Below are 237,153 nucleotides of genomic sequence, written 5' to 3'. Positions count from 1 at the left end.
CAAATAACTAAAATAGTTATTCAAATGTCTAAAATTTCAAAACACCCCTTCAATCTCTAAAATGATGAAAACATTGCATCTCCACCCCTCTACACCGCTATAGTGCCGCTGTCAGCGTTAAAGTGATGATTTCGATCAATTTTCTCACCAAAATCAATCAGATTCATCACTTAATCATTTCTCAAACGTTTTCCCAGCCTTGATAATCCCCAATTTGGCTGATTTTTACAACCCATTTTCATTCTTCACCGCGTGCGACAACCATTTCTGACACGTATTCATTGTCGTTGACCTTTCCCGACACCACTATCTTCGTCCCCTCAGCCCCCTCCCTAAAACCCCTCACTTACCTAACCCTTGTAGCTCGCTTGTCATTGTCCACCTCACACCCTCACAAGAAAGATTAGGTAATTTGGATATATTTTCAATTGAAAAAGATTTAGTTTCTAAACTTGAATATAAAATTTAATTAGTGATTTTGCATCTTAAAAAACAAGAAAAATAAATTTGAAATAATTTTTTAATATAGGCTTATATTATTAAAAGAGTTCTAAAGTAACTCTTGTCTAAGATCACAAATATTCTTGAGACGATCCTGATCAAGGCTACGTTTCTTTTCTTATAACTAATTTCATCCATGCTAAAATCATAATGGTGAATGTTAACTTATGCGTTCACTTGGAATGTAGAAAATGTTAAGAAATGGAAGGAGATGCAAACAAATTTTTAGTCTAATCCTTTGATAATTTCAATCCAACTAATATGCTGATCAACTTCCAGTCGTTGTGCATTTCTACTTCCAATTCAACATGAAATAATTTATCAGAGTTGAAGTGTCTAATCTATAGTTAATGCCCGTTGAGACTGTGGGCTTTGAGGGAAAAATGGGTTATGGTTTAACCCATTCTAATGAGCACAGGAAGAGGAAGCATTATGTTTGAGAATATAAATCCATAGGTTAACTCCAAGTGTTAAGTTATTGAAGTTATATAATAAGTTCAATAAGACATGAAGATTCACATAGTGATTATTGAAATTTGAAAGAAACGAAAAACAAGATCTTGATATCATTATTAGAGGATTATCACGGCTTGTTGTAACAGACAATGACTTGTTCAATATCAGATCTCGTTCAACCTTGTTGTTCCTTAGGTTTAGAAATTAGTTTCCAACCGCACTATATTGTAGGATCTCAACCAAGAGTTCTTATCTCAGTTTTGTATTTAACTGTTGTTAATGTAAATGGAAAATATACTTCTCAGCATTCATTTGATAATCGTCTCCCTCCGCCTGGTCCCTCTAAAGAGTAAAGCATCTTTGGTGGCTTTCTTTTTTAATCTCTCTGCAACATGAAAAGGAGAAGCTTAAGCAGTTAAAGTAGAATCGATTCTCCTTCTGCTACCTGCTTTTTTTTTAATTTTATCCATTTATTTATAAGAATTATGTCGAAACTAACTTATCCCACAAGACTCCTGTCGAAACCCATGCTTGCATTTCATTTGACTGACAGTTGAAATATTTAACGTTGCTTCTGTATAATCAATTTTGCTAATTAACAAATATTTATTACTACTACGTTAATTGATCAGCTGCATGGAAAGCTCAAGCTAACCCTTCATCTGTACTGATCCATTTTTGACATTCTACACAAATGGATTTATTCCTTATTCTTGTAGTAGACGGAATGAATATATTCATGAACTTTCTCCCAAACTCTACATTTATGCCTGCCTTCATTAATTATATCATATACCTTATGCTTCGTGCCTTTTCATGTCAACCACAAACCAAAAACTATTTTCTTTCTCTTCACTTTAGTTTCTTCTTTTTCTTTTCCTTTTCATCAAATTTCAACCATTTTTGCTCGCTAAAAACTACGAAAAAGCTAGGGTTATCCACCACAGCCACGCACCACCAGATCATTTTCATCTTTCTCAACCCCCACACCAAGCTTACCACCGCTTTTTTCATCAAAAGAATTCAATTTAGAGGAATATATTTTTCGTAAAAGATCAAATTGTAAATGAAACTTTGTTTTAAAAGCAACACTTCCCTCCTGTAAAGTTGAGAAAATTAATTGCGAGGATATATATATGCATCGAATATTATCATCTCCAACGTCCATCCACCCATCAGGCCATCGCTATTCAGTATCATACATATATATCTTATATATATGAAGAGTATAGAAGGTTAAAGAAAGGAAAAGAGCATAAATATATATAATAATAATAAAATTAGGGAAATATAAATAAGAGATGAAATGTTGAGTCGATGGAAAGTGTGTATTAGTAGGGCAAATCAATTAATATGATTAATGAGATGATATTTATAATTTACACAGAAGATGATGATGTGATGATGAGTATAATTATGGAGAAGAACATTCTCTGTCGACCTTGAAAACCTCAATTTCAATTTAGAATAGGAAAAAGATAAAGCAAAAGAAACAAAAGCAAATTTAGGGTCATTACATAAAAGCAAAAGCCATGGGTGTCTCGTGTGGTTGCTTATGTGGATGCATGCGCGCCCATTCTTTAATTTCGCCACCTCCACCTCCATCTCCTTTTCTACTAGATCATCAGCGCCTAACCATGATTTCACATTATATTGCATTCTAAAATCTAACATACAAATATATATGTTATATTTCTCTTGTAATTCTCATTTATGTGTGTATATATATATATAGTTCAAAGTTCCACATTCACTAATTACCTTGAAAATTAATATATCTCTCAGTCTAAGCTAGCGTATATATGTATGTATATTAAGCTCATATATATGTGCTTTCCACGCTATAGAATATATAATTGGGTGTGGATTTATTTTACTTTGAAAGTGGAGAGTATATAACAGCAACTATACGAACAGACAAAAGACGAAAAGCAAAAGAGGACTAGTCATCTTCATCTACTTTACCTTTATCTTTTTTCAGTCTTTAATTTGCTACACCAAACCACACTACTTCACTTTGTCATCTTATTATATATCTTCTTAATTTCTCCATTTCTCCCTTATATAACTCAATACATAGACAAAGACAAATTCACAATTCACTTCCATCATCATCAAATGGAGATATTATCTCAATTGTGGTCATTCTTGGGTCTTCTCACTGTCCTCCAAAACATTTTACCTTCACAACTTCTTTCTCTTCTCAACTCCTTCTATGAATCTCTCCAAGATCTCTTTACTCCCTACTCCTACTTTGAGATCCCCGAGTTCAATGGCTACTGTGGTGTCGACGTCAATGATCTCTACCGCCACGTCAACCTCTACCTCAACTCCCTCAACTCAGCTTCTCAGTGTCGCCGCCTCACTCTTTCTCGCTCTAAATCCTCCAAAAACATTTCTTTCACCGTTGCGCCCAATCACACTGTTCATGACTCTTTCAATGGCCATACTCTCTCCTGGACTCACCATGTCGACACTGTCCAAGACTCCTTAGAAGAAAAACGTAGCTTCACTCTCAAACTACCAAAGCGACATCGCCAAACCCTTTTATCTCCCTATCTTCATCACGTTACTTCACGTGCTGAAGACTTTGAGCGTGTCTCTCGTGAGAGAAGACTCTTTACTAACAATGGCCATGCCTCCTACGAGTCAGGGTGGGTTTCTGTTCCATTTCGTCACCCTTCTACTTTCCAAACCTTAGCACTTGAACCTGAACTCAAGAAGCAGATAATGGACGATTTAACCGCGTTTTCTAATGGAAAAGAGTTTTACCACAGAGTTGGACGCCCTTGGAAACGTGGTTATTTGCTTTATGGGGTGCCAGGATCCGGAAAATCAAGTTTAATTGCTGCCATGGCTAACTACCTTTGCTATGACGTATATGATCTTGAGCTCACCAAAGTTACAGACAATTCAGAGCTGAGAGCATTGCTTATACAAACTACAAACCGTTCAATCATTGTAATCGAAGATATAGACTGCTCGGTTGATCTAACAGCGGACAGAATGTCGAAGAAAAGATCACATTCACACCCGTCAAAAAAGCACACGGAGTCGCGATATGACGATGGAGAAAAGAATGGAAGGGTTACACTTTCAGGGTTGTTAAATTTCACTGATGGTCTATGGTCATGCTGTGGAGAAGAGAAGATAATAGTATTCACCACAAATCATAGAGAGAATGTGGATCCGGCGCTAGTTAGATGGGGGAGAATGGACATGCATGTAAGCCTTGGGACATGCGGGGTGCATGCGTTCAAGGTGCTAGCCAAGAACTATCTTGGAGTGGATTGTCATGGATTGTTTGATGTGGTGGAGAGTTTCATAAGGTCGGGTGGAGCCCTGACACCAGCTCAGATTGGGGAGATTTTATTGAGAAACAGAGGTGATGTTGACATGGCAATGAAGGAGGTAGTAACAGCAATGCAAACTAAGATTTTAGGAGGAGGTGGGACTCAGCGAGAGGTCATAGATTGTGATGATATGATGGTAGTAAGATCTCCAGAGAGTGTGTTGGTAGTAGGATCGCCGGAGAATTGGGATTCGTCGCCAGGAAAGAATGGAGGGAAGAAGAGGTCAAACTCAAAAGTTAATTTCTTAGTAAGGTTAAGATCTTTGACCAAATCCGATTCTGGCAGGAGGGGTGTATGACATATAATTACGTTTATTTGGTAGTGAGAAATTTTGGGTGTTTAATTAGTTGGTAAACCTTTTTGTGTGTGGGGCGTAAGTTTTCAGATTTATAATGTAACATTAGCAAGAAATTAATTACTAATCTTTTAGTTTTGATTCTATGGTATGTTTGAAATTTGAGAGGAAGGGTTAAAGAGAAAGAAAGTTGTCAAATTCCATCATAATCACAAAGAAAAGAAATTGAATATATGCCTGCCACTTTACCACAAAGTCTGTTTTAAGATAAAATTAAAGCAAATAATGGAAGCCGACCAATATCGCTAAGATTCAGAAAAAGAAACAAGGTATATATAGAGACTAGAGAGAGAGCTTTAATCATTAATTTATATCACTCTGTAACAATTAATTTAATTTACTCAACAAAGCTATATTTTGGCCTTAAGCTACATGCATTTACGACATCCTTGTCTTTGTGATTGCGTTCATGAGTTCAAGCTATGAAGTGGAATAACCTGATGAATTAAGCTCATCTCAAATCCGGATATCAGCAGGTTCTTTGAACAAATACCATTGAAGCTGGTTGGCACGTATCATTGCACCATTGTTTTTCTTCTACTTTTTGTCGAGAAATTGAGTTTTTATACTATACCAATTTCTTAATTTCTCTTATCATTCTGAAATATAGGTCTACCCAATTTTATATGGGGATAACTGCACTTGATTTTTCATTTATTGGACAGTAAGTCTCCTTATTTACCCTTTTTGTTTTTATTATATTTGCTTAATCTAATAAATTGAATAAATGCAAATCCATCTTCTTTATTCTTCAAAACATAAAAAAACAACACGTGAGGAGTGAGGACATGATGACACGAAGACCGGGTAAAAGCAAAGCCAAAGCCTCAAATGTACGCTTTCTCTTATCTTGCTGCCACTTGCGTAATAATAATATCATATTTATCTTCCTTAAAGCTACACAAAAAACAAACTAATCCAGTATCAGAGAGAGCGAGAGAAAGATTGGAAGAATGGGTGTGGTGATAATTGACGGATCAACAGTGAGGGCTTTTGTGAGTGACGATGAGCAATTCAAGAAGAGTGTTGATGAGGCATTTGCAAGTTTAGATCTCAACAACGATGGGGTTTTATCACGCTCTGAACTACGCAAGGCTTTTGAATCTATGCGCCTCATCGAGACCCACTTCGGCGTCGATGTGGCCACTCCTCCTGAACAACTGACACAACTTTATGATTCCATTTTTGACAAGTTTGATTTGGATAGCAGTGGAAGTGTTGATGTTGCAGAGTTCAGGTCTGAGATGAAAAAGATTTTGCTTGCTATTGCTGATGGCTTAGGATCTTGCCCTATTCAGATGGCTCTTGAGGATGGTGACCAGAATTTTCTCAAGAAAGCTGCTGATCTTGAGGCTTCCAAGATTGCTAATGCTGAAGCTTCTTCTTAATTGTATCGTGTTTATGTCCTCTTGCTATGCCAAGCTTTAATTTCAAATAAGAGAAAAGTTCCCTTTTTTTGAAATTTTATGTTTGATTGCCAAACAACTTCACAAAAATGCTCATCCTATTTATAACAAGAAGCGCATACCACACCCGCAATAAAACACAAAAAGCCATGACATTAGAACTGTCGTCATACACCAAATTTAAGCAACATGTCTGGGATCTAAAATTATTGAACAATTCACCTATTTCAAACTACCTAATCATCATCCTCATCACTGCTGGAACTGGAGCTATCATCTTCAATTTTACTTTTCAAATTGCCTAACTTCCCTACGCAAAATTATAAAAACAAACGATTATGCACTGAATACTAAAAATCAGAATTTTACAACCAAAAAAGTCCAACTTACTTGTTCTGTCAGAAGCCTCCACCCAATCTTGAAGGCAAACCAAGGCTCTTATTGTCTTTGGTTTTAGTGAGCTTTGATACGGAATTATTACTCGACCACCCATACTAAATGCACTCCCAGAATCAATTGTGGAGACCGGAATGGTCAAAATGTCTCGTGCCATTCTTGATAGCTCTGGGTATCTCATTGAGCATGAACTCCAGTACTCTTAAGACATCTACTTCACTATTTAGATCATAGCTTTGTTGTTCTAAATAAAGATCTAGCTGAGATTTCTCCTCCTGTGTCTGAAATCTTGTACTTTGAAAAGTTTTATAATCTTCAAACTCATCTTTAACATCGGAGATATTAGTGGCAACAACAGATATCCCGGTAGCACAAGAAGAGCAGACAGAATTTTGCATGTATTCATCAAACAAACTGTAAAGAGTGCCAACAATTTTCCCAACATATCGTTGTGCATCAATGCCATAAAGTTTGGTATAACAGTACTCAATAAACTTAACCTTGTATCGTGGATCCAAGATTGCAGCACATGACAAGATCAAGTTATACTCTGACCAGTATTTGCTAAATTCTAACTGCATCTCCTTGACCATACCAGTCATAAAATTTTCTGGGCCTCTTATTGCATCCAGCAAGAAATTATGAATCTTCCAGACACCCTTGAAATATACATTAGAGGTCGGAAATCTTGTTTCAGTAAACATATTTGTTACCTCATAAAAGACATTCAAGAATTTGCACAAGAGATTCACTTTTTCCCACTCATCTTCTGATAGGTTCTACATGAAGCTTTTATCCCATTCCCCTATATATATAAATGCATTCTTATAATGAGCAGCAACTTCTAGCATGTGATATACAGTATTCCACTGGGTAGGACAATCAAGGCACAACTTTTTCCTGATATCCAAATTCAAATTTTTAGCAATTATATAAAAATTCTTCTTCCTATAGGGGATTGCTTCACATACTTAACAGCAAGACGAAGTTTTCCAATGATGACACTAATGAGATCAAAACCAGTTTGCACAATTACATTCATAACGTGAGCACAACAACCCACATGAGAAAATGCACCATTACAAGGAAGGTTCTTCTTTGCATCAAGACGAGACCTCAGCATGAGAGCAACCTGATCAGTGGTTGACAAATTGTCCCATGCAATGCAAAAAACTTTATGTTCAATATCCCATTGAACCATACACAAAGCTATCTCATCTCCTGTGGATAAACTATCATATGAAGGCGGTATAAGTTTGAACCACAGAATCCTCTTCTATAATCTCCACTCATGGTCGATAAAGTGAGCAGTGACACAACTATAACAATCATCTGAAATAGATTTCCATGTAGCAGATGTCAAACAAATTCGACCTGGACATGTTGTCAACGGCTCCCGGACTTTCTCTCTCTCTTTCATATAAATTGATATGATCTCCTTTTTAATGGTCTGCCTACTCATCATCTCAAACTTGGGACATGCAACAGCCATTACACGTTTGAAACCCATATCCGCAACCAATCTGAATTTTGCTTATCAATAACAATCATCATTGCAATTGCTTTACGCATCTCACCTAAATCATATTCATGATTCCCCGAGGATGTAGATGCATCAATCAATGTGCCATGTGAAGTTGTATATTTTACATTACTATTATCACGTTTAGGGCATGAACTCATGTGACGCAATAAATGAGAAGTACCATTATTAGATTTAGCAGAAAAAACTTTCCGACAATATGTACACATAGCCTTTGAATCTTCATCATGCTCTGCTGGGATCTTCAGAAAGACATCCCACAACTTTGAAATTGTTTTGCGATGCTTAGAGGAACTCTCATATTCTTTGTTCTCCATAATTACAGGTACTTCACTTAGCAGTGACGTATTATTTAAGATATCTGAAAATTAAATGATTTACAAAAGAACATCACCAGCACACAATTTAGGAAACTAAGAAATTACATTTTATATCCAAAGTAAACTTTAGTTCCCAAGAACATATGCTAATGTGTATCACTTTTGATTAACTTTATACAAACAAAAATGAAACAGAGCAGAAAATTTACAGATATGAAGAACACATTAGTGTGTATCATAGACAGGAAGTTTGACATGAAAAATTGGTGAAGCATTGGTACATGTTTTGTAAGTTTAACATGATCTAATGCATTTAAACATGCTTTGCCAAATTAACAATGCAAATGAAGACATAACAGTAGAGGTAGTTGCCATCCATTTGCTATGTATAACAAAAGCAAAAACGTTTGAAATTATTGTAGATATTCAAATGCATAAGCAATATAGAAAACAAAAGATAAATCTTAGAATCAGTGTTCCTAATACCAATAGTGGCCACAAAACACTGCTGACAATACTATTAGGAAAGCTGGCCTTTTAAGACCTTAACTATGAAAAAGCTACAAGATTTACTCAACCAAAAATACAGGAAGGCAATAACAATAAAGCAATATTTCATTGAAAACAATATACGACAGTAAGAACTCAGAAAGTAATAATCTAGGATAGTAATAAACCTATAGGTATCATCTTATCTCAATAAAATTGTTAATAAATTCTTCCCCATAAGCAACAGGAAAGGAAATTTCAGGAAGGATTAACAATAAAAAGTAAAAACTCACCTGGATCAACCTTCTGCTGAAAATGATCTATTTGTTATCGGTGTTAAGAGAGAGTGGGAGAGCCTTACTGTGAGTCCGAGCAGTAGAGGAAGGTGAATAAAAAAAAAAATCAAATGGTAAAAATGAAGCGTCGCCTGAGAGATTCGAACTCTCGCGGGGAAACCCCATGTACTTAGCAGGCACACACTCGGCCAAAGCGACAGTTCGATGTTAGCTTTCGATACTTTATAAATAAAATATAATTGTTTAATGTTTTTTTGACACAACTGACAAATGACAATGGACACCACCAAACGAAGCAAAACAAAAAATCAAAAGATATAACAAACCCAACCCCCAACCCCACATGGCCATCCTCCATTCTTCAACAAGAGACTTGGCCATTCACTTACCATCTACCGAAATGTCATCTACCGCCTCCGCCTCCGCCTCCGCCACCGACAGACTCACTTGTTGGTGTCACCAATGTGATATGAGCGTCACCCTCCTTTTCTCCTCCACCTCCTCTTCTTCTCCTACTATCTCATTCCCCTGCCCCCACTGCCACTCCCTCTCTCTCGAACACATGGATTCCCCTCCAAATCTTATCTCTAATTCCCATTTCGACTTCCTTTTCGCCGATTACGATTTCGATTGTGATGATAGTAGCACTAGTGATACTGCATCCAATTCAGTGACCGATGCTTGGCACTCATCAATTACAAGTGTGGTAATATCAGATTGTTTGTCACAAGAGTTGTGTGTTATTTGTAAAGATGAGTTTTTTGTTGATTCAGAAGCCAAACAACTCCCTTGCAAACACCTTTACCATTCTCATTGCATCCTCCCTTGGCTTTCCCACCATTCCTCCTGCCCTCTTTGCAGATTCCAATTAATTCCAGGTCAGCTTCATTTTACTACATACTTGTTATATTTATTTATTTTTAAATGCTAAATTCAGCTTGTTAGAATCTGATTGCAGGCGATACATAAATCAAGTTTGAATCTGCATCGTATCATCATTCTGCTACTACAAATAAATTAAACAAGCTGTGATTGTGTTGTGAGTTGTTCTCTTCTCCACGATTAACAAGCTGGGATTTTGTAAGCTCAAATAAGAAAGTTTGTTCAACTCTAAAATGTTGCTATTTCATTGTATCTGTTTCCTCCAGTATTTCAGATTTACAACTGCTAACTCATGCCCATCTAATTTTCAGAAACCAAGTCCCTGTTCCATCTCGAAACCAACAGTTTTTTTGGCCCGAAATGGTGTTTGTCATTTGCATATAATAAAAGCAGGATGATAGATACGTGCTTGCTTTGTGATAAAAACCCATGTTTAAAATTAAATTAAATCAAGTAGCACAAACAGACACAGACAGGTGATGTGGCGCCACATCCTCCAATTAGATAAGAATATGAAACACCAAATTGTTTTGTTCAAGTAATCTTTAAAGGAAACTTTTTCTGCACGAATTAAACAAAAACAATTGTTCTTCAGATATAGAGCCAGAGCAGTAAGCATTCAATTTTAACCAACTTTCAGCAAACAACTCAAGTCAAAGTTGACCCAGTCCTCCATATGGAAACTTCTGTGAAGTCATTATCTAATTTATATACACGTAAACATAACGTGAATATCGTGGGAATTTCTGTCTGTGTTCCAAGTTTGAATCTGGATAGGCTTCATTTCCCAATCTCTATATAAGGATATACTTTCATGTGGTTTGTTAACACAAAATCGCATAATTTCTAATTGTCAGCAGAGACAACTCAGAGACTCATTCAATTTCAAGGTGAAGATGATGATAGTTGAAGGTGGGTTTGCGGAGATGTTGATTAAGGTGTTGATGTTCGCAATTGTTCAAGCTTTGGTTTATCTCATCCTTTCTAAATCATCAAACATCTTCTCCAAATCCAATTACAAGAGATCTCATAGTTTCAAACCAGCTCGCTCCGTTAGTATTCGAAGGATGCTTGCTGCTCTCCAAGACTTGCCTCCAGGTGGAGAGCCATCGCCTTCTTCAAAATCACCAAATCAAGATCATCCAACTGCGTCTTAATAATTAATTAGGAGGCAGCTGGGCATACACAAATATTAGGAGATTGGTGTGCTTGTTAATATGTATGTAAATTTTTAAGCGATATTTTTTGGTTGCTTGTAGGCAACGTGAAATTAGAGCATTCTTAATTGTAAGGTTTTATTTATTTATTTATACAGAGATTATAATATATTTGTTGAGTAATCAACAGCACATATGATTTGATTTGGATGCTAACTTCACAACAACGTGGGCACTTTAATTAATGGCCTTTTCAAGACTCCAACATATGATTTCACTTCTCACCTTCACCATTTCTCAAGTCCCATCACCACCCAATTGCCGGTTGCCCTACTTTTATTTATAGATGATATATATAACTGGACATTAATTAGCATGTATGAAGTATATATGAACATGAGATGGATCCATCGTTTCCAATCTGCTTTTACTACTTCCTTAAACCGAAAAGCCAACTTATGAATACATCTATGACTTCCCAATTCCTCTTATGGTTTAATTTTTTTCATAATGTTTTATTTGATTAGACGATCTTCTGATTCCAATATCTGACTCTTAACATTTTTTGAATATAAATAAAGAAGAAAGTAATAATATTTGTTGAGCATAAGGATAATTTGTGCAAGTTGAAACTTTTTAATTTGGTTAATAAGTTGTATAAATGCGAAACATGTACAATTTGGAGAAGAAGAATTTCCATGGATCTCGCAATGAATATGCCATACCACCATAACTTAAATTAATTAAACTTAAACTTGTAAAGTCAAACTGCAGCTCTTGCTGCTTATTTTTGGGCAAATGAAGTCAATTATCTTATAAGTACACTTGTAATTCATTATTGTACAATTTTATTGCAATGAGATAGATATACTTTTAATAACATTGGGTTAAATTTAAATCAATTCAGATAATCTCTATCATAGTATATAATAACCACAATATNGAAACATGTACAATTTGGAGAAGAAGAATTTCCATGGATCTCGCAATGAATATGTCAAACTTAAACTTGTAAAGTCAAACTGCAGCTCTTGCTGCTTATTTTTGGGCAAATGAAGTCAATTATCTTATAAGTACACTTGTAATTCATTATTGTACAATTTTATTGCAATGAGATAGATATACTTTTAATAACACTGGGTTATCATGATTCATGACAAGTTAAATTTAAATCAATTCAGATAATCTCTATCATAGTATATAATAACCACAATATGCAATAAATAAATTGCATCAAGGCATACAGCTAGGTTGCTTCATTTGACTCTTGTGAGAGAGTATGATTATCCAATTAATCTAACTTCCAAAGGACAGTTTCCTTTCATTATAATTTTTAATTCTACATCTCATCTATTTAACCCTCAATTATATATGCTTTTCTTCCTCATCTCAAGTCTCACCCCTTCTATTCCTTTCCACTTTATTAATGCCATGGAAGACCAAAACATGATGATACTCTCAACTCTGCATCCTTCATCCTCTTCTGATCAGCTCCCCATGCACAAAACTTCCCACAAATTCAAACCCAAGATTCGCATAATTCACATATTTGCACCACAAATCATAAAGACCGACGTAGCAAATTTCCGAGAGCTTGTGCAAAGACTCACTGGGAAACCTACAGGTGCAGAAAGAAAAGGAACAATATTGAAGAAGAAAACACAAAAACTTCCACTTAGCAGATCAAATTTCATTCATCATGCAAACAAAAGTACGTGGCCTGCAGCTAGTTTATTGCTTACTGAGTCTGGGGATCCTAATATTAAGGAAGAAGAAAATGAGAGCAGTTCAACTAATTTCTTCGATGGCTTTACAGATATCGATGGTTTTATTCAAGAGTTAATTAAGTGATCCATAGCTGAGAAATTAACTAAGATGGTCTTTGTCTTATCAAAGGCGGCTGGATGGCTTTCTTCTTCCTTGGATTTTCTTCTTTCATTGGCTAGGTATGTTATTGATGGTTTGGTTTGGTTTGTTTATTATAAATTTTGTATAAATGGTTGACTTTAATTAATTTTATGTCTCTTTGATGTAAAATACTGATGACGAGTCTATATGTATATGCTGACCGCTGAAACTTAAAGATAAATATATGTATTTTTCATTCTGCGAATTCAATGCTTCTACATTTGAGCTGAATCAATCTCAACCCATACTTATCTTCACACAAAGTTTTGATAAGAATGTTAGCATGAAGCAATTTTTCTCCCTCAGTCAAAAGTATAATGTTTCATACTTTGCTGGTTTAAACTACCAAAAACCACCCAGATTAATCGCCATGCTCTCGATCGTGTTATTATTGAAGTTTTGGTGTTCATATGGTTTTGTGACTATAAGCTTCCAGTGACTTATTAGGGTAGTCAAATTCATCTCAACTTGCATTATTATATTCAGAATTAACCAAAAACAACGTTCAACCCTCCCATACTTATGACTTATATTGTGTTTATCAGGAAGAAAGATAATTGCTTGATTTGTATGCTACAAAAAACGATATATATTTGTTTGGAGGTTTGTACAAAGAGTCTGTAAATAGACAAACATATGTTATCTTCAATGGAGCTTTGTTTTCTCTTGAAACAGAAGAAAAAAAAACTTAATCAATCAATTGTGCTGAGGTCAACTCTTTAACAAAGTCATCCACAACTCAACTCCCGAGGTCCACACCCGATGGTAAGCTTCATCAAAACACGCAGTCTTAATCCTCCACTGCACTGGGCTTATGTCATGTTGATTACACCACACATTAAATATAACGTCCATACCAACTCAGCTGCACTTAAAATAAAACACACCATGAACTATCAATTATCAAAACTTCATAGTTCCTCACTCGAAAATATTTATAAACTCTTTTCGACTGTAAATCCACGAACATTAGTTACATTCTCACTTGTAATACAACATCCACACATATGAAAGAAAGACATTAAAGATTCCTCTCTGGTCAACCATCTTGTCCCCTTCACAAGCTACTTGCATCTACATATAGCACCCAGGGCTTGTAACAGAATGAGAAGCTCATATTTAACATCCTTTATGCAGAGGATATTTAAATGAGAAAACAAACAGCTCAATCCCTGTTCCGTATCAAAAATTGAACTCCGTGCAACCTGAAAGGATAAATCAATTTTTAAACACCGTCCACACAAATTTCATTCCATGAAAGATTTAACTGTCACATATTTAATTTCAGACGTTATTAAAGGAAATAAATTACAAGATCTGCGATCACAAGATCACATTTGTATATGCTTTTGAATACATGCTGAAAACAGATTGAAAGACAGGTGTCATATAAAGACTCAAAAAGCAAGCCAAATATGCAGTTTTAGTACCAAAGTTCTTCAACAAGTGTCTGGTCATCAGTTGATGAAAACTACAAACTTTAATGAACAATCCCTTTGGATGGAGTGCGGACGCTGTGACTTGAGCAATGAACTTCTAACTCTTAAACTCAAGTCACATGAAAGTCCCTAAGAAAGAGTAAAAAAATATGCAACAAGAACTCTTACTTTAACCTTTTTCCTCTTCAACTTACACATAACTATGTAACACAAACTGAAAGAGACCTATCTCTAGAACCACAGTACATCAGAAAAACTCTTTTCTGTTATCGTCCCATCAGAGATCAATTGTCATGACCAAAAGCAACACCTATCCTTCCATTGATGTAAAAATACAGCTTTTATCTTTACATGGCATGGCTCAATGTTAATCTGAGAATCAGCATGTTCCTGTTGAGGAATTTATACCCCTGTACTTAATTTTGTCAAAGTCAAAACCACTAACAAGTCTCACTGAAAACACAGTAAATTGATGGAGAATCTGGAAATAAGTGTTTGTCTTATTTTCCATCCAACCATCGTCTATCATAATGATGCTCAATAAAAGTGGATGTTTCGCAGAATCCCCTCCAACTAATGATATTGGGAGGCATCAGCAGCATCAAAACCAGATAATTCTCTGTCGTGTCCAAGTAGCACAACAAAATCTGCTACAACCGCAGCCATGTAGTGATCTAGTGAGTTGATAAATTCATATGTAAACTATATCAAAAGCATGTCATACCTTGCTCCAATGAATATGTTTCCAAATTTTATAAGGGAGTGTTTCAGTGGAAACTAAAGAAGACAACTCATTCAGGCATGTGCATCAATCAACAACCCAAACAGCATTAGATCTGTTTATGACTAGTTCTTAGGTGGAGAAGGAGGAGACCCAAGAGTAAACCGGGCATGGTATTCCATTGAGGATTCTAGGAAGTGAAATTTGTGGAGAAGATCCCCTTAAACGATTCTATTAAGGCCACTGTATCATAATGTTATCATGTGGAAACCATCCTTGCATAAGCTTCTCTGTAATATATACATGCATCAGAAATCTAGAGAATTCTATTAAGGAATTTACCTTGTGTATTGACAATGAAGACACACCTTATCAAACCTCCCAAAATGTTTTTATTACGACAGAAATGAGAACAAACAGCTATAAGGGGTTCTTGGGAAGGGCATACCGAGCCTTAGCCACCGATATGTATCATAGGTCTATTGGCTGTCTTTGCAATATCAAACATCCCAGAATGTGAAGCTTTCTTCCTTTTGACCTGAAGCAGATCAGAAGTTAAAAGTTTAAAGACAATTGCACATATTGAAGCAGGAAATCTTGAAACCTGGAGCAAATTCTATCAGATTCAGACAATCAAGTAATGCTTTTATGCTTCATTATCAGGTCATATCACCCATTATGTTATAAATCAACACAACACTTTTGAACAAATTAAATCCAAACCTACAATATATGAATCAACAATACATAGTATGACTGATGAAATGAAGCTTTGACAGTTGTAACATATAGTGGGATGTGAGTGCAACACAAAGCCATGGAAAAACTTAAAAATTCATACCGCTGCCCCAATTATTTCCCTGAGCTCATCATCAGTCGCATTCTGTCGGAGGGGATCCCTTAAGCTAACCTATAAAGAAAAACCACTGGTAAGACAACAAAATCATGATAGACAACCGTGTAAGTCACAGGACAAAGCTAAACAATTTTTTAAGAGATCATATATAATTCACCTCTGAAGGACCAAAGAGGCATACTTTGAAGTTCCCATCAGCCAAAAGTCGCAATCTATTGCAACCAGCACAAAAATGCTCAGTCATGGATGTGATGAAAGAGACAGTACCACAATGCCCATCAATCTTGAAATTCTTGGCTGTTTCCGTTGGGTGATCTTGTATTCTCTTAAGTCCAGGAAACTTTTTTACCTGTTATTTTAAGATAATTTACTCAAGGAATGCACAAGGGAACATTCAGAAATCTACAAGCAGGATCACCTGTCAGAGTTCTACCTTACCACTGTATCCAACATCTCCGAGTATGATACAAGCTTCTTGACATTCCAAACATTTCCATCAAAAGGCATGAACTCAATGAAACGAACGTTAATTGGTTTATCGCGTGTCAGCTCTACGAAATCACACATCTCATCATCATTAAACCCACGCATCACTACACAATTCACCTACAGAGAAGGCAGAACATACAGAAAGGAAAGCTTTTAATTTTGTCCAACAGAAAGCCTTGGATAAGAACCAATTTTAGACAAGCACAAACTTAAAAAGAAATACATACTTTGACGGGATTGTAGCCCACGTCTATAGCAGTATTAATGGACTCAAGAACCCTTTGATGGCCTTTGCGCCTGGTCAAAAATTCGAATTTTGCAGGGACTAATGTGTCTAAGCTAATATTTAAATGAGTAAGGCCACACTCTTTTAGCTTAGGAAGTTTTCTAGCAAGGGTGAGTCCATTAGTAGTCATGGAAAGTGTCTTAAGACCTTTCAAGTTAGACAGATGATAGCATACTTGTTCAATATCTTTCCTAACAGTAGGCTCCCCACCAGTTAAACGAATTTTATTGACACCAGAAGTTACAAAAAGATTAGCCAAGCGAAGAATTTCACTGAGTGACAGTAATTGAGGGCTAGAAGTGAGGTCCACGCCCTCGGATGGCATACAATACTGACAACGTAAATTGCAACGCTCTGTCAAGGATACTCTCAAGTAAGTGTGCATCCTTCCAAATGAATCAATTAACATATCAGAAACAGGATTTTCTTTCTCTTTCTCTTTATCATTCTGAGGATGTTCCGAAAGGCTAACACAGGAAGTTGCATACATCATTTTGCTCATGTGATCATGTGTACCTCGATAGGATCCAACTTCAGAATCGACCTGAAGATATGAAGATGATTGGATTGTTTGTATTTGAAACTTAAATTTATGAAAGGATAATAACAGAATAACATACCAAGAAGCAATTGAAAGTTGTGAACCCCAGACGGAAGTTAGTGATATTAGGCAGATAGCGCCTCATGGTGGCCGCTGAAACCATAAGAAGGAAAAACATAAATAAAAACCGAATTGTCAAAGAGGAGGAAGCAAAAGACGATAGAAATTTCTGACCTTTCATGTGGTTCAATGGATGCTGGACCGCTGGTTAAATAAAACTCAAAAGGGGCAGGGGACCGGGGGGAGATACAGATGTATATATAAATTATTATAAATATAGTGTGGATAAGACGTGTCAAACAGTCTCACATGTTAAATGAATAATTACATCAGCCCTTAACTGAGGGCCGTCAGACTGGGTTCGTTTGGCTTTTGGTGTTTGGTGTTAGTTAGTGTTGGGTGCTCCTTCTCTTCCCACCTACATCGGAGGACTGGGAGAGAGAGCTGCAACAATTAACAGTACCATACGTTTCCTTCACCAATTTACATTCATAACCTTCACACTAGGTCTTATATGACTTATATTGTGTTTATCAGGAAGAAAGATAATTGCTTGATTTGTATGCTACAAAAAACGATATATATTTGTTTAGAGGTTTGTACAAAGAGTGTGTAAATAGACAAACATATGTTATCTTCAATGGAGCTTTGTTTTCTCTTGAAACAGAAGAAAATATGGTTGATCTCTTTTTTTTTTTTTTTTTCAATCTATAACTCAAAAAACTTAATTAATCAATTGTGCTGAGGTCAACTCTTTAACAAAGTCATCCACAACTCAACTCCCGAGGTCCACACCCGATGGTAAGCTTCATCAAAACACGCAGTCTTAATCCTCCACTGCACTGGGCTTATGTCATGTTGATTACACCACACATTAAATATAACGTCCATACCAACTCAGCTGCACTTAAAATAAAACACACCATGAACTATCAATTATCAAAACTTCATAGTTCCTCACTCGAAAATATTTATAAACTCTTTTCGACTGTAAATCCACGAACATTAGTTACATTCTCACTTGTAATACAACATCCACACATATGAAAGAAAGACATTAAAGATTCCTCTCTGGTCAACCATCTTGTCCCCTTCACAAGCTACTTGCATCTACATATAGCACCCAGGGCTTGTAACAGAATGAGAAGCTCATATTTAACATCCTTTATGCAGAGGATATTTAAATGAGAAAACAAACAGCTCAATCCCTGTTCCGTATCAAAAATTGAACTCCGTGCAACCTGAAAGGATAAATCAATTTTTAAACACCGTCCACACAAATTTCATTCCATGAAAGATTTAACTGTCACATATTTAATTTCAGACGTTATTAAAGGAAATAAATTACAAGATCTGCGATCACAAGATCACATTTGTATATGCTTTTGAATACATGCTGAAAACAGATTGAAAGACAGGTGTCATATAAAGACTCAAAAAGCAAGCCAAATATGCAGTTTTAGTACCAAAGTTCTTCAACAAGTGTCTGGTCATCAGTTGATGAAAACTACAAACTTTAATGAACAATCCCTTTGGATGGAGTGCGGACGCTGTGACTTGAGCAATGAACTTCTAACTCTTAAACTCAAGTCACATGAAAGTCCCTAAGAAAGAGTAAAAAAATATGCAACAAGAACTCTTACTTTAACCTTTTTCCTCTTCAACTTACACATAACTATGTAACACAAACTGAAAGAGACCTATCTCTAGAACCACAGTACATCAGAAAAACTCTTTTCTGTTATCGTCCCATCAGAGATCAATTGTCATGACCAAAAGCAACACCTATCCTTCCATTGATGTAAAAATACAGCTTTTATCTTTACATGGCATGGCTCAATGTTAATCTGAGAATCAGCATGTTCCTGTTGAGGAATTTATACCCCTGTACTTAATTTTGTCAAAGTCAAAACCACTAACAAGTCTCACTGAAAACACAGTAAATTGATGGAGAATCTGGAAATAAGTGTTTGTCTTATTTTCCATCCAACCATCGTCTATCATAATGATGCTCAATAAAAGTGGATGTTTCGCAGAATCCCCTCCAACTAATGATATTGGGAGGCATCAGCAGCATCAAAACCAGATAATTCTCTGTCGTGTCCAAGTAGCACAACAAAATCTGCTACAACCGCAGCCATGTAGTGATCTAGTGAGTTGATAAATTCATATGTAAACTATATCAAAAGCATGTCATACCTTGCTCCAATGAATATGTTTCCAAATTTTATAAGGGAGTGTTTCAGTGGAAACTAAAGAAGACAACTCATTCAGGCATGTGCATCAATCAACAACCCAAACAGCATTAGATCTGTTTATGACTAGTTCTTAGGTGGAGAAGGAGGAGACCCAAGAGTAAACCGGGCATGGTATTCCATTGAGGATTCTAGGAAGTGAAATTTGTGGAGAAGATCCCCTTAAACGATTCTATTAAGGCCACTGTATCATAATGTTATCATGTGGAAACCATCCTTGCATAAGCTTCTCTGTAATATATACATGCATCAGAAATCTAGAGAATTCTATTAAGGAATTTACCTTGTGTATTGACAATGAAGACACACCTTATCAAACCTCCCAAAATGTTTTTATTACGACAGAAATGAGAACAAACAGCTATAAGGGGTTCTTGGGAAGGGCATACCGAGCCTTAGCCACCGATATGTATCATAGGTCTATTGGCTGTCTTTGCAATATCAAACATCCCAGAATGTGAAGCTTTCTTCCTTTTGACCTGAAGCAGATCAGAAGTTAAAAGTTTAAAGACAATTGCACATATTGAAGCAGGAAATCTTGAAACCTGGAGCAAATTCTATCAGATTCAGACAATCAAGTAATGCTTTTATGCTTCATTATCAGGTCATATCACCCATTATGTTATAAATCAACACAACACTTTTGAACAAATTAAATCCAAACCTACAATATATGAATCAACAATACATAGTATGACTGATGAAATGAAGCTTTGACAGTTGTAACATATAGTGGGATGTGAGTGCAACACAAAGCCATGGAAAAACTTAAAAATTCATACCGCTGCCCCAATTATTTCCCTGAGCTCATCATCAGTCGCATTCTGTCGGAGGGGATCCCTTAAGCTAACCTATAAAGAAAAACCACTGGTAAGACAACAAAATCATGATAGACAACCGTGTAAGTCACAGGACAAAGCTAAACAATTTTTTAAGAGATCATATATAATTCACCTCTGAAGGACCAAAGAGGCATACTTTGAAGTTCCCATCAGCCAAAAGTCGCAATCTATTGCAACCAGCACAAAAATGCTCAGTCATGGATGTGATGAAAGAGACAGTACCACAATGCCCATCAATCTTGAAATTCTTGGCTGTTTCCGTTGGGTGATCTTGTATTCTCTTAAGTCCAGGAAACTTTTTTACCTGTTATTTTAAGATAATTTACTCAAGGAATGCACAAGGGAACATTCAGAAATCTACAAGCAGGATCACCTGTCAGAGTTCTACCTTACCACTGTATCCAACATCTCCGAGTATGATACAAGCTTCTTGACATTCCAAACATTTCCATCAAAAGGCATGAACTCAATGAAACGAACGTTAATTGGTTTATCGCGTGTCAGCTCTACGAAATCACACATCTCATCATCATTAAACCCACGCATCACTACACAATTCACCTACAGAGAAGGCAGAACATACAGAAAGGAAAGCTTTTAATTTTGTCCAACAGAAAGCCTTGGATAAGAACCAATTTTAGACAAGCACAAACTTAAAAAGAAATACATACTTTGACGGGATTGTAGCCCACGTCTATAGCAGTATTAATGGACTCAAGAACCCTTTGATGGCCTTTGCGCCTGGTCAAAAATTCGAATTTTGCAGGGACTAATGTGTCTAAGCTAATATTTAAATGAGTAAGGCCACACTCTTTTAGCTTAGGAAGTTTTCTAGCAAGGGTGAGTCCATTAGTAGTCATGGAAAGTGTCTTAAGACCTTTCAAGTTAGACAGATGATAGCATACTTGTTCAATATCTTTCCTAACAGTAGGCTCCCCACCAGTTAAACGAATTTTATTGACACCAGAAGTTACAAAAAGATTAGCCAAGCGAAGAATTTCACTGAGTGACAGTAATTGAGGGCTAGAAGTGAGGTCCACGCCCTCGGATGGCATACAATACTGACAACGTAAATTGCAACGCTCTGTCAAGGATACTCTCAAGTAAGTGTGCATCCTTCCAAATGAATCAATTAACATATCAGAAACAGGATTCTCTTTCTCTTTCTCTTTATCGTTCTGAGGATGTTCCGAAAGGCTAACACATGAAGTTGCATACATCATTTTGCTCATGTGATCATGTGTACCTCGATAGGATCCAACTTCAGAATCGACCTGAAGATATGAAGATGACTGGATTGTTTGTATTTAAAACTTAAATTTATGAAAGGATAATAACAGAATAACATACCAAGAAGCAATTGAAAGTTGTGAACCCCAGACGGAAGTTAGTGATATTAGTCAGATAGCGCCTCATGGTGGCCGCTGAAACCATAAGAAGGAAAAACATAAAGAAAGACCGAATTGTAAAAGAGGAGGAAGCAAAAGACGATAGAAATTTCTGACCTTTCATGTGGTTCAATGGATGCTGGATAAAGAAAACTCAAAGGGGCAGGGGACCGGAGGGAGATACAGATGTATATATAAATATGGTATCGATAAGACATGTGTCAAACAGTCTCACGTGTTAAATGAATAATTACATCAGCCCTTAACTGAGGGCCGTCAGACTGGGTTCGTTTGGCTTTTGCTGTTTGGTGTTAGTTAGTGTTGGGTGCTCCTTCTCTTCCCACCTACATCGGAGGACTGGGAGAGATAGCTGCAACAATTAACAGTACCATACGTTTCCTTCACCAATTTACATTCATAACCTTCACACTAGGTCTTCTATTTCTACCTTTGACTTTTCAGAAATCAAAACATAAAAAGTCAAAGTGTGCCTAATATGACCTATTCTCCATTCTCCATTCTCCATTGTACCATATTAGTCATATTTATTTAAATTTTTTTATAAATAAATAGTTATATGAGGGTCGCTTAAAAGGATTGAAGCGGTGGTTAGTGAAGGGTCAGGTGTGTAAATTCATGAAGCATTCATTGACTCGTAAATGGAATAAATTTACATTATAATTTTAGCTTTGAATTAGCGGAGGTGGTGTGTTTTGGTTTGGTACGGGAATCTCTCATTCTTTTTCTCTTCCTATATTTTCATTTTAATTGAAAGCCATTTCTTTTAGTTTTCCAGACGAGGCAGCCATGGTGTTCTTTAGGACTGTAACCGCGCTTTCTCGCCTACGTTCTCGCGTCGTAAGTTTTTTCTTTTCAACTGTCCACTTTTATATTTCAAATTAACTTCTTCTTTTGCTTTATTTTGTTGATTCATTGAATCTTCGTCACAGGGCCAACAATCAAATCTCGCCAATTCTGTCAGATGGCTTCAAATGCAAACCTCTTCCGATCTTGTACTTTCTTTCCCTCTTTTCCTGCTTCTCTGCTTTGTTTTCTTTCTTGTTATTGATATCGACTCAATTGATGTTTGGGCATTGTTTCAGTTTTTACTTACAGAAACTCTTGTTTATGCAAAATTATTCATTTATCTATTTATCCTTGTAGGATCTCCATTCTCATCTTAAAGAAATGATTCCTGAACAACAGGTTTGTTTTCGTTATATTTGATAGGTTTNCCCTCTTTTCCTGCTTCTCTGCTTTGTTTTCTTTCTTGTTATTGATATCGACTCAATTGATGTTTGGGCATTGTTTCAGTTTTTACTTACAGAAACTCTTGTTTATGCAAAATTATTCATTTATCTATTTATCCTTGTAGGATCTCCATTCTCATCTTAAAGAAATGATTCCTGAACAACAGGTTTGTTTTCGTTATATTTGATAGGTTTTTTCTTTTTCTTTTTGAAGTTTTATAGCTTCTTTTTCATTGCTTGTGGGTTCAAATAATCACGTTTCAGTAAGTTCTTTGGGCTTAGATTGCTTGCTAGATTAATATTGATCGGGTGCATTGAATAGACTACATTTTTTACTGAAGAGCTCGTTCACTCCCTTACCGTTTTTATTCTCCCCACATTATGAATCAGTTGTGGAGAAGGTTTACTTATGCATTTCATGCTTTTGTATCTCAGTTCTTACCTATCAGACATTTTAATATAATTGTGAAATCTGGTACTGCTACCGCAATTTAAAAAAGTTAGTATTAGCTTTACTTAAATATCTGAAATTTAAGAAGTTCATTGCAATATCTTATCGGTTTTTATTTGGTATCAGGAACGCCTGAAGAAAGTGAAGTCAGAGCTTGGAAAAAGCCAGTTGGGAAATATTACAGTTGATATGGTAAAATTTTGTTTTAATTCCAGCAGGGCAGTAGTGAACTGTTGTAGTTTTCTTGACCTAATGTTCAGAGGTTACAATATCATTTAAGTTATATGATTGGTTAGGTAATTGGTGGGATGAGAGGAATGACTGGCCTGCTGTGGGAAACCTCATTACTTGACCCTGATGAGGTAAAAATTTCATCTAGCCAATCTTCAAATTTTCATGCATTTAGTAATCTGTTACTAATTTTTAGGCTACCATGTAACTTTGATGAGTTACAGATCTAAAAGATGAACATTTATTACAGGGAATTCGTTTTAGGGGTCTGTCAATTCCTGAATGCCAGAAATTATTACCAACAGCAAAGCCTGATGGAGAGCCTTTGCCTGAGGGTCTTCTGTGGCTTCTTTTAACTGGAAAGGTGAGTAGTCTTCATCTGTGACGCACAAGCTGTTAGAAAGTGCATTCTTTTCAGCGTTGGCTTGGACCAGGCTGACAATACTCTCTTTTACTCGCCTCTGTGTCTTAGGTGCCAACCAAAGAGCAGGTCGATGCCTTATCGAAGGAACTGCGTGATCGTGCCACCATCCCTGGTCTGTAGCTTGCAGTACAATTAAATTGCTTCCAACTTGTTTAGTAGAGCCTGCTTGCTTTTGTAATTTAATATGTTGATTACATTTATTGTTTCAATGTGACATTGCTTCCCCAATCATCTTTGTTTTATTATTATTATTATTATTTATAGGAAACGATATAAATATATTTCCTTCTAAAAGTGTGTACAAATAGTAGTATGAACTAGTGGTCCATCCTTGGTGATTTACTAGTTAGTGAAACAAAGTATCTGTTAGGATCCAACATTGAGAGGAAAAGGTGTGGGCATGTGGTTTCTAAGGGCTTGCGCACCCTCCCTTCACAAGCAGGTTTTCCAAGAAGAGTTCTATCTAAGTCCACAAAAGGATCACTACCTACCCAAATTCCTATCAAAGGCCCATTACCCAGCCCAATTCTTATCAATTTGGGAGTGGGTTCCTATCAAATGGTATCAGAGCCAAACCCTGTCTGAGCCCATGTTTCGAAGCCCATGTTTTGGAAGGGGCAACTTGGGAAAGGGCGACCTAGGAGAGTAGGCCATCCAGAGTGAAGTTGTCCAGAGTGGGCCAACGTGGACGTTGGGTCTCGAAGCGTGTTGGAATATTAGGATCCTACATTGAGAGGGAAAAGTTGTGGGCATGTGGTTTATAAGGGCTTGGGCACCCTCCCTCGGCAAGGCGGTTTTTTAAAGAGAGTTATACCCAAGCTCACAAAAAGATCACTATCCACCCCAATTCCTATCAAAGGCCCATTACCCAGCCCAATTCTTATCAATTTGGGAGTGGGTTCCTATTAGTATCTCTATAGTATATATGATATACGTTAACCAGTCCCCTAAATTATATTAGCATGGCTTCCTAATTTTCCAAAATGAAGAAGAATAGCAGTCCTTGAATTCTTTAGTAACATAAAAATCATAAAGATGTTGACGCACAAATTCTGTCCCATTAAAAACTAACTTCATCTAGGGAGGCTTTCAAAGATTCTTTTGTTTCTTTCTGTCCAAATCATCCAAAATACTGCCAGAACAGAACATCTCCATAATAATTTTGCTTTTCTCCTCCACCAAAAGCACAAAAGTCTATAGGAATAGGGAAACACAAGATTCTGGAATAACTTACATTGACTTGTCTGTCTCTAAAAGATGAGATAACAAATTTAAAACTGCAGGACAGTGAAGGAATAAATGGTTAATACTCTCTCCATCTTTTTTGGGCATAACACTCTGATGAGGGCATGAGGAAAGCTTACTGCACCTCTTAAAACAGTTTTGTGAATATTATAGGTCTTGAATGACTACAAAAGCTTATTATGATAGCTTGAATTTGAGTTTTGTTGGTCATTATCCCTTTCAGCTTCACATTTTATTTTGGAGTTATGGATTAACTAATTTTTTTTCTCCTAGTGATTATCCTGAAATGATCCTCACTCTTTATCTGGGTTTATGATCAGAATTGCTAATTTTTCAATTTCTGCTGCAGATTATGTGTACAAGGCCATTGATGCTCTACCTGAAACAGCACATCCAATGACTCAGTTTGCGAGTGGTGTTATGGCCCTTCAGGTTTATTTTCTTAATTTCTCATCTATATTTATTGCTTCTTTTTTTCTCTCTGTTTTATAATTTTTTATTCTTATAACCTCAAGATGCGTAAAACTCAAGCAACAACTATTAAAGTCACATACTGACACTTTAGCAAGTTACTCCTACTAATCTTTTGCATCGCCTTCTTGAGTTGATGCCAAGTCGATGGTAATTTGACACTTTGCTTCTTGGTTTGTCTTTCAGGTCCAGAGTGAATTTCAGAAGGCATATGAGAAGGGAATTCATAAATCAAAGTAATATATTCATTAGGGAATTTTTTGGTGTTATATCTCAACCTTCAACCACTCATACTATATGATATTGACTTTAGGTACTGGGAACCAACATATGAGGACTCTCTCAATTTGATTGCTCGTGTGCCAGCTGTCGCTGCATATGTTTTTCGAAGGTAAGTGCACAATATCATACCTCATTCATGCACCCTGACCATTCATACAGGCTCTAGGATAATGCCGAATCTTGGGTTAACCCAATTGTTTTTGTCAATATTCTTTATATGCCAATGAGAAATTTGTTTTTTGCAAGATTTACTGGAAATTTATTTTATAAAGACAAGCTTAGCCAACATATTTTATATCAATATGATGACCGTGTAGACATGGTTTCTTGAGATTTTAAATTCTCCTTCTGTTTTGCTGTTTCTAGCCATTTGACAATGATAGTGGTCCTTGGTGGCAATCTATGAGATTATTAACTCATTTTTACAGACCCTATTGACATGCCATTCTCTCTTCCTCTCCCTTCTCTCTTACTTTATTTTTCTTTTCCGGTTTGTGTATTTAACACTGTTTGCTAATTGTCTACTGTCGTGTCTATTTTGGCTGTTGTATTTTCTATCTAATAGTATTAACTGATCCTTTGCTGTCCTCTATGATTTTGTTTGTGCATTGTGTTTCTGAAGGATATACAAGGATGGACAAGTGATTCCCAAAGATGACTCTCTGGATTATGGTGCAAACTTTTCACACATGTTGGGATTTGATGATCCCAAGATGCAGGAGCTTATGAGGCTTTATGTCACCATCCATAGGTCTGCATAACTTTTTTTCTCTTAAGAATATGATAATGGTACATGGATTTCGGAGTTACTTCTTGTTTTCTGCAAAATGTATGTGGTACTTACAAAAGAACAATCTCATGAATTTAATATATAAATATTGAACAATGTATTGCAGTGACCATGAAGGTGGGAACGTTAGTGCTCACACTGGCCACTTGGTAAGTTAGTCTAGTTTTGATCAAGCAATTTGTCTCATTATTTATATATTTTCCTATCTCTAATCTACAGTGTTTTTATTTCTTATGAAGTAACCTAATAGAAAAGTTAATTTATTAGTCTTAAAAAGTTTTTTCTTTCTTCAGTGATATCTCATTCAGTTGAATGCTGATGTTATGTTTTTATGCAATTGTTGTGCTAAATTCAGGTTGCTAGTGCTCTTTCAGATCCTTATCTTTCATTTGCAGCTGCATTAAATGGTTTAGCTGGACCACTCCATGGTTTGGCTAATCAGGTATTGTAATTCTGTCATAACTCTCTCCATTATGTGCCATCATTTTCTTGTTAAGTAGGATTTCTTGCCCCACTATTTTAGTAATTATATTGTACTAACAAATTAATTTTGGAGTATTCCCGTCTTTGATTCTTTTTGTGCTTTCAAGTCCGTGAAATTGAGCTGAAATTCTGAAGGCATGTTGAAATTAGTTATTTTCTTTTTAATGAAATATATGATGCCACATTTGTTTCTTTTTTCGTTTTTTCTCTATATGCAACATTTTCAGTTCAATTATGCTGTTACCGGCAAGACATCTGAATTCTTGTTCATAGAAATCTTACTTGGTTTCCACTTGAAATGAATTCAATTGCTTTTTTGTTTAATTCTGCTATATTGTGGTCACAGGAAGTTTTGCTCTGGATCAAATCTGTTGTGGAAGAGTGTGGTGAGAACATAACCAAGGAACAACTGAATGATTATGTCTGGAAAACATTAAATAGTGGCAAGGTATTGTCATTCATTTGTGTAGTATAAAGATATGGTTCCGTTTTGACTATATATTTAAAGTTTTTCTGTTTCTCAAGTGATTATTTGAGACCTTGTGATTACCTAGTGAAATTTATTGATGGTTATGCTTACTCCTTTGCTCTTGTTTTATTATTGTTGTTTGCTTCCATAATGCCAACTTGGCATCTGGACTCGTTAATTTTGAGATATTATGGGGTTTTGGTGGTTGATTCTTTTCAGAACTTTTTGGCCTGCGCAATTTTGCTAGGTATCAACTTTATGATGTGTTTTTGATACTGACTCTTTACCTTGGGTTCTGGGTTTTAGTTTAGCCCTTTTCTTTTTCCTAAAAAAAAATAATTATTATTATTATTTTACATTTACCACCGCTGGTTGATTTCTGTTAAGACTCCCTGCACTATTAACCAGCAAACACACAAACAATCCACAATAACAGAAAGGAATTTACTCAATCGAGTCTCAACCAGAGTATATTTCTAGAGAATAGAAAAGAGAAACAAACAATGTGTAAACCAAACAGATAGATCCCAGCAATTTGAGGAGCTGGGGACCTCCCTCAACGAGGACCTCCCTCAATGACAATAGACTAAACTTCAATAATACCCCAAAACTGAACCCCTCTATTTATACTAACTTCTTAACTACCTATTCTCTACTAACAACTTTGATTCCCTACTCACGTGACTGTAACAGATTTCTCCAAACAACCAGGCACCTCACACTCCTTACATTTACTGCCCCAAATGTCCCTTATGCCCTTTGTATTGATAAACATGTTTAATGGGAGGTCTATCAATTTCATAGTGTTCACTTGAAGCTAGTTTTACATACTGCTGATTGTGTAGGATTTCATCCCATGATCTCTCAAAATATGTAGGTTGTTCCTGGATTTGGTCATGGAGTCTTGCGTAAAACGGATCCAAGATACATCTGTCAGAGAGAGTTTGCCTTGAAGCATTTGCCCGATGATCCGCTATTCCAGCTGGTTGTTACTTATCCCTTTTTGCATATTATAGAGAATAGTGTTTTATTTTATTATACAAAAGCACTATTACTTTTGTTACTAAGTCCCATATGAACTAACTAGCTTGCACTTTAACAGGTTTCTAAGCTCTTTGAGGTGGTGCCTCCGATACTTACAGAACTGGGCAAGGTAAGTTGCTTATCATTTTTCTTTGAGCAGAGACTATTTCTTCTTCATTCTTCTTCCTCGCCACCCCCCTCCTGCCCAGGGTATTTCAAAGATTTATTTGTACAGTGCTGAGGGTTTGTGACCATACATTATGATCTCTGTTCTCAAAATGTAACTGTAGTAATAATCTTGAATATCATGAAAAATCTGTGATGAGAATTCAATAAAAGGAGTTCTGATTTCTCACTAATAAGACAATAATGGGCCCAGTTAATGAATAATAAATCACAAAAATGTGAAAGAATCCATGGATTACTTGTATACCCCTTGTAATTTCAAACAAATGGAAGATGTTATTTATGAAACTACTATGAGATATTTGATAATATACTACTTTCTTACATAGTTTTACTCCCAGTGAGCTTATTGATGGGTAACTAATGGTTACCATGTTTCTATAACATATTATCTAATGTCCAAATTTTTAAATTCTGTTTTGAGTTTCTTTTAGTCAAGTAAAATGGGTTATGATGCTCTTGGATCTGGAACTTGTTCATGCTTGTAGGTTAAAAACCCCTGGCCCAATGTTGATGCCCACAGTGGGGTGCTGCTGAACCATTTTGGTTTGACTGAAGCAAGGTACTGTTCTCCATATTCTGTTAGCAATTATTATTAATGGCATTGTTTAGCAATCGTATCACTTAATTGGGAGATGATAATATTGCTTCAAATTCATGGTTGGCAGATATTATACTGTTCTTTTTGGTGTATCAAGGAGCCTTGGAATTTGCTCTCAGGTTTGTTCTGCACTCTCTCTCTTTTACTGTTGGTCATTAACTGTTATACTTAGTTGGTCACTTTATTTATTTATTTTTTGGTACAGCTGATATGGGACCGAGCTCTTGGGTTGCCACTTGAGAGGCCAAAGAGTGTTACACTAGATTGGATTGAAAAACATTGCAAGAAAGCAGCTTAAAATGAGGGGAAATGGTTTACAATTTAGTGCTAGTAATAATTGCTGAAAAAGCTTTGGGTTTTGTAATGGATGGAGGGGCAGTGTACATTACCATCTTTATTGATTGAGTCAAATTTTTTTGTATAACAAGAATGTTATTCTGCTCTGGATTTTAAATTTTGTTGATGGATCGTATTGAATGAGAAAAATGAATAAAGCAGTGTTAAATGTTTGGGAAGTTTAAGCATCATTGATTGGGTGAGCACATTTTATGTGAATATAGTTTGTTCAATGTGGACATTGATCATATGTGCATGTCCAGTTGGTGGAGTGATTGGTTTTTGGATGGGTTGTGTTTCCTGTTTTCAATATTTAAATGTTTGTTGAAGCAAGAAGCCCTGAATTAGTGAAATATATTATGACGTCATGTAAGAAGGTGTTGCTTATATACCATGTTGTTGGCTGTGAGCATGCGTATGTGATTATTAAAAAGTTGCTGTGTGGCCCTTAGGTCAAATGGGGCTACAAACAAAAAAAAAAAAAAAAAAAAGCAAAGTTTGAGGTGATTGGATAATAGTGGTTGGTGTGAGTGAGTCATACTGCCCATTAATTTTGATCAGTAAAGAACAGAAATTTATCCGAAAATGGCGTCCCTCTCGCTTTGTTGTGTGACAATACCATCTCGTCATCCCTCCTCTCTCTCCCTCAATCTTAGTCCCAAACTCTATCCCTTTACTTTCAATTTCAGGTACACAACCCAACCCCTTTTCTGAACTTTGTTTATGCAATTATATTATTTGGAAATTTGTGACTCGTATGTATATCCATTATAATTAGAACTGGGTAACTTTTTTCACCCAAAGAAAAATAATTAGGGATTTGGACATATAATTAAGAATCAATTGTTTGATTCAAATGGAAAGTTTAATGGAAGTTGAATCCCACAATCATTTCCTCGTAACAGTGTTGTCAAGTTTAGTTTTGTGACTGTTACTGTCCCGCTGATATATATGGGATGGGATGGGTAAGGTGGATTCATGTTCCAACTTCCAATTCACAATTTTATCCTCCGTCTGGTTTTGTTCACCACTGACATTACGTAAAATTATTCTTGTAATAAATCGAGGGTTTAATGATGCATTACTAGGCTGATACCCTACTGATGTTTATTTTCTGTCAATTAGGTTCAAGAATACTGTGGGATTGCAAATCAGGCAAAGGTCATTTTCCGCATTTGCATCAAATTCAAATCCTTCTGGGGGAGATTCTCTTCAACAGAAACCAGATGAGACTAAGACGACTGATGCTGGCCAAGGCCCTCCATTCCTCACTATTTTGGCTGGGTTGCTAGTGTTTTTATTTATTTGTTGGATAGTTGGATCCCTTGTATTGTGGCTTGTTGGTTTAATATTTTAAGTTGCCTCCAAACTGAGAAAATGTATGTACTATCCTATGTTGAAGTTTGATGTAATCAAAATTGTTTATCAGTCTTTGCTTCTTTTTACTTTTGACAACATGGCATCATAAAAGAGGTGAAAGTGAAACACATAAGTAAATTCGCTCATTTAAACTTGTGGCTAGAGGATAAACATTGATTCTTATAAACTACATGAGCAAGTATAATATCTAGTCATTAGTTGTTGCCCATCCTGTATCTTACATGCAAATGATTCAGTGAGAAATGGAAGCATTTGTACTGGAAACTTACAGCACCCGGCCTGTGAAATGATTTGTATAATCAATCATAGTAAGTAGCCCAAGGAAGGCTGAAAATGAGAGTGAACTGATTATTTTCATTCCTATCCCATAATCCACCATTGATGTTTCGAAAGGGAGATGATAGGAAATCTGAAATTAACTTAACTTTTGACAGTTCTTTGTCCACAGAATGCGACACACAGCTCCTTTGCTTTCTAAGGAATTCAATAATCATACAATTCTCTGCAATATTTACCACAACAGATGTTCTAGCATAAGGCAAATCAAATTGGATTAATGTCCCACGAAAGATATCCGAAATTCAATTTGGTGACAACATTGTTGTTGTATTTAAAAAATGCATTAGAAAAGGAACCGGAAATTCATCTCCACAACATAAATGAGAAATCAAACATTTATTCATTAGAAATAAGGCAAATGCAAAGAGAAATGAGAGTTAAATTTCCCAAAAAATAGACAAGAAGAGAAGTATGGTTTCAGAATTGGATAGGGAGTTAACTGGAGCTTTTTCCTATTGCTCGAGTATTATCATCTCCAACTGATCCGGTAAAATTCCGTCGCTCATCAACTGTGGCAGTAATAACTGGCATCCATACATCAGCTGTACCACTGAGGAGCGACTGGACCTGTGGGTCTGCTGCTGTAGCTGAGGATATCATCTCATCAACATCATCCAACTTTGCTGATAATTTATCCAACTCCCTTGCTATTTCCAACTAAGAGAGTAGCAAAACCCACGTAAGATACATAATTTGTCCCAAAAAAAGAAGAGGTAAAAGAGAAAATCTTAACTTCGAAAAAGGTTTCAAGAGGACCGCCCTATACCTCATCAAGCTGTGTCGAGTTCGAAGGAACTTTTGTAACCTCCAACCCAAGCGCTTCAATTTTGGAACGCAATTCAACTTCCTCCTGATTAGTCAATGCTTCCACCTAGAAGATAAATTTTGATGAGAAAACTTCATAGAAAGGAACTTTCAGAAATCACTAAGCCTATCCAATAATTGAATCATATTAACATATCAAATGCCGGAATTAAGAAGAAACACCTCAAATATGGGCAGAATTACAGTTTCAGCAGCAAAATCATAAACAATTGCAATACAATGATCCATAGCCCTCCTTCATGTCCATTACTTTAACAAAAAAGATGGATTCATAATTTGGTATACCGTAATGTATCATCATAAGTTTACTAATAACAATTCCTTGGGAAATCCCCCTTGAATATCCAACCTCACTCCCCTTATTTCCTCAAAATCTTAGCTTTCATGTAAAGTGTGCCTCAAAATTCTATTTTTCAATCACATTCTGTTATGATTCTTCCGCAAAACTTCTAGCAAAATTCCCTAAAGCTAAAACAACTTTTTATCATATTTCAAGAAATCAAACAACTGACACGTCATTAATCAACAGCTCTACACGCGGGTTCGACACAAAATTCTCCGGCATCAGAAAAGTAAAAACACAAACACTACCCCGAGATTATGAAATTCGATTGGCAGAGAAGATATATAAATTCAGTATTACGAATGAAACTAAAATACCCAGATCACAAAACTCAACAATTTATAAACCAAGTAATAAAATTGATGAAAAAAAAAAGATACCTGTTGGAGGAGATTGGAAAGAAGCTGAAAGAGCTGTGCATCTGCTTTCCCCTGTTCTTCCGCCATTGATTATTTGATTTTTCATATTTCGTGTTTTTATTATTAATAATATTAAATGATAGTTATTGTCAGAGACACCTGTATTGCACGCCCTTTCTATCTATGACGTGGTCATTTTTATATTGGAAATTCTTCCCACATCCCAACTCATATGCACTACTAAATAAAAAGGGTGTTTTTTATTTTATACTTAATCTCATTGATTTATTCTGAACAAGTTGATTTGCGTTTGATCATCTTTAACTTTCACAAGCTAATTTGATATCCTAAATCCTTTCCATGATGAACATCTTGTTCATTGAATTAATGTGATGCATGTTGATGTTGTGTCATGTTCTTGTTAGTTGCATGTCGTTTTAGTATAAAGTCACTTAGCCAAGCGCTCAATGCAGGGCAATTACTTGCACAAGTTAGGTCTTTTGTAGGACCCCCATTTAGCTAAGCTTAACTTCAAATCAATCTTGCTTTCTGTCCAGGTTCTTACCTCTACTATTACATGCTTATCTTATCTAGTTGATTCAACATTTTCTCAACCCTGAATCATTCTTATTTCTTAATCTACTGGTAAGATTAACATCACTCTACACCTACAGCCTTTTTAATTTGTGTCTGTATCAGGAATGAGTAACAATAAAATAGATTCATTTAATTTTGGCCCTCCTAGTCCTGCCTGTCCTAGAAGATTAAAAATTTGGTTTAATGAAATGAGAATGGGTTTTAGACCAGAAGGAACTTAAAATGGTAAAGATACATACAGCTAATAAATACACAACTGTATCCTTGCTGGTTAAGGAATCTTTATTAGGATGTTAATAAAGTAAAGCAGACAGCAGTTAGCATTTGCTTCTTCATTCTTACTCTCCCTTATATAAGAACAAGACAAAACAAATAATAAATTAAGATTTAAGATAATTATGAGTACTCTAGTAGTATTAGTAAAAAAATCAACCATTGTCCGAGTCAGAATCCTATTCGCTGAAGCAAACAGAATTCCAAAACCCACAGCTGTATTATGAAAGTGTTAAGTACCACTTATTTTTTCCAAAGCAAAATTTACATATATAATAAAACGTCAAGAAAACTTTATAGTTTTCGTCTTTATCCTTCCTAGTGAAGCAGTGAGTAGACTAAAGTCTACCACTCAACCCGTATGGTAAAGCGTACAGTTTCATTCATGTTTGCTACCGACTCCCTTGTTTCATTAAATCAACTTTCATCTTTTAGAAAAAAAACCCCTTTTCCTAAAGCAAACACCAAACATATTTATTTCAGTGAACTAAACGCAGACTTTTTAAGAAAAATATAACATCAAAGTTGTGACTTGGCGTGTTCTAAGTGGACAGAATAAAAGCATTTTGAGAAGTTAAGAGAACTCGGAACCATTTCAACTAGAAACTGGGTGTATGTGTGTGTCTCATGTCGCTGTGGCTTTCTCTCTTACTCTATTTATAGGTACCACACTATAAGTCACGACCAACTTCCTTCTTGTATAAGCATGCACGTTTACATATTCTCTCTCTCATGCAATCATCCCAATTCATCTTTTATGATCATCAACACATAGAATTTTCTTCAACCTGTTCTATCAACTGGTAATCTGTCCACTTCTTTCTCTTTTCTTTTCTCGTATTTCAATCTTCTTTATTAACTGCTGATGTTAATTTTATGTTATGTTTTGCCTTGGTTGGTGGAACACTTAGCATACATATTTGAGTAACCAGAAGGCAATTACTGGAACAAAAGTTAGCTTATTGTTGATATTCGTTAACATTAAACTTTGCTGGGAGTTATGATTTTATCGATGATTCTGTTTTCTATAAGTTTTTTTTCTATTGTAAAGTAAGGGTGATGAGATTTCTGTTTGTCTTTCTCTAGCTTGTACCATAATTGTTCACCTATTCTGTTAATTCTTGGAATTGAAAGGAGTTTAAAAGGTATTTCCTCTGTGTCAATGTTTTAAGGGATTTCCTCTCAGTCAGTATGTTGGGCTGCTAAGAAACTAGATGAAAGACAAAACAAGATATTGAACTTTATATCTTAATCTTGTTATGTTTTTGGAAAAGTAACAGAAAAGATTTTACTTTTAACTTAATACCTGAATTATGCTTGGTGTATTGATTTTTCTATGAAAAAGAAATTCCTTGGGGTCAAGAAAAATATAATAATAATATAATTCGATCATTTATTACATCTGTCCAGTTAAATTAAGCAAATTTTTTCTTGCTTACCTTTTGGTGGTTGGGATGTCATGGGGATTTTTTTTTAATTTAAAATTCAGTTTTGATGTTTCATGGGTTTAACAGGTAAATGAAACAAGTTAGTTCAAGTTGATTTTTGGTGAAGGAAAAAGATGGCATACAGAAGGGGCTCTGATCAACAACTGCAGAGGCGGATTATGCGGACTCAGACCACTGGTAACCTGGGAGAGGCAATGATGGATAGTGAAGTGGTACCCTCTTCACTTGTTGAGATTGCTCCAATACTCAGAGTTGCCAATGAAGTAGAGGCTAGCAATCCAAGAGTTGCTTATCTCTGTAAGTTGCATTATATTAGTGCTTAACTATAGATTTATGCATGTATATGTTATTGTTTATGTTCATAACATTATGCATCCTCTCTTATCAGTTTGATTGCCACAGCTTGGTAGTAAATAAAGGATTCAGTGTACCTTTGGATTCAATCTTGTGATTATTGACAAATATGTAGAGTACTTAATTTATTATATTTTGATTTAATTTGATGTTTTATGAATGTCTGTCTAAACTATGGTGCATATTATTTTGGCTGTTGGAATTAGGTCGGTTCTATGCCTTTGAGAAAGCCCACAGATTAGATCCTACATCAAGTGGACGAGGTGTTCGGCAATTTAAAACAGCACTTCTTCAACGTCTGGAAAGGGTAAGCTCTGGTTTACTTGCTCATGAGATGGTAAATTTGTTGCATCATATACAATCTATCCATTTAAGACTTACTGTCAAGGGAGATTTTATTCTATACTTGCTTTGGATAAAGCAATTTGAGATGGTGGATGGCAATAAATCTTGGCTTCAACTGCAAGAATAGGGGGTGGAAACATGTCAGAGATTCTGGCAGCTTATAAGATATCGTAGACACAGCTTGGAAGGTCAGGCTTCCAATAATTTGTGAAATTTGAGGAGCTGTGTTGGACATTATCTTTTTTGGATAGTTCCTGGACAGTGACTTTTCTTAGGCTCATGGTACATGAATAGCATATATCAGAATGGAAACACCGCAATCAGCACAATAGCAGATAATTAATTTATAGGCTTTGCTATTCTTTACAGTCCTTACATACCGCAAGTCTGTGGACTGAACATCCAAACATTTACAGTTAACATTTGCTGAGCACAGATATTGTTCTTGATCACCAAGAACAGAACAGAATGTTACTGTAGTAGCCCATGACCAAATTAGTCTCAAATTATCATTTTTCATACGATAAAATCCACAAGTAGAAAGAGTTGAAACCCAAAATTCCTTGGAAAAGTTTAGCAACATTAAGCTCTATTGCTCATAATAACTTAATAAGAAGCCACCCTGATAATGTAGAATTTGATATAAAGATGTTGAGATTAGTGCAGAGTTAGGTTCTTACTCCGAAACTAAAATCATTTTGCCAAACTCAGCTTACCTTTGCACCCTTGAGATGCATTTCTTTTCTTATTGTAGGGGAGAATGTTTCAATTTTGCTGAGCTAGCTCAAATTTTTTATGAATGCAAACTCAAAAGTTTTATTGCATGTCATACAGTGATCTGTTTGATGACTGGCTTTAAGAGATTGGGTGTTCAGTGCTTTCTGTTTTCCATCTCAAATGCTTCATGTTGTCTTGAAACTTTTTCATGAATGTTTCTCAAGTATTACTTTCAGGAATTTTGTGTGATCATAATCTCCGTTCCTGTTTCCTTTCAGGAAAATGAGACAACAGTGGCAGGAAGGACAAGGAGTGATGCTCGTGAAATGCAGCACTTTTATCAGCATTACTACAAAAAGTACATCCAAGCTTTGCAGAATGCTGCTGATAAAGCTGATCGGTTAGTTCTCTGAAAGAAAAAATATCTAATTTGTTTGATAGCTTGGATGCTTGGCCCTCTTTTATCATATTCTGTTTGACAAAATCCTGTTGATGGTTCAGTGCCCAATTAACAAAAGCATATCAAACTGCGGCTGTTCTATTTGAGGTTTTGAAGGCTGTCAATCAGACAGAAGCTGTGGAAGTAGCAGATGAGGTGAAAATTGCAGTCCTTTTGTTATCTATTTAAAATAAAATTTTTGACTGACTTTATATCTACTGTTGGCCATGCTAACCACACCCCCCCCCCCCCCCCCCCCCCCACACCACCAAAAAAAAAAAAAAAAAAAAGGTTCTAAGAAGCTTCATGGGCTATGGTGGTTAATGCCATTCTTTTTCTTTTTCTTTTCTTTATTTGGAGTTCCAGATTTTGGAAGCTCACACTAAAGTTGCAGAAAAGACACAGATGTAGACCTTATATATTCTTCCTCTTGATCCTGATAGTAAAAATCAGGCTATCATGGAATATCCTGAGGTTGGTTTTGACTTAATGGTATGTTATAGTTGTTCCTAAATGATTGTGTATTATCTTGAATTAACTTGATTTCTCTTTTGATACACGATTCAAGCAACAGTTTCTGCACTGCGCAACATCAGGGGTTTGCCATGGCCAAAGGACCACCCAAAGAAAGAAGATAAAGACATTCTAGACTGGCTTCAGGCTATGTTTGGTTTTCAGGTGACTGCTAACTTGTTTTGGTGTTAATCCTTCATGATTTATATCAACTGACGTCTTGCTATCAATTTGCAGGAGGATATGTGGCCAATCAAGGGAGCACTTGATTTTGTTGCTTGTAAATGTGCACCTACGGCAAATTCCAAATGCTGAGCAGCAACCCAAGGTTCAAATATTCTCTTTTTAGACAATATTATCTAATTTATTTGGAACTGGTCTCATTATCCTGATAGTATTGTGGTACAAATTTCTTTTAGAAGTTGGATGATCGTACTGTAACTGAAGTGATGAAGAGACTTTTCAAGAACTACAAAAAATGGTGCAAGTATCTGGGGCGCAAAAGCAGCCTTTGGTAAGGCATTCCTTTTACAATTCAAGAAATATAACTTTTCACTTCTATGTTACCTGGTAATGCTGAGTGAATTAGTTCTCTTTTGATAGGAACTAGTGAATGTAAAGGACCACTCTTTGTTGCATGTTGGTAATCAGAAACAGCTAACATATTTTGTGCTTTTCTTTTCTTTATTTCTTCCAAGTCTTCATTCTTATGATTGTCATAACTTGTGGCTGTCCTTTTAACAGGTTGCCAACTATTCAACAAGAAGTGCAGCAGCGTAAATTACTTTACATGGGTCTGTATCTTCTTATATGGGGAGAAGCTGCAAACTTGAGATTCATGCCAGAATGCCTTTGCTATATATATCATCATGTATGCACCATGGAGTAGCTTTTACTTTTGTTTTTGCATATATCCGATGGCCCTCATTTTCAATTTCCCGAGAAGTGCTTATCAAACTCATGATGATTAGAGCAGGCTTCTCCATAAGGCTTCTTCTTCCGCATGATTTATCATATAATCCCTCACATGCTTGCAAACTAAAGCACATGGCATGCTTATACCTGGTTTTTGAGTTTAATTTATTCTACAGTTAGATTCTTTCATCTAGGTTTATGGAATTTGCAAATGTGAAATTGATTTTTTTTCTTTAATCAAAAGCCTTTTAGAATTTTAGAAACCAAATTTGCTATACTTGTTCTATCATGCATATTGAATTATTGATGTTGGATTGATTTATGATTTGATAAAAAATTTCAAATTGTCCCTGTAGATTAACAAACCACAGCGTACTTAGGATTAAATCTTTGTTAAGTGTTGTAATTCAGATGTACTCAAATCTTTTATAGATGGCATTTGAACTGTATGGAATGCTAGCTGGGAGCGTCAGTCCAACAACAGGTGAGCATGTAAAGCCAGTCTATGGGGGTGAAAAAGAGGCTTTCTTATGGAAAGTAGTAAAGCCTATTTATGATACAATAGCAAAGGTGATTCTTTTCTTATTTCCTCGGTCATAAAATTTTCATTATCCTTTTGATATTTAATTGCTCTAAATCTCTGCTATTTCATTGATGCTCTGCTTTACAGGAAGCTCAAAAGAGCAAAGGAGGAAAGTCTAAGCATTCTCAGTGGAGAAATTATGATGATTTAAATGAATACTTCTGGTATTAGGATTTACGATTTGATTTGCTTATCTTTTATTTTGCTGTATTGAAACCGGAGATTTTAGATCATCCTGTTGATGTGAAATTGCAGGTCAGTTGATTGTTTTCGGTTAGGTTGGCCTATGCGTGCTGATGCTGATTTCTTCTGGCTGCCTCCTGAAGAGCCTGGACATGAAAACCATGATGTAGGTTTTAGTATAAGTTTTTTGTTGGTTTGCTATTGTTGTTAATGTTTCTCCCTTTAGGTAAATCAAGTTTCCTTCTACACTCTAAGCACTCTTGTAACATACCATGGAACGCTAAAACTATTATTTTTGTGAGTCTAATTTCTGTTTGAAATGTTGATTCTCTTTGTAACCACTCTTTGTTTTTCCCCTTAAGGAAAAGAAGCCTGTTACTAGTGACAAATGGATGGGCAAAGTTAATTTTGTCGAAATACGCTCCTTTTGGCATATCTTCAGAAGTTTTGATAGAATGTGGAGCTTTTATATTTTGTGCTTACAGGTAGTGCATTTTTTGTCTGAGCTATCACATTCTATGTTTCTTATTTTAAAAGTATCAGTAATTTTGTGAACTATGCTGATATATGCTGTCTGATTAAGGCGATGATTATCATTGCTTGGAACGGATCAGGGGATTTAAGTTCCATATTTCGCGGTGACATTTTCTTGAGGGTTCTGAGTATCTTCATAACTGCTGCAATATTGAAGCTTGCCCAAGGTAGATAAAACCAGTTGATCTTACAAGCTCTAGCAGTAGTGCATATTTATCAATTTTATAGTTTTCTGCCGTGCTCTAATAGTCATTTTCCCTCTTCTTTATTTTTCTGCTTGTTGGTATAGCCATTTTCTTATTTATTTCTGCCATTTACTGTTCATTTTAAAATTTGCATTCAACAACATTGTTGAATTTCATATCTTTTAGCAAATTAATTTTATGAAATTTCTGGATTTCTAGTATGAAAGTTTGACATAACACTGCTATTTAATTTTTGCAGCTGTTCTTGATGTCATCCTAAGTTGGAAAGCAAGAAGGAGCATGTCATTTTATGTGAAGCTAAGATATATTTTGAAGGCTCTTTCGGCTGCAGCATGGGTTATCATTTTACCAGTAACTTATGCATACAGTTGGAAAAATCCTCCTGGATTTGCGCAGACGATTAAGAGTTGGTTTGGAAATAGTCCAAGTTCGCCTTCTTTGTTCATTATGGCTTTCCTTATTTACTTATCTCCAAATATGCTTTCCACATTGTTGTTTCTGTTCCCATTCATTCGTCGAGTTCTTGAAAGATCAAACTATAAGATTGTGATGCTCATGATGTGGTGGTCTCAGGTATGCAGAAGCATTTATCTGAACTTCTTATTGATGATACTTGTGTTTCATAATTTCTATAATTAATTAAGTTCTAAATGTAGTAGATATTGTAAAGTCAGCAAATGATCTTAAAGCAAAAGTATCACAGTAGCAAAACCAATTTGATCAGATGGTTTAGCAATTGATTTCTCATTGCATTATTAGTTTTATCATAATTTATGTTTGTGTTTGTGAACCTATTAAATATTAAGGTTGTGTTATGTTCGCATGCCTGAAAAATGGTAAACATATTGGAGCTTCAACACTATTTTTGTGCCTTTTTTATTAGTTTAAATTTTCAGGTTGAGTGTTTACTTAATAGTCCTTATATTTTAGCTATCCATTTTATACATCTATGGTCAGAAATCACAATATTCATCACTTCTCCAATACCATGCAGCCTCGACTTTATTGTGGAAGGGGAATGCATGAGAGTGCTGTTTCACTTATCCAGTAAGAGTTGACAGTTAAAGTACATGTGAGCGATCCTTAAATTTGATTTCCACTACTCTTTACTATTGTTAACTTGAATTTCCAGGTATACTACCTTTTGGGTTCTGTTAATAGCATCAAAATTAGCCTTCAGCTATTTTGTAGAGGTATTTTTCTTACACATTCATAGAGCTTATTTTCCTTGTCACTGCTGTTACTTAGTAATTACTCATCTATAATGCTTGCAAATTTTTACCTCCTGATGTGTGAATTTCAAAATGACCTTTATAATTTAATGAACAAAACTATATAAGTGAAAGTCCTAAAAGCTTGGAGTACAGGAATCGTGTATTAGTCCAGTGCACCATCTGAAAGATGGAAAAAGAGAAAACAGCTAACCTGTTCATTCTCCATACCAGATAAAGCCTCTTGTGGGTCCAACCAAAGCAATAATGCAAGTTCACGTTAGAACCTTTCAATGGCATGAGTTCTTTCCTCAAGGTAATGGCATTTTTAGAGTGACATGTACTTCTTGTATTGTATTGTGAAAATACTTTGTGATGTCAACATTTGCTCTTTGCAGCGAAGAATAACATTGGTGTTGTCATTGCACTTTGGTCTCCAATTATTGTTGTAAGTTCTTGTTTATAGTAACGCTAATTTTGTCCATTCGTCATCCTCTACTTCTCTTTCTTGTTTTCTTTTTACTTATTTCTTTGCTAATGCTGGTGATTCTTACAGGTCTATTTTATGGATACTCAGATTTGGTATGCTATATTCTCCACTATATTTGGAGGTATTTATGGTGCTTTTCGTCGTCTTGGAGAGGTTTGTGAAGCTTTCATTTTCTACATAGATCCTATCTTTGTTAGTTTTCAGCTCTTTTAGCTTGTGAAAGCAAGCTATTTGTTCTTTGATAAGTTTAATAGTCAATCTATATGGTCGTTTCTTTGACATACTTACGGTCATATATTTTAATAGGAGTTGATCTGCAATTATGAATGATCTTAGTGAATTCATTTTTTGATAGAGTCAACAAAGGTCATTCATCTGAAACATTAACATAGAGCACCATCTCTTTCTTGATTTGTTGGTACAAAATCATATTGTTAAGGTTCCCACCTAGCTATTCATATATGACTTCTTGCATGGCCTCACGGAAGTCTGGGAGCCGTCAAATCAGACACTCATACACTTAAGTTAAACATCATTTTAAGCCCAAAAGCTTGAGTCAATTCATCATGAGCCACCTCTTTATGTGCAAGTCACTCACTCGTCTTTTTCTCTTATAATTATCACCTGCTTTACCACAAAACCTACATGCCTGGCTTTTCACCAATCACCAGGGGATGTGAGGAATGCTATAGAGCATGGAAGGGACAAAGGAAATGCTGCAAACAAATGGAAATCCAAATTCCTTGGGATTCTGTAATCCCTTATACTAAGACTTTTGCCACACATTAGTTGGACGCCACCCTGAGTCCAAAATCTTAAACCAATTGATCATGATCAATTCCTTCTGTACAAGTCTGTCGTTGTCCTATTCTTTCTTGATGTAGGGTTTGCTACTCACACTAACTCGTGTCCGACATTCCTCCTTGTGGTATCACAGAAAGCATTATCTTACACCTCCCTGCAAAAAAGGAAAAATACTTGGTCTGCAACACATTCGTAGATGACACATCATACCAAGTGCAAGGCTTACAAAAGAAAGGCCACATGTGGATGTTGGAAAATATAAGATATAATAACTGTTCATAACGTTTTTGGACTTTCCAACTAATAGTCTAAGATTTTAGGTTGAATTTCTCCGTATATATAAGAAAGGACATGCATTTTGTAATTAACATGTATCTTTGTCATTTGTTGTGTGTACATCCTGCTTTGTTGGCTCCTTAATATGAATATTCTGCTCTACCATTTTTAAATCAAAGAGATCTTACCTTGAGCATCAATAATGTAGAATTTTTCTTAATAAAGGATTTAAAAAACAAAAAGAGATAGAGAAAGAGGACAGGACTTTTGGGTTTTAGACCTTGGAACATTGAACCTGATAATGCTGTTTTTTTTTTTTTTTTTTTTTGGGTTTTAGATTCGAACGCTGGGAATGTTAAGGTCTCGATTCCAATCATTACCACATGCTTTTAACGCATGCCTTATTCCAGTAGAGAAGAATGAAAAGGCCAAGAAAAAGGGATTCAAGGCCACTTTTTCTCGCAAATTTCCTGAGGTTTGATCAGTATTCTGCACCATTAGCCACTACAGCTGACAATATATTATTGACCCACATTTTTGGCATCACTTTCAATATTTACAACTAAAATGATTTGGTTGGAGTTTATCTATATTTCTTGTTCATTCAGATCATATCTAACAAAGAGAAGGAAGAAGCAAAGTTTGCTCAAATGTGGAACAAGATTATCAGTAGCTTCAGAGATGAGGACCTAATAAGTGATAGGTTGCAAAGATATACTGCTTTTGAATTCTCTTGGCTTAAGGCTGGGGTTGAACAGTATTCGTTTTAACTCCTAAATTTATGTCTTTCAGAACACTAATATTTGTCAGTTTTCTAGGGAAATGGACTTGTTGCTTGTGCCATATTGGGCTGACAGTGATTTGAGGCTTTTCCAATGGCCTCCATTTTTACTTGCTAGCAAGGTATAATTACTCCTTAGTAAATTTCCTTCTAGACTCTTCAACCCTCTATTTCAATCACCCCATCCATGCTGTGTAGATCCCAATAGCATTGGATATGGCAAAAGATAGCTATGGAAACGACCGTGAGCTGAAAAAGAGATTGAATTCAGACAATTATATGCAATCTGCAATTCAAGAATGCTATGCTTCTTTCCGAAATATCATTAACTTTTTGGTTTTAGGAGAACGTGAAAAAGTGTAAGAACACTACTATGTGAAATATTTAAACAAAAAATGGTGATATTAGCATTTGTTCGTGCAGATTTCTTTCTTCCTTGATGAATTGTCATGTGCAGGGTTATCAAGGAAATTTTCAGTAAAGTTGATGGACATATTAAAGAAGGGAATTTGATAACTGATTTGCAAATGAGTGCTCTTCCTTACCTTTATGAACAATCTGTTAAGCTTATTGAATTTCTGGTAAAACTTTACAACAGAAGCTTTTCCATTTCTGTCGATTAAAGGTAATAGAGAATTTGAACTTGAAATATCCTAATCAATACAGTTAGAAAATAAAAAGGATGACAAGAATCAAGTTGTTATAGTCTTGCTCAACATGCTTGAGGTTGTAACCAGAGACATAATGATGGAAGATGAGGTTCCGAGGTAAATCATTTGGAGCGAACTATGTCTTCACTTAAGCAGTACTTTGATGTCATCTCTATGTGTTAATTATTTGCTTTACAGTCTGCTAGAATCTAGCCATGGTGGATCACACGAAAAAAGAGAGGGAATGACACCACTTAACCAACAACAACAGTTATTTGGTCAACTTAATTTTCCAGTTACCTCAGAAACAGAAGCCTGGAAAGAAAAAGTAAGTTTCTCTATGTCAAATCTCAAATTTCAACAAGTTGAGCTAGCTTAAGAGTTTATGAACATATAATTTAATTGTTAGACAGTCCTGTCTCTGCCTTTTGACTTTCTTTTGTCATCTCTCTATTACTGAAGAAATTGCTTAGTGCTTCTATTTATTACAATTACGTTTTATGTACATTCTATGCGATCCACTAAATTCTTTCCTATACTGAAGATTCAAGTCTTCCTTAATGTTGTCAAGCCTTTGATGGAATATGAAAATATTGAGTGTTAATATGGGGTGTTTTTTCATATGTAAAACTGTTATTACCAACAGATCAGAAGGCTTCATCTACTGCTTACTGTGAAGGAGTCTGCTATGGATGTTCCATCTAATTTGGAAGCTAGAAGGCGCATTTCCTTTTTCTCTAATTCATTGTTCATGGACATGCCTGATGCACCCAAAGTTCGAAATATGCTTTCCTTCTCGTAAGCTCTATTGATTTTGTGTTTTGTTTGGTGAACTTTCCATTCATGCATGAATGCTGCATAAATTGCAGCAACACTTAAAAGAAGCTTTGGTCTTCTGGGATTGAAGTTAAAATTATTCTTTATTTTAGCTAATTATTCAAATTCTGGTTTCAATTTTGTCTGTTTCCCATTATTTAGATTACTTACTGTGTTACACTCTGTAACCATGAATTTGAACCTGAAGCGCTAAAACTATGATAGTTGATATCTTTGTTACCTTAGATCATACTTGCATGTCTTAGATGAGAAATTATTAATTCTGATCTTTCTTTTGTTTTATCTTTTTTACGTTTTATGTAGTGTCCTAACTCCTTACTACACAGAGGATGTACTGTTCTCCATAAAAAGCCTGGAAAAGCCTAATGAAGATGGAGTTTCAATCCTTTTTTACTTGCAAAAGATTTTTCCAGGTTCTCTTTTCTTTGTATTGGCTGTCCTCTTGGACCATAATTATTAGCTGATATGCTAATTTTGGAATCTACAACTTAATTGTAGATGAATGGATGAACTTTCTGGAAAGGGTTAAATGCAGTAGTGAAGAAGAACTTAAGGCAAATGAAGAGCTGGAAGAAAAACTTCGTCTATGGGCATCATACAGAGGCCAAACATTGACCAAAACTGGTATGTCTCTTCCCTCTCTCTATCTATAGAAGGACTGATGTAAAATTTATAGAACACTTTGCCTTTATATGATGCCATTTTCTCTGCTCTCCTTCCTTTTTCTCAATGTATAAGTACGAGGCATGATGTATTACCGAAAAGCTTTGGAACTTCAAGCTTTCCTTGATATGGCGAAGGACGAAGGTATCAAAAAAACTTAATGTTAGACTATTAATTACCACGTTTCCTGGATAGTATGACATATATTGTTGTTCTAACTGTTGGCTATTGGTCGTGGAAAAACAAATCCTGTTGATTACTGGAATTCAGTTTTAATGAAAGGCTACAAGGCTGCTGAATTGAAAAGCGAGGAACAATCAAAGAGTGAAGGATCACTATGGGCGCAATGTCAAGCAGTAGCTGATATGAAGTTCACATATGTGGTGTCATGCCAGCAGTATGGCATTGACAAAAGATCTGGTAATGAACGGGCCAAAGATATTCTGAAGCTTATGACTACGTAAGTCTTCCAAAATAATTCTTTTGGTCTGTGACTGTTTCTATGAGAAGTTGCTGGTTGCATTCCATACTTCCCTTTGCAGGTACCCATCTCTTCGTGTTGCTTATATTGACGAGGTTGAAGAAACTAGTAAAGATAAATACAAGAAGACGGTTGAGAAGGTCTATTATTCGGCTCTTGTGAAAGCTGCAGCACCAACAAAGTCTATAGATTCTTCTGAGCCAGTTCAAACTTTAGACCAAGTACAAATCTTAAAAGCATTATGGATAATGAATTGGGTTAATCAAGAAACTAAGAATGACCTTTCCAACTGTTTGTTTGTTTGGATGTTATTGTGCAGATTATTTATCGGATAAAGCTTCCAGGACCTGCAATGATGGGTGAGGGGAAACCAGAAAATCAAAACCATGCCATTATTTTTACACGTGGAGAAGGCCTGCAAACAATAGATATGAACCAGGTATTCTATAAACTTTAACTGCTTAGAATTTATGTGAGTCTCTTATCAAAACTCATAATTTTAAATATCAATAATAGGATAACTATATGGAAGAAGCTTTCAAAATGAGAAACTTGCTTCAAGAATTTCTTAAAAAGCACGATGGTGTGAGATATCCAACAATACTTGGACTTCGGGAGCATATATTTACTGGCAGGTACTTCAGTTGTTAATCAGAATCTGGATTGTGGTTTCACTTTTACAAGTTCTTCGGAGTGGATATATCCTACTCATCAATAATTATTTGCCAATTTACACAGTGTTTCATCTCTGGCATGGTTTATGTCAAATCAAGAGACTAGTTTTGTTACTATTGGTCAGAGATTGTTGGCTCACCCTTTGAAGTAAGTGTCTACTTTTTTTTTTTTTTTTTTCCTTTTAATTTGGGGTAATCATAAGCAATTACATTAACCATTTAATAGAAAGATATCTTGCTGTAAACATGTGGTAGAATCTCTAAACTGCATTTCTGTCTCAGTATTTACAAACTATGAGGCATTGGCAGTATCAATATGGTTTTCTATTTTTATCAGGAAAGCATAATGCTAGCATCAAATTTACATCATTTTCAGTCACAATCTTGTGTCTTGTTATTTACACCAATGAGTAATATGCTAAGTCAGTTATTTTTTGGTGTTGATTCAGAGTTCGATTCCATTATGGTCATCCAGATATATTTGATAGATTGTTTCACCTGACCAGAGGAGGAGTTAGCAAAGCTTCCAAAGTTATCAATTTAAGCGAGGACATATTTGCAGGTATTTTGATATTTTTAGATTTCGCAATGATAAAATGTGGTTCTGGCTTCAACATATCTGCGGTTTGCAGGATTCAATTCAACACTACGTGAAGGGAATGTCACGCATCATGAATATATACAAGTTGGTAAAGGGAGAGATGTTGGTCTTAACCAGATATCTATGTTTGAGGCAAAGATAGCTAATGGGAATGGTGAACAGACATTGAGCCGTGACATATACAGGCTTGGCCATCGATTTGATTTCTTTCGAATGTTGTCTTGTTATTATACTACAGTTGGCTTCTATTTCAGCACTTTGGTATATTCTGATTGTTCCCTGTTTACTGTGTATATTATATAGTCTTTATATTTTTCTGACACTCTTTATGTTTCTTATTTGACAGTTGACTGTGATCACAGTCTATGTGTTTCTGTATGGGCGCCTCTATCTTTCACTAAGTGGACTGGAAAAAGAATTGAGTAACGAGCCAGCAATTAAAGACAATAAGCCTCTTCAAGTGGCTCTTGCTTCTCAGTCTGTTGTGCAAATTGGATTTTTAATGGCCTTACCTATGATGATGGAAATTGGCTTGGAAAGGGGCTTTCGTAAGGCATTAACTGATTTCATATTGATGCAATTACAATTGGCTTCTGTTTTTTTCACATTTTCTCTTGGGACAAAAACCCACTATTATGGGAGGACATTGCTTCATGGAGGTGCACAATACAGAGGTACTGGCCGTGGTTTTGTTGTGTTCCATGCCAAGTTTGCTGATAATTATCGGCTTTATTCCCGTAGCCACTTTGTCAAGGGAATAGAACTGATGATTCTACTTCTTGTATACCATTTACTCGGAGTTTCATATAGAGGTGTAGTCGCACATGTGTTGATCACTATATCAATCTGGTTCATGGTGGGTACATGGTTGTTTGCTCCTTTCCTCTTCAACCCATCTGGCTTTGAGTGGCAAAAGATCATTGATGATTGGACAGATTGGAATAAGTGGATAAGCAATCGTGGAGGGATCGGGGTACCTCCAGAAAAGAGTTGGGAATCCTGGTGGGAAAAGGAACAAGAGCATCTACTTCACTCTGGGATACGTGGTATCTTAGTTGAGATATTGTTAGCATTGCGTTTCTTCATCTATCAATATGGACTTGTTTATCATTTGAGCTTCACCAGGAAAAATCAAAGCTTTCTGGTATTATCTTTAATACAATTTTTCTTTCCAGACTCTTAGAAAAGCATTTGAAACATGATTGTTAAATTTTTCATGGTGCTTACAGGTTTATGGCATCTCATGGCTTATCATCATTGCAATATTGTTAGTTATGAAGGTGAGAAACTAACCTTGACTCCTATCAATTATTATTATTGTTAAGTGTCATTTTATTAAGATTTGATTATTAACTGATAAGAGCATCTATAGATTTTCGAATGGTTCCTAGTAGCGGCGGTTTTAGTCTTTGTTTGAGAAGTAGATGTAGCATGTCATGAGCTTTAAAAATTAATTTTACAGGCTATGACGGTTGGAAGACGGCGATTTAGTGCAAATTTCCAGCTTTTTTTCAGAATGATTAAGGCGCTTGTATTCCTGTCATTTGTTACTGTTTTCATTATTTTGGTGGCACTCCCTCATATGACCTTCAAAGATATCATAGTATGTATACTTGCATTTATGCCAACTGGATGGGGATTACTACTGGTGAGTGAATCTTTCTTTTCATTTGTTTTAGAAATTAATCTACTGGTGTGTTATTAGTACAATTATAAGAGGTGATTTGTTTTCTGATATATATAGATTGCACAAGCTTGTAAGCCACTGATTAGAAGGGCTGGAATATGGGGATCAGTTCGGACACTTGCACGTGCTTATGAAATAGTAATAGGGTTACTTCTATTCACCCCGGTTGCATTCTTGGCTTGGTTCCCGTTTGTTTCAGAATTCCAAACACGAATGCTATTCAACCAAGCATTCAGCAGAGGTTTACAGATTTCCCGTATTCTTGGTGGCCAGAGGAAGGACAAGTCCTCCAGAAACAAAGAGTAGTAACTCATTGCCGTAGCAGTATGATTCCTGTAAAATATATATATATATATATGTATATCTGTCAGTCTAGTCTATCTTTGTATGTATATATATATATATATAGCTGATATTTTCAAGTTGCTTTGTGTACACTTGGTCTTATCTCTTGATTCTTGTACAAGAAGCAATCACAGTTGGATCCATAAGCTTCTTCTTCATCAGCTACTGATGTTATACAACATGATAATCACAAAATGGTCTAGTACAGTAATATAGACACCAAAACTTAAACCACATGTATAGATACTGATATGAATTAATAAAATGACAAAATAGCTCTTTATTAAGTAGTAAACTTAGATAACCCAAACAAATTACAAGACAACAGAAATACAAAGCAAACACCATCCATAACAATAGTTTATAAAAACCAGACTTAATTGATTAACTTGGCCATATTCCTCCTCATTTCACTGATTATTTTTGTTTCAGTTTGGAATTTGGTTTCGTTCTGAACCTGAAGCATTCGTAATTGGTTTTCAACTTGTGATAAGGAATACTTGATAATTGATTCCTGCGTGCAGTTGGGTTTTTCTCTTGATTCTTCTTCTCTCTCTTTTGTATCATCTACTGCAGTTACACATCGTACTTCTACACCATAATCACAATCTCCATCACAACAGTTATAGACCCAACGATTCTTGGGAATAATTTGATCGCAGATATCACAAATTAAATCATCAAATATAGAGGAATTGAAGAGCTCAAGCGGGTGCTCATGATCTTCAAGCTTCATAGTTTGAGGCAGCTTGGAACAAGCAATATGAAGATCGTATTTGCAATCGGAACAGTGATAGTTAAAACGAGTCCCAGTTTCATCACAAGCATTGCATCTGAATCCGCCACTGGCATAAGCTGGAGTTGGGAATAGGGCAAGAGGATGATCAGGGTGCATTTCGTGTTGAAGCTTCCATGGCAATTTCAAGCATGACTTGTATAAAGGCCCACAATTGGACTTAGTACATCTGTTGGCTGATGACGATGAATAAGTTGATTCTTCTTTTGAAGAATTTGCACAACATATATCCATACCATAATCACAATCCGGGCAGTAGTACACCCAACGGCTCTTCCGAACAGTGCGATTACAGATAACACAAATAAATGTTTCGATGTCTCTATCGCAAGAAGAGGAGCTGAAGAGAGTGAGTGGGTGGTCATGATGTTCAACATTCAGAGTTTGAGGCAACTTAGAACAAGCAACATGAAGATCATACTTACAAGTGGAGCAGTGATAGTTAAAAGCAGTGCCATAATCATCACAAGCGCTGCAAATGAATCTCCCCCCGGTATAAGCTGGAGAAGAAAGGAGGATGAGAGGGTGAGCAGGGTGGAATTTGTGTTGAAGGTCACGTGGGAGTTTAAAGCATGACTTATGAAGGAAGTAATCACAGTTGGAGTTAGTGCATTTGTAAGCTGGTGGAGATGAAATATCAAGCTCACAACCAGAACAAATAATTTCATCTTGGTCATTGGGTTCAAATGGACGCAGGGGATGTTGATGGCTGAAATGTTTCACAGTTTGTCTGAATGAGGGCTTTTGGCAGATGAATGTTGTTGCCATATCTCTTTGTTTACTTGTAAAATCATCCATGCAGCTATATATATATATATATACATATTCTAGTATAATGGAGCTTTAAAGCTTCAAACAGTAAATTAGAGCTGAGTTTTGGTGAAGCAATTTATAAACAGTAATTAACTACCTTTCTTATGCTATGCTCCATTATCTCACATTCTGAGTTGTACCACTTTCAAGTTTAATGAGTAATCTACTTTTTCTCTTTTACTTTGTTTCCTATCCAAATTCTTTCTCTCTTTTATATAACCAAATCCTCATTCTTTTTTTCTTTTCTTTATTCTATCCAGCTTCTTACTTTCTTTATCAAATATTTTCTTTATCCTCGAATTTAATCATTAATCTTATAAACGTTAAGCTCCTATATGATTTCATGGCATCCTCCTAATCTTTCAGGATCAAAAACACAAACTCAAAATCATTTGCAACTCTGGTGGCTACATCATGCAGCAAAATTAAGATTTATTTAAGGACTTCCATTAGTTGACTCAAAATTCGATTGACTCGGTCATTCTGGAACCGAGACTCCAACCCAACCCAACAGATTACTTTAATTCCGACTGAAGCCTACAGATTAACTACTATAGAAACTATTGGTTCTAGCCAGCTATGAAATTAAATCACACAATAACAAATCCACCGACCCACAGCTAACAATAATGTTTGCATTGACATTTTAATCTATAATCATTCGTTGACTTTATGATCAACTTGCCAAAGCAAAGTCAATTCATCAATGGAGGTTTGGGGTAGCATAACTTGGATAATTAGCCAGAGGATCATATTGAATTAGACGCACATACAGCAAGTGCGAAACTTCTAAGGAGATGGGTAAGCTAACTAGCCAGCCTCAGCCTGCAGCATCAATTCACCATTTCAGCCATCCACATCCCCTACAACTCTCCAATTACCTGCCCCAACAAACCCCATCGCATCCACCCTCATGTTCAGGTTGCAAATTCAAGCTCTCTCCTGCCTTCATCTACACTTGCACAATCTGCAACTACTTCCTTCACATCCCATGTTCAAACTTTCCTCAACATATCACTCACCCTTTTCACCAAACTCACACCCTCACTCTTCTACCAAACCCCATTCACCCGCAATACTTCTTTAACTGTGATGCATGTAGCAAGCAAGGCACTGGATTTTCATACCATTGCCCAATATGTAACATTCATCTCCACACCCATTGTTCTACTATGCCATTGCAATTAACCCACCACTCTCATCTTCACCATCTCAACCTCACATTCTCTCCTCCATATCCTAACAAAGCCTTCTCTTGTGATATATGCAATAACATGGGTTCTAAAGAGTGGCTTTACAGATGCAACTTGTGTGAGTTTGATGCTCACTTGGCCTGCGCCACAATAAAACCAACACCTCCTCCGATTCAACAGTATTCTCAGGTGCAGCATAATTGCCAAGCAACAACACTAACTCCTCAAACTTACGGTCAGGTTCCTGGATTTCAATACGCACAAGCACCTACTTTGCAAACCGGTGCACCAACCAATTACTATACAAGTAATGCTTATGCTGCCCCAGGTGGTGTGAGAACCCAGCAAAAAACTGTGTCAGACAGGCTGGTTATGCAGTTTCTGTTAAATGCCACCATTCCGGGGCTTGGCTTGTTGATGCAGGGACAGTCGAGGAGTGGCGGTGGTGGTGGTCTGATTGAGTTTGGAGGTGATCAAAGTGGTGGTTTTGGTGATGAAGGCTTGATTTGAGGTGATTTGAGTGGAATGGATTTTGGCGGATTTTAAGATGTCTTAATCTTGGTTTACTTAACTAATAATTAGTGGAAATTTATGTATCAGATTATGTAATTTGTTTTGCTGTATTTGATTCATGAATGTCAACTTATGTTGCTTGAAATAAATAAGAAATTTTACCGTAATTTATCTTCATTAGTCTGCTGATTAATTTTCCTAATTATTTATTTAATTCATTAGTAGCGGAAGTCCTAGGAACGTCTCTATACGACGTCGTTTGATCAAGGAATAAACAATCCAATGATAGTAATAGTGGTAATTAGAGTAAACGACGTATTCTTATTCAAGATTTGACGAGATCGTAATTGGTACCCTAATTATATTTATTTCAAATTTTCACTCTTAAGATAACACTGTTAGCAATTTTTAGGATATAATGGGTGCAATTACCATAATGTCTTTAACCCTAAATTAATAAATTACATTTTAACCCCTAAATTAATTAACTTACTATTTTATTTTTAAATTATCTCAATAACGTCCTCGGTCATTGCACACCCTCTAGATTTTTGCCTAATCTGGGCTGTTTTCGACAGCATCGAACCCCTTGGTCACCTCCATCACCTTCCTTGTAGTTTTTCATCCAAAACCCCTTTGGTTTTTGACTCATTGGCCCCACTAATCGCCAACGCCGTTAGACTTAGGGTTTCGTTATTCTTCGTTGGATTCCAGTCGATTCCGGTGGTGAAAATCCAATTAGACACCACCACTGCAACTAGCATCTCCAACTCTATAAAACCTATGTCCCCAGCAATTGTTTAGCCGCGGTTCGCGGGGCGAGAGTTCGTGTTCATCGGTCGTTTTTTGGTGAAGTGGTGGACGACAAATGATGAGTTGTCGTGACTGGGAAGGTTAGGGGTTTTGTAGGGGAGGATGCGAGGAGTCAAATGGTAGCGGTGGTTGGGGTTGTTATCGTTCAAAACGGCTGGAAACCGACAAAAACTAGTTGATGGTCGCATGTCGCGGCTATCGTGGCCAGCGATCGACGAGTGATGAGGGGTTGTGAAGGGCAAGGTTTTGTAGAGGAGAGGATGGGGATTCAAATGGTGATTTTGGGTGGAAGAATCGTTAGAAAAATGGCGAAAAACGTCAGGGACATTGTCTACTAACGTGTATCGGAAGACTGTCAAAGGCAAAAATCTGCTAATGTGCGTCGTTTATGCAAAATGACTAATTTATCCTTTTACCATTACATCAAACACTTTTTCATCACTTTAAGAGTGAAAATCTAGAATAAATATAACTAGGGATACTAAGTTAGGATTTCGTCAAACTTTGGGCAGGACATAATATGTCCTTTACTCGTGGTGATTAGTTGATCAAGTAAAATATTGAACAAAACTTAAGACGAGGCTTAATGCTTATCGCTTCATTTACCGCTTAACAGTTGGCGCCTAGCAAAACACAACCCAACCCAACCTCTGTAGATCCAAAAATTGCCACTTACGCACAGGTTCTCCTTCTTCTTGGCTACATCATGCAGCAAAATTAAGATTTATTTAGGGACTTCCATTAGTTGACTCAAAATTCGATTGACTCATTCATTCTGGAACCGAGACTCCAACCCAACCCAACAGATTACTTTAATTCCGACTGAAGCCTACTGATTAACTACTATAGTAACTATTGGTTCTAGCCAGCTATGAAATCAAATCACACAATAACAAATCCACCGACCCACAGCTAACAATAATGCTTTCATTGACATTTTAATCTATAATCATTCGTTGACTTTATGATCAGCTTGCCAAAGCAAAGTCAATTCATCAATGGAGGTTTGGGGTAGCATAACTTGGATAATTAGCCAGAGGATCATATTGAATTAGACGCACACACAGCAAGTGCGAAACTCCAAAGGAGATGGGTAAGCTAACTAGCCAGCCTCAGCCTGCAGCATCAATTCACCATTTCAGCCATCCACATCCCCTACAACTCTCCAATTACCTGCCCCAACAAACCCCATCGCATCCACCCTCATGTTCAGGTTGCAAATTCAAGCTCTCTCCTGCCTTCATCTACACTTGCACAATCTGCAACTACTTCCTTCACATCCCATGTTCAAACTTTCCTCAACATATCACTCACCCTTTTCACCAAACTCACACCCTCACTCTTCTACCAAACCCCATTCACCCGCAATACTTCTTTAACTGTGATGCATGTAGCAAGCAAGGCACTGGATTTTCATACCATTGCCCAATATGTAACATTCATCTCCACACCCATTGTTCTACTATGCCATTGCAATTAACCCACCACTCTCATCTTCACCATCTCAACCTCACATTCTCTCCTCCATATCCTAACAAAGCCTTCTCTTGTGATATATGCAATAACATGGGTTCTAAAGAGTGGCTTTACAGATGCAACTTGTGTGAGTTTGATGCTCACTTGGCCTGCGCCACAATAAAACCAACACCTCCTCCGATTCAACAGTATTCTCAGGTGCAGCATAATTGCCAAGCAACAACACTAACTCCTCAAACTTACGGTCAGGTTCCTGGATTTCAATACGCACAATCACCTACTTTGCAAACCGGTGCACCAACCAATTACTATACAAGTAATGCTTATGCTGCCCCAGGTGGTGTGAGAACCCAGCAAAAAACTGTGTCAGACAGGCTGGTTATGCAGTTTCTGTTAAATGCCACCATTCCGGGGCTTGGCTTGTTGATGCAGGGACAGTCGAGGAGTGGCGGTGGTGGTGGTCTGATTGAGTTTGGAGGTGATCAAAGTGGTGGTTTTGGTGATGGAGGCTTGATTTCAGATGATTTGAGTGGAATGGATTTTGGCGGATTTTAAGATGTCTTAATCTTGGTTTACTTACTTAACTAATAATTAGTGGAAATTTATGTATCAGATTATGTAATTTGTTTTTGCTGTATTTGATTCATGAATGTCAACTTATGTTGTTTGAAATAAATAAGAAATTTTACTGTAATTTATCTTCATTAATCTGCTGATTAATTTTCCTAATTATTTATTTAATTCATTAGTAGCGGAAGAGTCTTAGGAACGTCTCTATACGACGTTGTTTGATCAAGGACTAAACAATCAAATATAATAGTAATAGTGGTAATTAGAGTGAACGACATATTCTTACCCAAGGTTTCACGAAATCCTAGTTGGTACACTAGTTATATTTATTTCAGATTTCTATCCTTAAAATAACATTGTTAGCACTTTTTAGGGTATAATAGGTGTAATTACCATAATGCCTTTAATCCTAAATTATATTTTAACCCCTAAATTAGTAGAATTATACTTACCATTTTATTTTTAAATTATCTCAATAACGCCCTTGGTCATTGCACACCTTCTAGATTTTTGCCCGATCTAGGCTGTTTTTGACGGCATTGAACCCCTTGGTCACCTCCATCACCTTCCCCGTAGTTTTTTGTCCAAAACCCCTCTGGTTCCCCACTCATTGGCCCCTCTAATCGCCGACGCCGTTAGGCTTAGGGTTTCACTATTCTTCGTTGGATTCCAGTCGATTCCGGTGGTGAAAATCCGATTGGACACCACCACTACAACCAGCATTTCCAACTCTATAAAACCTATGTCCCCAGCAATTGTTTAGCTGTCGTTCGCGGGGCGAGAGTTCGTGTTTATCAGTCGTTTTTTGGTGAAATGGTGGACGACAAATGATGAGTTGCCATGACTGGGAAGGTTAGGGATTTTGTAGGGGAGGATGTGAGGAGTCAAATGGTGGTGGTGGTTGGGGTTGTTGCCGTTCAAAACGGCTGGAAACCGACAAAAACTAGTCGAAGGTCGCATGTCGCGGCTACCGTGGCCGGCGATCGACGAGTGATGAGGGGTTATGAAGGGTAAGGTTTTGTAAAGGAGAGGATATGGGTTCAAATGGTGATGACAAGTGCGATTTTGAGTGGAAGAATCGTCGGAAAAATGGCGAAAAATATCAGGGACGTTGTCTGCTAACGTGTGTTGGAGGATTGTTAGTAGGGGTGTGCAAAAAAATCTGATATCCAGTCCATATCCGATCCGAAAAAACTGGATATCCGAAAATTCAAATTGGATTCAAATATCAATTTTTGGAATATCCGGATTTCGAATCGGATATCGGATCGGCTCCACAAAGAAACCGGATATCCGAATTCGATCCAATTTTGTCCATAACTACAAGTTTTAAGAAGTTATTCTGGGGTCTTAGGTGAAAAGTGGTAAAGTATGTGGACTATTTAGAAATACGATGACAACTTTGGTGGTCAAAATGTAATAAAATGATGATGGGGTACGGGGTAATAACAATAATGCAAAATTTTAGGGGATAAATTAATGTTTTTCGTACAAATTCGGATAAAACCGGATATTCGGTTTATTTGATCCGAATATTCGGATCGGATCAAAATCGGATCAGATGAAATCTGGATAAAATTCGGATCAGGTTTCATCCTAATCCGAATTTTCGAATCAGGTCAGAAAAATATAAAACCGAATAGGATATCCAGTTTTGTACACCCCTAATTGTTAAAGGCGACGATCTGTTAAAGTATGTTGTTTATGAAAAAGGACCAATTTATCTCTTTACCGTTACATCAAACATTTTTCAGTCACCTTAAGAGTTTCGTCAAACCTTGGTGGGAATATGTCGTTTACTCGTGGTAATTAGTTGATCAAGTAAGTATTAAACAAAACTTAAAGACGAGGCTTAATGCTTATCGCTTCATTAACCGCTTAACAGTTGGCGCCTAGCAAAACACAACCCAACCCAACCTCTGTAGATCCAAAAATTGCCACTTACGCACAGGTTCTCCTTCTTCTTCTTCTTCTTATTTTTTTTTTTTAATTTTATTGCTATTATTATTTCTCTGTTGGGCTTTTATCGCTAATCCTTTTACGTGTATTTCTTTTCCTTTTTTTTTCCGTTTTTAATCTTATAGAAGCCAAGAGAGCAACAATTATATTCCTTTTTAAGCAAGAACGACGTTGATTGTGTTTAATTGATGAGAAAGTGTGAGGGAAAGTAAAATTAGGTTTTTTTTTTTTTTTTTCAATATTCGAGATAGTGAAAGTTCCTCTTAAGCTATACCGTTTTTATTTCTCACTTAAGTGTAGGTATATTTGTTTTTGGAATTATAATCGACTAATGGTCTTTGTTCATTTGATATGAATATGAAAAAAATTAAGCAAAAAAAAAAAAATTGAACTCTTAAATTTTTTGGTCTTAGTATATTTTCTACTACCAAGATTGAGATTCTTTTTCTTGTAACCATCCAATTGAGTTTAGTTATTTTATGTTTCATTTCAATCAGGAAAGAAGACATGTACTCAAATTTTATATGTTTGCCTTATGTATAAGCGGCTTTTGTAGGCAAGCTTACTGAATTGAAGACAGTTTATATGTTTATTCGTCAGAGGAGGCAGTATGAATGCAATTTGGGATATATGAATAAGTTTTTATTCTGATTTTAATTTGGAATCCTAGCCGAAGAGAGAAAGTGCCTGATCCTGGTTGGTGTGTGTAATTTCAATGGGGAATAATGTGAGGGAAGTAATGGAACTTGATTTAAATTCAGAACCTGTGGAGCCTCCTAATGGTTCAATGTCGGGGTTAGGATCTTTACTGAATGAACTGGAAACAGCCCATGGTCGCATCGAAGAACGCATTAGACAACTTGAAGCGGTCACCTCCAGGGCTAGGCAACGCCAGAGGTGGAGGATCGGTCAAAGTAATCCTCAAATGGTGAACATATATCGGGAAAATAATGTGTCTAATGTTCATGGGGAGGTTGGTATTGATTCTGCAGAAAGGATAGTTGAGAATGGAATAATGGACAAAAGAGATGCCAGCCATTTGATAGCAAAGGCATTGGCTGTGGATACAGATACTAAGCAGGTGGAAAGTGACCGTGGGGCATTATTTGACTGTAATATTTGCTTGCATAGCGCAAGAGATCCTATATTGACCTGTTGTGGTCACTTGTTTTGTTGGCTATGCTTCTATCAAGTACCATATATTTATTCATATTTGAAGGAATGTCCTGTATGTAATGGAGATGTGAAAGATTCAAGTATTATTCCAATATATGGTAATGGGGACAATGATAATGCCCGTAAGACAAAGTTTAGGGAGTGTTTGCAGATCCCTCCCAGGCCCCAAGCACCCAGGATTGAGAGTAAGAGGCAACAGCTTATTAATCGGGGAGCATTTTCTTCTCCTATCGGGGTAAGAATTCAACAAGTTAGCAACGTAATTGATGCACTGGGGGAGCAAACTAGGTCTGCAGACGTTGATGGTGTGCACATGACCAGTGAAAGAACCAATTTGTTGGGCCCTCAATATTCTACTCCACCGGTATTGTCCAGCACGGAGACAGAGGCAAACGAGTATCATCGTTCAGTTCAAGTTTCGAGATTGTTATCTCAAGGAGCTGCTTCATTTTCTTCCCTCTCATCTGCATTAAATCTTGCAATGGATTCTGCAGAAAGACTAGTTGAGGACCTTGAAGCATATATTAACGGTAATCACGTTGGAAGAAGCCAGCAAGAATCTTCGCATGTTGATAGAGATTCATTTTCTAGCATTGCCGCTGTTGTTCAGCTTGAAAGCCAATCTATGGATACTGCTGCTGAAATTGAATCTGCAGTACCCCCTTCTGGTTCACCCTTAAGAGCTGATGCCCCTGGTAATGTGGTCCAGTTGGAAAGTGAGACAACAGATGCTGCCTTAGAAGTCAGTTCAACAATGGTCCCTTCTTCATCTTCTGGGAGGACTGTAAGTCAAAGAGTATTAGATGTGAACAATGGAGTTTCCCGTGAGCGTAGAAGGAGAAGGTTGAGATGATGAAATAGAGATTCCTTGTCCAGATGCTGCATTTGAGCTGTTTGGTTTAAATATTAGATGTTGCCTTTTTTATTTTATTTTTCAGAATCGATGTTCTTGAATCCATTTATAAAGTTGGAAAACCACTAAGTGTAGGATGTTTGTAGGAAGTTTTGTAGTTGTGGTAAGACAGGATATATGTGGGGTGATGTTAACATCAATTGTGCAACATGTTTAATTCACTGTGAATAGAGGAAAAAATAATGGGTAGATTTGGTTTGATTGTAGAGAATATATAAGCAAAAGATAAAGGAAGTGTTTGTAGAATAGATGATTATAGTTGAAGTGGAGATAGTTATGGAGCAGTAAGGGGATAGGGGTGGTGGTAATGTTGAGTATTGATGGGAAGGCAGCCTACAAGGGAAGGAAAGAGGGAACAAGCTTATAAATAATGAATAAAATAAATGTGTAGCAAGTTGTTCGAGTGATTGGGTCCCAATTGGAATGATGATGATGGTGATAATGATGTGATTAATAGCATAATAATAATAATAATAATAATGAAAGTGATGGTGATGGTGATAAAAGGGAGACAAAGGCTATGATTGAACACACGGGAGATGCTTATGTTTGAAGGCTTTCGTTTTCAGAATTATATAATTTTGATGGCCATAAACTTTAACTTTAACTTTGTAGAAATATACGTAAAGGGATAAGGGTGTGAAAAAGGAGGGTTGCAATTATGAGGATTGAGTAGGGTAATAGTACATTACCTAATTTCAATTTCTTATTCAATCACTCCCATAATTATTGCATTTTACTACTGTGTCATGTGGACCCCCCCCTCTATTTTCTAAAAAATAAAAATAAAAATAAAAATAAATGGGTACTAATGATTGCTTCTGTTGGGACTTGTCCCCTTCCCAAGCTTCACCTCTCTTGTTCTATTTCTCTCATTCGTCCACCTCACCATTTTTTTTTTTATTTTGACTTTTCTCCCCACCCGACCTCCTCACGTGACTATCTGTGGGGGCTTCGCTTTCATAGTCATTTAATGAACGCAACGCAACGCATGCCCTGGCCCTGAGCCTGACAATAACATCGTTTTACTTTTAGAAAATGACTAGAATACCCTGAGGGGTAATATTGTAAAAAGAAGGCACTTATATTTAGCAAGATTCGCAGAAAGATCTTCTGGTTCTGGGTATTTAGCATTTCGTCCTGTAATCTAATGGCAATAGAATAGGTTAGGTTATTGGGTCTTTAATTAAACAAAGAGCCTCCTCCCGACACACATCTTAATTCTAATTAATTACATCTATGAAGCATCCAAAACTAAAAGTAAAATCTTGGGTAAAGGAAAAGGTCGGGTGGGGTGGATTTGACATATGCCTGAGCCTGCCCATGGTCGGTCAAATCTCATCTTTTTTCTCAATTCCAATTCCAATTCCAATTCAACGGAAGCTGTTCAAACTTTTTCAATAAGAGAATTGGTTAATTATATATGCTGTTGGCTGGTGGGTCAGCAATCCTATATAAATTAACCATCATTAACACTAATTACTGTTGAATTAATACAACTCCATTATAATTGTTGCGTGACATTGTTATAAATAATTTATATACACAGAGAAGAAGAAGTCAACTTAACGTGCCAAAAGGATATAATATTTTATATATATGAAAAAACCTTACACAAGCTAACAACAGCTTCGATGCTTGCTCCCCAATCATCACCAATATATTCGCATTATTATTGTGTTCATTATTTTTATACCATACCATTAATCATTATGTTTGTCACTATATCAATCAATTACAATTGAGTTAGGTATTCCTATTTATTACTACTTCACAATATGTATGTTTTGTTTTTGTATTTGAATTATAAAAATCATTCAATTTATATGTAAGTTTAATTCATAAATGAATATCCAAATATAATTAAAAGTAGCGACACATGCATGCAAACTACTCTATATGGAGTATTATATTAAAATGTTTTAATTAATTAGTCTCAGTCTCAGTCTCAGTCTCAGATACCATTACCATGGAAAGCAGAGGAGAGGAGAACATGGTCACGCGCGTTGCACGAGAGGGTTTCACGTGGGGTTTGTCAACCTGAGATTGTCGGTCAAACTTAAAAATATATATTAGAATCTCTATAAAGACTCTTTTCTACTACTGCATTCAATCCACAAACACCACTTCTCTTTCTTTTTTCTCTTTCCTTCTCCTTCTCCTTCTCCCTCTCCCTCTCCTTCACATGGAGCTTGGTTTGAGCTTAGGCGATGCTTCTAACTCTCTTGCCTTCATCGACAACTCCACCACCCACCTTGCTAACAAACGTTTAGGGTTTTGCATGGGCTTGTCCATCGGTTCTTCTACTGCAAAACATCATATTCATGGCCAGGATGATGATCCTGATGATGATGATGAAGATAAACATAAACATAAACATGCTAATACAACTACACCCACCTCAACTCTCTTGGATTCTCAAAATAACATAGATCCTCCTGTTCAGCTTGATCTTCTTCCCAATACACCTGTCCCTCGTAATACGCCTTCTCTTCTTGCCTTTCGTTGGTCATCTGATAACGGTAAAACTACCAACCTAACACTCTATATCCAATCTTCTTGTGTTTTATTTTTAATCACTTTTGGGAATTTTTCTTTTCTCTTTTTTCTTTTAGGAAGCTCTGAGGCGGGTTCTTCAGGGCAAATGGCAAGAGGATTTGATGTGAACAAATTCCCTTTAGTTGAAGAAGCAGAAGACGGTGGTGCTTTATCTTCTTCACCTAACAACAGCGCGGCATCTTCGTTCCAGATGGATTTTTGTATGTACAGTGGAGGGCATAAGAAAGATTTTGGTAATGGTAATGGTAATGAAACGGAGGGTGAGAGAGGTTCTTCAAGATTTAGTGATGAAGACGAGAATGGTTGCACTAGAAAGAAACTCAGGCTTTCTAAAGAGCAATCTGCTTTTCTCGAAGAAAGCTTTAAAGAACACAATACTCTTAATCCTGTAAGTAAAGTTTCAACTTTTCATAATCTTTTATGAGGTTTTGATGATATATATATATTTAATTTGTTGGATGATGATGCAGAAACAAAAGCTTGCCCTTGCAAAGCAACTTAATCTTCGTCCACGCCAAGTAGAAGTTTGGTTTCAGAATAGAAGAGCAAGGTATTCATTAATAATTTTGATTTAGCAATAGAAATGGTTTGGGTTGATTTTAATAAAATGATTGATTTGTGCAGGACTAAATTGAAGCAAACTGAGGTGGATTGTGAGTATTTGAAGAGATGCTGTGAAACATTAACTGAAGAAAACAGAAGACTTCATAAGGAGCTTCAAGAATTAAGAGCTTTGAAGACTTCTAATCCCTTTTACATGCAATTACCAGCCACCACACTCACCATGTGTCCATCTTGTGAGCGAGTGGCCACCACCAACACTAGCACCGCCACCGCCACCGCCACCGCCACCACTTCCACTTCCACAGCCACTGACCCCACGTCTAAAGCTTCTGGATTTCCTGTGAGTAGACCCAGGTTCTATCCGTTTTCTCAGAGTCAAAATCAAAAAACACCATCAAGAGATCATCAGATGGTAAAACATAGTTGAAAGTTATTGTTAAAGAGTTGATAATTTGGTATTATTTATTGTACATACACAAGTATTGTGGTGGTGGTGATGGAATTTTGTGTCCATGTTTTTGAGATTTCTTTCTGGATTTTGTGGGTGATAGAATCAGAAAGAAGTCAAATAGTTAGAATATTTAATTGTCAGAGTTTATGAAAAGAAAAAAACCATACTTGAAATGGAGAAGTAGAAATATGAGTTGTTGTGTTAGAATGAAAATGAATTCATCAATTGCACGTTTGTTTTGTTGATTCATAATATTTGAATGAATTAGATGGTATGGAATAATTAGTATAGTAGAGTTATGAGAGCGTGGCTGAAGGGGCTTTAAGAAAAGGAAGGACTTTGTGTCTGCAACTTTTAATGATTTCATTCAAACCACATTGATTAGAATAGAAAAATGGAAAGAGGGCGTGGGGTTGAAGGAGATGGAGAGACTAAGCATGTCGTGGTTGATGAAGATGTCTCTTGAAGTGGGGTATGGGTATCCAATCCAAAGTACATTTTTCATTATTTATTATTTATTATTTAGTCTAATTAATGAAATGGATGGAAAAATATAATTGAACCGACCATGGACCCATATGGAAAATCCTTATTGGGAATTAATTAGAATAATAAAGGAGATGAGGTAATCACAATCACATAAATGGAAAGCTCAACTACCATTATTAAAGGTCACACAATGATTTGTGGGTGTCAAGCTCATTCAATTCTAAATTCTAATATAAAGAAAGACTAGTTCTTGTATGGGTATGGGTATGGGTATGGGTATGGATATGGGCATCAAAGAGATATGTATTAATATATATATTCAAAGATTGTGATAGAGAGAGCAAAGGTGGATTGAGTTTATCTCATTTATATGGTGGAGATTTCTTCCTCCTAGGACATTCATTAAGTAAGTGGGGCTAAAGCTATGGCTTTTTCAAAGATATTGAAAGCCATCACCATGTGGGAATGAGGTCAGGAAACTACACATTTCATGACTTAGTCAGGTGGCCTATTGTTCCACAAGGACCACCTACTCCTTTTCCATTCTCTTCCAATCAAATATCATATAATTTTAACCATAGTTTCAACTTCAAGTTTTTACAGAGAATTCATTCATGCGCGTCTATACGAAAAACAGGAAGAGCAATCATAATGATATCTACTAAAAATATATTGGGTTGGGTAGGGTAAGGCTTTGAAAATTGAAATTTAAGATAAAAAAAAAGAATACCATGTTGTTGACACCTTATTCTTATCCGTTGAATTCAATTCAGCCTTCATTGTATTTATGATTAGTAGGAATAATTATTATAACATAAATCATGTTAAACTCCACCTATGGTCAGGCCGAATTAAGGGGTTGTACAGGTATCAACCTATTGGGTGTGTGAACAAAATTATGTTAAACTTAGATTTAGGAAAAGAAAAAAAAATATTTGTTTGTTGAACTTAGATTTAGATGGGTATTGGTATTGGTATTGGCATTGGTATTGGTTGGTGTGACATCACCGCTTTTCACCAACCTTGATTCTCAATTATATTTCCTAGTCCAAATGGGTCCAACATCATTTACCTAAATCTTTCAACTTCGTTGAATTCATCTTTTCTTTTGACTCCTTCAACATATGTAATCCCACCAAACCTGATTATAATCTTATTCTTATGCATCAACACAATGGGAAAACACTTATCAAACACACACACCACATTCATTGACTTGAAAATCTGGGTTGAAATTCAACCTTCTTGTTTTAAGCAGTCATGTTGGTTTGTCAATTTAAAATCTAAATTCGATTGGAATTTGTGATCTTTTAGAAAATTCTCATAAAGACTTTCTTCTTTTACTAGAAAGTTAGCTCAACAAACAATGAAGGGTAGCATAGTAGAGTTTCCTGCAACATCCTTTTCATACAAGGAACATCAAGTTTGACTGAGGTAAAAAGGGAAATTCTCAGCCAATAGCTCACGCAGTGAAAAACATTAAAGTTACAGAATCTCATTCCATACTTGTCTATTACAATACAAAAGCTAAATCAATATTTTGCCACTCTGTTTCAAGCCTGCACATTGATAATTGATGTAACATTACAGACACCTAAGAATTGTATATCTATTTCTATTTGTAAAAACAGTTTTTGCCAAAATGATAGCATCCTACAAAGTCTGCTACACCATCACTTTTTTTTGCTACCTCAAAAGAACTACCCCTTATGTACTCAGAAAGATAAGACTAAGCATAATTGCCTCCAGTGTTGGATCAGATTTTCAGTTCCCAGCTGCACCATCATTTCGGCTCTGTTCTACTAGTGGGGGAAGGAGAAGACTCAGCCTTGTTTTGTACCTCTCTATTCGTTTTGCCCGTTCTTCCCTTAACCTACAGTCAAAACAGATATTTATCTGAGTCAAGATTGACCGTCCACATAAGCAATAATGGCAGGAAATCTGCTTCCAAGTGTAAAAGCAGGGGATAAAGGTCCAAAGCTGTGTCGTCCAAGGAACCAAAAGATGGTTAGGATAAAAACTCACCTTGCTCGAACCTTCTTAGCATGTTTAACGTGTCTTTTCAATAGTTCTTTTTCCGATAAATGAGCAACCTGAAAGTGGAACAACGGATTTCAATTCACTTTGAAGAGGAGAAATTGTGTTATTCAACTTAAAAACATAAATGAGATGCAAACTCAGTTTTCAATTCCTATGCCCTTGAAGCCTCAATATATGATGCTTCTTAAATTTTAATCCAGCTTGCTGTTTCATATCCTCATACTGTACACTTCCACGTCTCTTGAAATTTATAGAATGTAGTAGTGAGCAGCAATAACAGTAGTAGTTGTGGTCCATATCCAAAAGAGTAGTCATGGTACTAGCAATTATGTAATATCACTAGTGATACAGTTAGTATTATCAATATTCATGTCCACACCAATGCTTACACAAAAAACTAACCTCTTCCTTATCATCGCCCTTCTCTTCTTCTTCTTCTTCTTCTTCTTCACCTTCCCTTTTCTTTGCCACATTTGAGTCCACGGGCATAGGCAGAGGTCGTGGGAGAGACTTTACACCATCTCCATATTGCGGCTATCAATAAAATTAAAACACAGCATTAAAAAAGGCAAACAAAAAACAGAACAATGGAGAAAAATCTTGCAGTAATCTACTGTATTAAATTTTTAAATCCAATTTTGCAACCAAATTAAGAGAAAGTAAACAGTATACACTTCAATATTCCTTTTTCTCTGCAAAACATATAGTAGGACAGTATCACTGCAAGCACGCTCTTGAAACCAGCAATAGATAAATAAGAGATTCTAGCTGATACTTTATTACACTAGTTAGCTGATACAGCCACGGAAGGCCACTCTCTAAAGACTAGTTTTGAAAATCAAACATCAATTAAGAGTTTAACTAGAGGTTCTAAGTTGACCATCAACTCAAACAACTATCCACCATTCTCCATATATCATTATCAATAGAATCATAAAATCTGGAAAAAGTAATTTTAAAAACTCTGAAAATAACATTTCACTCACAACTGGAAACCTGAAACCTTAGGAGCAGCATCATCCAAATCTAAATTAGGGCACATCATTGACGAAAACAGATTTCCATATTGAACAATATGAATTCTTGGCATAAATGTGCTAAAGATAACAACATAAATGCATTTTGAAATATAAAGCAGCCAAATATGATGCAAACCTGAATTTCCTCGGGAAATCCATTTTTCAACCATGATCGACAAAGTGCATAAAGAGAAGCGCCTTCTGATATTCTGACCTAAAAGTACAAACCAAAAGTAACATCAGGAATAGAATCATAAACAATGGAAAATATTAAACTAATTCTCAAAGTTCAATCCAGGAAACCAAAAGGCTTTCTTATAAGATCAATGGTATATATTATTGCGACAGCAAAATAATATCTTCCATAAATTTTAACATCTGTTTCAAATATTCTTTGGATACAGAGAAAATGTTGATAGGGACAGTTGGCATTAGATGGACAATTAATCAAATAAATACAGACAAGAAAATAAAGGCAAAAAGAAGCAAAAATATTTGAAAGAGTAAAATGAATCATGACGTGGAATGCATGCATACCACTTTACATATACAAGAAACATTCAGCTTCTGACAAGGGTTGATGATCCAAATATCTATCATTATAAAAAGATAGCTTAACCTACATAATAGTTACATATACCTCATTACATTCTTGGAATTTATACATTCATCAAATATACTATCCATTTCCATTCATCCTAAAACAAACTATCATGCTATACTGTATGCTCTAGCATTTTCACAAAGAAAGACATTCATATCATAAATTCATAATGTAGTGGCTACTCATCAGTGAACTTGTGATGTGAGATACTAGGGTGCAACCCCTGCATAATTTTTAACAAGAATCTTAAGACAAGAAGCAGGTTCAGCGTAGCCACATAATTGTTTATTCCCAGTACTCTTTGCCAAAGCATACTTATTGCTAAATGGGATTTTAGAGTGACTTTTAACTATCAAACTAAGTACTTTTAATTTCCCAGTTGTCATTAATATTTGCTGGCTTGGGAATGAACCTACAATCTCAGGAAACTTTATCCCAAACCATCCATAACTGGTGCTACCTCAAGGCCAGAAAGCCACTCATGTTTGAAAATCTGTTCTTGTTTTCTCACTCTTCTATTTCAAGAACAATGATTTACTTTAACTAGTCACAGCAAAAGCCAAACATTACCATACGCATTAGGAAAACTCAGGAAGTTTACTAAAGATAGAGAACTACATCCTCCATCCCAAAATGTTGAAGAAGGCCAAAGTATTCAACACAAAAGACTAGCTTATTAGGCGAAGCGGAGTGACCCTATCCTCCTTATAAAGTGCAAGACTCTCCCCTTAAACATGCAAATAAAACTTCTTGGGACTCAACAACTGTTAGTCTATAACACCATTTAAAAGCCATATGAATCTATTGAACCTGACTCTTATCAAGAAGGAAGATTTGGGACAGAAGTTATTTTGACTAAATATAGCTTGGTATGTAAAAATATACAAATGATTGACATTATATCAACAGCATGAATATGACCCTTTTAAGTTTCCATTTAAGAAAATCCATAATTCATGCTACATCATAACATAATTGAAAAGGATTCAGCGAGGAAAATAAGACATATTATTGTTTCTAGAATAGAAGTTTCAATTTTTACATGTGCAAAGTGAAAATAAATATCACCATATAGTTAAAAAGAAAAGAAAGAGTGAAGTTACTTTTCGATCTCTTATAATGGCACTGGTCTCATCTTTTCTATCCCTGCACAGAGCAAATTGACGGAACTACTAATGTTACTGCATAATCGATGTTACATAACATATAAAAAGAAGAAGAAGAAGAAGAAGAAGAAAACAAAAAGATGATATATACTATACATGATTACCTTGAGTTTTTATATCCATTAGAATCAACCATTGGAGATGAAGATGGAACAACCTTATAATCAAGTAAAAATCAAAACTTTAACTAATAGAAGCACCAAAAATTTAACAGAGATTAAGCATTTAAAACATAAACTGGCGTTCCCATCCACAAAGAGAGATGCAGTATCAAATATCTAAAGAAAAAAAATTAAAAAAGAAAAAAAAGAACAAATTGTGAAGAGCAAGCAAAAGGTAAAAAGAAGGAGTGAGGAAATGACCTTAGGGTGGGGAGAAGAAACGGGAATGCCCCTAATAGGAGGGATGTGGTGTTGATGAGTGAAAGGAGGCCTAACAAGGTGATGGTGGTGTGGGAGGTGATTAGGGCGAGGAGGGTAGGGAGCGTGATTGGCGACAGTAACAGTGTGATCAGAAGTATTTGAATTAGGACGAAGCGGTTTTTGTATAAACCCTCGCCCAGATGAAGCTACTGGGTATAAAATTCCCTGATTTGGATTTGGTGTTGTTGAAGGTCTTATATTTGGGTAAATGTGTTGTTGCTGTTGCTGTTGTTGTTGTTGTTGTTGTGTTGGTGGTGGTGGTGGTGGAGGAGTTGATGTTGTTGTGGTGGTGGTGGAAAAAGGGTTACTGGTGGACATGATGGTGGTTGTGGTGGCGGGGAATTTTGGGGTTCTTTTTTTGAGTTATTTTGAAATTGAACAGTGGGTACACAGAGAGGGCACAGCAGTAGAAATTAAATCAAAGGGCCGAAAGCTTTATGCTCTTTTTCTCCCCAATCACATTTTTACAACTGGATTATTATATTAATCTATAAATAATACTGTATTTTTTTCTCTTTAATATATATATATATATATATATATATTACATAACTCTATTTATTTAGAGAAGTAAGAACTGAGAGACTGGGACTACTTTTGTTTCTGTTTCTCAATAGCATAAAACTTGAATAAAATCATGATCTTCGTTGGTGGGCTTTTTTTTTCTACTGATTCATCTTCATCTTCATCTCAGGTACCCTCTTCTGTAACTTGTAATATTATGTTTGATCATCTCAATCTTAGAATCTCAAACTTTATTCTTTATCTTTGATTAACAGGGGATCGAGACCCTTGTTACTTTAATGGAAAACCCCATTCTGGTGTCTGCCGCACGCTCTTTCAATTCTATTGAGGAGACTAAAGTCTCATTTTCGGAGACCTCGACACCTAACAAATACGTTTATGTTTTCCAGAGAGAATATGCTACTGTTGACCCTTCACTTGTTCATGTATGTTTTCCCTTTATCTTATGCTCAATTTATTTGCTTTTTATCATTAGACCCATTTAGATTTAGAGCTGTAATGTCTTATGAATTATTGTCTGTGTGCGCGTGAAAAGTATGTTGGCACAGATGAAGCAACAACCTGTGTGGGGCTTGTCATTAGGAACCGGATAACTAGAATGTAAGAATCTGTTTTGATACACTAAGTCAATTACATTCTTTCGTGTCTATATTTCTAATTTTGCTATGTTAATTGCAGGACCTCTGTTGCTCATTTCGATTTTCCCAAAATTGTGGATACTGGACTCACCCAGATGTTATCACTAGTTGTTGACGGAAACCCTAATGCTGATTTGGATGTATTCCTTTCAGAATCTCAATGTTTGTTAATGTTGATGTTCGGTTTATTGGTGTTTGCATATGTTTAAACATCTGATTTTTTCATGTTATGCAGGTGCATCTAATTGGTGGTTTTGATGATGTTTCACCCAGTGTCTGACCCAAGATCCCCTACTTTGTTGTTAATTTTTTAGAGGCAGAATGATTAAAGTTTGCTGTATTGACGTTTGTATGCAGCATGCCAATGGTATCTCTACATCAGAATTGGATGGCTATTCCACTCCTTTGTGTGCCAAACTGATTGAAACTTTGCAGAGGAGAAATGAAAAGTTTCATATCCAAACTCTTTTTGTTCTTGGGCATAACACCAAAAGGGATTCTCAAGGACATGCATACCCTATTTTCCACGGGTTTTTGGTTAGTATGAGATTCAAATTCTTTTCTTTTATGTTGCTCTTGTTGACTTGATTTAAGATAGTTAAGGTTTATACCAAGAAAAATCAAGCTGATAGATTTTCACTCACTGATGTTATCAACATTATGAATATCGGCTCTAGTATCTTTCTCACTTTTGCAGGTAGAAACTTCAACGGGATCTCTTGTCCCAGCTAGTTTTGATAGAACTTCAAGATGTCCTGATGAAATTGTCAGGAGAATTAGGGTAACTTCATCGTATGAGGACACCAGTTGGAATGGCAGGCTGCTGGAGACATATGACACTAAAACTGATAGATTTGTAATAGCCCCATGCTGCTGGTAAAAGCTTCTCACCCTCAAAATAGTAATTGTAATTGCAAATAATGGTCGGTTCTCACATGCTCCACAAGCATACGAATTATATTTATTTTTATTGCACTTGTGACGGTTGATAGCAGTTCACTCGTTACCTGACTGCTAATTTAAGACTCTTTGTTGTCTTCTTATTATTGATGTAGGACCCCACGTCAATTACGTCCTATTATGACATTGCAAAATCTTTCTGATGCTGAAGTCCTTGTTTCATGTTCAACTTCACCTTATGCTGAGGGTCCTGATTTTGTGGAAACTCTAAGAAGGTATATGCACAGTTTAGAAGTAACCCTTGATTCAGCATATTGGATATCTTTTGCGACAGGCGATGGGGCTATAGGATATCCAGTGACTAGTGTGATAATCTATAAGCAGGGTGATGTAAGAAATTAATGTTGATAATCTGAGATAAAAAAGTCTAGTCTTTGGAACCTTGGTGGTGTGAATACTTGCAGGGCATGTTTGAAAGACCAACTTATGATTGNTTGTTGTCTTCTTATTATTGATGTAGGACCCCACGTCAATTACGTCCTATTATGACATTGCAAAATCTTTCTGATGCTGAAGTCCTTGTTTCATGTTCAACTTCACCTTATGCTGAGGGTCCTGATTTTGTGGAAACTCTAAGAAGGTATGCATAGTTTAGAAGTAATCCTTGATTCAGCATATTGGATATCTTTTGCGACAGGCGATGGGGCTATAGGATATCCAGTGACTAGTGTGATAATCTATAAGCAGGGTGATGTAAGAAATTAATGTTGATAATCTGAGATAAAAAAGTCTAATCTTTGGAACCTTGGTGGTGTGAATACTTGCAGGGCATGTTTGAAAGACCAACTTATGATTGATAGTTTGTTTGCAGGCAGTGGAAGTATTTAGTGAAACACCCAGATTGGAGAGAATCGTTTCCTAAGAAGCAGCCGCGCATTTTTGAGAGGACTGCAGATGGAGGTTGGAGAAGGTGTTGACTATCATTTCTCTTGTTTGTATTTCACCATACTTTTACTTTTGAGTAATAAAAAAAGTGTTGGGTTCTGATATACCCATGTTTATGTAGAACTTATGGATGTCTTTTACTTTTAGGAAAAGAGAAACGTGTAGATGCCTAAGCCTAACCTAAGACCTAACCTTTACCAAAGATTATAACAAGTGGAATCGGAGGGACAATCCAAACGAGTTGATGTTGAATAATTTAGGAGGACAAAAAGGTAAATAACTCTCACAAATCATAGCTATATTATTACTATATAATTCAAAACCCTAATCCTATTGTATTTTTCAAAATAAGGAGATGGAGGGATGACATAACTAAACAAGTATTTATTTACTTATATACGAACCCAAACCCAAACCCATAAACAAAATTATATTTCGTCTGTGAACTGATGATGAAGAAGACTGATGAAGAAAACAAAAACGATGCAAAAACATGGGGGACTTGGGAGGAGCTTTTGCTAGCATCTGCTGTCAAACGCCATGGCTTAAAGAACTGGGAATCTGTTGCCATGGAACTTCAAACTAAGACCTCTCTTCCTCACCTTCTAACCACCGCTCAATGCTGCAAGCAAAAATATCACGACCTTAAACGTCGATTCAAAGACGAACAACACGAACACGAACACGAACCCGAACCACCTGCTAAACTCGTTAGTATTCCTTGGCTTGAAGAGCTTCGCAAGGTTCGTGTCGACGAGTTGAAACAAGAAGTTCAACGTTACGATCTTAACATACTGTAAATCAAACTAATCTTCTCTCCTTTGCTTTTCTATTTTTTTATTTTTATTTAGATCTGATAAACTCTTCTTTAACAGTTCCTTGCAGCTTAAAGTTAAGAGATTGGAAGAAGAGCGAGAGCCGGCTTTAGATATTAAAACTACTCAACAGAAGCCAGATCTCGACGACCAGAATATCGATAAAAACGATGAACCGGATAAATCGGAAGAACCGGAGAAAGCGTGCAAACGCTTAGTTTCCGGTGAAGAGTCCGACAGAGAAAACCGGTCGGTGAATGAATCAAATTCGACGGGATTGAGCGAGAAAATCGGAGACGGTGAGATTATAAAGAATGAAGCGAAAGCGATTGGATCCGGAGGGGTAGGAGGGTCGAAGGCAGTGGAATCGGACGAGTTGGGCGACTCGGTGACTCAGTTGAGTAGTGATGTGCAGAGCTCAGCGAGTTTTGGGAAAAAAAGAAAAGGGAGTTGCGGTGATAGCATCAAGGGAATGGATGTGAAATCAGAACCGCCGATTAGGTTGTTGGAGTTGATTAGGACCCACAAACATGTATCCTTATTTGAGCGTCGGCTCAAAAGCCAGGTATTTATTTTATTAAATTTTTTGTATAGTTATCCAGCAATTGGTCAAGTTTTCATCTCATATTACGTCCAATTATTTGGGACCACCTTTTTTTTTTTTTTTTGTTGCCATAACATTATTCACCCATCTAATTCAATTTTTCCTTCAAATTATTCATGTGATGTGACTATGTAATTCAATAATATAGTTATATACATATAAAATATTTCATGGATAGTCTAATGGTAAAGGTGGACCAAAAGGACTGCAAATGGTTCGTGTCTGAATATGTGTGATGATTGAGGGCGAAAGCCCAACCATTTGGAATGACGAAGTCCATTGAATTTGGGTTTGCAGGAGTCCAATCAGTACAAAGAGATTGTGAGACAGCACGTGGATCTTGAAACAATACAAACCAGAGTTGAACAAGGCTCTTATTCTTCATGCATTCTTACCTTCTATAGAGATGTCTTGCTTCTTTTCAACAATGCCATTCTTTACTTCCCCAAATCTTCCCTTGAATCTGCCACTGCTTTTCAGCTTCGTAATCTTTTCTCTAATGAGATTAAGAAAGAAAATTACAAGTCTGATTCTTCACAAGACCCACTACTACCACCTGCTCCTGCTCCTGCTCCGTTACCACCACAGTTGAAACCCCACCTTGAAAGATCTGATTCATTGCTTGCTAAACATAAACAATCTACTCCCATTATTGTCTGTCGTAAACGCAGTTCTGTTTCTACTAAACCTTCCACTTCTTCTACATTTGCTCGACAACAACAACAACAAACTGAAGACAAGAAGCCGCCTGCTGATATAAAGCAGCCCTCTGTAGAACGAAGCAGCAGCTTGTTGAAGGTCAAAACAGAAGAGAAAGCTGTAACGACTGGTGCAAGAAGCTCCAGAAGAAGCAACAGAAATCCAACAACCAATACTACCACTTCTTCGCCTAGTAACAAAAAACAAAACGCCACCTCAGGTTCAAAAGCTGGTTCAGGTTCAGGTTCTGTTGATAAACAAGAAACTCCGAAAGCAGATAAGAAGAAGAGTGAGGGATCAAGCACATCGGATAAAAAGAAAAGTGTGGTGGATTTCTTGAAAAGAATCAAGAAAAACTCTCCAGTGCAGACAGTGAAGAAAAGTAAAGGAAGTGAAGAGCAGAAAAAGAATAATAATAATAATAATAATAGTAGTAGTAGTAGTAATAGTAGTAGTAGTAGTAGTGGAAAGAAAGATAAAGGGAAAGGAAGGGCGTTGTGGAGAAGTGGTGAGAAAAGACAATCAGCAAAGGAGGAAAATAGTCCTTCAAAGAGAAGTGTTGGGAGACCACCAAAGAAGACGGCAGAGACAAGTGGGAAGCGTGGAAGAGAAGGTGGTGGAAAGGAGACAGTGGTAGGGAAGCGCCAAAGTAAGAGGGCTAGGAGGTGAAAGTGATGACTGATATGTGGATTTGGTTGTGCATATTTATTGTATTGTTAGCAGTAGCAGTAGTCATAACGCTATTGATTTATTTCTAACAATGTACTATTTCACGTATCTATCTAATTAATTCTTTTACCCTTATTATTGTCATTTAACAAGCTCAGGCTGACCTGAGATTACAGTTCAATACATAAAACTCAGTTTTCTTGGCCTGCCAAGGCTTTAATACAAATGTTGGCAGAACAGAATGATATTATCACTTCAACTGCTTCTTTTCCTCTTTCACCACAACCTGCACAGAGAGACATTTTTACTTTTTATGTGTAAAAAGACAACCTAATGTTGAGTGGAAGTTGGTGGATAAAATCTGACATACCCATAGCCATGGAGCAGCTATAATCCAAGTCATGAACAGAGGCAAACACAACTGCAAAAAGGCACGTGCTATGTGAAGTGTAGGGTTTGTTATCCTCTGTATTGGTACCATCATCAGATGCCACAATCTTAAAATAAATGAATCAAAGCATGAGATTGAAGAAAGAAACATGTTGGTTAGATACTTACAGAGATAGGACCTGATCCAAATTCTATGTAAGGTCGGTAAGTGGATAGCATTTTTGATGCCATTCTACTTGCAGCGTGCACAATACTCACTCGAAACCTTCTTTTCTTCTCATAACTTAAAGAAAAAAAATGTCTGAGATTAGTTTAAGTTTTCAGCTATGGCCCTAAAAATAGAATATACCTTGTAAGGGCTGAGACAATTTCTTCTGAACCTGTTTTCACAATTTTATCAAGCTCAAGTACCAGTTGGTAACAATCCTGCACGTATCATTCTACAAAAGTATGAGAAACAGATAAAAGAGTTGTTGAATTTTGTAACCAACAATCATACCTCGATAGCCATACAACCACCTTGCCCAAGATTTGGCTGCATTGGATGAGCAGCATCACCAAGCAAAGTCACACGTCCAACACCCCATCTACTCATCATGTCTCTATCATATATGTCTCTCCCTAAAATCTTATCCTCCATTGTCTTCGTAATTAAAGTAACTACTTCATCACACCAGTGTCCAAACAATTCAAGCAGCCTCTTATGTTTACCTGCATCATTTACTCTAACGAAAGATTAAGGAAAAACTTAATTAGCAAACACACACACGTAACTTTTTCGAAATCAACTTGCCTCCAGGAGGATCTGTCTTCATAGGTGGTTGCTTATAAAAGGCATACCATTGCATCTTCCCGTTTCCAACATCTGAAGCAACAAAGTACTGGTTCAATCCTATGAACACTCGATACCTAAAAACCAGACAGCAATTTAAGCACATTGAACATTACAGTAAAACTGTACATCTCTAATTTTGATTAAAGTACAGCCAAACATACCCAACAGAATTGATGTACTGTGGCACAATATTTGTTATCCCACTGTAGCATGTATAGCCTGAATATCTTGCTTCTTGCTTCCCGAAGAGTTTCATACGCACCTTTGCATTGTAAAAACAAGAATTTGGAAGTCAAGCAGTAGGCTGTTGACATATAGAGAAGAATAGCAATAAGGGAAAGAGCCTACTTCTGACCATATTCCATCTGCACCAACCAAAATATCGCCATCATACTGCCGTCCATCCTCAAGGATTACAGTGACCTAATATTATATGTTGAATGTTAAATTCGATTCATNGGCACAATATTTGTTATCCCACTGTAGCATGTATAGCCTGAATATCTTGCTTCTTGCTTCCCGAAGAGTTTCATACGCACCTTTGCATTGTAAAAACAAGAATTTGGAAGTCAAGCAGTAGCCTGTACGAAGCGGACACTCTGTTGACATATAGAGAAGAATAGCAATAAGGGAAAGAGCCTACTTCTGACCATATTCCATCTGCACCAACCAAAATATCGCCATCATACTGCCGTCCATCCTCAAGGATTACAGTGACCTGATATTATATGTTGAATGTTAAATTCAATTCATAAAGAGGTGCTTCTATAATTTATGAAACTCCAAACCTTGTCAGAGTCTTCTACAAAGTTCACAACTTTAGATTTGTTACTCAATATATCATAACCAACACTATTGACTAATATGTCTTGCAGTTCCATCCTGCATATTGTTCGAGTGATTGGAAGGCTCCTCTTCAAAGCTGGAGTCAGAAGATCAAACTTGGTGAACCTGAAATGAAAAGAAGAAAAAATGTAATAAAAGATTGTCCTTCCTTACGCAAATTATGTTTTCTGCATTCATTAACAAGCTTCAAACAATATTAATGGGAAAGATGATACTCCATCATAAATTGTATTGAGAAGAAAATATGATGTATTAAAATTTCTCTTTGATGCTTTGAATTACATTCCAAGATTCCAAATTCAGCAGTTTGTTTACCAATTGTAAAAACACCTTGATCAAGCCTCACAAAGGTTGCCCTGAAACCATCTACATGGATATCAGCTTTCAGCTGCTTAATTACACTATGCAAACCAAGCTGAATTTATCATGTGTAAGCCTCAAAATGTTGCCATGAAATTTGAGGTGACTGTAGAACAAGTTAGGGGTTTGAAGCGAAGTGATTCAAGGTTCGATCTAGACCATGGACATTTCAGTACTCTTCTAAGGCTCCTACACACAGGACAATAAGTCACAGGATAAGCAGCATCTTTGATCAGCCTATCCAGCTTTGATTCCTAATTCTATATATGATTGAAGCTTGAAACTTACAATCTTTTCTACAGAAAAATGAATGGTTTGGTAAAATATAAAGATAGCAGTTGAAGAGAGGCATACCATTGACCAGAGATGCCATCAGCAACGCCATTGATCCTATCACCAGTAACACAACCAGCTTCCATAATTCGGTTGGCAACATTTTGATCAATAGCTTGCAACACTGCCAAGGCACTACTCGAAAGTTGAATAGGGCCACGGTGGCTACCCTCTCCTCTCACTGCACTCAAATCTCTCTCAAACACCTTTACATCGTACCCTCTATTTTTAGCTGCCAATGCCAATACTAAACCCCCAATACCTCCACCAGCAATCAATATCCTCAGCTTCTTTTCTTCATTTGAACTTACACTGTTACTTGCTTTGAATTTTACAACATATCTTCTCATATTGAACTTGGATGCATTAAGGCACTGAAGAGATGCCATTGATCAGAACAGACAAGTGCTTAGTTGGGTTGTTTGTATTTATAGAAGAAGTGAAAATAGCGGTTACAAGAGCTTCTGTACTTTCGTCTCTTGTAGTACATCGGGAGGGTTACATAACCCTTTTTTCTAACCAAAAACGTGTATCATCGTCAGTAGAAGCATGAAATAAGACATCAAAGAGCAAAGAAAAGGCCAAGAACATATGTTAACATATTGGTATTTTAGTTCAAACACTCGAAAACAACCGCCACGTCAGTATGCTTCATGTTAATCTAGAAATCCATGAAGCACCTTTACTCAAGCAGAGGAGATGAAGGAAAAGCCAAAACAGTGCAATATTGCAGGAGTCAAAGTTCATAGATAACAAAAAGAAATGGGTACTTACTTTGTTTAAAGCACAAGTCAACTCTTAAGTGCGAATTAGAAAAATCCTGGATCATTGATTGGATATAGAGAGTTTCTGATTTTTAAACAATTAAAAGATGGAGGCAGGCCAATGACCATGATGATCATTTTGAACAAGAAAAGTAGGGCCCATGAGCATTAGTTTGAACATTTACTCTTAGTGGGCAATAGGAATACGATATCCATTCCAATGTATGAATTAACGAAGTCTCGCTTGGTTTGGTGTAAGCTCCATTTATTTTTGCTCTCGGTCAAAAGAAAAGACACTCATTTACTAGCAGTGATCAATGGGGGCTACCTGGTGCTAAAGTGGCTCCATTGATCTTCACTTTCCGACCATAGAAAAGTGTACAATTTGCTAACATATTGTTCTAAATTCTTAGCATCAATACTGTTGTCAGCTACAAGAACCAGACATTGATGGGGACAGGATGAAAAGTGACTCATCAATTGAAGTAATGGGATATGACTAGAATCAGTGAACCATCCCACGTTTAACATTCTTTTAGTTTTAAGGGGCCATCTATGTTATCAACTATGTCCATCCTCGGAATAGGCCAATTTGTTTCTTACAATACAGAGTTAATAATTTCACTCTAACCCCTCTCTATCAGCTTTTCAAAAAAGAAATTTCACTTTCTACAAACTCTGATTGACAAAGACAAAAGATAGAACTTTCCTTATTTTTCATTAACTCCAAAAATCAATCCTCATTTGAGTGAGAAAGGGAATGCTACAAGAACAGATAATTATAAAACCAGCAATAAAACAAAATTTTATACATGAATTGATCACAACAGATTAATCACTAATAATGTTACACAAACACCAGCCTTTCTAAACTGACTATCAAAGAAAATTAGCACTCAGCTACCATAAATAATTCCCATCTTACAGTTATACCTACCAGTAGCCACAAGCCCACACATATACCATGTGGAGGCTAATAGAATTAGAAAATAACATTATACAATAAATTGACCTAGAAATCAGACGCAGTCTCTGTTCCACTTCTCAACCATTAATCTCTATCCATCTTATTGCCCTGTAAGTATCCTCCTCCTCCACCCATCTCATCTTCCCAAGTATAAAGCTAGTAAGCTATGCTGCTTCCTAACAAAAACATTTTCTCTATCATTCTCCCATTGAATGTCCGCGTGAGAACTGACGACCACCCTCATCTGTTTTAAGGCAAAAGTACCAACATCAGACCATCAAGAAATGGGATAAGTTTATTTAATTTTAAAAAAAAAAAAAAAAATCATTTTTTCCAGATCTCAACCAACTTATAAGCATCTCTACAAAAGGAGAATATTAGTTTCCCCATCATATATAATATCAACATTTACAGTTTTGGGAATGATGAAAATGATGGGAAATTTCAGGAAATAAAAGCATTGTGTTTTCACATATTACGAAACCTTGGGCAATCATGGTACCCTTTAACAATTCTTAAGACATCAAAATAGAATAATTGAGTATATAAAAATTTACAATAAATGAAATAGTTCATTAAGTCCACAAATACAGTGGATGTCAAGTGGATAAGCATCACTCCTTTGCTTTCCTTTTTATTTATTTTGGTTCATTCTCTTTATTGTTTCATCTGAAGACCAACTCTTAGGACTCAGGGACATGCTGCCTAACCTACATCTAACAAAACAATTCTACTTTCTTTCCAAGTGCAAACCAATGATAATTACTAACTACTAAAGTCCCAAGTCAATAAATAATATATCAGCTCCACTCTAGGGAATGCGCAATTGTGATAAAATATTATAGCAAAATATATGAACCATACAAAATCCGACAAAGACTTATGCCCTAATAAAATTGACATTTCCAAAATTAGCTGGCCACGGGAAGCTCTAAAAAAATGCAAGAAGGGAAATGAAGTACCACTTTCACCATCAGAAATGTCAGCAAGCCTTGCAATTGCATCAATAAGTGCTTGTTCTTGCTCCTGAAATTTAAAAAATTATAAAGTTATTGATGCATTTGATCTAAAAAGAATGTCACAGGCATTTAAGGGGAAAAAAGGAGACATAGTTTCTTTCTCTTCTAACCTTCAACACTCTCTTTGCCTTTTCAACCTCAACTGGATCAGGATGATTTGTACCAAAGACTCTCTCCACCTGTCCAAAACTTAGCAGAAAAAATAAATATACATACCCGAAAACCAAGAGATTGACAACTGATATAGATCATCCAATTTTCACTTACCTCCTTAATTAAACTAGCAGTGTGACGTATTTGTATGTCATCTGGTGCCTTCTTTCCAATGCCATTCTGTGATGGCATAAAATCTTTTCTAGATTGACCTTTTGGGACACCTCTACCTCTTCCAGCACCTGAAACACTATCACGACCTACAGTTCTATTCATCCCATGACCTGGTCCAGCATAACCTCCTCGATGAGAAATTCCAGGATCCTCACCTTCCCATTGGATATCCTCAGGGGAGATCTGCAATTAGAAGACCAGACCAATACAATTAAAATAGAATGCTCCTAGAACTAGTATTCTATATAATGTTGAAAACTCTAAATAATATTCATCCTTGAATCAAACTATTGAACCCTGACGCATGTTTAGTGATGTTTTCTATTTCATATCCTCAAAACTATATTTTTAAGAATAAGTCTGCAATTTCTGAAGAAACCTTGCTGTATCCTGGCAATAAAACTTTCCAATTGATAGGGATAGAGCTGTATACTTTATATATATCTGGGACATATTTAGCTTCATAGTTTAAGTGGCTAGATTTCACTGGTTACAACTTCAGAAAGAAAGTGGCAAGATGCTTGTTTTAACTTGATCATCCAAAATAGACAACTCATATAAGCATTTATGTTCCAGTACTAGCACAAATAAAGACCTAAACTAGATTTATTATGCATGTGAAGTGTATAATCAATTGGAAGTTAAATCTTAAGAAAAATCTTTTAAACAGAATTGTTAAGCTGGTGCCTCCTCAGAAACTTTAATATCCGAAAATCTATTCCATGTAAGTGCTTCTAACTAACAATTAAAAATAAAATGACCGTATTTAAAAAAAAAATAAAATAAAAAATAACTAAAGACTAGCAGCCTCTTAAAAAAATTGTTTAAAAGGTCAAATTCATAATATAGAAGCACAATAAACAAGAGAACTATGCAACAAAAAGGCACTTTAGCAGAGTAACAAAGCCACCACGTGTACCTCTGAAAGATTAACCCATTCCCAGGTCTCATTTGCAGTACCAATGTCATAGACTAGTGCATGTCGTCCCTAACAAGATTAAGGAAAAAAGTCAGCCACAGATCCACAATAGACTTGTTTCACTTGTGACTAAGTGTAATGCATACCTCAACTGGGTTGTAGTCAGTTATAACAGCTTCATAGAAGTTATTGTCATCAGGCCACCGGGTCCTGACTCTCTTACCAATCAATGGATCAAATGTTGCTCCTTCAGTGGGCTCACCTACAAGAGCAGCCCCTGTAGATGCCCTATTAGCAACTTGCCCCCTCCCAGCAGGACCAGATGATGGGTATTGCATGGACTTCATTGACGATACACCAGGTAATCCCTATTAAAATTAGATACAAAACATAAACAAACCACATGATATGTTTTATGTTTTACTCCAAGGTTGATAAATTTTAACTCACGGGTTTATGTTTCTTGCCCTTGGATCCTGATACTGGTCCTCGTTTAACAGCTGATGAAGATGGTTGGTGGGATGCAGTAACTGTTTGTGGGTGAAATGATTGTGATGGCCCACCAAAAGATTGAGAAGGTACTGACTGGTTTATTTTTTGTCTCTTATGAGATGCAGAGACAGTTGGACTAGGTGTTGGATCATGAACAGCTTGAGCAATATTGTGCATGCCAGGTTGAAGCCCACCTGCCTGTCTCCACTCCCTGAAGCATTCCCCAACATAGACCCATTCATACACAAAAAGACACTAACCTTGGCAAAATCTGAAAACAACTTAAATAAACAAACTTTGATTCTGAACTCTTATCAGACCTTATTCTTCGTATTGTGTCATCTGCATTGACCCTGCCAAGAAGCTCTCGGTGCTCCTCATTCGATAATCTCAACTCTTTTCTCAGTTCTGTTATCAAACTTTCCTTCTCCTGAAGAAAACACATTTCATGTAGCAGTCATTTAAACCTGATCAAACAAATTTAAGGATATTAGAATCATGAAAACAAAAAGACTTTTAAGTACCCAAGTAATGGCATCAGCTTGAGCTTTAAAGGCTCTCAGAACTGAACTATATGCTTCTTGCTCAAGTTGATGAATTTGAGTCTCCATATCAGTGTCACCATACATTCTAGGATATGGGACAGAACCCACAGGAGGTCTTCCATTCCCTGCAACACGTCCTCCTCTAGGGATTCTATTCTGATGTGATGGTGGAAGGTCATCATCAGTTCCTGCAATAGATTCAGAGTGAACACATTTTAATCACACATACACAAGAGAAGAGAAGAAAAGAAAAGGAAAGAAAAAGTAATTTGCCAAGATATCAATTTTTTTTTTTAAATATATTATTACATTCATTAGAATGTTAAAGAATAAAGTAATCTTGCTTGATGACATGATGGTTCTAGAAAACTATTAATTCCCAAATATACTAAAATACATAATTAATTCAAAATTTTCCAGACAAAGAGAATGTTCAGCCAGTGACATTATAAGTAGCCGATTTCCATAGTTAAAGTTATCTCTCAAGAAACAATCAATATACATTTGTTTATGCCATTGGCTCCAAAATAAAAATAAAAATAAGAAGTGTCCCCAGACGAAGTTAGCAATATTAAGAGTTACATCAATTAAGCCATGTCTCTCCAGCCTCCATTTATTTCTTCAATAATACAACAATGTTGCACAAGGCAAATCAAATCAAACAACTAGAGCTAAATTTCCCATAGTGATTACTCATTCTAATCACAAACTAATTACAGCAGAAAACCCCTAAAAGAACAACCTCGAACCAAATTCCCATAACAAACATCACATGTTATATTACAGCTTAAAACCAAAGTTTGAATTGCAACTTCAATGACATGTTTATTTCTTTGATCTCTCCGCACACTAAAAACTGCATCAAATTCATAATAAATAGAAAAACTTGAAACTTTCAACACGAAAGAAACCCTAAATATCCCAAATCTATTACAGCTAAAAACCCTAAATTTACCAATTCTGAATACTACCCACTGTCAATCACAACCTGAAATCACAAACACACTAGAAGAACCGAAAATTCCTTCTAAAAGAATTATAAGCTGGTAAATATTCCAATATGAAAAAAAAAGAAACAAAAAACCGAGCGAAAACATAAGAAAACCAAAACCCTAATAAAAAATTAATTCAGTGAAAAACTCAAACCCCATAACAAAGATAAAAAGAAGAATAAAAAAGACAAAGATTTGATGTTTGAGAGTGAACTAACCACTGCTGTCGTAAGGCTCGTAGTCCATAGCCAGTTTTGTAGGAAAACGACGACTTTTTTATTGCAGAAAACGAAGGAAATCCGAAAAATTAAAGAAATTGATGAGAAGAAGAAGAAGAGGGTGATTGGTGAGACGTTAAGATTTGAATCGAATAGAGTTAAAATCAGAAAGCGGGTGGAAAACTGTGAGTTTCGAGTATCCAAATTTTGTTGTTAGTCGGAAGGAGGCCTGCTAAGCTTCGAGCTAAGAGTGTTAATTAAAAATTATTAAAAAAAAAAAGAAAAAAAACACGGACTTGAAAGTGATTCATAAAGTGGGTGGTGTGTTTTGTTATTTTGTGTTGGTTTTGAGGTCCGTTTATTCTGTGTGATCCATTATAATATTTATTTGGATTAACTTAGTTCCCCTAACGTTTTCGAAATTGACAATTAGGTCCACAAACTCTGAACCTAACTGTCAATTTGGCAAACGTCAGGGGTATTTATGATAAAAATCTCATAACTTTTTTATAAATATGATGGGTGAGAAATGTGAAATAGAAAACCTGGAATGGTTTCTTCCAGTTTCAGGAGGGTGAAGCAGTGCCACTTAGGTACATAAGAGATGATATGGATGGCATCGACATCAGTGATAACGTTCCATCTGGAATACAGAGCAAACTCATCAACCCTGATTCCCGAGAGACTGAGCTATAAAACTTACACTCTCTGCATGCAAAGACGGGGGTGTTTTCCAGGTATTCCTTCCTATTTTGTTCAGGATGTTTTCCAGTTCAAGCTTGTTTGTGCAATATCACTCAAAACTACTTCTGTATAGGTAGCTGCGTTTTCTTAATTTGCAGATTAAACCCAAGTTAAAAAACTTCTTTGTTTCCACCTTCATCACTTGCGTCTATGTATGTATTATTGTTTATTACTCTCAGTTCACATAATTTTAGTTAAAGTGCTAATGAAAGTAATTTTGATTAAGATTCCTTTGCAGTAACAGAATCCCAATTGACCATATTTAATTAACTTTAGAAGTGCAACAGCAGCAAAGTACAAAAAAGTTGAAAGGTGGATCTCCAACCACCGTATCTTAACCGCAACCTAATCTGATTGATATATACATTCATCAAAAAGTACCCGGATGACCACAAAATCAGAATTTCACTATATATAATGGCTAAGATCATGATATAACAATTTTAAATTAGAGCAGTGCAACATTATTAATGTTTAACAGATGATTTGTTAATACCATTATTATCTTTTCGGCTAATGAATTGAGAGATTATGATCTAAAGATTGATTAAAATATTAAATGTTTAATGCTTTGGTTATTACTTAGTACTTCCATATGATTGTGCAGTTGATAAACCAAGAAGTTTCTGATGAACTGCTGAGAAACATGAAGGAGCAAGCTCAAGAATTCTTTGCTCTTCCTTTACAAGAAAAGAAACGATGGGCACAGAAACCAGGAAGCCTTGAAGGTTATGGCCAAGCTTTTGTTACTTCACCACAACAAAAGCTAGAGTGGAATGATATGCTCTTCCTCAAAACTCTTCCCCCTTCAATCAGAAACCAGAATTTATGGCCTCAAAAACCCCAGAAATTCAGGTCTTTACACTATCTTTACTACATTACAGTAACTGTTCTTTTGTTGAGCTCACAGATAACAAACTAGTTTTGTATATTATAGAGAAACATTAGAGACTTATTCTGAAGATATGAGGAAAGTGGCGATTTCTTTAGCAACGTTCATAGCTATGGCACTTGAAATTGAGACTCATGAAGAAATCTCCAGGGCTAACCAAGAAGGAACATATGAAGTGAGGATGAATCTGTACCCTCCTTGTCCTGAATCTGAGCTAGTGATTGGCATTTTGCCACATGCTGATATCAGTGGAATAACTCTCTTGCTTGAGTGCGGTGACATGCCAAGATTACAGGCTCTGAAAGATGGACAATGGGTCACTGTTTTACCTAAACATGGTGCTATTGTGGTAAACCTAGGCCACATCACAGAGGTATGTAACATTTAACCTGAGAAGTCACACAGATCATACAGGTTTGTTGAGCGTTTGATTGATAATCTGTTTGGTGAAATGTGCAATTATGAGCAACGGCATTTACAAAGCACCAGATCATAGAGCGGTTGTGAACAGATTAAAGGAGAGACAGTCAATTGTTATATTCTGTTATCCTAACACATCTTTCAATATTGGACCTGCCAAAGAGCTTACCATCTCAGGAGATCCACCCCTATACAAAACCCTCGCTTTTGCAGAGTATATGCACAACTTTTTCAATCGGAGGCTCGATGTTTCTTTCATTGATGTGCTCAAAATATAATTTTGATAGAGATCTATCCTCTGAGTTGGTTTCAATTGGAATTTTAGGAAAAATAAAATAAGGAGAGCATCCAAATGAGTTAAATAAACGTTCTGTTGATTGCAAATTTGTCCAGAACCTGCTTCCAAATGCATATGCCATGATTGGGCGAGCCAGAGGGCTGACCAAGTTAATTGATAAATTCTAAATTAATTATGAAATTGAAACCTGGTTGTTAACTCAATGATTCTCTGAAACCATAACGCTTTAGAAGAAGACCAGTCGTGATTTAAGAAAAAAAATGCGTTGTGTGATATTTGCTTTGATTGAAAGTAGCAGTAAAAAGGGCATATTCAATGCTGATGATCAGGTATTTGCTAATAGAGTACTTAAATTATTGGAACAAGGGACTTCTCAGGAATGTTTCCCAAGTCAATTCTCAAGTGCTAACTGGAGATAAAAATTTCATCTCTTTGATTTAATCGCTATTTTCTTAAAACATACTCAAAATACAAACCTGCAATACTGATCTGCTTTTAAAAGTGAAAATATACACTAAAGAAACAAAACATATGTAACTGTATGCTTGGACCTAATTATTTCATTACTCTTTGTCTCTTAGAAAAATTAAATTTGTTGAAGAACCTTATTGTCTGAATCCCCCTTCCCATAAATCCGGCGACAGAATGATGTACACTGGCAATATTTATGATATACTATTTTGGAAGTGCTGTGGGTATCATTGAAATCTGCCATATCAAAGGCACATATCTTTAAGTTAATTTGGAGGATTATCCTTCAATATCAAAGCTGCGATGAATACCAATAAGAGACTTGTTTGCATTTAGTTGCTAGTTTAGCATCTCTTTGAGCTGCCTTCCTTGTTCTTCAATCTGCAATTGTAGATTTCTTTGGACCTAAACCAGAGAAGTGAAACATAGAGGTTATATATAGTATATAAATGGTATATATCAATTCTTTAAATAATTTTGGCGAACAATGGAAAAAAAGTACCTCCAATTGTTCATTTAGGAGCTTCTGGACATCTAGTTGTAGTTTCAATGTTTCTGCAAGTTGTATGCCTCTGTTGATTGAGGATCATGGATCAGCAAAAGGATAGACTTGTTAGATGTTTGCAAGCATTTGAATGACTAACAAAAAACTGTGCATAAAATCTTTCTGTTAATATATATCTTCCTTCTTGAAGTCAAGATATGATTTGATCAAACATCTTGGTTTGAATAGAGAACAAGATAAGGGAGAATGTAAGATTATTGAAAGCGTTCATCTTCGGAAAAAGGTCAAAATGTGCCATTGCATGCATATCAGTTGTCTTCTCATTCTTTGATTTTCCTGCACTCATATAAAAGCATAAAATGCAATTGTTATATAAGTAAAATATTAGATACAAATGATGTAGTTATCAGGTGGAACCACCAAATTAAAGGTGAAAGCAAATTACAAGATAAGATTAGTGGTCAAGAAGCACAAGAAAAGAGAAGGAGATAGTCTCAGAAATTTGATATATTACTAACTCATAAATCATTTAAAGAGATTGAGTCTATTGAGTTAAGTTATTAATTATTGTTTGTGCCTGCATTATTCTTATACTATGCAAAACACAAAGATTTTTACCGTGATTTACTTATTCCAATAGAATAAGCTACATTCACATTGAGCTCCAAGTAATTTGGGGCTCGTTGCACTGTAAGGATCAAGAATGTACAAGATTACAAACTAACTCACTTGATATCTGAATTTCTCACTCACAATAGTCCCTCAAATCAACCCGTAATCGTAAATCCTAGAGAGAAACTAAACCTAGCCTCTCTACCCCGAAAAAACCCTATTCTTCTACCCACAATTACAAAGATTGTGACTCGATTACAAGTTTTGAGAAAACCCAAATGAAGAACCCTAGCAGAGCAATGTTATTGCGAAAGAGGAATGAAGTACACTGTTCAAATCTGTCAATCTTCTCTTATTTTATAGTTTGACTTGCTGGACTACAAAGGATCGTTAGATCAGACTGAAATCAAAGGCAATACTTGAATGGTCTTCAAAATGGCAGTGTATAGGTAGATTTGTTTTAAAGCTTCACTCAACAATCTCCACCTTGAAGCTTTAAAACACCATAAGTTCCAACAAAAACTCACTAGTGCAGCTTACCCACAAGTAACTCTTCACAGCTCTGTTGCTGATGGTCACTTGACATGCAGCAGGTTCAAGCAGTGCTTGAACTTAGTTGGGGTGACCACTTTTGTTCCCATATCTGCAGGATTGTCTTCTGTTGCCACCTTTTTCAGATTGATCACACATTTATCCACAAGATCTCTCACAAAATGATATCTCACATCTACATGCTCGGTCCTTTCGTGGTAGACTAGATTTTTGCTCAAATGTATGACACTTTGTTTGTCTGAATAGATAGTGACTGCCCTATCAAGTAGCTCAACCTTTGTTAACAACCCTTGAAGCCATAAAGCCTCTTTGAAGATGTCAGCCACAGTCACATACTCAACCTCAGTTGAGGATAGAGCAACAATTGGTTGAAGCTGAGACTTCCAACTCACACAATTTCCTCCCAAAGTAAAGAAGTATGTTGTGGTTGACTTCTTTGTATTTTTGTCACCTGCAAAATCAGAATCTACAAAGCCTACAAGATCAAGTGAGTCATATCTTTTACAATATTCCAAACCAACATTCAAGGAGCTATTAATGTACCTAAGCAGCCTTTTAAGGGCAAGCCAATGTTCAAAACCAGGGTTTGACATGAATATACTTAGGAGGGAGATTGCAAAAGAGAGCTCAGGTCTTGTGCTAATCATGACATACATGATTGAAAAGATTGCATTAGCTTTGTGACCTGACTTTTAGGGGTGTTAAGTCTAACAGATTTTGTGTTAAGTAAGAATGTATGGCTTTGTGATAATCTCTTGTAAATATCTTTGTAGATTAGGTTAGCATTTAATGCTTAGCAAAGTTAGCATGTCTGTGATTTATATGATGATGTAATCAACTTAAATATAAGCTTTTTTTTATGATTAATGAAAAGCAGACAAGACAAGACAATTGAAACGAAAAACACTTAGCAAACATTCTCTGAAAAACTTATCTATGAGAATATCCTTGCGTTTTTGCCTTTGTATTCTCTAGTAGCCAATCAAAGGCCTATAGAGTCTTCAATCCAAACATGAACAAGATTCTGATCTAAAGAGATGTCAGAGTTGATGAGATGTTAGTTTGGAATTGAAAAGAAAAAAGGGTCGAAGAAGAAACAAGGCCTCAGCAGAGAGAGGTCGCTAACGACTTTAATTAAGCTAAAGAAGATTTAGATATTGATGAAGAGCTATCAGTTAGAAGGACCAGGCCTCTAGCTAAAGTATATGAGAGGTGCAATATAGTCATATTGGAGCCTACGAGCTATACTGAAGTTGAGAAGTCAAAAGAATGGAGAGTTACGATGAAGGAGGAGCTGAATATGATTGAGAAAAATGAAAACCTAGAAGTTGGCTGATCGACCATTAGATCGAAAGGTCATCTAAGTTAAATGGATCTTCAAGACAAAATTGAATCCTGATGGATCAATCAACAAATACAAAGCTTGATTAGTAGCCAAGGGCTACACTCAACAATATGGAGTAGACTTTTCGGATGCGTTGACTCCAGTTATGAGACATGTCACAATCAGATCTTCATCGCGTTAGCAACTCAATTCAAATGAAAGATATACCAGTTAGATGTCAAGTTAGCCTTCTTAAATGACTACTTGGACAAAGAAATTTATGTGGAGCGACCAGAAGGCTCTACAGATAAAGGGGGCGAAGACAAAGTCTATCTTCTGAAGAAGGCTTTGTATGGTTTGAAGCATGCTTCTCGACCTTGGTATAGCTGAATTAATGAATATTTATGCAAGCTTGGTTATACAAGAAGCCTTAACGAACACAATCTCTATGTGAAGAAGTCAGATAGCAATCGATCTCATTATAGTCTCCTTATATGTCGATGACTTACTAGTAACTAGAAACAATATTAATCGAGTGGACCAATTCAAGAGAGCAATGCATAAGGAGTTCGAGATGACAAATTTGGGAGAAATAACCTATTTCCTTGGGATAGAGATACACCAATCTCCAAATGGCATATTTCTCTGCCAAAGAAAATATGCAAATGAGATCTTGAAGAAGTTTAGCATGAAGAGTTTTAATCCAGTGAGCACTCTACTGGTACAAAATGAAAAGTTATGTAAAGAAGATGGAGGTCGCAAGGTCAATGAAAGAAAATATAGAGCTTGATAGGTTGCTTACATCACTTGAGAGTAGCCAAAAGGGTGCTCAAATATATCAAAGGAAGTGTAGACCTCGGGATATGTTAAAGAGCATTTGAATACTTCAACTTGGTAAGTGATACTAATAGCAACTGGGGTAGGATCAGTTGAAGATATGAAAAGAACATTAGGGTATGTGTTTTTCTTAAACAAATGAGTGTTTAGTTAGTTGTCTAAGACGCAAAAGACAATGGCTCAATTAACTGCGAAGGCAGAATACATCACTACAACAATAACAGTGAATCAGGCGATCTGGCTAAGGAAGATCCTTAAGGATATGAAGCTAGAATGATGTGAGCCAACAACGATCTTCTATGACAACCAATATGTTATTGCAATGGCCAAGAACCTGATGTTTCATGGCCAATCAAAACATATAAAGATCAAGTATCATGTTGTTCGAGAAGCCGAGTAAAACAAAGAAGTGAAGATCGTTCATTGTCAATTTGAAGAACAAGTAGTAGATATTTTTACTAAGACTTTATGCAAAGCCAAGTTTGAAGAGTTCAGATTTAGACTTGGTGTTTCCAGCAAAAATATCAAGGAGGAGTGTTTAAGCAAGTGATATCTTGCTGGAAACATGAGAATGCAATCTGAAGGCTTGCCCTAATCTGAAGCTTGCGATTAAATGTGCAAGATAAGATGGATGGGAGTTGTAGGATGACGTGATCGGTAACGATCTAAAGAGCATGTAACCTAAAGGGCATGCGATTTGGAAGTAGCGACCAGAAGATAATGCAACCTGGAAGTAATGGAAGCAAGAATCTATGCGACCAAAAGTGCATGCGATTAGAAGCATTATGCAACATAAAAAAGGTTGACAATTCAGAGTCGATCTAGAAGGTGTAAGAGTTCGTCAACTATCAGGAGTGGTTTAGTTGACTTTTAGGAATGTTAAGTTTGACATATTTTTGTATTAAGTAAGAATGTATGACTCTGTGATAATATCTTGTAAATATCTCTACAAATTTAGGTTAGCATTTAATGCTTAGTAGAGTTAGCATGTTTGTGATGTATATGATGATGTAATCAGCTTATATATAAGCTTTGTTTATGATTAATGAAAAGCATACAAGATAAGACAAGACAATTAAAACAAAAAAAACACTTGGCAGACATTCTCTGGAAAACTTGTCTCCGAGAATATCCTTGCGTTCTTTCCTTTGTATTTTCCAGCTTGTAAACCAACACAAGAATGAATGAATAACTACAGACTTTATGTCTCTGTACATTTTTTGGTGTTCTCAAGCATGAATGTACAATTGCACACTTCACGTCTCTATAAACTCTTTGAAATTCTTGTCTTAGTCCGTATTAATTAAATTTGGGAAATTTTCTTTATCATAGAGAACCATTAGAGACTTAGGAAGATTTGTTTATTACAGGGAACCATTAGAGACTTATTCCACTTGAAGTTGAGACTGAATCTCCAGGGCTTACACCAAGAAGGAACATATGAAGTGAGGATACTTGCTTGAGTGGGATCACTCTCTTGCTTACAACCTTAGATCCTGGGTCAAACCAAGTAGAGCAGGATTTGTCCAATTTGGGATTAGGCTAACACGGGCTTATTTTTAGGCTTCATGGAAGCATTCTTCACCCAAAATACGTCTACTTGGTTTGGTGGAGTCAAACCTTATAAACTGAATCCTAAACTTATTCACTAGACGATGTGGAAATGTGGAATGTGACATACAGGCTTTGAAAGATGGACAATGAATCACTGTTTTATCTAATGATGGTCCTATTGTGGTAAACTTTGGCCACATCACAGACTCATGTAACATTTTAGTCAGAAGAAGTCACACATACGGAGCTTTGTTTAGCGTTTAGTTGTTAATGTGTTTGGTGAAATGTGCAGATTATGAGCAACGGGATTTACAAAGCAAAAGATCATGGAGCGGTTGTGAATAGATAGAAGGAGAGAGTTAATTGTTACATTCTGTTATCCTAACTCATCTTTCAATATTGGAGCTGCCAAAGAGTTTACCATCTCGAGTAATCCACCTCTATACAAGAGAGTATATGTACAACTTTTTCAATCGGATGAGGCTTGACGTTACGTTCGTTGATATGCTGAAAATATAATTTCTCACGATAGAGAATTGGAATATTAAGAAAAATAGAATCAGGAGAGGATTCAAATCAGTTGAATAAATGTAATGTGCATATGGATTGCAAATTTGTCCATAAACTGCTTCCAAATGCATATCCCATGATTGTGCTAGCCAGAGAGCTGACCAAATTATTTGAAAAATTCTAAAATATGAAACCTGGTTGTTTTTTCAATCATTCTCCAAACCCATAACGCTTTAGGTAAAAATCAGTTGTGATTTAAGAGAAAAAAAAAAAATGCATTGTTATGATTTTTTGCTTTGCTGGAACAAGGGACTTCTTAGGAGTGTTTCCCAAGTTCAATTCTCAAGTGCCAACTAGAGATAATACACTAAAGAAACAAAACATATGAACTGCTAGGAGCATAATTGTTTTATTCGTTCTTTGTCTCTTTGATGAATGAAATTTGTTGATAGACTTTATTGTCTGAAACAAGTATGTTAGGGAAGGCTTCTCACCTCCCACGAATGCAGCAATAGAATGATCTACATTGGCAAGATTTTTAACATACTGTTTTAGAAGTGTGTGGATATCCTTGAAATCTTCCATATCAAAGACACATATCTTTCTAGTTCATTTGGAGGATTATCTTCTGATGTCTGCGTTGTGAGTGTCAAAAAGAGAACTGTTTGTATTTAGTTGCTGATCTAGCATCTCTTTGAGCTGCCTTCCTTGTTCTTCAATCTGCAATTGTAGATTTCCTTGGACCTAAACCAGGGAAGTGAAACAGAAATGTTGTATATATATTGTATGTAAATGAAATGTACATATATCAACTCTTTGAATAATTTTGGCTAAAAAAGAGCACCTCCAATTGTTCATTTAGGCGCTTCTGGACATCTAGTTGCAGTCTCAACGTTTCTACAAGTTGTATGGCTCTGTTGATTGAGGATCATGGATCAATAAGATGTGAATAGCTAAAAAGAAAGTATGTATACGATCTCTCTTTCTCTCTTTCTTCCTTCTTCAAATCAAGGTATGTTTTAATCTAACATCTTGGCTTGAAGAACGAACAAGACCATTCAAGGATGAAGATAAGTTAGAATGTAAGATTATTGAAAGCTTACGTCTTAGGGTCAAAGCGTGCCATTGCATTGATATCGTTTGTCCTCTCATTCTTTGATTTTCCTGCAAATGAAAAGCAAAATGTACACATATGTATAACACATAAAATCCAATTGTTAAGTAAAATATAAGATGCAAGTGATGAAGTATTTCTCAGGTGGAAGCACCGAATTAAAGGGAAAAAGAAAAAGGAAAAGAAAATTACAAGAATAGTTAGTAGTCAAGAAGAATTAGAATAGAAAAGGAGGTACAACACAGAAAAATCAGTCAAAAAGACAATTGAGTCATTTATATATGTACCAGTCTGTACTATGAAATATCCCTTATCCACCTCCTCTAGTAGTTCAAAGTGGTACTCCTGACTCAAATGAAAGAATGATATCCAAAGTTAAAGTTGGAGGGAGGTACCTTGAATCCCAATAAAAAGACTTGGGTAGAAGATAAATCCGAGTCTCGGTCTAACATTTTGTAAAATATTTCTCGATTTTGTATCCATATCCCCAAAACAATTAACTTTTTTCTTTTCTTATGTAACATCTCCATATGCCATTGTACATAATGTCATAGGGAAAAAGCATTTTTCAACACTTAAGTTCACTAATTAAATTCTTAATTAATTTATGTGAAAGGATAAGAAAGCTTAAGAATCTATTGTTGAATAGGCCTTAGCTGGGTGCTCTCTAGAACTAATCAGAAAGGGGACAATGCTTTGTATTCTTTATGAATAATTTTATGGCTAGTGTATTGTGTAAGGTTATAATTATTATCTTTGCCTGCAATATTATCCTTATGCTACGCAAAACAACAAGCAAGAACTTCAAAATCCATAAACCTTTAGCATTGCTATGTCTTCAAGGGTTTTTTCGCATTATGAGAAGAAGCAAACAAGGGATAGTAATTATTTTAAGATCCACGTCAGGGATAAGAAAAGAATATACCTTCAGTTGATTCCGGAATGTGCCTTGCAGTTCGATATTTCTGGGGGCAAAAAAAAAAAAAAAAAAAAAACGAAAGAAAGGTTTCCAATGAAAATTCCAGAAGATGAGGATCTGTCTCCGTACAACATCAATATTTTAGCAGTAATGAACATCTAACCTGCAAGTGACTCTTTACATGAAAGATAGTCAATCCATCAGTGTCTATCAACTTAAGGATCCCTTTAGGAGTAGCCTCTGCAAATGCAGAGAGTAAACAAAGAAAAGGTTATTGATTAAAAAATATCTCGTTCGTTCACAATATTCTGCAGCACTTACTTTCAGCACCTCCAAGCCATTCTACACACCGAACAAATCGACTGTGAAGATCTTGAGTCCATCTTATTCGTGCTTTATTTGTGATTCTTGCTCCTGCTGGAACAAGATTACTATGAGTACTGGAGCTTGTGCCATATGAAGAGCGTGGTTTCAGAAGCTGGCTGTTGAATGATTGATAGCCAATCTGAAAGCAAGAGTATGAATTTGTCTACATATTAGGCACAATGTTATTATCACCTGTATAAAACAAAAATGATTAAAAGAAAATTTATTTGAACTCACTTCCTGATTTTGCGGGTTGCTTATACTAACATATGTTCGCCTTTGTTTCAGGGAGACTTCTTCCGTTGACTTGTGCATGTATGGGATAACACCACTTCCTGCTAAGTTTCCATAAGAGTTTTGATGGATCTTTTCACAGAAATGGGAATTCTGATTGTTTTGGAGGTGAAATTTAACCAGTGATTGAAGATCAAAATTGTCAAACTCTTTTGAATCTTGGTTAAAAGATCTAGACAATGGAACAGTTGAAAATTGATCTCTTGACACTTGAGAACATGTAGGTAAGCCATCAATGTCTGAATGCCCTTGTGAATATCCATTGCACTTCTCATCTGTTGCATACAATAATGAAACAGGTGATGAAAATTTGCTAGAAAGGATGCCTGATGTGTTAGAAGTCCCTGGATTCAGCTTGGTTGAACTTCCCACCACCTCTGATAACTGAGACTGGAACACAAGTCCCGTGTTCCGAGGCTGCAGATAAGATCCATAATTCTGCCCGTGAGCCTTTCTCTTTTGAGTGTTCATTTGTACTAAACAAAAAACCTTCCACCACCACAAGAAGAAACTATTCTTTTATCCTGCAACAAGATGTTATACTTTCAGTGCCGATGATTAATTAAACACCAGGATAGCACTAACTTTTGTCTTGGTTCTTGCTTGGGGATGAGGTTGTAACAAGAAAGAAAATCAGGAAAGAGAAGAGGAACAATAAGCAACGGCATGAACACATAAACTTACAGGAAATATCTAATGTGTGGAAAGCTTCAACATAATGTCGACATCAATCCATGATCCTATTTGATCATTCCAAGTCAGATAGGAAGGACCAATTATCTTGTTTGCTTTTGATACATCCAAAGTTTCAAACACTAAAAAATAATTATTTCCGAAGTAAATATGCAACTTTGACAAGTCTCATATTATTTACTTGGATAAATCTTCAAGACTTAAACTTGTTACTTATAGAATGAATCTCAATGAATTAACAGTTGAAGACTGGCCATTATAGGGTACTGAAAATGTTCTCAAGCTGCACACTCCACGTCTCTTTTACATTTTTGGGAAGTTTTGGTTTATATACATAGTCCCACTCTTCTGCGAACTCGTTTGCATTTTTCTTAAATAGCGATCTTGATTAATCAAGGTTGATTAAAAAAAAAAAAAAAACTCAGCCAAACTTGCGTTGAGGATCAATACCCGTTTGGCGTATCTTGAACTAATTCCACGACCTGGGACTGTAAAATTTATTTTTCATAACAAACATGGAAATATCAACACCTAAGAATTCTTATATATGCAATAGTACAAGTTCTATGGAGCTAAGCATTGTATTATTGAATACAACAATTGCGTACGCGGCTAAAAGAACGTGACAATGCATGACAGATATCAGAACAAGGAGCACTTGATACTGCCAAAATGCCTTAGCAAATTGTTTAACTTCACGGAGGATAATAAACAAAACATTCAATACTTTTAAAATAATTCTTACATGACAAAGACAAGTACTCTCTGTATCAAGATATACATTAATAAACAAAAGGGGTTCTTTTGGTTCCATTTAGATGGACACATCTAAATTGACCCTTCGGTGTTCGAAGAGACCAAAGCATTCTTTCTTGAAAGGCCAATTTTGGCCTTGACCTCATTGGATCCTTGCCTCTGGCTAGGGCTGTCAGTCGAGCCGAGCCGCTCTCGAGTTGGCTCGGCTCGACTCGTTAAATACTCAAACTCAGCTTGATTATAATCGAGTCGAGCCGGCTCGAAGTACGTTATCGAGCCGAGTTCGAGTCTACCCCGACTCGGCTCGCGAGCCAATAATGGCTCGTTTAGGGTTTTTCTGTGCATAATACAAGGTTTTGGTTTTTCTTGTAATTTGACATGTAAAAGACTAAAAGGTTTAAAAAATTACAAATTAACCCTTAACCAAATAATCCCAATTAACCCAAAATCAAATTGCGTAAATTCATTCTCTCCCAAATCAAGAACCCTAAAACAAGAAACCCCAAAAACAATTTCCTGATTATCACACCAAGCCACCCACAAACACAGGAACCATTGGAGATTCAACTTCCAAAAGTTTGAGTTCTATGCCGTTTTGATGATAATTTTGATGTATTTTGATGGACATTTGTGTTTTTTTTTTTTTTTTCTTAGATTGTATAATTTGTTGTGTAATACGTTATTTATGTTGATTTGGATGTGATTATGTTGATTTAGATGCAAATTTATTAAAAATTTGATCTGATTTGTGTAAAACAAGATCTACAGGTTATATTAAAAAAGGCCCAAACGAGCCGTAATCGAGTCAATTCGAGCTCGCGTTAAATGAGCCGAGTCACAAGCTGGCTCGTTTATAAACGAGTTGAGTCACGAGCCGGCTCGTTTATAAACGAGCCGAGTCATGAGCCAAATTTTCTCAACTTGGTTGACTTGTGACTCAACTCGAACTCGTCTAATGCTTAATCGAGCCAGGCTCGTTTAGGGTGATACTCGGCTCGTTTACACCCCTACCTCTGACTGATCAAATGACCTTGTTGGCCAGTCATGACAAGCAAATAGTTAGTAATGGTTTAATTTAATAAGCAATTTAGATGAGTGATTCATGCCTACTAAGTTGCTTCTTTTGTCCACTAATTCAGTGAGACTAATTATGTGGCCACTCGTTTGTTGAAAAATTTAACTCTTAAGAATTAAGTTTCATCATTCCATGTATATATATATATATATATATATATTACAATCTTTTGGATACTGATAAAATTGTAATAAAAGGATCACTTTTCATTGAAACATAAGAAACAAGAATTGATGTTTCTCACATTATGTGAGACTGAGAATTCCTGAAACTATCACTAAGCAAATGTCAACCACACATATAAAATGGTGGACATGAAATGAGGAGTGACAGTATCTTTGCACTGGCCAGCTAGAATGAGCACCAATTTCCCCACTTCGCTCCATTGACTGACATTTTTTAAGCATGTGTTCTTTGTTTATATATATACACTAAAAAGTGGTGGTGCATTTAGAGGACTTTCTGGATTCCCAAGAGGTTCAACTGCACTGCCAGAATCCCCCCGCCCCCCTCCTCTTCCCCCTTTTATTTTTTATCCATTTCCTTTTCCTCCAACGTTTAATATAACTGTTAGATTCCTTTCTTTTTTATTCAATTTCTTATGCACAAATTTCCAGGCACCACACTTTCTCTGCTTATTTTGTTGTATAATTTTAGTATATATATTACATTAAACATACGGTTTCACACTGGATTTATCTAATAATTAACTTAAATTATGTTTCTTGTGGGGTGCCATTAATATTTGTTCGTTTTCATTAGTGTCAGCCGGGCAAGCATATTTGGCTCTGAAAATTAAGCGGCAATCTGATTTGTAACAACAGGTGAATGCTGGTAGTATAAAGAAACTAAAGGCAGAGCGGATATAATACAAGCTCAAGCTATGCCCAATCCTATTCCAGGCTTAATACAATTGTGATCTTATAATGAATATGTTCTATAACATTAGAGAAACAGCCCCTTAACATTGTGGCTCGTAAGAGATATTTCTTAAAAAAAAAAATTACGTAGTAAAAGATAAATGAAGAAATACCAACAGAGTGCATATTCATTGCATTGAAATCTGTATATTAGTTGAATTTGAACCGTAATTCCAAGGGCATGGTGGCACAGAAACTTCAATGACTCCCTCAAGCATTTGTGTAACTTTTTTCATTGTAGGTCTTAGTGAAGCATCCTCTTGAATGCACCAAAGTGATACCATCACAAACCTCTCTAATCTCTTCAAATCATTCTTTGCTTCTTCATCATTTTCTGCCAATTTATCGAGCTTTCTTCTTTTGTAGCAATTATAAACCCAATCCATGAGTGCTTCCTCTTCATTTCTCATAGCAAATTCAACACTTGATTTGCAACAAATGATCTCCAGTAACATCACACCAAAACTATACACATCAACTTTAACAGTTATTGAGGCTCTCCTAAACCATTCTGGAGCAAAGTACCCCACTGTTCCTCTTATGCCTGTGTAAGCTGCTCGAGTTTGCTCTGCCAACAAAAGTTTCGCTAATCCGAAATCAGAAATCCTAGGCGTAAAGTACTCATCCAAGAGTATGTTCTGAGGCTTTATATCACAGTGGATGATCTGAGTGCTACACTCTTCATGCAAATACATTAAGCCTCTTGCAATGCCAAAAGCAATTTGTACTCTTTGGTTCCAATTAGGCCTGGATATTCCAAACAGAAAGCTTGCCAGAGACCCATTACCCATATACTCGTATACCAAAAGCCTGTGCTCTCCTTCATCACAGAACCCAAGCAAACAGACTAAATTTTTGTGGTGAGTCTGACCAATCACACTCACCTCCGTTTTGAATTCTTTTTCCCCTTCGTGTTCCATCTTATCTAATTTCTTGACTGCAATAAATCTCTTAGGTTGTGATGCTAAGACCCCTTTATAAACCGTTCCAAAAGCACCTCTACCCAATGTTTGCTTGAAGCCTCCTGTTGCTTCTTCCAGCTCCTTGTATGTATAGCTTCTGACATTTGTTGATGACAAACTTGAAACTGATTGCAAAAGCAGCTTTTTATGATATGAATAGTAAACAGACAAAATAAAAGCTAATAGAAGAAGGATATTGAGAAACACAGAGCTTCCAAGTAAGGCTGAAACAACAATGATATTAGCTGAATTTTGGTCTTTTTTACCCAAGCGGTTGGACACATCAGTTTTCGGTACCTTGATGAGAGCTGTTCTATTCACACTTGGGTGTCTTCTTCCATTTGACAGAGGATATTTCTTCTTCCAACAAGTGTTCCCATTAAAAATAGCAGCAGCACAAAAGCAATCTTTACGACATAGATCTTTACACATCTGCATGTCTACTTCATCTCCAATCTGAACATCATAATCTGATAATGGCCAATCAGTGAAGCTGTATTCTTTAAAATCTACATTTTCGGTATCTACTTCCCAGCCGTCAGCCACGCAGCTGGGCAGCGAAAAACTTGGTCTACACCCTTGGCCTGTGGCATTTGGGTCAATATAGGAATATCCCTCCGGGCATAAACATTCCATCTTCTCGTTTGTGCGCGCACAATAACTGTTGTAACCACAAGCCCCACTGCCAATCTCACCTGTAATGACAAGGCAAATATCCTGGGGAATGCTCTCTACCTCTTTCCAAGTAAAGTCGCATGCTTTACTTTCATCCTTGGGATGTTTGTATTGCCTGAACACTCCATCATAATCAATCCTAGCCAAGCGGAAGAATTCTTCCTTCGGACCTGGGGCTACTTTTGTTAGGTTGAAGATCTTTTTGGTCCCTTCTTCGATGTAAATATATCCAGACTCGTTAAAGATCAATTTAGATGTGTGGCCAAATGTGATGCTGGCCCAATAAGCCTCTTGAACGTTTTCAGATGGCATAGATACAGTATATAGCACAAGATTGCCATCAGCCTGGAGAGGGAGCTGGAACCGCCCATAAGAATAATTCTGTGGCGAGAGACGAGATTTGAGAAAAGTAGGCATATCAAGAATCTGTCCAGGCAAGATTGTATCTGTAGGATGTTTGAAGCTCTCCCATATGGTATTAGAATTTTCATCTCGAAGCACAAAGTTTCCGTCATCCAGAATAGCAGCCTCGTGGCCCTTAGATGCACTACTGCCTTGAAAATTTTTCCATAACTCCTTACCTTGATGGTCATAGAGCACAAGTTCACCATCATTAGTCAGCTTGAGTTGAGACCCTCTTGTTACTGTTATTGACGTCTCATTATCAGCTGCGGACCAGACTATAGTTCGATTTGGTAAAGTATCAAACCAAACGGCAAGCAAGAAAAGGTCTTGATTGTCAGTGTCGTGAAACCCGAAGGCAAAATTCCCTGAAGGGGATTTCAAGGGAGAAGAGTCTACGGAAAGGGTGGAACCCGAGGAAATGATATTTCCAGTTGAACCAACTACGGGAAAAAGAGGTAAATGAAGAACAAGCAGCAGGAATAGGGTGAGATGATGAACAACAGAAGTATTTCCCATCACTGTATACACAGGAATTAAGTACCATGTTACATAGCCTGGCCCTGCAGGAATATATAGAAGTTAAAGAAGAGACTTTCTTTGTTCATGTCAATTCTCATCCCTTTCCTGGAAACTAAGTTTGTAATTTGTCAGAAGATTCACCATTTATACATCCAAAAAATATGAAGTTATTTAGGGTAACACGTATAGCTAGAAGTTGACTGACAAGAGTCATCAATAAAATTCATAGGCTAACTAAGAAAATAAGGTCTCCTTAAGACGTGTTTCATTTCTAAATATAAGACCACTTCAAAGGTGCAAACTACTATTAACACATTAGTATGGCATATGGGTATTTTACAAAAGCTATTTCATCATTTGGACCATGCAAATATAGACTTGTTCAACTTTGAATGCTGGATACGGTATTCCTACCTGTCAATGAATAATATTCTTCTTGCAAAGAGGCTCCAAATTTCTTCCAGACCGATTGAAATTTATATCATCTTGCAGCTGTAGCCTGTAAATATCATGACACAATTTTTTAATATTCTATCAAACATATTTTTATATATTAAAATACAACTCAAAAATTTTAAACATATTTTAAGTTTTCAAAATTGTTTTTGAATCGATACGCAACTGATTTGTTTTTAGAACCATATCATTAACTACAGCAGGTAAACTGCATGTTTTAGATTTTAGCCAGGCAGTGTTCACAGCTCACAACAATGTAAGAAAAACACAAGCAGGTAGAGGACCTGAGACTCCCAAGCCGATCATCACTACAATTAACCATAAAATCAAACAAATACAAATGATTTAAAAAAATATATACTTTCTTACTCAACATACAACAATTGTGACATTCAAATAGTATATATTTGTAATTTGCTGCTTAGTTCAGAGAAACATGTGCAAATGTTCAATTGCATTAGATGATCTACAAATCGCAACCACTCAAAACAAAAGAAGACAACCAAACGTTGTATTTCTGGCTTTTCCTTATCTTTCCCAGACAGGAGCACATAAAATGAAACTATAGTATTTGCTTTAGTTAGAAACCAGCCCATCCAGCAGGTTGAACAGATGACTGCTTGTCTGTAATCTTTGACTGCCCAATGCCCTGAGAACTGTTTCCTTCACCATTTGGTTTTGCTCTCTGGCTGCTGGCTGTAGAGATGGCTGTAAAACTCTCCGTTCCAAAACCCCATGTATCAAAACCAGAAGTTGCTTGAGCAGCCTGCTTGTTAAGATGACCATTTCTGGTCCTAACCGAATGGGCAATTCGCTGTGGCTTGGGCTCCTCAGGAAAAGCTTGCCAAGAGTTTGCCTCTGAAGTTGGGGTACCCCAGTCAGTTTTACCTTTCTGGAGTTCCCAAACTGTTCCTTCAATCTTTTCCCTCTGCAGTGATACAAGTAAAATACATCAAACACATGAACATTATGAAAGAACCCAATTAAATGTCCAAAATTAGATATAAGATTATTATAAACTTAATATTATCAAAAACAATACCGGAGGTGTTGCAGATGATTGATTCCCAGATGAAATTTGATTTCTTGAAGCATCTTTATTTGGTGATGGAGATCTAGCAGCAAGAGCTTGCTTGAGCTCCTGTATCTCCTGTCTCTGGGATCGGCAAATGGCAGATAACTTTTCAAATTTGGATGTCATTTCAACCTTCTCTAAGTTGGCTTGCTTCAACTGCACTTTCAGCCTCTCTATTTCATCTTCTAATGCTTCTTCTTTTCCTGATCTGTTATTACCAGTTCCAGCGTTAAGTTTATTGGTATCAAATTCCGCAACAAAAGAGCTAAAAGCATCATCTTGGAAGGTAGCCATGCCCTCAGGTTTTGATGCCTTCAGCTTCTCTACACCAGTATCTGTGTCTTTATGGAAAAAGTTCATCTTGACATCTATGGAAGGGCCATCCTCAGGCTTGTGTGGTTTATCATGAACATTTCTTCTTATTACATTAGTCCTTATATTTTCATCTTTTACAGGGCTAGTATTCTTGGGTAAAGGATAGTTATCTGGTCGATTCCCATCGTGTATTGTAGAGCTATAGTTAGTCGGTTCTTCGTCAAATTTAGGTCTGCTCATGTCTTCCACAAAAATTGAGGTCTTAGCATGTTGAGTAGACCAGAAAGCACCAAGCGAACCCCCAGTTCCACCCACCCCAGAGGTAACGGATGGCTGTGATACATTTCTAGTTGCTTCTCCAGATGAAGGAGGAGGTGGTGGACTTCTTTGAGGCATCAGAGGTGACCTATTTGGTGGCTTTGATACTCCTGCTACATATTATAAACAAATGGCATAGTCTTTAACCAAATGAAAGATCCAAAGAACAGATATTTGAACACCCACATACAATTGTCATTTCTGTCCTCTTTTTAGTTTAAGATAGTACCCGCCATGTAGATTTTCTTTGTTTTAAAAGAAAATAAATGAATAAAAGTGAAAAAGGTTGGCAAGTAGAGCATTCATTAAAATTTTAAGTTCTACCTCTATATTAATTGAGGTACAAATCTGATCTTGAAATCAAATTAGAAAATTCATTACAGAAAAAGAAGTATGTCAACGTGCTCGCAACTGAAGCTTAGATGCAGGGTAGAAATTCATGCTCACCTTCATGACCAGCAGATTGCATTTCAGGTGGTCTATCAGGCAATGATTTCTGTAACCCAGCAGGTAGCTGCTCATTAACACGAAACCACACCTGTCAACATGGGAAGAAAATCCCAGCATCAGTGAGCAAAATGTTAGAATCCCTGCACATAATAATGGCATGGGTATAGCAATCTAAAACTAACCTAAGTTCATGGAGATGAATGGCCAATCAAGCAAAGCGCTTGCCTGCGTGATGTCTGGTCTGTCATCTGGTGAAGCTTGAAGCATGTCTCTAATCAAGTCTGTAATGAAGGAGCTGTATTTCGGCAACTCTGGAATACGATAGTTCCCGTTCAAAATTTGTAATTTTGATTCCCCGTCAAATGCATTTTTGAAGTAGCATATGCGAAAGAGGAGACATCCAAGAGCCTACAAACATTGACAGAGTAACTTCAGTTCCTGCTTATAGTTTGAAAGATTTATAGATTCTAAGTTACAACTGATTTGGAGTTCATACAGAATAATGAGGACCAACTGACTTACCCATATGTCCACCTTCTCATTTATAAGTTCTCTCCGTAACAGATCCCACATCTAAGGCAATAAAAGGAGTAAGATAGGAATCAAATATTTTTACCACCAAAGATCACAAATTCAAGTTAGCAAATTTTTTATCAATAAACCTCAGGAGCTCTATAGGCAGGTGTTGTGTGCTTCCGGATATTATCTTCTTCGACACCCATTTCTTCAAGCTTCTCAAAACGTTTATGATTGGTAGATATGCTTCCGAAATCACACAACTTCCATGATCCATCAGAACCCAAAAGGAGATTCTCAGCCTTCAAGTCTCTGGAAAAAAGCAGTCAAGAAGAATATACCAGCAGAGTTTAGTCTATGAATGAGAAAAGTATATCACTTCCTGTTAGTCTAACAGCAAGTAAAATAAATAAGCATAAAGAGGTAGATTTGATATATATCTAAACAACAGAGGCATCTAACTAAAGATAATCAGGTGTCATATTGTGACTGATAAAACAATGTGAATAAAGCCCATGGTACCCAACACAGAGTAGACACAAATTTTTTAATGATTTTTTGTAGAACAACTATATGGGGTGCATAAAACAATTCCATGTTGTATGATTATAAACTCGACAAAATGGGGCCAAGTTTATTGTCATAATACCTGTGAGCAATGGGTGGAGATTGACAATGCATGGCAAAGACTGCATTGCACACATCCCTGAAAATTGCTAAAGCCTGCTTCTCCTCAAAAAACCCTGCACCTCTGCCTTCCAACACATTAACCAGAGACTTGTCACAAAATTCCATCACAAGGAGAGCCTCCTTTGTCCTCCCCATATCTATAATAGTATGGGCATGAAGTGTGACTATATTGGGATGTCCTCTGAGAGATTTCATCACTGATATCTCTTTCATCACCAGTTCCAATGACTCCTCATCATTGCACATCATGTGCTTCAAAGCATACTGCTTTGATGCATTCACAGCATCACGAGCTGAATAAACACAAGAGAACCCTCCTTCAGCAATGACATTCCGTACATGAATTTTGAGATTGCCAACATCGATAGTGCGACCCTCAAGCCCAGTTGGCTCCTTTTGCATAAAGGGTTTGAATCTCCACATTATAGACACAATTATGACAACAAATCACTGCGTAACAAATAAACAAAAATATGAGTTGAATAATATCGATTACATTTCTTTCCTTAATCATACAATACAAACTCTAATTAATTTGATAATGATCTTTAACATCAATTACACAATCCATCTTCCTTGGCTACAAGTCCACATCAGCTCCAAATTTAATTTCACAATCAACTGAACTGAAATCTAAACGTGCCCTTCTTAATCTCAAGCCACTTTAAGCTGGGGCCTATGATATTATTAGATCTAACAATAAATCTCAAGAAAAGCGAAGAAATGTTGATACAAGGAATAAAAAATGGATCTGAAGAATCCCAGATCAAATCAAGCAAAGATGAAACCAAAGAAAATACAAATCAACTCAAGCACTCACGATCTGCAAACTTCAATTAAATCTTCAAAAACCAAAAAAAAAAACATAACAGAAACCACGACAAACTTGAAAAAGAAAACAAAAGTAAAAGGAATAAAAATAGTACCTGTCAGTAGAATCGATTCAGAAAGCCAGGAATAAGGTGAAGCTGGCTGAGGTTGCTTAAGATCTGAGGCTCTGTTTTACGTATTGTCGTTGTTCTTTGTTTTAGGATGCGAAGAAACAAAAAGTGATAAAAAGGGCATATATAGGAATAATAAGTTCGCGTTTAATTTTCATATCTACCCTATTGTTTCCTTAAACTTTAAAATACCCTATAGTTTCAGAAATATAACTCACTAGTCCCATAAGATTCGCAAATCTCCCTCTAGGGGTGGCAATTTTTAATGGGAAATCAGGCATGACAATGGGGCGGGGCAGGGCGGGGATCTCATTCACCGTCCCCATCCCCACCCTCAACATCAATCCCCACCGCACCCCATCCCTGTTGCGAGGATGCTAAGAATTCTCCATCCCTGCCTCATAGGGAATGTTGGAGACCCGTCCCCGCCCCATTAATTTTACATTAACATCAATTTGAGTATTACCAAACACAATAGTTAATTCTCTTTTAATGTTTAGATTCATCCACATGACAAATATTTTAATTAATCGTTTAAACTTAAGCTAAGACATTGCACTTGTCCAAAATACAGACTCGTTATGTATTCGTCCACATGACGAACGGCAATATGAAGTCGGCTAAGAGTGAATGGCAATGGTGACAAGTTTAAGACTTTAGGGTTAGGGTTTGTTCTTATTCAATTGTTTAGGTCGAGGGAAATTGGGAAAATATAAGTTTATATAGGTACGATAATTGTATAATTAAGTGAAATATATAGGGGTATTAGTGAAAAAAAATATATATATATATATATAATTTTATGTATTATATGTGAGGTGGGACGGGGCGGGGCAGGGGAAGGGCACCCCTACCCTCGCCCCATCCCTGGGGATTAAAACTCCTCCCATCCCCGAAAAAACCAGGGAATCCTCACCCCAAACGGGGCGAGTTAGGACAGGGCCCTGAAATCTCAAGACTCATTGCCATGCCTATGGAAATGCTAAAGATATAAAGAGTTTTTGTACAAAGTGATGTGGCAGTTGTCACAACACTAGTTTCACATCAATCTTTTATTTCTTTTCACAAACTAGTGGTGTGACAGCTACCATATCTCTTTGTAAAAAATTTTGTACATCTAACATTTCTCATTTTTAATACAACATACCAAACTGATTAGCGTCTAACACCGTTTAAGTAGGAAAATTTTAGTTTAATGTTGAAAAACTCAATTCATCTATTAATCATAAAAAGTGTTTGAGTTAAAAGTTCATAACCGTCAAATCCTCAATGACATGATTAATTAAACAAATGATATAACTTGTTTATACTTTATAATACAAATATCTATTTATGAAAAAATTAATAACATTATTAACAAACATATGAGTTAAATGAATTAAACATTGTTGCAACATAATATGGCTCATAAATTAAACGGGTTATGTGATTCTTATTCTTGTCATATTCGTGTTTTTATTGCAAATAATTAAATGGGTGAAATTAAGGTCGATTGAAATTTCATATTTCTTAACTCAACACAACACAAATCCAATCGCTTTTACATTAGGGAAGGTTTATGATAAAAAATAAAATATCAAAAAAGTGAAGTTAGGCGGGGAATTCGGTGGGTAATGGGAGTACGCGAAGGTGACTTCCCCGCTCACATTCACACACCCACTAGATCCATGGGGACTACGTGTAAATTTCGCATTGGCGCAAACCCCACACCCACCTTTCTAGTTTATTTCTTTTTCCGTGTTATATTCAATTATAATTTATTCTTCACTATTATTATCCTATCATAATTTACCATCTTTATCTTAAAAACCTAAAATTATATTTATTTTAATATTCTCAAAATTCAATTTTACTATATTTAATTATCAAAATATTAATAATTATTTTTCTCATAAAGATAACTCAATTTTATTTTTTAAAAATATTATTCTAAAAAGCATAAGTATAATAAACCAAACGGAACCTTAATTTTTATGATTTTAATTAATTAATCACAAAATATCAATATTTAATTCAGTTAAAAGAGGAATAATTATAAGGTGACATCGCATGATCACATGTCCTTACTTTGAAGAATTCATTTAATTTCTCTATATTAATTAATCAAGAAGTGACGCTGGCAATGTACTAAATCTTCGTTTTTTAATTTATAATCAATATATATATGGATTTAATGTGATAAACCGATGTGGGATCTAGCTAGCTCAATTGGAAAGAAGTTCAATCACATATATACACAAACATAACTCTGATATTATGATAAACAGGTTTGAGTATAACTCAATCAAAAAATTAGCTTGGAGGAGAGAGTTCAACCACATATATACACTATAATAACCTACCAATTTAACGATGTATGACAAATTCAATTTCTAATGTAACTTATGCCTTAAAATTACTAAGAAATTCCTATTATAATAAATAATTTAGCTATAACATTACTTGAATTGGGGTTTTGGAACATGCATATGTCTAGATCTTGACAAAACAACAATTGAGTAGAACATATATCTATAAATATATCAAATCCATCCATTTTGTGGTCACCATTTTCTATTATAATTACAACATATCAACCGTCTAATTTTCAATTTTGTAGTAAAAAATATATGTTTATTTTAGATCATTTTAATCTCTTATGATTTTTATAGTCACTAAAGTAATCTTACGTGTATAAATTAAGTATTCATACTGTTATTATCTATTTTTATTGTCACATTATTCACCTATATTTATTGAATTATTTTTTATACAAACTATTTATTCATTTATATTTATCGAGTTAATTTTTTATAGCTATTATATGTTAATTAGTTTTTTGTATTTATTACATGTTCATTTTTTAACACGTTAATTTATATGAAAAAAATTAATATTTTTATATATAAAGTTTTACTTTTTAATATTTTAATTATAATGAAACAATTAAAATTGGTGCCCTGGACGCTGCGTTTTGGTACCCATAAAATGACTTAACAGTTAACACACCTCTTAAGCCCTAGTGTTTGTTCATGCTGTAACTCTGTTTGTTCTCCATAAACCCTCGAAGAGAAAATGGAGGAACAAGAAGAGCCAGCCTCATCCAACCAAAATCCTAAGCCCAAAGAAGCATCCATATGCGAAGAATGTAAAGATAAGCCGTCAAAGTACAAGTGCCCGGGTTGTTCAATTCGCACTTGTAGCCTTGTTTGCGTGAAAGCTCACAAGCAACGTACTGCTTGTTCCGGCAAGAGGAACGTCACCCAGTTCGTTCCTCTCTCTCAGTTCAACGATAACATTCTCCACTCTGGTACCTTTTTTTTTTTTTTTTTTTTTTTAAACTGTCTTTACTATATATTCTATCTGTTGTTGTTTAATTGAGGATGGTATTTTCATGTGGGGGAGGAAGTTTTATGTTTTGAATTGTAATTTGGATACCCTTTTCGTTGTTTGTAAGCAGCTCTCTGTTACTCGAAGATTTACTTGAAATTGTTGAATGTTGTGATTTGGCATAGGAAAAGAAAAGTGTTTTTAAGTAACTATTTAGCCATTTGATTGTGATTATCTCAGGTGTTTCATACAATTTTTCACTGTTCTGAAAGTTTTTACTTCGCGTAGATTTAAGTTTGCTGTATTTCAATATTTGGAGATTATCAATTCTAAGTGTGAATACTCTGATTTTTGCTTATTGAAGATGTTTGCAAATTTTCAAGCAATTGGTTTTTTTTCATAGATTTAATTCTGTAATGATTGGGTACCCGGGGTAGATAATTTTCTTGAGTAAATATGTAGTTTTTATTTGTTACCCTTTCGTTTTTGGAGGAAAGTTTTAGTTGCCCATAACATGCTTGATGAAGTTTGCTTATTTTTTCCTCACATTTTAATGTCATTTATTTCTATGCTCTGCGAAATCTTTTTATTTAGATTATAATTTGCTTGAGGAAATGAAGAGGATCGCTGAATCTGCTCAGAGACTGAGAGGTAAATTATGTGGGTATTCTTATTTTAAGCTACCATTCTATCTTCGGAGTCTTAGGAGTGCTGCTGCGAGCCGGAGGACAAAACTTTTGTTTCTCCCTAGTGGAATGACAAAGAGGGAAAAGAATCAAACGCGATATGACCAAAGGTTAGTATATTATTTTTCTCTCTGGTTTAGTAGGTTTTACTTTTAGAGCTGTCTTTTGGCTTGGATATGCAATGTGTATTATGTCCTTCCTGATACCTTTATGGATCTTGTTGATGAAGTTGAATTAAAATAGTTGTCTGGATTCATCTTTGATTTAAATGTTTGTCTCATGTATGAATGCTAAAAAGAATGAAGATTCTTAGAAGTTGTTGATTGGAAGTAGGGGTTCATTTATCATGCTTTCCTGTTTTGAGCTAATCTTTCCTTTTCATATTGTTTGATTCAGGAAGAAATCCATCTCATGGACTGTTGAGTGGCGTTTCCAATCAACAGATGTTGTTTTAGTCAACCATGGGTAAGCTCTGCTAACACTTTCTATCTTGAAGGAAGCTTTTGTATAATATAACTCTCTGTTTAGCTATATGTTGCTCTTTGGTATTGAATGTGACGTGTTTAAAGAACTCATGCATTAAAGTGTTTTTGCAGAGTGCACGAGGACACAAATCTCTGCTCATTAATTGAGAACCATCTAAAACCTGGTCCATGGAATCATCAGCTAAGACAATTCTCTGAGGAGCAGCTGGACTGCCTCAAGTTTTTTGTTCGCAAATTTCCAAAGGTGCTTTTATTTTTTGCCCCCTTTTAACACTGTAATAGGTTATTTAATTCTCTCTTGCAGGTTCTAGAGTATTTGGTCCGTGTCCTAGTAAGTTAGAGGTTTAGTTTGGGTTTGGATGCCCCCTTTTGGTTCAATTAGCATTAGCCTACTCATGATTGGGACAAAGTCAAGGTGCTGTGCCACCGCAACCAAGCAGGCACCAGATGCAAGCTGATTTATCTTGTGTAACCTTCTGATATATTTTTCACAGACTGTGCCTGCCATGTTGTAATTGTTTGATTGTCTTTTGTACATATGGTGCTTCATCCCTGCATCTCTTTGGGGTAGCCCATGTGATCCATTATTGCATTGGCCACCATACTGTGTGCATTGCTTTTGGAATATATATATGTCATAATGTTTGTTAAAATCAGAGAAAAAAGGTTTTTGGCTCATAGCTCCTGGAAAACTAAGGTGTGATATTGTAACTTATGCCTGTCTTTTATAGTTGTGAACTCTAAATTTGGACAAATGGACTGCAGTTTGGTTTAAGGCAGGCACGGCTAGGATTAGAGTCACAGTGCTTATGGGTGGTAATGGTGCTTAATGTGTTAGAATGTGCTGGCCTTATATCCAATTTAAACTACTAAAACTGCAACGTTATCCTATTAGTTTTATTTCTGTTACATTTTGAATTTTTTGCCGGATGTTTTCTTTATGGGCCTGATTTAACTTTCATTTTTCTGTTTTCAGGGGGCTAAGTCACCTTTCCGTGAATTGGACATAAAGGCTCCATTAAGACAACAATTATCCAATATAGTTATTCTGGAATACCCTGTAATTTATGTTTTTCTCCCGTCACACAGCTATGATTTTGAGGTTGTTAAAGATTCACAGCCTGTCACTCATAGGCCTGTGCTCAGGAATCCTGTAGGCAATGACCATCAAAGCCCGAGAGGTATTCTGTTCAGGGAAGAGGAAATAGAAGATGTTATCTCTACAAATCCTCAAGTTTGTGATCTTATGAAGCATGTAAATCCAGGTTCAGTGCCTGTAATCCCAAGTCAAACCGGTATGACTCTGAATGAATCAAACAACTTGGATAGTCCTTTATTGACCAGAGTGGCAGTAGACAACATATTATATTCGAACACAAAGATGGAAGAACCAGGAGTGCCTGAAGATATGGAGTTTGATTTTGATCAAGGCTTAATAGATACATACTCGGATATTATCGCCGAAATTAATCCTGATGACTTTCTTGATTTGGACAGTATATTTGCCAAGGAAGCATGTGGGCAAGAAACAGGGGATCTTTCAAATTCGAAGAGAGGTTACATAGGGGAGGAAGAATTGGAGGAAGGAGAGATTGCAGAATAGTAGATAATCGTTGTTTTACTTTAAAAGAACTTGAAAAACAGAAAATGGGGTGTGAAAGAAGGATCTCCAAAATGTTTTTTCTTACTGTTCCTGATCATCGAGCTTTGATGTACCCCGAAGGTTATGAAGTAAATTCTATATACTATCGGCATGAAATGCAGAAAAAAAAAAAAAAAATAATAAAAACTATGCTTCCCTTCAATATTGAGCACAAGAAGGCTATCATATGTGAACACATATTTATCAACTGTAATCTGATGGTACAGTTTAACTGAGACCATTGGCTCAAGGTCATGGTTCTGCAAGTAATTCCTCCATTTTCATGGTTGGAAGTGAATTTCTGCGTTGTTGCTGCAGCTGGGGTCATGGATACTTAGTGGTTTGCAATGGGCTTGCTTCTTGTAGCTATCAAATATAATTTTTTCACTGTTTGTAGAGCATTATCTATGATTCAAGTAATGAAAATCTACTGTAAATCAATTTTCAGTTTACGTTTCAAAATTTGATTTAGGCATCATCTTTCATTCTCGTTCCTTACAAAGAGAGAAACCCGCAACCGCAAATGTCTTGTTTAGCAGTTAGCACATTATTAATATTTTGAGTTTCGATACATATAATAAATATAATCATCAAAATGACAAAACATCGAAGCCAACACCAGTTGAATGCTAAGTGGATGCTTTCTTTGGTTTTTTTTCTTTTTTTTTCTGAAATTTTACTTGTATTTGAGGGTGCATGCAATGTTGGGTTGCTACTCTTAGCAGTATTTATGTAGGTTAATTACCAAGCAGAAGGAAGTTTATGCGACAACCATTTTGATGCCCCAAAAGCAATCAATATTTGAGCAGTCATCTCATATTTTGTGGGGTATTATTGAACCATTTTTCCACTTGAATAAAGGCCAAACGTGATGAAGATCACAAGTTGATGAGTTTCAGAAGGAGCTCCACAAAACTGATTCTTCTTTGCCATTTTCAGTGAATATGGAGGTAGATTCAAACTCTATTAGACGGTAAATGTAAATTAAATGATCTTGTTTATATGGAATGGTGGTGGAGGAACATCAAATTAAGGAGAGTTGTTCATCATGGCCAGCTACCTCAAGTTAATTAAGGAAATGTTTTACAAACCAGAACTCAATAATGATATATATTATTTATACTATAATTGCAGCCTTTAGCACTGTTAATCTAATCACAAACTGTACATAGTTGTTAGGAATCACAGTTTGATACAAAATGCATTCATTGTTTGACAGCCGAAAATCATAATTCATTAGTGTAAGACTTACATAGATATACGCAGTCAAATTAGTACTCAATTATTGCATTTGCACGGCAAAGATTGGCCGTTTACATGAATCTTGTCTTTATAATTCATTGTAGAATTCAAGAATTTAATTTATTTTCGTCAACCTGCAGTCCACCTGATAAAGTGACAATGTTTAGGCTTGTAACCAGTCGATTCCAAGATTCCTATTACCTCCAAAATTGTTTAACTTCTTGAAATAAAACGAATGAGCCGGGGCCTCCATGTCAATTGTCAATAAGTGTTTTTGGTTTACCATAGTTTTCTAGGTTGGTTGAACGGAAGTAATAAATTTGTACCTTTATTAGAGATTAAAGACTGTCAACCACACCAACTATCTGTAAATTTATTAATTAATTTGTACTTTTGTTAGAATACTCCGAAAGAGCACATCTTTCTAAATTTATGGTGGGTGGCTTTCATGGTAATTTGAAAAGGAAAACGTTTATGTGAGTAGACCAATTTCATGGCTCTACTACTACTATATATATAAAGCATATATGGTAAGAACAAGAATGAATAATATAGGTTAGAGATCAGATTAAAGAATGAGGAGTGTTCATGGCTCTTTTCCCCTACTTTTTCTCCTTGTTACTTCAGTAGCTTGTGCAGAATATTTTGACTCCACTTATCTTAATCGAAAAAGTTTTCCAGATGGTTTCGTATTTGGAACTTCATCATCAGCTTACCAGGTTTCTTCTTCCTCATATTTCTATTCTAGTTAAAATTTCTGCATTAATAACCTGCGTTCATTCTTTATTTTATCTGTTCACTTTGCATGCATATTGCTTGACCACTATAGTTTTCTTCTTTCTTGGGTTTCACCTTAATCTTCTATCTCGAGAGAAACTTTGTTATGTGACAGATGCACTAAGAACCAGTCAATAATGTGTATTAAATCATTGTTTATGAGAAACATATCATAGGCTCATTTTATTGACAACGGTGCCTATGTTGCACAGTAAATTTTTCCCTAGCTTAGAAAAAAGTATGTTTCCAATTTTGGGGTGAGCTGGCTTTGTATATGGGCTATTACTAATGTATGATATTTACAGTATGAAGGTGCAGCAAATAAAGGTGGTAGAGGACCTAGTATATGGGACACCTTCGTTCAAAATTACCCAGGTACCTTCCTCTCTTTCAACATTAATTTTTCCCTACAGGTAGTAGTAGTTCACTTTCAATTTGGGTTATTCTCCATTACTTGTTATTGGGCACCAAGGTTGCTAGGTAGCCATGGCTGCCCTGATGTTAGGCCATTCAAGCTTCTTTTAGTTATATGGTTTCATCTTTATTTATCAAACATTTATTAAAATAATATTTTGTATTTTGTATCTATTAATCTGTATACAAAAGTTTTTTCCTTCGTATTAATTACTGTTTAAATACTTGCTGCAGATAAGATCAAGGATCACAGTAGTGGAGTGGTTGCTGTTGATTTTTATAATCGCTATAAGGTCAATTTGGAAACCCATTACAAATGAAAATTCTTTACTTAAAAAAGAACTATTTTTGACATGTTTCTTATTTCATTTGAACTCAATTAATGCTGTCCATTCACGTATATATATTTCATAAGTGCAAATATAGGAGTCAGGTAATGTTGGACCATGATCAAATGATTTAGATAGAGATAAAGTTACTTTCAAGCTGCATATATGGTGATAGACAATTGTTCTTTGTTTTCCCTTTAATTCTTGACAGGAGGATGTGGCTATAATGAAAGAGATGGGATTTGATGCTTATAGATTTTCCATCTCATGGTCCAGACTCTTACCTCGTAAGATATATCTTCATTCTTGTTATTCCATCCGATTCAGATATATAGAAGATTGAAGACTAATGATCTAATCAAATAATTAATTTAAGATTAACTTATATGTTTAAGGCGGAAAGCTAAGTGGAGGATTGAACCCAGAAGGCATCACTTATTACAACAGTCTCATCAATGAGCTCCTCTCAAATGGTCAATCTATTAAATCCTTTCTCAAAATTAATATATTATTGTTGCTAAATTCTGAAATTCTTGATAAACAAATACTAATTTTACATTTATAAAAAGCAGGATTGCAGCCTTTTGTCACTCTCTTCCACTGGGATGTTCCACAAGCCCTTGAAGATGAGTATGGTGGCTTTATGAATCCTCAAATTGTGTAAGTAATCATTAGTTAAGCAAATACCAGTAATTCCGATTTCAACTATAACACAGTCTTTAATGTTTGCGATCATTAAATGAACAGGAATGATTTTCAAGATTATGCAGAGCTATGCTACAGATTATTTGGTGATAGGGTGAAGCACTGGATTACTTTAAATGAGCCCTTGACCTTTGCGACCATTGGATATTCAAGTGGTGCACATGCACCAGGCAGATGTTCAAAATGGTTTTCTCCGAATTGCAGCGGGGGCGATTCGGCCACTGAACCATATATTGTCGGCCACAACTCGCTTCTTGCTCATGCAGCTGCTGTCAAAGTCTATAGAACCAAATACCAGGTTATTGCATTATTCCTGTGATACTAGGCATAAGTTCTATATATTGTCGAAAAGTGAATTCACAGATAAGCTGTGTTGTTTAGATGTCTCAAAAGGGTCAGATTGGAATTGCTCTAAATTCTATTTGGGCAATACCCTTAAGCGAGTCAAATGCAGATCGCAATGCAGCATCTCGGGTCCTTTCTTTCCTGTATGATTGGTGAGTATATTGTGTCACTTGGCATACGGATAAATTGCATAATGTTTGTGAATCTGCTTATCAATAATTTTTTTTTTTTTTTTTAAACTTTTTGCTTTTGTAGGTTCTTGGAGCCACTAAATTCTGGTTTCTACCCATCTGAAATGGTTACCTATGTCCAGGAAAGAATGCTGCGATTTACTAAAGAACAATCTCTGATGGTTAAAGGATCTTTTGATTTCTTGGGGCTAAATTATTATTCTGCAAATTATGCAGCTGATACTCCTTGCTTAAGAGAAAATCCGAGCTACTTAACAGATTTATGTGTTCAGCTTTCATGTAAGTAGAGTAGTATATATATATAGCTAGTTGCAAGCATTTGTTTTATCTATACTTTTCAAAAGTTTGTAAATTTACATTTCACACTCTACATTAAATTGTATTTTTTCTTTATCAGTTGAGCGAAAGGGAATTCCTATTGGTCCAAAGGTTAGTGTATTTTCTGATTCTCCACTCACATGAGTAGACATAGGGTAATTATATGCAAATTGCAATTAAAGTTAGAGTACAAATTTGCAGGCTGCCTCGGATTGGCTTTATGTTTATCCAGAAGGAATTCAAGAAGTTCTGCTCTATACAAAGAAAAAGTTGAACAAAACAGTCATCTATATAACTGAGAACGGTAACTCATTTCCATAATAATTATAGCTTCTTAATTATACGAGTTTTCTTGCTTTATTATCCCTTCATTCATACATAATATACAGGCGTCGACGAGCTTAATGATGGTAAATTATCCCTGGAGGATAACATGAGAATAGACTACTACTCTCGTCATCTTTCAAATGTTCAAAGTGCCATTAAGTGAGTATTTTTCTTAAAAATTAAAACAAGCTTTGCTTCTAACTTGCATAAACTCATATTAAATGGAAAGCTCATTAGTTTCATTGCTGATTGGAATTGATATACAGGAAAGGGGTGAACGTGAGGGGTTATTTTGCATGGTCGTTATTGGACAACTTCGAATGGGGCGATGGTTACACAGTTCGTTTTGGGATTGTGTATGTTGACTACAAGCACAATTTGAAGAGGTACCCAAAAAAATCAGCCATGTGGTTCAAGAAGTTACTCCGTCGACAAATCTAGACACTCTAATTATAAAATAAGAATGAAACTTCATGGTTTGATCATATTCAGTGTGACTGTATTCAATTCAGAACAGTAACTGATGAAGTTCTTGTACGCCAAAAACACAGTAATGGGAAATTAGTTTCTTAGTGTTACATTATGGTTTCTTGTATATATATATATATATACGTGTAATTGTTATACAGAGGACAGTTTAAGGGGTACTCTTTGCTCTTGTATGCCACAAACACAGTAATGGCAATTGAGAGATCCTTCCTTGTCCTGCAACTGCTTGCATTGTTTGTGGCAATTGCAAGTGGAGTAAAATCGTTAAATCCAAGCAGTTTTCCACCGGAATTTCTGTGGGATGCTGGTTCAGCTGCTTATCAGGTTTCTCGGTCATTTAAGAAATTAATGCATATTGCTCATTGTATAACATATTAATCTTTTTCAGTGGTATTTAAACCTAACTCATCTTTTATTCGTGTATCAATTTCATCTCATACATGTGTTTTCTTCATATTACATATATCTATACACAAATGTGGCCGAAGTCCTTATATAGGTCAAACACTAAAGCTTACAATAATAATGATAGAGAAAGTGGATATATTTATATATAATAGTGCAGGGAAATAATCGAGATAGTGCTTGAATCATCGATAATGGGGCGGTAAACAGAAAATTTATTAGGATAGTGGGGAGCTGGAAGAATAATGTAAGTCACATGGATAAGTGGATCATCCACCATAGACTCAAAATTTGGGACATATAGTGGAGCAGCAGCGCAGTAGTTGAAATCATAATCAAACATGGTTCTACAAGTCTCTCTTCTACAATGCCTCCTGCTTCTTATCACCTTATTAACTCAAACCAATTACATGATAGCCACTAAAAAGGCCCTTAATACCTTCAATCGTTCAGCTAATTAACATTCACTCTCCATTAATTCTATGCAATGCATGTCTTGATATATATTTTTCTTTGCGCGTGTGTGTGTGTTTATTGTAGAAAGAATAGCGGATCGCAGCAATGGAGATGTTGCAGTTGATTTTTACCACTGTTACAAGGTTTAGAGAAGTTTGTTCCGTTTTATTTCTGAGATTTTTGTTTGAATAATACTGAGACTGGTTGATTATAAAATGCAGGAAGATGTGAAGATTATGAAGGAAATGAACACAGATGCTTTCAGATTCTCCATTTCTTGGTCTAGATTACTACCCCGTGAGATCATTGCTCTTCATTATTCGCATAATGTGTTTTAGAAACTTCATAAATGTGAATGATCTCAATATATACCACAATATATCTTTGTTCTTTTCTTATAATCAGGTGGGAAGTTGAGCGGGGGAGTGAACAAGGAAGGCGTGAAGTTTTACAACAATCTCATCAACGAACTACTATCAAATGGTGATCATAATTTACGCCTTTTTACTAATATATATATATATAACCTACAATTATGTTGGAAGAATAGCTTTTAGCTCAAAGACTAAGAGAATTTGAGAAGTAATTGACCAAATTACTTCTCAAATTTGGTTTGTACAAAATGGCTAGAAATCGCCCTCTTTTACAGTGCTCAAAGAGCCGTCTACACTCCAACTCCCACCTACCACCTACGCTAATAAATATCATCTACTACCTTCCACGATTAATAACTATTTAACAATTCTTTAATAAATGAAATATTTTTACAAAGATTACCGGGCATATTGGTTGGGTTAAATACATGAGTCAAATATGGGCTTTACATTAGACTCATGGAAAAATATTAAGTTAACAATCTAAGTGATAAATCCAAATAATCTTAAGCCCAAATCAAGTTTAATAGTCAACAAGTTAATCATATGATAACTACATGCATGTTATCTAAGCTAGATAAATTACTTTTGTTATAATTACACTAATAAGAATTAATTAATTAAATCATACTTGATTAAGTTCAGGAAAAAAATATTTGTGACTTATGATTATTTGCAGGTCTGCAACCCTCTGTGACAATCTTTCAATGGGATGTCCCGCAGGCCCTGGAAGATGAGTATGGTGGCTTTTTAAGCCCTCGCATTGTGTAAGTTGAAAATCGTTGCAATATAAAATTAAAAGTTCTAGCTATAGAGTTATCATACGCAGACCCTTTTGATCATATACATTACGGGGACGATTTTCGAGACTTTTCAGAAGTTTGCTTCAAAGAATTTGGTGATCGGGTGAAACATTGGATCACTATAAATGAGCCATGGACATTCAGTGCTACTAGTTATGACTTGGGAAAGAATGCACCAGGCCGATGTTCAAAATGGGTAAATGGAGCTTGCAAGGCCGGAAACTCCGCCTCTGAGCCTTATATTGTTGGCCACCATTTGCTACTTTCTCATTCCGCATCAGTCAAACTATACAAGCAAAACTACCAGGTGAGATAAATACCAGCTTCTTCTGGTAAATGGTAATAACAAATATACATATATAAACCATTTATTAAAACTTATTATAATGATCTCAATTAGGCCACTCAAAAGGGAAAGATTGGGATAACATTGGTGACTTTTTGGACGGTACCTTACTCCAAAATGAAACCTGATGTTGAGGCAGCCGAAAGAGTCATTGATTTCATGCTTGGATGGTTGGTAAATTTGTCAAATTAAACTTTACATTAATTTACAAAATGGTTATAAATGGATTGAATAGTTAATTTATGTATGATGGAGATTAATTCTCTAATTTAGTTTTAACATGCAGGAGTATGGACCCATTGGTCTACGGTAATTATCCATTCATTATGCGGGAGTCTTTTAGGACAAAGACTCCCAAACTTCACCACCAAGCAATCAATGATGATCAAAGGATCTTTCGATTTTATTGGTTTAAATTACTACACTGCAATGTATGCAGCTAATCTTCCTGTTGCGATCCGGTCAAGATTAGATTTTTGACGGATTCAATTGCTAACTCGACCTGTAAGTATCAAGAAACGAAGATTGTTGACTCACATACATTTTGATAACATTAACATTCATTTTTGTTTTGTTTTTCTTTTTCAGTCCAACGCAATGGCATCCTTATCCGTCCAAAGGTTCTATTTACTTATGACTTGAAATATATTAAAATATCAGTGTTGAATTAATAATATTCGTATTTTTTTTACAGGTCCACGTCTATCCAAGGGGGTTGCGGGATCTTCTTGTTTACGTCAAGGAAAAATATAACAATCCGACTATTTATATCACTGAAAATGGTGGGAAATTCTTCTAATACTTCCTTGACTTAATTACCGATGCCATAAATAATATTTTCGTAACTCTGTTTGACGATTAATGAACTCCGTTTTGCTTCTCCCCTTGTATCTTTTCCAGGGGTTGATGAGATTAATAATGCCACGTTACCGCTTGACCAAGCCCTGAAGGATCCCATGAGGATAGATTTCTTCTACCGCCATCTTCTGTTCCTCCAAAGAGCCATTAAGAGAGTTTAATTTTTTATTCAAGGAATAGTATATTCTAGATTTATTATATAATCCTAGAATATATTATTATATATTATAGAATCATATAATATATTATGCGATTCTATAATATATATTTCATTATTAAAATATATATTATATGATCATATAATATATTATATGATACTATAATATATATTTCATTATTATGTGTATATTTATTTTCCATCGCAAATCGCGAGCCACCCTATCGCTTCGTCACTGATCTGCTGCGTCATCGACCTGCAGTGCAACCATCGTTTCCTCTCTCTCTGATTGCGACACTCTCCTGCCGCCGAAGATCACGAGCCACTACTGCCGCTTCGTCCTCGATTTGCTTTGTCGACTACCTGCCGTGCAATCCATCATCTACTCGTCTCTTCTTTGCCCAATCGAGCATTGATTTGTCCTCACCAAGCATCAATCTGCTTCATTGTCAGCCAGTCACTTTTTTCGTCTGACTTTTTCCCTTAACCCCCCAGATTCTTAAGAAGGTATCTCCCACCCCAAACTTTGAAAAGTGACATCTACTGCCACTCAAACTTTGAAAAGTGACACCTGCACCCCTGAGATCTCCCATGGCTTCTTCGTCTTTGCCTACTATTGTCGTGACCGCCCTGACCACCCCAATCTCTGACTCCGATGTTCTTCTTCCTGCTCAGACTGCGTCGTCGGTCATCCAATCGACGATCTCGTTGTCATGCTCATCTATGGGTAGATTCCTTTTCCCACCATCGAGCTTCTCCTCATTTATAATGCTAGTCCATCTTCTACTAGCTATCTCTTTCGTCGTCGGTTACCACTTCCCATCACTGCTTGTCTCATCTCAAGTGATGTTTGCTTCAGCAATTGGATCTTATCCCTCACTGCTGATGCAATCACTACCATCTTTGCCCACCTTTGTCAACATCGGCAACTACTTCTCTTCCCTCATGGGACGCGACACATATCACACCTGGAAGTCTTAGTTCCTTGACGTCCTTGCCATTTACGACCTTCATTCTTTGATCACAGGCGATGCCCATCCTCTAGCACCTTTTCTTTCGGATGGCACTACCAACCCCAGTTACTCTCATTGGTTGAGAGCTGATTGCTTGGTCTTGACTTGGGTCAAGTCCACTATTTCACCTTCCATTATCCAGTCCTTGTTACTACCATGCACCACCACTACCGAAACATGGTCTCTTCTAGATTGATGACTAAATCCGCTCTCCAACATTCATCTTCGATCCATTCGTGACAAGTTGAGTACTCTCTGCAAGACTACTGATCAAACAGTGATTGATTACCTTATTAAAGCCAAGTCCATATCTAATTCTCTTGCTGTAGCTAGCTTTCTGATCCCATGTTCCAACTTGATTGAGTATGTTATGGATGACTTAGGTCCTAAGTATCAAGGATTCATCACCTCTATGCATCTCCAACCCTCTACCACTTTTGATGACTTGTATGATCTCCTGGTTCAGGAAGAACAACTTCAAAAAAAGCACTCGGGTTTATCCACTCGAGTTGTGAGCAATGGCTATTGCTCACAACTCATCACAATCATCCAGGTCCTTTGGCTCTTCTTCTAATAAATGCAACTCACGATCTCACAATCATGGTACTCAATTCTCTCCTTAGGGTGCTCAGTCATCCACTCGACAACCACCTCATCCCTCATTTCAACCTCCCTTGCTACTTACTCCAACAAGTGTTCTCCCTTAGGGTGCTTGTTAGATATGCGACAAAAACATGGGCACTCTGTTCACGTTTGTCACTAACACGGAAATTTTGCCTACTCTGCATATGTTGTTGCCACACCCTTTGTTGCTATGTCCGTGTGTGATCCCTATGACTCCAATTGGGTTATTAATTCTAGGGCCACACACCACCTAATACTGTTGCTCTATCTTCTCCTCAACCTTAACCTCATAATGGTACGTCTTCCGTTGTTGTTGGGAATGGTCAATCTCTATCCATTACTCATAAGGGCTCCGTGTGTTTGTCAAAGTTATCTGATTCTCGCATTACTTTATCTGATGTTTTGTGTGTTCCGCCACTACGTAAGAAATTGTTGTCTATTCATAAATTTACGTCAGACACTTATTCGATTTGTCTTCTTGACTCATCTGGTTTCATGGTGAAGGCAAAATAGATGGGTCAGATTATTCTCTCTGGTCGTAGTAGTAATGGAATCTATCAGTTAACATCTCCAGTTATCACCGCTCTTTCCTCTATTCGTGTGTTGTCTAAGGTTTGGCATCATCGTCTTGGACACCCTTCCTTCGCTGTGCTCAAGACTGTGCTTGTCTCTGTGTCCAATCTTGTCAGTAGTATGTAGGATCTCTCTACAGTGTGTCCTATGTGTCCTCTTGGTAAAGGTTGTCATCTTCCCTTTGCCAAAAGAACATACACCACTCGGGCTCTACTTGAGCTTCTTCATCTTGATGTATGGGGTCCTATTCTTATCCCGTCTTTGTCTTTTTTTAAATATTACCTATCAATTGTAGACGATTTCAGTCAGTTTACTTGGTTATTTCCTATGTTTAATAAATCTGACGTTACTATAATTTTTCAAAAATTCCAATTATTGGTAAAAAAATTACTTTTGTGTCCTATTAGAATTGTGCATTCTGATAGGGGTGGTGAGTTTGATAATAAGTCATTTTATTATCTTCTTGAGTCTCATGGTATTGCCTATCAATTGTCCTGCCCTTACACCCCTGCCCAAAATGGTGTGGTTAAGAGGAAACACAGAGACATAGTGGAAAAACGATGTTGTCTTTTATTACAAGCTAACTTGCCACCATCCTTTTGGGTGGAGGCCTTTTCTACTATTGTTTTCTTGATTAATAAGTTACACACACCATTGCTCAAGAATCGATGTCCCTTTAAAGCTCTTTTCAGCGTCCTCCTGACTATGGCTTCTTGCAGACTTTTGGCTGTGCCTATTATCTATTACTTACTTTGACAGCTGCACACAAACTAGCCCCACGTTCTACTCTTTGCATTTTCCTTGGTATGACTTGTCGCATCATGGGTATTGTTGCCTACGGGTGTGCAAAAAAAAAACTATTAACCGAATCGAACTAATCCCAAATTTTTGGGTACGCAAAAATTCAGGTCAGTTTCGTATATTTATTATGCGATACCTGAATTTTCGGTTCGGGTACTGAAATTTATTTTAAGAGAACCAGGTACCTGGTACTTGATTTTATTAAAAAATAAAAAAATAAAAAAAACCTAGTTTTTTAGCTAATTTTTCTTTTTACTTTCAAAGAGCAAGAGGCAAAACAAAAGCCCCAAATATATTTGCCCTAAAATTTTAGCCCCCGTAAGTCCCGCACATCTCTCTCAAATTCTCCACTGCAAATCTCCAGTTGCACTTGATTTCTTCTTTAGACTTCAAATCTTCCTCTCACTTAGTCACCTTTGCCATCACGTCAGAGTCTTCTTTGCTTGGCTTCTTCATTTTGGAGACGTTCCTCTCACTTTTTTGGGATCACATCAGGCATCTTCTTCACTTCTTGGCTTCTTCATTCTTTAGTCTCTAATTCAAGGTTTGGTTTTATCTTTTATTGATCACTATTTTTAATTTCTTATGTTGTTTTAAGTTCTAATTTATGATGTAAATTGTAAAGATCTGAGTCAGTTTTTGTTTTATATATATATATATATATATATAACAAATGTACTAATAATTATCCAATTCTCTGCTATTACTTATGTAACAAACTGAAGCAGAAGATGAACCTAATCGTATTGACATTTGACAACAGTTTGACAGTGTAAACTTTAAAGTGTAAACTATTGCTAGCTCAAAGATACACATTATACAGGTTGAGTGTTTGACAGCAGTTGTTGATCTTTGGTTTTTGGGTAATTAAATAATGTTGATTGCTCTTTAATATTATCGTAATCTGCCATTATAGGGGTGTTTTGTTCTGTTATGTTCCAAGTAAAGAGTAGAGTTTGTTAAGAGTATGTTTTATTTATGGATAAATGAGTAAAAAAGCACAAATTATGGATATTTTTTACACTTTTGTATGTATTGTAGATGTCCTCCATTGGTGAAAATACTAGTACTACTTGTGGGGTTGGGCCGATTGGTAGCGACACTAATATGTCGATCCTGATGACAGAAGGTCAGAGTCCTAATCCTACAACTGTGACTTCTATGCCTCCACGACCAACTACAGCTCCCAAACGGGTGAGTTCTACTACTAGAAAAAATGCTTTGGAAATGTGGGACCATTTTACTAAAAACCTTTGTGAGGATAAAGATAAATCAGATAGCTACATATAATTATTGTGGGTCTATTCTTGCTTGTCCAATCAAAAGTGGTCCTACTTCTCTGCGTAACCACTTAGCTAGTTGTAAAAAATACCCTTTCAATGTGGTGGATAAGAAACAAAGAACCTTAGTCTTTCAACAGCACTTGGTTGAGCCCTCAAGTGGTGTTGCAGCTACTTCTGCCTCCACTTCATTTTTGACTTGGAAATTTGATCAAGATTTGATTAGGGATGTTGTAGCTAAAATGTAAATTACTGATAAGTTGCCCTTTAGGATAGTGGAGCATGAGGGGTTTCTTCGAATGATGAGTATTGCATAACCTAGGTTTCAAGTACCTAGTCGTACTATCTAACTAGGGTTTGTTTGAAAATTTATTATGATGGGAAACAAAAGTTGAAGAATTATTTTAGTAACTATTCTCATAGTGTTTGTCTCACCACTGACACATGAACTTCTAGCCAAAACCTCAATTACATGTGTCTTACGGCTCACTTTATTGATGATGATTGTAAACTGAACAAAAGCATTTTAAACTTTTGTCCAATTACCTGTCATAAAGGTTTAACTATTGGCAAGTCAATTGAGAAATGTTTAATTAATTGGGGTATTTCGAAGGTGTTCACCGTGACTATTGATAATGCAAATTCTAACGATGTTGGAATAACTTGTCTTAAGCATCGGTTAGAACATTGGAATGGAAGTGTCTTGAATAGTAACTTTCTTCACATGAGATGTTATGTGCATGTATTAAGTCTAACTGTTCAAGAGAGGTTAAAAGAGCTAGATGACTTAATATTTAGAATTTGTTTTACAGTGAGGTCTTCTCCAGCAGGATTACAAAGGTTTAAGGAGTGTGTGGAGTAAGAAAAATTGGAAACTAAAAGTCTTCTAGTTCTTAATGTAGAAACAAGATGAAACTCCACTTATTTGATGTTTGAAGTGGCTTTAAAATTTCAGAGAGCATTTGAGTTATTGGAAATCCAAGACCCTAAGTACAAAGATGAGCTCACTATTGAGGAAAGGTCAAGGGGTTTGCCTACATCTACTAATTGGGATTATGTTCGATACTTGTTGCCTTTTCTGAAGGTTTTTTATGATACAACTCTACGTGTGTCTGACTCTCTTTATGTTACCTCTAATGGAAACATGGAAGTGATATATGGCATTGGGTTGAAGATTAATACATAGTGTAATAGTAATGATCCTGACTTACGTTTAATGGTAGCTAAGATGAAGGTAAAACATGATAAATATTGGGCAAATCTTGATAATATCAACTTAATGATATTCATTACAGTGGTATTGGATCCAAGGCATAAGTTAGAATATGCACATTGGGCTATTGATAATGCATATGATGTTGTTGATGCTAAAAGGTTGAAAAAAAAAGTTAATGACACTTTGTTCTCTTTATTTGAGGAATACAGTTTGCGTAAGGCTAGTCCTAGTGCGCAGTCAAGTGAGCAATCTCAAGTTGCAACAGGGATTGATGTTACTAATGCAAATGTTGATCCTGAAGTCTTTATGAAGGTTATGTTTAATCAGCAAAGGGCTGGACGACGTGCTTTGGAGCCCAAATTTGAGTTGGATGAATATTTACGGGAAAGCCTTGAAGATGAGAACAACAAGAACTTTGATATCTTGAGTTGGTGGAAGATAAATTCAGCTAGATATCAAATTCTCTCTTTGATGGCACGAGATGTTTTGGCTATGCCTATTTCCACTATTGCATCTGAGTCATCTTTTAGTATAGGGGGTTGTATATTAGATCTATTCTTACTCCTAAGACAGTGGAGGCTCTTATTTGTGCACAAGAATGGATTCGGGCTACGCGTGCACCATTTCTCTTTAAGGAGAGCTTGGAGGAATTATTGGAAATTGAGTCAAGTAAAACTTTTGCTTTAGTTTCATATATTTAATATTTAATTATAACTTATATCTTACTTATTGACTTCATTTTGTACCATTACTTATATTATGTTATTTCCAATCTTTATGTAGAATTTTCGTCTACGACATTGGAGAGTACTCGTAGTCATGGTCATCTACATGATTGATGATTCATACCATCTCTATGAATTTTGTATTGGTGCAGCCCCTAGAAGGTAGAATATGCAATCTCATTGCCTTTTTCCTTTTTCAAATGATGAATTAACCCTTTACTTTAATTGAATTGCCTATATTGATGAGTAAAGTTTGTTGGGTTGTGCTTATAATGATGAGTAAACTTTGAATTGCAGTGTTGATTTTGATGGTAGTGCTGCTAGTTTATGGTGGTAGTGATGCTGGAAGTTGGCTCTTTGCTGGTGTAATTCTGGGGCATTTTGCCATTTTCTACAAGTGTTTGTTACTGTAGTATTATGTTTGGTGGATTAAATGTAAAATACATTTTTCATTTCTTAATTATATTTTGCTGGTGTAATCCTACCATTAGAGATGGGTAATTATATTTTTTAATATCATATATAAAATTTTTAATCAAATCCTTAATTGTCAAAGAATCTATATCTATAATTCTAATTTCCTGACTTTTTTTAATTTTTTTGGTCTCATTTATCTGCTCCATGAGAAAGAATTTATATATAATTTAATATAAGCAAGGTTAAAGGGGCCATGATCATTTTATCTAACGCTCTTAATTTTCAAATATTTTATATCTGTATTTCCAATCTCTTATGCTCTTTGATCTATCTCCAGTCTCATTTATCTTCTTCAAGGGAAAGAATAATATTTATTCAGTACATTTTTTTTTCCTAAAAGTATAGGATTGGAATTCAAAAAACTGAAGATGTGTACACCCCAAGGATATATATATCTCCTCTAGATAAAAATTATTTACTGTACAATATCCTTCTCTTGGTAAAATTACCATAAAACTTCTAAAAAATTGTAGTATGATCACGTTTAAGTGAATAAAACATTAAGTAAAACTGGAAATGATAGAAAATAAAATTATGAATTGTATTTGTTTGTAAAACATTTGATGATTGGTGTATATAAAATCTTAAGCATTTAAGTTATTAAATTAAAAGTTGATGTAGTACATGGAAGGAATTGTATCTGCAAATTGAAATGTAAAAAATTAAAATTCATGCAAAGTTATGCAAATTCAGGTACCCGAAAAACCGGGTACTTTAAAAAGAGGTTTGGAATGGTTTTTCGATCAAAACCGGTTCGGGTACCCGTTTTTGCATAGCCATATCGTTGCCTCCATATACCTTCTGGTCGTGTCTACATTTCTCGTCATTTGGTGTTTCATGAGATGACATTTCCTGGTTATGCTACTATTGCCACTTCATCAGTGCCTTCGTTGGACTTTCGAACCTTATCTGTTCCATCCAAGGCTATTCAGCTTGTTGATATTTTTAGTTATGGTCTTGATTCTCCCTCTACTTTGGCCGCTGAGACACCGTCACCCTTAGTAACTTCAGATCCCTCCAACGGTTCCTCACAGTCCACTCCTTGCTTGAGCACTGTTCCTCCAACTAGTACAGTGTCATCTTCCCTAGGCTTACAGTCTCAATTAAACTCCACTTGTCTGCCTCAGTCACTATCAATTGATTCACTATCAATTGATTCACTATCCCCATCCTTCAGGGATTCAACGACCTCTCCTCTGACTCATATGGTCTTTGTGTCTGACAATTTTGTGACCCCACCACTGCCTCTCCATCAAAGATACCACAACATCAATTCTATCATGGCTTCTTCCCCTCATGTGCTTCCACGCGCTCTTACTGCTGAGACTTTTAGTCCCGTGCTTCATGAACCTTCATTGTTCAAGCAGCCAAAATCTATCTTGGCATCAGGCAATGTGTGAAGAGTATGATGCGCTTATGAGGAATAATACTTGGTACTGGTTCCACCGACTCCTCAGTAGAATCTTATTGGTTGTCGTTGGGTGTACAAGGTTAAGCATAGATCTGATGGTTTTGTTGAACGAGACAAGGCTCGTATGGTTGCCAAGGGTTTTCATTAGTAGCCTGGTGTGGACGTCTGGGATACTTTTAGACATGTTATCAAGCCTATCACTATTCGCACTATTCAGCCTCGTGTAGATTAATTATATAATCCTAGAATATATTATAAGATTCTATAATATATATTTCATTATTATAATATATATTATATGATACTATAATAAATATTTCATTATTATGTGTATATTTATTTTACTAAGTTATGTGCTTAGGTTTTCCTATATATTGGGACATTTTATTGTAACATTTTATCAATTCAATATAAACCTTTTCACTAATTTTCTCACAAGCAGTTCTTAATAAAAACTAATTACGTTTGATAATGGCAGGAAGGGTGTAAATGTGAAAGGTTACTTTGTGTGGTCATTGTTAGATAACTTTGAATGGTCTTCTGGTTATACTGTGAGGTTCCGAATCAATTTCGTAGACTATGAAGATGGGTACAAAAGATATCCAAAGTAGTCAGCTATTTGGTTCAAGCAATTCTTGCAGAATTAGATAAGCTATAGCTATTACTTCATTTCAAATACGATATGTTCATCATATATTTGTGTTGAAAGTTCTCAAGCTTGAATATGATGTGGCTGGAAAATAAACCATGATCAGAAAGTTGAAATCATAATATATCAAATATGTCCATTCAAACCTATGTATCTCCTGATAGGGTTTGGGATATGATCTGTTTATATGAGGAACAAAGACCTCCAAGAACAAGAGATAGAGAGATTAATTGACAAAATTCTTCATTGATAACCACAATCTATATTTAGGTTATTATATAGCCTTATACTTAACTCCAAATAACTTGCAAAAGGACTCTAATTGCTTAATTCAAATCTAATAAGATATTCTATTATAATTATAAAAGGATAATAAGATAATCCTAAGTCCATCCTAATAAGATAATAGCACAATTATAAAAGACTTAACATAGTTATAAAAGATACTAATAAAATATTTAACATAATTATCCTAGTTATACAATAATCCTAACATCTCCTCAAAAGTGAAGATTCTTGACCGAATATGAAAAAGAAATTAACAAAAATAAAGAATTTGGGAGAAAAACAGTTGAGCTAACTGAATGAATATATTGAATTTTTATTCACTTAATTAGAAACAGAGAACCCTTGCTTTTTTATATCAGGAAGATGATTATAAAAAAGCACCGTATTGAGCAAATATTCAACACATACAAAACACAACGTATTGGTTCTTACATTGAAACCCAACCTACTTCTATTCTTCACACTTTAACCTAAACTATTATACTCAGTTTTTGCCTAATATTTCTTTGCCTAATATTTCCCCTTACACAGAACATCTCTTGATCTTGGTCTTAACTCTTTCTAATATTTCCCCGTAAACAAAACTATCCTTAATGCCTTAATTTTGGCTGATTACAAGAACTCCTTTTGCTGAGTATCCATATCTCCTTCTTATTTACATTTCTTCACATATAGCAACTAACACACAACTATGCCATTCCTATAGGCTTCCAATGAAATGAACACCATAGCAATACTTTCCACAGTAGCACACAACAATTGCATTTGCTACGAACTTATCTAGAGTACATCACCAGTTGTTTTTATCAGCTACTTTTATACTCACAAAACAGCAGAGAAGCATACCATAACATTCCATAGCAGCTTCATTGTTAAGTTCCATTCCTACTTCTTATATTCACAACTCTTACAACACAGCAGATGAATAAGGCACACCATCTCCATTTTTGACAATCTTCGTTTTCTATAGCTACTTTTATACTCACAAAATAGCAGAGAAGCATACCATATTAGCTTCATTTTACAAGTATCAGCAATATATAATGCATCAATTCATTTTCTTGACTCCTAAACATTAACACTATCATATCTGAACACCACTTCACAGTAGCTCATCTTAGAAGCATCAGCAACATATAATGTAACAACTCATTCTCATGACTACAAGAATTAACACAGCACCTGCATTCTCATGTAACTGCTTAAGAAAAAAAAAATCTAATCAAATAAAGAGTCTGTAATAGTAAGTTTCTCCTTCAAGTAATTAAATTGATTCCCAGGTAAAGCTTTGGTTAGGATATTTGCCACTTAGTACTCAGAAGCCACATATTGCACACTTAGGCTTTTATTTGCAACTAAGTCTTTCACATAATGCACATCAATTTCAATGTGTCTTGTTCGTGAAACACAGGGTTTGAAGATAATACTCTAGCACTCATGTTGTCACAGTATAGGACAACCATTCAAAATAAGACCAATTTCTTCAAATAGATTTCTGATCCATACAAGTTATGTAGAAGCTTGGCTTAAAAATCTGTATTCTGCCTCAGTAGATGACAGAGAAACTACCTTTTGTATCTTTGAACTCCACTAAATTAGATTTCCTCCAATAAACACAACATAACCACTTGTAGATCTCTAATCATTAACATCACTAGCCTAGTCTGCATCCGCATAAGCTTCTAACATAAAATGTTCATTTTTAGTGAATAATAGCCATGATTCAGTGTTCTCTTTACATATCTAAGAACCCTTTTGCATGTTGTCCAATGATTGACAGTGAGCTGCTGAAAGAATTGACTTAATTTGTTCGTAGCAAAAGCAAAATCAGGTCTGGACAATGTCAGGTGTTGTAGCCCTCAAAAAATGCTTTTATATAATGAAGGTTGATCAAACTGATCACTATCTTCTTTCCTCAGCCTAGTGCCAGTAGCCATAGGGGTAACACAGGGTTCAGATTCATTCATACCAGCTCTTATCAAGAGATCTTGAGCATAGTTACCTTGTGTGAGCAGTAACCCTTTGTCATTTCTCTTAACTTCAAACCCAAGAAAGTAGCTTACAAGGCCTAGGATTTTTAAAGCAAATTTGGTATTCAAATCTGCCACTATCTAATCAACTAATTGCGAGTTATTTCCAGTTACTAAAATGTCATGTACATACACTAGTAGATAGACTACACAAGACTCCTTTTTATAGAAAAAAACAAGCTGACATCAGAGATTGAATTCTGGAAACCCCAACTTAATAGAGCATGTTTCAGCTTCTCAAACCAAGCTCTTAGAGCTTGTTTGAGCCCATATAAGGCTTTGTGCAACTGACAAACCTGCCTTATTTGAGAAAAATCAGAGAAACCTTCTGGTTGCATCATAAAGACTTGTTTAGTCAATTCTCCATTGAGAAATGCATTATTCACATCTAGTTGCTGCACTTCCCACTAATTATACATAGATAAGGATAAGATAACTCTGATAGTTGCTACATTAACTACTGGAGAAAAGTTCTCAAAGTAGTCAAGACCAGGGGTTTGCTGAAACCCCTTGGCTACTAATTGAGCTTTATACTTAGAAAGAGAGCCATGTGAGTGTAGTTTGGTTTTAAAAACCGCCAACTATATTCATGCCATCTACATAAGGGGAACTAATTTCTAGGTTTGATTGTTCAATAGGGCTTGATATTCAGCCTCCATGGCTGCTTTCCATTCTGGAGTTTGCAAAGCTTCCGTAGCTGACAATAGCTCAGGTAGAATTGTATGTGTAGATAGAAGGGCTTGAGGTATATTAGTTGAAATATATGCCTTAGATCGAGTAACCATTGGATGGACATTTGTAGTTTTGCTATTAGCTAAGATAGAGTACTAGAAGAAGTCATGGGAAGAACAACCTCAAGTTGAATTTCAGGATTTGTTTGTGTTGAAGTGGACACTGTAGATATATTTTCAGGAGGAGATAAGATAAGACTAGGACTGCCAGAAGTAGTATTAGTAGTATCAACTTGTGGTGAAGACACTCTGTAGTCCTGAATGGATTTTGTAGAAGAACTCTCTTGACTGATGGTTGTATGAGTACAGGTTTAGAAACTAACTCTGAAGACTTGGATGATAGTGAAAGTGATTTCAAGATCCAAGACTTAGTGACCTCACAAAATTCAGGTGAAGATGGAGAAGATAGGTCAGGTTGGAAAACATATTTGAATGGAAAGTCAGTTTCATTAAAATGAACTTGCTTAACAACATAACTTCTGCCATTAGAGTTCATGCATCTGTAGCCTTTATGGACAAGACTATAACCCAAGAAAACACATTTTTCTCTGTGAAATGACATTTTATGCCTTTGATAAGGCCTAAGAAATGGATAGCAGAAATAACCAAACACTTTAAGGTTAGTGTAAGCTGGTGCTTGTTGAAATAAAGTTTCAAAAGGAGATACAAAGTTAATAGCTGCTAAGGGAAGCCTGTTGAGTAGATACACAATTGTACTAAAGGCTAACCACCAGAATTTCAAGGGCATGGTTGCATGGGCTAGAAGAGACAACCCAAACTTAGTAATTGTTCTGTGTTTACGTTCTACTCTACCATTTTGTTGGTGAAGATATGGACAAAGGTGCCTAAACGGGATGCCATGTTTCTCCAAATAACCAGTAAAGGGTCGAAATTCCCCTCCCTAATCTATTTGTAAGCATTTCAGTTTGGCATCTAATTATTTCTCCACAAAACAATGGAACTAAGTAAAAATATTAAGAACTTCAGACTTTAGTTTTAGTGGATAGATCCATATGTATCTACTAAAATCATCCAATATAGCATAATATCTATACCTTTAAATAGACGGAATAGGAGCGCCCCACAAGTCAAAGTAAATTATCTCTAAGGGTTTTTTAGCCCCAGAAGTAGAGGTATGAAATGTGCACTGCTGTAGTTTGCCAAACTGATAGGCCTCACATAAGAAATCTTTATTTCCAATACTTGATTTTCTTACATTCAACTTTGCAAGTACATTATTTAGAATCTTACTACTACAGTGGCCTAATCTAGCATGCCATAGTAAAACATTACTAGATGGCTCATTAAGTAAGAATTTATTAGATGAATTACAAGCAGGATCAGAATCTAAATCATTATCCGAAAGTACTCTTTATTAGGTTTGAATGAGCCGACTTCATGTGTATTGAAGGCTGAAGTAGAACTAGGATCACAGGGTGCAGACCATCATTTACTGTCCTTTAAAGGAGAATAGCCTTGCTTTGTTTATCCTTTATCAAACAGTGATCAGCATGAAACTCAACTATCACATGGTTATCTTTAGTGACTTGAGACATGCTCAGTAGGTTCTTAGCAATATGTGGAACACACAAAATGTTATGGACTTGCAAAATTCTATTAGAATCAGCAGAAGGTAACAATAAAATACCTGTATAGGTAATGGGAATGGATTGACCATTACCAACTGGTAGTTGGGACCCTCCCTGATAACTGGACTTCATCAACATGCTATTTGCATCGGCAGTCATATGGTTTGAGGGGCCAGAGTCCACGTACCAAGACTGATATGTGAATGTTTGTGGTGTAGCAATAGCTAGAGCAGTGGCATTAGAGAATATAGGTGCAGAAGAAGCAGACATCAAGATTGAATTATTAGTTGAAGTTATGTTGGCATTATGGCCTGTTGAGTATGCTCAGGTGGATATAGTTGAAATTATGGAGTGTTGTAATTTGGTTGAGGATTTCTAGACACCCTAACAGCCGAGAGATCATGAAATCCATCATAAGAATTTGAAGGGTGCTTGGGTGGTAGAGAATTTGCTGTAAAGAGAGCTTGAGCTTGGGCATTAAAGTCATGTGAAATCCCTGAATATGGTTGATTATTACTAACTAGAGGTGGGAGAGTAGCTGTCTGAGCTGAAGAAAAACCGTTGTTGCTATGGTTTGTGTTCACAAACCCCTGATATTCATAGTCAAAACGGTGATAGCATTGTAAAGCTGAATGACCATTCTTCCCACATACTTGACAAACTAATTGAGGCCTAAAGTATCCTTTGCCTAGACCTAGGCCTCTAATCCCATTATTGTTAAACTGAACAGCACCAAGAGAAGAATACTGAGTAGTGACAGGATGAAGAAAAGTGACAGTATACATGGCTACATTAGGGGGTTGTTGAGGATAAACTCCATGATGTTGGTAATTTAACATGCCTTGTGAGATCATAGGTGAAAGATTAGGATTCTGCCACGTAATTGGTTGAATAATAGATGGAGAACCAAGATTCTGAAATGCAATTCCTCTAGACCCAGTATTTTGGAATTATGGTGCAGTAGGGATTTGGAACTGCGGTACACCTGTAGCATCATTCGAACCTTGTTTTGTAGCCAGTAGTGCATATGTCATCCCATGAAATTTGATAATGCACTTTTCTACTTCTCAATTAATGCTCATCTCATGTTTGTGAAGTAGTATCTAAACTTTTTGGAGAGTGGCAGTGCTACTATTGGCCACCAAATTAGCTACCATATCATCAAACTCTGGACCTAAGCCATCCAGAATGTACAACAATAGCTCCTCATTTGAACTCCACTAGCCACTAGTTCATCCCCTAACTCTTTCATCATCAAAATATACTCATTAACACTCATAGACTCCTTCTTAGTGTTTTGCAATAGATTTCTCAAATGAAGTGTTCTTGCCTTTGAGAAAGACTGAAAATGCAACTCCAAAGTATTCTAAATTTCATACGCACTAGTGTATTTAACAACATGTCTAAACATAGACTCGGAAATGGAAGAATTTAACCAAGCTTACTAGAAATTGGTTTGTCTTTTTCCAATCAAAATACTTAGGGTTAGGTTTCTTGATTATTCGTTCAAAATCTTGTATTTGCTCAGTTAAAAACATGGAAGGACATACATGCACACCTATGACGAAGCCATCAAGCTCATAGGAGGTTAACGCAGGAAAGACTTGAGACCACCAGTGACTGTAGTTTCTCTCTCCTAGCTTGACTGAAAGAGTTGGAAGAGAGGAATGAGCAACTGAATTCATTGCGTTTGCACTGTTAGATTGCTCGTTCACTACCTTGGAGCTAGAATTCAAGGATCCAGAACTCAAATTAGCCATGGATGTCTGTTTATAGCTTTGATACCATGAAGATTCTTGACCGGATTTGAAAAAGAAACTAACAAAAATAAAGAATTTGGGAGAAAAACAGTTGGGCTAACTGAATGAATATATTGAAGTTTTATTCACTGAATTAGGAACAGAGAACCCTTGCGTTTTTATATCAAGGAGATGATTATAAAAATGCACCGTATTGAGAAAATATTCAACACATACAAAACACACCGTATTGGTTCTTTACACTTTAACCCAAACTACTATACTCAGCTTTTGCCTAACATTTCTTTCCCTAATAAAAAGGGATTTTCTATCAAGTTTTAGACAATGTGATAATTGTATGAAAATTAGGAATACAATTAATCATGATCCTAAGGAAATATGAGTAAATACAAAAATACGGTAGGTAGCAGAAAGGAATTCAACAATAAGAAAATCCTCACTGACATGAATAATGATAGCTATGTTTCGCACTGATGCCAAAATTTTAGATCAAGATTAAAAAGAAGAAAAGATTTTAAGTTATACATACATCTCTTTCAACAAACTTATACCAGTCTTGTGGAAATATATATATTGTTTTGCATGTTGATCATATTTTGGTTAAAATTCGGCTACAATACAAGGGCATAATGCCAAGTTTAGCACATAAATTTCAACAATCTAAACAAATCATAACATTGGTGCTCCAATCTCCTTTATTTTTGAAAAATTACTCTATAGTATTGGTTTCTAATCTATTCGTTGAGGTATATTAATACATATGATACACATGGTAACTTTTATTATTACTATTATTTTATCTTATATATATGGAAACCGCTTGGCTATACTTATCTTCGGGCTGCGGCTTTTACCAATTTGTCTTGCACGTTCAATCATTTATTTTAAATCTTATGGATATGGTCAGAACCAATGAATCGGATAGTTATTGATTGATTTAGAAGTTAAAATATATAGGGTAAACAAATATGTTTTAAATGACACCCACATTGATTTTAAATCTTATGGATATGGTCAGAGCAAGAATAAATAAACTTATCGTAATTTGAATAAAAACGCCACAAATGTTCCTAAATTCATTATAAATAGGGAAGCCGGGGTAGTGCTTATTCAAAGTTGAAATCATAATCAAATATGGCTATGCAAACCTCTCTTCTACAATTCCTCCTGCTCCTTATCACCTTGCTAGCTCAAACCTATAGCTTCATAGCAGCTGAACATATCTATACTCCCTTCAACCGGAGTTCTTTTCCAAAAGGTTTCATCTTCGGAACAGCATCCGCTTCTTACCAGGTTCAATATATATTTTACTAAAATTAACAATAATACTATACTTACAAAGAAATCTTACAAAGATTTCTATATAAAGTGAGGTGGCAAAAAATGAATGGAAGAGTGAAACAAAAAGTCAAACTCACTTACAAAGAAATCTTACAAAGATTTCTATATAAAATGAATGGAAGTGTAAAACAAAAAGTCAAACTCATTAAATTCATTCTTCTATTCATTTTTTGTCATATCACTTTGTATGTAGATCTTTGTAAGTATAGTATTACTCATTAATTAATACTAGAAATAATATATAAGTAGTAGTTCTATACTACGTTTATCAATTTCTAAGAATTTTTTTTTGATGTGATGATTAAATTAATTTATATATATATTTTATACGATTTTCAGTATGAAGGTGCTGCAAATGAAGATGGGAGGGGCCCTAGTATATGGGATACCTTCACTCATAATTCGCCAGGTTTCTCTCTATAGATCATGACTAATCTCATATTTGATTCTCCTTTGATCCTTTAGCTAACATTGATAATCTAATACGATTAGTCGGTTCTCCATAAATTATATGTACATACATTTGATGTATATGATACATATATATTTACTTTTTGTGGTATATATTGTAGAAAGAATAACGGATCGGAGCAATGGAGATGTTGCAAATGATTTCTACCACCATTACAAGGTTTGGATAAATTTTTTAATTGATCCTGCATATTGGAACATATTGATTCAGTGACAAGGTAAATAATTTTACGAAATGAGACTAATTGATGACGATTTTAATAATTACTACTCTAGGAAGATGTGAAGATAATGAAGGAAATGAATACAGATGCTTTCAGATTCTCCATTTCGTGGTCTAGAATACTACCCGGTAAGATAATTGTTTTTTCAATATTAATTATTCGTATGAAAGTAAATTAAAAAAAAAAAAGTAAGAGTAAACACATTGCAATATTTATGCTCCAAGCAGAAAAAAGACACAAGTAATTATTTGTTTATTAATACCAACATTAATTAGCATTATCAAATCCATAAGAATATTTATTTATAAATTACTATTTCAGTCGTGCCCACCAGATATGACAATGGTGTCAATTTTTTTGTAACTATATTGAATTTCTGTAGCTACAGAACTACTATGGGAAAGATGCCTTTGTCCATATTATAAAAAATATGCCCTTGTCCATATATGATGCTGGGCATCTCCCGTGTCGATAAGTGCATGTTAATTTAGTTTATTTCTCATCTTTGTTAAATTATTAATTGTTGAGAAAATGACTTAAATTATTATCTAACTTTATAGTTAAACTTTCAATTCCATCGATTGAGTTGGCAGTCATGTATGTATTATAGTCAAATAGAAAACATTTCTTTTTTAAATTTAATAATCTTATGAACTTTGAATAATTCTTTTCTTCTGTTGTAATTATAGTTATTTTTCTTATTTTCTCACTAACTAGGTGGAAAGTTAAGCGGGGGAGTGAACAAACAAGGCATTAATTTTTACAACAATCTCATCAACGAGCTCCTATCAAACGGTGATAAATTTACCCTACCTAAGGACTTACCTATGATCAAACAAATTAGATAAACTACTTCAAAATTTTGATAGATTATCACATGTAAAATTAATTAATTGAAATTTTGGATTTATTACAGACTTTCACATACATGCACAATCAATTGGATCAAGAAACCATATTCTGATCAGAAAAAAAAAAAAAAAAATGTTGAATTTGTGGCTACAATAATTTGCAGGTCTGCAGCCCTTTGTGACTCTCTTTCATTGGGATCTTCCTCAAGCCTTGGAAGATGAGTATGGTGGCTTTTTAAGCCCTCGCATTGTGTAAGTGAACAACTTAATTTCACATATTGATGAGTTAAACTTAATTTAGTTCCAGGCTTCTGGCTAGCTATCATAGACAAACCCTTTGTGACCATATTTATATTACAGGGACGATTTTCGAGACTTCGCAGAAGTTTGCTTCAAAGAATTTGGTGATCGTGTGAAGCATTGGATCACTCTAAATGAACCATGGACATACAGTGGTAATGGTTATGCCTTGGGCTCACTTGCACCTGGCCGGTGTTCCAAATGGGTAAATGCAGCATGTCAGGCCGGAAACTCCGCCACTGAACCTTATATTGTTGGTCACCATTCGCTACTTTCTCATGCCGCAGCTGTCAAACTATACAAGCAAAAATACCAAGTTATTACTAGCTTCTCAATTCTCGTTGTTTCTTTTCTATATATATTATATGTCAATTACATGTCTATCTCTCTCGGTTTCACTAAAACTATGATTATTGCATGTTCTTAATAAGGCGATTCAAAAGGGCAAGATTGGGATAACACTGGTGTCTCATTGGATGGTACCTTACTCCAAAAAGAAAGCTGATGTTGAGGCAGCATATAGAGCCCTTGATTTCATGTTTGGATGGTGAGAAAATCTTTATTGAAGGATAGAAATATAAGTTATATATAAATTACGCAGATTCTTTAATTAAATTTTAACATATAGGTACATGGACCCAATTATCTATGGTGATTATCCATTCAGCATGAGAAGTATTGTGGGACAAAGGCTCCCAAAGTTCACCAAGGAGCAATCAGAAATGGTTAAAGGATCTTTCGATTTTATTGGTATAAATTACTACACTGCACAATATGCAGCTAACGTTCCTGTTGCCAATACCGTCAACATTAGCTATTCATCAGATTCTCTTGCTAATTTGACCAGTAAGTACACCTAAAATAAATAAAATATTGATTATTTTTACTACTTATCAACACATTTTTCCATGACATTCATCTTCTTTTTTTCTTTCTCTCTTCCAGCCAGTCGCAATGGCATCCTTATCGGTCCACAGGTACATATATATATATGCATTTAAAAGAATAAAAATTGAAAAGACACTGTTATAGAAGAAAAATGAATTACGTTAATGTATTTTAATCACAAACAAAATAATCTTGGGTTGCGTATTGATATTCCTGATTCAATGTTTGAAATATTCGTATGTTTGGCAGGCGGCTTCAAGTTGGCTACATGTCTATCCAAGGGGGTTCAGAGATCTTCTACTATACGTGAAGGAAAAATACAACAATCCTCTTGTTTACATAACTGAAAATGGTGAAAAATCATGCCAGCACTTCATTGACCCCAACAAATAATATAATGTAAAAGTATTTGATCAGTAAACAACTTTTGATCTTTTTCCAGGGCTTGATGAATTCAATAATGCAACCTTGCCGCTAGAGCAAGCCCTGAAGGATCCCATGAGGATAGATTACTACCACCGCCATCTTTTGTTTCTTCAAAGGGCTATTAAGTGAGTTTAATTTCTCTTTAGTCATGTCAAAAAAATATGTAATTTTTCTTTTGATAATCAATTAATAACTCTCAATTAATATCTTATGGCAGGGAGGGTGTAAATGTGAAAGGATACTTTGCATGGTCACTCTTAGACAACTTTGAATGGGCCTCTGGTTATACAGTGAGGTTCGGCATCAACTTTGTCGACTACAAAAATGGCAACAAAAGATATCCGAAGCAGTCGGCCATTTGGTTCAGGAATTTCCTACAGAAATAGATATAGCTACCTAATCTGAATATCATATGTTATAATAAAATAATTATGTTATAATTTTAGTTAAAGCACTTATCTAGTCTTTTCGTTGTATTTCTATTTTCATATTTCTTGTTGATAAATCTCATGTATGGGCGTTGCCTTTATCTTTCTTATTAGTAAAGTTTCCCTACAATTCAACAATTATCATCCTTGATAACGTTAAAGCCTTTCACAAATTACAGATAAGATAGTAAATTCTAATTAAAACATAATATAATACAAAGTTATTGCAAATTGAGAGATATGTTCTTTCAAAAATGGTGTACTTTGAGACTTGCTAAATTAATATTACAAAACCCGGCCTTTCGATTGTATATTGAAGAGTTTAATCGTATTTTACAATAAAATGATTAATTGCAATGAACTTATTAGTGAAGTCATAAGTTCAGCTCCAACTCAGCATTCCAAGTTATAGGTGTGATCTGCGTTGGCCTGCTGAATCAGCAATTGGCAGTTATATTAATTAATTTTATACTTAGCTTAGCCCAATTAATCAAGTTTCAGATTTATGTACGGTATATTGAAAACGTAGATTTAATTAAGATCATCACATTCTTTACGGTGAAGTAAATCAGATTAAGGTTCTGATATGATATCTAGATAACTTATACATATAAACATTTCTATTGACATTCTAAACTTTGCCTTGTTGCAAAAGTATCGCCTTAGACTTGAGTTAAGTTCTTGAAACACATGCATGATTGAACGACTATGTTTCTTTAAGATTTGTTTTTATTTTTAGATATAACTCATTCAAGTTTGAGATCATTATAATTTTAACTTAAGGTGGACAAGCATATATATATATATATGATTTGTCATTGGAAGTTAGATGTCATTCCTCTAATGATATATTAAACATAACACAAACACACACACATAAATTTGCAACTCATACATCCATTTTATTTGTGCTAAAGGCAGTATGATTACTTACAGCTATTTTCTTTTCCTTTCATGGAAAGTATATTTGAAGTTCTTAAGTGCTAATGTGTATAAAAAAAATATACCCTTGTATAAATATATAATATATAAATATAATCTGGTGCTGTGGTGCGGTCGTGACTTATCTTTTTCAAAGTTTCGGGTCCCATTCAGACCGGACTTTATTTTGACATCCTACCTGCTACCACTAATCACATATTTAATTACCCTAATTAGTAAGATCATTAATTCAATGAGGCGGTGGTGAGTTTTGATACGTAATCATATCATAACCTTCCATAAATATACATGGAGTATAACATCTACCCTGATACTACATATAATTAGGTAGAATATCAACTATGGGTATTAAGCACTCTCTTCCTCCCTGCCTCCTACTTCTTATCGCCTTATTAGCTCAAACTCAGTGCATAGTAGAAAGTGATCATTCCCGGCATATTCCCTTCAGTCGTAGAAGCTTTCCAAAAGGTTTCGTTTTCGGGACAGCCTCCGCGGCATACCAGGTACAAATTTATATACTCAAATTAAATAAGAATGTCTTACACTGTAAAACAACGTAACATTTATAAGAATATGAATACGATGGATGTGCAGTATGAAGGTGCTGTAAAAGAAGGAGGAAGGAGCCCTAGTATATGGGATAATTTCACTCACACGTACCCAGGTTTAATTTCTACTGTACCTCACCCATGCATATATCTCTATTTGCATAAATTAATTGTTGTAATATCTGATCTTTTTGTTGCATTGCAGAAAGAATTTCCGATGGCAGCAATGGAGATGTTGCAGTAGATTTTTACCACCGCTATAAGGTTTGGAGAAGATTATCTCTTCTTTATTAATGTTTGCTATATCTATGTAGCTGGATTCTTTTCTCCTCTATATTAAATATTATTAACAAATTAAAATGTGACGACTATAATCACAGGAAGATGTAAAGATAATGAAGGATATGAATACGGATGCACTCAGATTCTCTATTTCATGGTCTAGAGTTCTTCCTGGTACGTAATATCGTTATTTCTCTTCATTACCTCGAAACAGTTTTAGTTAAATATGAATATTACAAAAAATGTACAATTTGTTTATTATAAATATAACCATCCATAGTATTCTAGTTAACTTACAAAAAATGCCATCAATAGGCTTGCCTTCATTACACTTGGGGAGGTTCTAATTTGTATTATAATTGCTCTTTGGACACAAATCAGGTGGGAAGCTGAAAAGGGGAGTGAACAAGGAAGGCATTCGTTTTTACAATAATCTCATCAACGAGCTACTAGCAAATGGTGATAATTCTAGCCCATTCATCTTTATCGTCTTTTATAAAATATATGCTAATATCTGTTATACTACCATTTGCGCGCAGGTCTACAACCCTTTGTGACCATCTTTCATTGGGATGTTCCCCAGGCCCTAGAAGACGATTATGGTGGCCTTTTAAGCTCTCGTATTGTGTAAGTGAAAATTGAATTTAACACAACACGTGCACACACACAACCCAACCTTTCTCATGACCACATAAGAGATTATTTTAATTATTTTGAAAATTACAGGGATGATTTTCGAGACTTCGCCGAACTTTGCTTCAAAGAATTTGGTGATCGTGTGAAGCATTGGATCACTCTGAATGAGCCCAATATGTTCACTACCGAAGGTTATGACTTGGGCAATTGGGCACCAGGCCGCTGCTCCAAATGGGTAAATTCAGCATGCGAGGCTGGAAACTCTGCCACCGAGCCTTATATTGTTGGCCACAATTTGATACTTTCTCATGCCGCAGCAGTAGAATTATACAAGCAACAGTACCAGGTAAGCGACATAGCTAGTAGTTAGCTTCTTCGGTTAACGTTGTTTATAACGAATTGAAGCACTAAAACTATAATAATGAAATTAATGATTTTTCATAATATAATCTACAGGCGAAGCAAAGGGGCCAGATTGGAGTAATTCTGACCACTACTTGGTTGATACCTTACGATAATTCGAAACCTAATATTGAGGCAGCCAAAAGAGGCATTGATTTCAATCTTGGATGGTGAGTAAATTAATTATCAAAACTGTTCATGAATTAATTTATGATATCTTAATAATTAATAAGCCATATATATTGATATTCTGTTATTCACTTATGATTATATATAGGTTTATGGAACCAGTCGTTTACGGTGATTATCCATTCACCATGCGAAAGGAGGTGGGAAAAAGACTCCCAAAGTTCAGTCAGAAGCAATCAATGAGGCTCAAAAGATCTTTTGATTTTATTGGATTGAATTACTACACTACAAATTATGCTGTTAATATTGTTCCTATTGCTAACTCCGTCAATATTAGCTACTCAACTGATTCCCATGTTTACACGACCGGTAAGTTCCTAGAGTAGCTAACTTTACTTAATTCTTCACTTTTGACTCAAATCAATTCGTTTGATTTATTTTCTTTTGCAGCCGAGCGAGGAGGGATCCCAATTGGCCCGCAGGTATATGTATACATTATCTATGAATACTGTCCATGTGATCAAAGAATTAGAATCAATATTCCTAATTAACTTAATTGCTTTGTTTGACAGGCTAAATGGATCTACGTATATCCGAAGGGATTACTAGATCTTCTCACCTACTCAAAGAAAAAGTACGACATTCCAGTCTTTTACATCACTGAAAATGGTGGGAAGTTTTCCAATTACTTCATGATTTGAGTGACCAATTTTCATTGGTAAAATTACGTAAATGTATTTGATCACGAATTCCAATTTATTTTAATCTTTTTCCAGGGGTCTGTGACACTACTAATGCTACCTTACCTCAAGTCCTGAAGGATCCTATGAGGATAAATTACCACTACCGCCATCTTTTGTTTCTCCAAAGAGCCATTAAGTGAGTTTAATTACTTTCTCATTTATTAAAGAAAAGAAGAACTAATTTTCTCATCGATCATTCTAATCTTTGCAGGGAGGGTGTGAATGTAAAAGGGTACTTTGTGTGGTCACTCTTAGACAACTTTGAATGGGCGAGTGGTTATACAATGAAGTTTGGGATGAATTACATAGACTATAGTAATGGCTTGAAAAGACATCCAAGGGATTCCGCTAAGTGGTTCAAGAATTTCCTCAAGAAGTAATAGACGAGGAAACTCATGCTTCGTATTATATGCTACAACCAGTTCTATGTGTCTAAGAAGTGAAGTTCATAAATAAGCAGGATTTGTTATCTTTAATTAATTCTTATGTATAGATGTAATCTACAATGAACATGAATAAAATTCAACTTCTGTTGATATTCAAGCTATGTTATAATTAAATAAGTACACATCTCCTCAATTCATTAGATACTTTCACCTACTTAATTTCTATATAAATCAAAAGACATGCATGACATAAAATTTATAATATTATCTTATTTAGTTATTTATACCCAAATCTGAAACTTTAAATTATTGAGTTAACATCAAATTAAAACTACAAATTGCGAGCAGCCAGATGGCATTAATTGTCAACATGCATATCAACTTAAAATGATGAGCTGTAGTTGAATTTTGAAGTTTTTAGTAATTGAATGGGAAGGTTATCAAATTACAAATGAATAAGTAACGTATACAATAAATCTGAAAACGTGATTAATTGACCTAAGTTGAGAATAAAGTTAAGTAATCAACTACCTTTTGCAAACTCAGCAAGCTCATCCAGATTACACCTGCAACTTCTTAGTAACTTAAAATGCTGAACTGTTGTGAATCTTATGACTCCATTGATTACTTAAGCTGCACTGCACTTCATCTAATTATTTGTTGTAATTAAACTCTTCAATCTATAATACCATGTCAGTCTGGATATTTATCCAGTCTTAAAGAAAAGTTTAAGGTCGGTTTCTAATCCCAATTTTAATGTTTGAAGATGCGGTTGATTTTAATTATTTAGTTTCTAGTTGTGTACTTGGAAATTGGCAACTCTAATTGAGGGTCTATACTAAGAATATGCCTTTTTTTTTTTTTCAATTAAAAAAAAAAATTGTGATGCTTTGAACGTAACATTCTTCTATTAAGAAATCATGCAATTGATCTTCATTTCTATTGAAAAATATCGTCAAAACACACAAAATAATTGAAACAAAAAAGTAAAGAAGAACATCGATTTACCTTAGTTCATTTCCAATAAAGGAATTACGTCCAGCATTACAAATAGAAAAGTTTTTTTTTTTTGTTTTTTTGTTTTAGAAATTTACGACAATATAATAGTAATGACAACAGTTCACTCTTTCTCTCCTCTCCTTTTATAGAGTTTCTCACATTAGGTTTTTTTTTTTTTTACTATTATAGTACACATATAATAGAAAACCTAGTAACATTTGGGCTACACACTTCCGAGCCTAAATATTTACAAAAAAACTTCAAACCCAATTACTAATTGGGCTTACCATGAAATGAATGCGTTAGTGTTAACCCGTACAAAGTATGAACCAGGTCCAATAATGACTAAGGATAATAACAATAAGAAAATAAATAAATGAAGCAGTGCAGATAAAAAACATGTGAGATTAGTAACTGTATTGTAAAACAAATATATAATGTACATGCTGAAGTTTCTTGGTCAAAATAAAATTTAATTTATTGGAGCTAACCAAATATAAACAACCTGTAATTATAAATAAACATGTGCGTGACATAGAATTGATAATAGTAGATCTTTTTTTAGACAAAAAATCTGATACTTGATTTTTGAGCTAAACTCAAATTAAAACTACATAGAGCGGGCTCAGCCAGATCAGGTTAATTTTCAACGGGCAGATCAACTTAAAATTCTGAGCTGGATCTGAACATTAATAATCAATCATCTAATTATATAATATAAACTCTTCGTTATATATATGTGAGACTAAGTCTTGTGATAAAGTTTAGTTTTTATTGTTAACTTACCCTGTGTAAAAGTATTGTATTGAAAGGTTATATTAAATTATGCTTCTTGAAACACACGGTAATTATTAATTAACATTCAAATTTTTGTTTTGGGGCGTAAACCTCTATACATGTGCATTAGAGGATTTCAAAGTATTAAATAAACAAAGATATTCCAATGCAAATAAAGAAGATACTTTGAATTACAGCCCGGGTGAGCGTCCCCCTCCTTTCACTACTGTGAAGGGGCTAACAAAGAACACTTTAATTTATTATTAGAACCCATTAATTTATAAATTTGATATAACAACATGGAAAAGGTTAACTTTTGTTCATTCTGCCCTCATAGTATTGGATCTATAACAGTGTGAATAAATTAAAAAATTTATTAATCTAGACAAGATGATTTTATGAATTCCATGAGTTGCACATATATTACTATTTGTTTAATTGTTTATATTATTAGAACGTATTAATTTGCTTAACCAAACGATAAACCCCACATGTTTTTTTAATGCACTAATATATTAAGTTATTATTATTATTATTATTTATCATTATTAGTCCTAAACACAAGGGTCTAATATGATTTCTTAATTAATTAATGTTACGTTCAAAGATAATTTAAAAACGTGTGAGATAAATAACGATATGATTAAAATATTTTATCATAATCTGAAAATTCTTGCTCAAAATAGGATTATAATATTATTGGCAGTAAGAATTATGGTGCATAAATATATTAAAAAAAAAAAAAAACTGGCTTTAAATACACGATATATCTTGTCTAGAATCAAATACTAAGCCGCATTGATGTATATATCTTGAAAACCTAGAATTAAATAATATTCTTGAATGAAACAAGTGATCATCAGAATTTTGCTTATCTTGTTGACTGTTGAGAGAAGAGAGATCGATCGCGATGATGTTATTTCAAATTTTGATGTATAATTTTTTTGCAAATCTCGAGGCATATATATCCATTCGAGGAACTTAATTTATAAAATAAACAACCAAAAATCAGTACAAATAAAGAAGATGGCTCTCCCTTAGCGTCATGCTATAAAAGTTTGAGAAAATCAGAAATAGGAAAGTTGCACCGACGGATTTGATTCACAATAGATAACATCATGATAATAGTATAAAATATTGATATACGACAAGAAAAAAAAAAAATCTCATGTGGAGAAGAGATAAATATATCCTAATACACGCCAAAACCTAATTACAACTTTCACATTCCTTATCACAGACTAATAATATTGCTAATAATCCAAACTGATTAAGTATTCTTTATCAGTGTATGCATCTATCTCCATCACTAGATCTAGTTGCCACATGGTGAAAAAGAAAATGCAGTATAAAGTCCAATATAAGGACTGTAGAAAATAGTCCCACATGTATTATATAAAATAGAAAATAGATTCTTGCTCATAAAAGACTTTATTGCCTATAAACTAACTTATTGATGCATACATGAATATAATTAAACTAAAGAAAGTGGTAATTATTTATAAACAAAGCATGTGCATGGGAACAGAAGATATCTTGTTGGCTAAAATCAAGAAATTTATATCTGACATTTGGTATTAGAAAACCTGACACTTAAAAGAGGAAACTTAACGTGTACTACTGCTTATTTCTCCACTTTAATTAAGCTGCACAATAATTTATCATCTGTTTTTGACTTTGGACTCTTCAATAATACCAAGGATCAGACTAAAAATTCTGATATCTAGATAGCTTTAATCTCTAATGAAGGCATGGTCTTGAAAATGTATACTTAAGTTCTTGAAACTCATTAACTAGTTTGAAAAGAGATTTACGGATGGTTAGGTAAGTATAATAACTGTTATACTTTGAATCCAGAAACAAACAACTCACAAATACAATCAGATTACACACAAGAACACCAAGATTACCGTGGTTCACTTGTTCAAGTTTTAAGCAAGCTACGTCCACGTTGAGCTTCGGAAATGAGATAACTCGCTATACTATTATCAAACGTATCAAAGAATACAAATATTTACAAGAACTCACGAATCTTTCTCTTCAACGTTAAACTACCAGTAACTTGACCCTAGAGAGACTCAACCTGGAATCTCTAGAATAAGAGCAATTACACCCTTTCCGAATGACTAATCCCTAATCACCCAAGATCCACTCAAGTTACAACTGAAATTTTCAGTAAATAATTGCAATCCTAGCAGAGAACAATTGATGCAGTTCAGTCTAAATGAAAAAAAAAAAAAAAAAAAACCCGTATATACTAAACTGTTTGCCCTCTTTTAGATTGTTGACTTGAAGGTGGAGTATTTTGACCAACTATTCAGAATATTATATATATAAATCTGAAGAACTTAATTAATTGTGTTTTAGGTAAACCTTAGGGAGTGTATGGTCATTATACCTAATATGCACGAACGTTGGAGTATAAATAGGGGCAATGGGGAAGGCCATGGATGCATTCGAAGTTCAAAACACAATCAAGTATGGGTATTAAACCCTATTTTGCACCCTATCTCCTGGTTCTTATCGCTATATTAGCTCAAACACAGGGCATAACAGCAACAAGTGGTAAAGTCCAGAATCTCTTCAATCGTACTAGCTTTCCAAAAGGTTTTCTTTTCGGAACATCCTCCTCTGCTTATCAGGTTCAAATTAATACACTTAATTACTATATATATACATACAACAAATAAATTTTTAAGAAAATTTATACGATTTCCACAGTATGAAGGTGCGACAACTACAGGTGGCAGGAAGCCAAGTATCTGGGATAATTTCACTCACGCACACCCAGGTTTTTACAGTGCCTCAAACATATCTCTGATTGCATGAATTGTTGTCATATCTTATTCTTCGACATTTAACTTTCTGTATTCTCTGTTGAATTGCAGAAAAAATATCGGATGGCAGCAATGGAGATATAACAGAAGATTTTTACCACCGTTACAAGGTTTGGAGAAGATTATCTCTTCTTTATTTATGTTTGCTATATTTATGTTGCTGGCTTCTTTTCTCTTCTCTGTATTGAATATTATAAGTTGTATGAGTTTTAACAAATTAAAATGTGACGACTATAATCACAGGAAGATGTAAAGATAATGAAGGATATGAATACGGATGCATTCAGATTTTCCATTTCGTGGTCTAGAGTTCTTCCTGGTAATATCATTATTTCTCTTCATTTCCTCGAAACAACCATCCATAGTATTCTAGTTAACTTAGAACAAATGCCATCAATAGGCTTGCCCTCATTCATTTTCAGGGGAGGTTCTAATTTTTATTATAATTGCTCTCAGGTGGGAAGCTGAAAAGGGGAGTGAACAAGGAAGGCATTCGTTTTTACAATAATCTCATCAACGAGCTACTAGCAAATGGTGATAATTCTAGCTCATTCATCTTTATAGTCTTACACTAAATAAATTGATAAACAGCAAAATATTTTTAATTAATAAAGTCACAACTGATAACGGCTCAATACCATGACCCCGCCAGCTGATCATATATAGATACACTGCGGAAAATTACATATAGATATAGTTATCACATGAAAGATGTTAATTATGACTCTATTCAAATGTATTTGGACTTTCTTTTCAATAAAATCATAATTACAACCAAACCAAAAAGAATCTAAAATACACCGTACCAAGTAATATATTAGATTTATTAAATAAGAAGAATTAATTTTAATTAGTTCTTGTAAAATATATGCTAATATATGTTATACTACAATTTGCGCGCAGGTCTGCAACCCTTTGTGACCATCTTTCATTGGGATGTTCCCCAAGCCCTGGAAGATGATTATGGTGGCCTTTTAAGCTTTCGTTTTGTGTAAGTGAAAATTGAATTTCACACAACACGTGCACACACACAACCCAATCCTTCTCATGACCACATAAGAGATTATTTTAATTATTTTGAAAAATACAGGGATGATTATCTACACTTCGCTGATCTTTGCTTCAAAGAATTTGGTGATCGGGTGAAGCACTGGATCACTTTAAATGAGCCCTCTATGTTTGCTAGCCAAGGTTATGACACCGGAGGTTGGGCACCAGGCCGCTGCTCCAAATATATAGATGAATCATGCCAGGCCGGAAACTCTTCCACCGAGCCTTACACTGTAGGCCACAATCTGCTTCTTGCTCATGCAGCAGCAGTTCAACTATACAAGCAAAAGTACCAGGTAAGTTACAGGTACTAGCTAACTATTTCTGGTTATGTATATATATGTGTCAGTGTTCGGCTTTTATAGAGCCAATTGAAGAACTAAAAATTAAATTATGTTACGTTGTTCATAATATAGGCAACTCAGAAGGGACAGATTGGAATAACATTAACGACTGTTATGATGCTACCTTACTCCAACTCCACATCTGATGTTGCGGCAGCCAAAAGAGCCCTTGATTTCAATCTTGGCTGGTAAGTAAACTGTGCACACTTCTCATTAATTACCTAAATATAATTAAAATAAGAAGCCATTTATAATGATTTTCTGTAATTTACATTACAGGTTTTTGGACCCAGTGGTGTATGGTGATTATCCAGCGTCCATGCGTAAACGGGTAGGAATAAGACTTCCAACGTTCAGCAAGAGGCAATCAAAGAGGCTCACTGGATCTTATGATTTTATTGGAATAAATTACTACACAACATATTATGCTAGGAGTATTCCTGCCGCTACTGTCAATATTAGCTACTCAACCGATTCCGGAGTTGAGACGACCCGTAAGTTTGTAGAAGAAACATAAAAATACTGCTAGATTTTGCTTATTTGCTTTTGACTCACGTGATTTAATGAATTCGTTCTATTTATTTTTCTTTTGCAGCCGTGCGTAACGGGGTCCCGATTGGCGAACAGGTATGTATATGAGTCCAACCAAAAAAAAAAATAAAAAAAACTTTTGACATGTGTTCAAATGATTAGAATTTTCATAATATATAAATTCTATTGTTTGGCAGCCTGGTTCAAGCTGGATCTACATTTATCCAAAGGGGATCCGAGATCTTCTGCTTTACACCAAGAGAAATTACAAGAATCCTGTTATTTACATAACTGAAAATGGTGGGAAAAGTTCTTCAATTGGTATCACTTCATTGACTGACCAATTTCATAAGTAATCTTAATTAATTTTCTCCAACCTTATGATATTTTCCAGGGATTTGTGATACTAATAATACTGCTACCTTACCTCAAGCCCTAGAGGATCCAGTCCGGGTACTTTACTACTACCGCCATCTTTTGTTCCTCCACAGAGCCATTAAGTGAGTTTGCTTTTCTCATTATTTATTAATTTTCTAATCAGTGAATTAGTCATTAATTATATTCAAAGAACTCGTAGTAAATAATATTTTCATGATATTCCTGGCAGAGACGGTGTGAATGTCAAAGGTTTCTTTGCTTGGACACTTTTAGATGACTTTGAATGGGCCTCTGGTTTTACTTTGAGGTTTGGCATCAACTTCGTGGACTTTAGTAATGGCAGATTGAAAAGATATCCTAAGCAATCGGCTACTTGGTTCAAGAATTTCCTGCAAAAGTAGGGCTAATACTTCATTAAATGGTGTTAGATTAAGTGTACGTTTTTATTTCAACAAAGTTAGAATGAATGAGTCTTTGGTTGATTAAGTGAAGTTCAATAAGTAAGAGCAGGGATGAGTCTTCTCCTACCAAGTTAATGTTGAGTTTGCAGTTGTAATCATTCTCCAATTTTACTGTTAGTAGAGTTGTAATCTAACACCTATTATGGTGGGGAATTGACATTAATAAAAAAATCACTTTTTCTAAATATTCAGCTTCATTTATAATAGAGGTTAAATGTCTTTAATTAATCATATATACATATTAAAATTTCTTCCATACTTAACGATATAAAGCTAAAGATGAGTTCTCCTCGATATATAGCTTCTGTATCTAACATTTTATAATACAATATGTTACCTCTCCCCATCATTGTTTGATTATTATTATCAAAATCAGATATCCTAATTGTAAACTTTTAGATATCTTAATTAGCAATAATGCTATCAGACCTTTACACAAAATTGCGTCACAAAGTGCAATTGAAACTTCACACACACATTAGGACTTACTTTCTCACATTAGAAATGCCCAGAACCCTAAGAATGTAACACTCTCTTTCACAATTTGAGAATAGAATGGTTTTACAATAAAACTCTCTCAATAGAGTAGATAAGAAAGTGTGTAGCCCAAGATAACCCAATCTACAAAAATACAAGTGTTGGTATAACAATGGGTATGAGTTAGAATATGAAATTTGCAAGTCAAAGGTCAAGAATTTTGTTTGATGTTTTTTATTTGATTCATATGAAATTTCCAAGTATGTAAAGTTCTTTTGAAATAGGTTTTGTTGAGTTTATAGGGGTGATCTATTTCCAACCAATACAACACAACACATACCACAAATCAAGTAAAATTCGGCCAACACAAATATTAGAGTTCAAATCACTTGCAATTTTCGAACCAAGACAAGTAAAAACATTTCACGCCTGAAGGATTACTTCACCAACTTGAATTGATTCACCACCAAATCCTCTTGCCAAGACTTGGATAAAGAATGCACATTCAAGAACACAAAAGTTCTCTCAAATGGATAAAACCAATTTTCTTATATTTCATAAGTTAAATGTTACAATGAAATAATTGTCTTTATATAGGCAAATACAAGGGTAAACAAGTAATTGACAAATACATTAAAATGAAATAAACTTAACTAATATTACAAACCATTCATTCAAAAAGCAAGATCATGTCTATTTAATGCAAAAGAGACATGATTCCCTAATTCTATGATCTATGTCTTTAACCACCCCATTAGTTAAAATAAGCTTACTTTATTAGATTAAAACTTGATCAATAAGCCTAATTAAGTTTACTAATAAGGGTGTAAGAGTTTAGGCCTTGAGAATCATGCAGATGTATCCAATAAGGGTTCATGTGAATCTTCCCCTTTAGAGTGAGACATAGGCCGGATTAGACCACTTCAACACTTAGGCTTCTTTCTTGGTAGGCTTGAGCTTCTCTTGTTTAGCTTGGGCTTGGAATGGTTTGGGCCGAAATGTTTGGACTCTCTCCCTCCTTGGAACTTGCTTGGGCCGAATTTCCTCCATTGCATTCCACATTCCACAATCCAAGTGTTTTAGGATTTAGAGTGAAATTCTTCAATTCAACCGAATTAGCAAGTGTTTTAGAACTTGTAATTCATTGTTCACTCATGTTTACAAGTGTTTTAGGACTTATAAACGTATCAAGGGTGAGTGCAAAAATATAACCGTTATGCTCAACTTTAGAGTTTGAAAAACGTAGAAAATGGTTGACAGCTTTAAATCTGATCGATCGGATTTGAGGTGGCACCAACATGACACTAGTCGTTCAAACGACTAAGCCACATCTGGTTGACCAAATTAGAATCCAGACCAACATGTTATCTAAGTACACACTTAAATGCAAGTCATTAGTAATAATATTTAGGACCACATTAGTTTGTTATCATCAAAATAAGAGTATGATGACTCATTAAGTCAATAAAATTATTTTACATGTAGATTCCAAATGATATAAACTTGGTTAGCTATGCATCTTGAAAGTCCTTAATACTTAGTTCTTAAAATGAATTTACTAATTTAGTGAAATGAGAAAGCAAAAACGACATTGGGAATTTCTTAATCTGGATTTTCGTTAACTGAAATGATAGCACATTGATCTGTTTATATGCTCGAGCTTACAAAGAAGAAGCAAATGAAATAACACTCTAGTAAGTAACTAGTTAGCAAAGGTGTAAAACGCACCGTTTCTCTCATGGTTAGTTATTTAACAAAGAGATTATTATTTAAGAGTGATACTACACTTATAAANTAGGGCTAATACTTCATTAAATGGTGTTAGATTAAGTGTACGTTTTTATTTCAACAAAGTTAGAATGAATGAGTCTTTGGTTGATTAAGTGAAGTCCAATAAGTACGAGCAGGGATGAGTCTTCTCCTACCAAGTTAATGTTGAGTTTGCAGTTGTAATCATTCTCCAATCTTATTGTTAGTAGCGTTGTAATCTAACACCTATTATGGTGGGGAATTGACATTAATAAAAAATCACTTTTTCTAAAAATTCGACTTCATATATATATATATATTAAAAGTTTCCTTCCATGTATACTTAACAATATAAAGCTAAAGATGAGTTCTCTTGGATAGGTTCTATATCTAATACTTTTTAATATAAGAAAAATGTTACATCCACAACCTCTTCTCACAAACCTCCTCTCACAACCTCGATGTGATAGCTCGCAATTGGTGAGTCGCAATTTATTTGGTGAGACATAAGTATGACCCATTACGAGCTGTTACGTCTGGATTGTAAGAAGAAGTTTGTGAAAAAAATGTTGTAGGTGTATCATTACTCATAATATAATATGTTACTTCCCCATTGTTGTTTGATTATTATTATCAAAATCAGGTATCCTAATTGTAAATTTTTACATATCTTAATTAGCAATTAATGCTATTAAACCTTTACACACAATTGCGCCACAAGGTGCAATTGAAACCTCACACACGTATTAGGACTTACTTTCTCTCACCAAAAATGCCCAAGATTTACTTCACAATTCCAGAATAGAATGGTTTTACAATATAACTCTCTCAATATATAGAGTATATAAGAAAGCGTATAGCTCAAGATAATCCAATCTCCAAAAATATAAATTTTGGTATAACAATGGGTATGAGTTAGAATATGAAATTTGGAAGTGAAATGTCAAGAATTTTGTTTGAATGTTTTTGCTTTGATTAGTGGTGCAAAGTTCTTTCGAAATAGGTTTTGTTGAGATTCTATGGGGGAGTGCAAAAATATAACCATTATGTTTAAAATTAGAGCTTAAAATATGTAGAAACTGGTTGACCGCTTTAAATCTGATCGATCGGATTTGAGATGACACTAACATGACATTAATCGTTTAAACGACAAAGCCACATCCGGTTGACCAAATTAGAATTCGGACCAATATGTCATCTAAGTATAAACTTACACAAATTAGTAATAATACTTAATGACACATTAGTTTGTTATCATCAAAATAAGAGCATGATGGCTCATTAAGTTAATAAAATTAATTTACATGTAGATTCCAAATGATATAAACTTGGTTAGATATGCATCTTGAAAGTCCTCAATACTTGGTTCTTCAAATGATTTTAGAGAAATGAGAAAGCAAGAACGAAATTGGGAATTTCTTAATCTGGATTGTCGTTAACCCAAATGAAAGTACATTGATCGGTTTCATATACTTGGGCAGTCGGGCTTACAAAGAAGCAAATGAAATAACACTTTAGTAACTAGTTAGTGAAGGTTTAAAACGCACCGTTTTATTAATGATTAGTTATTTAACTAAGGGATTATTATTTAACCCCTCGAGGTTTGATCAAAACAAAAACCCCCGCAGGTACCAAGAATTACGCAAAACCCGCTGCTATCTGTCAGATCAGATGGTAGAATTTTTTTCGTTACTTTAGACAGAAGAGGGGCAAAACAGTCATAACAGTTACAAGAATAAGTAAATAATTAATAAAGAAGCAAAATTAAAAAACCTAATCTAACCCCCAAATCTAACCCCAAACACCCGGCTGTCCACAACAACCAAAGCCGGCAACCGCCTCCACTCATCTGCGCCAGCAAATCCCAGCATTTCCACTCTCCAATTCAAACACCAACAATTCAATTTCAACCACCTTTTCACTCCCTCTAATACCCAACAACACAAACACTTAAAACTCTAAACTAAAACAAAATTATCAAAATCAAAACTAAAGCAGAAAAGGAAACAACAAGAGGGTTAAAAAATCACAAGGCGGCAATTGAATTCTGAAGGATTTCTACAGTTGACCGGGAAAGGCTAGTAGAGGAGGGAAAGGTTTGGGGGGCAGATTCCACCTATGAAAGCAGCCAGACTACATAAAACTCTCTCGGAATGGATCACTTGTTCAGCAACGAGATAATTGGAGTATGCAGGTGGTGCTATGAGGTTGGATGAGATCGTGATTGGGTAGGAAGAAGACAGGTTTTGTGGAGCGGTGAGGGAAGGAGAGATTGAGAGCGATGGCGTAAAGAAAGAGCAAGCGGTGAGTGGTGTTTGAAATTGAATTTGTAATTTTCTTTTTTTAATTAATTATTAACATTTATGGATTTGGTCTCGGGTTTTGTCTCGGTTCGGAGCACCGGTTTGGGTTTCAAGTATCGGGTTTGGGCAATGGTAGGATATTGTCAACTGGGTATAAAGTCATTTTACCGCCGTCCGCCCGTTGAAACTAACATACTGAGAGACGCTGTATAAGATTATAATTCTTGGTACCTGGGAGGGTTGTAGTTTAAGTGTTGACCAAACCTCGGGAAGTTTAAAGCGACAATAATGTTAGACGTTAGATCTTAAAAAGAAATTTACAAAAATTTATTGTATAAAATAATGTGGTAAGGGATGAAAGATTTATTGTATAAAGTAAAATACAAAAAAATCAAACTCATCTATTTACTCTTACAACAAATATTTATAAACTTCCTTATAATGTAACTAATTAAACCCATTTTAACAGAAACAACACCTAACACCTTTCATTAGTCTCAGCCTTAAACTCAGTACTCTGTAGCTCTCTGTAGCTCAGATCGCCTAAACAAGCTGAAAGCCCAAAAGTTCTGAGGGGATATATCGGGGGTGGGTTTATTAAAAAATTATGTACAATATATTGTTTGGCAACCTGGTTCAAGCTGGACAGGGAGTTCATAACAACGTAAATGTGTAAGGTATTTAGAAATTAGTTAAAAGATAATTTCAGTTAATTAAACACCAGAAGATGACAATGGGATATATACTGTATAGTTTGCGATGAGAGAGGATATAGAGCTAGGCTAGTAGGGTTAGTGAAAATTAATGTCTCTTTCATTACCATTTTAGAAATTAATTTAATGCTGGAAGTGGAATCTCTTAATTAAATAAATAAACGAGCTTGTGATACTGATATTTATATATATTATGGATACAGGTTGTATGCTTCAAAGTTGAAACCACAATCGGAATCAATAATGGGTTTTCAAGACTCTGTTGTGCCGTGCCTCATAATTCTTATGATTGCTGTATTAGCTAAAACCCAGCCCATAGTAGCCGCTGATCATATTCAGATTCATAGTAGCTTTCCAAAAGATTTCATTTCGGGACAGCCTCAGCAGCTTACCAGGTACAAATTAATACATATGTTTATTAATGTTGTAAAACAAAATTAATAAATTTCTAATTATGAAGTTTATTGAAATTTCCAGTATGAAGGTGCCGCAAAAAAAAAAGGTGGAAGGGGCCCTAGCATATGGCAGCAATGGAGATGTTGCAGTTGATTTTTACCATCGTTTATAAAGTTTAATTGGAGAATATTATTATTTCTCTTTTTCTTCTTTGTTCAAGATAGTAGCTATCACCTAGCAGTATATATATGAATTCATGCAGCTTTTTATTTCTTTTCCGTATCAGTTTTTTTTTCATAACACAAGCTTTGAGCTGATAATAATTATTCATTACTGTATAATTGATGATCTTATATATATATATATATTCAATAATTTTATGATGATGTCCTTGAAAATTAATATTACAGGAAGATGTACAAATAATAAAAGAAATGAATACAGATGCGTTCAGATTCTCCATTTCTTGGGAGTATTGGAAATGAATACAATTGCGTTAGATTCTCCATTTCTTGGTAGTATTTACAGATGCTCCATTTCTTGGTCTAGAATACCGCCTTGTACGATCATTATTGCTCTTCTTATCATTATGAAAGTATTCTGGAATATAACACACGCATACACCAATCAGGGAGAAAGACAAGAAACTTATTTCAAAAGTCACTGTTATTAGTGTATGGCATTATCAATTAATTCGTGTCTCGTTATGACTGATGAAAGCAGCCAATTAACACATATTTATGAATATTTATTACATGGACCATTCTATCTCACTCATGGTCCTAGTCCTTCAATTTAGGATTAGGACCATGACCGTGACTCTTTGGACCACTGGACTGGGCCACATGCAGTTTGGTCCGTAACATCCATCGCTCCTTACTATAAACCGAAGATCCCAGATTTCTAGTCATTCTTAAGTTAATTTCTTTTTTATTGTTAACATTGTTCAGGTAAACCTTAGGGAGTGTATGGTCATTATACCTAATATGCATGGACGCAGTATAAATAGGGGCAACAGGGAAGGCCATGGATGCATTCGAAGCTCAAAACACAATCAAATATGGGTATTAAACCCTCTCTTGCACCCTATCTCCTGGTTCTTATCGCTATATTAGCTCAAACACAGGGCATAACAGCAACAAGTGGTAAAGTCCAGAATCTCTTCAATCGTACTAGCTTTCCAAAAGGTTTCGTTTTTGGAACATCCTCCTCAGCTTATCAGGTTCAAATTAATACACTTAATTACTATATATATACATGTAACGAATAAATTTTCTTAAAAATTTATACGATTTCCACAGTATGAAGGTGCGACAGCTACAGGTGGCAGGAAGCCAAGTATCTGGGATAATTTCACTCACGCACACCCAGGTTTTTACAGTGCCTCAAACATATCTCTGATTGCATGAATTGTTGTCATATCTTATTCTTCGACATTTAACTTTCTGTATTCTCTATTGAATTACAGAAAAAATATCGGATGGCAGCAATGGAGATATAACAGAAGATTTTTACCACCGTTACAAGGTTTGGAGAAGATTATCTCTTCTTTATTTATGTTTGCTATATTTATGTTGTTGGCTTCTTTTCTCTTCTCTGTATTGAATATTATAAGTTGTATGAGTTTTAACAAATTAAAATGTGACGACTATAATCACAGGAAGATGTAAAGATAATGAAGGATATGAATACGGATGCATTCAGATTTTCCATTTCGTGGTCTAGAGTTCTTCCTGGTAATATCATTATTTCTCTTCATTTCCTCGAAACAACCATCCATAGTATTCTAGTTAACTTCGAACAAATGCCATCAATAGGCTTGCCTTCATTACACTTACAGGGGAGGTTCTAATTTGTATTATAATTGCTCTTTGGCCACAAATCAGGTGGGAAGCTGAAAAGGGGAGTGAACAAGGAGGGCATTCGTTTTTACAATAATCTCATCAACGAGCTACTAGCAAATGGTGATAATTCTAGCCCATTCATCTTTATAGTCTTACATTAAATAAATTGATAAACACCAAAATATTTTTAATGAATAAAGTCACAACTGATAACGGCTCAATACCATGACCCCGCCAGCTGATCATATATAGATTCACTGCCGAAAATTACATATAGATATAGTTATCACATGAAAGATGTTAATTATGACTCTATTCAAATGTATTTGGACTTTCTTTTCAATAAAATCATAATTACAACCAAACCAAAAAGAATCTAAAATACACCGTACCAAGTAATATATTAGATTTATTAAATAAGAAGAATTAATTTTAATTAGTTCTTGTAAAATATATGCTAATATATGTTATACTACAATTTGCGCGCAGGTCTGCAACCCTTTGTGACCATCTTTCATTGGGATGTTCCCCAAGCCCTGGAAGATGATTATGGTGGCCTTTTAAGCTTTCGTTTTGTGTAAGTGAAAATTGAATTTCACACAACACGTGCACACACACAACCCAATCCTTCTCATGACCACATAAGAGATTATTTTAATTATTTTGAAAAATACAGGGATGATTATCTACACTTCGCTGATCTTTGCTTCAAAGAATTTGGTGATCGGGTGAAGCACTGGATCACTTTTAATGAGCCCTCTATGTTTGCTAGCCAAGGTTATGACACCGGTGGTTGGGCACCAGGCCGCTGCTCCAAATATATAGATGAATCATGCCAGGCCGGAAACTCTGCCACCGAGCCTTACACTGTTGGCCACAATCTGCTTCTTGCTCATGCAGCAGCAGTTCAACTATACAAGCAAAAGTACCAGGTAAGTTACAGGTACTAGCTAACTATTTCTGGTTATGTATATATATGTGTCAGTGTTCGGCTTTTATAGAACCAACTGAAGAACTAAAAATTAAATTATGTTACGGTGTTAATAATATAGGCAACTCAGAAGGGGCAGATTGGAATAACATTAACGACTTTTATGATGCTACCTTACTCCAATTCCGCATCTGATGTTGCGGCAGCCAAAAGAGCCCTTGATTTCAATCTTGGATGGTAAGTAAATTGTCCAAACTGCTAATTAATTAACTAAAGATAATTTAAATAAGAAGCCATTTATAATGATTTTCTGTAATTTACATTACAGGTTTTTGGACCCAGTGGTGTATGGTGATTATCCAGCGTCCATGCGTAAACGGGTAGGAATAAGACTTCCACCGTTCAGCAAGAGGCAATCAAAGAGGCTCACTGGATCTTATGATTTTATTGGAATAAATTACTACACAACATATTATGCTAGGAGTATTCCTGCCGCTACTGTCAATATTAGCTACTCAACCGATTCCGGAGTTGAGACGACAGGTAAGTTTGTAGAAGAAACATAAAAATACTGCTAGATTTTGCTTATTTGCTTTTGACTCACGTGATTTAATGAATTCGTTCTATTTATTTTTCTTTTGCAGCCGTGCGTAACGGGGTCCCGATTGGCGAACAGGTATGTATATGAGTCCAACCAAAAAAAAAAATAAAAAAAACTTTTGACATGTGTTCAAATGATTAGAATTTTCATAATATATAAATTCTATTGTTTGGCAGCCTGGTTCAAGCTGGATTTACGTTTATCCAAAGGGGATCCGAGATCTTCTGCTTTACACCAAGAGAAATTACAAGAATCCTGTTATTTACATAACTGAAAATGGTGGGAAAAGTTCTTCAATTGATATCACTTCATTGACTGACCAATTTCATAAGTAATCTTAATTAATTTTCTCCAACCTTATGATATTTTCCAGGGGTTTGTGATACTAATAATACTGCTACCTTACCTCAAGCCCTAGAGGATCCAGTCAGGGTACTTTACTACTACCGCCATCTTTTGTTCCTCCACAGAGCCATTAAGTGAGTTTGCTTTTCTCATTATTTATTAATTTTCTAATCAGTGAATTAGTCATTAATTATATTCAAAGAACTCGTAGTAAATAATATTTTCATGATATTCCTGGCAGAGACGGTGTGAATGTCAAAGGTTTCTTTGCTTGGACACTTTTAGATGACTTTGAATGGGCCTCTGGTTTTACTTTGAGGTTTGGCATCAACTTCGTGGACTTTAGTAATGGCAGATTGAAAAGATATCCTAAGAAATCGGCTACTTGGTTCAAGAATTTCCTACAAAAGTAGAGCTAATACTTCGGTAAATGGTGTTAGATTAATTGTACGTTTTTATTTCAAGAAATTAGAATGAATGAGTCTTGGTTGATTAAGTGACGTCCAATAAGTAAGAGCAGGGATGAGTCTTCTCCTGCCAAGTTAACGTTGAGTTGCAGTTGTAATCATTCTCCAAATTTACTGTTAGTAGAGTTGTAATCTAACACCTATTATGGTGGGGAATTGACATTAATAAAAAATCACTTTTTCTAAATATTCAGCTTCATTTATAATAGAGGTTAAATGTCTTTAGTTAATCATATATACATGTTAAAATTTCTTCCATACTTAACGAGATAAAGCTAAAGATGAGTTCTCCTCGATATATAGGTTCTATATCTAACATTTTATAATACAATATGTTATCTCTCCCCATCATTGTTTGATTATTATTATCAAAATCAGATATCCTAATTGTAAACTTTTCTTAATTAGCAATAATGCTATTAAACCTTTACACAAAATTGCGTCACAAAGTGCAATTGAAACTTCACACACACATTAGGACTTACTTTCTCACGTTAGACATGCCCAGAACCCTAAGAGTGTAACACTCTCTTTCACAATTTGAGAATAGAATGGTTTTACAATAAAAGTCTCTCAATAGAGTAGATAAGAAAGTGTATAGCCCAAGATAACCCAATCTACAAAAATACAAGTTTTGGTATAACAGTGGGTATGAGTTAGAATATGAAATTTGCAAGTGAAAGGTCAGGAATTTTGTTTGAATGTTTTTTATTTGATTCATATGAAATTTCCAAGTATGCAAAGTTCTTTTGAAATAGGTTTTGTTGAGTTTATAGGGGTGATCCATTTCCAACCAATACAACACAACACATACCACAAATCAAGTAAAATTCGGCCAACACAAATATTAGAGTACAAATCACTTGCAATTTTCGGACCAAGATAAGTAAAAGCACTTCAAGCCTAAAAGATTACTCCACCAACTTGAATTGATTTACTACCAAATCCTCTTGCCAAGACTTGGATAAAGAATACACACTCAAGAACACAAAAGTTCTCTCAAATGGATCAAACCAATTTTCATATATTTTATAAGCTAAATGTTACAATTAAATAGTTGTCTTTATATAGGTAAATACAAGGGTAAACAAGTAATTGACAAATACATTAAAATGAAATAAACTTAACTAATATTACAAGTCATTCATTCAAAAAGCAAAGTTATGCCTATTTAATGCAAAAGAGACATGATTCCCTAATTCTAGGATCTATATCTTTAACCACCTCATTAGTTGAAATAAACTTACTTTATTAGATCAAAGCTTGATTAATGAGTCTAATTAAGTCTACTAATAAGGGTGTAAGAGTTTGGACCTTGAGAATCATGCAAATGGATCTAATAAGGGTTTATGTGGATCTCCCCCTTTAGAGTGAGACATGGGTCGGATAAGATCACTTCAACACTTAGAATTCTTTCTTGGTAGGCTTGAGCTTCTCTTGTTTAGCTTGGGCTTAGAATGGTTTGGGCCGAAATATTTGGACTCTCTCCCTCCTTGGAACTTGCTTGGGCCGAATTTCCTTCATTGCATTCTACATTTCACAATCCAAGTGTTTTAGGACTTGGAGTGAAATTCTTCAATTCAATTGAATTAGTAAGTGTTTTAGAACTTATAATTTCTTGTTCACTCATGTTTACAAGTGTTAAAGGACTTGTAAACGTATCAAGGAGGAGTGCAAAAATGTAGAAAATGGTTGACAGCTTTAAATCTGATCGATCGGACTTGAGGTGGCACCAATATGGCACTAATTGTTCAAACAACTAAGCCACATCCGGTTGACCAAATTAGAATCCAGACCAACATGTTATCTAAGTACACACTTAAACGCAAGTCATTAGTAATAATATTTAGGACCAAATTAGTTTGTTATCATCAAAAGAAGAGTATGATGACTCATTAAGTCAATAAAATTAATTTACATGTAGATTCCAAATGATATAAACTTGTTTAGCTATGCATCTTGAAAGTCCTTAATACTTGGTTCTTAAAATGAATTTACTAATTTAGTGAAATGAGAAATAAAAAACAACATTGGGAATTTCTTAATCTGGATTTTCGTTAACTGAAATGATAGCACATTGATCTGTTTATATACTCGAGCTTACAAAGAAGAAGCAAATGAAATAACACTCTAGTAACTAGTAAGTAACTAGTTAGCAAAGGTGTAAAACGCACCATTTCTCTCATGCTTAGTTATTTAATAAAGAGATTATTAATTAAGAGTAATACTATACTTACAAAGAAATTTTACAAAGATCTCATTTAATGAGTTTAACTTTTTATTTTACCTTTTTATTTATTTTTTATCATGTAAGATTTTTGTGTAAGTATAGTATTATTAATTATTTAAACCCTTTTAGGTTTGAACAAAACAAAAACCCCCTCAAATACTAAGAATAACGCAAAACCCCCTGCTATCTGTCAGATGTCAGAAATTTTTTCGTTACTTTAGACAGTAGAGGGGCAAAACGGTCATAATGGTTAAAAAAATAAGTAAATAATTAATAAAGAAGCAAAATTAAAAAGCCCAATCTAACCCCCAAATTTGAAAACCCCTATCTAAACCCCCAAACACCCCACTGTCCACTACAGCCAAAGCCGGCAACCGCCTGCACTCATCTGCTCCAGCAAATCCCAGCATTTCCACTCTCCAATTCAACCACCAACAATTCAATTTCAACCACCTTTTCACTCCCTCTAATACCCAACAACACAAACACTTAAAACTCTAAACCAAAACAAAATTATCAAAATCAAAACTAAAGCAGAAAAGGAAACAACAAGAGGGTTAAAAAATCACAAGGCGGCAATTGAATTCTGAAGGATTTCTACAGTTAACCGGGAAAGGCTAGTAGAGGAGGGAAAGGTTTGGGGGCAGATTCCACCGATGAAAGAAGCCAGACTACGTAAAACTCTCTTGGAAATGATCACTGGTTCAACAGCGAGATAATTAGAGCATGCAGGTGGTGCTATGAGGTTGGATAAGGTCTTGATTGGGTAGGAAGAAGACAGGTTTTGTGGAGCGGTGAGGGAAGGAGAGAGTGAGCGGTGAGTGGTGTTTGAATTTATAAATTTTATTTATTAATTATTAATATTTATGGATTTGGTCTGGGGTTTGGTTAGTGGTAGGGTATTATCAGCTGGGTATAAAGTTATTTTACCCCTGTCCCGTTGAAACTAAGATACTGATAGCCGGTAGGAGGTTTTGTATAATTCTTGGTACCAAACCTCAGGGGGTTGAAACTTTAAAGTTATAATCCCTATAACCAATTAAACCCATTTTAACAGAAACAACACCTTTCATTAGTCTCAGCCTTAAACCCTGTACTCTGTAGCTCTCTGTAGCTCAGATCGCCTAAACAAGCTGAAAGCTCAAAAGTTCTGAGGGGATAGATAGGGGGGTTTATACAAAAATTATGTATAATATATTGTTTGGCAACCGGGTTCAATCTGGACAGGGAGTTCATAATAAAATTAATTACGTAAATGTGTAAAGTATTTAGAAATTAGTTAAAAGATAATTTCAGTAAATTAAACACCAGACGATGACAATGGGATATATACTGTATGGTTTGCGATGAGAGAGGGTATAGAACTAGGCTAGTAGGGCTAGTGAAAATTAATGTCTCTTTCATTACCATTTTAGAAATTAATTTAATACTGGAAGTGGAATCTCTTTTAATAATTAAATAAATAAACGAGCTTGTGATACTGATATATATTTTGGATACAGGCTTGTATGCTTCAAAGTTGAAACCACAATCAGAATCAATAATGGGTTTTCAAGACTCTGTTGTGCCGTGCCTCATAATTCTTATAATTGCTGTATTAGCTAAAACCCAGCCCATAGTAGCCGCTGATCATATTCAGAATCAGAATCCCTTCAATCGTAGTAGCTTTCCAAAAGATTTCATTTTCGGAACAGCCTCAGCAGCTTACCAGGTACAAATTATTATATATGTGTATTAACGTTCTACAACAAAATTAATAAATTTCTAATTATGGAGTTTATGGAATTTCCAGTATGAAGGTGCTGCAAAAAAAGGTGGAAGGGGCCCTAGCATATGGGATACCTTCACTCACAAATACCCAGGTTTCTCTTCATCTTAATTTCCTCACGTCCATCACCGTATCTATTCTTTTCTCCTAAAACTTTTTACCTAACTATCTAATATACATACATGTACAAAACGCACATGCTATGAGGAATCTATTTCTATGTCAATGGATCTTCTTGTTGCATTGCAGAAAGAATAACGGATGGCAGCAATGGAGATGTTGCAGTTGATTTTTACCATCGTTATAAGGTTTAATTGGAGAAGATTATTATTTCTCTTTCTCTTCTTTGTTCAAGATAGTAGCTAGCAGTATATATATGAATTCATGCAGCCTCTTTATTTATTTATTTATTTTTTTCAATATTCAAGCGTTGAATAGATAATAGTTATTAATTACTGTATAATTGATGATCTTACAGATCATGTGAGCATATTTTCAATAATTATATGATGATTAATTTATAACGTTCTTGAAAATTAATATTGCAGGAAGATGTACAGATAATGAAGGAAATGAATACAGATGCTTTTAGATTCTCCATTTCTTGGTCTAGAATACTACCTCGTAAGATCATTATTGCTCTTCATATCATTATGAAAGTGTTCTGGAATATAACACACACATATACCAATCAGGGAGAAGGACAAGAAACTTATTTCAAAAGTCACTGTTATTAGTGCATGGCATTATCAATTAATTTGTGTCTTGTTGTGACTGATGAAAGCTGCCAATTGACACATATTTATGAATATTTATTACATGGACCATTCTATCTCTCCCATGGTCCTTCAATTCAGGATTAGGATTAGGACCATGGTCCGTGACTCTTTGGACCACTGGAGTGAGCCACATGCAGTTTGATGGTCCATGACACTGGTCGCTCCTTACTATAAACTGAAGATCCCAGATTTCTACGCATTCTTAAGTTAATTATTTCTTTTTTATCGTTAACATTGTTCAAGAATTTAATTGCTCGCTTTATTGAATAAATTAATTTTTAAACTTTCAATTGGATCAAGATGTCGTGTTCTTAGTCAACTGGGAAAAAGTTCTCTTTTTAATATTTGGCGTTTTGCTGTAAACCAGGTGGGAAGCTAAGTGGGGGAGTGAGCAAGGAAGGCATTAGTTTTTACAACAATCTCATCAATCAGCTCCAGTCCACCGGTGCGTGTTGATTACTATTCAAATGCATTTGAACTTTCTATAATTTCAATCAAAATCATACTTCCAAACCAAAGAGAATTGAAGATATCCCAATCAAAGGATATCTGATTTTTCTAATGAGTGTATTTAGGAATTGGATCCATCCTAAAAGTTAATTATTGAAATATATAATAATAATAATAATAATAATAATAATAATAATAATAATATATTTCTGATATTCTCTTAATTGCAGGTCTGCAGCCCTTTGTGACTATCTTTCACGGGGATCTTCCCCAGGCACTAGAGGATGAGTATGGTGGCTTTTTAAGTCCTCGTATTGTGTAAGTGAAAATTAGTGTTTATATGAAAACATTACCTCTAGACAGCATGTATATAGCTATCCTTTGCTTATTTACAAATCGATAATACATTATTGCAATTTTGCAATTCCCGATTTATCTTGAAAAATTAATACAGGGATGATTTTCGAGATTTCGCTGAACTTTGCTTCAAAGAATTTGGTGACCGTGTGAAGCATTGGATCACTCTAAATGAGCCCTCCATGTACAGTGCCTCAGGTTATGACTGGGGCAGTGGGCCACCAGGCCGCTGCTCCAAATGGGTAAATGAGGCTTGCCAGGCCGGAAACTCCTCCACTGAGCCTTATGTTGTTGGCCACAATCTCATACTTTCTCATGCCGCAGCCGTAAAACGATACAGGCAAAAATTCCTGGTGAGTAATAGCTACTTGTTAGCTACTTTAGGTACTGGTGCTAATAACGAAAATTTGAAGCACTAAAACTAAAATTATGATATAATGCACTGTAATTTAGGCGATTCAAAAGGGCAAGATTGGAATAACATTAACCAGTTCTTGGTTGATACCTTACTCTGATTCGAAACCAAATGTTGAGGCAGCCAAAAGAGCCCTTGATTTCAGTTTTGGGTGGTGAGTAAATTATGTCAAAACCCTTCATTGATTAATTTACCATATCTTAGTTAAGAAGTTATTTTTGTTTAATAGCTTGATTTAATTTTAACAGGTATATGGATCCATTGGTGTATGGTGATTATCCATTCACCATGCGAACCTTGGTGGGACAAAGACTCCCAGAATTCACCAAGGAGCAATCAAAGACGATCAAAGGATCTTTGGATTTTATTGGATTAAATTACTACACTTCGAATTATGCTGTTAATGATCCTGTTGCCAATCCTGTCAATTTTAGCTATTCCAAAGATTCTCTTGTTAAGTACACACGTAAGTTCATAGATCAAACTAAATTAACAATAAAATTCATAATAATAATCCTAATTTTTTTGTAAGTGCAAATTATTCTAGTTTTATATTACATTATATTTATTCTTGACCCTTCATGTTTATATATTTTTCCTCTTGCAGCCAAGCGAAGAGGGATCTTCATTGGCCCACAGGTATGTATATCTGTCAGGGAAATAAAAAGAAGAACATCAATAGTTATATAGGAAAATTAATATAAAAAAAAAAAATGTTCAATTAATGAGGATATACAATAATAATAAATTCATTTGACAGGCTGCTTCAAGCTGGCTCTATGTTTATCCAAAGGGGTTGCGAGATCTTCTGATTTACATAAAGGAACATTACAACAATCCTCTTGTTTATATCACTGAGAATGGTAAGAAATCCTTCCATCACTTAATTGACTGACCAAATGAAAAGTTAACAAATATATACAGTATTATGTAAATGTATTTGTTAATCATACTCCATTTAATCTTAAACTCCGACCCTATTGATATATTCCAGGGATTAGTGAGTTTAATAATGCTACATTACCACTTAAGGAAGCCCTGAAGGATTCTATGAGGATAAATTACTACTACCACCATCTTTTGTTTCTCCAAAGAGCCATTAAGTGAGTTTAATTTCTCATCTTCGTTCATTTGCTAATCAGTTTATTAATTTTTGTTTAAGAAATTGAAGAATTCATGATAACTAAGTTTGTGATCATCATCCTGGCATTTATGCAGGGAGGGTGTGAATGTGAAAGGTTACTTTGCGTGGTCACTTTTAGATAACTTCGAATGGAACTCTGGTTATACTCTGAGGTTTGGTATCAACTTTGTTGACTATAATAATGGTTTGAAAAGATATCCAAAGCAATCAGCCATTTGGTTCAAGAATTTTCTGCAGAAGTAGAGTGATAAGATCATACTACTATTAAGTCTTCGGTAATTGAGGGATGCTAAATTTGTAAGTTACTCATAATTTCTCTGTGGACTGTAATATAAATCTTATCAAAGGTTTGGTTCCGTATGGTTTGTGTTGACTGCAAGATGATGAGAAGAACGGAGGTTGAACCCCCACTGGAATTGAAATCTTTAAATGCAAGCAGATATTTAATGTACCAATTAAGCAGATATTTATTGAACCAAGTAAGCATAAAATCTTCATTTGCGACAGCATCATGAATGGAATCATTATCTCAACCCCAAAGGTTGGCTTGGCAATCAAAATATTTGTTTCCTTTCTTGAATTTTTTGGTTCAAATTTTAGGGTCATTTATTATAATAACATAGCAATTTACCTAGTACTTTGGGTTTATAGAGTGTCCAATGAACTCTAAAGATTAGTTGAGGTTTATATAAGTTGATCCGAATATCTTGGGGTGCGTTTGGCTTATTATTTATATCCCTAGTCTCAAAATATTTGTTTGTTTAATTATTTAAGAAATACTATTATATTTTTTTAATTACTTGTAGACTCTTTAAGTTTATTAATTTCATTAAATACCCTCAAGAAAAAAAGTTTAAAAATTAACAAAAACACCTTTATCCACCCATAGTTGTTAGATTCTGGCAACCACTGTTGGTGGTAGCTGGAATCTGTCATAACGGTCTACAAACGATTAGAATTTATTGGTAATTTGTCGATCTGATCTTTTTCGGTCAGATCTGTGGTGTTTAGATAAATTAATAAACCTAGAGGGTTTTTTTTTTTTTTTAAATTTTACATTTACCTTATAATAATCATCCTTTATAACTATTTAATACTATCTCCAAATCATATCAAAATAATAAACTAAACACATCCTTGATTACCCAAAAAAAAAAAAAAAAAAAAAAACCAAAAAATTCATGATCTGTCACACCCGCTGTAGCGGATATGATTTGAGTAGAAAACATGTAACTCGTTTTTTATTTGAAAAAATCTAACCCATTACATTCACATCCATTTGTAATGTGACAGGCTGCCTAATTGGATGTCATGTGGCCAAGATTATGTGGGTCACTTATCTTAAAAAATCAAGGCTAATGAAAACAACATTTTTTATTCTTTCTAATTTTATTCTTTATTCAAAGTCTATATATGATGAAAGAGGTATATGCATTTCTGTTTTTTTAATAAATTTTGAGTTCTCTTATCATTTCTCTTTAAATTTTAATGATTATTTATAAATTGATCATATAAATTTTTGGTTTTTTATCTAATTCAATCCAAAGAAAAAAACTTTTAAACATTTAACTTGCATTGGACAATGATTAAAAATTTCATTACAAGGGTTAAAATTTGTATGATAATAATCTATATAATTTATAAATAGAAAACAATTTTGGCCATTTAGTTAAATTTACCACCTTTGGTAGTCAAGTGGTATGACGAGACACTAAGAGTGTATTAAGACGTACAGTCCTAAATTTAAATCTTCTGACTGTCAAATTTAAGTAGGTGATCATAGTGGTGAATACTGTACTAACACACCTATAAGGATTATTCGAGTGTGTGCGAGTTGATTGGACACCCTGTTTTAAAAAAAAAAAATAATAGTTAAATTGATTTCCCTTGACCGTAAGATCAAAGGCGCCTAGGAAAGTTGTTAGCATACGTTGATCAAAGAAATAGGAATCATAGGAATAAGGATTATGATCATTCTGTATGACACAAATTATCATACATCATGATACGTACGCTGTTATAAAGTTCGTTAAAATTAAGAAAACACAAAAATCAGAACGATATGGATAATTTAATTCAAATACTATTTCATTATAAACTGTTTTAGAACAGTATCCCTTTTGAAATAATTCTATATATAGAAATCCTGGACATTGTTTAGAAGCAAAGTTGAATTATGACAGCTCAATGTCTTTTACTCTTTTGCCTACTACTTCTGCTGGGATTTTTGGCTAGCACAACTATGCTGCAAAACCAAGCCCTTATTCGGAGTCGTTTAACCGCAACAGTTTTCCTACAGGTTTCACATTCGGCGCTGGATCTGCTGCTTGCCAGGTGTATTTTTATATGCCATTAGGCTCATAAAACTGAAACAGATATAATTAAAAAACATGAAACTAACTTTTATGCAATATGATTTATTTTGTTTGGCTTCATATATTAATCTTTTCAGTCTGAGGGAGCAGCATTTGAAGATGGAAAGGGAAAAAGTATATGGGATACTTTCGTTAGGAAATATCCAGGTCTCTTTGATCTCTTATTTATCCTTCTCTTTGATTCTTCTTGTCTCTCTAAAGGGTATCAAATAATGTTGATAATTTATTTTGCATTTACTTTCACGTCTCAAAATGCATCTGAAATTAGACAATGTTGAGAATCAAGCTGGCAATATGAGGTGGCAACGGTTGTTACATTCAGTTAGCAATTAGTTTGTAAAATGAAAGTTAGTTAGTCGTTGTAAATAGAAGTTAGTTAAGTTGTTATAAGAGTTAGTTAGCAGTTCAGTTGGTAACAGAATGTATGTATATAAAGCCTTGTATCAAAACAAATTAATGATGAGAAATATAGATGCATGATTTACGTGTCTTCTTCTCTCACTTCTTTCTTGTTTTCAAATCAGTTTTTTCCACATTTTAACATGGTATCAGAGCAGAATTAGAGTTGGAAATTCTCAGAGAAAATTTCTGGAAAATTCTGGAAAATTTTGAGTTAATCAGTACTCAATTTCTTCGGCACTTCTTCTTCGGCCATTTCTGAAGATTATTTCTCATTTTTTTTTTTCAATCTAATCACACCAAGCTCAACTGAAGATGGCCGCTGATGGCAATGACGAATCCTCTTCAACACCTGTAACTACTCCGCAAATTACAATTGACTTTAACCATCCTCTCTACCTGCATCCTTCGGATACACCAGGTGCAGTTCTTGTTTCTTTTCAATTGAGTGGAATTGACAATTATTCTTCATGGAGTAGGTCTATGAAAATTGCTTTGTTAGCAAAGAATAAGATTGGATTTATTGATGGTTCTTGCACAAAGAATACAATTTCTGCTAGCTTGCATAATAAATGGGATATGTGTAATGCTATAGTGCTCTCATGGCTCATGAACTCAGTAACAAAAGAACTCTTAAATGGAATTGTCTATGCTTCAAGTGCACATCTAGTATGGAAGGATTTACAAGAAAGATTTGATAAAATAAATGGATCCAGAATCTTTCAATTAAATAGGGAGATAGTCACTTTGGTGCAAGGGACTCATTCAATTTCCACATATTTCTCCAAACTGAAATTGCTATGGGATGAGTATTCATCCATAATTCAACTTCCAACTTGTGAGTGTTCCATGTCAAAAACATATGTTGATCACATGCAGAATTAGAAACTCCTTAAGTTTTTAATGGGATTGAATGAAACCTATTTGCATGCTAGAAGTCAAATATTAATGATGAACCCACTGCCATCTGTAAATCAAGCTTATTCCATGCTTGTTACTGAGGAAAGCCAAAGGAACCTTATCAGTGCTGCTCCAACTGAATCAGCTTCACTTGAACCAACTGTCCTTTATTCATCTTCGAATTCCAGTCAACAATCATCAACACCAAAGAAAAATTGGAGCATAATTTGTCAACACTGCAATGTGAGAGGTCATAAGAAAAATAATTGCTACAGATTGATTGGTTATCCTGCCGATTTTAAGTTTACAAAGAAGAAATTTTCTAATCAGTCTTCTGCCAGCAATGTCACTTCTGTTACTCAGCCAGACACTAATCCATCTTCCACTGAAAGTCCAACTGCTCCAGTTTTCTCTAAAGAACAACATGCTGAGATACTGAAGTTGCTTCAAAAGGAACCTTCCATGACACCATCAATTGATGCCAATGTCAACATGGCAGGTATCCATTCTTATTTTTCATCACTGCATCATGGAAATTGTTGGATCCTTGATACAAGTGCTAGTCACCACATGACAGCATCCCTGGATAAACTTACAGATTTAATGGAGTCTACTTCTCCATCTTCAGTCAGACTTCCTAATGGACATCAATCAACAGTCTCTCATATTGGTTCATATATGATTGGTCCTAATCAAAGGCTAACTAATGTGTTATTTGTGTTGATTTCAAATTCAACCTGATCTCTATAGCAAAACTCACCAGAGACTTAAAGTGTTTTGTTTCTTTCTATCCTGATTTCTGCATATTTCAGGACCTCTCAAGTGGCAGAGTGCTGGGGATTGGTAGAGAAGCTGAAGGCCTTTACTTCTTCATGCCTTGTTCTGTTCCAACAGTTCATCATTCTGTTTTGCACAAGCCATTGGGAACCTCTTATTTAGTTTCTGTAAATCTTTGGCATAAACGACTTGGACATATACCTCATGTCAAACTATAACAATTTTCTGAAATAAAGACTACTGTTTCTGATGAAAATATCATATATAATGGCTTGGTGCTTTCCTTTAAATATTTAACATAAGAAGAGTAAGCCAGAATATATTAAAATAAATTACAATTAACTGTGATTAATTGATTTGTTTCAGCTGGCAGTATAAGCTTCGACATTTATTGAAGTGGCCACGGCTCACCTGCATATATAATATTCTATTCAAATGTGTAGCGACAAAGCTTAGAGCTTTTGGATCCATTTTTTCTGAAATTGTTTATTGATTTAATTTACAAAAAACATGAACAAAAGCAAATCAACAAATGTGTTGCATAGCTACATTTCAAAAACAGTTGAAAAGAATATTAAACTCATTTATTTTTTTAGTATTATGCTATGCACTTTACATGTTTCAGTTGTAAAATAAAACAAACTGTAGGGTTCTCTCATTAATTTGTTTGTGAAATCTTGTGGTGGTATGGCAGAAAAAATTGCTGACAAGAGCAATGGAGACGCAGCGGATGATTTTTATCATCGATACAAGGTTTGGCCCAGCGTACGTATCTAAAAACTATGTGGTGGAATTGGATTTCTTATATATCTTTTTCACTTCCATGAGAAATATTAATTGTTCTGATAGTAAAATGGTTGAGAAATGTTACAGGAAGACATGAAGTTGATGAAAACGATTGGGTTAGACTCTTTTAGATTCTCTCTCTCATGGAGCAGAATATTACCTGGTAAGATCATCATCACTTGAAAGTTCAATTACATTATATGGGGACCATGATATTAATTTGTTCCGAATATTTTTCATTTTCAGAGGGAAAACTTAGTGGGGGAGTGAACCCACTGGGAGTCAAATTCTACAATAATCTCATCAACGAGCTCCTTGCTAATGGTTACCAATTGGAAATTCACTCCTATATATTTCCCCTCTAATTTAAATTCTGGATCAATATATATATATATTTACTGTGAATTTTCAATATGAACGACAGGAATAAAACCCTTTGTGACTTTATTCCATTTTGATACTCCACAAGCACTTGAAGATGAGTATGGCTCGTTATTAAGTGTTAAAATAGTGTAAGTTATGACTTGTATTTCCTTAATCAGAACCATGTGTTTAAGTGGAATAGATTAATTGTAAGGGATCTTTGATGAACAGGGATGATTATCTAGAATATGTGGACTTTTGCTTCAAAACATTTGGCGACCGGGTGAAACTCTGGGTGACTATGAATGAACCAAATGGATTTGTGGTGGATGGTTACAATGGCGGTTCTTTTGCTCCTGGTCGATGTTCTAACTATGTTGGAACTTGTCCTGCTGGTGATTCGGCCACCGAACCGTATATTGCAACACATCACTTGCTTCTTTGTCATGCAGCTGCTGTAAAATTGTACAGGAAGAAATACAAGGTTTGTACATTATTAGGATACATATAAGGCCAATATTTCAAATTAGCATGGAGCTGAAGCTAGGCTACTTATTAACAATCATTAATTAACTTCATCTTATATTGTGGTCACAGCCGTTTCAAAAAGGGGAAATTGGGATTACAATAGTGACCAACTGGTATATAGCAAAATTCAATACAACTTCCAGTCACAGGGCCGCCTCCAGAGCCATGGATTTCTCTTTTGGATGGTGAGTAATCGAGTTTAAGTTTATTAAATCAAGTTTGAAGTAGGAAATTACTTCTCAAAGTATTGGTGGTGTAGGTTTGTAAACCCAATCACATTTGGTGAATACCCCAAGAGCATGCAAAGTATAGTGGGAAGAAGATTGCCCAAGTTCACTGAAGCACAATCCAAGATGCTTAAAGGGTCCTTTGATTTTCTTGCTGTTAACTACTATACCACAAATTATGCAGACAATGATCTTTCATTCAACGGTTTCAATCTTAGTTATACTGCTGACAGACAAGCCAATCTCACTAGTATGCTCAATATTTTGATTGATTAGATAAATAAATGTTTTTTTTTCGATGATATTTAGAATTAATATCCTTAATAATTATACGTATTGTTGCCACAGCTGAAAAGAATGGAGTTCCAATTGGCACATCAGTAAGTTTAGTTACCTTAAATTAGCCCCTCTCTCTCAAATATTTAATTTGTGTGAAGAAATTGCATTAGTAATCACTGATACGTTTATGTTATCAATGACTTTATTTATATAGACCTCTTTGAGCTGGCTGTTCATTCATCCAAAGGGATTGCAAGAGTTTTTGCTGTATATAAAGGAGCATTACAACAATCCAGTAATTTACATCACCGAGAATGGTAAAACAATTAATGATCATATCATATTTTCAAGATTTTTATCATCACCACTCAAATAATTAATACTATTTTTTGTTTTTGCAGGAATGGCTGACAATGCTTCTTTGCCACTTAAAGATGCTTTAAACGATAAATTGAGGATAGCATATCACCATGGTCACCTAATACATCTCTTGAAATCAATTAAGTGAGTAGTAATTAATATATTAAAACACAACTAGAAGCACATTAATTTGTGTAGTAAACTTCAATAATTGTTGACGGATTTTGATAACAGGGACGGTGTTCGTGTGAAGGGTTACTATATCTGGTCATTTTTCGATGATTTCGAATGGGACGCTGGTTACACTGTCCGATTTGGCATCACTTATGTTGATTACAAGAATAACTTGAGACGACACCTCAAGTCCTCAGCTTATTGGTTCAAAAAATTCCTCCTGAATTAACTTGTGAACCATTAATGGGGCTGGCTGGCGCCCTTGCTTAATTGCTATAGTTTGTGAGATCAGAGAAGAAATACTGTTCCTGCTATATGCAAATTTATTAAATAATTAATGCCAGTCTTTGTGCAAAACTTCTACTAATATTGGAAAGAATAAGAACTTTCTTATCTGGATATTAATATCAATAATGCTATTACATATTGCTCCAAAATTTCTGAGATGATAACGTTTGTTGTCATTTGTCGACATCAATTACAAAGTTAAGAACTCCTTTCCTATTATGTCACACACGGCCAACACCAGGAAGTATTTCAGAGGAGATAAATTAAAAAAAAAATATAATATAGAAAAGGGAAAAAATAAATGACAAGGTCAAGTCTAGAAATATTAATACATATAGAGGGGTTAAAATTAAAAAAAAAAAAATCAAACCGATGCCCTCAACTATAGCTTGACAATGACATACCATCGTCTTCATCTATCATATACCCTACAAGCTATTAAGTGGCTACAAAATTTGTTGAATATCTGGGAGGATTTAATGTTTTCATACATGCAGCTTCATTAATTCTGTATTTTTTTGTTTCTTCTGGTAGGGACGGAGTTGATGTTAGGGGATACTGTAAATGGTCATTTCTTGATAATTTCGAGTGAACATCAGTTTATACTGTTCGGTTTGGCATCAAATACGTGGATTACAAAGATGGATTAGAAAGATATCTCAAACATTCTGCTTCATGGTCTAAAAGATTCCTTCAAAGGGAAATTGCAACCATTGAGTCTGGCTTGTTGTACTCTTGAGTGATTAAATAATTTGTTGTAAGACTGATGACCTTCAACCTGCTCTGTGCCCTAGCATGAAGGCCAAAGAGTAATTCAGTGATTAATGTGCCAGAATTTTCTTCAAATCCTGACTTTTACACTGAGTAAAAACAAAGTTGTTGATTGGTAATCAACAAAAAAGAAATATATGAAAGACAATAAATTTTATGTTACAAAATCTATGTTAGAATTTAAATTTAAAGGAGAGCCAAATCTAAAAGACCGGTTTGATACGTGGGAGAGTAACATACTTGATAGGTTCGATGTAAGATTCTAACAATCTATCTTTTAAATAAGGTCAAATCATAAAGTATTTAAAACCGTAAAAGTTAGGAGAAAACTTTTAAGTAGGTGAAGAGAGTAGAGACCCATTCTTTTCAACTAAAGTATTGGCAGATATATAAGAGAGGCCATTAAAGGCCGGGGCCGGGGGGCCAGAAGCATGGTCCATAAATCAAATGCAAGCCCCATCTCAAGCTGTCCACGAGAATACATAAAGATCTGATAGATCGATATAAATTTATAAATGAAAATGGCACTTGTCTGCATGCTTCTTTGGGTTAAAACCCTTATCTTTAAATGCATTAATTACAATTTTAACATTCTAAAAATGCTTCTTATTACATTGGGAATGTATTATAGCTTGACTGCAAAAGTCTAATTGACTAGCAGGTTTTGCTGTTTATATTCTACAGTACAGAGCACTGATGCTTAAGACGAGAAATTTACTTATACTGGTGGAAACTTGTGTATCTATTCTGTCACCACATCATAAAACTCTGATTTTTTAATGTTCTTGTTAATTTTAATCAACTTCATACGTGGAAAGCTTGGTAACATTCAAAATTGTCGGCTATGTTATCCGATAGATGACTTGAGGTAAAGAGATTTAAAGTTAACAAATTAGTCCCTGAACGCCTTTCTCTCTTTGAGGCTTTCAGATTTTCATCTGTTCTACGTTGTATCTCAAGAGACTAGTAGTTATTAAAGCTATGATCATCATCCTCATCTAACTTTTTCTTTAACGAGCAGTAACCATTTTCATAACTACCAGTCAACCGCACATGATTTGTATTGGAGACTTATTCACAAATATATGTCTAGTATGACTATCTATAATGATTCTCTACTACCGCACGAAATATGTATTAGAGACCACTAAAATTCAAACCTGCATGTCTGAACTAAAACAAGACCAGAATATATATATATATATCTATCTATATGTAAATTCTAGATTTCTTACTATATATTTCACCAATACTGCTACTACATACTGCACTGACCCATTTTGTTGCCATGCATTCAAATTTAGATATGAAGATTCAAAATCTTCTTGTCACAAGCCTCCTAGCCCTTACCTTTTTGCTCCCCTGCATTCAAAGTTTGAAGCCATGTCATTACTCTACTGTGTTAAACAGGAGTAGTTTTCCGGCTGGTTTTCTATTTGGAGCAGGATCAAGTGCTTATCAGGTATATATGCCAAACTATACATATGGAGAGTATATCATACAATATTTACTCCATAAAATAAGTTTTGTGTGCATACTATACATACAGCCGATTAAAGAAGCAAAGTTTTGTGTGCATGTACTAAGTATATCACATTCTCTTTGTGATTTCTTTTCTCGATCTGTTTGAAGTCTGAGGGAGCAGCATATGTAGATGGCAAGACAAGAAGTATCTGGGATTCTTTTGTTATTGAACATCCAGGTCTCTCCCTTTCTCCTTCTCTCTCTCGTCTTGTAATATTATATGATATATATTGCTTCAAATGAAAAATAAGCTTCCCCAAGGTACAAAAATTAAGAATTTGTGTAGCCTGTTTAATTCTACCCTTCAATGCTTGTCTTGGTGCCCCTTTTTTATATTTAAAAAAGGAGTCCGTACATTATACATACCAAACAATCAACCAATTGGAGTACAGTTTTACTTGGGCAAAGAATGAATCACTGTCATTGTCATACTTGTAAATCAAATGTTTCTTCAATTTTTAAACATTTGATTCCCGTGACAGGGAAGATTTCGGACCATAGTAATGGGGATGTAGCCGATGAATTTTATTATCTCTATAAGGTAAATATGCAATACTCTGCATGCCACCATAATGACTTTTGAAGCAGAAAGCCTTTTTTCTGTTCTTTTTTCCTTTTCGTTTTCATCAGTAATGAAATTATGATTGAATCAAAGTTATTATATTGCAGGAGGATGTTGCTGCGATGAAAGAAATTGGTCTGGACACATTCAAATTCTCCATCTCATGGCCCAGAGTATTACCAAGTAATTCCTATATGTATTAGGGTCAATATATAAAAAAAACCATCTGAAATTAGCTAGAATTCTACTTGTTTTCTGGTTGCCAGTGGTTAATTCCCTTGATCTAACTGAAACTTTGCTTTAGAGGGAACAATTAGCGGGGGAGCGAATTGGAAAGGTGTCGATTTCTACAATTCTCTCATCAATGAGCTAATATCAAATGGTGTAATGTTGATCGATCTTCCTCTAATTTTTACTTTCCTGATCGCTATGTCCCGCTGGCTCTCCCCTTAAAATTATGATTTCTGAGCAGGTATAGAGCCCTTCGTCACAATATTCCATTGGGATCTTCCACAGGTCCTGGAAGATGAATATGGTGGATTTTTAAGCCCTCAGATTGTGTAAGTCAGAATGAACCTGTTACCGAATCTATCTAATACAAGATACCTGAACATAATTGCCACCTTAATAACTTGACAATTGGTAAATAGGAATGATTTTCGTGATTACGCTGATTTCTGCTTCCGAGAATTTGGCGATAGAGTAAAGTACTGGATCACTTTGAATGAGCCAAATTTATATAGTAAATATGGATATGCAACCGGAGAGTACGCACCAGGTCGTTGTTCCAACTATATTGGAAATTGCACAGAAGGAAACTCTGCAACAGAGCCCTATTTAGTGACCCACCACATGATTCTTTCTCATGCAACAGCTGCAAATTTATACGGGCACAAGTATAAGGTTAGTGTTTTATACTTGTACATCCATGTTATGCATTGATTTGAAATAGAATATTGTGCATCAAAGTCCCAGAATGTTTCCAAGCCAGATAAGAATATGTTTTAATCTTGCAGGCTTCCCAAAAGGGGATAATTGGGATAACAGTAAACACCGAATGGCAAATACCTAAATATCAAACAGTTTCATGCAGAAAAGCTGCCCTCAGAGCTCTCGATTTTAAACTCGGATGGTGTGTTTTCTTAATAAGATATTGTTATGAACTCTTTATATTAGATTTGGAATTAAATCTGTCTCCCATAATTTTAATGATTTATCTAGGATTGTCCATCCATTGACGTTTGGTGATTATCCAAAGACCATGAGAAATTTAGTTGGGAATCGACTGCCTAATTTTACAGATGAACAAACAATTCTGATAAAAGGTTCCCTGGACTTCGTTGGAGTGAATTACTATACGACGAGATATGCAGAAAAATCTAATTCTAGCAGCAGTCTCCTGAGTTACACAACGGATAGTCATGTTAACGACACTGGTAGGCACAAATCAAACACTGCAAATTTAATATCTTTTGTCTAATATTATTACATATAATTGAGTGATCTGTAATATGTTCTTGCAGTTGAGAAAAATGGGATTCCTATTGGTGAACTGGTACACTTTTTTATTTTATTTTTTCATATATATATTACATGTTAGTGTTAAAATATATAACATGCTTCTTTTCACAGGCAGGAGGCAATTGGATTTATATGTACCCGAGAGGACTTGGAGAGCTTTCGCTATATGTAAAGAGAGAATACAATCTTCCTATTTACATCACTGAGAATGGTAATTGAAAGGAAATCATATATAGAATTTAAAAAGCTCTAGTTCCTGTAAGTTATGAATTATTTTTCTAATATCAATCGCATTCCTCCTCATACATACTTTTAAGGAATGGCGGACGCAAATAATAGTTCGTTATCAGTTGATGAAGCTCTCGACGATAGCTTGAGAATAACATATCTCCAACTTCATCTATCAGATCTCCTACAAGCTATCCAGTTAGTTTTACGATTTTGTTTGCATTATTATGTAGTTATTTAGTTGATATTTTGTTTATCAACTCAACTCTCTTCTGAATTTGGGTGCAGGAAAGGGGCTGATGTTAGAGGGTATTCTGTGTGGTCATTTCTCGATGACTTTGAGTGGGCTTCTGGTTATACTTTACGTTTTGGTTTCACTTATGTAGATTATAGTAACGGAGTGAGAAGATATCTCAAAAAATCTGCTTTATGGTACAAAAAATTCTTACAAAAGAAAAATGTGACCACCCATCAATCTTCTTTATTATTCTCTGTATAATTGAACATATTGTTCAAGGCACTTGATGACTTTAAATAAATAATATATAAATCACTGAAAAAATAATTATTATCTTTGTAAGTATATAACCTGGTAATTATTGATGATGATTTGTACTTGTACTCATATCAATGAAGTTTAGTGATTCTTTGCAATAGTATTAACAGGTTACAATAAAGTTCTTAAGAGAAAACTAAGGGCAGTAATCAAATTCTTTAATAAAAAATGGATATTAACAAGTTTTATCAAATTAAAAAGTTTGGATACTCCCACTAGTGAGTAAAAGCAATACAATAAAAGTGTAAATAGCTTTTAGAAGTGAGTTTTATTCAAACTCGCTTTATCATCTTTAACCCATTTTTTTTTTTCTTCTTCTGAGTTTTCCAAGAAAGTAACGAGTGAGGGTTTTAGAAAGCCGGTGGAGTATTATTCATTTACTTGGGCTTCGGGCTTTATCTTTATGCCCTGTTTTGTGTCCAAACCCACACATGGTAGTGGCCAGCCCAACGCCATTCTACTGGGATCTTCCATATCCCCTAGGAGATGAAAATGGTGGATTATTAAGCCCTGAGATTGTTTAAGAGTCCATATGCCTTCGGCTTATGTAGCTTTCTGCTTCCAAGAATCTGGCCATAAAGTATTGGATCACTTTCTTGTTAACTTTGGGTATGCAACTGGGGAAACTCTTCAATAGAGCCCTGTATAGTGACCATCAACTCATTCTTTCTCATCCACGTTATGCATCCAAAAAGAAATTCAAGATTGTTATACAACTAACAGTCTATACACAGTACATGTTTGATATTACACCTAACATATGATTATTTACACAACTTTCTAAATTTCTAATTAATTCCTATATCTTCTCCCAATTTTTCACAATCATCCCTTTACTGTTGTTCCTTTCAACTACAGCTTTGGCCATGGCTACTGACTACTGTATAGGTTGGTCGTTGAGTTATCTAATCAAACAAGAGCCATTTTGCGGTAGCTGAGAGCAACAAAGTCAAATATGAAGATCGCAGTTCTTGTCACCCACCTCCTACTACTGACCCTTTCGTTGTTCTGCAGTGAAAGTTTGAAGCCATATGCTCAATATTCTTCACCTACTGATAAATAAATAATATTTAATCATTGAAATAAATAAATAAATTATTTACAAAACATCTAAGTTGATGAGTTGATACAATTAATAATCATCCGTAATGTCTTTAAATATTTTGTCAAATTTATGTGCTTATAGTTAGTTGACCATTTAATAATTAAGTTTTGCTCTTGACGTTTGAATATGGAATAGATTATTACTAAATTAAACAGTTTCCTGCAGAAGACGTCAAATGGGTAGTAGTAATACTTAAAAATCAAACAGTTTCCTGCAGAAGCAACGGGTTTTACTAAACTAATGATTAAAAAAAATATATATTTTGATTAACATTGACCAGCAGGTTCTTCTTAATAAGGCAAATTGCTTAATCTCCAATTGTCTCTTCCTTCTGTCTGCAACTAAGTGGGAAATGAAGATTAAAGATCTTCCTGTCACCTACCTCTTAGCTCTGACCCTTTTGTTGTCCTGCATTGAAAGTTTAAAGACATGTGATAAATTCTCTACTACGCTAAACCGGAGTAGTTTTCCGGCTGGTTTTCTATTTGGAGCAGGATCAAGTGCTTACCAGGTAGGCCATATCATATATCCACATATATCTGAAATTTGAAGGCAAAATAAGAAAGAAAAATCTATGTTAAATTACTAATTGCATATGTTTTCTTTGCTCTCCTAATTTCAAGTCTGAAGGAGCAACATATGCAGACGGCAGGAGAAGAAATATCTGGGATACTTTTGTGATTGAACATCCAGGTTTCTTTTGTCTTTCTCTCATAATATCCAGAAGTGGTTTATATATGCCAAACAGTCAATTCTTAACCAATTGGGCTGTTTTGTTTTGGAAAGGATTCTAAATAAAATGTTTCTTCAATGTGTTTTTATTGTTTTCTTTTATATTAATTATAAAACTATGCAATTCAACTTAATTCTATGATGAGCTCTGAAACCACATATATAAATTTTTTCTACGTTATGACAGAGAAAATTTCAGATCACAGTACTGGAGATGTAGCCGATGAGTTTTATTATCTGTATAAGGTATATGAAAAATACTCTGCCTCAGTTAAGATCTTTTGAAACAGAGAATAAATGAATATCCTTTTCCTTTTAAGGAAATGATTGAAATATATTATGTTGCAGGAGGATGTTGCTCTGATGAAAGAAATTGGTTTGGACACTTTCAGATTCTCCATCGCCTGGTCCAGAGTATTACCTGGTAAGTTCAACACAAATTAAATTCAATATGCAATTTGAACTTGCTGTTTCAATTACCCGCAATTGAGTGTTATCTTGATCAATGGAACTTCTTTTTAGAGGGAAAAATCAGTGCGGGAGTGAATTGGTTGGGTGTCAAATTCTACAATGCGCTCATCGATGACCTCCTATCAAATGGTATAATGTTTTGATCAAACTCCCTTACCCCAACAATAATTACTATAAATAAAAGTGCTCTTTCTTGTTATCTTCTGTGACATCTTGCGTTTCGAGCAGGGATAGAGCCCTTCGTCACAATATCCCACTATGATGTTCCACAGACACTGGAAGACGCATATGGTGGATTTTTAAGCCCTGAGATTGTGTAAGCCGTGAGAATATAAAGACCTTTGACTTAAAATCTTATCTAATATTCCAAGATAACTGAAAATATATTCCTTGAAAATTGGTAATAGAAATGATTTTCGTGACTACGCTGATTTCTGCTTCCAAGAATTTGGCGACAGAGTAAAATACTGGATCACTATAAATGAGCCAAATTTATTTACTTGCTATGGGTATGCAACTGGAATACTTGCACCTGGTCGTTGTTCCAACTATATCGGAAATTGCACACAAGGAAATTCTGCAACAGAGCCCTATTTAGTAGCCCACCACATTATTCTTTCTCATGCAACAGCTGCAAATTTATACAGGCAAAAGTATCAGGTTTGCGCGTTTCTAGGCAAAGTCATGACATTTATTTGCTTCAAATATCAGTTTAGTTGATCAACAGAGAGCTATATTAGACAAGAATATAATTCTAGTGGTGTGTGACTGTGTGGGATTAGCTGAGCTAGAAAAAAAAGGTGCATTATTTCTTGCAGGCTTTTCAAAAAGGAATAATCGGGATAACACTAGACACCGCTTGGCAAGTACCTAAATATCAAACAGTTGCCAACAGAAAAGCTGCCTTAAGAGCTCTCGACTTTTATATTGGTTGGTGAGTAATTGCTAGTCATTTCTTGTATTGTGATCAATTGTTTTGAAATGATTCAACAACTTTTAAAACTGTATACATTATACTTGAAAGTGTTGAGATCTATTCTTAATTATAATCTTAATGATTTGCATAGGATTCTTCACCCAATGACATTTGGTGACTACCCAAAGATCATGAGAAAAATAGTTGGGAGTCGACTGCCCACTTTTACATATGAACAATCCAATTTGGTAAAAGGTTCTCTTGATTTCCTTGGAGTGAATTACTATACATCGAAGTATGCAGAAGATAGTAATTCTAGCAGCATCCTCTTAAGTTACACAACAGATAGTCATGTTAATAATACTTGTAAGCAAAAACCTTGATGATCTTATACAATTAATATTAATTTGTGTTTATATTCTTTTTAATAATATAATTATTTAGAGATTTGTTGTTGCAGATGAGAAAAATGGGATTCCTATAGGTGAACCGGTACTTCTATATTTTCCTGATTGTACATATACCAGATATATTCTTTATAAGAAACAAGTCATATTTTTTTTGCAGACAGATGTTAGCTGGCTTTATATATACCCGAAAGGAATTCGAGAAATTGTACTGTATATTACAAAAAAATACAACAGTCCTCCCATCTACATTACTGAGAATGGTAAAAGATAAACATAAAAGTAAAGTAAAACTAATTAGTTTTGTAAGTCATATGCGATTGTCATTCTAATATTAAGCCTTTTCATACTTTTCAGGTATGGGATATACAAATAATAGGTCATTGCCAGTAGGTGAAGCCCTGAAGGATAGCACGAGGATAAAATACCACCAACTTCATCTATCATATCTCCTACAAGCTATCAAGTGAGTGTAGCAATTGATTGGAAGAGAATCACACAAGTGCACAAGTTTTAATTATGTTATTCAACTTATTGTCATATAATGTCTGTTAATATAAACTTAATGAATTTTGACAGGAAGGGGGTTGACGTTAGGGGATACTTGATATGGTCATTTCTTGATGACTTTGAAGGGGCATCAGGTTACACTGAACGTTTTGGCCTCACTTACGTGGATTACAACAAGAAGTTAACACGATATCTTAAAAATTCTGCTTTGTGGTACAGAAATTTCCTTCAAAAGGAAACTACAACCACTGAACACCCTTTTTTGTTATTCTCTATGTAATTGAATGTGCTCACTTCTGAGACGCCATCAATATAGTATAGTGCAGATTCCCAGTCGTCAATAAAGCTAAAGCACTAAAACTAGCCCACCACCACCTAACTTTCTGTACAAGCACAGCAATAATGCGTATATATCATTCATCTTCCAAATTAATCATCCAAAATCTATGTGGCTATAGTTTACTTCACGTGATATATATGTCTATTAGGTTTTTTTATTTTTATATATATGGCTTTTCCAACTATTCAACTGCTACTATGTATATTATGGTTGTCATCTGAACAAATGTGGGAAATTTTGAGGTACTGTAGAGCAAACAAGTTACATATGAATATTCAAAATCTTATTGTCACTTACCTCCGAGCACTGGCCCTTCTGTTGTCCTGCGTTGAAAGTTTAAAGCCAGGTCATTACTCTACTACGCTAAACCGGAGTAGTTTTCCGGCTGGTTTTCTGTTCGGAGCTGGATCGAGTGCGTACCAGGTAGGCCATATTATTAGATATTATATGTATACTAATTGCATGATAAAGATTAAGAAAAAAAAAAAAAAAAGATCTATATGAATTTACTGATTTCATGCCACATTCTGTGTTTTTTCTTTTCTTTGTTTCTGTTTGAAGTACGAAGGAGCAGCACATGCAGATGGGAGGAAACCAAGTATCTGGGATACTTTTGTGATTGAAAATCCAGGTTTTTCTTTCTTGTTTTTCACTCGTAATGAGATGAGCGTTCTATATTACAATGTGTCTAATTTTATCCCAATCAGACCATTCGATTTATTCAATAATCCTTCATTGTTGGACTAATAGATCACACTAGTTTAAACTTTAAAGATCCGGTTGTATAACCAGAAATGATGTTTAGTGTCAAAGTTTAAAAAAATTATTTAAGAAATTGCATTTAAGGGGACTAAAGAAAAAAATTGAACAAATAAGGGGCCAAAATAAAAAATAACATTTACACGATGACATTGCCATCTTCATACGTGAAAGTGAAATCTTAAAGGATGCAGTCTGTTATAAAAAAGAAATATTTCTCTCACCCCCAATTTTCTGAACTTCACAGCGGGCCCCCTCGATTCCCAAACTCTGTGTCCGCCCCTGCCATGAACCTGAAGTATATTAATCCATGTGACCCATTTTTGTCTGTTCCTTTTTGCCTTGTTTCTCATGCTAATTTCATATATTATCAAGTGGTCTATATATGTCAAACAACTAACCAACTCAGCCAGTTGTTATTTAAAATAAGTAAAAGCATGAAATTAATTAATAAATTAATGTCACACTTTTAATAAAAATTTTCTTCAATAGATTTTTATGGTTTCTTTCAGCGTATTAAAACTATGCAATTCAAATTTCAGTCATGACGTTAGTGACATTGACATATATACTGTGATGACAGAAAAGATTTCGGACCATAGTACTGGGGATGTAGCCGATGAATTTTATTATCTCTATAAGGTATATATCTATGAGTATGAGCACAGTTAGTTACATATATAAAACCTCTTCTGGATTCTTTTTAATTTTCGTTTTGGTTCATCCTTATAAGCTGATAGTTGTAAAAATATTATGTTGCAGGAGGATGTTGGTCTGATGAAAGAAATTGGTTTGGACATATTCAGATTCTCCATCTCATGGCCTAGAGTATTACCAAGTAAACACCATATTAGGGTCAATAAAACCTTGTGCAATTAGCTGAATTCAGCTAATTGACCCTTTATCTAAATTGAAGCTTTTTTTTAGATGGAAAAATCAGTGGCGGAGTGAATTGGAAAGGTGTCGATTTCTACAATTCTCTGATCAATCAGCTCCTATCAAATGGTGTAATGTTGATCCATCTCCCTTATGCACGCCAACAATAACTCCTCATTTGCTCTGTCTTGATCTCAATCCCCTATTCATCTTCTCTACAATATTAATTTTTGAACAGGTATAGAGCCCTTTGTGACATTATTCCACTGGGATGTTCCACAGGCCTTGGAAGATGAGTATGGTGGATTTTTAAGCTCTGAAATTGTGTAAGTTAGAATAGTAATAGTGACAAAATCTATCTAATACAAGATACCAGGAATATATGCCAACTAATTACTTGTTAATAAATTGGTAAATAGGAATGATTTTCGTGACTACGCTGATTTCTGCTTCCAAGAATTTGGCGATAGAGTGAAGTACTGGATCACTTTGAATGAGCCAAATTTGTTTGGTAAAAATGGGTATGCAACTGGGTCGTTAGCCCCTGGTCGTTGTTCCAACTATATTGGAAATTGCACAGAAGGAAACTCTGCAACCGAGCCCTATCTAGTGACACACCACCTGATTCTTTCTCATGCAACTGCTACAAATTTGTACAGGCAAAGGTATCAGGTTAGTGCTTTACAAGGCTACCATTAGTCCTTGCCCATCCATGTTATGCTTTAATAATATTTGCTACAAATATTAGAATCGTGTACAATAAATCTCGATATCAAAATTCTTTCAGGCTTCACAAAAGGGAGCAATTGGGGTAATAGTAGGCACCATAGGGGAAGTACCTAAATATCAAACAGTTTCTTGCATAAAAGCTTCCCTGAGAGCTCTCGATTTTGGTGTTGGTTGGTGAGTTTGTTAGCACTTACGATCAATTTTATTTGAAAGATTCATCAATAAGAGTATCAACAATAATTTTCATTATTTGCATATTAGGATTCTTCATCCGATGACATTTGGTGACTACCCCAAGACTATGAGATATTTAGTGGGGAATAGATTGCCCAATTTCACAGATGAACAATCCATTTTGGTAAAAGGTTCACTCAACTTTGTTGGAGTGAATTACTATACTGCGAGATATGTTGAGGACTCTAATTCTAACAGTAGCCTCTTAAGTTACACAACAGATAGTCATGTTACATATTCCAGTAAGCTCAAAACCCGATGAACTCAATTAATATTGTATGTTGTTTTATCGTTTGCCTAATACAATTGCATATAATTGACTGATCTCTTGTTGCAGCCGAGAAAAATGGGATTCCTATTGGTGAACTGGTACACTTGTTTTTTTATTCTTCAAATATATGTGATGCCCTTTGAACCTTCCCCATTTTCAGTACTAAGCATATATATGATGTTACATTTATTTTTGCAGATAGGACCTAGTTGGCTTTACATGTACCCGAGAGGACTTCGAGATATTTCTCTATATATAAAGAAAAAATACAACCTTCCCATTTATATAACTGAAAATGGTAATTGGAAAAAAGAGAAAATAAATAAATATATATATAACTTATTTATTTCTCCTTACAATTTTTATATTTTTCAGGAATGGCAGACCCAAATAATATTTGGATACCAATTGATGAAGCCCTTAACGATGGCAAAAGAATAATGTACCATCAACTTCATCTATCATATCTCGTACAAGCTATCAAGTGAGTTCGACAATAGATTGAAAAAACAATACCTAATTACATACAAATAGACACAAAATCACAGACAAACCTATGCACATATGAATATTAATAAGCTTAAGTGATTTTGGCAGGAAAGGAGTTGATGTGAGGGGATACTCTGTATGGTCACTTCTCGATGGTTTTGAGTGGACATATGGGTATAGTGTTCGTTTTGGCTTCACTTATGTAGATTACAGTAACGGTTTGAAAAGATATCTCAAAAGCTCTGCTTTCTGGTATCAAAATTTCCTTCAAAAGAAAAATGCAACCCTGGATGATCACTCTTTATTGTTATTCTCTATGTAATTGGACATTTTTTTCAATCACTCATTTATGGAGAATTCAAACAAATAATATTTCAAGAATACTATATTAAGATTGATAGTCATGATCATTGTCTACATTATTTGAAATGTACATAATAGTATCAAAGACCATCCTTAAAAATTGATATATGATGAACTGGGCAATATGGCTATTCAGGCAAGAAGATTCATCTCATACCATTTACCATATTTAAGCTCAGCCACCATTGCTCTAAATTGTACCAATTCTAACGTTCTAAAGTCTCACTAGTCTATCCCAAAAGCTTCTTTCTCATATAAGCAACCCAAAGTGTTATAAACTTTCAAAACTTTGAGGTTCAATTAATTAAAGTGGGAAAGTCATGTGGTAAATTTGAAATTCTTACAGGTGGTTCATGATATTCTCCCATTATTCTATGGATATAAAGGAGACGCATGAAGCTAGATAACTGGCGCATCATATTTGGTAATCGATGTTTACAAAACTTTTTCATAAAAAAGGTATTCATACAGGGAAAAATATTTCTTCCAGCGTCACTTCATGAATTCTCGGTCACACTAGTGACTAGCTTGAATTTTATAAGACCATTGTGAGCAAACCAGCGAATTAAGGGTCAAAGTTGACTGGCACTGCTGGTGGTCAACAGTTCAATCATGTGCTTTAGGCTAGAACAGGACGATATGCAAAGCTAAAATCCAAGTTGCGGAAGGGCCATGAACTCAACAGTATACATCCCCATTCTTCAATAAAGCTAGAGCCTAAAAGCCCCATCACCATCCAACTTTTGTACAAAATAAGCAATTATGCATAATTATTCTTCTTCCAAATCATCCAAAATCATATATGGCTACAATCTATTACACGTCATATGTCTCAGATTACTTTTTTATTTACACAAACTCATCTATATATATGGCTTCTCCCAATTATTTAACTGCTAATAAATATGGTACGGTCGCATCTGAACAAAACTGGGAAATTTTGCGGTAGCTGAGAGCAAGAAAAATCAGATATGAAGATTCAACATCTTCTTGTCACCTACCTCCTAGCATTGACACTTCTGTTGCCCTGCATTGAAAGTTTAAAGCCATTTCAATACTCTGCTATGATAGACCGGAGTAGTTTTCCGGCTGGTTTTCTATTCGGAGCTGGGTCAAGTGCTTACCAGGTAGGCCATACTAGAACTATAATATATACTACATAAAATATGAATGCCAAAGAGCCAAAACATTATATCTATGTAAATTTGCTAATTGCATGCCACGTTCTGCGTGTTTTCTTTTCTCTGTTTCTGTTTGAAGCATGAAGGAGCTGTACATCTAGATGGGAGGAAACCAAGTATCTGGGATACTTTTGTGGTTGAAAATCCAGGTTTTTGTTTCTCGTTTTTCACTCATAATGAGATATGTATCACATTTGTGGCATTCTATTACAAGGCAATTAGACCCTTGGATCTCTTCAGAGACAATAGACAATGTTACCCCAACACAGAAACAATTCCCCAATTCCTGCCCTCATTCTTTATCTACCCATATGTAGAAACAGGCGGATTTATCCCAATACTTTTGAAATTCACCGCATTTTTATTATTTTTGGCTTCCAATTTGCTGATTTTCCGGACTCTGTCTCCTCCCTTGCCTGGAAGTATATCCATGTGACCCTTTTTTGTCCTTTCCGTGAATGGAGAAGTGGTCCATATATGCCAAACAACCAACCACTTGGCCAGCCGCCAGGTTTATTTAGGATTAGAAAAAACAAGGAATTAATGAATAAAAGTCGCACGCATTTAATAAAATGTTTCTATTTTCCTTTACATTGTTAAAACTATATATGCAATTCAAAATCAGTCATGGCACTAATTTGTGATGACAGAAAAGATTTCGGACCATAGTACTGGAGATGTAGCTGATGAATTTTACTATCTCTATAAGGTATATGAGTACAAGCATAAAGCCTCTTTATATTGTTTTTAGTTTTCCTTTTGGTTCCCCGTAATAAAAATGATTGATATAATAATATTATGGTCCAGGAGGATGTTGCTGCGATGAAAGAAATTGGTTTGGATACATTCAGGTTCTCCATCTCATGGCCTAGAGTCCTACCAAGTAGGTCCTAAACTTGTATATATTCCAATTGTTTTGTGGTTGCAGAAAACTGCTTCTTTTTATCTAAATAGATTTTTTGGCTTTTAGAGGGGAAAATCAGTGGGGGAGTGAATTGGAAAGGCGTTGATTTCTACAATTCTCTCATCAATGAGCTCCTATTAAATGGTGTAATATTGTTCCATCTCCCTCATGCATATAATTCATGGCTCCTATTAATTTGCTCTTCCTGATCTCCATGTTCCTCTGGCTCTCCTCTAAAATCATGATTTCTGAGCAGATATAGAGCCCTTCGTCACATTATTCCATTGGGATCTTCCACAAGCCCTGGAAGATGAATATGGTGGATTTTTGAGCCCTGAAATTGTGTAAGTTAGAATAGAGACTCTAGAAAAATCTATCTAATCCAAGATACCTGAAAATATATGCCATCTAATAACATGTTAATTGGCAAATAGGAATGATTTTCACGACTATGCTGATTTCTGCTTCCAAGAATTTGGTAATAAAGTGAAGTACTGGATCACTTTGAATGAACCAAATATTTTTAGTAAAATTGGCTATGCAACTGGAATCTATGCACCTGGTCGCTGTTCTAACTACATTGGAATTTGCACGGAAGGAAACTCTGCAACAGAGCCCTATTTAGTGACACACCACCTAATTCTTTCTCACGCAACTGCTGCAAATTTATATAGGCACAAGTATCAGGTTAGTGCTTTACAAATTTAGAATTAGTGCTTGTCCCTGCAACTTATGCTGTACTATATAATATGTTCTACAAAAAGTAGGACCATCTAAAGTAAATCTAAATATCAAAATCTATGTGTATTCTTGCAGGCTTCACAAAATGGAATAATTGGGGTAACAGTAGACACCATATGGGAAGTACCTAAATATCAAACCATTTCTGATAGAAAAGCTGCCCTGAGAGCGCTCGATTTTTACATTGGTTGGTGAGTTTGCTGGCCCTTAACTGGATCCTATGATCACTTGTTTTGAAATGATTCATCAATAAGAGTGTCAACAATAATTTTTGTAATTTGCTTAGGATTCTTCATCCAATGACATTTGGTGACTATCCCATGACTATGAGATATTTAGTCGGGAATCCACTGCCCAATTTTACAGGTTATAGAGTTCGTTTTGGTTTTATTTATGTAGATTACAGTAATAAGTTGAAAAGATACCTGAAAAACTCTGTTTTCTGGTACAAAAATTTCCTCCAAAAGAAAAATGAGACAATACATCACTCTTCATTGTTTTTCTCAATGTAATCACAAGTACTTTTCAATACAAAGAAGAATTTCAAACAAATAGTATCATATCAAGATTAATAGATGTGATCTGATAAGATAATTTAATTGGATGGTTAAATATATAATTTAATATTGAATTATTGATGAAAGGAAAGGACGATTTGTTATTACCAAGGCAGATTGATGGGGCCGGTGGGTGGGGGTGGCTTATCAAAATCTTATCTTTACATTTTTGTTTTCCAATATTTGCAAGCTGAAAATAACTTAAACTTTATATAAAATAAAACTTCTTTATAATTGTAACGATGACGTCAAACTAATTTATTATTACGAAGAGGTTATAAATTAATAAAGTTATTATTATAAAAGTTATTATTTTAATTTTGTATTTTTATAATTCACGTTTTAATAGTATGCATTAAAATTTCAATTTATTATTTTAGAAGTCATTACTGCAATTATAAAAGAAGAGAAATCAAATAATTCTGAGAATAATAGTAAGAAAATACAAAAACTTTCGTGTCAATAAGCTCTAAACATACTTGAAAAATTAGAAATAATTTAACTTCAGTAAGAAAATGTCCATACTAATGAGTTATTACGTACCCACAAATTAAAAGACGGGGTAACAACTTCAAAATATAAATTATTGTCCCAAACAACTTTAGATATATATTTTTTTTCATCTTAAACTTTTAATGTAAATAGTATATATTAACTTTTTTAAGATAAGAATGAAAAAAATTATAATTTATTATAATGTATAGTTTATTCTTATTTATAAGTATCCCAAATTGAGACTAGAATTTTTTATGATTATATAAAAGTTATTCTTATATAGAGTATCACTATAAACAAATTTTATTATATATATTATTTTAATACGGTTTTTTTATTTTACAAGAAACTGTAATTTGTTTAGTTTTTCGTGTCAGTATCCTCTGATTTCAGAAATCACGATCTAATTCTATGTTTGGCCTTTTTTTATAACGAGTAACCATTACTTTAAAAAATGTGATTATAACTCTCTTTTTTTTTTTTTTTTTTTTTTTAACGGATAGTTGATCTATTTAAATTTGAAGAAAAATGATGTTTTTATCAAAATATGTCATATATTTTTATGAAATTAAATTGATAAAATTGTTAACAAAATTTGAAGATTAAATTGATGGCATTTCTGAAATCAATAGATATTCACTATAAAAAGATCAAATATACAGGTTAACTCTGAAAAACAAAAAACATTTTAATGCTAATTTATAGTCTTACTGAAAACTCAATTATACAAACTCCGGTGACGTCAAAATCCAAGTAATAGATATTCCCAGGAAATGTCAAAAATCTTCTTTCAGGCTTTAAAATCGATTTTGACATCACTGTCAAGCATCTTTTAGACGAGCATAATTCATATCCAATCTTCAAAATGAAGTAATATATAACTATCAGTCTACCCCCCACATATATTAATGATATATTATTTACACACCTCTCTCAATATCTTATCAGTATCTATTCTCTGTCTGCTCCCATTATCTTTGTATAATTACATACTGCAACTGCTACAGGCGCTATTGTACTATTTATCTACAGCAGTTATCTTATCAAAGGGGAATATTTGGAGGTAGCTGAGGCCTGAGAGAAAGAAAGTCAAACATGGAGATTCGATATCTTGTCTCCTGTGTACTAGCCCTGGACCTTTTGTTGTCCACCACTGAAAGTTCAAACCCATTTCATTATTCTACTAAGCTAAACCGGAGTAGTTTCCCGGCTGGTTTTCTATTTGGAGCTGGATCAAGTGCTTACCAGGTAAACCATACTACACAAATATGGGATTCTTGACAAGATTTCTCGTACTATATAACAATATGCATTCACATTCTGTGTTTTCTTTTGTCTGTTAATTTCAAGTATGAAGGAGCAGCATATGCGGACGGCAGGAAAAGAAGTATCTGGGATACTTTTGTAATTGAAAATCCAGGTTTCTTTTGTCTTCTCTCATTATGAGATATGGTATATGTGACTGCGTTTAAGCCACAAAACACCCTCCATGCGGCCCTTGTCTCCTTTTACCTTGTTTCTTATGCTAGTTTTTCATAAATATTCTTAGAATGGTCCATATATGCCAAACAACCAATTCTTAATCACTTGTGCGGTTTTATTTGGGAATCAAGAAAAGTTTCATGTTATATAGTAAATAAAATTTTACTTCAATGTGTTTTTGTGGCTTTCCTTTACACTATTAAACTATGCATTTCAATTTTTCAACTTTATGACAGAAAAAATTGCAGATCATAGTACTGGGGATGTAGCCGATGAGTTCTATTATCTCTGTAAGGTAGANTGGTATATGTGACTGCGTTTAAGCCACAAAACTCCCTCCATGCGGCCCTTGTCTCCTTTTACCTTGTTTCTTATGCTAGTTTTTCATAAATATTCTTAGAATGGTCCATATATGCCAAACAATCAATTCTTAATCACTTGTGCGGTTTTATTTGGGAATCAAGAAAAGTTTCATGTTATATAGTAAATAAAATTTTACTTCAATGTGTTTTTGTGGCTTTCCTTTACACTATTAAACTATGCATTTCAATTTTTCAACTTTATGACAGAAAAAATTGCAGATCATAGTACTGGGGATGTAGCCGATGAGTTCTATTATCTCTGTAAGGTAGATGAATAATACTCTGCCTCGTAAAGACCTCTTCAAACAGAAAAGAAACGAATTCCCCCTAATAAAATGATTGAAATATAATATGTTGCAGGAGGATGTTGCTCGGATGAAAGAAATTGGTTTAGACTCATTCAAATTCTCCATCTCCTGGCCTAGAGTAATACCTCGTAAGTCCAACCTAAATCAAATTCCATAAACCATAATCAATTTGCTAAAATTCAACTTGCTCTCTAATTGCCACTGGTACTATCTTGAACAACGGAAATTTTGTTTTAGAGGGAAAACTCAGTCGAGGAGTGAATTGGGAAGGTGTCAAATTCTACAATGATCTCATCAATGAGCTTCTATCGAACGGTAAAATGTGCTTCTTCTTTGATCATCTCTACCTCCCTCTCCCTCTTCTCTAACATCTTGCGGTTTGAGCAGGTATAGAGCCCTTCATCACATTGTTCCACTGGGATCTTCCACAAGCCCTGGAAGATGAATATGGTGGATTTCTGAGCCCACAGATTGTGTAAGTTACAATACACCTGTAACCCAAATCTTTCTAATCCAACATACCTGAAAATATATGCTCTGGCAATTGTAAACAGAGATGATTTTCGCGACTATGCAAATTTCTGCTTCCAAGAATTTGGCGATCGAGTAAGGTACTGGATCACTTTGAATGAGCCAAATTTATTTAGTAAAAGTGGGTATGCAACCGGAGAGTATGCACCCGGTCGTTGTTCCAACTATATTGGAAATTGCACAGAAGGGAACTCTGGAACAGAGCCCTATATGGTAACCCACCACCTGATTCTTTCTCATGCAACTGCCGCAAATTTATACAGGCACAAGTATCAGGTTAGTGCGTTACAAGGGTACAAGTAATACTTGTCCATCCATGTTATGCTCTGATTGTTATGAATTTTTCAAAATTGCAGGCTTCTCAAAAGGGAATAATTGGGCTAGCAGTAAGCACCAGATGGCAAGTACCTAAATATCAAACAGTTTCTAGCAAAAAAGCTGCCCTTAGAGCTCTCGATTTTTTTGTTGGTTGGTTAGTTTTCTAGCCCTTGATATGATCCTTTGATATATTGCTTTACATCAGATTTGGCAATATGAAGATTATCTCCCATAATCTTTATGATTTGCTTAGGATTGTTCATCCAGTGACATTTGGTGACTACCCGAAGACCATGAGAGATTTAGTTGGGAATCGATTGCCCAATTTCACAGCTGAACAATCTGTTTTGGTAAAAGGTTCTCTCGATTTTCTAGGAGTCAATTACTATACTGCAAGGTATGCAGAAGACTCTAATACTAGCAGCATCCTTCTAAGTTACACAACAGATAGTCATGTTAACGAGACCGGTAGGCACAAAAAACTGACAAATTTAATTTCTTTTGTCTAATATAATTACATATAATTGTGTTTATATCTTTTAACCAATATAATTGACTTGTTGCAGTTGAGAAAAATGGCATTCCTATTGGTGAACTGGTACTCTTAATTTTTTCTTCTTTTAACATGTCATTATTCAAGCTAATGTGTAAATTGATCATATTTACCATTTATATGGAACATATCATGTTACATTTTTTGCAGACAGGAGCTAGCTGGCTTTATATGTACCCGAAAGGAATTCGAGAAATTGCAATGTATATAAGAAAAAGTACAACCTTCCCATGTATATTACTGAGAATGGTAAAAAAAAAAAAAAAAAAGCAAAATGGAAAAAAAAAAAAAAAAAAAACAACTTAATTAGTTGTTGATGAAATATGTCATACTTTTCAGGAGTGGCAGATGCAAATAATGTTCATTACCAGTAGATGAGCTCTGAGAGATAGCTTGAGGATAACATACCATCAACTTCATCTGTCATATCTCCTACAGCCAAGTTAGTTCAGCATTTCATTAGAATTATTTTCCTATTTAAATTCTTTTTTTCTCTTAATTCATTGTATTCATATTTAAAGGGGAGAAAATAATAAATATATTATCATATATACAATGTTGAAGAGAATCACACAAGTGCACATGTAATAAGTTTTGAATTGATTACTAATATAATTATCTCCATCTTCCCTCTCATCCGAATTGTTCTTAATCTATGTCCAATCATCAGCGTCTCAACTTACGTAAAAAACTAGATTATTATAGGTTGACCTTCATGATTATATTATATATATACTAATAAAAGCTCAATGAACTTTTACAGGAAAGGGGCTGACGTTAGGGGATATTCTGCATGGTCATTGCTTGATGACTTTGAGTGGAAATCAGGTTATACTGTTCGCTTTGGTTTCATTTACGTGGATTTCAGCAAAGAGTTAAGAAGATACCTCAAAGACTCTGCTTTTTGGTATAAAAATATCCTTCTAAAAGAAAATACTGCCATCAATTGCTCTTCTTTGTTATTCTCTGCGTAATTGAACATATCTATGTAGATCATGTATTTACAATTTTAAATAAAAAAAGGGAAATCCTAGATTACATTTATTGGAATGGGATTTTCTTGGGTTTAGTTATCATACTGATACATACGACTTGTTGGAGGTTTGGTCTATATTCAAACTTTAACAATTAATCCTCCTTAAAACCTCAAGAGATCTCCTTGTAATTAGCAAATGTGAAACTCAGGCACATGAAAAAGTGAACCTGTAATTTGCTGTGTTTTGCACGAAAATCCCACCAACCGATTTAAATATATTTATATTGTATCTTAACCTATTCACCGACCGAAAAATTATTGAATTGTTATAAAATAAATAAATAAAATATAAAACGCTCAAGTTGCAAGCGAATATTATTTAAATATATCTTATATACAAACTTATGTATGTATAGTTTGGTAATGAATTAAAGGTCATTGAAAATGTCAAAATTTTAAGTTAAGGGTTTTTAAAAAATAACCAAAACTTTGAGGGGCTATAAATGTTAACCTAAATCCTAGACCCTACACCCATATAGCCAACTTTTTTAATATAAATACAAAAATACCCTCATCCCTAACCTTCAAATGCTTAACCAACTCAAATCCCATTTTTTTCACTATCAATTTCAAACTCTCACACCATAATGACAATCAACTATCAAGCTTGCAAAAAGACTTAGGAAATCACTACATCAAGGTAACACCTCGATCTTAACTTAAAATCCATATATTGTTACATTTGTGCACAAGGGTGTTTGTGAGGAATTTTGTTTGATTCTTATAATTGTTTACATTGATAGTTAATGGGACTACTATTGTTAGAGGTTTTTGTGAAATAGTTGTCTAATATACATTGCGTTTTCACAACAAAAAAGATAATGCGTTGCATTTCTCATGGGCTAGTGATAGGGAGAAAAAACGATACTTAGGGTTTTTTTCCCAATTCGCATGGATTGTCACGCGAGCTAGAGTATCATATACATGAATCTCTAGTTCACGTGAAATTTCAAGCTAACTGAGGAAAACCACGTGACTTGCATACCATGTCACGCTAACCCTTAAAAAATTTTAGTGTTTCATCAAGTTTGTTAATTGGAATTGTTTTATGTTTATCGTAGGATTCATTTAAATGGAGGATGTGGTTGTTTTGGTTGGTTACGGAGGGCAATGGAAAACTATGAACAGTAACACAATGAATTATATTGGAGGAAAACAGAAAATGCTTCAAATCCATAATGATATCACTTATATATGATGGGTTGGTTGAGTTGTCAAGCGAACAATCAAGTATTGACCATAGAAGGAATACTATCAGGTGATCTTTTTAGGATAGTGTTAACCTATTGCATGCGGCTATTATATACACATGTGATCTAAATCTTAAGTCTTTAAGTTATCTTAAGTTCCAAAAGTTAGGTGAATGTACATTTAATAGTCAAGGTTTCCTCTTTACATTTGATTACTCAATATAATCCCACATGATGTTTCAAAGTCAAATCGAGTGAACTAAATACTTTAATTTATCTATAAATTTCTAAATTAAAATCGTCTAATCACATAAATATTGTATGTTCTTTTAGGCTTGTCGAAAAGGTTCCCTCGTCATTGTGATTTGTCAGAAATATAAATGTTTCAAAGTTACACAACAAAAAATCATATTAATTATATTGTATTTCTATATAGACGGATCTACTGTCGCAATATATCCAAGCTTTTGCTATGGCGTATTGGTATATTTATAAGCCTCTCGTTTGGCCTATTTCCACCCTTATTTAATAGTAAATGAATATTAATTTATTCAGATTAGACTATCAACTTCATTGTGATATTGGATTTAAAGTTATCCATTCATTAATAATAAGATAATGAATTGTAGAATTGACAAGTACACTTACTATTTTAATAACCTTCTCACAGTTATTGAATTACAAAGCTATCCTATTATAAAAAAATCAAATTAAGAAATTAAATCAATATATTTAGTTTAACCCTAAGTATGGTTTTAAAATATAAATGCACTTTATGTTTGGTTTAAACAAGTGGTCTTAGAAGTCCAAATATTACTTCTCAAAATGGAATAGGTCTTATTAACAAATAATAATTAAGTCAGAATATAGGAGTCCACTTGTCTAGCTATATTAGATAAGGTTATTTAACAGCTAGTTTAAACCAATTAGGCAAAACTAAACCACGTGTATCTTGTATGTTTACACAAGTAATTGAATATTTTGTTGAGAAAATATTAAATAATGAGGGTTCTGGTGTTGAACTTTTTACTGTTTAGCTGATGCATGCATTAGACAATATCAATCATCATTTTTAAATCACAATCAATTCTTATTCAATAGGATTATAATTTTAATATTGCTAGAGGAATAGCCTTAATCTTATTCAATAAGATTACCAATTTGATTTTGATGAAGCAACAGTTTCATTCAATCTGGTGTATGGAAAATATGAATTATGAAAAAGGAAATACTCAATTGTTTCTTCTTCATTATAAATTAAGAAATGCTATCTTTAATGCATGTAAGAGCAAAAAATAACAAATTTCTTAGTGATCTACTTCAATAAACTCCGGATTGAATAAATTAACTTAGATTTAATTTCTGGCATCAACAACCTGTGTTAAACCATGTGTTCAGAATGTTCAAACAAGAGATTTAAATAACATTTGACTAGTAGGTTTTTTGAAAGATGCCTATATTATATTGTCTACCCCTCCTGTAAGCTACAAAGGGAGAAATGAAAATTCAACATCTTCTTGTCATCTACCTCCTATCCCAGACCCTTTTGTTGTTCTGCATTGAAAGTTTAGAGCCATGTGATCAATCCTCAACAACGCTAAACCGGAGTAGTTTTCCGGCTGGTTTTCTATTCGGAGCTGGATCAAGTGCTTACCAGGTAAGCCATACTACACATATATATCCGATTCTTGACAAGAGTGGTCATACCTCCTATATGCATTTACTAATTGCATTCACTTTCTATGTTAATTTCAAGTATGAAGGAGCAGCATCTGCAGACGGCAGAACAAGAAGTATCTGGGATACTTTTGTTTTCGAATATCCAGGTTTCTATTAATTGTCTTTCTTTCATAAATAAAACGTATTCCATGTGGCCATTTTTGTTCCCTTTTACCTTGTTTCTAGTGCCACTTTCATAAATTTTCAGACAATAAATTCTTTATCACTTGCCGTTTTATTTGGGGAACGAAAAATCGTGTAATCAAACAAAACTTTCTTATTTGTAAACAAAACTTTTTATTATTTTCTTTTACACTAGGTAATTCAATTTTCCGTAAGGATGACTTTTGAGACAATGTGTATTCATTTTTTGACGGGCGTTATGACAGAAAAAATTGCGGATCATAGTACTGGGAATGTAGCAGAAGAGTTCTATTATCTCTATAAGGTATATCAATAATACTCTCCCAATATAAGACCTCTTCATTCGTTTTGACCCTTTACTACAATGATTAAAATATATTATGTTCCAGAATGATATTGCTCTGATGAAAGAAATTGGTTTAGACTCATTCAAATTCTCCATCTCCTGGTCTAGAATATTACCTCGTAAGTTCACTACAAATCAAATGGAACTTTAATCTTTTTAAAGAGGGAAAGCGGTACCATCTTGATGAACGGAACTTTAATTTGTTGTAGAGGGAAAAATCAGTCGGGGAGTGAATTGGATAGGTGTCAAATTCTACAACGCTCTTATCGATGAGCTCCTATCAAATGGTACCATTTGCTCCTTCTTTATCGTCTTCATCTCTCCCTCCATCTTTTTTAAGATCTTGTGTTTTGAGCAGGTATAGAACCTTTCGCCACAATATTCCACTGGGATATTCCACAAACCCTGGAAGATGAATATGGTGGATTTTTGAGCCCTGATGTTGTGTAAGATAGAATATACAGACCATTGGCTTAAATCTATCTATTAATCCAACATACCTGAAAACTTATGCCCTGGAAATTGCAAATAGGGATGATTTTCGCGATTATGCTGATTTCTGCTTCCAACAATTTGGCGATAGAATAAAGAATTGGATTATTTTGAATGAGCCAAACTTATTTACTATGTATGGGTATGCGCTTGGAGATTGGGCACCTGGTCGCTGTTCCAACTATATAGGAAATTGCACAGAAGGAAACTCTGCAACAGAGCCCTATTTAGTGGCACACCATCAGATTCTTTCACATGCAACTGCTGCGAATTTATACAGGCACAAGTATCAGGTTAGTGCGACACAAGGGTAGAATTAGTACTCGTCCATTCCATCCAAGTTATAAAAAGGAGGAAATCATGATTGTGATATGTTTGCAGGCTTCTCAAATGGGAAAAATTGGGTTAGCAGTAAGTACCATGTGGTTCGTACCTAAAGATCAAACAATTTCTAGCAGAAAAGCTGCCCATAGAGCTCTCGAGTTTTATGTTGATTGGTAAGTTTAGTAGGTCTTATGTGGACCCTTCGATCAATTTTATTGAAATGATTCATCACTTCCAAACGGTTAAATCTAGACTTGGCAATATTCTAAATTGAACAATTTGCTTAGGATTGTTCATCCATTGGTATTTGGTGACTACCCAAAGACCATGCGATATTTAGTGGGGAATCGGCTGCCCAATTTCACGGCTCAACAATCTATTTTGGTGAAAGGTTCCCTCGATTTTCTCGGAGTAAACTATTATACCGCGAACTATGCAGAAGACTCTAATACTAGCACCATCCTTCTGAGTTACACAACAGATAGTCATGTTAACTGTTCCGGTAAGCTCAATACATGTTGATCATGATCTTTCTTTTTAATTAAATATTAATTGTGTCTATCTTTTGACGGATATAATTACATACTATTCTTGACTGACTTCTTGTTGCAGGTGAGAAAAATGGGATTCCTATTGGTCAACCGGTACCTGTTATTCTTTTAATATCTTATGCATGTTCATATATACATATATATATGTACAATATTTATATGAACGACGTCGTCTTAAACTTTTTGCAGACAGATGCTAGCTGGCTTTTTATATACCCGGAAGGAATTCGAGAAATTACACTGTACATAAAGAGAAAATACAACCTCCCCATTTATATTACTGAGAATGGTAAAAAAAATAAAAGAGAAAAAGAAAAATAAGACAAATAAACCTGAATGAGTTGTTGTTTGAAATCTTTTCATGCTTTTCAGGAGTGGCAGAGTCAAACAATTGTTCAATAACAGTAGATGAAGCCGTCAAGGACGGCATAAGAATCGAATACCACCAACTTCATCTATCATATCTCCTACAAGCTATCAAGTGAGTTTGGAAGAGAAAAAAAACTTTAAATGAAAATGTTGCAGTCATGCTATTCATGTTCATTAATTATTTATATTAATATATGCTCCATTGATTTTTGTAGGGAGGGTGCTGACATTAAAGGATACTCTGTATGGTCATTACTTGATGACTTTGAATGGGCAGATGGTTACACTTATCGTTTTGGCTTCATTTACGTGGATTACACCAACAAGTTGAAAAGATATCTCAAAGATTCTGCTTTGTGGTACAAAAACATTCTTCAAAAAGAAAATGCAACCACCGAGCACTCTTCTTCGTTATTGTCGTCGTAATTCAACATACCATTCTACATGATTATATACAACTTCAAATAAGTAATTTATAAAGAAATTTTACAGTGCAATGTAATTGTATTTATATGTATATGTAAATCATGCATTTACAAATGGATCCATAGACGCGCACAAAATAATGGGAGCCCAAGTGTGGGCTTATTATTTTTACAGCTATAGCGTCAACATCTGCTCATGATTCTGATAACAACCATCTTATATATTAACAGCTCACACCTTCTTCATACCCTTCAACTAATTCAACAATGTTAATTCAAGTCATTTAGCCTCATATTTATTATTTAATTATCGTATAAACAACGATTAGTTAAATTAGACCGTCATTGCATCGGGTCTGGTGTGTTGAAAGAGTGGATCTAAAATTATATTTAAACTGGAATTGGATGAACAGCTTGGTTTGAATATACAAAGTCATGGCAAGCTAGCCCCATGGCACACGCTATATTCAATACTGAAAGCCCCATGGCACACGCTATATTCAATACTGAAAAAGACCACAATTGCATATAAAATACCGTATGCAATGCCGTGAAGAATGGTTTTGGAATCGGTGAGGGGTCGATGATAGGTGAAGTACAGCTTACATGTTTGAACGTGGGCACTTATATATATATATAATCTAGTTGACATTTTAGAGTAAGTAAAATCAATAGCAGAAATTACCTAAATATGCTGAAGGTATGAATGTAAATTCAGAATCGGCTCAAGAGAATATTAAGTCTAAGGCACAATAACTTTAATTTAAACAAAATATATACATATATATGTGAAGATCTTTTAGTTTTAAGTTAAGTAGACTTGTTCAATTTATTTAAAAGCTAGCTTGAAAACTTCAGGCAGAATATTGAAGTAGATATTTTAAAGTAGAACTGGATAAAGAAGAATGATATAATCTTTTAAATGTGATTAAATAAAAATCCTAATCTTTTAAGTGACCTTTTGGAGGAAACAAATACTCATTTAATTAAAGTAATATTAAAAAATGTTTTAATTAAGAGATTAAAATGAAAACACTAATATTAATACTACTAATATTATTAACTTGGGGTCTTAAATCCAGGCAAGGGTAGGCCTAAAGTAGTTGTCTTAGTTATCAACCCTGTTGAGTCCGCATTGGCACTCATGTTTATCTCTAAACTTTAAAATAGACAAGGTTTACTTCTTGTTCTTGAACTTTGACATCTTCTATTTTGATAAGTATTAAGTATTTCCTGAAATCTCAAAATTACATATATCCTATCTTTCAAATGGATTTTCATATCTCTAATCTAACATTTTTAATTTGCATGAGTACCTACCAATCATATCCTATCTTCCAAATCACTTGAAAGTAATATACACCTAACATTCTACAAATAAATACACACATATACATATTATATATGATATATCTACTCCTAATTAATTAGATAATTAATTAACTATTCTTTTCTGCTAATGATATTGGTAATATTGCTACTATATATGTTATGGTCGTTATCTTGTGTAAAGGGGACAATTATTGGAGGTAGCTGAGAGCAAGAATAACAGATATGAACGTTCAACATCTTCTTGTCACCTACCTCCTAGTACTGACACTTTTCTTGTCCTGCACTCAAAGTTTATACCCATTTCATTATTCTACTATGCTAAACAGGAGTAGTTTTCCGGCCAGTTTTCTATTCGGAGCTGGATCAAGTGCTTACCAGGCAAACTATCCTACACACACACACACACACATATATATATATGCGATTCTTGACAAGCATTTGCTAATTGTATTCACTTTTTGTGATTTCTTTGGTGTGTTAATTTCCAGTATGAAGGAGCAGCATATGTAGACGGGACAACAAGTAGTATCTGGGATACTTTTGAAATTAAACATCCAGGTTTCTTTTGTCTTTCTATCATAATTATAGTTTATATATTTATAATTTATGTGGCTTCCCCTCAGGCACAAAACACCCTCCATATGACAAACTTTGTCCGGTTTCACCTTGTTTCTGGAGCTAGTTTCATAAATTTCGGATCATACTACTGGGGATGTAGCAGTGGAGTTCTATTATCTCTATAAAGTATATGAATGAATACTCTGCCACTATAAACACCTCATTCGTTTGACCCTTCAATGAAATGATTATAAACATATTATGTTCCTGGATGATGTTGCTCTGATGAAAGAAATTGGTTTAGACCCATTAAAACTCTCCATCTCATGGTCTAGAATTTTACCTTGTAAGTTCCGCATAAATCAAATTCCACAAACCATAACCAATTAGCTAGTATTCAACTTGTTCTGTAATTCGGGGGAACCGACACCATCTTATAAATGGAACTTTAATTTTGTTGTAGAGGGAAAACTCAGTCGGGGAGTGAATTGAGAAGGTGTCAAATTCTACAATGATTTCATCAATGAGCTTCTATCAAACGGTACCATTTGCTCCTTCTTCATCGTCTCCATCGATCTGCCCTTCCCTCTTCTCTAACATCTTGCGTTTTGAGCGGATAACTTTGCCACACATGTTAAAAATTAGAATATGCTCTAATACCATCTTAGAAATTGGAGTTAAAAAATAAGCTAAAGAACAGCAACAATATGACAATAATATCACACACATAAACACGATACTAGTGCGTATAACATCATCAACCTAGTACTTAAGCGGGAACTCTACCCGATGGTGTTTTATCAGTACAACACATCAACCCATTATATAGGCGTGTGGATATTTTATTCCTATTGTATTTAATACCCTTTTCACATGTCGTGTTTCTCACATTCTCTCTTTTCTAATGATCACTTCTCTCGTAACCTTAAATTAATTCTAACCCTTTTATTTATAAGTAAAATAGGATATATTTTTTTCTATTATGATTCATATTTTAAATTCTGATAAGACTTCTCTAATTTAATTCATTCTCCTATTTTAATTCAAAATAAAGTCTTTAACCAATTATTCTTTCCCAATACAACTCATAATAAAAGAAAAACAAATATTCTACAATATAAACTCCTAAAATAAAAATTTACCTAAAACTAAAATTTTCTTAAAAATCTTCTTCAACTACAAAAAACGTGTTCACATTCTAACACCAATATTCCACTGGGATCTTCCACAAGTGCTGGAAGATGAATATGGTGGATTTCCGAGCCCACAGACTGTGTAAGTTAGAATAGACCCGTAAACCCAAATCTGTTCTGATCCAACATACCTGAAATTGTATGCCTTGGCAATTGTAAATAGGGATGATTGTTCGCGACTTTGCAGATTTCTGCTTCCAACAATTTGGTGATCGAGTAAAGTATTGGATTACTTTGAACGAACCAAACTTGTTTACTATGTCTGGGTATGCGATTGGAGATTGGGCACCTGGTCGTTGTTCCAACTGTATTGGAAATTGCACCGAAGGAAAATAAAAAACAAAAAAATATATAAAAAAAAAAAAACAAAAACTTAAAAAAGCAAATTTATACAAGCACAAGTATGAGGTTAGTGCGTCACAAGGGTACAATTAGTACTAGTCCATCCCATCTAAATTGTCAAATGGAAGAAATAATGATTGCCATATCTTTGCAGACTTTCCAAATGGGAAAATTTGGGTTAGCAATAAGTACCACATGGTACGGACATAAATATCAAACAATTTCTAGCAGAAAAGCTCTCGAATCTCGATTTTCATACTGTTTGGAAAGTTTATTAGATCTTAATTAAATCCTCTGATCGATTTAATCTAGACTTGGCTATATTCTAAATTGAACAATTTGCTGACTTTAGGAGATACTCTGTATGGTTATTTCTTGATGACTTTGAGTGATTATTAGGTTACACTTATCGTTTTAGCTTCATTTTGTGAAATATAACAACAGGTTATAAAAGATATCTAAGAGACTTTGCTTTGTGGTAGAAAAATATCCTCCAAAACGAAAGTGTTACCATTGATAACTCTTCTTCGTTACTCTCTATTTAATTCAACATATAATTTAATGTACCCATTTATAAAGAGTTTCAATTAATTAAAGTATATAATTGAAAATTTATAATACTGTAATTGAAAACTTATAATACTGTAGAGTAATTCTATTGTGGGGAGAACAACATTTCCCCACCCAAGGTTTGGCGAAACGACACTTTTCCACTGTTCAAGTTTCAAAATAACACTTTCCCACCATTCGTTAGGTTCTGTTATGTTTTCCTTTAATATTTTACTGAAAAGACAAAAATACCCTTAAATATTTGATTTTATAAATTTTTTATTTTTTTTAATTAGTCAAAAAAGAAAAAAAAATAGTTAGCCTCACCTAAAAGGTTTGGAATAATGCTATAGAATTGTTTAAAGTTAAATGATCTTAATATTTATTTATTTATAATGTCATCTATATCTCATCACTATTATTTAATAATCTACTAAATTTATAATGTTTTTCATAATATAATGTTTTTCATTTTTACTAATTAACATAGAAAAATAGCATTCTTAATTAATTAAATAAACAAAGGAAAAAAAAAAATATTTACACTTGAACTAATAAATAATCAAGTAAAAACTTTGATTTAACTAAATTTTAATTTATAATAAACTAATAAGAAATAAACTATTTAAGGGTATTTTTGTCTTTTCAATCAACTATTAACAAAACTTGACAAAGGGTGGGAAAGTATTAGGGTGTAAATATTGTAGAAGACAAGAACAATCAATGTAGGAAGAAAAAGAAAACAAGCAAATTTGCAACAGATCAAATTTGCTCTAATATCATATTAAGCTCGAGAAGAAGAAGAGTTGAGAAGAAGAAAGAGAAGAAAGAATAATCTGTTTTTATTAAATGTAACAAATCAGAAACCAGCTATATAAATAGCCACTATTAAAATGAATTAATTATAATAAAAAGCGTAATTAGAAAGCTAACTAATTAATTAATCTGAAGATTAACAACTAATCATTATTTACAATATTTATACCCTAATAAAAAGAATCATTTTGAAACTTGATAAAAATGTCGTTCTCCCTTCTATTGTGATTCCAATCCGTAAAAAACTCAAGACCTTACTTTAATTAATTATTTAATGTGATGTGAGACATGGCAGAAATTTCGGCCCTAATAAATATGTGGAAAAAAGTGGGTAGATTAAAAGAAATCTTATGGACGTAACATTAATATTGTTGTAACCTGTACGAAAAACTCATCAAGTGATTTAAATAATATATTGGGTCTTCAATTCTTCATTTCTTCACCTACCATATATATGGGTAGTCCAAGTTGGCCGGCTTCCTTGCCTCTGTTACACCTATTTCTTTAGGAAATGGCATTGTGTATGGCTTAGTCATGAATTCAACCAAATCGTCCTTCACCCAAAAATCCTCTATTTATTTATGAATATATCTAAACTTTATAAATTAAATCTAGACTTTTCGCTAGCAACACAAGATTAATCATTTAGCGGTGAATTTCTCCTACGTCTTGACATTTTCTCGATGAGGATTAACTATTAAAGAGATAATCCAATTAACAAATTAATTATGCCTTTAATTAATTAATTATTATTATTATTATTATTTTAGTAATTGGGATGTTCGAGTCAACTTGCGCACATCTCAATTAATTCCTCCCGAGATCTATTGAACACCTTACAAGTCCAAAAGACAAAGTACTGTTAATTATTATTATAATGCTTTGGTGTTTCACATTCATACTAACGTATACAGCACGTCGAACGTGACATTATTTTTTTAATTAGGCCTAGGCAATATGTTGACAAACCACAAAAGATAATCTTTATATTATATAAAACTTCAATGACCTAGATGATATTTAACCTTATACTTTGTGATAATCACTAGTTACTATATTGAATTTGCGATCTTTGAGAATCTAAAATTTCACAAGAACGATACACCAAAAACTACCAGCCTATAAGATCGACATTCGATTCTTCACCCAACCAACAGTTTAATGCTTTTAAAAAGAAATTAAACTTGAAAAACATTCTTGTTATACCAACTATATATATATATATATAGTAGGTAATTGATAATTTTAAAACCGATTATGAAGATTTTGAATGCGGGAATTGAATATGATATAAAAAAACCTATAAATTGATTCTGTTTAGACCCTTGATTTTCTTGTACAGTTTTGGGTAGGATTCGATTTGAATGCAGGTCTACCAACTCGCTTGTATTACACAAATGGCTGCAAATTAAAGGAGCAATATTTCCATTTACAAGGAAAAGGCTAAGTCAGCACTTGCACGGCCAGCGAATAGTTTTGTTTCTTTCGTTACACATGCAGATAATGATATTACCCACCTATTGAAGGAGCGTACGACTTTTAAATTTTTTTTTTTTTTTTTTTTTTTATTATATTAAGTGGTAACCTTACCTAGCTTGGCAGCTCTTGGGTCATGCAAAGGGGTAACGTTACCCGCAAAAGTAGTCCTGTTTAGTTAGCCAACCAATAGTTATGCCTAGCTATTTCAACTATCATTCAACCCTATAGTTAATCTCGGTGCCTTTTTTTCTCTACACGTGTTAGCTTTTTATATAGCATGGTTGTTTTGACTATAAGGTGTAACTTCAACTGTTCTTTTAAAAAAATAAAAAGAAACACGCATGTTTACAATTACTGATTAAATTATATGGAAAAAGAAAACAACATTATGGTAAACTAATCATGCTCTGGAATTGTTTAAAGTTAAATAACTTTAAATTTATTTTTTATAATGTCATCTAATCTCATCACTATTATCAATAATCTACTAAATTAAATGTTTTTCATAATTTAATGTTTTTCATTTTTACCAATTAACATAGAAAATTAATATTCTTAATTAATTAAATAAACAAAAGAAAAAAAAATATTTATATTGAAATAATAAATAATAGATAAAGATTTGATTTAACTAAATTTTAATTTATAATAAACTAATAAAAAAATTATTTAAGAATATTTTTATTTTTTCAGTTAGATATTAACAAAAATTACTAATAAAACTTGATAAAAGATGAAAAAGTGTTATTTAAAATTTGATGGGTGAGAAAGTGTCATTTCGCCAACCTTGGTGGGAAAGTTATGGTCTCTCCTCTTGTGATTCCAATCCGTAAAAAACTCAAGAACTTACTTTAATTAATTATTAATGTGATGTGAGACATGGCAGAAGTTTCGGCCCTAATAAATAGGTGGAAAAAAGTGGGCAGGTTAAAAGAAATCTTACGGACGTAACATTAATCAATGTTTGGCTTACTATTTTTATCCAGATTCTGGATCTTATTCTCCAAATAATATTTGACACTATTTTAAGATATTATTCTATTTTTTAATTATTTTTAGATCCCATAAGATTATTAATTTTATCAAATACACCCTAAAAAAAGTTTAAAAATTATCAAAACACCCCCCACAACCCATACTCACCAGATTCTGGCAACCACGTCGGTGGTAGCCGAAATCTATACAAAGGCCAACCTGCCGACCATAAATGGCAGGAAGTTCACCGATTGGCCTTTTCCGACCAGATCCACCACGGATTTGACGGAAAGGCCAATCTGGCCGTGAACGAGGCCAAAGAAATGCGTTGTTGAGGTCAACGACAGCCAAATCTTGGCCATCGTTGACCGAAAACGACGGCCATACCTTGGCCGTCGCTGACTGACGGCCAAAGATGGCAGACGTTTTGGCCTTTTTCGACCGTGACGGCCACGGCAGGCTGTAGATCGGCTTTTCCGACCAGATCTGTGGTGGATTTGACGGAAAAAGCCACATAGACTCGTTACGACACAGATCTGACCGGTCTGTGTCGTAACCGATTTTCCAGCCAGATTCCGGCGATGGTGGCCCGAATCTGGCACTGCAGGTGGTGGGGGTATTTTTGTCAATTATATGTTTGGGGTATTTATGAATTTAGCAAACTTAGGGGGTTTTTCTATAAATTTTTAAATTTTACCTCGTATACTCCCCTATTCAATTATCTAATACTATCCCAAAATTCTACCCAAAATAATAAATCAAACGCATACAAATGTGTAACTGTACGAAAAACTCATCAAGTGATTTAAATAATATATTGGGTCTCCAATTCTTCATCTCTTCACCTACCATATATATGGGTAGTTCTAGTCAAAGGTCGAAAGCCAAGTTGGCGGCTTCCTTGCCTCTGTTACACCTATTTCTTTAAGAAATGGCTTTGTATATGGATAGTCATGGATTCAACCAAATCGTCCTTCACCCCAAAAATCCTCTATTTATTATTTATGAATATATCTAACTTTATAAATTATATCTAGATTTAACAGATTAATCATTAACGGTGAATTTTCCTAGTCTTGACATTTTCTCGATGAGTATAACTATTAAAGAGATAATCCAATTAACAAATTAATTATGTATTTAATTAATTATTATATTAATTTTTTTTTGGTAATTGGTCGTTCGAGTGAGCTTGCGTATATCTCAATTAATTCATTCTGAGGTCTATGAAAACATTAGAGCATCTCCATAGTACTCTTTATTTGATGAACATCTTCATTAATTTTTAAATATAAAGAACATAATTTTTATTCAAATCCAATAGACTCTTTAAATTAATGAAGATTCTCTTATTTAAAAAAAAAAAAAAGACTAATGGGAGAGGAAATTAATAAATAAATGCATAGAAACTTGTAATTATAATTAAAATTATGAAGAGAGTGAAATTTGACTCTCTAAATGTGAAGAGTCAAACTCACTCTCTAATTTATATTTAAAGTAAAGATATATTGGATTCTTTTTTATGGATAGACTCTTTATAATAAAGAATTTGGGTCATTAAAGAGTCCTTTGGAAATGCTCTTAGAGCATCTCCAATGGTGTCTTTATTTTGAAGAGCATCTTTCTATAAATAAAGAGCGTCTTCATTAATTTAAAATATAAAGAACACAATTTTGATTCAAATCCAATAGACTCTTTAAATAATGAGAGATCTTTATTTTTAAAAGAGACTTAATGGAAGAGAGAATTAATAAATAAAATGCATAGGAAATTGTAGTTTATTAATTAAAATTAGGTAAAGAGTGAAATTTGACTCTCTAAATGTGGAGAGTCAAACTCACTCTCTATTTATATTAAAGATAAAGAGTCTGTTGGACTCTTATTTTTATGGATAAACTTTTTATAATAAGAGTTTGGTCATATAAAGAGTCATTTGAAGATGCTTTACAAGTCAAAAGACCAAGTACTGTTAATTATTATTATAATGCTTTGGTGTTTCACCTTCATACACGTATACAGCACGTCGAACGTGACATTATTTTTTTAATTAGGCCTAAGCAATATGTTGACAAACCACAAAGAAATCTATATTATATAAATTCAATGACCTAGATGATATTTAACTTATCTTGTTGATAATCACTAGTTACTATATTGAATTTGCGATCTTTGAGAATCTAAAATTTCACAAGAACGATACACCAAAAACTACCAGCCATAGATCGACGTTACATTCTTCAACAACCAACAGTTAATGCTTTTAAAAGAAATTAAACTTGAAAAACATTCTGTTTACAATATATATATATATAAGTAGGTAATGATAATTTTAAAACCGATTATGAAGATTAAGCGGGAATTGAATATGATATAAAAAAACTATAAATTGATTCTGTTTAGACCCTTGATTTTCTTGTACAGTTTTGGGTAGGATTCGATTTGAATGCAGGTCTACCAACTCGCTTGTATTACACAAATGGGTGCAAATTAAAGGAGCAATATTTCCATTTACAAGGAAAAGGCTAAGTCAGCACTTGCACGGCCAGCGAATAATTTTGTTCTTTCGTTACACATGCAGGTTGGTTTATTATTTTGGATAGGATTTTAGAAATAATAGGGGGAATTGATAAGAGAGTATACGAGATAAAATTTAAAAATTTATGAAAAAGCCCCTAGGTTTACTAATTTAATTGAACACCCTAGCATATAAATTACAAAAACACCCACCACTGTAGTGCCAGATTCCGCCACCACCACTGAAAAATCACGTTAGGACACAGACAACGGATCTGTGTCATAACGCGTCGTTATGGCCTTTTAAAGACCAGATCTACGGCCTGTATGGTTGCGACGGCGGAAAAAGGCCAAAACGATGGCCATCTTTGGTCATCAGCGACGGTCAAAGATATGGCCGTCGTTTTGGTCAACGATGGTTGACTGTCAGATCTGGCCAGAACAGGCTAGATCGGTGAACTTCCGGCCATTTGGTCGGTAGGTAGGTTGTTGTACAGATTCCAGCTACCACGATGGTGATTGCCAGAATCTGGCAGTATGGATCACGGGGGTGTTTGCTTATTTTTAAACTTTTTTAGAGGGTATTAATGAAATTAATAACTTTATGGGGTCTAAAAGTAATTAAAAAATAGGATAGTATTTTTGGAATAATATGTCAAATATTATTTAGAGAATAAGATTGGAATATGGGCGCAATAATAAGCCAAATATGCCATCTCTAACATCTTGCGTTTTGAGCGGATAACTTTGCCACACATGTTAAAAATTAGAATATGCTCTAATACCATCTTAGAAATTGGAGGAGTAAAAAAAATAAGATAAAGAACAGCAACAATATGAGAATAATATCACACGCACATAAGCATGATATTTACGTGGTTCGGCATAAATCATTTACATTCACGGATGAGATAATTATCTGTTTCACTATAATTTTAAAAACACAATACTAGTGCATATAACATCATCAACCTAATACTTAGGCGGGAACTCTGCCCTATGGTGTTTTATTAGTACAACACATCAACCCCTTACATAGGCGCGCGGATATTCTATTCTCATGGTATTTAATACCCTTTTCACATGTCTTGTTTCTCACATTCTCTCCTCTTTTGATCACTTCTCTCATAACCTTACATTGATTCTAACCTCTTTATTTATAGGTAGAATATGACATTTTTTTTCCATTATGATTCGTATTTTAAATTCTAATAAGACTCCTCTAATTTAAATCATTATCCTATTTTAATTCAAAATAAAGTCTTAAATCAATTCTTCTTTCCTAATACAACTCATAATAAAAGGAAAACAAATATTCTACAATACAAACTCCTAAAAGAGAAATTTGCCTAAAACAAAAATTTTCCTAAAAATCTTTATCAACTACTAAAAAGTATTTACGTTTCAGCTAGTGTTCTGAAAACCGGACCGGACAATCCGATCAAACTCGCCAGAATAGTATCGAATCGCAGTCCAATCTCAACTCAATTCCGCCAGATTCCAGCATCATTCGAGGGAGAAAACACTACCATTAGACTTGACGGCACCTCCACGACAAAACCCATCCATTTTCAGTGGCCTTCGTTTAGCCTTTGTCGCTCGTTGTCCACCTATAGTTCACGCGGTCGTCGGACTTCCTTCTTGATTCCAGCAATTTCCGACGCCGATGGAACTCCCTAACACCACCATCAGATTCGTCAGCACCTATACATCAAAAGCTCCATGATTCCAAACTTCGATTGGTCTTCGATCGTAGCTGCCGCCACCACTCACCAGTCTCTTTGCATGACAAAGGTGTTTTAGATAGATTTCAAACCTTAACGGAGTATTTAGGAGTGTTTTTGATTAATTTTAAACATTTAGAGATTAAAATATAATTTTATAGGATACGGTCCAACTGACCGATCCAACTGGTCAAATCGGAAACCAGACCGTTGAAGGGGTCATAATCCGGTCCGGTTTTCGGAATATTGATTCCAACAACAATATTCCACTGGGATCTTCCACAAGCGTTGGAAGATGAATATGGTGGATTTCCGAGCCCACAGATTATGTAAGTTAGAATAGACCCGTAAACCCAAATCTTTTCTAATCCAACATACCTGAAATTATATGCCTTGGCAATTGTAAATAGGGATGATTGTTCGCGACTTTGCAGATTTCTGCTTCCAACAATTTGGTGATCGAGTAAAGTATTGGATTACTTTGGATGAACCAAACTTATTTACTATGTCTGGGTATGCGATTGGAGATTGGGCACCTGGTCGTTGTTCCAACTGTATTGGAAATTGCACGGAAGGAAAATAAAAAACAAAAAAATATATAAAAAAAAAAAAACAAAAACTTAAAAAAGCAAATTTATACAAGCACAAGTATCAGGTTAGTGCGTCACAAGGGTACAATTAGTACTAGTCCATCCCATCCAAATTGTCAAATGGAGGAAATAATGATTGCCATATCTTTGCAGACTTCTCAAATGGGAAAATTTGGGCTAGCAATAAGTACCACATGGTACGGACCTAAATATCAAACAATTTCTAGCAGAAAAGCTCTCGATTTTCCTACTGTTTGGAAAGTTTATTAGATCTTAATTAAATCCTCTGATCGATTTAACTGGAATGATTCATCACTTCCAAACGGTTTAATCTAGACTTGGCTATATTCTAAATTGAACAATTTGCTGACTTTAGGAGATACTCTGTATGGTTATTTCTTGATGACTTTGATTGATTATTAGGTTACACTTATCGTTTTAGCTTCATTTTGTGAATTATAACAACAGGTTATAAAAGATATCTAAGAGACTCTGCTTTGTGGTAGAAAAATATCCTCCAAAAGGAAAGTGTTACCATTGATAACTCTTCTTCGTTTCTCTCTATTTAATTCAACATATAATTTAATGTACCCATTTATAAAGAGTTTCAACTAATTGAAAATTTATAATACTGTAGAGTAACGACATTTTCCCACCCAAGGTTTGGCGAAACGACACTTTCCCACCCTTCAAGTTTCAAAATGACACTGTCCCACCCTTCGTTAGGTTCTGTTATATTTTCCGTTAATATTTTACTGAAAAGACAAAAATAACCTTAAATATTTGACTTTATAAATTTTTTATTATTTTTTAATTAGCCAAAATATCAAAAAAGAAAAAATAATTAGCCTCACCTAAAAGGTTAGGAATAATGCTATGGAATTGTTTAAAGTTAAATAACTTTAATATTTATTTATTTATAATGTCATCTATATCTCATCACTATTATTCAATAATCTACTAAATTTATAATGTTTTTCATAATTTAATGTTTTTCATTTTTACCAATTAACATAGAAAATTAATATTCTTAATTAATTAAATAAACAAAAGAAAAAAAATATATTTATATTTGAATTAATAAATAATCGAATAAAGATTTGATTTAACTAAATTTTAATTTATAATAAACTAATAAAAAAATTATTTAAGAATATTTTTATTTTTTCAGTTAGATATTAACAAAAATTACTAATAAAACTTGATAAAAGATGAAAAAGTGTTATTTTAAAATTTGATGGGTGAGAAAGTGTCATTTCGCCAACCTTGGGTGGGAAAGTTATGGTTCTCCCTTCTATTGTGATTCCAATCCGTAAAAAACTCAAGACCTTACTTTAATTAATTATTTAATGTGATGTGAGACATGGCAGAAGTTTCGGCCCTAATAAATAGGTGGAAAAAAGTGGGCAGGTTAAAAGAAATCTTACGGACGTAACATTAATCACTATGTTTGGCTTACTATTTTTATCCAGATTCTGGATCTTATTCTCCAAATAATATTTGACACGTTATTTTAAGAATATTATTCTATTTTTTTAATTATTTTTAGATCCCATAAGATTATTAATTTTATCAAATACACCCTAAAAAAAGTTTAAAAATTATCAAAAACACCCCCACAACCCATACTCACCAGATTCTGGCAACCACCGTCGGTGGTAGCCGAAATCTATACAACGGCCAACCTGCCGACCATAAATGGCAGGAAGTTCACCGATCTGGCCTTTTCCGACCAGATCCACCACGGATTTGACCGGAAAAGGCCAGATCTGGCCGTGAACGACGGCCAAAGAAATGGCCGTTGTTGAGGTCAACGACAGCCAAATCTTGGCCATCGTTGACCGAAAACGACGGCCATACCTTTGGCCGTCGCTGACTGACGGCCAAAGATGGCAGTCGTTTTGGCCTTTTTCGACCGTCGACGGCCACGGCAGGCTGTAGATCTGGCCTTTTCCGACCAGATCTGTGGTGGATTTGACCGGAAAAAGCCATAATGACTCGTTACGACACAGATCTGACCGGTCTGTGTCGTAACTCGATTTTCCAGCCAGATTCCGGCGATGGTGGCCAGAATCTGGCACTGCAGGTGGTGGGGGTATTTTTGTCAATTTATATGTTGGGGTATTTATGAATTTAGCAAACTTAGGGGGTTTTTCTATAAATTTTTAAATTTTACCTCGTAATACTCCCCTATTCAATTATCTAATACTATCCCAAAATTCTACCCAAAATAATAAATCAAACGCATACAATATTGTTGTAACCTGTACGAAAAACTCATCAAGTGATTTAAATAATATATTGGGTCTCCAATTCTTCATCTCTTCACCTACCATATATATGGGTAGTTCTAGTCAAAGGTCGAAAGCCAAGTTGGCCGGCTTCCTTGCCTCTGTTACACCTATTTCTTTAAGAAATGGCTTTGTATATGGCATAGTCATGGATTCAACCAAATCGTCCTTCACCCAAAAATCCTCTATTTATTTATTTATGAATATATCTAAACTTTATAAATTATATCTAGATTTAACAAGATTAATCATTTAACGGTGAATTTCTCCTAGTCTTGACATTTTCTCGATGAGTATTAACTATTAAAGAGATAATCCAATTAACAAATTAATTATGTATTTAATTAATTATTATTATTATTAATTTTTTTTTGGTAATTGGGTCGTTCGAGTGAGCTTGCGTATATCTCAATTAATTCATTCTGAGGTCTATTGAACACCTTAGAGCATCTCCAATAGTACTCTTTATTTTGATGAACATCTTCATTAATTTTTAAATATAAAGAACATAATTTTTATTCAAATCCAATAGACTCTTTAAATTTAATGAAGATTCTCTTTATTTAAAAAAAAAAAAAAGACTTAATGGGAGAGAGAATTAATAAATAAAATGCATAGAAACTTGTAATTTATTAATTAAAATTATGATAGAGAGTGAAATTTGACTCTCTAAATGTGAAGAGTCAAACTCACTCTCTAATTTATATTTTAAAGATAAAGAATATATTGGATTCTTATTTTTATGGATAGACTCTTTATAATAAAGAATTTGGGTCATATAAAGAGTCCTTTGGAAATGCTCTTAGAGCATCTCCAATGGTGTTCTTTATTTTGAAGAGCATCTTTCATATAAATAAAGAGCGTCTTCATTAATTTTAAAATATAAAGAACACAATTTTGATTCAAATCCAATAGACTCTTTAAATTTAATGAAGATGCTCTTTATTTTTAAGAAAGAGACTTAATGGAAGAGAGAATTAATAAATAAAATGCATAGGAAATTGTAGTTTATTAATTAAAATTAGGATAAAGAGTGAAATTTGACTCTCTAAATGTGGAGAGTCAAACTCACTCTCTAATTTATATTTTAAAGATAAAGAGTCTGTTGGACTCTTATTTTTATGGATAAACTTTTTATAATAAAGAGTTTAGGTCATATAAAGAGTCATTTGAAGATGCTCTTACAAGTCGAAAAGACAAATGTACTGTTAATTATTATTATAATGCTTTGGTGTTTCACATTCATACTGACATATACAGCACGTCGAACGTGACATTATTTTTTTAATTAGGCCTAAGCAATATGTTGACAAACCACAAATGATAATCTTTATATTATATCAAATTTCAATGACCTAGATGATATTTAATCTTATACTTTGTGATAATCACTAGTTACTATATTGAATTTGCGATCTTTGAGAATCTAAAATTTCACAAGAACGATACACCAAAAACTACCAGCCTATAGGATCGACGTTCAATTCTTCAACCAACCAACAGTTTAATGCTTTTAAAAAGAAATTAAACTTGAAAAACATTCTTGTTGTACCGAATATATATATATATAGAGTAGGTAATTGATAATTGATAATTTCAAAACCGATTATGAAGATTCAACGGGAATTGAATATGATATAAAAAAACCTATAAATTGATTCTGTTTAGACCCTTGATTTTCTTGTACAGTTTTGGGTAGGATTCGATTTGAATGCAGGTCTACCAACTCGCTTGTATTACACAAATGGGTGCAAATTAAAGGAGCAATATTTCCATTTACAAGGAAAAGGCTAAGTCAGCACTTGCACGGCCAGCGAATAATTTTGTTTCTTTCGTTACACATGCAGTTTGGTTTATTATTTTGGATAGGATTTTAGAAATAATATTGGGTAATTGAATAAGAGAGTATTACGAGATAAAATTTAAAAATTTATGAAAAAGCCCCTAGGTTTACTAATTTAATTGAACACCCTAGCATATAAAATTACAAAAACACCCCCACCATCTGTAGTGCCAGATTCCTGCCACCACCACTGAAAAATCACGTTAGGACACAGACCAATCGGATCTGTGTCATAACGCGTCGTTATGGCCTTTTTTAAAGACCAGATCTACGGCCTGCTATGGTTGCGACGGCGGAAAAAGGCCAAAACGATGGCCATCTTTGGTCATCAGCGACGGTCAAAGATATGGCCGTCGTTTTCGGTCAACGATGGTTGACTGTCAGATCTGGCCAGAACAGGCTAGATCGGTGAACTTCCGGCCATTTCTGGTCGGTAGGTAGGTTGTTGTACAGATTCCAGCTACCACCGATGGTGATTGCCAGAATCTGGCAAGTATGGATCACGGGGGTGTTTTTGCTTATTTTTAAACTTTTTTTTAGAGGGTATTTAATGAAATTAATAACTTTATGGGGTCTAAAAGTAATTAAAAAATAGGATAGTATTTTTGGAATAATATGTCAAATATTATTTAGAGAATAAGATTGGAATATGGGCAGCAATAATAAGCCAAATATGCCCGATATTATCCACCTATTGACGGAGCGTATGGCTTTAATTTTTTTTTTTTTAATTATTATATTAAGTGGTAACCTTACCTAGCTTGGCAGCTCTTGGGTCATGCAAAGGGGTAACGTTACCCGCAAAAGTAGTTCTGTTTAGTTAGCCAACCAATAGCTATGCCTAGCTATTTCAACTATCATTCAACCCTATAGTTAATCTCGGTGCCTTTCTTTCTCTACACGTGTTAGCTTTATATATAGCATGGTCGTTTTGACTATAAGGTGTAACTTCAACTGTTCTTTTAAAAAAATAAAAAGAAACACGCACGTTAACAATTACTGATTAAATTATATGGAAAAAGAAAACAACATTATGGTAAACTAATCATGCAAATTGCGAGGAGCACATTTTCTTTATTTATTTAGAATAAAGAGTGATATTGATGTGGGAAGGTCCGTATCCCCATGAAAGTAATACGGTAAACTAAATCCTTTTACAATATAGGTTTGGAATCAGGACAGCCACTAAAGGGATTATCCATTATTAATTTTAGGATTCTAAAAAATTAATCGAAGTGAGCGTAAGTTGACCTGAACACTTATATATATATATAAATCAATTTTAAGTTAGACTTGAGATGAAATGAGTACATAAGAGTCGTATTCTATACCCATTTTGTACATGTGTTGTGTACTAGTGATGAGATCACTTTTCTTGCATTATAATAAAATAGAAATATACAGGAGCAAGCAATACACTTTCACTAAATTAACTATAAGCATGAAGGTGATCATGGCAATCCAAATTAGGTGACAAGTTATACAACTATTACAGACATAACAAGTATATAAAAATTGGATGAGGAAATGAAGTCTCATATCTATAAGCTAGTATATTCTAGAGATCATCGCCTGGAGGCCCACTATATATATTATGAAAAATGTTGACGACAATTTAGTGGAGAACAGTGCTCCAATATAAAGCATACTTTTGCATTTCTCTCTCTTATGATTTCTCCTTCTTTCTAGTTCAAGGTGAAGATCAAAGGCATTCAGAATCAGTGACCTCTTAACTTGAAGCTGCGAATTGAAGGCGCAGGTATGCAAGTCTTATTATATCTCCTGTTAATTATAGTAGCCAAATTGTAATAAGAAGGTTCTACTTTTGATTCTTCTTTAATTCTTGCGTGAAAATTAATTCACTTTTGACATCTTCTTTATTATATATAGAAACTTCACCTGATGCCAATCTCTGCCATGCATGAGCGACTCCTATCCTAGCTGCTTTAATTTCTGCTAATTATTCATATATATTATAAGAAAGTTGAAGTCATTGGGATATATATTTATTCTTGTAATGTTATATATGGTAGGAAGTAATTCTGGATAAGTCTTGAGCTACCGGTCAATTTGGAAAATGGAAGTTCAAGTGCTTAAACATCCTTTTGTGTATTATCTTCTACCCTCCATATATTTATTAATATGCGTTAAAGGTGGTATGATGATACCGGCTCAGAGCTCTACTATTCTCAACCGGAGTAGCTTTCCGGCTGATTTTATATTCGGAGCTGGATCAAGTGCTTATCAGGTAGGCTATAAAATTTGTTTCTTACAAGGAAAATTATATTCATTAATTAACCTTTAATAATCTGTTTTACTTTCATCTTCTCCTTTTAGTATGAAGGAGCAGCAGAATCAGGAGGCAGGAAACCAAGCATATGGGACACATTCGCCATTAATCAGTCAGGTCTCTTATTCTTTCTTAAAACAGTGAAAATAAAAGATTAAAGAATTTGACTACTAAATCATTCGCTATCTAAACAGACTGGCTATAATCTATGGAAAGAACAAAGATATTATTTGAAAATGATGTAAGACCAATAAATAATATTGAGTATATTTGGTGACATGTATAATTTAATTTCTTATTGGACAAGTGCACATGGCGCATAAAAGATTAGGTGAGTGTAATCAATATAAGTAGAAAAAAATGAAGGTAAGGACAAGAATGCCTAGCTAATGCTAGACTGTAAGGTAAAATAGATGGAATGAACTGTAGTTTGTGAAATTTTTATCCTCAATTCAAGTAATAAGAATAATACTACATCAATATCCTTCTTTCATAAACTTTCTCTTACAATTCTAATGTAACAGTTTATAATTGGTCAGTTCATAACCGATCATACATGGGTCCTAAATGAGTTCTACTAATTAATTACAAACTGACCAATTATAAATTATTATATCAAAATTATGAAAGAAAGTTTGCAAGAGAGAGTTGTTAATGTAGTATTAGTCAAGGAATTAAGGAAACTCAACATTCTGCCTCTTTGCATTGTTTGAGAAGCAAATAATCCTAAAAAGACATAATATTACTGTTTCCCCATGATAGTTTACTCACATTCTGTCGCGCCTTGACAGAAAAAATTTTGGATCACAGTAATGGGAATGTAGCTGACAATTTTTACGAGGATTATAAGGTATGACCTCGCTATATATATGGCCGGCATTAATTTCTTTATTGATTAAAGCTAAAGAAAGATAAAAGGAATATCAATTTATAGATTATCCTTTTATTAATTAATTGAAAATATATTTGCAAATATTATATTATAGGAGGACATTGCTTTGATGAAGGAAGTTGGTCTGGACTCTTTCAGATTCTCCTTATCATGGTCCAGAATTTTACCTCGTAAGATGATTTCTTCAAACAATAGTTGCTTTATCATGGTCTTATATATTAATTATAATCTACGAATTAATTGAATAATTTCTTAGTTTATCTGTTATCCTTGGCAAAAGAAACATTATCAGATCAATAAATTTTATATATATAATCACAACCGGTAAATTAAATTACTTCGTTTTTCCAAGTGCATGCTGCCTATATATATACATATATGATATTGTCATCGGAACTTTGTATGTAGAGGGAAAAATTGATGGGGGAGTCAACCAGCAAGGTGTTGATTTCTACAATGATCTCATCAACGACCTCATATCAAATGGTCAAGTTCCATTAGCCTTCCCTTCATCTCACCCCTCATTAGTTTGCTTTCACATGTGCCCTCAGTATCTAATCAAAACTATATTATTTAGGCTTAAAGCCCTTTGTGACTTTATTCCATTGGGATCTTCCACAAGCTCTCCAGGATGAGTATGGTGGATTCTTGAGCTCTGAAGTTGTGTAAGCTAACTTGTCACTAGTTAATATTTTCGTTTTGTCCCTATTTTTTTTTTTTTTTTTTTTTTTTGGGACATTTTTTAATAAGATGGGTGCATGTGTGTGCTAGTTCAATCACATAACGTTAAAACAACCCGTGTAATCTATATGCACATCGTAATTGAATGGACGTATATTCATATATCCATTTCGTCGAAGAAACGTTTCTCTTTTTTTAGTACTATTATTTTACCTTGTTATTCACAATCAATTAATTCTTTATTAGGGATGATTACGCTGATTATGTGGATTTTTGCTTCAAAGCATTTGGAGATAGAGTAAAGCACTGGGTCACTGTGAACGAGCCGAATCTCTTTAGTATGACGGGGTATGCAACTGGTACAGATGCACCTGGTCGATGTTCAAACTATATTGGCAGCTGCCCAGAAGGGAACTCCGGTACTGAACCTTATCTGGTGGCTCATCACCTCCTTCTATGTCACGCAACTGCGGTCAAATTGTATAAAAAAAACTACCAGGTTTGTTTTAATTATTAACAAATACATGAATCCGTATATATACACATAATCAGAATGAAAATATCAGGGATGAAATGAACAAAATATATGTAATGTTTTGCAGGCAAGTCAGCAGGGCGCGATTGGGATTACAGTTTATACATGGTGGACAGTGCCTAAATTCCAAACAATTTCTTGTAAGAAGGCTGCCTCTAGATCTTTTGACTTTTTGATTGGATGGTGAGTTTGATGACCTCAAGTTTCCTCTAGGCCTTAATTTTATCAAGTGAACAACATTACTTTGCATGTATGACTGATGATTATGAAGATTATACTAACTATATGCTAATTAAATGCAGGTTTCTTCATCCAATCGCTTACGGCACTTATCCCGAGTGTATGCAAGTTTTGGCAGGCGATCGACTGCCCAAATTCACAAATTCAGAGTCTGAGCTGGTGAGAGGCTCCATTGATTTTGTTGGAGTAAATTACTATACATCATATTATGGAGAAGATTTAACATCCTATAATAGCAGCGAGCTAAGTTATACCACGGACAGCCGAGTTAATCTCACCCGTAAGACAAAAACTATGAAGATTTTGCATCTTTTTTATCATACATTCATTAATGCTACATGTAATTTGCTGTCACAGACGAGAAAAATGGGATTCCCCTTGGTGAACCGGTAAAATTCTGTGTTTCTGTCTCTCTCTGTCTCACACACAACACATCATTGTTCAAGATAATGGTGTAATGTTCAATTATAAACATCAAAGATGTGGTTAATTTTGCAGACTTCTAGCAGCTGGCTTTATATTTACCCAGAGGGTATACGAAGAGTCTTGCTACATATAAAGAAAAAATACAACCCTCCTTATATTTACATTACTGAGAATGGTAAAATTATTCTACTACTTATACGAGTATTTATTAAAATGTTGCCTCTTTGCTCATGCTGTGTATTACTATAATTTGCTTATGTTTTCAGGATTGGCTGATGCAAATAGCAGTTCATGGACAGTTAACAAAGCCACTAATGATATTTTGAGGATAAAATACCATCGTCTACATCTTTCATCTCTCTTAAAAGCCATCGAGTGAGCACACTGGCCTGTTCATTTAATTAATTGGAGCAGATACTGATTAGTGATAGTTGATATGACTTTGGCTTACATAAATGCAGGGATGGAGTTGATGTGAGAGGATATTATGTATGGTCGTTTCTGGATAACTTCGAGTGGGATTCTGGTTATACTTATCGGTTTGGGATCACTTATGTTGACTTCAAAAACGGATTGAAAAGATACCTCAAAAACTCTGGTTTATGGTTCAAAAACTTTCTTCAGAAGGAAGCTAACGTTTCCACCGCTGCTGCTTCTTTATTGTACTCCGATCAGTGATGTTCCATGATCTTAACTGTAAATTTCATAAGACTGAACTGAATGAAACACAATGATATGAATAATCAATACATGCATATATAGATTTTAGATTATTTAAACATGCCTGTTATTAGATGAGCATGTGCAGCTACTTAAGTAAGAATTTGACTGTTAGCTACTTCAGGTACTGGTGCTAATAACGAATATTTGAAACACTAAAACTAAAATTATGATATAACTAGACATGAGGTCCGTGGCGTTAAGGCTATGTTTATTCAATGTTTTTAAAATAAATTAATTAGATTAAGACATAATAATTGTTAAATTATACAAATTTTAAAATAAATATAAAATTTATATATATACAAACTTGTGTTAAAGATAAAATTAATAATTGTACTTGTATAATCATTAATATCAATTATAAGTAAATGTCATTAAATCATTCATCCAACTTGAGAATATCACCCGAATATTATATGATCTAATTATATTTTCAGGATCATTACCTTGTACAATTGATATTATTTTTACAGACATGTCTTTAATATTCGATGTTAGTATTTTGCAATGAATCGTATATGATATTTAAGATCACCTGAATATTATCAAGATCAACTATTTTAACTTAAAATTTATAATAACCTTCCGTGATTTCTGTAACTTATATTCATTTTCAAGTTGCATTGTGCGGATACATTTATTATATTTTTTTTTTACATTATTATTGGTTTTTTTGTCTCTTAAATATATATTTTCCGTATTGAAGTCCATTTTATATTAAATTGATAATTAAAAAATCAATAAATAAAGTATCCACAAATTGAACTCAAAGTCTATATTATCATGGTTCTTCTCAAATATGTCACCATTTGAAATCTGCAACCAAAGTTTAAAACTTTGTCAAGAAAAGCAAAAAAATTTGCAGGATAACCCACTGGGTATTATTGATAAGTCTATAAATCAATCAAAGAAAGAGAAATCTTATTGAAAAATGTGAACTTTTAAGCAAGAGACTTATAGAGCCAAAGAAAAAAACTGATTTTGATTGTTTAGAAGAGAAAATGAATTATTATTATTATTATTATTTTAGAAATTAAAAAAAATTAAGAATGTTGAGAAGAGAACTCACATAGAAAGCAACAATAACTCCAACAGTATAATCTGAAGGCAACTTAATTGAAGTATTGAAGAAGTCATGAAGAAAAAGGTCCTGTGACACAAATCTATTTGCTGCAATTAGAATTGACCACCACCTATAGAAAAAAAAGCATTTGATGATAGCATCCTAAAGAAACACAATAATTGTAAAACCCACAAATCAAACAACAAAATAAATCCAAAAATCAACAAAAAGATATAAAACAAATACAATTAAAACTACATATCAATATTTGTTTTCCTTAATTGTCATCACTAAAATTGAATTTGTTATATGTGTGTGATGATAAAATGAATGGTTCGGCAGCAGGCCTATAGTTATCCTAATTCATCATATAATATATCAAATTAAAGCCCTATCTTTCTAGTTTCCAAAGATTCAAACCGCTCATCAATTGGATTTTTATTGAGCAAGTTATGACTAATTTGCTACTGACTGTTTAGTGAAAATCGAGAAACAAGGAAAACCAAAATGTGTGTGATGATAAAATGAATTGTTTGACAGTGGGGCTCATCAAAGGTGGTGTACCACAGGAAGGGTAGTGGTAGGAAGTAGGGGAATATTGCCGAATATTTGTTATATAGGAAGTTGAGATTTGTTATGAAGGAATATTTGTTGGAACAGATGGCATGATATGATGGGATGTAGGTGGAATTCAGTTAGAGCAAAAAGGTGACAGGAGAGAATAAAAAGAGGAGGAGAGAAATGGGAAGGCATTAAGAATTAGAAAGTAAATTGGAAGGGAGGCGGCTGACCCTCGAAGTCAGTATTTGCGGAGGTGGCTGACCCTCGAAGTCAGTCTTTTGCTTATCATTTTTTGGATGTACTTTGCATTACTTTTTCAGAGTTGTTTGTTTGTTGAATACTTGTAACGCCCCACTCGAGGTACGTAGCTAAGATTTGCTATTTTGATTGAATGTTCTTGGCTTGCCCTTAATTGAGTTTGTATGTTGTTAATATTGTTTGGTTGGCCCTTGGTTGAAGTGATGTGTTGGGTTGGTTGAGTGTTTACCTTGAAATTGGTTAGGTCTTGGCGAATTTGGGAATTCCAGTCTTCACCGGGGCAAAGAAGAGTCTTCGCCGCGGCGACGTACACCTTGTAATTCTTCGCCGGGGTGACGGAAAGTTCTTCGCCGCGGCGAAGAGTCGGCTGAGTTTTGTGTTGAAGTTTTTAGATATTTTTCCCTAAGGGCAAATTGACCATTCTACCCCTAATTAGCAGGAAAAGTGGGGAGTGAAATGTAAGGAAATTTCATAAAGAACATATTAGTGTGGGGGTGTGAGTGTAAGGAATCAAAGGACAAGGATAGAATTTCCAAGAAAGAGCAAGGGCATTATGGAAATGAATGAAGATATTTTGAGCTAAAAAGGGATTAAGCTTTGTAACCCCTTCATTCTTCATCTTCCACCGCCTCTTCCATTCTCCATTTCCTCTCAAGTTTTCCTTCAATCTTTTAGGGATTCTAGAGGGCTCTTTGAGTGATTTTGGTAGAAAGTTAATCTAAAGCATCCTAAGGTAAGTATTCTTGCTTTAGATGTGAATTTCACCTATTAATGAGTTGAAGTCTTATAGTATGGTTGGTTGAGATTGTAGAGAAAAGACAAGTTACCAAAGGTAAAGAGAAGTGCTAGTGGAATCACTCCATCACAAGTAAGCAAATCCAACTCAAGCTAAAATTTAAGAAATCATTTGAGTAGAGATTTCTTTATGCTTGCATGTATTAAACTTGTTGAGAAATTGAGTTGAGATGAGTATTTGCTTTGTGGTTGTTGAATACACTTCATTTATGAGAAGTGTTGAGATTGCATGATGTGTGATGAGTGAGATGAAATTGAAGGAGATTGAGAAATCTTTTTTAGAAGTGTTTATCCTTGACAGGAATTATAGCTATGTGAGGGAGTTTCCTCCCATTTTGGATGGTTAGAGAAAGAAGTAGAGTTATTGTTAAAGTAGAGTTTTTATATGCACATGAGTTGTTTGATGAAATGCCTAAGAGAAGTATGAGCATGAATAGTAAACCTTAATTCTTGCAACATTGCATATTGGCATTTTATTAGTGCATTAATGAGCATGAACCATCCATACGCGTTAGTTGTACGTTGAGAAGTAGCTTGAGAAAGAGTAGAGAATTTGAGTATAATTTATTCTAAGAGTAATGAGAATGAGAAAACTCCAAGAGTAAAGTAAAAGAGAGAATAAGCACTAGAGAATAAAAACAAGAGTAGTGCTAAACAAGAGAATAGAGTAGGTCGTGCGATGGGGAACCCGTGAGTGATGAGTAGAATCTCACGAGTAGTGGGAGCTTTGTGATCTTCCAGTCGTGCCTCCGATAAGATGAGGTTGTGACACTCGAGAGAGAAAGAGAGAGAATACACTCACGTGGCCAAGGGTTCTGAATCCATGCGTAACCGAGTCCGATCGGCAGAGAATGAGTAAAGGTCACGAGTAGTGGGAGCTTTGTGATCTTCCGATCGTGCCTCCGGTAAGATGGGGCCATGACACTTGAATGAGTATTGGTCATGCAGAGCGGGATTAAGTTCCCGGTCATGCCTCCGGTAAGATGGGGCCGTGACATATGAGTGAGTAGGAGTCACGTAGAGCGGGCTTGAGTTCCCGACCGTGCCTCCGGTAAGATGAGGCCGTGACATTTAAATGAGAAAGAACAGAAAGAGAGAAAAGTATAAGTCACAAAAAGTGGAGTGAGTTCCAGTCATGCCTCTGGTAAGATGAGGCTGTGAAATTCAATGAGAGAGCTATTAGTAAGGTACTATGAGAAAGAGAAATAGAGTAAACGAGAGAGAAATGTAAGGAAAGAATTAAGAGAAAGAGTTATGAGGATAGATGAGTAGAGGATTTACTTACTGAGCCTTTTTGTGCTCACCCTATTGTTTCATTGTATTTTGCAGGATCTAGGTGAGGACGCAGTCGGATGGGCGTCGGCAAGCAAAGAGAAATAGTTACACTGTCCACCATGTTTTTGATGACTTTTTGTATATGATACCTTATTTTGTGTAAAGTATATGTATATTTAATGAAAGAAAAATTTGGGCCCATCTAATTATGTTATTATACATGTATTTTATCATATGTATTTTTATGAGTATATGAGTAGAAATGAGTCATTACAATACTGATAGGATAGGGTTACTGGATATATATTCTATGGATGTATTGTTCTGTTGAGGTTAATATAACAGGGTCCTCTTACTGAACTGTGATTTTGGCTTGAGAGTGTAGATTGTTTGTTGGCAGTATCGTCTTATATGCAGGTCAGGTCCTATCAAGTGGTATCAGAGCAGTGTGGTCTGGGTAATGGTCTCGACGAGGATGGATTCTAGACTCGATAATGTTGAGAAAGAGGTTACAAAGCTGGGAGTAGAAATGGGTACCATCCGGGAGTGTTTGGTGGAGTTACAATCATGGGTACGACGAAAGAATGACGAAGAGGCTGAGAGAGTAGAGGGACATTCAGGAGAAAATGGTCAGTCTCACCATGAAGAAAATGTAAATGGAGCCAGTGGATCTGGGAGTAGTAACCAAAACCGCAATGAAATAGGGGGCGAAAATTAGAGATGCCCATCTTTTCTGGTGAAGATCCTTACGTGTGGATCTTTTAGAGTGGAGCGGTACTTCAGCATCAATGGAATATCGGAGGAAGGAAAGTTGATTGCAGCAGCTGTCTACATGGAAGGAGAAGCTATCAATTGGTTCTAGTGGACGGAATCCAAGACGCCAGCAAGCTCGTGGGCTATGTTTAATCTAGCCCTACTTCAGAGATTTAGTGGATCCTAAGAACTCAACCCATATGAATCCTTAATGGCGATGAAACAAACAAGTTCAGTGATGGAGTTTCGTCGTCAGTTTGAAGCAGTAGCAGCTCTATTGGTAGGGGAAAAAGAAGAGATTCTACAAGCTGCCTTCGTGAATTGATTAAAAACAGAGATTAGGGCTGAGGTTAGACTGGCCCAACCAAATTCATTAACTCAAATTATTGAGCTAGCCCAGAGGATTGAAGAAAAGAACCAGGCCCTAGAAAAAGCCCAAGTGGGAGCAAACAGGGCCTCACACACAGTTGGGCCTGGGTTTTCATATGGATTCAGGAATGCAACCTGATTTTACAACCACAACCACAACCCGACCCAAATTGATATTAATCCTAAATTTCCCAACTTGATAGAATCCCTAAAATCTAATTCAAATCCTTTTTCCCATTTCAGTCGACGGACACTGGAATCCTCCATGCAAGGCTCATTGGCGAATTCCTCCACGCGTGAACCATCGAGGACAAACTTCCGGCCACTTGAACGACAAGGCTTTCAACGACGTGAGCTCCCTTTTTGTAGGATGACAGATGCCGAGATCCAGAGGAAAAGAGAGAAGGGAATCTTTTTTAGATGCGACGGAAAATACTCGATTGGGCATAAATGCGACGACAAACAATTTCAAATCCTCCTGATTGATGAAGAAAAAGATGACCCAGATCCAATTGGGGGTGAGAAACTGTCGAAGCTGAAATAGAGCAACTGCAGGAAAATGTGGAGCTTTCTCTTAGTTCAGTGGTGGGGATTCAGGGTCCGAAGACAATGAAACTCAAAGGAAGAATCCAAGGTAAAGAATGGATTGTGTTGATTGATAGTGGGGCTTCCCACAATTTTATTAGCTCAAAAGCAGTTGAACGATTGGGGATACCAGTGGTAGGGACTCAGTCCTTCGAGATCAGAGTAGGTGATGGATATAGTGTAAGATGTGAGGGGGAATGTACGGACTTGTGCATGGAGTTACAAGGGGTGACGATTGTTCAAAACTTTTTCCCATTTGATATGAGCAGCGCTGACGTAGTCCTGGGTATTGTATGGCTTGAGACTTTGGGCGAGACCGTTACGGATTGGAGAAAACAAACTATGAAGTTCACAATGGGACACCGGGCAGTCTATCTGTATGGTGATCCATCTTTTAGCAAGACCATGGTATCCCTCAAGGTGATGATTAAGGCATTACAGGGTGAAGGGCAGGGCTGTTTGATCGAGTTTGGACTGCTATAGACTCAATGTGAAAATATGGGGACAATGATGACAGACTGTTGAAGGTCTTGGGACAGTTTAGTCAAGTCTTCGAGCCACTCTCCGGGTTACCTCCGACTAGGTCAAAAGACCATGCTATTTAGCTAGTCCCTGGAACACTACCACTAAACCTCAGACCATACCGATATCCTTATTATCAGAAAAATGAGATAGAGCGTATTGCCAAGGAGATGTTGGCCTCGGGAATTATAAAACCAAGCATCAGCCTATTTTCCAACCTAGTTTTATTGGTGAAAAAGAAGGATGGCGGGTGACGATTCTGTGTAGATTATCAGGCTATTAACAAGGTGACAATTCCGGATAAATTTTTGATTCCTGCTATCAGCAAATTGTTTGATGAGTTAGATGGGGCAACGGTATTTTTGAAACTTGATATGAAATCTAGATATCATCAAATCAGAGTGAAACCAGAAGACACACCAAAGACTGCTTTTCGGACACACGAGGGGCACTATGAGTTTCTCGTAATGCCTTTCGGCCTTACCAATGCACCGACAACTTTTCAAGCAATCATGAATGATGTATTCAGGCCGTATTTGAGAAAATTCTTGTTAGTGTTCTTCGATGATATATTGATCTACAGTAGGGAAATGGATGAACACGCGGAGCATTTAAGCATTATTTTGCAGGTGTTATTGGAGAATCAGATGGTGGTAAATCAGAAGAAGTGTCAATTCGGGCAACTCCAGTTGGAATATCTAGGACATGTCATGTTAGCCAAGGGTGTGGCAGTTGATCCCACTAAAATAGACAGCATCACTAAATGGCCAGAACCAAAGGACATCAGGGCACTTAGAGGATTTCTTGGGCTGACAGGCTACTACTGCCGTTTTGTTCGCGATTATGGTAAGATAGCTCTTCCACTCACTGCCCTTTTAAAAAAAGACTCTTTTGCATAGAATCCAGCAGCTCAATGGGCCTTCGAAGAATTAAAACGAATCATGACCAGCGTCCCTGTCCTAAGGATGCCCAATTTCACTCAAGAGTTTATTATCGAGACCGATGCTTCAGGAAGCGGATTAAGGGCAGTGTTGATGCAAGAGAGGCGGCCTATTGCATTTCTCAGCAAAGGTTTGTCTATCAATTCCAAACTGAAATCAGCCTATGAGTAGGAATTAATGGATGTAGTCTTCGCTGTGCAAAAATGGTGACATTACCTCTTGGGCCGAAGTTTTTTTATCCGGACAAATCAGCGGAGTCTCCATTTATTAGCTAACCAGAAATTACTAAGTGAAAGTTAGCAAAAATGGCTTATCAAACTATTAGGATTGAATTTCATCATTCAATATAAACCGGGACCATAAAATAAAGCAACAGACATTCTTTCCAGGATGCCAGAGACAGTCGAGCATCATGTTATTTCTATGGGGTGTTTTTCTGGACTAGACAGTTTCGAGGATGCAATACAACAAGATGCCATGTTATGTAAGATTATCCAACAGCTCCTGATTGACCCGAACAATCACCCTCATTTCAGATTGGTGGGACGCCATCTGCTGTACCATAACAGATTGGTTTTACCTAAATCGGGGCCTCAACATCCACCAGATATTACAGGAATTTCATACTTCACCTATTGGAGGCCATTCTGGATTTTTTCGGACATACAAACAAATCTCGAATGTGGTGTTTTGGGAGGGAGTGAAGAAAGATATCAAGGCATTTGTAGCTGCTTGCAGCATCTGTCAACAGAATAAATATGATGCTTTAAGTCCTGCAGGTTTGCTACAGCCCTTACCTATTCCTAACCAAGTGTGGGATGATGTTTTGATGGATTTTATTATGGGGTTGCCCAAAGCGAATGGGGTCGACACTATTCTGGTCGTGGTCGATCGGTTCACCAAGTATAACCATTTTGTCACTCTTAAACACCCGTATACAGCCAAGATGGTAGCAAACCTGTTTATCAAAAAAAACAGCCCGGGACCCATTTGCACATGAGTTCAGCCTACCATCCAAAAACGGATGGTCAAACCGAAGTGGTCAACCATTGCTTAGAGACATACCTTTGGTGCTTCTTCAATAGCCACCCACAGCATTGGCCCAAATGGGTGCCATAAGCAGAATTTTGGTTCAATACCACCTATCATAGATCCATGGGAATGTGCCCCTTTAAGGCTCTTTATGGCTGTGAACCTCCAACAGTGTTACACTATGCGGACCATACTTCTCTAGTTGATGATGTTGACCAACAACTTCAACACCGAAACCATATCATTGAGGAGTTAAAGACAAATCTTCTCAAGGCTCAAAACCGCATAAAGATGTATGCTGATCGCCGTCGCCGAGAGGTGACATTTGAGATAGGAGAATCTGTATATTTAAAGTTACAACCATATCGATTACGATCCTTAGCCCGTCGCTATAATGAGAAGCTAAGCCTGCAGTTTTATAGCCCTTTTGTAATCATGGACAAGATTGGAGTAGTGGCATACAGGCTGGCCCTGCCTTCTTCAGCCCGTATTCACAATGTTTTCCATGTTTCACAACTAAAGAAAGCAACGTTCCCAATTCCCAATAGCCAGCCTCTACCGGCAGCTCTTAACGAGGATTTAACTTTACAACTTGAACCTGAAGCAGCAATCAAGAAAAGGAAACTTCTAAATGGCCAATGGGAGGTGCTGATTTAATGGAAGGGGTTACCTTCCTATGAAAACACATGGGAGGATTTTGACATTATTCACCACGCATTTCCTTCCTTTCACCTTGAGGACAAGGTGGTTCTCCTTGGGGAGGATAATGATGAGCAACCAACAAAGCTGGTGTACCACAGGAAGGGTAGTGGTAGGAAGTAGGGGAATATTGCTGAATATTTGTAATATAGGAAGTTGAGATTTGTTATGAAGGAATATTTGTTGGAACAAATGGCATGATACGATGGGATGTAGGTGGAATTCATTTAGGGCAAAAAGGTGACAGGAGAGAATAAAAAGAGGAGGAGAGAAATGGGAAGGCATTAAGAATTAGAAAGTAAATTGGAAAGGAGGCAGCTGACCCTCGAAGTCAGTATTTGTGGAGGTGGCTGACCCTCAAAGTCAGTCTTTTGCTTATCATTTTCTGGATGTACTTTACATTACTTTTTCAGAGTTGTTTGTTTGTTGAATACTGATAGGATAGGGCTACTGGATATATATTCTATGGATGTATTGTTCTGTTGAGGTTAATATAATAGGGTCCTCTTACTGAACTGTGATTTTGGCTTAAGAGTGTGGATTGTTTGTTGGTAGTATTGACCAGTCGTCACAGCCACAAAATTAAACCTAACTACCGTAGTTAGCGGTAAGCAGGGTTGAATCCACAGGGAGCAAGACTAACAACCTAATGTATTTTGAGTAGCGGAAATGAAATTGGAAATTTGATTAATGAAACTAAATAAACTAAATGCAAATAATAAAAGAGTGAAATTAAAACTAATAAAAACTTTATAATAAAAACGTTGCCGTTACGGTTTTGGTTCGACACGAGACCGACTCACACAATTCTTCTCCACCCTTTACGATCCCCTAAACCTACAAGGCAAGGTAAATCAATGAAATGACCTCCTGGCACTCTAGGTATAATCTATCCTGTCTCACCTGATCACTCAAGTTCGATTGGTTAAAGACTATCATTAAACGCCGATAAACGCTACACGACAATACCACTAGTTGGTACAATGTTAACAAGTACAACCTATTAACTTGTATCTTCCAATCAACCAACTTCACAATAAATGCAACAACAGTAGAAATGAAATTAAATCCGAACACAACTCAATTACAATCGATGCGAAGTAATGAAAAGCAATATTTGTCATTCAATTATTTCAAACCAACGTTTATCATTCAGCAAGTTCTATGAAAACATTAAATCACAATGGACAACAATATTAATCACAAATTATGCTCAAATCATATTAAAGTATCGAAATCAAACATGAAACGAAAACAAATATAATTTGAAACACAATACTACCAAATGTCCTACAATCGGGCTCATCCAACTAGTCGAGAGCTGATAAGCAGAGCCGTGGAGTCAATCTCAATCTCGCCTACGCCGTAACAGACAATCAGAAACTTAGCTGCTCATGGTGGTGATGACGGAGGCTGAAACGGTGGAAACGAAGCTGATCAAGGCGGAGAGGAGGTAACCGACAGCGATATGATGCAAAGAAGGGCCGAAAACAACCAACGGACAGCCCGGAATACAAACAGTCGCACTCGTCGGAAAACGTTAATTTTCCAGCGGGTCTTTCAAAAAATGGTGGTGGAAATGGGATCCGAAGGTACCGATGGAAAGCTCTGGTGATGGGGAGTTCAGATCAGGTCCTAGGGAAGTGAAAAGTCGTCAGAAATGAGCAGGATCTTGGCTAGAAGATAAAGAGTCAAGGGTGGCTGGATGTCGGATTCTGGCGGTTTTTGTGGCGGTTAAAGC

The 237,153-nt window shown here is 35.1% G+C and overlaps 39 protein-coding genes and 4 pseudogenes across 64 annotated transcripts; 31 read left to right on the top strand and 12 right to left on the bottom strand.

Moving 5' to 3' along the window:
• The first annotated feature begins 3,010 nt into the window (after nt 1-3,010).
• LOC116133245 (AAA-ATPase At5g57480-like) lies at nt 3,011-4,608 on the top strand. The gene has a single exon (XM_031418954.1). The coding sequence runs from the start codon at nt 3,076-3,078 to the stop codon at nt 4,606-4,608; it is 1,533 nt and encodes a 510-aa protein (XP_031274814.1). The 5' UTR covers nt 3,011-3,075.
• Nucleotides 4,609-5,517: 909 nt separating this feature from the next.
• Nucleotides 5,518-6,132, top strand: LOC116133260. The gene has a single exon (XM_031418969.1). It carries the CDS (start codon nt 5,619-5,621, stop codon nt 6,051-6,053), a length of 435 nt encoding a protein of 144 aa, XP_031274829.1. The 5' UTR covers nt 5,518-5,618; the 3' UTR covers nt 6,054-6,132.
• Nucleotides 6,133-6,203: 71 nt separating this feature from the next.
• Nucleotides 6,204-9,239, bottom strand: LOC116133259 (zinc finger BED domain-containing protein RICESLEEPER 1-like). Of its 2 annotated transcripts, none has more exons than XM_031418966.1 (2): nt 9,113-9,239; nt 6,204-8,371 (listed from the first exon to the last, which is right to left on the bottom strand). In XM_031418966.1, the coding sequence occupies exon 2, from the start codon at nt 7,169-7,171 to the stop codon at nt 6,584-6,586; it is 588 nt and encodes a 195-aa protein (XP_031274826.1). In that variant the 5' UTR covers nt 7,172-8,371; nt 9,113-9,239; the 3' UTR covers nt 6,204-6,583. The 2 variants fall into 2 exon arrangements, with proteins under 2 accessions (XP_031274826.1, XP_031274827.1); XM_031418967.1 differs by having other exon boundaries at nt 6,204-7,990.
• A 214-nt stretch (nt 9,240-9,453) lies between these two features.
• LOC116133226 (RING-H2 finger protein ATL17-like) lies at nt 9,454-10,770 on the top strand. Its single transcript, XM_031418920.1, has 2 exons — nt 9,454-9,993; nt 10,074-10,770. Exons 1-2 carry the CDS (start codon nt 9,459-9,461, stop codon nt 10,082-10,084), a joined length of 546 nt encoding a protein of 181 aa, XP_031274780.1. The 5' UTR covers nt 9,454-9,458; the 3' UTR covers nt 10,085-10,770.
• A 39-nt stretch (nt 10,771-10,809) lies between these two features.
• Nucleotides 10,810-11,337, top strand: LOC116133225. The gene has a single exon (XM_031418919.1). It carries the CDS (start codon nt 10,894-10,896, stop codon nt 11,152-11,154), a length of 261 nt encoding a protein of 86 aa, XP_031274779.1. The 5' UTR covers nt 10,810-10,893; the 3' UTR covers nt 11,155-11,337.
• Nucleotides 11,338-13,933: 2,596 nt separating this feature from the next.
• Nucleotides 13,934-17,893, bottom strand: LOC116133216 (GTP 3',8-cyclase, mitochondrial-like). Of its 7 annotated transcripts, none has more exons than XM_031418910.1 (8): nt 17,629-17,893; nt 17,474-17,547; nt 16,795-17,397; nt 16,517-16,684; nt 16,236-16,427; nt 16,064-16,132; nt 15,591-15,760; nt 13,934-15,512 (listed from the first exon to the last, which is right to left on the bottom strand). In XM_031418910.1, exons 1-7 carry the CDS (start codon nt 17,633-17,635, stop codon nt 15,677-15,679), a joined length of 1,197 nt encoding a protein of 398 aa, XP_031274770.1. In that variant the 5' UTR covers nt 17,636-17,893; the 3' UTR covers nt 13,934-15,512; nt 15,591-15,676. The 7 variants fall into 7 exon arrangements, with proteins under 7 accessions (XP_031274770.1, XP_031274767.1, XP_031274768.1 ...); XM_031418907.1 differs by lacking the exon at nt 17,629-17,893 and having other exon boundaries at nt 13,934-14,267; nt 15,226-15,512; nt 17,474-17,621; XM_031418908.1 differs by lacking the exon at nt 17,629-17,893 and having other exon boundaries at nt 13,934-14,267; nt 15,565-15,760; nt 17,474-17,621.
• Nucleotides 17,894-18,361: 468 nt separating this feature from the next.
• On the bottom strand, nt 18,362-21,982 carry LOC116133222 (GTP 3',8-cyclase, mitochondrial-like). 5 transcript variants are annotated; one of them, XR_004128510.1, is made up of 8 exons: nt 21,902-21,982; nt 21,223-21,825; nt 20,945-21,112; nt 20,664-20,855; nt 20,492-20,560; nt 20,019-20,188; nt 19,654-19,940; nt 18,362-18,695 (listed from the first exon to the last, which is right to left on the bottom strand). XR_004128510.1 is itself a non-coding variant. In XM_031418916.1 (7 exons), exons 1-6 carry the CDS (start codon nt 21,965-21,967, stop codon nt 20,105-20,107), a joined length of 1,182 nt encoding a protein of 393 aa, XP_031274776.1. In that variant the 5' UTR covers nt 21,968-21,982; the 3' UTR covers nt 18,362-19,940; nt 20,099-20,104. The 5 variants fall into 5 exon arrangements, 2 of the variants coding, with proteins under 2 accessions (XP_031274776.1, XP_031274775.1); XR_004128511.1 differs by lacking the exon at nt 19,654-19,940 and having other exon boundaries at nt 19,993-20,188; XR_004128509.1 differs by having other exon boundaries at nt 18,362-19,940.
• Nucleotides 21,983-22,309: 327 nt separating this feature from the next.
• LOC116133215 (citrate synthase, mitochondrial) lies at nt 22,310-30,369 on the top strand. 5 transcript variants are annotated; one of them, XM_031418903.1, is made up of 20 exons: nt 22,310-22,563; nt 22,736-22,797; nt 22,890-22,952; nt 23,104-23,145; nt 23,767-23,832; nt 23,937-24,002; nt 24,122-24,235; nt 24,344-24,407; nt 25,890-25,972; nt 26,198-26,247; nt 26,325-26,402; nt 26,916-27,044; nt 27,190-27,232; nt 27,439-27,525; nt 27,913-28,014; nt 28,913-29,020; nt 29,138-29,188; nt 29,733-29,806; nt 29,913-29,964; nt 30,051-30,369. In XM_031418903.1, the coding sequence occupies exons 2-20, from the start codon at nt 22,747-22,749 to the stop codon at nt 30,141-30,143; spliced, it is 1,416 nt and encodes a 471-aa protein (XP_031274763.1). In that variant the 5' UTR covers nt 22,310-22,563; nt 22,736-22,746; the 3' UTR covers nt 30,144-30,369. The 5 variants fall into 5 exon arrangements, with proteins under 5 accessions (XP_031274763.1, XP_031274760.1, XP_031274762.1 ...); XM_031418900.1 differs by having other exon boundaries at nt 22,728-22,797; XM_031418902.1 differs by lacking the exon at nt 22,310-22,563 and adding an exon at nt 22,579-22,660.
• Nucleotides 30,370-32,221: 1,852 nt separating this feature from the next.
• LOC116133236 lies at nt 32,222-33,761 on the bottom strand. The gene is made up of 3 exons (XM_031418935.1): nt 33,449-33,761; nt 32,667-32,771; nt 32,222-32,557 (listed from the first exon to the last, which is right to left on the bottom strand). The coding sequence occupies exons 1-3, from the start codon at nt 33,512-33,514 to the stop codon at nt 32,336-32,338; spliced, it is 393 nt and encodes a 130-aa protein (XP_031274795.1). The 5' UTR covers nt 33,515-33,761; the 3' UTR covers nt 32,222-32,335.
• An 866-nt stretch (nt 33,762-34,627) lies between these two features.
• On the top strand, nt 34,628-38,320 carry LOC116133207 (annotated as a pseudogene).
• Nucleotides 38,321-38,349: 29 nt separating this feature from the next.
• Nucleotides 38,350-50,195, top strand: LOC116133205 (callose synthase 1-like). Its single transcript, XM_031418888.1, has 36 exons — nt 38,350-38,441; nt 38,533-38,627; nt 38,858-38,984; nt 39,461-39,598; nt 39,699-39,775; nt 39,867-39,960; nt 40,157-40,279; nt 40,378-40,495; nt 40,773-41,107; nt 41,529-41,581; nt 41,667-41,727; nt 41,980-42,061; nt 42,144-42,193; nt 42,302-42,388; nt 43,653-43,790; nt 43,924-44,018; nt 44,134-44,218; nt 44,295-44,455; nt 44,554-44,677; nt 44,763-44,863; nt 44,945-45,074; nt 45,393-45,544; nt 45,887-45,996; nt 46,082-46,207; nt 46,322-46,390; nt 46,517-46,706; nt 46,789-46,948; nt 47,047-47,166; nt 47,244-47,362; nt 47,466-47,549; nt 47,851-47,963; nt 48,034-48,263; nt 48,349-49,146; nt 49,232-49,282; nt 49,465-49,650; nt 49,747-50,195. The coding sequence occupies exons 2-36, from the start codon at nt 38,563-38,565 to the stop codon at nt 49,993-49,995; spliced, it is 5,001 nt and encodes a 1,666-aa protein (XP_031274748.1). The 5' UTR covers nt 38,350-38,441; nt 38,533-38,562; the 3' UTR covers nt 49,996-50,195.
• A 140-nt stretch (nt 50,196-50,335) lies between these two features.
• On the bottom strand, nt 50,336-51,693 carry LOC116133206. Its single transcript, XM_031418890.1, has one exon. The coding sequence runs from the start codon at nt 51,626-51,628 to the stop codon at nt 50,411-50,413; it is 1,218 nt and encodes a 405-aa protein (XP_031274750.1). The 5' UTR covers nt 51,629-51,693; the 3' UTR covers nt 50,336-50,410.
• Nucleotides 51,694-52,053: 360 nt separating this feature from the next.
• On the top strand, nt 52,054-53,496 carry LOC116133234. The gene has a single exon (XM_031418933.1). It carries the CDS (start codon nt 52,441-52,443, stop codon nt 53,344-53,346), a length of 906 nt encoding a protein of 301 aa, XP_031274793.1. The 5' UTR covers nt 52,054-52,440; the 3' UTR covers nt 53,347-53,496.
• A 2,232-nt stretch (nt 53,497-55,728) lies between these two features.
• Nucleotides 55,729-56,193, top strand: LOC116133256. Its single transcript, XM_031418964.1, has one exon. The coding sequence runs from the start codon at nt 55,729-55,731 to the stop codon at nt 56,191-56,193; it is 465 nt and encodes a 154-aa protein (XP_031274824.1).
• A 1,838-nt stretch (nt 56,194-58,031) lies between these two features.
• On the top strand, nt 58,032-60,196 carry LOC116133255. Its single transcript, XM_031418963.1, has 2 exons — nt 58,032-58,159; nt 58,665-60,196. Exon 2 carries the CDS (start codon nt 58,883-58,885, stop codon nt 60,194-60,196), a length of 1,314 nt encoding a protein of 437 aa, XP_031274823.1. The 5' UTR covers nt 58,032-58,159; nt 58,665-58,882.
• Nucleotides 60,197-62,388: 2,192 nt separating this feature from the next.
• On the top strand, nt 62,389-64,083 carry LOC116133233 (homeobox-leucine zipper protein HOX11-like). Its single transcript, XM_031418932.1, has 4 exons — nt 62,389-62,778; nt 62,872-63,203; nt 63,286-63,365; nt 63,440-64,083. Exons 1-4 carry the CDS (start codon nt 62,442-62,444, stop codon nt 63,804-63,806), a joined length of 1,116 nt encoding a protein of 371 aa, XP_031274792.1. The 5' UTR covers nt 62,389-62,441; the 3' UTR covers nt 63,807-64,083.
• Nucleotides 64,084-65,740: 1,657 nt separating this feature from the next.
• Nucleotides 65,741-69,956, bottom strand: LOC116133228 (ataxin-2 homolog). The gene is made up of 7 exons (XM_031418923.1): nt 69,511-69,956; nt 69,253-69,305; nt 69,086-69,128; nt 67,515-67,592; nt 66,762-66,893; nt 66,345-66,412; nt 65,741-66,192 (listed from the first exon to the last, which is right to left on the bottom strand). The coding sequence occupies exons 1-7, from the start codon at nt 69,886-69,888 to the stop codon at nt 66,084-66,086; spliced, it is 861 nt and encodes a 286-aa protein (XP_031274783.1). The 5' UTR covers nt 69,889-69,956; the 3' UTR covers nt 65,741-66,083.
• A 174-nt stretch (nt 69,957-70,130) lies between these two features.
• Nucleotides 70,131-72,610, top strand: LOC116133204 (protein N-terminal asparagine amidohydrolase). Its single transcript, XM_031418887.1, has 9 exons — nt 70,131-70,264; nt 70,350-70,520; nt 70,631-70,695; nt 70,774-70,873; nt 70,969-71,007; nt 71,091-71,270; nt 71,431-71,609; nt 71,789-71,908; nt 72,505-72,610. The coding sequence occupies exons 1-9, from the start codon at nt 70,208-70,210 to the stop codon at nt 72,608-72,610; spliced, it is 1,017 nt and encodes a 338-aa protein (XP_031274747.1). The 5' UTR covers nt 70,131-70,207.
• LOC116133201 (shootin-1) lies at nt 72,516-75,491 on the top strand. The gene is made up of 5 exons (XM_031418885.1): nt 72,516-72,603; nt 72,726-72,850; nt 72,931-73,374; nt 73,454-73,958; nt 74,295-75,491. Exons 3-5 carry the CDS (start codon nt 73,028-73,030, stop codon nt 75,363-75,365), a joined length of 1,923 nt encoding a protein of 640 aa, XP_031274745.1. The 5' UTR covers nt 72,516-72,603; nt 72,726-72,850; nt 72,931-73,027; the 3' UTR covers nt 75,366-75,491.
• LOC116133203 (zeaxanthin epoxidase, chloroplastic-like) lies at nt 75,480-78,890 on the bottom strand. The gene is made up of 10 exons (XM_031418886.1): nt 78,151-78,890; nt 77,379-77,541; nt 77,234-77,308; nt 76,752-76,852; nt 76,549-76,664; nt 76,255-76,466; nt 76,105-76,181; nt 75,924-76,038; nt 75,736-75,831; nt 75,480-75,651 (listed from the first exon to the last, which is right to left on the bottom strand). The coding sequence occupies exons 1-10, from the start codon at nt 78,516-78,518 to the stop codon at nt 75,616-75,618; spliced, it is 1,359 nt and encodes a 452-aa protein (XP_031274746.1). The 5' UTR covers nt 78,519-78,890; the 3' UTR covers nt 75,480-75,615.
• Nucleotides 78,891-79,687: 797 nt separating this feature from the next.
• LOC116133235 (protein EMSY-LIKE 3) lies at nt 79,688-84,697 on the bottom strand. Its single transcript, XM_031418934.1, has 10 exons — nt 84,373-84,697; nt 83,142-83,350; nt 82,938-83,047; nt 82,576-82,828; nt 82,272-82,493; nt 82,126-82,194; nt 81,147-81,389; nt 80,990-81,058; nt 80,823-80,886; nt 79,688-80,104 (listed from the first exon to the last, which is right to left on the bottom strand). Exons 1-10 carry the CDS (start codon nt 84,398-84,400, stop codon nt 80,058-80,060), a joined length of 1,314 nt encoding a protein of 437 aa, XP_031274794.1. The 5' UTR covers nt 84,401-84,697; the 3' UTR covers nt 79,688-80,057.
• Nucleotides 84,698-84,985: 288 nt separating this feature from the next.
• LOC116133254 (protein SRG1-like) lies at nt 84,986-86,758 on the top strand. Its single transcript, XM_031418961.1, has 3 exons — nt 84,986-85,183; nt 85,724-85,971; nt 86,054-86,758. The coding sequence occupies exons 1-3, from the start codon at nt 84,986-84,988 to the stop codon at nt 86,394-86,396; spliced, it is 789 nt and encodes a 262-aa protein (XP_031274821.1). The 3' UTR covers nt 86,397-86,758.
• A 2,131-nt stretch (nt 86,759-88,889) lies between these two features.
• LOC116133253 (secreted RxLR effector protein 161-like) lies at nt 88,890-89,522 on the bottom strand. Its single transcript, XM_031418960.1, has one exon. It carries the CDS (start codon nt 89,520-89,522, stop codon nt 88,890-88,892), a length of 633 nt encoding a protein of 210 aa, XP_031274820.1.
• Nucleotides 89,523-93,387: 3,865 nt separating this feature from the next.
• On the bottom strand, nt 93,388-96,464 carry LOC116133229 (myb family transcription factor PHL5-like). Its single transcript, XM_031418924.1, has 7 exons — nt 95,728-96,464; nt 95,446-95,629; nt 95,288-95,364; nt 95,131-95,170; nt 94,195-94,255; nt 93,936-94,005; nt 93,388-93,835 (listed from the first exon to the last, which is right to left on the bottom strand). Exons 1-7 carry the CDS (start codon nt 96,253-96,255, stop codon nt 93,713-93,715), a joined length of 1,083 nt encoding a protein of 360 aa, XP_031274784.1. The 5' UTR covers nt 96,256-96,464; the 3' UTR covers nt 93,388-93,712.
• A 2,892-nt stretch (nt 96,465-99,356) lies between these two features.
• On the bottom strand, nt 99,357-101,786 carry LOC116133252 (G-type lectin S-receptor-like serine/threonine-protein kinase LECRK3). The gene has a single exon (XM_031418959.1). The coding sequence runs from the start codon at nt 101,784-101,786 to the stop codon at nt 99,357-99,359; it is 2,430 nt and encodes an 809-aa protein (XP_031274819.1).
• An 806-nt stretch (nt 101,787-102,592) lies between these two features.
• Nucleotides 102,593-106,641, bottom strand: LOC116133223 (probable serine/threonine-protein kinase DDB_G0276461). 2 transcript variants are annotated; one of them, XM_031418917.1, is made up of 8 exons: nt 106,536-106,641; nt 105,569-106,059; nt 105,066-105,231; nt 104,926-104,976; nt 104,629-104,811; nt 104,401-104,491; nt 103,288-104,066; nt 102,593-103,173 (listed from the first exon to the last, which is right to left on the bottom strand). In XM_031418917.1, exons 2-8 carry the CDS (start codon nt 106,030-106,032, stop codon nt 102,826-102,828), a joined length of 2,082 nt encoding a protein of 693 aa, XP_031274777.1. In that variant the 5' UTR covers nt 106,033-106,059; nt 106,536-106,641; the 3' UTR covers nt 102,593-102,825. The 2 variants fall into 2 exon arrangements, with proteins under 2 accessions (XP_031274777.1, XP_031274778.1); XM_031418918.1 differs by having other exon boundaries at nt 103,288-104,063.
• Nucleotides 106,642-109,536: 2,895 nt separating this feature from the next.
• On the top strand, nt 109,537-112,835 carry LOC116133220 (box C/D snoRNA protein 1). Its single transcript, XM_031418914.1, has 5 exons — nt 109,537-109,839; nt 110,454-110,655; nt 110,942-111,010; nt 111,142-111,274; nt 112,007-112,835. Exons 1-5 carry the CDS (start codon nt 109,605-109,607, stop codon nt 112,631-112,633), a joined length of 1,266 nt encoding a protein of 421 aa, XP_031274774.1. The 5' UTR covers nt 109,537-109,604; the 3' UTR covers nt 112,634-112,835.
• A 1,640-nt stretch (nt 112,836-114,475) lies between these two features.
• On the top strand, nt 114,476-118,106 carry LOC116133219 (beta-glucosidase 12-like). The gene is made up of 13 exons (XM_031418913.1): nt 114,476-114,633; nt 114,997-115,066; nt 115,340-115,398; nt 115,646-115,721; nt 115,830-115,907; nt 116,007-116,094; nt 116,182-116,437; nt 116,521-116,636; nt 116,740-116,954; nt 117,073-117,104; nt 117,195-117,297; nt 117,383-117,479; nt 117,587-118,106. The coding sequence occupies exons 1-13, from the start codon at nt 114,490-114,492 to the stop codon at nt 117,759-117,761; spliced, it is 1,509 nt and encodes a 502-aa protein (XP_031274773.1). The 5' UTR covers nt 114,476-114,489; the 3' UTR covers nt 117,762-118,106.
• Nucleotides 118,107-118,891: 785 nt separating this feature from the next.
• LOC116133221 lies at nt 118,892-129,975 on the top strand (annotated as a pseudogene).
• A 7,505-nt stretch (nt 129,976-137,480) lies between these two features.
• LOC116133210 (beta-glucosidase 12-like) lies at nt 137,481-141,417 on the top strand. Its single transcript, XM_031418895.1, has 13 exons — nt 137,481-137,668; nt 138,056-138,125; nt 138,289-138,347; nt 138,464-138,539; nt 139,129-139,206; nt 139,427-139,514; nt 139,623-139,878; nt 139,994-140,109; nt 140,191-140,408; nt 140,508-140,539; nt 140,700-140,802; nt 140,893-141,001; nt 141,094-141,417. Exons 1-13 carry the CDS (start codon nt 137,510-137,512, stop codon nt 141,260-141,262), a joined length of 1,533 nt encoding a protein of 510 aa, XP_031274755.1. The 5' UTR covers nt 137,481-137,509; the 3' UTR covers nt 141,263-141,417.
• A 1,156-nt stretch (nt 141,418-142,573) lies between these two features.
• LOC116133212 (beta-glucosidase 12-like) lies at nt 142,574-145,442 on the top strand. Of its 2 annotated transcripts, XM_031418897.1 has the most exons (13): nt 142,574-142,749; nt 142,841-142,910; nt 143,000-143,058; nt 143,175-143,250; nt 143,458-143,535; nt 143,616-143,703; nt 143,803-144,058; nt 144,169-144,284; nt 144,392-144,612; nt 144,694-144,725; nt 144,816-144,912; nt 145,020-145,122; nt 145,198-145,442. In XM_031418897.1, the coding sequence occupies exons 1-13, from the start codon at nt 142,588-142,590 to the stop codon at nt 145,364-145,366; spliced, it is 1,527 nt and encodes a 508-aa protein (XP_031274757.1). In that variant the 5' UTR covers nt 142,574-142,587; the 3' UTR covers nt 145,367-145,442. The 2 variants fall into 2 exon arrangements, with proteins under 2 accessions (XP_031274757.1, XP_031274758.1); XM_031418898.1 differs by lacking the exon at nt 145,198-145,442 and having other exon boundaries at nt 144,816-144,877; nt 145,020-145,103.
• A 4,179-nt stretch (nt 145,443-149,621) lies between these two features.
• On the top strand, nt 149,622-152,911 carry LOC116133213 (beta-glucosidase 12-like). The gene is made up of 13 exons (XM_031418899.1): nt 149,622-149,790; nt 149,870-149,939; nt 150,037-150,095; nt 150,229-150,304; nt 150,442-150,519; nt 150,889-150,976; nt 151,076-151,331; nt 151,452-151,567; nt 151,659-151,873; nt 151,975-152,006; nt 152,108-152,210; nt 152,305-152,410; nt 152,518-152,911. Exons 1-13 carry the CDS (start codon nt 149,629-149,631, stop codon nt 152,687-152,689), a joined length of 1,533 nt encoding a protein of 510 aa, XP_031274759.1. The 5' UTR covers nt 149,622-149,628; the 3' UTR covers nt 152,690-152,911.
• A 6,528-nt stretch (nt 152,912-159,439) lies between these two features.
• Nucleotides 159,440-162,746, top strand: LOC116133211 (beta-glucosidase 12-like). The gene is made up of 13 exons (XM_031418896.1): nt 159,440-159,609; nt 159,689-159,758; nt 159,856-159,914; nt 160,048-160,123; nt 160,274-160,351; nt 160,721-160,808; nt 160,908-161,163; nt 161,284-161,399; nt 161,491-161,705; nt 161,807-161,838; nt 161,940-162,042; nt 162,137-162,242; nt 162,350-162,746. Exons 1-13 carry the CDS (start codon nt 159,448-159,450, stop codon nt 162,519-162,521), a joined length of 1,533 nt encoding a protein of 510 aa, XP_031274756.1. The 5' UTR covers nt 159,440-159,447; the 3' UTR covers nt 162,522-162,746.
• A 2,377-nt stretch (nt 162,747-165,123) lies between these two features.
• Nucleotides 165,124-170,203, top strand: LOC116133209 (beta-glucosidase 12-like). 2 transcript variants are annotated; one of them, XM_031418893.1, is made up of 14 exons: nt 165,124-165,622; nt 166,308-166,516; nt 166,598-166,667; nt 166,823-166,881; nt 167,122-167,197; nt 167,720-167,797; nt 168,033-168,120; nt 168,257-168,512; nt 168,613-168,728; nt 168,823-169,040; nt 169,182-169,213; nt 169,335-169,437; nt 169,569-169,677; nt 169,793-170,203. In XM_031418893.1, the coding sequence occupies exons 2-14, from the start codon at nt 166,349-166,351 to the stop codon at nt 169,959-169,961; spliced, it is 1,542 nt and encodes a 513-aa protein (XP_031274753.1). In that variant the 5' UTR covers nt 165,124-165,622; nt 166,308-166,348; the 3' UTR covers nt 169,962-170,203. The 2 variants fall into 2 exon arrangements, with proteins under 2 accessions (XP_031274753.1, XP_031274754.1); XM_031418894.1 differs by lacking the exons at nt 165,124-165,622; nt 166,823-166,881 and having other exon boundaries at nt 166,375-166,516.
• Nucleotides 170,204-171,894: 1,691 nt separating this feature from the next.
• LOC116133214 lies at nt 171,895-177,207 on the top strand (annotated as a pseudogene).
• A 1,960-nt stretch (nt 177,208-179,167) lies between these two features.
• LOC116133208 (beta-glucosidase 17-like) lies at nt 179,168-182,328 on the top strand. 2 transcript variants are annotated; one of them, XM_031418891.1, is made up of 13 exons: nt 179,168-179,407; nt 179,578-179,647; nt 179,952-180,010; nt 180,139-180,214; nt 180,336-180,413; nt 180,504-180,591; nt 180,682-180,934; nt 181,048-181,163; nt 181,253-181,467; nt 181,555-181,586; nt 181,664-181,763; nt 181,870-181,978; nt 182,069-182,328. In XM_031418891.1, the coding sequence occupies exons 1-13, from the start codon at nt 179,234-179,236 to the stop codon at nt 182,277-182,279; spliced, it is 1,581 nt and encodes a 526-aa protein (XP_031274751.1). In that variant the 5' UTR covers nt 179,168-179,233; the 3' UTR covers nt 182,280-182,328. The 2 variants fall into 2 exon arrangements, with proteins under 2 accessions (XP_031274751.1, XP_031274752.1); XM_031418892.1 differs by lacking the exon at nt 179,952-180,010 and having other exon boundaries at nt 179,169-179,407.
• A 1,431-nt stretch (nt 182,329-183,759) lies between these two features.
• Nucleotides 183,760-198,991, top strand: LOC116133241 (beta-glucosidase 17-like). 5 transcript variants are annotated; one of them, XR_004128513.1, is made up of 13 exons: nt 183,760-183,952; nt 184,065-184,134; nt 184,361-184,419; nt 184,522-184,597; nt 184,696-184,773; nt 184,873-184,960; nt 185,052-185,304; nt 185,463-185,578; nt 185,712-185,926; nt 186,021-186,052; nt 186,132-186,230; nt 186,325-186,433; nt 186,547-186,688. XR_004128513.1 is itself a non-coding variant. In XM_031418947.1 (13 exons), exons 1-13 carry the CDS (start codon nt 183,794-183,796, stop codon nt 198,942-198,944), a joined length of 1,569 nt encoding a protein of 522 aa, XP_031274807.1. In that variant the 5' UTR covers nt 183,760-183,793; the 3' UTR covers nt 198,945-198,991. The 5 variants fall into 5 exon arrangements, 4 of the variants coding, with proteins under 4 accessions (XP_031274807.1, XP_031274808.1, XP_031274806.1 ...); XM_031418947.1 differs by lacking the exon at nt 186,547-186,688 and adding an exon at nt 198,734-198,991 and having other exon boundaries at nt 186,128-186,230; XM_031418948.1 differs by having other exon boundaries at nt 186,021-186,044; nt 186,547-186,923.
• Nucleotides 186,960-190,525, top strand: LOC116133239 (beta-glucosidase 17-like). Its single transcript, XM_031418941.1, has 13 exons — nt 186,960-187,240; nt 187,379-187,448; nt 188,160-188,218; nt 188,339-188,414; nt 188,504-188,581; nt 188,691-188,778; nt 188,872-189,124; nt 189,240-189,355; nt 189,443-189,657; nt 189,753-189,784; nt 189,885-189,984; nt 190,062-190,170; nt 190,284-190,525. Exons 1-13 carry the CDS (start codon nt 186,986-186,988, stop codon nt 190,495-190,497), a joined length of 1,665 nt encoding a protein of 554 aa, XP_031274801.1. The 5' UTR covers nt 186,960-186,985; the 3' UTR covers nt 190,498-190,525.
• On the top strand, nt 191,438-193,888 carry LOC116133243 (beta-glucosidase 17-like). Its single transcript, XM_031418952.1, has 9 exons — nt 191,438-191,665; nt 191,799-191,868; nt 192,370-192,428; nt 192,527-192,602; nt 192,690-192,767; nt 192,880-192,967; nt 193,058-193,310; nt 193,440-193,555; nt 193,651-193,888. Exons 1-9 carry the CDS (start codon nt 191,510-191,512, stop codon nt 193,874-193,876), a joined length of 1,122 nt encoding a protein of 373 aa, XP_031274812.1. The 5' UTR covers nt 191,438-191,509; the 3' UTR covers nt 193,877-193,888.
• LOC116133242 (beta-glucosidase 17-like) lies at nt 195,370-198,483 on the top strand. The gene is made up of 12 exons (XM_031418950.1): nt 195,370-195,664; nt 195,767-195,836; nt 196,135-196,193; nt 196,621-196,696; nt 196,806-196,883; nt 196,956-197,043; nt 197,123-197,375; nt 197,456-197,571; nt 197,671-197,885; nt 197,984-198,015; nt 198,121-198,219; nt 198,310-198,483. Exons 1-12 carry the CDS (start codon nt 195,512-195,514, stop codon nt 198,346-198,348), a joined length of 1,278 nt encoding a protein of 425 aa, XP_031274810.1. The 5' UTR covers nt 195,370-195,511; the 3' UTR covers nt 198,349-198,483.
• Nucleotides 198,992-201,653: 2,662 nt separating the features above from the next.
• Nucleotides 201,654-204,660, top strand: LOC116133244 (beta-glucosidase 17-like). The gene is made up of 13 exons (XM_031418953.1): nt 201,654-201,853; nt 201,953-202,022; nt 202,305-202,363; nt 202,449-202,524; nt 202,615-202,692; nt 202,764-202,851; nt 202,938-203,190; nt 203,279-203,394; nt 203,509-203,723; nt 203,834-203,865; nt 203,962-204,061; nt 204,145-204,253; nt 204,357-204,660. Exons 1-13 carry the CDS (start codon nt 201,695-201,697, stop codon nt 204,565-204,567), a joined length of 1,566 nt encoding a protein of 521 aa, XP_031274813.1. The 5' UTR covers nt 201,654-201,694; the 3' UTR covers nt 204,568-204,660.
• A 1,449-nt stretch (nt 204,661-206,109) lies between these two features.
• On the top strand, nt 206,110-216,908 carry LOC116133250 (annotated as a pseudogene).
• Nucleotides 216,909-222,400: 5,492 nt separating this feature from the next.
• On the top strand, nt 222,401-226,615 carry LOC116133240 (beta-glucosidase 17-like). Of its 3 annotated transcripts, none has more exons than XM_031418944.1 (14): nt 222,401-222,531; nt 222,926-223,020; nt 223,110-223,179; nt 223,854-223,912; nt 224,049-224,124; nt 224,363-224,440; nt 224,532-224,619; nt 224,882-225,134; nt 225,238-225,353; nt 225,473-225,690; nt 225,768-225,799; nt 225,909-226,011; nt 226,103-226,211; nt 226,298-226,615. In XM_031418944.1, exons 2-14 carry the CDS (start codon nt 222,931-222,933, stop codon nt 226,512-226,514), a joined length of 1,509 nt encoding a protein of 502 aa, XP_031274804.1. In that variant the 5' UTR covers nt 222,401-222,531; nt 222,926-222,930; the 3' UTR covers nt 226,515-226,615. The 3 variants fall into 3 exon arrangements, with proteins under 3 accessions (XP_031274804.1, XP_031274803.1, XP_031274805.1); XM_031418943.1 differs by having other exon boundaries at nt 222,806-223,020; XM_031418945.1 differs by lacking the exons at nt 224,363-224,440; nt 224,532-224,619 and having other exon boundaries at nt 222,806-223,020; nt 224,920-225,134.
• The last annotated feature ends 10,538 nt before the right edge of the window (nt 226,616-237,153 follow it).

The sequence above is a fragment of the Pistacia vera genome, unplaced genomic scaffold, assembly GCF_008641045.1.
Source record: "Pistacia vera cultivar Batoury unplaced genomic scaffold, PisVer_v2 Contig267, whole genome shotgun sequence".
NCBI classification, from domain to species: domain Eukaryota; kingdom Viridiplantae; phylum Streptophyta; class Magnoliopsida; order Sapindales; family Anacardiaceae; genus Pistacia; species Pistacia vera.
This window is presented reverse-complemented; position numbering and strand designations above follow the sequence as displayed.

Coding starts and splice junctions, on each gene's coding strand:
- LOC116133222 (XM_031418916.1), bottom strand. CDS start 21,967: ATGAGGCGCTATCTGACTAATATCACTAACTTCCGTCTGGGGTTCACA. Junction 20,561..20,663: donor GCCTCTTTGGTCCTTCAGAG/GTGAATTATATA, acceptor TTTTCTTTATAG/GTTAGCTTAAGGGATCCCCT. Junction 20,189..20,491: donor GGGAAATAATTGGGGCAGCG/GTATGAATTTTT, acceptor GATCTGCTTCAG/GTCAAAAGGAAGAAAGCTTC.
- LOC116133212 (XM_031418897.1), top strand. CDS start 142,588: ATGGGTATTAAGCACTCTCTTCCTCCCTGCCTCCTACTTCTTATCGCC. Junction 144,613..144,693: donor TTCCCATGTTTACACGACCG/GTAAGTTCCTAG, acceptor TTTCTTTTGCAG/CCGAGCGAGGAGGGATCCCA. Junction 144,726..144,815: donor GGATCCCAATTGGCCCGCAG/GTATATGTATAC, acceptor TTTGTTTGACAG/GCTAAATGGATCTACGTATA.
- LOC116133242 (XM_031418950.1), top strand. CDS start 195,512: ATGGAGATTCGATATCTTGTCTCCTGTGTACTAGCCCTGGACCTTTTG. Junction 197,886..197,983: donor TAGTCATGTTAACGAGACCG/GTAGGCACAAAA, acceptor GACTTGTTGCAG/TTGAGAAAAATGGCATTCCT. Junction 198,016..198,120: donor GCATTCCTATTGGTGAACTG/GTACTCTTAATT, acceptor CATTTTTTGCAG/ACAGGAGCTAGCTGGCTTTA.
- LOC116133256 (XM_031418964.1), top strand. CDS start 55,729: ATGGGTTCTAAAGAGTGGCTTTACAGATGCAACTTGTGTGAGTTTGAT.
- LOC116133245 (XM_031418954.1), top strand. CDS start 3,076: ATGGAGATATTATCTCAATTGTGGTCATTCTTGGGTCTTCTCACTGTC.
- LOC116133216 (XM_031418908.1), bottom strand. CDS start 17,572: ATGTTTTTCCTTCTTATGGTTTCAGCGGCCACCATGAGGCGCTATCTG. Junction 16,133..16,235: donor GCCTCTTTGGTCCTTCAGAG/GTGAATTATATA, acceptor TTTTCTTTATAG/GTTAGCTTAAGGGATCCCCT. Junction 15,761..16,063: donor GGGAAATAATTGGGGCAGCG/GTATGAATTTTT, acceptor GATCTGCTTCAG/GTCAAAAGGAAGAAAGCTTC.
- LOC116133255 (XM_031418963.1), top strand. CDS start 58,883: ATGGGGAATAATGTGAGGGAAGTAATGGAACTTGATTTAAATTCAGAA.
- LOC116133229 (XM_031418924.1), bottom strand. CDS start 96,255: ATGAACACTCAAAAGAGAAAGGCTCACGGGCAGAATTATGGATCTTAT. Junction 95,171..95,287: donor ATGTAAAGAGTCACTTGCAG/GTTAGATGTTCA, acceptor TTTTGCCCCCAG/AAATATCGAACTGCAAGGCA. Junction 94,006..94,194: donor GCACGCTTTGACCCTAAGAC/GTAAGCTTTCAA, acceptor CTCAATCAACAG/AGCCATACAACTTGTAGAAA.
- LOC116133243 (XM_031418952.1), top strand. CDS start 191,510: ATGAAGATTCAACATCTTCTTGTCACCTACCTCCTAGCATTGACACTT. Junction 192,429..192,526: donor AATTTTACTATCTCTATAAG/GTATATGAGTAC, acceptor ATTATGGTCCAG/GAGGATGTTGCTGCGATGAA. Junction 192,603..192,689: donor ATGGCCTAGAGTCCTACCAA/GTAGGTCCTAAA, acceptor TTTGGCTTTTAG/AGGGGAAAATCAGTGGGGGA.
- LOC116133226 (XM_031418920.1), top strand. CDS start 9,459: ATGGCCATCCTCCATTCTTCAACAAGAGACTTGGCCATTCACTTACCA.
- LOC116133254 (XM_031418961.1), top strand. CDS start 84,986: ATGGCATCGACATCAGTGATAACGTTCCATCTGGAATACAGAGCAAAC. Junction 85,184..85,723: donor TATCACTCAAAACTACTTCT/GTATAGGTAGCT, acceptor ATGATTGTGCAG/TTGATAAACCAAGAAGTTTC. Junction 85,972..86,053: donor CAAAAACCCCAGAAATTCAG/GTCTTTACACTA, acceptor TGTATATTATAG/AGAAACATTAGAGACTTATT.
- LOC116133244 (XM_031418953.1), top strand. CDS start 201,695: ATGAAAATTCAACATCTTCTTGTCATCTACCTCCTATCCCAGACCCTT. Junction 203,866..203,961: donor GGATTCCTATTGGTCAACCG/GTACCTGTTATT, acceptor AACTTTTTGCAG/ACAGATGCTAGCTGGCTTTT. Junction 204,254..204,356: donor TATCTCCTACAAGCTATCAA/GTGAGTTTGGAA, acceptor TGATTTTTGTAG/GGAGGGTGCTGACATTAAAG.
- LOC116133223 (XM_031418917.1), bottom strand. CDS start 106,032: ATGTGGAGATTCAAACCCTTTATGCAAAAGGAGCCAACTGGGCTTGAG. Junction 105,232..105,568: donor TCTCCACCCATTGCTCACAG/GTATTATGACAA, acceptor GCTTTTTTCCAG/AGACTTGAAGGCTGAGAATC. Junction 103,174..103,287: donor AATCATCTGCAACACCTCCG/GTATTGTTTTTG, acceptor GTATCACTGCAG/AGGGAAAAGATTGAAGGAAC.
- LOC116133219 (XM_031418913.1), top strand. CDS start 114,490: ATGAGGAGTGTTCATGGCTCTTTTCCCCTACTTTTTCTCCTTGTTACT. Junction 115,399..115,645: donor ATTTTTATAATCGCTATAAG/GTCAATTTGGAA, acceptor AATTCTTGACAG/GAGGATGTGGCTATAATGAA. Junction 117,298..117,382: donor CATCTATATAACTGAGAACG/GTAACTCATTTC, acceptor CATAATATACAG/GCGTCGACGAGCTTAATGAT.
- LOC116133201 (XM_031418885.1), top strand. CDS start 73,028: ATGATGAAGAAGACTGATGAAGAAAACAAAAACGATGCAAAAACATGG. Junction 73,375..73,453: donor CGTTACGATCTTAACATACT/GTAAATCAAACT, acceptor CTTCTTTAACAG/TTCCTTGCAGCTTAAAGTTA. Junction 73,959..74,294: donor AGCGTCGGCTCAAAAGCCAG/GTATTTATTTTA, acceptor TTGGGTTTGCAG/GAGTCCAATCAGTACAAAGA.
- LOC116133240 (XM_031418943.1), top strand. CDS start 222,850: ATGGAAGTTCAAGTGCTTAAACATCCTTTTGTGTATTATCTTCTACCC. Junction 225,691..225,767: donor CAGCCGAGTTAATCTCACCC/GTAAGACAAAAA, acceptor TTGCTGTCACAG/ACGAGAAAAATGGGATTCCC. Junction 226,012..226,102: donor TATTTACATTACTGAGAATG/GTAAAATTATTC, acceptor TTATGTTTTCAG/GATTGGCTGATGCAAATAGC.
- LOC116133260 (XM_031418969.1), top strand. CDS start 5,619: ATGGGTGTGGTGATAATTGACGGATCAACAGTGAGGGCTTTTGTGAGT.
- LOC116133220 (XM_031418914.1), top strand. CDS start 109,605: ATGGAGGAACAAGAAGAGCCAGCCTCATCCAACCAAAATCCTAAGCCC. Junction 110,656..110,941: donor CAAACGCGATATGACCAAAG/GTTAGTATATTA, acceptor TGTTTGATTCAG/GAAGAAATCCATCTCATGGA. Junction 111,275..112,006: donor TTGTTCGCAAATTTCCAAAG/GTGCTTTTATTT, acceptor TTCTGTTTTCAG/GGGGCTAAGTCACCTTTCCG.
- LOC116133204 (XM_031418887.1), top strand. CDS start 70,208: ATGATCTTCGTTGGTGGGCTTTTTTTTTCTACTGATTCATCTTCATCT. Junction 70,874..70,968: donor ACCCTAATGCTGATTTGGAT/GTATTCCTTTCA, acceptor CATGTTATGCAG/GTGCATCTAATTGGTGGTTT. Junction 71,271..71,430: donor CTATTTTCCACGGGTTTTTG/GTTAGTATGAGA, acceptor TCACTTTTGCAG/GTAGAAACTTCAACGGGATC.
- LOC116133253 (XM_031418960.1), bottom strand. CDS start 89,522: ATGTATGTCATGATTAGCACAAGACCTGAGCTCTCTTTTGCAATCTCC.
- LOC116133210 (XM_031418895.1), top strand. CDS start 137,510: ATGGCTATGCAAACCTCTCTTCTACAATTCCTCCTGCTCCTTATCACC. Junction 140,409..140,507: donor TTCTCTTGCTAATTTGACCA/GTAAGTACACCT, acceptor TCTCTCTTCCAG/CCAGTCGCAATGGCATCCTT. Junction 140,540..140,699: donor GCATCCTTATCGGTCCACAG/GTACATATATAT, acceptor TATGTTTGGCAG/GCGGCTTCAAGTTGGCTACA.
- LOC116133208 (XM_031418891.1), top strand. CDS start 179,234: ATGCATTCAAATTTAGATATGAAGATTCAAAATCTTCTTGTCACAAGC. Junction 180,215..180,335: donor ATGGCCCAGAGTATTACCAA/GTAATTCCTATA, acceptor ACTTTGCTTTAG/AGGGAACAATTAGCGGGGGA. Junction 181,164..181,252: donor CTCGATTTTAAACTCGGATG/GTGTGTTTTCTT, acceptor TGATTTATCTAG/GATTGTCCATCCATTGACGT.
- LOC116133206 (XM_031418890.1), bottom strand. CDS start 51,628: ATGGATGATTTTACAAGTAAACAAAGAGATATGGCAACAACATTCATC.
- LOC116133236 (XM_031418935.1), bottom strand. CDS start 33,514: ATGGCGGAAGAACAGGGGAAAGCAGATGCACAGCTCTTTCAGCTTCTT. Junction 32,772..33,448: donor TTTCCAATCTCCTCCAACAG/GTATCTTTTTTT, acceptor TTTATCTTCTAG/GTGGAAGCATTGACTAATCA. Junction 32,558..32,666: donor ACTCGACACAGCTTGATGAG/GTATAGGGCGGT, acceptor CTACTCTCTTAG/TTGGAAATAGCAAGGGAGTT.
- LOC116133241 (XM_031418947.1), top strand. CDS start 183,794: ATGAAGATTAAAGATCTTCCTGTCACCTACCTCTTAGCTCTGACCCTT. Junction 185,927..186,020: donor TAGTCATGTTAATAATACTT/GTAAGCAAAAAC, acceptor TTGTTGTTGCAG/ATGAGAAAAATGGGATTCCT. Junction 186,053..186,127: donor GGATTCCTATAGGTGAACCG/GTACTTCTATAT, acceptor TTTTTTTTGCAG/ACAGATGTTAGCTGGCTTTA.
- LOC116133225 (XM_031418919.1), top strand. CDS start 10,894: ATGATGATAGTTGAAGGTGGGTTTGCGGAGATGTTGATTAAGGTGTTG.
- LOC116133215 (XM_031418903.1), top strand. CDS start 22,747: ATGGTGTTCTTTAGGACTGTAACCGCGCTTTCTCGCCTACGTTCTCGC. Junction 24,003..24,121: donor CATTACTTGACCCTGATGAG/GTAAAAATTTCA, acceptor CATTTATTACAG/GGAATTCGTTTTAGGGGTCT. Junction 26,403..26,915: donor GCTGCATATGTTTTTCGAAG/GTAAGTGCACAA, acceptor GTGTTTCTGAAG/GATATACAAGGATGGACAAG.
- LOC116133252 (XM_031418959.1), bottom strand. CDS start 101,786: ATGGGAAATACTTCTGTTGTTCATCATCTCACCCTATTCCTGCTGCTT.
- LOC116133213 (XM_031418899.1), top strand. CDS start 149,629: ATGGGTATTAAACCCTATTTTGCACCCTATCTCCTGGTTCTTATCGCT. Junction 150,096..150,228: donor ATTTTTACCACCGTTACAAG/GTTTGGAGAAGA, acceptor CTATAATCACAG/GAAGATGTAAAGATAATGAA. Junction 151,874..151,974: donor TTCCGGAGTTGAGACGACCC/GTAAGTTTGTAG, acceptor TTTCTTTTGCAG/CCGTGCGTAACGGGGTCCCG.
- LOC116133233 (XM_031418932.1), top strand. CDS start 62,442: ATGGAGCTTGGTTTGAGCTTAGGCGATGCTTCTAACTCTCTTGCCTTC. Junction 63,204..63,285: donor AACACAATACTCTTAATCCT/GTAAGTAAAGTT, acceptor ATGATGATGCAG/AAACAAAAGCTTGCCCTTGC. Junction 63,366..63,439: donor TTTCAGAATAGAAGAGCAAG/GTATTCATTAAT, acceptor TGATTTGTGCAG/GACTAAATTGAAGCAAACTG.
- LOC116133211 (XM_031418896.1), top strand. CDS start 159,448: ATGGGTATTAAACCCTCTCTTGCACCCTATCTCCTGGTTCTTATCGCT. Junction 159,915..160,047: donor ATTTTTACCACCGTTACAAG/GTTTGGAGAAGA, acceptor CTATAATCACAG/GAAGATGTAAAGATAATGAA. Junction 161,706..161,806: donor TTCCGGAGTTGAGACGACAG/GTAAGTTTGTAG, acceptor TTTCTTTTGCAG/CCGTGCGTAACGGGGTCCCG.
- LOC116133203 (XM_031418886.1), bottom strand. CDS start 78,518: ATGGCATCTCTTCAGTGCCTTAATGCATCCAAGTTCAATATGAGAAGA. Junction 76,467..76,548: donor GAAGACAGATCCTCCTGGAG/GCAAGTTGATTT, acceptor TAAATGATGCAG/GTAAACATAAGAGGCTGCTT. Junction 76,039..76,104: donor ATTGTCTCAGCCCTTACAAG/GTATATTCTATT, acceptor TTTTTCTTTAAG/TTATGAGAAGAAAAGAAGGT.
- LOC116133205 (XM_031418888.1), top strand. CDS start 38,563: ATGAAGAGACTTTTCAAGAACTACAAAAAATGGTGCAAGTATCTGGGG. Junction 40,280..40,377: donor TTTATATTTTGTGCTTACAG/GTAGTGCATTTT, acceptor TGTCTGATTAAG/GCGATGATTATCATTGCTTG. Junction 45,075..45,392: donor CAGAAGCCTGGAAAGAAAAA/GTAAGTTTCTCT, acceptor TATTACCAACAG/ATCAGAAGGCTTCATCTACT.
- LOC116133228 (XM_031418923.1), bottom strand. CDS start 69,888: ATGTCCACCAGTAACCCTTTTTCCACCACCACCACAACAACATCAACT. Junction 67,593..69,085: donor CCATTATAAGAGATCGAAAA/GTAACTTCACTC, acceptor TTGTACTTTTAG/GTCAGAATATCAGAAGGCGC. Junction 66,413..66,761: donor AGGGCGATGATAAGGAAGAG/GTTAGTTTTTTG, acceptor TTCCACTTTCAG/GTTGCTCATTTATCGGAAAA.
- LOC116133259 (XM_031418966.1), bottom strand. CDS start 7,171: ATGTTTACTGAAACAAGATTTCCGACCTCTAATGTATATTTCAAGGGT.
- LOC116133235 (XM_031418934.1), bottom strand. CDS start 84,400: ATGGACTACGAGCCTTACGACAGCAGTG. Junction 81,390..82,125: donor AATGGGTTAATCTTTCAGAG/GTACACGTGGTG, acceptor TTCTAATTGCAG/ATCTCCCCTGAGGATATCCA. Junction 80,105..80,822: donor CATTTCTGATGGTGAAAGTG/GTACTTCATTTC, acceptor GCCTTAAAACAG/ATGAGGGTGGTCGTCAGTTC.
- LOC116133209 (XM_031418893.1), top strand. CDS start 166,349: ATGGGTTTTCAAGACTCTGTTGTGCCGTGCCTCATAATTCTTATAATT. Junction 166,668..166,822: donor CTTCACTCACAAATACCCAG/GTTTCTCTTCAT, acceptor GTTGCATTGCAG/AAAGAATAACGGATGGCAGC. Junction 168,729..168,822: donor CTTGATTTCAGTTTTGGGTG/GTGAGTAAATTA, acceptor TAATTTTAACAG/GTATATGGATCCATTGGTGT.
- LOC116133234 (XM_031418933.1), top strand. CDS start 52,441: ATGGGTAAGCTAACTAGCCAGCCTCAGCCTGCAGCATCAATTCACCAT.
- LOC116133239 (XM_031418941.1), top strand. CDS start 186,986: ATGGCTTTTCCAACTATTCAACTGCTACTATGTATATTATGGTTGTCA. Junction 188,415..188,503: donor ATGGCCTAGAGTATTACCAA/GTAAACACCATA, acceptor GCTTTTTTTTAG/ATGGAAAAATCAGTGGCGGA. Junction 189,985..190,061: donor CATTTATATAACTGAAAATG/GTAATTGGAAAA, acceptor TATATTTTTCAG/GAATGGCAGACCCAAATAAT.